The 288,358-nt window shown below is 46.8% G+C and overlaps 5 protein-coding genes across 10 annotated transcripts; 4 read left to right on the top strand and 1 right to left on the bottom strand.

Moving 5' to 3' along the window:
- The first annotated feature begins 45,246 nt into the window (after positions 1-45,246).
- LOC144109823 (uncharacterized) lies at positions 45,247-66,043 on the top strand. The gene is made up of 5 exons (XM_077642608.1): positions 45,247-45,358; positions 46,061-46,147; positions 57,528-57,578; positions 58,016-58,072; positions 65,982-66,043. The coding sequence occupies exons 1-5, from the start codon at positions 45,280-45,282 to the stop codon at positions 66,041-66,043; spliced, it is 336 nt and encodes a 111-aa protein (XP_077498734.1). The 5' UTR covers positions 45,247-45,279.
- Positions 66,044-85,985: 19,942 nt separating this feature from the next.
- LOC144110481 (uncharacterized) lies at positions 85,986-88,163 on the top strand. Its single transcript, XM_077643400.1, has one exon. The coding sequence runs from the start codon at positions 86,134-86,136 to the stop codon at positions 86,734-86,736; it is 603 nt and encodes a 200-aa protein (XP_077499526.1). The 5' UTR covers positions 85,986-86,133; the 3' UTR covers positions 86,737-88,163.
- A 5,443-nt stretch (positions 88,164-93,606) lies between these two features.
- On the bottom strand, positions 93,607-191,482 carry LOC144110480 (DNA-binding protein RFX2-like). 6 transcript variants are annotated; one of them, XM_077643394.1, is made up of 18 exons: positions 191,351-191,482; positions 172,162-172,387; positions 163,654-163,777; positions 158,682-158,811; positions 158,360-158,512; positions 148,111-148,216; positions 136,859-136,900; positions 128,804-129,034; positions 124,713-124,894; positions 123,916-124,035; positions 117,896-118,223; positions 115,846-115,934; positions 115,073-115,218; positions 112,952-113,049; positions 104,978-105,127; positions 103,960-104,168; positions 102,971-103,124; positions 93,607-102,625 (listed from the first exon to the last, which is right to left on the bottom strand). In XM_077643394.1, the coding sequence occupies exons 2-18, from the start codon at positions 172,345-172,347 to the stop codon at positions 102,392-102,394; spliced, it is 2,682 nt and encodes an 893-aa protein (XP_077499520.1). In that variant the 5' UTR covers positions 172,348-172,387; positions 191,351-191,482; the 3' UTR covers positions 93,607-102,391. The 6 variants fall into 6 exon arrangements, with proteins under 6 accessions (XP_077499520.1, XP_077499522.1, XP_077499521.1 ...); XM_077643396.1 differs by having other exon boundaries at positions 158,360-158,455; XM_077643395.1 differs by lacking the exon at positions 136,859-136,900.
- A 453-nt stretch (positions 191,483-191,935) lies between these two features.
- On the top strand, positions 191,936-228,211 carry LOC144109822 (uncharacterized). The gene is made up of 8 exons (XM_077642606.1): positions 191,936-192,185; positions 198,961-199,069; positions 207,867-207,991; positions 211,050-211,227; positions 220,958-221,078; positions 224,321-224,564; positions 225,099-225,371; positions 227,433-228,211. Exons 1-8 carry the CDS (start codon positions 191,936-191,938, stop codon positions 228,209-228,211), a joined length of 2,079 nt encoding a protein of 692 aa, XP_077498732.1.
- Positions 228,212-237,054: 8,843 nt separating this feature from the next.
- Positions 237,055-256,675, top strand: LOC144111057 (uncharacterized). The gene is made up of 3 exons (XM_077644173.1): positions 237,055-237,215; positions 243,219-243,484; positions 256,520-256,675. Exons 1-3 carry the CDS (start codon positions 237,207-237,209, stop codon positions 256,575-256,577), a joined length of 333 nt encoding a protein of 110 aa, XP_077500299.1. The 5' UTR covers positions 237,055-237,206; the 3' UTR covers positions 256,578-256,675.
- Positions 256,676-288,358: the final 31,683 nt, after the last annotated feature.

The raw sequence follows: 288,358 nt of genomic DNA, 5'->3' as shown, positions 1-288,358 counted from the left end.
TTACTCCCAGTTGAAACCAGTTACACCCGGTTGAATTTCCAGTTGAAGATTTTCACCTGGGTGCCTCAAGTTCCTCACACTCCGACGCCTTTTTGCGACCGTTTCGACAATTCGGCAAACCCTGGCGTACTATAGTGACAATCGGCCTATTTGTTACTCTTGCGGACTGCCTGGTCATGTGGCCCGGCTTTGCCGTCGTCGTGCGCCAGTCTCCCCAGTTGCCGGTTACTGGCCTCCGCCCAGTGACTACTCACCGCCAGCCCAGCCGCCACAGAGTCGCCCGCTTTTCCCTGATCGCACCACCTTCTCCACCCGGCGCTCACCTCCTCGCCGCTGCTCCCTTTCTCCCATGCGTCGGCACCCGAATCTTTCGCAAGAGGAAAACTAGACGCCGCAGTTCCTGAGGCGAGAACTGCGCCACCAGCGAAATGTGCAAGGCCTCAGTTATGTCCCGCCAATCTGATCGCCGTTTCCGTGGAGGGTGTCTGTTCTGGCGCTTGTCGACACCGGTGCTGCTGTTTCTGCCATGGACGCTTCCTTTTGCCGCTCCTCGCGAAAAGTGACGACCCCACTTTCTGGATTCTCGCTGCGCACCGCAAGCGCGCAGGCTATTGCGCCGTTAGTGGCATGTACGGCTCGCGTCGTTATTCAGGAAATCCTCTACGTGATTGAATTCGTCATTTTACCAACCTGTTCTCATGAGATCATCTTGGGTTGGGACTTCCTGTCGCGCCATAACGCAGTCATCGATTGTGCTCGTGCTGAACTTGGGTTCTTTGCGCTCTGTGGTTCCTCGCCGCCCGATGCCCCTTCTGCTGCTCCTGCCAAAGCCGTCGTTGCTGAAGACACTGAACTGCCTGCCTGTTCTTCTGTTCTTGTGCCCGTCACTTCCGACCTTGTTCGCGACGGCAACATACTTTTTACACCATCGCCCCTCTTTCTGTGCCGCAAGTACCTGTCCATACCTTACGCCGTCCTCACTATGTCAGCTGGCCTTAGCGCGTTGTTCGTGACCAATCCGTATACGTATGCTTCCGCTGTACGTCGCGGTGAGTGCCTTGGTACCGTGCAAATCATAGACTCGATTCTCTACCGCGATGAAAATGACAATTCCCCGTCCATTGACGTCGATGCCCTCAGCCCGCCGGTTCCTGCACCCGACACTTCGTCTTCAGACGTTTTCCTTCCCTCCATCGACGCCTCTCTTCCTGTACCTCAACGAACTCAACTTCTCGCTCTGCTTCATCAATTTCGTTCCTCCGATTCACACCAACCCGCTTTGACCCGCACGTCGACTGTCGCCCACCATATCGACACCGGTGACAACGCGCGTGTGCGTCAGCGCCCTTATCGTGTCTCAGCCAGTGAGCGCCAAGTTATTCAAGACCAAGTTGACACCATGCTTCACAGCGGCGCGATCCAGGCCTCACACAGTGCCTGGGCTTCGCCCGTGGTCCCCGTGAAAAAGAAAGATGGCTCTATTCGTTTCTGCGTTTATTACCGCCGCCTGAATAAGGTCACACGAAACGATGTTTACCCTTTTCCGCGCATTGATGATGCTCTGGACTGCCTTCAAGGAGCGGAACTCTTCTCTTCTCTCGACTTACGCTCTGGGTACTGGCAGGTCCCCATGGCAGCCGACGACCGCCCTAAAACAACATTTGTGACCCCTGATGGCCTGTATGAATTTAACGTCATACCTTTTGGTCTCTGTAATGCTCCGGCTACTTTTGAGCGCATGATGGACAGCATTCTGCGTGGCCTGAAATGGAAGTCATGCCTGTGATATTTTCGCCCGACTTTGCCACTCATCTATCCCGGCTGAAGCACGTCTTAACCTGCCTTACGGACGCCGGCCTTCAGCTGAACTTAAAGTGTCGATTTGCTGCTCGTGAGCTGACAATTTTAGGCCACGTTGTGTCAAAAGACGACGTCCGCCCCGACACCGCCAAACTTCGTGCTGTGACTGCGTTTCCAAAACCTACTTGCATTAAGGAACTGTGCAGCTTCCTAGGCCTCTGTTCCTATTTTCGACGTTTTATTCGCAACTTTGCGGCCTTTAACTCAGCTTCTCGGCAGCAAGGTGGATTTTTCGAATCGGTCACCTGCCTGCGACGACGCCTACAACACTGCGCAGTCTCTTCACGGCACTACCCATCTTGCGTCACTTCGACACGCAAGCCCCAACTGAAGTACACACGGACGCCAGTGGCATTGGCCTCGGGGCTGTGCTCGCCCAACGCAAGTCTGGATTTGAGGAATATGTGGTTGCTTACGCCAGCCTCACCCTCACGAAATCTGAATCCAACTACTCCGTGACGAAAAAAAGATTGCTTGGCAATTGTGCCCTTGGAAAGTTTCGACCTTATCTCTATGGCCGTCCGTTTGACATGGTCACCGACCACCATGCCCTATGTTGGCTTTCTTCGCTCAAAGATCCCTCCGGTCGCCGGGCTCGATGGACTCTCCACCTCCAAGAGTATAACATACGCTTCTTATATCGGTCGGGCCGCAAGCATCAGGACGCTGATACCCTGTCCCGCTCCCCGATACCGGCCAAGCTTGCCAGCCTCTCCGCCCTTGAATCCTCCGCGCCTTCGCTCACCACCTGCGACATGCCTTCTGAGCAGCGTAAAGATTAATGGATTGTCTCTCTTCTTGACTTTATCTCCGACCCATCTAAGCCTCCAGCATCCCGCGCCCTTCATCGCCAAGCTTCACATTTTACAATTCGCGATGATCTACTCTATCGGCGCAACTAATACTGTGATGGACGGAAATGGCTTCTCGTTATCCCCCGACATCTCCGGTCCCAAATCTGCACCTGTTTACGTGATGACCCGCAATGCGGCCACGCTGGAGTCTTCAAGACGTACAATCGCATCCATCTCCGGTACTACTGGCGAGGCATGTATAATTTCATCCTCAAGTACGTCCGCTCCTGCCCGTCCTGCCAACGCCGTAAGCAACTGCCTCATCACTCTGCTGGCCAGTTGCAGCCACTGCAGTGTCCTCCTCACCCCTTCGACCATGTTGGCATCGATATATACGGCCCTCTGCCATACATCGCTGCTGGCAACCGCTGGGACATTGTTGCCATTGACCACCTGACCCGGAATGCAAAAACCGCCGCGCTCCCAGCTACTACAGCTCGTGAAGTGGCGTCCTTCCTTTTGCAGCGCTTTATACTTCGCCACGGTGCTCCGCGTGAAATCCTCAGTGAGAGAGGACGCGTATTCTTGTCTGATGTCGTTAAAGCTATACTAGCCGAGTGCAATGTCATTCAGCGGACTTGTACAGCCTACCATCCACAAACAAACGGTCTAACTGAACGATTTAATCGCACTCTGAGCGACATGCTGGCGATGTACGTTGCTGCCAACCACACGAACTGGGACCTCCTCCTACCCTATATTACGCACGCCTACAACACTGCCACAGTCAGCCACCGGTTTCTTTCCATTTTTTCTGCTCTACGGCTAACATCCATCCGCTCCCATCGACACAGTTCTCCTTTACCGCCCTGCCTCATCTGAGTGTACAACTATTTCTGAAGCTGCCAAGCACGCCGAAGACTGCCGCCAGATAGCACGGTCGCTCACGGCAGACACTCAGGGGCGCCAGAAACACCGCCATGACGACGGTCAACTTGATCCGGATTTCTCACCTGGTTCACTTGTCTGGCTGTGGATACCTTCCACTGCTCCCGGCCTCTCAAACAAACTTCTTTCGAGATACTATGGCCCCTGCCGCGTCCTGGAGCACACATCCTCCATGGACTACCTTAATGAGCCCCTCACACCGTCTTGCGATCTTCGCCGACGTGGTCGCGAGACTGTGCATGTCGAAGGACTCAAGCCATACTATGAGCCGGTCGTGTTGTCGGCACCCTGAGTCGCCAGGATGGCTCCTTTTTTCTCTCCGGGGCCATTGTGAAGAAGGGCATCATCCTATGTTGACTGAGGAAAGGAAGAAGAAGACGTAGCCTGTCTGAGGAAAAGAAGAAGAGGTAGCCGCACTGCCATCGCTAAGACCGAGCGCCTGCTGACCTGAACAGGAGCGACTCGATCGCCGCCGTGGTTTCGCCGCCGCCTCAGCATTAACCTAAGCCCCCGTTACATGAGAACAACAAACACGCTGTAAAAGCCACAGTTCATCAAAGTTTTGCTAGCTTTTCCCAACATTAGATGTTAAAACCACTGCTTGCTAACTTGCCTCACTTTTTAATTTCCCTTCTCGAGAAAAAAAAATTGCAAATTTACATGCTTTCAAATTACTACTGCACAGAGCAATCCTCCGGTTGCTTTCATTCCTCCATAAGAAAACTGAACATACCAGCCATACAAGTTTGACTACTGCGGGAGCAAATTTGCTCAATAGGTCCACCTGGAGCAACGTTTTCGTATCCATAAGGGTGAGCATCCATACAAGTGTGACCACTGTGAGAGCTGCTTTGCTCTCAAGAGAACGCTGGTGCCCCACGTTTGTGGCGCGCAAGTGCGTTAGCCACGTGGTTTATTTTATATTTTGCGGGCTTCCTTTGGAGTTGGGAAAAAAGGACACATGTGAGGGTTTCCTTATCGTAACTTATGGAATGGGAGTTTCTGAAGGTGCTCAACATCTCTTCAAATGCAATTTGTTGTCTAGAGTCGGTTATTTACATAATTAAACTTAAAGTATATCAATTGCAAAACAAAGAACTGCATGTGATGCGCAAGACGGCTGCCATCAATATGCAACTGCTTTCACTCGCCTGTCTAATTTATTTTTTAACCCTTGGCTCAAGTTATATGGTGAAACAGCCGATATATATATATATATATATGGGAGTTTCACTTCCCAAAGAGACTCTCGCTACTAGGGACTCTGTAGTGGAGGACTGGAAATTTTAACCACCTGGGGTTCTGTGTACTGACATCGCACACTACACGGCCTTCTAGAATTTCGCCTTCATCGAAATTCCACCGCTGTCACAAAATTCGGCGCATTTTCGAAATAAACCGGCGCTGCGCCTTAACAATCGCGCCCACGCGCGCTAAAATAAAACAGAAACGGGGAAGGGCCCCCGGAGAGTGCGTAGCTTTGCGCGTACTGCTGCAACTCCGCTCGCCGGCGCGGCGCCGAGGGAGGCATGGCCGCGCGCCGTCGATTTCTCTAGAATTTCTGAGTGGTGTCTACTTATCGTCGACGGGTTTCTACTCGTCGCCCCTGTAGTGTCAAAACTGCTGGCGATTTGACCACAGCGGCAAAGCCTAGCTGCAATTCGGCCTTACGCTGCTGTGCCTGTGGGGAACGTCACTGCAGAGAGGAATGTCCTGAACAGCAAGAGAAATGTTGTTTGTGTAGTGGTGCTCACCCTGCTGATTCGCCTGACTGTCCTGCACGAGCACAAGAAGTTCAGATGCTCGAGCTCATAGACAAGCGCAGATGCACGCGGAGCGAGGCTTTTGCCGCAGCCAATTAAGGAGAGAGCCTCAGGCTACTCTAGTGTGGCCGCCAAATGCCCACCCATGATGGATTCCAGTTGGTCCCAGGGTATTACAGCGGCAGTTGAGAAAGTTGTGGCAAATGCAATGGATCGCATTTTGGAAACTATCCACGTGCATTTCGCAGGTCATAGCTGCTCACATGACCAATTTTCTGCAGGTGGCCACCGCTCCGTTCTTGCCTTTGGCTTCGGAAGCTACTCCTCCTTCTGTAGTAAATTAAGCTCCACAGGGCCAAAAACAATGTGAGCAAACAAAAGACCTCTCAGTCCTTTCCGAACAGCGTTATTGACTCATCCTCTATGGACTGTATGGATATGGAGTCTTATCTCCGCGCCCAGAAACGAAGTGGGTCTCCTCTGAATATTGCAGGTCCATCTTGCTCTCAGTCAAAGACAAAGAAAAGTAACGCAAGTCAAAATGCTAAGACCAGGATTCTAGAAAAGGCAGTCGCGGCTGCGGCACTCCCGCCAAGATGGGGTTCTTGAGTGTACTCTAGTGGAATTGTCGATCTATGTTCTCAGCTTGAACAGATTTTGATTGCCTATGCAAACAGCTTCTACCAGATATAATTGCTTTACAAGAAACATGGCTAACTACAAATTTCAATTATCTCAAGGATTACCGTCCGTTCCGGCTTGACCGGTCATCACGAGGGGGAGGGTTGTTAGTGCTCCTCTCTACAAAGTTTTGCCACAGGGCATGCATTTCTTTCCAATATGCGGACAACGATTGTGAAATCCTTGCTGCTGACCTCAGTGTCCCAGGTCAACAGCCCTTTACGGTAGCTAATGCATATTTCCCGTCTGGTGTGCGTGACACTCTGCCCCTTGACTCACATATGTCTAGTAGCCGAACTCAGGTTCTATTTCTTGGAGACTTCAATTCGCACCATGTGACGTGGGGGTTTAAAACAGACAGCTTGGGTTCTAGACTATTTGACTGGGCTTCTGACAACTTGATCTGCAGCAATTCCGGATTGCCTACGTTTGTTCGGAGTCAACGTCGCTCTGCCTTAGATTTAACTTTTTCCTCCCCAGCAGTCTCTGTTATGTGTTGGGCACCTGTTGACTTTGCAACAGTGATCATCTACCGATTAATTTCAAGTTTGCGTGTAAATTAACTCTTCCTGAACGACAGCAGCGCACGTTAATAAATTACAGTTGCTTCAAAGACACGCTAAAATCAGCCCTCCAAATCACTTCAGACCCTTGCGCTCAGACAATTGGGTGCCGAAAGCCAGGCTGCACATCTATGTTCGGTACTGGACCATGCAAGGCAAAAGTCTGAATTTTTGGTTAAGGGAACCAAGGGTGCAAACGCGAACCATTGGTGGAATGTTCAGTGCACGCGTGCATACAGACAACGAAAGCAGCTTGGAAGAAACTTCTCATCAATCAATGCCCAAAAAATTGGTTGGATTATAAGTATGTCGCATAACATTTAAGCGCACCGTCGCCCGTGCAAAGGAGGAGTATAATACAAATCATTATGATTTACTTTCACAATCAGGAAATAAACGAGCTTTGTTTAATTTCACGAGGTGCAACAAGGTGATTCCACCGGCTGCCAACATTGAATCCCTCGTTCAGTCCCCTGCTGACATCGCAAAGGACTTAGAGGATAGTGCGTGTGGCCTAGAGCTTCGCTTTACATCTGCTCTACCTTCTCCTACTATATTCACATGCACCTCGAGTGATTTAATTGAGGTCTCTATGACTGAGCTGTCGCAAATTGTTCTGCGCTTATCCCCAGCGGCTCCTGGCCCCGATAAGGTCACTTCATCTATGATCAAAATTTTGTTCAATGAATCTCCTGAAGACCTGTTGGCCCTAGTAAACCATTCCATTAAAGGTCCTTGGATACCTCATGAGTGGCGTCTTGCTGAAATAGTTCCATAGCTTAGATAGCAAGGGGAGGGATTAACTTTAGATAACGTACGCCCTATTTCATTAACATCGAACCTAGTGAAATTGGTGGAAAGGGTCCGTCACAGCTTTGTACGTCATGTCATTCATTTCGGAAAATTCTCTCTTGAATCCATGTCAAATTGGTTTCAGGCCGGGTTGTTCGATTTGGTGTGCTCATACTGACCTAAATAGTCGTATTAAATTAGCTCGCAATAGAAAAGCTTGCTGCGCTTGTCGCCTTGGATGTCAGTAAAGCATACGACAGCGTTGAGCACTCGACTCTGTTACTAAGGTTACAGGAACTGAACTTCACAAGCTATTTTGTAGCCTAGATTTCTGTATTTTTTAAATAGAGAATTTTACTGCTGCAAGATGGTGTTTCTTCAGGGATATTTGCACAGATAAGATGTGTACCGCAAGGATCAGTTCTCTCATCTGTTCTTTTCAAGATTTTTCTAAGCTCGATTCCATGCATTAAAAATGTGAAAACGTATGTGTACGCCGACGATATTGCATTTTTTCTATCAGCAGGTGACATTCACCCTCTATCGAACCCTGCAAAGTTACCTCAATGTTCTGGACAACTGGTTAGGAAGAATTCATCTGTCCCTCAATGTGAAGAAAGGCGCATTTTTAGTATTTCCGGTTTCTGTTCCTGTAAATATCTGCCTGGTCTATAGAAATAACATAACACCTCAAGCTCAGACGGTGAACTATCTAGGAGTAATATACGACTCTACTCTACTCTGGCGGCCACACATTGAGCAAGTTTCTGCAAAAGGAGTTCGGGCCATTGGCATCGTGCGCAGGCTTTGTAGTGCTAGGTCAGGCATGAGAAGGCATACACTTCTGATGGTTTATAAAATCTACGTCTGCCCGAATTTGGAGTTCGGGTGTGTGTTATTCTCAAGAGCTCCTGGTGCTGCGCCTAAAAAACAGGTGCTGCGCCTAAGCAATCGCGCTCGCGCGCGGTAAAATAAAACAAAAACAGCGGGGAAGGGCCCCCGGAGAGTGTGCTTTGCGTGGACTGCTTCAACTCAGCTCGCCGGCGCGGCGCCGATTTCTCCAGAATGTCTGAGTGGTTTCTATTAATCGTCGTAGGAGAGGGCACGACCTTGACCGCGCTAACGTTATACCCTCTCCCCTTCGCTCTCGCGCCGGCGTCTTCGCATGCGAGAAGGAACCATAAATTTCTGGAAGGCGGGTTCCGCACCCGACCAATGGGGTCGCGCACCCGGCGAGAGAAGGCGTTTGTGCAGTTGATACTGCGTCTGTGTGCGCGCCTGCCTTTGCGCGAAGAAGAAACAGACGCGGTCTGCGCCTATAAATGAGGGGCTTCCATCGTTGCCTATTTGCCCGAGTGAGCCGCCGTTCAAACTTCCGTGAAGCGCGCCCGCTCGACTCCCGGGAGAACACCACTCGCCCAGCCCGGACCATCGAGGCAACGTGCGCCAGCCTGCGTGCTCCTCAGGTCATCGGACTGTCGCAGTGCCCGGTGAACAAATTGTGTTTTATTTGTTTGTTTCTCCCTGTGTTAGTGCACTTTAGGTGCAAAGCTTTTGTTGAATTGTAATCTCTCTCGATTTTTACTTTGCATGAGTTGCATTGTATTTGTAAATCACTTTGTATGTGCTCGTACGAGTGATTGTGAAATCCTCTGTATCGTCTCTTAGCTGTATAAACATTGTTTTGTTTTGTGAACCTTTGCCTCCGGCCCATTCTCTTGCTTGCGACCGGCGAAAGCTGGGCACCAAACGACCAACCCCCCCTTGTCCCTTGGTAGCTGGTCTCCGGCTGAGCTTGCCACGCTGAGTCGAGGGCATCTCTTTTGTGACCGAACCCGCTATCTCCACACGCTCTGGGAGTCTGGGAGCGCACGCAAAAGTGCGCGAAGGCTTGACAACCGCCGCGGCCGGAATCGAACCCGCGTATTTCGGGTCAGCAGCCGAACGCCATATACTATATATATATATATATATATATATATATATATATATATATATATATATATATATATATATATATATATATATATATATATATATCAGCAGACAAGTTAAAGGAAATGAGGGGCCCGTTTGACAAATTTATGAAGGGAGCCAACAGTCACCAAAACTCTCTTCATAAATATATATATATATATATATATATATATATATATATATATATATATATATATATATATATATATATATATATAGTAATGAATACTACAATCCCGACAGTTCTATCAAACTATCGGGCCCTTGTTTTACTATTTCATCTGCTCACAAATGAGACGTGTTGATTGACAATGCCCCCCACTTTTTTTTTTTTAGGCAAGTGAGTCTTTCTACCAAAAACTCATGTGACATGCAAGGAACAAGCAATAAACTATCGGAGAATTCAAGTGAAATATGCCGAAGACATCGCATGCAGAAGGTTAAAATCATACACCTCCACGGAGTGGCAGCATTATTTTGGGTGGTGTTGCTAATTTAGTTACGCATACACATATTCTTGATGGTTGAAAAAGGGTAAGATAGTAATTAGAGACCTGCATACAGAGGATATGTTATTTGGTGGAAAGGTACTTAGCTGTACATTCACATCTACTATCCAGCAGTAAATGCAGGCTTTACACTACTAAGCACAAATTTGTATGCCTGTTAAGTAACCAGTTAGGGGTGGTAGAATATAGTAGAAAATAAGTTAAGAAGCGCATCGGATTGGGCAAGTTGGTTAGACATGCTTAAGGGAAGAATGGTGTAGCATCAATTTACGAGGACAGCAGGAGAGGACACACACGCTTGAGCGTGTATGTGTTTGTGTGGAATGTGTTGCCTTGCATAACTTCGGCTTAATGGTAACCAAACAATAAAGTTGAAATTTGGCGCTTGTGCGTGTGTGCTCTCCTGAGGTCCTTGTTGATGCTGTGCCCCATTCTTCCCTTTATCTTTCCAAAAATAGTCATGCAAAATTCATGGAGAACATGCCAAAAAGAAAGGTAAAATGTCAATGAAATGGTGACCATTCTTGAGGACCACATGGCTTCACAAATGAACGCAGCAAAAAAACTATATTGTGAAAGTTATAGGCGAAGGATGCAATTGCCGTAATAATTCAAGATAATAATTTAAGAAACTTGTGTCATACAACTGCGCCGAAGCAGGCATGCACTTTTTGCACGGAAGATTTGTGTGTAAGCTTATTTTTATAAGAACATATAACCTAATACTGTGTGTCGCTCGACAGTAGTCGAGACCAACAAATTTAATGCTCGTTTTGCTCTCAAGCGACATCATATCCTTTAATGGTGTCACTTTCTGCTCAATGTAGAACAAAAAACACAATATTCCAAACAGTCATGGTATCGGGCTTGCGTATCTCCCACTGTTGTTGGTGCAGTGGACGTAAAGAGCAAGAATGTGAGATCTTTGCCACCGCACCACCCCCACATGTCCCCCGGATTTCCCCCGCCCAGCGTCTTCCTAGCTTAATTCTTGCTTTCCTACGCTGACCTGCGTTCCGTCATCCGTGCCCTAGGTGATAGGCGAGGAACTCTACGGGCAGACCACCACTCCCGCCCCTCCCACCTTTAATTTAATATCGCGCTTGCTACCCCTTACTTGCGTAGCGTCATCAACGATGAGGTGGCCGCTTTCACCTGCTCCGTGGCCCCGGCCGCCACGCCTTACACACCTCGCTCGCCCACCTATGCACGTATTGCCTCGAGGCCACCCGCCCCGGCCCCTCCGTCCAGTCCAATGTCTGCCAGTGGTCACGTGGCTGCCGTGGCTCTGTGTCCCCCAGCAACACCTGGCGTACTTCCCGCCTTGTCTGTTTTACTAATGCGGAATCCGCGGTCATATTCCCCACGTCTGTCGCCGGCGACAGCAAGATGAACGACGCGGTTATGCTTCCTTCGAACGTGCACGTGTTCGAAGGAACTTGCCTGATACTTCTACCACGCTGCTCTCCGAATTTTCCCGTCGCTCTCCCTCACCTCCATACTTCCAGGACGTAACGCGGCCCTCCCGTTCTACTCGCCGCCGTTCCCCTTCACCTTTTCGCCGCTCATCAACTCTACGTCCCGCCTCGCAGCCGTTCGCCCCTCGCCCGGAAAACTAAACAAAGCAGTTTTTGGAAGGAAAGCTGCTTGCCTTGCGAACTGTAAAATTCCTCCCGACCGCCCTTCGAATATTTTACCAGCGTGTGTTGAAGGGGTGTGGACTCAAGCTCTCATCACACGTGCGCCGTTTTCTCGGTCATTCACCTTGGCCTGTGCTCCCGCCTGCGCGAAGTCACAACTTCATACAACGGTTCGCTTCTTTGTGGAGCCAAGGGCACGCTCATTCACCCCGCTGGCCAATGCACTGCGCGCGTTTTCATGGATTACCAGCGCTATCATATTGAATTTGCTGTCCTCCCATCCTGCGTTCATCCGATAATCCTGGGCTGGGACATTTTGTCGTCGGCTTCTGCCCTCATCTGTTGCAACGACCGCCTCATCCACATAGCAGATCTCGACTTGGCATCCTCGTCTGACCGTTCGCCACCGCGTGTGGTCACTGCCGTCGACTTCGCTCTACCCCTGGCCGTGAACAGCTCATCATTGCCACTTTAGACTACGCTTTCGACGGTGATGCCTGCGCCACGCAGGCCACGGACCTCCCAAGTCATCGCTATTGCCTTTTGCCTCATATGTTTCCTCCGTAGTTGCGCAGTCGTCACGGCGCTGAACACTTCCAGCCAGTCCATGTTACTACCGAAAGGCGCTACTATTGGTTTCCTGTTTGAGGGGGATCCTGTCCCTCTCGACACCGACCCGATTTCATGTGCTGTGCTAGCTACCAGCTGATACTCCCGCTCCTTGTTCTTCCTGTGCGCTCGCGGCCGCTATCAGCCCTGACCTTGCGTCTGAGCAGTCAGCAGCCTTACTAGAGGACCTTATGATCCACCAGAACTCATTTGATGCGTGCACGTCTGCTTTAGGCCAGACTTCTGTAACGTCCCATGGCACAGGGCTCAGCTATTGTACGGCGCCGTCTGTATCGCGTTTCTGCGTCTGAGCGTAAGATCACTGAGAACCAGGTTGCAGACATGCTTTCGCACCACATCGTTCGACTGTCTACAATCTCCTGGTCATCTCCTGTCGTTCTCGTCCATAAAACGTTTGGCTCAATTCTTTTCTGCGTGGATTACGATGCACTTAACAAGATAACCCATAAAGATGTCTACCCGCTGCCTCGCATCGACGACGCGTTGGACTGCCTCCAAGGCGCTGACTACTTTTCAAACCTCGACCTTCGCTGGGGATATTGCCAAATCGCCATGCACGAATCAGACAAGGAGAGGACCGTCTTTGTTACCCCCGACGATCTTTACGAATTTAATGTGATGGCTTTCGGACTGTGCAATGCCCCGCCCACATTTGAGCGCATGATCGACACCGTGCTACGGGGCATGAAATGGAAGAACCGCCTTTGCTATCAGGACGATATCAGCACTTGCACCCTCTCAACGAAGTTGTCACGTACCTTCTGAAAGCCAGTCTTCGTATAAATACCAAGTGCCACTCAGCCAGTAGGACCATAAAAGTACTCGGCCACGTCGTTAGTAAGGCCGGAATTCGACCCGGTCCTGAAAAAATTGCTGCCGTCCTCAGTTTTTCTTACCCCAACGCCACAAAGAACTTCACAGCTTCCTGGGCTTAGCATCCTACTTCCGCCGTTTTATCCGTAATTTCGCATCAATAGCGTCCCCACTCCACAACCCATTGACTTCTGAGGCGCTTTATTTGCGGTCTACTGAGTACTTATTAAGAGGCCTTCCAAGTTCTCAAGCAGGCGCTCACTTCAACGCCTGTGCTTCGCCATTTTGATGAGGCAGCGCCAACCATTCTTCATACCGACGCCAGCGGACAAGGCCTTGGCGCCGTTCTCTTACAACGCAACGATGCGTCCCAACAGCAGGTTGCTGCATACGCCAGACATTCTCTTACTGCAGCTGAGCGTAACTACACTATCACAGAGCAAGAATGTCTCGCCGTTGTTTGAGTTATCCAGAAATTTCGTCCCTACATGTACGGCCTTCACTTCACCATTGTCACCGAACATCACGCGCTCTGTTGGCTGTCGACATTGAACAACTTGACCGGCCGTTTGGGTCGCTGGGTGCTACATCTTTATTACACCTTCACTATCACCTTCACTATGGCGGTGACAACCTAATGGTTGCCGGCTGGCGTAAGGGGAAGGGGACCAAACAAGTCGATGTCGACGATGTCAAAAGGCACGGATGGGCAAGGAAGAGGCTGTAGGGGGCCGGCAGGAACAGATGCTGACCGCTTGCGACGCTGGCAAGACACCCATGAGGATATGTATTTGGCGACACTAGTATAGAGAGCCCAGACCAGAAGTAGCGGCTCTTGATACGGCCATACGTCCTCAAAAGACCTAAATGACCGGCAGAGGTGTCGTCGTGGTAAGCCTCCAAAACGAAGGAAGCGAGGCACAACGGGAACTCGCCGGTGACCTGTAGGGTGGTAGGTGTAGCGGTAGAGTGTCCCGTGCTGAAATCTGAACTGGCGAAGCTGCTGGCGCGAGCCACTGTTGGGTGCCGCTGTCTGACCCCGGAGACGAGCGATGATTGTGCGGCAGTATGAATCAGCCAGCTGATGGGAGGGGAAATCGGCGTGGACGTCGACTGGTGCAGCAAGAACGGGTACAAAATTCATAGGGAACTCGGACGCCTAATGTGAAGAGCACGTTGTTGAAGGGGCCGCAGCGTGAGTCCGGGAATTGGGCAACGAGAGAGGGCGGCAGCGTCGAGGTGTTTTCTCCGGGATTTGTAGGTGATAGTGAAGGTGTACTGAAGATGTAGCACCCAGCGGCCCGAACAGCTGGTCAAGTTCTTCAATGTCGACAGCCAACAGAGCGCGTGATGATCGGTGACAATGGTGAAGTGACGGCAATACATGTAGGGACGAAATTTCTGGATAGCCCAAACCACGGCAAGACATTCTTGCTCTGTGATAGTGTAGTTACGCTCAGCTGCAGTAAGAGAACGGCTGGTGTATGCAACAACCTGCTCTTGGGACGCATCGTTGCGTTGTAAGAGAACAAACAGCACCAAGGCCTTGTCCACTGGCGTCGGTATGAAGAATGGTTGGCGCTGCCTCATCAAAATGGCGAAGCCAAGCGTTCAAGTGATCGCCTGCTTGAGAACTTGGATGGCCTCTAATTCGCACTCAGTTGACCACAAATAAAGCGCCTGAGAAGTCAATAGGTTGTGGAGTAAGGACGCTATTGATGCGAAATTATGGATAAAACGGCGGAAGTAGGACGCTAAGGCCAGGAAGCTGCTAAGTCCTTTGAGGCGTTGGAGGCAAGAAAAAACTGAGGACAGCGGCGAGTTTTTCTGGATCGGGTCGAATTCCGGCCTTACTAACGACGTGGCCGAGTACTTTGATAGCCTTACTGGCTAAGTGGCACTTGGTATTTAAATGAAGACTTTCAGAAGGCTCGTGATAACTTCGTTCAGACGGTGCAAGTGCTGAGAAAAGTCGGACGAAAATATGATAATATCGTCCAGATAGCAAAGGCGGTTCTTCTTTTTCATGCCACTAGCACGGTGTTGATCATGCGCTCAAATGTGGGCGGGGCATTGCACAGTCTGAAAGGCATCGCATTGAATTCGTAAAGACCGTGGGGGGTAACAAAGGCGGTCTTCTGGTTGTCTGATTTGTGCATGGGGTTTGCCAATATCCCGAGCGAAGGTCGAGGCTTGAAAAGTACTCAGCGCCTTGGAGGCAGTCCAACGCGTCGTCGATGCGAGGCACCGCGGGTAGACATCTTTATGGGTTATCTTGTTAAGGGCAAGGTAATCCACGCAGAAGCGGGTTGAGCCATCCGTTTTATGGACGAGAACGACAGGAGATGACCAGGAGATTGTAGACAGTCGAATGATGGGGTGCGAAAGCATTTCTGCTACCTGGTCCTCAATGATCTTGCTCTCAGATGCGGAAACGCGATACGGACGGCGCCGTACAATAGCTGAGCCCTGTGCCATGGGACATTACAGAAGTCTGGCCTAAAGCAGACGTGCACACATCAAATGAGTTCTTCTAGTAAGGCTGCTGACTGCTCAGACGCAAGGTCAGGGCTGATAGCGGCCGCAAGGGCACAGGAAAGACACGGAGCGGGAGTATCAGCTGGTAGCTAGCACAGCACATCAAATCGGGTCGGTGTCAATAGGGACAAGTTCACCCTCAAAGAGGAAACCAATAGTAGCGCCTTTCGGCAGTAACATGGACTGGATGGAAGTGTTCAGCGCCGTGACGACTGCGCAACCACGGACGATACATGTGAGGCAAGAGGCGAGGGCGATGCCTTGTGAGGTCCATGGCCAGCGTGGCGCCGACATCATCGTCGAAAGCGTAGTCTAAAGTTGCAGTGATGAGCTGTTCACGGCCGGGGGGCAGAGCGAAGTCGACGGCAGCGACCACACGCGGTTGCGAACGGTCAGACGAGGATGCCAAGTCAGGATCTGCTATGTGGATTAGGCGGTCGTTGCAAGAGATGAGGGCAGAAGCCGACGACAAAAAGTCCCAGCCTAGTATTATCGGATGAACGCAGGATGGGAGGACAACAATATCAATATGATAGCGCTGGTTATCCATGAAAACGCGCGGAGTGCATTGGCCAGCGGGGTGGATGAGTGTGCCGTTGCCTCCATAAAGAGCCGAACCGGTGTATAGAGTTGTGACTTTGCGCAGGCGGGAGCACAGCTAGGCCAAGGTGAATGACGGAGAAAACGGCGCCCGTGTTGATGAGACCTTGAGTCCACACCCCTTCAACACACACTGTTAAATTATTCGACAGGCGGTCGGGAGGAATTTTACTGTTCGCAAGGCAAGTAGTTTTCCTTCCAAAAACTGCTTCGTTTAGTTTTCCGGGCTAGAGCCGAAGGGCTGCGAGGCGGGACGAAGAGTTGCTGAGCGGCGAAAAGGTTAAGGGGAACGGCGGCGAGTAGAACGTGAGGGCCGCGTTACACCCTAGAAGTATGGAGGTGAGGGAGAGCGACGGGAAAATTCGCAGAACAGCGTGGTAGAAGTATCAGGCGCAAACGTGCACGTTCGAAAGAAGCATAACCGCGTCGTTCATCTTGCTGTCGCCGGCGACAGACGTGGGGAATATGACCGCGGATTCCGCATTAGTAAAACAGACAAGGCGGGAAGTACGCCAGGTGTTGCTGGGGGACAGGGAGCCACGGCAGCCACGTGACCGCAGACAGGCGTTGGACAAGGCGGAGGGACTGCGGGGCGGGTGGCCTCGAGGCAATGTCGGCATACGTGGGCGGGCGAGAAGGCGTGTGAGGGGTGGCGGGGCCACGGCACAAGTTAGAACGGCCCGCTCATCGTTGATGAGGCTGCGCAAGTCAAGTGTAGCAAGCGCGATATCAAAGGTGGGAGGGGCGAGATGGGTGATCTGCCCGTAGAGTTCCACGCGTATCACCTAGGGCACGGATGGCGGAACGCAGGTTCCCATTGACGAGGACGCTGCCATCACTGGGGGCTGGCTGAAGGCGGCATGACTGCAGCTCGTCATGGCCAGGTGCTGGCTTGCGTACGCTGCGGCATATTTTCTGTAGACGCGAAGAATTGAGGGAGATAAAAATAATTGTCAGTGGCTTAACTCGGCTATGCCAGGATATACTTAGCGAAAGCTAAGGCAAAGCGTGGTTAGCCTTGATTGCAAGTCCAGGTTAGTCTGGTTGTCTAGCTATATATATGTTGTTGTCGCATTAAAGACGACACAACCGTGGTTGCGGCGCACGTGAGTTCTCCTTTTCAATCCTCCGACATGTTATCAGGCTTGCGACGCAGCTGGCGAAGCGAGCGGAGGCGAGCGCATTGACGAGTTCCAGTTCCAGTTCCAAAAACTTTTATCTCCATCAGAAATGAAGGCCGTCTACTCCCTACCCCTGGCGCGCAGGCCTAGGGGCAGAGGCCAGGGCCTCCGTGACTAGATGCAGGCAAAGAGTTGTTGGCTCTTCGCGGCCTCTGCCGCCAGATGGATGGCTTTCTTCTTGGTCGCGGGGTCCGCGCTTTGCAGGAGAGTTTCCCACGCTTCTCTACTATCTATTCCTTCCCTCACCCCTGGGGAGCGTACACAATGCCAAATTATATGGTCGAGGGTCCCCCTCTCTCCACATTTTTTTACATTTATCTTCTATGTCCTCGTCTTGTAGGACGTGTGACGCCTATACCGGGTTTATGAAATTTCCAGCCTGTAGCCTTCTCCAGGTTACTGCCTTTCTGTTCCCGAGCTCCTTGTCCAGAGGAGGGATAGTTCTTCTCTGCAGTCTGTAATTCTCTATGATTTCTGTGTATTTTTGTAGTCTATCGTATAGTTTTTTGCAATCTGGCGGTTCCGTTTCTGCTCGGAGGTAGAGATCGCGAGCTAGAAGGTGCGCCGTTTCATTGCCTGGTACTGACGTATGAGCTGGTGCCCATATTAGGCTAATTTTTCTATTCATCTTTTTCCCCGTTATACTCCGCATCGCTTCTGATGCGACTCTACCTCTTCCATAATTGTAGATGGCTGTTTTACTGTCACTTATTATATAGTTTGCCTCTGTTCCCACGCATGCAAGCGCTATTGCTACCTCTTCTGCTACTTCCGAATTGCGGCTGCGTATCGTTACTGCTGATATTGCTGTACCCTTGCCATCCACCACTGAGGCTACAGCTGCTCCCAGTCTACCGCTCGCCGCATCCGTGTATGCTACCGTCTCCTTATTTATTTCGTTGAAGCGTCTCATGAGTGCTTCGGCTCTCTTTTCCCTCCTCTCACTGTTGAAGGTGGGGTGCATGTTTCTCGGAAGTCGGTCTATTCTGAGATGTTCCCTGACCTCCTTCGGAATGTCTTGTTTTTGCTGCATGCCTCTGTCTGCCTGCAATCCTACCATGCCTAAAATGGCTCTGCCTGTATATGTCTGGCTAAGTCTTTCCTGCTGAGCTTTTCTGACCGCCTCGGCCGTTTCCTTCCACGTGTTGTGTATCCCCATAGCTAGGAGTCTTTCCGTTGAGGTTTTTATGGGTATTCCTAACGCTCGTTTGTAGCACCTCCTAATTATTGAGTCCAACTTATCTCTTTCTGGGGCCCGGATGTTAAGGTATGGTGTAGCGTAGCTGAGTCGACTGATTATGTATGCTTGCACCAATTTTATTAGGCTCCTTTCTTTGAGTCCTCTCCCTTTGAGCGCTCTTCTGAATATTCCAGTTACTTGCGCTGCATATCCTTCCAGTTTCTTTATTGTTTCATCATTGTATCCATTTTCCTGAATAAAAAGGCCTAAAATTCTTATCTTGTCAACCCTAGGCACCGGTTTGCCTCCTACCATAATGCTAAGATTGCTATCCCTTTTTAATCTTAAAGAATTCGGGTTGTATATTAAGAGTTCTGACTTCTCTGGCGAGCAGGCTAGCCCCCTTCCTGCCGCGTACTCCACTACTGTGTCTGCCGCAGTTTGAAGTTTGTTTTCTATCTCTCATCGCTGCCTTTGTTTATCCAGACATTTATGTCGTCCGCATACATGCTAAAGTGTAAGTTCTCGATCCAGCCTCTCATAGCTAAGTTGAAGAGGTGCGGGGGTAGGACCGATCCCTGTGGTGTACCTCTGTTGCCTAGCTCTATTTCTTCTTACTCCAGGTCCTGGTATCTTATTTTGGCTGTCCTATATGACAGGAAGTCTTTAATGTAGTTGTATATCTTGCCGCCTACACCGATCTCCTGAAGTTCCGATAGGACCGCCTCATGTTTTGCATTGTCGAAAGCTTTCTTAAGATCTAATGCCATGATTGCCTTTGTGTCCTTAGTCCGAGATTCTATGATGTCATGTTGTAATCTCAACTTAACGTCTTGAGTACTTAGGCCTGGCCTAAATCCGACCATCTCGTTTGGCCATAATTTCTTGTCCTCCATGTATCTGGTTAGCCTCGTTTGGATTACATGCTCCATCAACTTCCCTACGCATGAGGTGAGGGAGATTGGTCTGAGGTTCTCCAATTTTAAGGGTTTTCCAGGTTTGGGAATAAGAATGATGCTTGCTTCTTTCCATTGTTTTGGTAGCTTCCCCTTTTCCCACACCTGCTGCATGTATTTAGTTATAGCAGTGATCGACTCATCATCCAGGTTTCTTAGCATTTTGTTGGTTATTCTGTCCGGACCTGGAGCCGATTTAGTTTTGAGCTTGATTATCTCCGCTCTCACTTAAGCCTCCGTTATGGGCGTGTCCAGTTATTCATTGCTCGGTCCCTCATAATCTGGCAGGTTAGTGCGTGCTATGTTTCCTATGTATGTTTGTTGATTTCACCCATGAAGCTATCATCTGTTCCCTCATATTTGTGCCGTGTTTTGGCCAATCTAATGTTCGTCTGTGACTTTGACTGGGTTGGGTCTAGCAGGTGTCTCAAGATGTTCCAGGTTTTCGCTAGGCTCATTTCCTTCTCCATGTCATCGCATTTACAGCACCAGTTTTGTTCGCACAACTGTATTGCGTACTTTTTGATCTCTCGGTTTAGCCTAGCTATTCGTCTCTTCAGGGTCCGATTCCATCTCTGTTTTTTAAGTCGGTTCTCTAAGCCTCTTTTTGCCTCCCACATGTGCAGAAGTTTACTATCTGCCACTAACGGAGCTTCTTGGCCTTCTAGAGTTGCCGTCGCTTCGGTGGCATGTCTTTTAAGTGTATTTGTCCACTCCTCTAGGTCCGTGATTGTAGTAGCGGCGGAGTCTTCCCTTCGCTTCCTGAATTTGTCCCATTCTGTAACTTTTGGTTGCTTCAGCCGTTTTTCCTTGACACCTTTGGTCGTTTTTGTAGCTATTATATAGTGGTCACTACCTAGGTCTTGCCCTGTATCTTCCCAGGACACCACCTTGGTGTTCTTCGACAGTGTTAGGTCAGGTGTGGTGTCTGCAGTGACACTGTTCCCTTTCCTCGTCGGGGTTCCTGGATCAGTGTGTAGTGTCAGACTCAGTTCTTGTATATCCTCCCAAAGCTGTCTTCCCTTACTATCTTTTCTAATGTATCCCTACTCCTCATGCATTGCGTTTATATCTCCTACTATGAAGAGGGGGTTTCTTCCTGCTGCTTTCAGGGCTTTCCTGAATATGGCCCTGAACCTTACTTTTTTTTTGTTTGGGACTTGAGTAGATGTTAAGTAGGAAGAGGCTATGCTCTTCTTTCCTACCCCTGAGCATTTCTACAAAGACTCCTTCTATGTCCCTGGATTGAATCGCATGTTCGATCGTCGCTATGTTTCTCGTTACTAGAGTCGTTACTCTCGATTTATCTCCCCTGTCGATGTGGAATGCCTGATATCTTGGCAGGGATGCTGGTTTTCCGGTCTCTTGTATCGCTATCGCTAGCGGCTTCTCTTCTAACGTATCCACGTAATTTTGCAATAACGCTCGCTTGCGTTGGAATCCTCGGCAATTCCATTGCCAAATAATGGACTTATTGCGTGCGTTTCTAGCCATATTGAATTTGGGTAAAAGCGTCCTCCAAGTTTTTCTGTCGTTCCCCTAGGGCAACCAGCTCAGTTCTCTGCGTTTGCAATTCAGCTCTTTGCGCCTGTAATTCTGACGTCATGCTCTCAAATCTCTGATTCATGTTCTCTTGTATCTGTTTGAGTGCTGACATGACCTGTGCCATGAAGTCTCTCGGTTCTGTTTGTATCGCCTTTATGGCATTCCTATTTTCTTCACATTCCTTCTTTACCTCTACCCATATATCTGTTTCGTTGTCCCCCTTTCGCTTAAGCGGGGGTCTCCTGACTGTTTCTGCCTCCTCCATTTTGTCCTCTACCATTTCCTGCCGCTTAGGTGTCGAGGGGGTACTTTGTTGTGCTGCCTGCACGGGCTCTATAGGTAGCATGCGAGGGAGAGGGGGTGCTGCCTTCTCTTTTTCCTTTATTGCTTTCGTAAGGTTACTTATGAACCCTTCTTCTTCTTCTTCTTCTTCTCCTCAAGTAATATGGGACCCTTGAAGCTCACTCACTTTCTTTTTCAACTGTTCTATTTCTTTATCTTTATCGTCTTTAGCCCGGGAAGACCCTTCTACAAAGCTTACATGTTTGGGTTCTTTGGTCGGGGTCCTGCTTCTGCTCTGTCTCCTGCCCCAGGGATTCTTTGGGTCCCTGGATCTCGATCTTCTTGTCCCTTTCGGCGTCGCTTGGGCCCCGGGTGTTGCCTGGTCTTTGCTCTTGTTTTCCCCAGTCTCGAGACGCTGTCGTCCCTGCGACGCTCCTTCATCTCGCCTGCTCGTGGTGTTTGGGGCCTGTGCTTCTTCTTGTTTCTTCTCCCATATGTTCTTCGTTACTTCGTACGGTGTTCTGTACATCTCCTTGCATTGACGAGGAACGCGATGTGACGACATACCAAACGGCGGCGGCGCGAGCCGCGCGGTGTGACGATCATGCCAGATGGCGCGGCGAGCGCGCAAAGCACAGTAACCGTCTCACATATCTCGGTAAACACCCGAACCACGCCGTAAAGGAAGGGATAAAGGAGGGAGGGAAAGAAAAAAGAGAGAACTGAAATTTTAAAGTTGCATTTTGAGGAAATACGCGACGCAGCGCAGCGGCGGTGCACCTGTGGCTCGGTGCTACTAGTGGCACATGCGCAGTTGAGATTAGGGAGAAAGAGAGAGAGAGAGAGAGAAATATCCGCGGCGAAGCGCGCGTTGTGACGTCATGTGGCTCATCGCAGTGCGGCCACGGCGGAATCGCAATTTCGCGGCCAGTAAAGCTTTCGCTTTAAAAATCTGGTTGTGATCACCACCCCAAGCATCTGAATGAGCAGCCCAACGACGGTTATCGGGGCCTAACTAACAAGTCAAATCAGGTGGGGCCACCTCGGAGAGGTATTCGGGTGGCTTAAAAGTTGAAAGGAATGATCTGAAAACCTGCCTTGGATGAGTTCCCGGTTTCGAACCCGACCGCGGCGGCTCCCTTGTAGCGCACAAACTAAGATGGAAGTTATCTTTAGCGCGACTATAATGTGTGAAGGCATAATGTGTGAAATTTCAGTGAACATAAATATTACTGTACCTTGTGCATCGTGCGCTTGCATTTTTCAACCAGACCATGATGGAAATTTTGATCGCATCGTCAGCAGCACTTTTAGTCCTGGTGTTGGCTTTCACTGCATCTATACAGAAAGTGACACCGCTAATGTTGGCACTACCATTCAAACACATATACTGGGGGTTAAATTACATCATGTTCATCTAAAACGTCCTAGCCAGAACTCCAGAACGTGCTGAAAAGCTTAATGTACCTCTGATTGTGCTGCATAGCTCAAGGCTATTAAAGCTCGCCTTGGCTTTTTGTCCACAGTAACTAAATGGTGCAGCCAACGAATCTGAAAGCAAGTAGCACAGCTGTGACCTCACAGCATGGGCAACTGTTGCACCACCTAGACTTGTTAGCCGTTTCACCTGAACACAAACTCTATTAGTACAACTGCCTTAATAGTCCTACTTGCAACTATTTACCAATGTACACCGGAGGACTTTGTTATTTTTGATCCTTCGATCGAAGTCTTCCAAGTCTTCATAATGTACCACTGGAAACGTCACTGGAAATTCACAATCAGGGATGTCGCTCTATGGTTCAAGCATCTTCAAAATCTCAGTGTTTTGCTCTTTGATGTACGCCAACTCCCTTAGAATAACCTTTCGGTCATTTGCAAAAGCCGGGCACACTAATAGCCAAACCGCCTTCACACAAACCGCCTGCTTGCACAGATACGCAGTTCTGGCGGCTTTGAAAGAAACCGACGAGTTTGGTGCATACTAATACATGCAGGCACAACGCACACTCAGCATGTTGAAAAGACAGGTTTTTACCTATCGCTGACTGCACTTCGCAGAGAAAATTTTCACCTACCAAGCACTCAGTGCCCATTTTCTGTGAAATACACTTTTGTGGCGCAAGTTATTGTTTACGAGTTTTAAATGTGGCACCTTTCATTCACCAATAAGGCTTCATCCAAACTCATGGTAAGAAAAGCGAGGATTATTAGTGCATGTGAAAGGAACGCTTGTGGAAACAGTGATTACGGGAAACCAACAATATATAGTGAGCAAATTTTAGCGTGGCTAAGTTCCCTAGTAAGCATTATGTAATCATGGCAGTATAAAACACAAAAAAGAACACAACACACCGTAAAACACAACTTCTTTCACCTGCTTATGCCTTTGCTGGTGGAAGGCCAAAAAATAACGTCAGTAATACATAGAGTAAGATCTCGCTAATTAAATCCTCGTCAATTTGGAACTCCCAACACTTCGAGTTGCTGGAATAGACCCAACCAATTTTTATGAAAGCCTATATGACCGGATGCCCACTAATTCGGACACTACGCATTGGTTAGTTCGAATGGGGTCTCGAAAGGAGGCTGCATCTAGGAATGACCAGCATGGCAAGTGGTTGACAAAAAAGCCCTACTGAAACCTGGACTGCACCCCGCGGAGTTGCCTGCACACCTCTCTCAGGGAGGGCCTTCAGGAGAGGCACCTCCCATTCCGGAGCAGTCCTGCTTCAATGCCCCCAACAAAGCGTGTGCAAAAAACAGTTGATGGATATGTTAAGAATAATCATTGCTGCACTGTTTTCATCTCAAAAGCAGGCGACTATTGCCCACTCTTTTGACAAGTAAACTTGCTGTGATACAAGCGGTGCACTTCAGTCTTTGTCGAAGCGTTTCTATAATACAAACATTTCTACTCGTCCCCTGAAGTTTGAATTAACGAGCTGTTACTAAATTATACACCCAAACTCTGATCTTGCTGCAAAATACCATGTTCCAATAAAAGATTTCACATGCCCACGCCATGCCAGTCCCAGTCAATTACAGCAGCAGCTCAGTATGATCACACTTCTTATGGATGAGAGAAAGGACATGAAAAATTGCCCGGTGCAAGTTTACTTTAAAGCCATGTAAATGTGCATACTTCTTGGCGAATCAGGCTAATGTACTGTTAACTAGAAATGCCTCTCATATCCAATTTCACTAAAAGACAAGAAACCTTTACAGAAGGGCAATTTTCCCAGAGTGTGTATTGAGCTCATGGCGTTCTAAAAGGTGCTTTTCTTTGAATGCGTTTGTACACAACTGGCATACATATGGTTTTTCTTTCTGGTGGGCTCGCACATGCCTTGCAAGGGTTGCATTCCGTGCAAAAGCCATGAGGCAAATCTGCCATTTGTACGGGTGCTCATCCATGTGGCTCCGAAGATGATATACTAAGGAGGGCTTTACAGCAAAGCTGCTCCCGCAATGGTTGCACTTGTATGAACACTCACCTGTGAGGGTACGAATGTGTCTCATGAAGTCATATTTTTGCGTAAAGCTCTTTCCAAAACGATTACACTGGAAGTGATGGCCACCCGTTTGGGCGAGAAGGTGCGGCTCTGTGACGATTTTCTTAATGAAGCTCCGACTGCGTTGAGATGGCTGGTACAGCTGCTTACTCGTACTTTCCACAGGGGGCCGTCCGAGCTTGGGATCAGCTGTAACCAGGCCTGCACCAAGAAATGCAGGGTATATTAAGTGAAATGCATGACCACACGTTACAGCTAATTTTGTGCTGTTGCCAGTAACTTGTATATGAAAAAGACAATCTCACACAATAATTAGGGTAACAAATTTATTTCAAGGTTAACATTGTGATCCTCAAAAAGAGAAAAAAAAACTCAGTTTTAAAACAAAACTTTCTAGTATTTATAAATTTGCATGGAGTTGGAAAGATGATGTTCAAGCTTTTGAAGAATTACTGAGAGCGACGAGCATACTCTGCAGCCATATTAAGAGTCATAGCTGCTTAGACAAAATGCTTGTACAATCCCTGACTCCATGGGTTGGATCTTGCAAGTCTGGCCAAGAATTTTTCATGAGTAACAGAGTGTCTGTTACTGACACAGTACACTGCTGATGAGTGCATTCTTGTTGCCTATTAAAGCTTGAACGTTAATTAACCTGCATGTTAAAAGAAAAACTTGAGCAAACTGCTGTAGAAAAGCCCCTGAACGACTGCTTCCCTTCCACTAAATGTATCCAAATGCTCAATACATACATCTGAGCTAAGCTATCACGACCTATAGCGATTAGCACATTAAGCAAACTGCACCATTTGGGGTGTCATTTCACACTGTGCGCATCTGAGAGCTGCTTTGTTAAGTTTGTTGTACCAACAAAGCAACCTCTTCAGCTATTATGCCATAATCATCACGATGCAATTTTCGTCATACAAAGTGGGAAAAAAACAAAGGTTCCTGAAAAAAAAATAGGTGCAGGGTGATAAATTACCAAACTGAATTGTAATGAAAAAATAACTAAAACATACACAACAGCTGTGAATGTCAAGGCAGAAAAATAATACAAAACAAATACAAAGACAAAACTTTTCTACTCAGTCGAGCATAATGATGGTTTATGGTTTGGTTTACGGGGGTTTACCGTTCCAAAGCGACTCACGCTATGAGAGGCGCCGTAGTGAACGGCCCCGGAAATTTGGACCACCTGGAGTTCCTTAACGTGCACTGACATCGCACACTACATGCGCCTCTAGAATTTCGCCTCCATCGAATTTCGACCGCAGCGGCTGGTATCCGCGCCTTTCGAGCCAGCAGCCGAGCACCGTAACCACTCGGCCACAGCGACGGCTAGTCTCGCGTAATGAGGCCTCGTGATTTGAAAAAGAAAATAGCAATTCAGAGCGTACTTAAGGCCGCTTACGTGCTGTGAAGGGGAAAGCATTAGTGCGTCATTGTGAGCGTTCGACAGCAACACGGGTTGCGCACTGAGAAATGACAAAAAGACTAGGCTCAGGACGGTCATTCAACAAACGCCGAATACATTAACGCCCAAGTGAAACATTTCAACACTCTGTTCGGATACCTATTGCGAGCCAGCCTCCAACCTGACAAAAACACAAAAGCTATGCAACGAGAAATCATGTGACACCGTCTGCAACGGTGTACGATGAATGGTTGCGCCAAAATTTTGATGAGAAAATACGTCTTCCAGAAAAGGAAACATTGCATTCTCTCTCGGACATCTCAGTAGACACATCAACCACGCCTTAATGTAAGAGGTAAAGTCTGGGAAGGCACACAATTGAAGCTGCGTATGTTGTCGGTTCGAATCCCGTTCGCAAACTAGTCTCCAGCTTGACTACAAAACGTAAGCTATATTAAAGAATAAGTCGTATAACACCACCTAGAATGCTGTGCGACGAACGGGTGATCAGATTTTTAGTTTCTTGCCAATGCTGGAATTTTGACGAGATCCTGTCATCATGAATTTCAAGGCAGTTTTGACGCCCAGAACAGTCGGCTGAAAGCAACAGGTTACCCGACGAGACTGCTATCCGCTATCGCAGAAGGGATTCTGCAAGCACTTAGAGGCAGAAAATCTGTCACAACCACATCAGAAGAAAGGATGCCGTACGCGGTCATTCCTTAATTATATACATTAATGGCATTTGCCACAGCACCAAAAAGGTAGGCGCAAGAGCTGGTGTAAAAGTGCTCATGTCATCACCCAACAAGTTAAAAAGCCTGTGCGCCAAACTCAACCGCCAGCAAAGAAAAAATCAATGCAAGAAAAAGCACCGAAAACAAACATGTGAAACGTGTGAAAAGCGGATGAAATACCTCTGTCATGCGGACGCACCTACATTGGTCAAACAGGGCGCTGTTTGAATGAACGGCTTCGAGAGCACAAAATATCCTTAAAGGGCGCCATCAGCAGTGAATTAGCAAAACATTGCAGAGAGCATGAATGTGACCTGCAGCTTAGCAACACAACGGTCATTACGTCATATTTTGATCAACAGACCAGGGTGATTGAAGAAGCCTAGCTTCGACATTCGACCAAAGAGCGACAGCAAAATTGATTATCTGAGTGCGTTGTCCTAATCTTTTACCCCGTGTACATCTTATGCGTTTATCATGCTTCTGTCCTTTCCTTCTTGCACGAGCGAGATGTATATATTCGACGAACGTGCATTAAAATTTGTTCCCCAGCGTCGATTCCCGCCTCTCTTTTGTTTCCTGCTGCGCTGCTCCTGCCACAAGAGCATGAAATGTGCTAGAATTTTACACACACAAAAAAAATATGAATTCAAATATGGACAAATTCTATTTTGCTCTGAGAAATCTGAAAAAAAGCAAGCAATAAAAACATAATACAGGCTGAAAGTTGATGCACCTTAAGCAAACATTCTAAAGGTATACAAGAGCATATATGCACACGCAAACGCATGTAAAGAGCAACCTGGATGCCAAAAGAAAAGACGAGATGGGCGTTAATAATAATAATTGGTTTTTGGGGAAAGGAAATGGCGCAGTATCTGTCTCATATATCGTTGGACACCTGAACCGCGCCGTAAGGGAAGGGATAAGGAAGGGAGTGAAAGAAGAAAGGAAGAAGGAGGTGCCGTAGTGGAGGGCTCCGGAATAATTTCGACCACCTGGGGATCTTTAACGTGCACTGACATCGCACAGCACACAGGCGCGTTTGATACAGATACGCGGTCTCAGGTCACGGTTTTTCTGCAGGTTGAAACCTCCCTCTCGCTTCGCCTCTCTCAAGAGCCTCGGAGTATGCTTCAGCTACGTGTTATCAAAACAGGAAAAATATAATAATTCTACTAGGCGAAAATAAAAAAGAAATGAGCATAAACCAAGATACCTTGACGACGTTGCCAACGGAAACTCGGGGATGAAAAGCACATGCTGCAACAGCTGCAACGTACTATATATATATATATATATATAATATATATATATATATATATATATATATATATATATATATATATATATGTGTGTGTGTGTGTGTGTGTGTGTGTGTGTGTGTGTGTGTGTGTGTGTGTGTGTGTGTGTGTGTGTGTGTGTGTGTGTGTGTGTGTGTGTGTGTGTGTGTGTGTGTGTGTGTGTGTGTGTGTGTGTGTGTGTGTGTGTGTGTGTGTGTGTGTGTGTGTGTGTGTGTGTGTGTGTGTGTGTGTGTGTGTGTGTGTGTGTGTGTGTGTGTGTGTGTGTGTGTGTGTGTGTGTGTGTGTGTGTGTGTGTGTGTGTGTGTGTGTGTGTGTGTGTGTGTGTGTGTGTGTGTGTGTGTGTGTGTGTGTGTGTGTGTGTGTGTGTGTGTGTGTGTGTGTGTGTGTGTGTGTGTGTGTGTGTGTGTGTGTGTGTGTGTGTGTGTGTGTGTGTGTGTGTGTGTGTGTGTGTGTGTGTGTGTGCTATCCTGCGCCTCACGGCACAGCGAACGCTCAAACATACGCGTTACATCCTCGTTACATCCCCGTTTTATTTTCTTGTGACTAAGTGTGGAATAAGACGGCTTCGAGCCGGATGGAGAGGGGGGACGTCTTGAGTTTGGAGCCCTTGCGCGCCACACCAATGGTACAGCAGACCGGGCGTGCGGCACAATACGGCGTGGAAGGCGAGATCAAGGTGATCAAGGAACAAGTAATCCGGTGGGGGTGGCTAGAGAATCAGCGACGCGAACACAACACAAACTATACCGCTGCGACAGGACGGCAATGCAGGTAGAGCAGGTTAATCCATGGGCACTCGCAGCAAGAGTGTGGTGGGCCTGCGAAGATTTCTCCCGCCTATGACCGCAGTGGACGGCCACGTTGCCACCAATAACACGTCACAGTCGCCGGAGGCGCTGAAGAATGCAGAGTGCTTGCTAGGAGTCGCCCATTTCCTTGAAATCCGCTGCCGCAAACAACGCCTGGTAAAGTGCCATTATGGAGTATAGCCGTGAAGCTTCGCAGAGAACTTGCTATGCGCCGCGCGCCGCTGCATCAGTTCCAAAAGGCCCACACCCTCCTCCGAACGCTACACAAACACTAGAAGCAAATACAACTCACAGGTAAGGTGACGGATGTGGACAACCATCGCCTTCATCTTTGGGAAGCGCGGTGCAGCCTCACTAAGAGGTGGCGCTGTCAGAAACGTAACAGGAAACTCCGCTTGCGGATTCACGACCTCACCCAGAAGGCGGCTGAGTATGCTGCCCAGCTCGCCGATTCAAACTGGGTATATCGCTGTAACTCTGTTGCTAGACAAATGTCTAGTCGCAACACTTGGAAGCTATTCCGCAGCCTGATAGATCCAACTCATACCCGCGCAGAAACACAGAAACGTCTGCAACGAGCGATTCACAATTTCAAAGGTAATACGGACCAACTTTCCCAGACTTTACGGGATCAGTATCTGTGTCATGTCCAAGACCCTTGTGGACAGGAATATCTCTATGCAGGCAGAGATAATCCGGATCTGGATCGTCCGTTCCAGCTCCACGATCTGCGGGCGGCTCTTGCTAAAATGAGACGGGGTACCGCGCCGGGCAGGGACAAGGTTACGGTCAAGCTTTTGGCCAACCTTCCTGAGCCGGCGTATGAGGCCCTGCTAGAATACATCAACGCAACCTGGAAAAACGATACACTGCTCCCCCTAGAATGGAAAACGGCTCTTGTCACCTTCATCCCAAAAGCAGGCAAGCCCATCAATACCGATCATCTCCGACCGATCTCTTTAACGTCTTGTGTGGCCAAGCTTATGGAGGCCATGGTTCGAGATCGCCTCTCTCAATATCTGGAGGCCCGTAACACTTTCGCAGACACGATGTTTGGATTCCGGCCTCACAAGTCGGGAAGAGACATTTTGCTTCAACTCAGCCACGAGGTACTCACGCCTGTCGAGCACCCTTATAATGACAAGGTGGTTCTCGCCTTGGATTTGAAGGGTGCCTTCGACAACGTGAAACACAGCGTTATTCTCTCTCACCTCAGCGAGACACACTGTGGACACAACACTTTTAATTACATTAAACATTTCCTAACGGACCGCGAAGCCATTATCCGCTTTCAGGACAAAGAGCACGGTCGTTACATTATGGGCACACGAGGCACACCACAAGGCGCAGTGCTGTCTCCACTACTCTTTAATCTCGCAATGCTCCATCTCCCTGCCCAACTGGCTGAGGTTGAAGGTGTACAGCATGCGCTATATGCCGACGACATCACCATTTGGGCAACAGAGGGCGACATTGGTCAACTGGAAGACCGCTTGCAAACAGCGGCGAGCGTAGTGCAACGCTATGCTACGTACTGTGGTCTCCAGTGCTCTCCTCAAAATCATAATTCGTACATCTCCGCCCCCCGCAGAGATGCAAGACCCCAATACTTCTCTCTCTGGCTAGCGGACCCATACACAAAACCACTGAGATTAGAGTCTTCGGACTATTTATTCACCAAAACCGCCGCGCTGACACAACCAAGCCAAGCTTCGCAAGGTTGGCGATCAAGTGGGCCGCATGGTCCGCCGCGTCTCCGACAAGCGTGGGGGCCTCAGAAGTAGGGATGCGATGCGACTCGCCCATGCTCTTGTGACGAGTCGAACTCTATATTCGACTCCATACCTGCACTTGCGCAAGCATGACGAAGACATCTTGGAGGTTACTCTCCGCAAGATGATCAAAAGGGCGCTCGAGCTCCCGATCTCTACCTCAAATGCGAGGCTCATTGCACTGGGGGTGGTGAACACCTATCGGGAGCTGCGCGAGGCGCACCTCACTAATCAATACACGCGTCTTGCCCAGACCGTGTCCGGTCGTCGCCTACTGGGCGCCCTCCGTGTTTACCCCTTCCTACCAAAATGGACAGCGAGAACCACAATGCACGGCGTCAGGCGTGGGCGAATGCCCTGCACCGCCATTATGGCTCCAAACACAGCGTTTTCTATGTAGACGTTGCGGGCCCGCATCATTCCAGGGGAGGATGGTACACGGCCGCAGTCATTCACGAGGGAAGACAGGTGAATGGTCTCACTTTTAAGGCACTTAGCACAACCCACGCGGAGGAGTTAGCAATCGCGCTAGCCGCCTCCCACGCTGAATATAAATTTATCATATGTGAGTCGCGAGGGGCTTGCCAGAATTATGAACTGGGCTGCATAACGCCAACAGCGCAACGAATACCTCGGAGAGCAGCTCGAGATCAGGACCCCACGACCCGATTTCTCATTTGGACTCCAGGCCACCAGGGCCTACTAGGGAATGAGGACGCCAATTCGGTCGCCCGCGCACTCACTAACCGGGCCCCCGACGTAGACCCTACCGATCTGGACCAAGACTCCTATCCTCTGTTAACTTTCAAAGATATCTCCGCTTATTACCGGGACACGCACCGTCAGTACCCGGCTCCTCTCAAGGGGCTAGGGAAAGCGGACGAGAGAATACTGCTTAGACTTTTTACTAACACTCTACTGTGCCCGGCAGTGCTCAAACATTTCGAAACTTCTTTCTCTGGCCTCGGCTCTTTCTGTGGGGAGGTGGCTGACACGTTCCACATGGTCTGGGCATGCCAACACAATCCTTCTCTCCCGCCCCTAACCCCTCCCCTATCCGAGAGGACTGGGAGGCGGCCCTGCTCAGCTGCCTGGACCTACCGGCCCAACAAGCCCCAGTTCAGCGAACTCGAGTGGCAGCCCAGACCAATGGGGTCCTTGAATAAGGGACTCCACCTAGTACTGTAAGGGGAGCGGCCCACTAGGGAGTGCTCCCCACGCAACCTCTCTGCAATATTCAAATAAACGCTTTCACCACCACCACCAACTCAGTCCTCCGTCTGGCCTTTCCCGCTGCGATGCTACGCTGTTGTGTCGCCTGTGGCTGGGAGTGGCGTTCACAAATGCCTACTCCCACTTAATCGCAATGGCAGACTCTCCTGCGTGTGAGATCTGTGGGTGCGACGAGACTATAGAACACCTTCTTTGTAACTGCCCTCGGTTTCAGCGTGAGCGTGCACTCCTGGCTGCAACACACCGCCGGTTAGATCCTCGGCCCCTTACTGAACCCAAGATTCTGGGTCCTTGGAGTAAGCCTTCATAGCAGAGGACAGCTTTGAAGGCACTTCTCAAGTTCTCGAAGGACTCAGGACTGAGTGCGAGATTGTGAACTATCAGTGTGTGCCCTGTGTACCCTTCAAATAACGGCCAACTTCAAATAACGGCCAACGGACGTGTAGAAAAGTGATCATCTCCCTTTGTTCTCTCCCTTTCCATCTCTCCCTCCGTTCCCATTCCCACGTGTAGGGTAGCATACCGGGCGCTGCCTAGTTAACCTCCCTGCCTTTCTCTCTCTCTCTCTCCCACACCTCTCCTGCTCTGTGCTCTTTATTAATTTGCAACCGTTGTCGCACATTACGTGATATGCCGAAAAACAAGAGCGCCCGAAATCCGGGAAAAAGATTTGCATCGCAGACTTTAAAATTATTGTTAGTAAATAGTTTTTTTGTTAGTAAATACGCGTGCATCTGACATGGCGCCAAATAGAAATGTTGATTTTCACAGGGTATACGGCAGTCTCTCTCCTATCTGCCCCAGAGCTCTAGAGTGGTATATAGCGAAAAAATTAAACATAAAATCTTCCCTTTCATGCAGTTGTGAAACCCGTATTAACCAGTCAATACAGCCGCGGCGTGTGCATAACTCCGAGGAGTTCTCGATCTGAAACTTGCTAATATATGCATAGAGCTCAATAAAGAAAATTTTCCAGCATTTTCGCAGCCACTATTTGGTCATTCCAGCGACGGTGGAGGCGCCACGCGGCCTCTTCCTGAAGCGGCGAGCCGGTGATCGCTCTGCGCGGCGCGTGCAATCGCAGTGTTTTGAAACGTAAGATACTCGTCCAAAATGAGCATATTCTGTTATTCTTCGATGTGCGAGCATTCCAAACAGCAAACATGTTGTTTATGCAAACACGTAAAGAGTTCAAAAAGCAGTGATCAAGTGCATTCAGCAGGTTGGTAACGAGTTTCAGCCCAACCACCCGTTACGACGACGTACTCTGTTGACGCCACGATACCGTGTCGTCAAGGCATTCCTGTTCGGTGCTATGTTCATGCGACCAACGTAGCGTATTACAGCTGCATGGAAGCAATGCACTGCTCGTACAATGAGCTGATATGAAGTATATTCGTTATATTTTAAGGCAGACGTTTGCAGCAAACAAACTTTTTTCATCAAGCTTGAGTCCATTTTGGCCTAGATCACGGAGGAAGACTATAAGGAGTGGAAACTCCGCCGTCTGCGGCGACCAGAAAAGGTCACAAGCCCGCGGCGCCACTTAAAGCCCCTTGATAATTTGAAAGTAGCGACATTTCCGTCCGCGCCACGCTTTCCTCCTCGATTCTCCTCGCGCAGCGGCTGTGAGCTCTGCGCACGACACGCTTTTTCTCCTTGGCGCCCACCGGCCGACCGCAGCAGTGAGCGTAGCGCGTGTTTTTGGGCCAGCTCTGCGCTCCAGGAGTGCACAAAATCTTTGAAAAATTGCAAGAAAAATATTTAGAATGCGGAAGTAACGTTCATGAAGAGAATGGTTTCTTCTTAGAACTGTGTGAATGGGGAATACTGACGTAAACAAAGCCTTCAGGCGAGCTCGGTACTGCAGACATTTTAAGTCACATGATAAGGTGTTTTAGTTTGTGCTCCTGATTTAGTACTGCCTCTAACTTTGTCTGTGTTTGTTTTTTTTAGAGCGTGAACTCTGTTGCCGCAGTAAAACTTCGGAAAACGACCCGGGCTGGTGCTCTGAACTTCAAGATCAGAGAAGGTCAAAGCGGGACTTAGTCTGTTTCGCTACTGTCAAGCAATGAGTCTAGGCATAGTATATGTCACGTGGTAAACCGTGAGTTTGGATCACTGGTTAATTATATACTTATTATGACTAATTACTAGAAGCCAAATTAATTGATATTTAGTAAGTTGCATTGAAAACCCAAATTTGCGCTGCAGCATCGAGTCATATACAGTTGGAAAACTCAGGCCAACTATAATGGCACCGTGCTAGTCAGCGATCCACATTAATCTGCGTTAATTAGTTAATTTGCTACAAAAGCAAACAATGAGCTAGGCAATGAAGTCGTATACCTTGCGACAGGAACAGCGCAGCACGAGACAAAGAAGGGACAGGAGAGACACGACGCTTTGTCTCGTTCTGCGCTGTTCCTGCCGCAAAATCATGCGCCAAGCAGCCCAACTTTCAACCTTGCTAAAGTCATATACCGTTGAAAAGCTTAGAATGAATGCAAATGCTCTGAATTAGTTTACGATACATATTAATTAGCGTTATTGAGCTATATGCAATCAAAACCACCCTTTGCATTGTAGTATCGAGTCATATACCTTTCGAAAGCTTAGGTTCAGTGCAAATGAGGTGTGCTAGTTATCGGCCCAAATTAATTAGTGCTGAATATTTAACTGCAGTTAAATCCTAGATTTGCACTATTGATGGAAAACTAAGGGGGAGCGTAAACGCGTTATGCTGGCTGGCCAAACTTAAAGAAAAACCTCACAAAAACAGAGCTAACATTCTAACTAGGCTTAACACGAACTGCTTCGAAATGTTTTTCTTTGCTTTTGCATTTAATTGCGCACTTTCAATGCGATCAAGGAGCGCGGACAACCATTCATCGAACACTATTAGGCACTGGTGCCAAGGAAGTGTAAGAATATACTCGGTATACCTATGAGAGAACGCATTGTTATCTTCAGGCAAGATGAATGCCTCTCGATAATGTAATATTATACTTGACACTGAAATTTCGTTCCAGTATGTAGTAGGGGATCTAAAGCTGGTATTTTGATTAGGCATCACCTAAAATGTATCATTAAAAAAAATGAGAGCATGGTCAGCAGGGTGATTTATTTTCGCGCACGCAAATGAACCTTGATTGACAAGATACACGTAAAAGACGACAGTATCACATAATATTCAGTATCCACGCTAGTGTAGATATATGTGCTATGCAGTATTGATGACAGTTGAGAAAAACATGCTCAAGGAAATACAACAGTGGTGTATGTCATAGCCCAAATCATCATCACTTTGTACATCTATGCAGCAGTTTAATGCAAGCGAAAGTTAATGGACAATGGGATCTTAGGCTAAAAGACTGTCTGTTAAAAATTGCCTATTTGTTGTTATAAAGACGACGCTACAGGTGCAAAAACTAGCACGTTTTTAGCCCAGTCGCTATTTCCAGAGAAGATGCAATGCGCGGATACTTTTGAGATTCGTTCCGTTCTGGCCTCGCATGCAAAATAACCTAAAAACGAAGCAGCAAACCACCCTCGAATGATGCCTTCCAACCAACGGTGTCAACCATTTTTTTATGACGTCGTGGTTAATCCTTAAAATGAGTTGCCGGGCGAGTTGGTATTCCATGCTTACATTCAAAGCGCAAAGACGAACACGGACACGAGGGGAGACACCACAAAGCACTGACCTCAACAACGTGAAAATTCCCCAACGAGAATATATATGGTATCATTAATACCGCATAACCATCATCAGGCCGCTTGCTGCTGTTGTACGCGCTACAGCACGCCATAGCGCTTGCAGGTTGCGATAAAAGCACGGCGCTGTAATATTCGCTCGCCGAGCGTAGGAGAAAAATGGAGCGGAGGAAAAATTTAAACATAAGCAATACGCCGGACCAGCGCGTTTCCAAGGGCAACGGCAGGGAGACCAATCGTCGCTCAGAAAATCGGGCGGCGAGCCGACCCTCAGGGAAGGGGCGAGGAGAAGGCGAGGAAGTCGCGCGGCGGCGGCAAAGTTCAATGGTTGGCGGTACTTTCATATTATCAAGGGATTTTAGCGCCACTATCCTGCTGGCGGCGCCTGGCGGCCTGGAAAGAAACCACTGAAAGACAACGTCACGGCTTGCCCGCTGAAGCAAACACCCGTTTCGTCTGCTTGTCGTCTGCTTTGAGCGCGCGCCGCCTGCCCGGGCGATGCATTTTTATTTATTTTTTCCTGCCCCTTCTACGAGGCGCCGCCTCGCGGCGCCGCCACAGCATGCGCCCCCGTCGGCACATACAACTGTGACTTTATCTGGTCGTCTCGCTCGCTCGCGCAGACGGGAGTTTCACCTCCTCTATAGTCTTGCTCCGTGGCCTAGATTAAACGCGGCTTTCTGGCCACAACGTGATTCCTAAATAGCGATATGAATAAAAAGAACTTCACAATTGTACATTCATTTCTCGGATATAATGCGCAAAGTGGATGAATAACCGTAAACGCTCCCTGATCACGGCATTCTCCCTCGCTAGTCAAAAACACATTTTGAGTGCTATTTCGAATCGACTCGACAAATTAAAGCTCGAATGACCCCTTGGCTGCCGCTTCAAACAACAGCTACATTCCCTCTTCTATTCCCGCGTATATGCGACCAACGTACGCTGCAGGTGGACTATAGTAGGGCACAATTAAGGCTGCAGCAAAGCTCCGCCCACATTCAGGAGAACCGAACAGATTTCCCCCGTGAGAAAATGTATACCACTGGTAAAACTTTTCTGTTTACCTTAACAACCAGCCAATCTCGAGTCGAAATTGTAGGCTCAAGGATTTTGATCTTTCTGGCTTGTTTGATGCAGCCCGACATTAAAAGGTTGATTTTGATTTCTGTTATTGCCTGATATTGTAATTGGTAAGTGTAGCTTTGTTACGCAGCGGACCGTGGCCAGTGTTACGAACTGTTTATTTCCTTTTCAACTGTGTCCTTACCAGATCAGCGCGCAATCAATACACGCAGTATTTATGCGGGTAAGGGCCCCACGAAATATAGCGTCAGACTGTCTGGGTCATTAAAGTAGTATTTTTCCGCTTTCGCGTGAGTGCTGAAAGAACCAGAAAGTCAACGCGCAAAAAATTATATTTCGAAGTGTTTATCGCACTCTACTATGCTCAATTCGCAAGCTTCAGCGCCGACGGAGTTTTTGCGGAACTTGCGACGCAGCGATTCCAAGGTGATATCAATAAAAATTTATTTCGAGCCTGTAATGCAGCCAAACTTAAGCATAGGATCTTATTAATAACCGACAATCATTTACTGCTGCTTATCTACCGGGTTCGAACCCGACCGCGGCGGCTGCGTTTTTATGGAGGCAAAACGCTAAGGCGCCCGTGTGCTGTGCGATGTCAGTGCACGTTAAAGATCCCCAGGTGGTCGAAATTATGTCGGAACCCTCCACTACGGCACCTATTTCTCTTTCTTCTTTCACTCCCTCCTTCATCCCTTCCCTTACGGCGCGGTTCAGGTGTCTAACGATATATGAGACAGATACTGCGCCATTTCCTTTCACCCCAAAAAAACAATTATTATTATTATTATGCTTATCTACACTCTAAACATCACACGAAAGGTGCTACAACGTCAAGGTAGAAGCCGCAATGCTTCTATAGAGACGCACGCTATGGCATCGGCGCCATGTGGTACAGCCGCCGCGCCACCTATAGGAGCTGGAATGACCGAATCGTGCTTCTGAAACTTCTATCAGGCAACACCTTTACCTAAATTACCGCAATCTTTATCTCGGTCGATTGCACACGAACAGTGTCATAAGCAGGATTTATTGGTTTTGTAATTGTTTTTTTTTGGTGGGGGGGGGGGGGAAGGAAATGGCGCAGTATCTGTCTCATATATCGTGGACACCTGAACCACGCCGTAAGGGAAGGGTAAAGGAGGGAGTGAAAGAAAGAGGTGCCCGTAGTGGAGGGCTTCGGAATAATTTCGACCACCTGGGGATCTTTAACGTGCACTGACAGCGCACAGCACACGGGCGCCTTAGCGTTTATCCTCGATAAAAACGCAGCCGCCGCGGTCGGGTTCGAACCCAGGAACTCCGGATCAGTAGTCGAGCGCCCTAACCACTGAGTCACCGCGGCGGACAGTATTTTCCCGAAAATGCAGCGCTAGGTGAACTCCACTTTTAACGGAGCGTCAGTGCGCCGAAAAATATTGAAGAATATGCAAGAGTAACGTAAATCTTAGGGTCATAAAAACTCTGCCGTATTGAGGAGGACGGAGTGCGCTTTGACTGTTCATGCCGCAAGCGCTCACATTCAGTGCTTTCATTGCTCGAACGAGAAGGTGATAAATGTGGCTCGTGGTAGAGTCACGCATGTCGCATCACTTTCAAGCGATTGTGTTAAATAATACAGCGCGAAAAAAGTGCAGTCTTAGTGGAAAGGAGCAGCGCGAAGCAAAAAGGACGAAGGAGAGACACGGGAGCAGACAAGCGCTTGTCCCGCGTCTCTCCTTGTTGCTTCGCTCTGCCGCTTTCGCTGGTGATTCACCAATTACACGCACCAAGATGATGCAACCGGAACCAAGATTACGCAATACTAGGCGCGCTCACGTGTGCCACAGAAAAAATCGGGCCGGCGAGCGCGCGATGACCTGTGAAGCGAGCCGTGCGCAGCCTGTGAAGCGTGCCGTGCGCAGAGCAGCGCACAGCCGGCGCACGAGGATAGTCGAGGAGCAAAGCGCAAGAGTGAAGAAGAGGGTCGCTACTTCTATTTACTTCTATTAACCTTTTTCGCCATCTGCAACACTATTCTGAAACAAAACTTTTCGAACTGATTTCAAAAACAACAAAGTAACAGTTTAATTACTTAAGCATAGATGGCGCGACACTCACATTTATTATACAGCAAAGTTGCTCGAGCAGCCGCAGTGACTAAGCCAACTAAGCATTGGATGTATGTACTTGCGTTCGTTACTGGCAGTATATGAGCTAGTGTTTCGGCGTAGCGGTCGTGCTCACGTGCTGGCTGCCGATTGTATCGACCTGTTGTCTTGCTTTAGGTAAGTGAGGGCTTTTTAAATAACGTGTTGATCTGCCTTCCGAGTTTGGTTGCGGTTTTGTAAATGATATCGAACGGCCAAAAATTCGCGCGTTTATTTTGATGCATTACGTTCTGTAGATACATCTGTGAATAATCAAGCTGTGTAGCTGTCAAGGTAGTACCTTGCGGAACAAGAGAGAAGAACCACACGACACAAGCGCTCCTCTCTTATCCCTTCCTTTTTGCGCAGTTATTCATTGTTCCCGTAATTGACAGCTTGTCCGTCTACGGAATCTTTTTGTGTTTTTGCAGCGGATTGAGCGTTCTTGCGTGGAGTAAAAGTCATTCTGTTGGGCGACCGTAGTAGCGGTAGCATTGAAAAAAAAAAGGCGGGAAGGGGCATGTTAGAAAAAGCGGGAATGCGATTGCGCTGCAGTGGTTGGGCCAAGTATGCATTGGATGTATACCTGCGCGGGGTCTGGCTTTGTTGCTTTGTGTAAGTAGGAGCCTTTTTAAATGACGTGTTAGTTTGCTTTCCGAGTCATGGTCTTGTTTTTTAGCAGTACGTACTGTAGATATATCTGAATAATCACGCGGTGTAGCTGTGAGGTTACCTTGCCGCCGCTGTCGATATAATGCTGCCGTTTCAGCGGTTGGAACCTGTCAGCACCTTGGTTGTATTCATTGCCTGTCCGTGCGGCGTATTTTTGTGTTTTTGCAACGGAATGAGTGTTTATGCGTGGATTAGAAGCTCGATCCCCGATATTGTGCGTATCTCTGCGCTTCTGAAGTTGGTGCACAATCGTAGATGGTGCAAACGCCTGTGATAGTTTGCTTAAGTTACGAGCACATCGAGGTCACTGATTGCGAGACTGTTAATGGAGTGCGAGTTGCGAAGGAACCGAGCTTACATCGAGTCGCCTGCCGCAGTAGCTTGCATGCAACAATCAGCTGTGGTCAACCGGTCGTGAAGACGTCGATTTTTGTCATTTGTGGACGTGCAGAGATGTAACAACGGGCGGTCAGTTTTATGTTTGAAGCTCTTCAAAAGTAACTCAAGCAGCAGGATGAGCATACCTTGGACATGACTGTAGCCATGGGCCTACAGCGACGTCCACCGTGCCTTTAATGAGAATCGTCTGGGTCCGTCGGATATGTACTACCTTTAGACACTTCGAAAACGATAAGCTATTAGCATTGCCAACCTCAGTGATTTGAAAATTAAACTGAATGCTCTGGCAAAAGTAGCTCTAGGCACTCCTAAATGTTGTGGCACTCAATTGCTTCAAATTATTTGTGGCCCAAAAGTTGCTCTAAGCGGCTGAGCACTTGTGATATAGTGAATCCTGGAATGTTTAGAAGTTAGTAAATGCCGCTCCAGAGCCTCTAGCGGTCACATTTAGCACTATAGTGCTACATTCTTGTCAGACAGTCACCCCACATAAGGGGGTGGATGTTTGAGCTTGGCTTTAAAATGCTTGCACTATGTAGAGTAGAGGCCACCGAGCGTCCACGCTGCCTACGAGACCTCAAAAGCGATTTGATTGATTGTAAAACATTTTATTCGCCGGGAAGAGCTTGGCAAGAGGTCGCGTTAAGTGGTCGAGAGTACATAGCCCTCGACGACTTTGTCAGCCCACTCCACCGCCAAAACTTGCGTTCTGGGGTCAGAGCTAGCCAGCACGGTCTCCCACCGCTCGAGAGAAGGAGCTGTAACTAGATCACCCGGAGGTGGCTCTATTTTGCAGTCCCACAGGATGTGATCGTAGGTAGCACGTTGGCCACAGTGTTTGCAGTTTGGGTTGTAAAGATCTGGATAAATGTGCGCGAGGAGTGATGGGGTGCGTATCGATCTCGTCTGTAGACGACGCCACGTAACCTCTTGTTCTTTAGTAAGTCTTTTGTCTGGAGGGGGGAAAATTCTCCTCTCTAGTTTAAAATGATTGGTGAGATCATGATATGTGATCATTGAGTCCTTCGTGAAATTCAGGGAGCCAGACTCATCCACTGCCCGGTCGACGAAACCTCGGGCTTTATTGTGGGCTGCCTCGTTCCCCGGATTCCCTGAATGGGCTGAAACCCATATCAATTCGGAATAATTTGGTGAGAATTTGGTTGCGTTAAGGATTCTAAGGGAGGTGTTTGTAATTCGCCCTTTAGCGAAATTATTGATACCCATTTTGGAATCGCTGAGGATGATGCTCCCTTGGGTATGTGCTAGGGCGAGGGCTATAGCCGCCTCTTCTGCCGTTTCAGAGGATTTCGTTTTGATTGTCGCCGAGACGATGTGGTCACCATTCTCGTTCACAACCACAACTGCAAAGGCATTGGTATTTTTGTATTCTGCCGCATCTACATAAAGTGTTGCAGCGCACTGTCTGTATTTCTTATGTAAGGCTTTGGCTCGTGCTTGTCTTCTACCCTCATGGTGTAAGGGGTGCATGTTTTTGGGGAGTGGTTTGATTAGTAGGGCCGTCCTATAGGCGCGGGGTAAGTCTACTTTAGCATCGTTATTCGTAGGTTGAAAGTTAATTCCGAGCCTGGTAAGAATACTCCTGCCAGTTCTGGAATTGGCTAATCGCGCTGTTTGAGCCATTAAATGGGCTTCTTTCAGTTCATTGTAGGTGTTATGTATTCCTAACCTCATAAGCCTTTCGGTTGAGGCATTTAGTGGGAGTCCTAACGCAGCCTTATAGGCCTGCCGTATCATGCTATCCAATTTGTCCTTTTCTGCTTTCGAAAATTTCAGATAAGGTGTGGCATAGAGTATCCTGCTCAGCGCAAAGGCCTGCACTAGGCGGCATAAATCTCTTTCCCTCACCCCTTGTCTGCGGTTAGCTATGCGGCGGAGTAATCGCGCCGTCGCTTCTACCGTGCGTTTTAGCTTAGTGAATGTGTCAGTATTTTTTCCATTTGTTTGTAAATACAACCCCAGTTTGGAGCCTATTGAGGATGACATGCGAACGGTAAATTTATAAAATATTTTATAAAATTCCCGCTTTCGCACCTCGCGGCGACGCTTTCGCGTGAAAACTTGGCATTCGAGGTCACGTCTTGCAAATGACGTCAGCAGCCGGGGTTATCATTGGTTCACAGCGCCAAATTCTTTCAAACGTCACGCGCGGCCACTCCGCGCGCGTCGCAGCCGGGGGAGATAGGGGAGGGGCCGAGTGAGTGGGTCCAGCGAGGAGCGCCGCTGTTTCGGCGTTCGAGAGGAGAGGGAAAGGCGCGAAGACGCGGAAGCTCAAATTTTGCCTGCATATAACTCGGCTTCCACAAAATGCATTAAAATAATTCTTGCTGGGCGATAGTTATGAACCGTCGTCTTTTAACATTCCAGACATCGCACCTTTATGGCCGCCACGGTGGCTGAGTGGTTATGACGCTCGGCTGCAGGCCCGAAAGATGCAGATTCGATCTCGGCCGCGGTGGTCGAATTTCGATGGAGGCGAAATTCTAGAGGCCAGTGTGCTGTGCGATGTCAGTGCACGTTAAAGAACCCCTGGTGGTCGAAATTCCCGAAGCCCTTCACTACGGCATCTCTCATAGCCTGAGTCACTTTGGGACGTTAAACCCCCATACACCAAACCAACCATCGCACCTTTATTGAGACTGCCTTTCTGGGTCCCTTCAATGCTAATTAAATTAACTTGCTTTCAAATGCTAAGTGAATATTAAGAAGCACAAAAAATGGGCACACATGAAAATTATGGTTGTCTCTATCCCTATTTGTTGATATGCAGCAACACGAGAGCCATTTTATGAATGCCCAGTTGCACCTGACGGAACATGGAAATGTCGACTGATCCAGCACAAAAGTATTGTATGTATAAGGTTTCTGAAACTGCAGCAGTTTTTCTCTAATTTTACGAAGTACTTTAAGTAATGTAAGTATACATTGAATACATGTCTAATGCTGTAGTGTAAGTGTTCTATTGAAAAATTTATTTACGTACTGCATTGTTTCATAGGAAAAATTCAAATTACCTGCGAAATTTTTTGAATTTGTTGATAGCAATTTTCAGGATTATGTGTTAGATTGGAATGACAATGAACATGCGTTATCCAAGAAGTGAGGTTCAGGGCCCCTAGAGACCACCCTCTGGTCAAAAACTTTTTGTTTGAGGCATTGTGAGACAAACATGTTCCCACTTGCTCAGAATGCCTCATTAGCAACAGAGTTGCAGCCCCTGTAACCAAACAAGTTGGTCATGCTACTCCCACCTGTGCACCCTTCCACTCCCTGCTCAGGCTTTGTAACAAATTCTGCTGTTCAAGGATATTATACAATTACGCCTTGTGCCAGTTCCTTGTATGTGCTAACATTGCCATATCTGTGTCTTCTAGCACAGCTTCCCATTCCCAGCATCAGTGGACAGTCATGCACTTGAATGCCTTAAATCTATTCTATTTGCAAGGTGTTCTGCTTTATTTTTTCTCAAAAGTAAAAGACTGGGTGGTTGATCTCGAGCTGCAGATGTCTTTTATCATATTCTCTCTTGCTAATGGTTGGTGCCTGCACTTGGTGTTTACAGAATTTCAGAACTGTGGGGTCTTGCTTTGCTTTTAAAAAAGTCATGTATGTCCGTGCATGCACAGAGGCCTGCTCCTGCCCTGTTCCACAAATAGGCCAGGGTCTAGTAAAATAAGTTTAACCTGTGCCAGTGCAGGTGATTAGGCAATTAGCATGTTAAAGCAAACAAGACTGTAGTCGATTTTTTGTTTGCAGCTTTTACTATAGTACGCTTCAGCAGCACAAATGAAGTGGGGGCAATGCCTTCATCATGGGTTCATGATTGGTGTGGCCCTGGCCATCGAGCTGCTCTGCTACTCGTCTGAAGAAAGCGATAGCACATTCTGAGCAGCCACATACATCATTCAAGCGGCATCAAATAGTTGTCAGCACTGCAAGCACCGTAAAAACCGGACTATAGGTCGGACCGGAATATAGGTCGACCCCCTAACCAATTCTAAAAATGAAAAAATCTTTTTTCAATGGGAAAAGTACCGAAAGACATCCTTACTTTGAAACAAATGCGACTCGAGAGGTTGCACAATGGTGACAGTATTTAATTTCATTTAAATGCTGCTTGTATGTACACCCGGCAAATTTTTTAACAATATCGCGCACCAATCGGCCCGCGTGTTTGTTTCTGGCACAGGCAAGTACGGCGCCGTAGAGCAAAGCCCTCCTCTTCACGAATCGCCGCAACCAGGATGGCGAGCCTTTGAATTGCGCCCTCGTGAGTCTAGAGGCACGCGCGATCTCTGCCGCTTTCACGCGGATGCATTCGGCAGTCACAGGCAGCGATCTTGCTCGCACCGCAACGTTTCCTTCCTATTCTCAATACACTACGGTCTGCCCACGAAATGTTTTCTTCTGGTTGCTGCAAGTTGTAATACGCAGCTTCTGCCTCCGCCAGTACTGAATGCTCTTTTCGGATACTCCAAATTCGCGCTGTGCCGCCAGGTTCCCGTGAGCTTCCTCGTACTCAATCGTGTTTTTCGTGAAGGCGACGGTAAACTGCCGTTAGCTTCCGCTTTGCATCTACTGAAACGCAAAATGGCGGCACTGCTGCTGATGGCGATGGTGATAGAGGCTGTTGACTTCAGCCACCCATTGTTGCAAGACTTCCGTATTTTTTCCGCCAATGACCGGTATATAAGACGGGGGTCGACTTTTCACCATGGTTTTTTGAAAAAAAGTTGACCTATATTCCGGTTTTTACGGTAAGTTTACGTAAAAATGACATGAAGATGGTGAAGGCGCATGATTATTTGCATGTGCATATTTCCCAAAATTTGTTTTGACACCAAAAACCGTCGGAATACGTGAATAACTTTCACATTAATAATAATAAATAAACCTGCATGTATCATAGCACTTAAAAGTATTTGTGGTAGGGCATGTTGTAAGCATTTTTTCTTTAGCTCAGTATTTCGCAAATATGAGTGAAGCCACAATATCCGAATTTTTGGCATAAGCTGACATGATAGTCTTCTTAGTGCTTGTATGACTCAAATTATTTGTGGGGCTCATTTTTTTTTTACAGATGTGTGTGATTCGCAAAAATAAGTTGTCTGCAGTAAGCATACCTTTTTCAGATAAGCTGTGGCTTTGGCTTTTTTTGTTGTTGACAGGCTCTTATCTGCGTGCCCAAGAGAAGGCATGTCTAGCAGAAGAAACAGATGATGTCTGTACTAATGGTGAGCAAGGCCGTGGAAAATGACGACGGCGGTGTAGGACCCTGTCAAGCTCTATTGAAAGGTATGCAAAAAGGTATGCACGGCACTATGTGGAGGTTAGGGGTTCTAGGCACCACCTGAAAAAAGTCTGCCACTTCAGTCTTGGAGGGAATTTCATCTGTGCACCTTAAATGTATCGATTGTCCATTCTTTTGTAGCTGGAAGGTGTATGAAGCTCTTGCAGTTTTTTGTGAGGAACAGGGGCATGCAGGCATTGTAACAGCCAAAAATTTCACTCCATCTCCTGTGCTACCCTACAACAGATATTCTAGTGCCGTTCCTGTATTAAGACCGGTAGTACTCACTCATCAATGTGCGTTTTCTGCTGAGCATGAAGTGTTGTGATAGTGCAGTAACCTAGTGACTTCTGCTACTGCATCTTGTAGGTAAGTTTTGAGGCATTTACTCCACAAATAACTTGTTTTCTGGCAGTTCGCTGTAATAAATAGTTGTAAACTGAAGGATTCAAAGATATGATTGTTAGAGGTGCAAACACAGCTTATTTGCTGTGTTCGCACATTCACATTGCTTGCGTAACACTGCTGTTTTAATAATGTGAAGCCTTGCAACCGTACTCCCTACCATGCTACTTTGAGAACATTAAGATTGTAACATCGTTTACCGCACTTTAAGGTCCTTGAGGTGCATTTCCTCGCACCTTTAGTTAAACATAAGCACTGACCAGTTCAATGTGCCATATGCTTCTGGTCGCTTTTGTTTGCAGGCCACAGTCTGCATCAAGCCTTGATGAAGCAAATTGCGAGCATGGTGGTTCGCCAATTGGAACACCACCACCATTTGTGCACGAAAGGTTTGTAGTCATGTTAAATCTTTTCTGTACCGTGCATTTCTTGTGCAGGACAACCCAGTGAAAAAGAAACTATTGGATTACAATTGGAAATTACCAATTGGAAATTTCCAAATGTGTTTCGACACCATTGGAAAATACCAATTGGACTATTCCAATTTGCCGAAACCAGCTGGAATATTCCAATTGGCCGAAACCAATTGGACTATTCCGCTTGGGCAAAACCAATTGGACTATTCCAATTGGTAGACACCAACTGGTCCACTCTATGGCCGATTCTCAGTGGGCTGCTCTGATTGTCGGGCACCAGATGGCTATTAAGGGGCGACACCCCTCTTAGAACTTTTTTCCTTATTTATGGGCAGATCTGGTTGAAACTTGCACCATTTGTATATTTTTGCAGGCTTATTTCAAATATCTGATTAGTTTTCTTGTACATGATATAGTTTTCAAAATTTCACCTAATTCATGTTTCTCATTTGGAGGTGGGCTAATTACTAAACACTCTATGGCATGATGAGGATAGACCTGCCAGAGTGATCTAGAAGGATCATAGAGTGCAACAAGACAATAATTATTATGCTAGAAGAATTTCAACCAAAGTTACACCTAGTCAAACTTCTGTGACAAAAAGCCCAAGTTGGCACCCAAGATCGATAATTAATTTTGTAAATGTTGCCAAGTAATAACTGAACATATTTTAGTTTTAATGCACTGTTCAAGAGTTTTTATTTCTAACAGAACAAGAATGAGAGTTATAGCAAAAATAGTTTAAGAGATATCGCACCTCCAAAATTGCAGAACCCTGGAAATTGCAGTTTTGAGAAAACGAGAAAAAACATCTCACAGTATCTACATGTAAATTATGTCAATATCAATATGTCAACATGATCAGAAACTAGCGGAAAGTGAACTAAAGCAAAAATTAATGGCTTATGCCAATTTCAGCCTAAGTTATGCAATAGGAAACTTTTGAAAGGAAAGGTCCATTTGGGCACCCAAGACAGATAACCTTCTATGTAAATTTTTTCTTGTGGTCATTGCATTTACCTTGGTGTCATGTGACTCACAAGGTTCCATTTCTAACAAAAAAAAATTATAGCAATACCAAGAACAGGACCAGAAATATTAATCTTTCAAAAATGCAACACCCCCAAAATTGGGGGATTGTGAGAAGCACTCAAGCCTGACAGCATATTTAATCAAGAAAGAAATCCCCAAAGACCTTTGCATGCTTTCAAAATGCACCAGGAGCATAGTCAGGGTGCATGCTGTCGCGGTGCTTCTTTTTTTCCACTTTAGCAAAGCCAAGCGAAGCCACCCGCTTCTTCGCAGAACGCGTGTTACGGCGCAAGTCCTTTTCTTCAGCTCTCCTGGAGACAGTTTCTGGCACGTTCGTGTTGCATTCTTGCAGAATTGCTGTTGCTGTATGCTTGCAGCCGGCATTGAAGTGCAGCACAGCTTCTGCTGTGGCTGCTTCCACAGCAAAGAGTGACGACTGCCGCTCTTTGTGGATCAAGGTCCAGATGATCGAGTGGAAGCTCTCGTTTGAATTCTGGGTCTTCCCCCGAATGCACCTCTGCAGCAGGCTCTTCTCTGATAAGCGACTGTACACGGGCAAAAGAGCTTCAGCCACATCGCTTGGCAGACTGTACTTTGCTTCGGTTCGAGCTCCTCTTGCTTTTGCAGCGTTGTGGCGGCACCAAGACTGGTCACCAGTGGGACACAAAGTGTGATTGGGGCAGTCATCAGTAGACGTGATGTGGTAATATGTCGCCATCACGGCTCGCTGCATGGCATCCACATTACCTACATTTGACCTTAGCGCTCGGCCATAAATATAGCTAGCTTGTCAACTAGATCAGCTGTGAGCCTTCCTCTGCCACCAAGACATTGTTTTCCTGCACCCTTGTGCCTCTGCAAGAGGTTGTGCAAAGCTGCTCCCATACGCTTGTGCACATGGTTTATGCAATCCTCCTTGACTACTTCAATGTAGCCATCGCATAACATCGTTGTGTAGCGCATGTTGTGGCGCTGTAGAGACCTCTCAAATAGAAATTTGCCTGCCTCTACCTCCATTTGGCCAGCCTTGTAGTTGGTGTTCTTTTGGCACTCGTGGCGCGATCTCCAGAGTTCATAGCCGTCAGTGTTCGGCTTTGGGCCAGTTTCGCAGCCCAGACAAACGTTTGACAGCACCACATAATCGAGCACATAACCAGTGAAGAGTTCCACTACGGCACCGACGCCTATATGTGACGAGTGCCCGCGCATCATCCATGTGCCGTCGTAACACATGGCAATGTTCCCCCGTGTCCAAAACACAAGTCGTCATATACCTTCGCCACTGCCTGCGCGGCCCGTGCCATAGCTGCTGCGGCTGCTCGAGTAGCAGCAGGTTGCAGTGTGTTTTTCAAGTGCCGTTGAAACGCTTTGTTGTGCATGCCACGCCGCGACAATCCCATCGCCGAAAAGATATCGTTCATTGCTGTCTGGGCGTTACCGGTCGACAGCATTGCTCGACTAGCAAGAACATTGAGCTCGAAAGGATTGCACTTTTTCTCGCCGTCAACCCTCCGCGAGTTCCACTCGGCCGCAATCTCACCACAGTTGTCACATAGCACGATCAGTTTCGCGGCGAGGCCTTAGCTCTGGTCGCTGGTAATCAACCTCACGCATCCGCGACACGTTTTGCACCGCACGGCATCCAAGAGGACGTTCGCAACGCTGAGGTCAATTATTGCGTAGGAGGCTGTTCTGTCTGCGTCTGATCCTGCGGACGCACCACTTGCATCGGCGAACAGTGCGGTCTTTCGTGCCATCGCCAGCGTCGATTCCAGTCGATCAAGTGTAGACTGCTCACGGGCACTCGCTTGAGTTATGTCACTGTTAGTGACAGGTGCGGTGTCAATTCGTATGCGACTACAATAGGCACGAAGAACACCGCCATTATCCAGCGGAGACGCGTCGCCGCCCGCAACGTGACCGTCACGCAATCCCGTACCACTGGCGCTTGCTTGTTGCACAGTATGCAACAATGTCGCGTCATTAACACGTTTTTCTTTTTGCATGCTTTCGCCCGAACTTGTGCACAGAGCGGTACTTCTTCGCGCCTCCTGGCATGGTTCTCTCGTTGCACTAGTGTGGTCGGCAGAAAGACAAAATGGCGTCGCCGGGCGTCCGCATTCCATGGATAGCTTGCCCGAACCAACCAGACGACGCCATTTTGATCACGTGCCTAAACCGGGCAATAGCAGGCGACATGTACAGGGTTTCTGCTCGAAAGAAAAAAGCCGAAAGCCCGCGCTTTCGAACGAGACCAAAATGGCCGCGGTAGAGCACGTAGTTTCGATGCGCCGGGCGATCGAAATTGGGTGTGGTTTGTCCACAATTTAAAGGGCAGTGGGTGTGGTACTGCATTTTTAAATCGCTATAACTTCTTAATTACGTGGGGTATAATGATGAAAATTTGCATACAGATGCAGAATGGTGCGAGGAACACGAAAATTAAAAGATTGAAAATCTGATTTTTGGGCCGATTTTCGGTGCCAAAGAGCCATGTCCCCCCTTCAACAGTCAGGAGGCAAGCAGTCTATTAACTGTAGCACTTTAATATAGGTATGTGCATGAAAATACTTTCCCTATAATAATGCCCCATGGGCATGTAGGTATAAGAATGAATAATTAAATAAATAGTCCCGAAACAAATCTTGTTACGCAGATCCTAGCTTGAAGGCTCCATTTCTTTTGCGAGCTCCCTGCAATCAAATCGAAGCACGACACAGCTTGCATTACTGCAGAGACTATACAGACTGAAAAGCAAATAAGGAATAAGATTTAATGTGTGAACAAACTAAAACAAAATTCATTAAGCTGCACACTAAGATGCTCTTTGTGGAATCAAATAATGGATGAGCATTCAATGCAGTAACTGCACGAGTTTTGATACAAGCAGTCACAGCAGAAACAATAATTTGTGAACCATGAAAACTGCAACATGGGAATGCTTGTTCTTGTTCAGTTGTTGGCGATTCATAAATGACTATAGGAACTTGCTATGTTTTATTTCATAAATACGCAGTGCGATCAAATTAATAGCAAAATGCAATATACTGCATTCCAGGACTCATGTCCTGCGCTGCAAATACAGCACATTTATGAATGTATTCTCCAGAAGATTTGAATTATCCCGATCATCAACGCTGAAAAAGTGCGTAAGCCGCAGCCATCCTCCACGCGCAGAAAAAAGTTTCAATCATTTTATCTATTCCGATTATCAAACTACATTTGTTCATTATATGTTTTCCACACAAAGATGTGACCACGTGCTCTGCTTCCAAGCATAGATCGCGGACATAGGCTCTATTACAGCCTCACAATTAAAGCTCAACATTTGCATCAGGCACACACGTGTCACACAAGGTAACAGTGAAAAGTGGAGGTAATTACCTCCAAGCATGAGAATGCGGGCCGGATAAAAGTCTGCTTCGCCTTCAGAATCTGTCTACTTCACCTGATGATAGATTCGCGAATCAGTCTTGGGCATTTTCAGCTGCAAACTCCTTCACATCCATGACTAGAACCACCGCACTGCTTATATTGTCTTTATACCTGACGTACGCAAAATCAGGCGCAATCGAAGACATCGCGCACAGAGGTATCCTAGTACTACACCTAGAGCACTGTACTGCAGCGCAAGAACCATGCCACCATGACCACGCTGACTGCACGCACGATGACACACAGTTGTGTTGATACGAAACTGAGGAATCATTTTCCAAGAGTAAAACTTTTTAAAGTGATTAACTGCAACAAAATTTTTTAATACATTTTTAAATTTAAGTGTTGCAATTTTGTTTATAAATAATTATTTGACTACTTTGTGCAGTACTCTGCATTATGTGAAAAGGTGAATAACCATGCTGGCCGGCTGAATGGATCATCTTGAGCTGCAATATGGCGATCTATGGAATGAGGCTATGATAGAGCTGCCAGTTTCTGAAATATTGACTGTTTGTATATTTGTAAGAAAAGGTGAAAATGCTTATGTCTCACCAGTGCGGAGTTCATTCACAATGTAAACTCAATATTGCCGCAAATCTTTGTACTGTTTGTTTGTTCTTTCTTGGAAGCTGCTGGCACACAAATTTATCTCAATTGATCGCACTGAGGCGGAGCCTTTTCTGCGTTGTTCCAGACTGTTAGGGTAATTTTGCACGCCGTATCTCAGAAGTTTGCTATCAGCTTTAAATTGAGCACGGCCGAGAACAGTGGGCATTCTGTTCGACAACCGCCGAGCATACTTGTTGCTTTCGTCGCCGCCAAGTCATTCAGTTCATTGTGGGTGTCACAGATCTCCCCGGAGAACACTCGGACCAAAAGAATGGACAAAGCGACAGGTGTACGCACACAAATGCACATTTAATACGCCCTACCTGACACACACACTAGAACACAAAACCAACAAAGCTAACACAAATACTATAAATGCACACGACTCGGGAACACTGCTACCAGCGTCTACTACTAGCGTTCTACTGTTGGTGGTCGGCGTTCGTGCCCACGGTTGGTTCGATGCGTCTGCGGCGTTGTATGGATTCAGTAGCATGTGTCGACGCGGTGTTCGAGGTGCTTGGGCTGGCGTCGCTGACGGCGTCGTTGGCTGCATCGTATAAGCTCCCGGCCCAAGCGCCTGTGGATGTGATACCGGTTATGGCAATGTGGGTACCACCCGGATGGTTGGCAACAGCGCTGGAGACACTCCTGGCCCTAGCAGGTGGTAGCGTCCTCCGTTAACTCCCCAGAACAGGCTCAGGCACGGCAGGAAGTCCACGATGCGAAGCCATAGAATGCGAGCTCACCGGAGCAGTAGCCGGCGTCGCTCTCTTCCAGCCGATGCGTCCCTGACCCGCCGGAGCCTCGACTTCTCTGCTGTTCCCCTCATGCCTCGCTCCCCCTCGCCCTTTTATAGCCTTGGCGTTAGTCCACGTAAGCCTTGTTGTCATCTTCTTCTCTTCTCCACCAATCATCTCTCTCCACCTCATCGAATGCTTCTCCACCAATCATCTCTCTCCACCTCACCGAAGGCTTCTTCATCTTCTTGATTCTTCGGTTAATCCACGTGGTCTTCTTCACACCTCTTTCCTTTAAAATTTAATTTAGGCTCCTTAATATATGTGACAGGGGCCCCCTCTCTGAAGATATTTTCCATGAAAAACTGCTCACGTCATACTCATCTTCAAGCCATCCAGCCAACCGGCTATCTTCCCTGGCGATTCTGGACCCAGCACGCAACACACCGCAGATGTCCAGCACACACCAAAACCACACGACTAACTTAGCACACCAAACTGAGTTTTCAGAACACTAACACACCACTGCAGTTGTCCGTACAGAGTCCTTAATAAACATGTTGGTGTCCACAACACACTCCCTTGTATAATCACAAAACACCAACATCAGCAACAACAAGATAAATCACAGAGATACATTAACACTGCAACAACAACAAGATACATCCCAGATATACCTAGAGCTGTTCAGTTAGCTGTATCTGTCTACAAGTCTAATTTGTAACATATGACCTCTGTTTTGCCTGGCCCATCCGAAAACGTCTCCCCCTTGATTTGGAGTAGAGCTGTCATCGTATGTCTTCATTCACATTGGGCTTCATTAGTGCCTCATCCCCTCCTGCATTTTTCTTCCCACTGCACGTGGGCAACACGGCTGCATCACCTGTCTCCTCGGCCCCTACCGAGCATGCTACCTTGGGGGCGTACCGTACGGGACCCCTTTCTTCGTACTTCTTCAACATATCTACATGGAAAACCTCTTTAGTGTCATCTAACAATAATTCATAATCCATATGCTTTTTCTTCCGCGTCACAAGGTACGGGCCCTTCCATTGCATCACTAACTGATTATGATCGGTGGGTAGCAGTACATGAACCCTGTCGCCCGGATTCAGATTCCTGTGAATGGCTTCCTTTTCATAATATCCCTTGTGGCGTTCACGCGCCTTTTCCAGGCTTTGATGTGCAAGCTTGCATGTTTCCTTCAACCTGTCCCGCAACTCAAGCACGTATGTGTATGTTGTCTTGAGATCTGATGCAATCTCTTTGTTAGCCCACAGCTCCTTGAGTATTGCAAGTGGACTTCTAAGGGTTCTCCCATATAACATCTCGAAAGGCGAGAAAACCATGACTCGTTTGTGGTACTTCGCGGTAAGCGAACAAAAGAGCTGGGAGATATCTATCCCAATCAGTAGGTCTCTCCTGGCACATTTTCTTGGTCATATTTTTGAGGGTGCCGTTGAACTGCTCTACAAGCCCATTACACATGGGATGGTAAGGCGTCGTCAGTAACTGCCTTACTGACAGAAGGCGGTTAACCTCCTTCATTAGTTCCGATGTGAAGTTTGAGCCCCGGTCACTCAAAACTTCCCTCGGGAACCCATAACGCGAAAACATTTCCACAAGACTCTCCGCCACTTGGATACTGTCAATAGCTCTCAGTGGGACAGCGTCAGGATAACGAGTGACCACGTCAACCAGAGTAAGCACATATCTATTGCCTTTGGCGGATACTGGAAAGATTGGCCCCACAATTTCATTAGCCACTCGCTTAAATGGTAGATCGATGGCTGGCATCTTCTTGCCCAAAGGTACGGGACCAACTCTTCCCTTCGGAACTGTGCGCTGGCACACGTCCACATGAGCGAACAAAGCGCTTATCTTCACACTGAACACCCGGCAAAAGAACTCCTCGGTGATCCTAGACACCGTTTTTTGAACACCCTGGTGTCCGTCAATAATGGTGTCATGCCCTAGGTACAGCACGGTCTCACATATCTCTCGGTAACACCAGCTGTTGGACCCGCCTTCCTGAACTAAATATGCATTTCCTGTGCAGAAGACCATTTACCAATTGATATTCGAATGACGTACGACTCTACTTTCTTTTCACTTTTTTCCCGACTCTTTTGAAGCAGGCCTTCAGGCTTGGGTCTTCTTTTTGCCTAATTGCAATTTCGCCCGGTGTTGCGCTCAGGCACATCGTAACAGGAGTAGAGAGCGGACGCTGCATTGCTCGGGCTGTCGCTTGAGATCTGGTATTCACTGCCGACGAGAAACAGACTGCAACCGTCTGAGATGTTACGGGCCTTTCCTCCTTTGGATGTTCTTCAACGCCAAGCATCCTCCACTTGGGATCGGGGTCATCGACACTTCTTGCATCCGTAATGTTTCCCAAGATGAGATCGTAGATGAGTTGGTCTACGCATTTTGCCACTACCTGCCCAGTATAATATGGCGTGGACACTAGTATCCTGGCTTCAGGAAGGTACCTTACTGTGCTATCTACAAGACTGGCGGCAGACGCTTCCCCTGTAAGATCCTCGTCCTTCACCAGGCTTCTCCGAACCAAAACTATGTTGGCTCCACTGTTTCTAAGCACCAATATAGGACGGTCCCCTATTTGCCCAACCACTACCGGCATTGCTGGTTTCGACTTGGGTGTTCCACTCACTGCCTCATTTTCCAGCGGCATTTGCTCTCCTTTCAGCTGTGGAACTTCAGGTGGCATGATGAATTCTACCCTAGAGTTGACAACGCATGCAGCTCGGTTCTGTATCAGCACTCATCCAGAGTATGACCCCTCTTCTTACAACCTTGACACACAACCTGTGTTTCTTGGGCAGCGCTGCTAGTCAGTCAACTGCATGGTGTCCCACCTTGCCGCAGAGAAAACACCTTACTGGCGCCTTCGACGCACCGCCATATGGTCTTGGTTTTGCCGCAGCAGTCTCTAGGGTCTTTTCGGCTTCCTCCCTTGCCCTACTCAAATTTCTTAGCCTTTGAGCCTCGAGGAATTGGTGTGCAGTGTCGGCAAACTCTTCCAATGAACACAACTTACTTTCTTTCAGGAATAGCGCTAGCTTCAAGCTATAGCACGCTAAAAATTGCTCTGTGACCAGCTTGTCGCGTACCCCTTCAAAACTCTTTTCTGTGACTTATCAAGCAACCTATCAAAATAGTTGGTCAGCTTGCAGGAAAATTGCTTAGAGGTGTCCGAATCCTCAGGTTTCGCGGTGCGAATTCTCTCACGAAAACCCTCTGCCGTAAGCCTGAATCTTTGGAGGAGTGCCTTTTTGACTTTCTCCTAGTCCATGGAATCAGCAGCAGGCATCCTTCCAAACACATTCAGCGCCTCTCCGACTAAACACATGCTCAATGCTGTTACCCATTCACTGCGCTGCCAGCCTTGCCCCTAAGCTATCCGCTTGAATCGTTGCAGATATGCGTCCAGATCATCTCTCTTGTCATCGAAAGGAGCCATCAGCTTTCTTGGGCAAACTCTGTCTGGTCTAGAAGATTCTGTACCCGCTAAGGAACGCTGATCGCCGTCCGTGATCTTCTCATATCCTCCCGCGACATGTGCCTGTTTCCACAAAAGAAACTCCTCCCGTTCTATCCTTTTCTCATGTTCTTCGACCTCGCGAGCTCTTTTTTCTTCTCGGTCTTCTGCCTCGCGAGCTCTTTTCGCCTCACGCTCTTCTGCTTTGCGAGTGTCTATGCGTGCTTGCGCCCTTTCCTCTCTCCGCCTCTGCTTCCTCCTCGTAGAGATGCATCGCCTCTTCCTTGCTTAACCCTAGCTTGAGCACCAGTTCTAACGTTCTTGCCAAATCCATACTTTCTGCTGTTGAGAGATCAAAAAGATCCGAGACAAAGCAAAAAGAAAAAAGGAAATGAATCCTGGCACAGGCTCGCCACTTATCTTTGTCACGGATCTCCCCGGAGAACACTCGGATCGAAAGAATGGACTAGGCGACAGGTGTACGCACACAAACGCACATTTAATATGCCCTATGTGACACACTCACTAGAACACAAAACCAACAAAACTAACACAAAACACAAAGACTATCAATACACACGACTCGGGAACACTGCTACCAGTGTCTACTACTAACGTTCTACTGTTAATGGCCGGCGTTCGTGCTCACGGTTGGTTTGGTGCGTCTGCGGCGTTGTATGGATTCAGTGCTTAAGCTGGCCTCTTTGGCTGCATCGTATAAACTCCCGGTCCAAGCGCCCGTGGATGTGATACCGGTGTTGTTGGCATTGGGGGTACCACCCGGATGGGCGACAACAGCACTGGAGACACCCCTGGCCGTAGCAGGTGGTAGCGTCCTCTGTTGACTCCCCAGAACGGGCTCAGGCATGGCAGGAATTTCACGATGCGAAGTTGTAGAACGCGAGCTCACCGGAGCAGTAGCCGGCATCGCTCTCTTCCAGCCGATGCGTCCCTGACCTGCCGGAGCTTCCGCTTCTCTGCTGTTCCCCCTGTGTCTCGTTATAGCATGCCCTTTTATAGCATTGGCATTAGTCCACGTAAGCCTTGTCGTCGTCTTCTCTTCTCCACCAATCATCTCTTCACCTCACCAAATGCTTCTCCACCAATCATCTATCTCCACCTCTCCGAATGCTTCTTCATTTTTCGGTTAATCCACGTCGTCTTCTTCACACCTCTTTCCTTTAAAATTTAATCTAGGCTAATGAATATATGTGACAGTGGGCGCAAGTCAGCCGAAAGAGTTTCGTTCGGAAGCTATTTTCACTATCTTTCTGACAGCTGGACTGCCATCACCACAACGTGACATCTGTTGGACTAGTCCATTTGGGAGCAGGGAACCAATTGGGTAGTCCAGTTGGAACAAGGAAAAATAATTGGGCTGACCAGTTGGAATATAAGTCCAATTGGAAAGTTCACTTGAACCCAACTGGAAGTACAAAATCAAGTGGATAGTCCAATTGAAACTAGAGAAACCGATATGGCTGTCCAGTTTTATTCATCAGTCCAATTGGCTGACCATTTGGCTCCCAATGGGCCCAATTGGCTGACCAGTTGGCTCCCAATGGGTCCAATGAGCTGACCATTTTGGTCCAATGGGTCCAATTGGCTAACCAGTTGGGTTCAATGGCTCCAATTGGAAACTTCAATTGGACCTAAAGCTTTTTTTGACTGGGGAGGTAAAGCTACAGCTGTCTTGAAAATCAGTAAATTGGATACCATATGCTAAATTGAATCCCCATGCTTATCGAACTTCACATTACCTTTATCCACACACGAGGCTACGCCTGCACCCAGCAGCACCAATGCTACTGGTAATCCTGTGCCAAGTGCCTCTGCTATGCCTCTTGCTGTGCATAATCCCTGCATCACACAAGTTCCCAGTGCCGCTGCTATGCCTACTGCTGCCCCAGAACCTGTCTCTAGCTTCCAACACCTAGTTCTAAGATCCAGCAGCACACTTCATGGTCCATCAACATTTGATAGGTATTAGTATGGTGCCCATGTCTTCATTGAGTAATTACTTTTTTTACAGTAGTATCCCTGGGACCTTCCACACCACTACACACCATTCAAAGACTTCAAGGTGAGCTTACAGGTCTTTATTTGCAGTCTAAAAATTTTGCTAGGACTGTATTTTGGGAAAACAGTGTCAGGAAATTCAGAAGTGGTCGGCTTAATACATTCACTGCATCGTGGGTCACTGTTTGGTCATGTCATGCTTTTTACACTGTGCAGTTTTGATTACTGGGTTCCACAAAGAATGCCTGAGACAGATGTTATACTGAGGTTCTCCTTAGCCTTCACAATAAGCACGGGTAAATGACTTGAACTGCTGGTGATCCATGATGCAGGGAATCTGTTAAGGTGAGCTACTTTTTTGTTGCTTTTAAAATTTTAAGCTCATATTGTTGAACAATGTTCCCCAGCCATTGGATGCTTCTGGAGCTTGAGTGTATGTCTGAATGACTACAGCTTGCCTCTTTTTGTAATAACCTTTTCAATGCATGTTCAATTGATCAGGAATGCAGGCCGTGTTCCTGGTTACTATGAAATGGAAGGGCAATCGATGCAAAACAGGTATGTATTTTTATCTTTTATATGGCTTAGTAAAGGTTAAAAAGCTTTTATGCAAGTAGTCAAGCTGCATTTACAGGTACTTATACAAGGCCAGAGCCATATATATGTAAGATGACAATGCATATTATACCAGCCAGGTTTATTTAATGTTGTCTACTCATGAACAGGAATGAAAGTCGGTTGCCAGAGCCATTCTTCATGTTGGGACCATATGTGGGACAAATATGTAAACAGAGTAAGTTCTGTTTCGATAATTTCATTTCATATCCACATTCTGTGACCCTTCCTGTCCTGAAAATGCAGGTTCATGAGCCAGCAACCGCAGCAGCTTCAGCCCTTGAACACTGTGCAAGGTTTCACTTCCATATTTTGACATCCTTTTTATTCAATTTTCATACCTGCTTCCTACATCAGCTTGGCAGCTTGCAAACCATATTGTTTATTCTAATTTTCAGGGAAAGGCCCACACCACTTACACACGTGGAGGCAGTTAGGCTACCTATGACGTCCACTTTGAATCTCTGCCCACGTCAGCATGCGCAAGGCAAGATATGCCTATGAATTCTTCCTAGTTCACACAAACTTCACAGTGTAGCAACTAACTTCCATACATGATGTAATGCTGAACATCCAAATGCCAGCATGCTCGTAGGATTCTCGCTTGAAGGCCTTATGGTCATCCGTTTTGGAGGGAATGCAAGGCCTTAAGTGCAGAGTACTGCAAGTGGTTAGCCGACGTACTTAATGCCATAGTAAAGTAGTGTGTGAGGTGCAGAAGGCAATTGACCTTGCTCTATTTTCTTCATGGAGGTGGTACTGCTCTTGACAGCCTAGGTGAAAATTTTCAACTGGGACCAATTGGTTCGAGTTTAACTGGTTTAAGGAATAATTCTCCACTTCAACTGGTCCCAGTTGAACTGAAATCTTGTTCCTTAAACCAATTGGCTACTGGTCCCAGTCCAACTGGAAACTTGTTCCTTAAACCAGTTGGCTACTGGTCCCAGTCCAACTGGAAACTTGTTTCTTAAACCAGTTGGCTACTGGTCTCAGTCCAACTGGAAACTTGTTTCTTAAACCAATTGGCTACTGGTCCCAGTCCAACTGGAAACTTGTTCCTTAAACCAAGTGGCTACTGGTCCCAGTCGAACTGGAAACTTGTTCCTTAAACCAGTTGGCAACTGGTCCCAGTAGAACTGGAAATTCGTTGTTGAAGCCAGTCACTGGTGGCTCTTCAGGAAGCTTGTCATGTACGTACAGTGTTACGTTTCGCCTACGACGCGCGGTATAGCCGGCGCGGATGCAACGGACGCCGGGGCTTCGTTCAAAGTGGCGGCCATTTTGGGCCCGTTCATCGCTGCCGCAACGCCTCCCGCCAAGCGCGTCCAGGCAGGTTTCAGTGCCACGTGTCGTCGTGTGTGCGTGTGTGTGTGTGCATGTTGGTGCCCACGCTTGTCAAAGCGCGGCAGCCGGAGTGAGGAGCTCCCCAACTGGAAGGCGAGGAGGTCTGACCGGCGCCGGCCCGGCGGACGCGCCCGTCACGTCTGTACATGTCCGTGCGTCGCCGTCTCGTGCGACTCATCCCAAGCCGTTCCTTCTTGCCCTCGACTCCGAGGGTATAAAAGGCAGCTGCCCCGGACGCCAAAGAGAGACTTCGATTTCTTCCTTCGAGTAACGTGGTCGCCCTGACCGGCTGCTCTTTTGCGATGCCAGAATAAACAAGTTGTTCTGTTGCCAGTCGACTCATCCTTTGCCGGGACCTTCGGATGTTTCCATCTGTGCCCCAGGCCGCCAGGCCAACGCTACCCTTGGGGCTTGCAACCCTTTTGCAACAACTGGTTGCCAGCGGTGAGATCGCGACAACGGAGGCCAGCAGCGAAGATATGCAGTCAACTGTATGCTGAGCAGCTCAACGACCATCCGGGAGCAGTGCAACGAGCCCTGTGTGATGACTGGTTGCCTGCAGCGGAACGACTGCGCTGAATTCTTGGCTGCGAGGTTTGGTGAGTGCGGGACTTTCTTCTTCTGAGTTTTGCCAGGCTTTTGTTAGTGTCAGAAACAGAGCTGGTAATTGTGTTGTCGTTGCTGCCGGGTTAGTTTGCGGCAAGACAATAGTAGGCAGTAGAGAAAGCAGCATTCGGAGCAGCCATGGATTTGAAGTCGTTGCGCAAACCGAAATTACTGGAGCTTGCAAGAGAGTTGGGTCTGAATGTCTCAGACAAACTCAGAAAACCAGAACTGCTAAGGGCTATTCTTGAGTTGGAGGCTGAGGATGACGAGCTGTCGGAATGCCTTGAGACCACTGAGGAGAGGGAGCAAAAAGAGAAAGACGAGCGCGAACGTAAAGAACAAAAAGAGAAAGAAGAGCGCGACCGTCAACACGCTTTGGAAATGAAGCGTCTCGAGGTAGAGATGGAACGCGCTCGTAATGGAAGTCAAGCACACGGTGCAGGAGAACGGGTATCGTTCAAAATGACTGACCTGATGCGGCCGTTTAAGCTTGGAGAGGACATTGGTTTGTTCCTGGTTAACTTTGAGCGAACGTGCGAGAAGCAGGGGTTCTCTCGGGAAACGTGGCCACAGCGCTTGCTCACTTTGTTACCCGGCGAGGCGGCCGACGTAGTCGCTCGCTTGAAGAGAGAGGAGGCAGAGGATTTCGACCAAGTGAAATCGAGTCTGCTAAAAAAGTACAGGCTGTCAGCGGAGGCGTTCCGTCGGAAGTTTCGAGAAAATGAAAAAGGCAGAAGTGAGTCATATACAGAGTTTGCCTACAGGCTTATGTCAAACATGCAGGAGTGGCTCAAAGAAGAGAAAGCGTTTGGTGACCACGAGAAAATTCTGCAGTGTTTCGGGCTGGAACAGTTTTATAGTCGGTTACCTGAGAACGTGCGGTACTGGGTCTTGGATAGGCCAGACGTTAGTACAGTGGCTAAAGCCGCCGAGCTAGCCGAGGAGTTTGTGACGCGTCGGGCTCGCGGAGCTAAGGACGGTCAAAAGGGTGAATTTGGCTCCAAGTCTGAGAGGCCGAAGTTCACACCCATGAGAGCAAGGGGGGACACACGTAGTGCGGATGCGAGTGAAAGCAGTCCGACCGAACGTAAGGAGACGGCGGCAGCCGAAGCCGAACGCAGAAAGCGGTTCGAGACGAGGCAAGCGCGCGTGTGTTATACGTGCCAGAAGCCGGGTCACTTTTCGGCGCAGTGTCCAGAAACAAAAACAAAAGTCGTGTTTTTGTCATTATGCAGCACTGACGAGAACATGAAGCTTCTCGAGCCTTACATGCGAGACTTCCTCGTGAACGGGAAAGAGTGCCGAGTGCTTCGTGATTCCGCAGCTACAATGGATGTAGTTCACCCCTCTTACGTAGAACCCGATATGTTCACGGGCGAGTGCGCATGGATCAAGCAAGCCGTGGAAGCTCATAGCGTGTGTCTGCCCGTAGCAAAAGTGCTTATTGAAGGACCTTTCGGAGCAATTGAGACGGAGGCCGCAGTGTCATCTATGCTGCCCCCCCAGTACCCGTACCTATTTTCGAACAGGTCCGATCACCTCCTGCGCGAGAAGGGGCTTTTGTTTGGTGAGGCTAGCGTTCAGGCCTTAACCAGATCGAGAGTTCGGGAGCTCGCTGCAAAGGCGGTAGTTGCGGGGCCGACGTTGTCGAACAATGAGAAAGGGTCGGAGGCGCAGCAAGCTGATACTCAGAGCACGTCCGAACTGAATAAAATTGAGCCTGTAGCGTTGAAGGCACCAGGTACTGGAGAGGAAATGCCCGACACGGGAAGGTTAGAAGAGCTATCTGCAGATTTGCTCATCGCGCCTACGTCCGATGGACTTAATAGGTTGCTAAAAGTCAGCCGGTCGGCTTTGATAGCGGAGCAAAAAAAGGATGGCAGCCTAGAAAACATGCGCTGCAATGTCAAAGAAGGTATCGCCAAGAAAAATGCTCGTTTTGTGGAAAGAGGTGGGGTCCTGTACCGGAAGTATCTAGACCGCAGAGGAGTCGAGTTCGATCAGCTGATCGTGCCTCAGTGCTACCGTCAGGATCTGTTGCTCTTGTCGCATGGCGGTTCGTGGTCCGGACACCTAGGAGTTAAGAAGACTAAGGACCGTCTCTTGCAAGAGTACTATTGGCCAGGGTGTTTTCGTGACGTAGAACACTTTGTGAGGACATGTGACACCTGTCAGCGGGTTGGCAAACCAGGGGACAAATCGAGGGCGCCGTTGAAGTTGGTACCTATCATTACGGAGCCTTTTAGACGGCTCGTTATTGATACAGTGGGACCTCTGCCGGTAACAGCCACGGGGTACAGACACATTTTGACTGTGATCTGCCCAGCGACAAAGTTCCCTGAAGCAGTGCCGCTTAAAGAACTCAGCTCAGTTGAGATAGTCAATGCACTACTGTCCATATTTGCGCGAGTTGGTTTTCCTGCGGAAATCCAGTCAGATCAGGGCACAGTGTTTACCAGCGCTTTGACGACAGCCTTTCTCGAAAGGTGTGGGGTAAAGCTGTTACACAGCTCAGTGTACCACCCACAGTCGAATTCCGTTGAGACGCTCCACTCCGTCATGAAGCGCGTGTTGAGAGCATTGTGTTTTGAGCAACAAAGTGATTGGGAGCTGTGTCTGCCTGGGGTGATGTTTGCATTAAGGACCGCGCCGCATGCGGCTACGGGGTTTTCGCCAGCTGAGCTGGTGTACGGTCGCTCGCTGCGGTCTCCGCTTCGCATGCTTCGAGACTCGTGGGAAGGCAGGGGCGACGACCCAGTCGTGGTCGAGTACGTGCTTAGTCTCCTCGAACGCTTAAGAAGGGCACAGGAGTTGTCAGGTGAAGCAATGGCAAAGGCCCAGCAGAGGGCCAAGGTTTATTATGATCGGACAGCCAGGGCCCGTCGTTTTGAGGTGGGCGATGAGGTAATGGTATTGCGCACATCGCTAAAAAACAAACTCGACGTGCAGTGGGAGGGCCCAGCACGGATTGTTCAAAAACTGTCGGATGTTAACTACGTGGTGAGTCTGCCAGGAAAGCGGAAAGCACAGCAAGTTTACCACTGTAATCTGCTCAAACCCTATAGACAACGGGAAGCAGTGGTGTGTATGATGGTAAACGTTCCCGAAGAGCTTCCGGTCGAGCTTCCGGGACTAGGCTCAGTGACGAACAGGGAAGACACTGATCAGGTCATTAGTGACTTAATCATTAATGCACCGATGTCGGCTGAGCAGAAAACCGAACTACACCAACTCTTACAAGAGTTTCAAGGTCAGTTCTCTGAGAGGCCTGGTAGGACTTCTGTCCTTACTCATGATATAGAACTTACCTCCCCAGAGCCAGTACGATCCAAGGCGTACCGGGTGTCACCCCGCCAGCGCGATATTATGGAGGCTGAGGTAAAGAAAATGCCACAGCTCGGTGTTATTGAGGCGGGTGAGAGTGATTATACCTCCCCTTTGATTTTAGTTGAGGTACCGGGCAAGGAACCTCGTCCTTGCGTCGACTACCGCAGGCTTAATTCCATCACTAAGGATCAAATTTATCCGATCCCTAACATCGAGGAGCGCCTTGAGAAAGTTAGTAGCGCTCAGTTTATTTCCACCCTAGATCTTGTCAGGGGTTATTGGCAGGTTCCACTTACAGAAGAGGCTAGTAGGTATGCGGCGTTCATTTCACCAATGGGAACATTCCGTCCTAAAGTTTTGAGTTTTGGTTTGAAGAACGCGCCATACTGCTTTTCAAGCCTCATGGACAAAGTGTTGCGGGGACAGGAAGAATTCGCTTTACCGTATTTAGACGACGTAGCGATATTCTCCGCATCCTGGTCTGAGCATATGGCACACTTGCGGGCAGTGCTAACCCGCCTGCGCGAAGCGGGCTTGACAGTCAAGGCTCCCAAGTGCCAATTAGCACAGGCCGAGGTTGTCTACCTCGGTCACGTGATTGGACAGGGTCGTCGCCGCCCCTCTGAAATAAAGGTGGCCGCTGTGCGAGACTTCCCGCAACCGCGCACGAAGACCGATATTCGGTCGTTCTTAGGTGTCGCCGGCTACTATCAGAGGTACATCCCCAGGTACTCCGATATCGCGGCTCCCCTGACGGATGCTCTAAGAAAAACAGAGCCCCAAACAGTCGTCTGGAGCGAGACAAAGGAAAGAGCTTTTAGCGCCCTAAAGAGCGCCCTAACAAGCCAGCCTGTGCTACGATCGCCAGACTACACAAAAGGGTTCGTTGTTCAGTGCGATGCTAGTGAGCGAGGCATGGGCGTTGTACTGTGCCAAAGGGACAATGGAGAAGTGGAACACCCCGTCCTGTATGCTAGTCGTAAGCTGACCTGTCGTGAGCAGGCGTACAGCGCCACCGAGAAAGAGTGTGCGTGTCTCGTGTGGGCCGTTCAGAAATTGTCATGCTACCTAGCCGGCTCGAGGTTTATCATTGAGACGGATCACTGCCCTCTCCAATGGCTGCAGACCATCTCTCCCAAAAATGGCCGCCTCCTGCGCTGGAGCCTCGCTTTGCAACAATATTACTTTGAGGTGCGTTACAAAAAGGGGAGTCTCAACGGTAACGCCGATGGCTTAAGTCGAAGCCCCTAACGTAGGAATCCGCCTCAAAGTTGTTGGTTACTGATGTTTTCTTCCTGAGGCAGGATTTTTAACATATTGCTTTTGTTTAGTGTTTCAAAGTGATTATGTGCTTTCTAGTGCAATTTTCTCATTTGTGGACGCGTTCTGAGTGCTGCTTGACTACTGTAAGGAACTAGGCAGTAGTATAAAAGGGGAAAGAGCCTGGCAGAGCTTAGTGAGGGTTGTCTCGTGCTTGCTGACTGAGCGGTTGCGTTTCGGCGTAGTTCTAACGCTTGCTGGGAACGAGCACAAAAATGGCAACTCTCCCGAAGTCACTTTGCAGTGCCCAGTGTGAACCTGAACCTGAGAACGAGGCCTTCTCTGTGCGCTGCGCTCAAGCAACGTCGAGGGACGACCGGTTTCGATTATGAGCATCATCGAGCGACATCCCTCTGGACAGCGGATGCAGTCCCCTGACCATCGGGATCTCCTTCTCCCGGCGGGGCGGTCTGTTACGTTTCGCCTACGACGCGCGGTATAGCCGGCGCGGATGCAACGGACGCCGGGGCTTCGTTCAAAGTGGCGGTCATTTTGGGCCCGTTCATCGCTGCCGCAACGCCTCCCGCCAAGCGCGTCCAGGCAGGTTTCAGTGCCACGTGTCGTCGTGTGTGCGTGTGCATGTTGGTGCCCACGCTTGTCAAAGCGCGGCAGCCGGAGAGAGGAGCTCCCCAACTGGGAGGCGAGGAGGTCTGACCGGCGCCGGCCCGGCGGACGCGCACGTCACGTCTGAACATGTCTGAGCGTCGCCGTATCGGGCGCCTATTCCCGAGCGTTCCTTCTTGCCCTCGACTCCGTGGGTATAAAGCAGCTGCCCCGGACGCCAAAGAGAGACTTCGATTTCTTCCTTCGAGTAACGTGGTCGCCCTGACCGGCTGCTCTTTTGCGATGCCAGAATAAACAAGTTGTTCTGTTGCCAGTCGACTCATCCTTTGCCGGGACCTTCGGATGTTTCCATCTGTGCCCCAGGCCGCCAGGCCAACGCTACCCTTGGGGCTTGCAACCCTTTTGCAACAACAGGCAGTGTAGTTCACCAAAGCCAGAGAGCAATGTCGCACTTGAAAATTCATGCCTGATGTGCCCAGCATTGAATGGGCTACACTGCCTGCGTGTTTGCAAAGCTTGTCCCTGAACATTCAAGTGATGAAAGCACAGTAGTAAAAAGGTCTGTCTGAACTGTTGTCCACTTGTTGGCGTGCCGGAGCCACCACAAGCAGTAATAAGTCCGACTCCGGAGAGCAAGATACGAACACGTTTTACTGGAACGCCATGTTGTTTTCTTCCCCCCTGTGCCCAGGCCTACATCAGTTGCCAGACGAGTTTTCTACGTCGGCCAACACTCCCCCACACTTGGTTTGAGAATCACACCACTGACACTCACATCACAAGTTCAGTCGGTTTGGCGGTCGCCGGATACAAGTGGGCCGTCCGGGTTGACCTTCGGCTGCAGGGGTTGGTGCTGAACTTGACTGTTGTTCATGTAGGTCCCACCATTCACTCTGCTCAGTAGGGCTACCGTTAACACAACGACGAACCTGGTCGAAATGTCGGGTAACGGGTCCTCCGGCTGTGTTGAGCTTGAGCATCCTGTTTCCCAAGACATGTTGAACCGTACCCTTCATCCAACGCTGGCCAAGACCGAAGTTGCGGAACAAGACAGTCTGGCCACGGACCCATTTCCCTTTTGTTAGCGTGTGCCTTTCAACGTTCGGCTCTTGTGGTTTCTGCAGAAGCAGGTCCAGGCGTCCTTTGGGTCGATAGCTCAGGAGCATTTCAGCTGGGGATTTGTCCCTACTTCCGGATGGTGTGCGTCTGTGGTCATGCAGCCACCGGTTTAAGCGAGCTGAGAGTGTTCCACGTGTGAGTCTCTTGAGACCGTCTTTGACTGCCCTCACCGCTCTTTCTGCAAGCCCATTAGATTGAGGGTGGAAGGGCGCTGTACGGATGTGCCGTATGGCATTCTTCGTAATGAATTCTTGGAATTCGGCACTGACGAAGGCACTGCCATTATCAGACACCAGACAATTGGGCAGACCAAATCGTGCAAATATGCTCCTTAAGATCTCAATGGTTGCTGTAGTCGTTGCACTAATTGTTGCGACTGCTTCGATCCAGCCTGAATAGCTGTCCACAACAACCAACACCATCTTGTTTTCAATTGGACCAGCATAGTCTATGTGAACACGTGTCCACGGCTGGGTTGTTGCGGGCCATGCCGCTGCCTTCTCGGAGGGTGGCATTGATGCCGTCTGTTGGCAGATAGGGCAATTCCGCAGGAGCTGTTCTATGTCTTGATCAATTCCTGGCCACCACACAAGTTTCCTTGCCAAAGCTTTTGTGGTACTGAGTCCGGAATGTGCTTCGTGCAGTTCCAACAGGAATGCTCTTCTAGCTGCCTCAGGGATCACTAGTCGGTCTCCCATGAAGATGAGTTGTCCATCTGCTATGAGGAAATTCCTATATCTCCAGAATGGCAGTACTTGGTCATGGTTAGACTGTGGGAGTTTCTTAGGCCATCCTCCCAGTATGTATTCATGAAGGCATTGCATGAGTTGGTCCTTCCCAGCAACATCTTCGAGTTGCTTCCTTGAGACCGGTGCCGTGTCCAAGATGCTGGCTACTAGTGCACTGTCTTGTTGGTCAGGGTCTTGCATCTGCAGTTCAGTCTCACTGGCTGGCACAGGTAGTCGACTCAGTGCGTCTGCATTTTGGTTGCGGGATCCGGGCTTATACTTTACGGTGTATTTGTAGGCACCAAGGGTAATTGCCCACCTTTGAATGCGTGATGCTGCAGTAGTAGGAATTGGTCTATTTTCCTTGAAGAGTCCAACCAGTGGTTCGTGATCAGTCTTCAACGTGAACTCCCTACACAACAAGTAGTCACGGAACTTTACCACTGCAAACACCAGAGCCAGGGCTTCCCTTTCCAACTGAGAATAGTTCTTCTCTGTCTTTGTGAGGGTGTGGGACCTGAACGCTATTGGCCTTTCAATGCCATCGATCACATGAGATAGCACTGCACCAATTCCCTCTGGTGAGGCATCACATTCTAGCACTAGTTCCTTTGTGGGGTCAAAGTGCACGAGCATATCAGAGTTAATCAGAGAGTTCTTCACAGCTTCAAATGCTCTCTTCTCTTCAGATGCCCACTTCCATTTGCTCTCTTTCTGTAGCAACCGGTACAGAGGTGCAAGGAGACTTGACATGTTGGGCAGAAAACTGCGGTAATAGGTGATCAGGCCCAGGAAGGATCTGAGTTCTTGGACATTTCTGGGCGCTGGTGCTCTCACGATAGTGTCCAGTTTCTTTTCCGCTGGATGCAAGCCGTGTCGGTCAATTTTGTGTCCCAGGTAGGTCACTTCCTGTGCTCCGAACACACACTTGTCTTTCCACAACCGGATACCATTTTCTCGAAAGATTTCCAGTACCTTGTTCACAGTCTTCCCATAGCTATTCTTATCCTCTGCAATCAGAACATCATCTAAAAAGACTTGCGTGCCCGGCACATTTTTCAGAAGTTCTTCCATCTTCCTTTGGAATATGGCAGGGGCTGATGCAATGCCATATGGTAGCCTATCGTAAGCAAATAGACCTTTGTGAGTGTTCAGTACAGCAACTTGCTTTGCTTGATCGTCCAGTGGTATGTGGCAGTAGGCTTCACGTAGGTCCAATTTTGAAAACCAATAGCCACCCTTGAGAGAGGCGAAAATGTCTCCCATTTTTGGGAGTGGGTACTGGTCGACATCACACTCTGGGTTGACAGTGACCTTGAAATCCCCACAAATTCTCAAGGTTCCATCTGCTTTTACCACTGGAACGATTGGCGTTGCACAGCAGCTGTGGCTGACTGGAGACAAGATCCCTTGCTGACACATTCTGTCCAGTTCCATTCCTACTTTTTCGCGCAATGCATAAGGTAGTGAACGGGCTTTCAGGAATCTTGGAGTTGCATCTTTTTTCATGGCAATGCTGGCAGGAGGCCCCTTCATCAGTCCTGTGCCCAGCTCGAAGAGGTCTTTGAACTTTTCTTTCAGTTGTTCTGTGACACTTGAGATTTCACAGTCTGGAGTCAGGATTGTGCCTACCTCTTGGTCAGGCAGCAGATGAAGTTTTTGGATCACATCTCTACCACACAGTGAAGGTCCTGGGCATTGCACCACATACAGTTCAGCAGTTGCATTGCAGTTCTGGTGCTGCGCTGTCATATGAAGCACCCCGCTGATAGGTAGCTTCCCCAAGTAACAATGGAGCTCTTTGTTTGTGGGCTTCAGGGCTGGCCACTGCTTGGCATGGCAATGGTATATTTCTTGAGGAATTATGCAGACTGGCGAACCCGTATCCACCTGCATGTCGAGATTCACTGGTCCCCACTTCACCGTCTTGTAGACCGGCTCGACCGCAGTACCTTCGCTGGTAACCGTGTAAATATCAAGGACTGGAGTGCAGCTACTGTCGCCAGCTTCGGCACTTACCGCGTTGGCCTGAAATTTCGTCGGCCTTTTCGCTTTTACCCCACCGAAACACCTTGTAGCTAAGTGCCCTTGCTTGTGGCACTTATAGCAAGTCGACGTCTTATGCGGACAGTTGGGAGCATCGTGTGAGCAGTCGCCACAACGAATGCACGGGCGCGGCGTCTTTGCCTTGGTGTGTCGGTATTGCGGATTCGTTTTCTTCTTAAACGCTGTGGCGTTGACTTCGTTCGCCGATTCCGCGGTGCTCGCGTGGGGTAGGCGCTCAACATTTTGTATCGCCAATTCCGCCGACGTGGCAATATCTACTGCTTCTTGGAGAGTAAGAGACTTTGGCTTAGCCAGAAGTACTCGTTGGACCATCTTTTCTCGCAACCCGATGACAAATCTGTCACGCAGGTTTCGTTCCAACGCGCTCCCGAAGCCACAGTTGTCTGCGATCTTCCGAAGTTCTGCCAGGTATTCGCCTACCTTCTCACCGGTTTTCTGTACGCGGGTTTGAAACCGGTACGTTTCGTAAATTTCCGACGGTGCCGGGTTCAGGTGCTGCTTGAGAAGTGCAATGGTGGCTTCATAAGGTTCGTCCCGCGGCTTTTTCGGCGCCAGTAGGCTTCGGAGACGACCATATACCTCCGGGTTGAGACATGTTATGAGAATCGCGCGCTTGCGAGCGTCGTCGGTGATTTCGTTAGCATCGAAGTAAGACTCTAGCCGCTCGGAGTAGTTTGTCCATGTTTCCGCATTCGAATCGAACTGCGGAGGTGCCGCGAACAATGGCTGAGCACCAAGTGCTTGCGCCATGCCACCTACTTGTCGCGCCGGTTCTTGAGTCTCAGGTAGAGTCGGCGGCTTGCCTTGGTGGGTGTCGTACGTTCATTCCGTCTTCATCCCATCCTCGTCGCCACTTGTTGTCCACTTGTTGGCGTGCCGGAGCCGCCACAAGCAGTAATAAGTCCGACTCCGGAGAGCAAGATACGAACACGTTATACTGGAACGCCATGTTGTTTTCTTCCCCCCTGTGCCCCTACATCAGTTGCCAGACGAGTTTTCTACGTCGGCCAACATGAACTTTAGATTTATTTGCTCCATAATGCCTTTAATGTGTTGCACATGCAAGACGCCTCTCAGCTTTTATTGAGTCGAGAATCTTTTCGTTCAGGATTGCAGTCAGGTCCTGAATTGCTGGGGAGATGTCAATCTGCATGGTGCAACGTCTCCCAGTGGGACAAGGCTGCTGCAACAAAATAGCGAAATATCATGTCACACTTGATAATGTACTCTTTAAAGTAGGCTTACCTGTAATGACCAACATTCACTGAGGCAATAGGTCAGGGAATTGCTGCAAAACAGAACATAACATAGTTCATTTTTATACGTGCCCATGGCAAGAGAATAGCACACAGCAACCACTACAAATAAGCCCAGTAATTTACTGACACAAGTCTATGAGCTGTCAAGGGACGCTCTTGCGGCACTAAAAAACAGCTGAGCTGAGTGGAGTTTGCTTCCACACGGACTTTGGCACACCATACGAATGCGTGCCCACTTTTCGGTTGTAGATCTCGGTTGCATACATCACCAGCCTTTGTTTCATTGCACAGCGATCGAGTTTGGTAACACAGCCAAGCGAGTGAGTATCAATATATTACATGCCTCTAAATGTGCTAGAATTTTTACATTACGAATGCAAAATATAGCATAAAGTTCACTTCAATGAGCGAACTGAGTACGCTCCTGGAGGGGCACGATTCCAGCCGGTAAAAATGACTGTGTCCTAATTCGTACAGCTGGGTCCACTTCGCCGAGTAGTAAAACAAGTAAACTGTCTTCCTTCTGCCCCGGCAAGAAAAGAACTGTTGAAAAACCTCTCCAAGAATAGTTGGTAAAAAGTTAATTCCATGTCGGGGGTCTTCGAACACAACGTTCCCATAGAACGCGATGAGAAATCGCACATGCTGTCCTCGCAACCATTGCTGCCATGGCTACCCTAGCTCATGCGGAGCGTGCGGATCTGACGCTTGTTTTGTATCGTCCTCTCAACATGCTTAGTACTCTGATTGCTGTTGCACAAAAAATAAGTTAATGATTTTTAAATTGTAACATATTGTCACGTGCTGCGCATGGGCTCTGAAGAATAAAGAAGACGTGCGGCGGCTGGAACCATATTACTTGAGGAGAAGAAGAAGAAGAAGAAGAAGAAGAAGAAGAAGAAGAAGAAGAAGAGAAGAGAAAGTCAAGTATCCTGCCGCCGGCGCACCAGGCTCCTCTCGACCTGCCTTGTAAATATTATTTGTAAATAGAACCTGTAACAGTGTGGTGGAGGTGCTGGGTAGATCACCACGGACCCCTCTCGCAACCGCTGCAGCCGAAGAATCGCCGGATTGCCACCGTTGCCCGTGCAAATGCCCAAGGAAGCCGACGCACGGCCGACCGGCGCCGCAACGCCCGCTTGGCAGCACTACCGTGAGCCGCGGACGTTTTCCGGGAAGGCTGGCGAAGACGTGGATGATTGGCTCACCAATTACAAGCGGGTGAGCAAATACAACGGCTGGGATGTCACTCTTCAGCTGGCCAATGTCGTCTTCTTTCTCGATGGCACCGCGCTAACTTGGTTCGAAAACCATGAGGCATCAATAACAAGCTGGGATCGCTTCATGGAAGAGCTCCGCAGCTGCTTCGGGGATACTGTTGCCAAACGAAAATGCGCTGAGCAGTCTTTGCTTCAGAGAGCGCAAGTGCCTGGAGAGACCTGCACGACTTACATAGAAGAGGTCTTGAAGCTGTGCAAAGTCGTTAATCCCAGTATGTCCGACGAAGATCGCGTTGGTCATCTCCTCAAGGGCATCGCAGAGGACGTCTACAGCTTTCTTATTAGTAAAGAAAATTTAGACTCGCCCACGGATATCATCAAGCACTGCCGCACCTTTGACGCTCTAAAACTGCGTCGAATTACTCCCAAGTTCGGTCGCCTGCCTAACGTCACCACCGTCGCCAGCGTGGATTTCCACGAGCCTGTGAATGCGGCGACTCTCCCTGACGTCATTCGTCAAATCGTGCGTGACGAACTCTCCCGGCATCAAGATCTTGCGCGCCGCAGTGAGGTCCCGTATGGGAGCTGTTCTCTGCAGGCGGCTCCCGCCTACCGCTCCTCCCCTTGGAGTTTGTCTGCCCTGGAGGCCCCTACCAGTGCTACTCGCATTGATTACAGCGACGCTCCCCGGATCACCCGTCCCGGCCCCAGGGCGCCAGCTCATCCGCAACGCCACCTGCGGCAGCCGGAGTACGATGGTCGTTTCGACACTGGCTACGAGGAGTGTTATCCTGAGTGCCCCCCCGACCCACCACTTTGTTACCGCTGTGGTATGATCGGTCACATCTCTAGATTCTGCCGTCGCCGGGGCCAGTTTTCCCGCTCCCAGCGCCAATGGTCGAACCCTCGCCTGGGTTTCAATACGCCTGTTCATGACCGTGTCTTCACATCGTCTCAGCGCCCATCCAGTTACGCGCCACCACGGAACGACTCCCCTGCCTCTGACCGAAGTCTGACTCCACCTCCGCACCGCTCTCGCCGCTCGCCTTCCCCCCAACGTCGTTCCCCACCGTCCCCGGGAAACTAGCGTGTGCGGCCGATGGAGGTGCGGTCGCCGGATCATCGATAGTGCCAATTCCTCTGCCCATTGTTATGTTAAGGAACCGCCTTGAAGTTTTAGTGGACGGTATTTGCATCATGGCCTTAGTGGACACTGGTGCCACGGTGTCAGTGATGAGTTCAACTTTCAAGAACCGTCTGGGTTGTAAAATAATGTTCGCTTGGGATCGTGCTGTTATATTCCGGGGTGTAGGGGGAGAATCATTGGTTCCGATTGGTATTTGTTTTGTGAATGTAGTGATCGCTGGCCACATGTTCCGAACTGAATTCACGGTGCTCCCTCGTTCTACGCATGACATCATCCTCGGTATTGACTTTTTGCACCAGTGCGGCGCTACTCTCGACTTCCGCAGTGGTGGCATATCGTTAAGTCCTGGCCTTCGGTCAGCTCTCATAGAAGACTCGCCAGTGGTTGCCCAAGTGTTTTCTGTCTCTGAAGATACCGTCGTTCCAGCAATGTCTGCCATATTCGTTCCCGTTGTGTCCTCGAGCACGATTTCTGATGCCTTCGATGCTGTGGTGGAACCTTGTTCCCTTAACTGTGCAAAGAAAAGTGTGCTAGTACCCCGCAGCGTCGTCCATGTGACCAAGGGCCATGCCACTCTTTGGACTGTCAATCATTCCAACGAACCTGCAGTATTGCCATGTGGTTTAAAACTTGCTGGCTTTGAAGAACGTTTTTCTGTACCAGTTGCCGCGATCACTGACAACGTGTCTCGTCCAACTAGACGCCGCGATCTGAGCGACTCTCAATTCCTAGCCATGGTCAACAAATCCCTACCCACTAGCGACCGCCAGGTACTAGTGGCCGTTCTTATGAAGCATGCGGACGTGTTTGATTTTGGTCGCGACCAACCACCGCCGATTCCAGCTTCCCGTACCCATCACATGATCAATACTGGATCTGCACAGCCGATTCGCCAGACGCCATACCGCGTCTCGCCTTCCGAACGTCAGATAATCGATGAACAAGTCCGTGACATGTTGCACCGCGGCATCATTCAGGAATCTTCAAGCCCGTGGGCTGCTCCAGTGATCCTTGTCAAAAAGAAAGATGGCACTTGGCGATTTTGTGTCGACTACCGCCGGCTTAACACTGTCACAAAGAAGGATGTTTATCCGCTCCCGCGCGTTGATGATGCCATTGACTGCCTCCACTCAGCCTCCTACTTTTCCTCGGTGGATCTACGGTCCGGGTACTGGCAGATCCCGATGCACCCGCAAGACAAAGAGAAGACAGCATTCGTGACACCTAACGGGTTGTATGAATTTAATGTTATGCCTTTCGGCCTTTGCAACGCTCCTGCCACTTTTGAACGATTTATGGATACGCTTTTACGTGGCCTGAAGTGGCAAGTTTGCATGTGTTATCTGGACGATGTTGTTATTTTTGGTAGGACCTTCGCCGAACATAACAGCCGCTTAGCCATTGTCCTAGACTGCATAGAGAGAGCGGGCCTCGTGCTGAACTCGAAGAAGTGTCGCTTCGGTGAACGCCAAATTACTGTGCTTGGTCATCTCGTTGACAAGGATGGCCTCAGACCCGACCTGCAGAAGGTTGAAGCTGTAAGCAGTGTCAAAGAACCCAAATCAGTGAAAGAGCTCAGGAGTTTCCTAGGACTTTGCTCATATTTTCGGCGTTTCGTTCCCAAGTTTTCTGATTTAGCCTACCCGCTTACAAGTCTCCTGCAGAAAGACACCCCTTTCCACTGGACTCCCGAATGCGACTCCGCGTTTCGGCAGCTCAAGTTTCTCCTCACCTCGCGGCCAATATTGCGTCATTTCTGCCCGACAGCACCGAATGAACTCCACACTGACGCCAGCGGCATCGGCGTGTGTGCTGTGCTTATCCAACGCCATGAGGGCAATCAACACGTTGTCGCTTATGCAAGTCGCACCCTCAGCAAGTCGGAACGCAATTACACTGTAACAGAGCAAGAGTGTCTCGCCGTTGTTTTCGGCGTACAACGGTTTCGTTCGTACCTTTATGGACGTGCTTTTACAGTCGTCACCGACCATCACTCTCTGTGCTGGCTGTTCAATCTACGCGACCCCTGCGGACGGTTGGCCCGCTGGGCATTACGCCTCCAAGAGTTTAACTTCAAAGTGTCTTACAAAAGTGGCCGCCAACACGCCGACGCAGATTGCCTCTCGCGGCTGCCGCTCCCGGTTACTACTTCCGATGATGAAAACTTCGATGAATATCTCGCTGCCGTTTCCCAAGAGTTTCCAGATCTTGGCACTTTCCAGATGGAACAACGCAAGGATCAGCACTTGACGCCGCTTTTTGCCGAAGCCCGTGACCCGACATCCGCAAGCCCTTTCTGCGTTCGCGACGGTTTACTCTACAGAACGAATTACTCGCCTGGAGGTGCGCGCTTTCTCCTCGTCGTTCCGGCTACTCTGTACTCCTCTGTTCTGCAGGCAATGCACGATGACGTCACGGCTGGGCACTTGGGGTTTGCCAGGACCCTTAACCGCATCAAAGAACGTTTTTACTGGCCAAAAATTATATTATATTATATTTATCACAGCTGTAACCACAGTGCACAGTTCGTGCTATTATTGATAAAATATGTTACGAACTCCCACGTGATGGCAGCATAGAGAATGACACTGCGCTATCTGCACCTCCTGTCCGCCCACGGCAATAGTCACGGCGTTGAAGGCGTGTCACAGTAGTTGCAGTCACAGAAAGGTGCATTTCGGTGGTTGTATAATTAGAAATAAATACAATGTTACCCTGCCCGAAATGTCTATGTCACAATGGGCTAGAGGGCGGGCTTAATGAAAAGAAAATAGCTGTAATAATAACGCGGGCACACGATATGTTCGCGCTGGAGCGCAACCCATGCAAACACGCAATGCTGAGTTGGAAATTGTGTTATTCGCCAGAAGAGCATCTACAGGCATTTTTGCCTGCAGCGCACACAGTGTAATCGGATTGATGTTGGCCGATGAGCAAGCTAATTTCATAGTACATACACTTAATTCGGTGCCTAATGACTCCACAGTGTGCTGAGCCGCAGCAGCAGTTATTTCCTTCTCGATGACCCTCCACGCAGTAAGAAATACTTCCCATTTGGTTTTCACCCACGACCAGTTCTGCCCAGTTGGCCTTCAATTGGGAATATTTGCTGCCCAGTTGACCCACAAGTGGAACCGCTTACTTCCCAGTTGGTGGCGAACTGGTACCAATTGGTTTCCAACTGGAACCAGTTACTCCCAGTTGAAACCAGTTAAGTTTCCAGTTGAAGATTTTCACCTGGGTTAACGTGCTCTCACACTGCACAGCACACGGGCGGCTCAGCGTTTTGCCTCCATCAAAACGTAGAACCCGACCGCGGCAGCTGCATTTTGATGGAGGCAAAGCGCTAAGGCCCCCGTGTGCTGTGCGATGTCAGTGCACGTTTAATTAAGATCCCCAGGTGGTCGAAATTATTTCAGAGCCCTCCACTACGGCACCTCTTTCTTCCTTTTTTCTTTCACTCCATGCTTTATCCCTTCCCTTACAGGGCGGATCAGGTGTCTGATGATATATGAAAACAAAAACTGCCCCATTTCCTTCCCCCAAAACCAATTATTATTATTATTATTGCTGTAAGCCCGCACACATGTTGGGCTTATCGAAACTCAGTGAACTTGCTTTGGCGATTAGATTTGTCGGGTAACCATTGACATCAAAATTATTGTAATTTAAAACAGTGTGATGGTAAAGGTTTCAAGAACAAAATTTGAACAAAACATTTTCTCCTGTGCATTTAAAAATTCAGCACTGTGCTTAGAGCTCCAATACTTTAGCTGCTTTTTCATGTTGTTGGTTAACCAGTGTAACTGTAATGTAGTTGAGAATTTTTTGTCAGTTGTAACTGTTGGTTGTAATTTATGAGATTTGTGTATAAATCAGTAAACATTTTTTTTCATCCTTGCAAAGTACAAGAATGGACTAACCCTAAAGAGTCGAAGATATTGACAGCTGACAGCTTTCTCAGTCAACTGCGTGTACACGGTGAAAGTGGAAACTTGTAGACATAAACTTGCTTTGCGTGGCATAGAAGGTCAATTAGATACCTATAGGTATAGTGCTGAGGAGTGCATATTATTTCTTTATTTGCAGAGAAGGAGTGGTTTAAAAATACTTTTGTTGCGGCGGCTTCTTTCTAGTCGGCCTGTGGCAGGCGGCGATGCCAATTTGCTCCCATTTTCAGTCATAAGTTCTCTCACATCATGAACGTCGCTGGATTCAAAAAGCTTAATGCCTTTATTCGAGTTTCCACATCGCAAGAAGCCTGTGAGTCCATCGACCGGCTGAAACCCTGCTGCCTTTGCAAACACTCTAGCGGTGGCGGAGGCGGTCGGTGATGTCATCTGCGCCGTCGTCTGCTATAGTACCCGGTTTATTTCCGTTCGCTTATCATGCCATTTGAGAACTTTTCATGTAGAGCTGTCTAGGCTGTCCAGTTTGAACGACTGCATGAGTGAGAAAATATAGCACTTGCTATATTTGCCTTCAGAATGACATTGCACACTTTGTCAGTCGTCTTCAAAGCACTCGCCAACTGTAAACGGATGGCTGCCACCACAAGTAGACTGTGAAACTGAAAAAAATTGTTCAGAAGTTTTGTTACGCATGTCGCACTCACACCCGGTGCTCCCAGCCAAAGGTTACACGCACCCCCTGTATCGCGGTGCTTTAACTATACATCGCCTTTGAAATGACGTTTCACACTTTCACAATCTGTTCTAAGCTATACTCAGCTTTTCTTTACGAAGGGACATCTTCAGTGCACTGTGAAATCATAAAACTGGTTAGAAAAATTTTTTTTCGCATGTATTCCTCTGGGGTGCTGTTATGATCCGGATGTATTCCAGCTTAAGTGGATTAAAGTGCGAACTCCCTCGACTGGGGTAACCACGGCGGCGGCGGCGACAGAGGCAGCGTCAAGTGGCTTGTCCGCACTCGGATCACCGAACATAGTGATGCTGTTGAAAGGTTGTGCTGGGGATTTTAATTGAAACACGGCTGCAACCTCGACAGAAGTCCTATGTTTCGGACAGCAGGCGGGGCAGTACAAAGAGGTTCATTCACCTGCTGGGAATCTACGTGCCATTCCTTCCCCACGGAGGCACCGACTGGACCGGATTGGTGACGTCGACGCGACAGTGTTCGAGGATTCCCCTTTCCATCGACCGAGCTGTGAGAGAGTATCAGCACCGCCTCCTGCCGTGGGCGTTACCACATTGGGCCTCTTCGATTATCCGTTTCTGGCTGCCCACTGGCTGACTGTGGGTTGCAAGAATGCGGAGCCATGTGCTGGATTTTGTCGGACTGTCCTTGGCACTTCCGGTGGCTGCCCAGAACGTGTTCGTTTTTCTTTTTTTATTATTGTGGCAGTGCACTTACAAGCTGTATGAGCGATTTCAGGCTGCCGCCGGGCAGCCAGACTTGCCAGGACGATTTTGTGCTGCAAGTGCTCGGGCAACCAGCAGACGACGGAGAGGTGGCATGGTAGCAGGAAGTGGTTGTGGCCATTCTTATATAGACTAGAAGGATCACGGTCCTTCGTGCAATGTTTTGTGTGATGCAGGTGCTTGTTTTGACTAGACCATGGTTCATATCATCTGTGCCACCAGCAGCGGCCATCTTTTGTGGGAGTTCTCGCTGTTTGTTTATTTGTTTTGCGTACATGTGTGTGATCCAAGTTCAATCGTCTCACCACCTCGGAAGCACAAGTTTTCGCTTCATATTACACACAAGATACACACAAAATATTTCTGCTGTTAATTTTGTGCACCCAGCCAATATTGCAATGGTGTTCGAGGCCTTTCACGAGGGGGGCTGCAGATTCCCGCTCCCAGTACGCAAGCATATATGCATGTGCTGAACGTGTTCAGCGAATTGTAGCATTGATGTGGAAGCGTATGGTATTCGCTGCGTTCTGTACAGTGGAAAGGCAGATATGTTTCGAGAAATGCTTGATTGATTGAAACATGTCCTTTATTAAAAGCCTTCATGAGCACATTGCTCGAGGCATCTATGCGGGCGTATATGTGGCCACACTGTTTTCACATTACGGCAGCCGAGGTGCACTGATTGTGCCGTCGTCAACTGTTGTACAGCTTGATGCTCGGGCCTTCTGCCACAAATGCTTAAAACATCTGGGAAATAACGTACGCATGCATCTCCCCATGTTTAGCTAATTAAAGAAATAAAGAGAATTTTCCAGGCGGATCATCATGCAAGCAAACGTGCTGCCAACATGCAAGATAGGATTGTAGCGCCTTTCATTCGAGTGCTGGCCTGTATTACATACAGATACAGGTAAAGCTGTATTACATACAGATACGATATGCAGCTAAATTTGTACAGTACACCTGCTTGCTCTAGATGAGCGTTCAACCAGCTGATATGCACTTTTGTCGAGATTATGCGTGCAATCCTTGCTGGCAGCAAAAGATAGCGGCTGACAGACTACATTTGAACAGAATGTATCCTGATTATTTCTGATTACAGCCTGGGAAATGATATTTCGGCAATTTTGTGTTTTGTTCGCTTCAAGCTGAGGGTTGTGTTCAGCAGGCATTAGTGGCACAGGGTGTCAAATGTGATGAATGTTCAAGGTAGAGGACCTCCTTGAAATTTTGGAAGGACTGTGCATTTCAATATACCGCACTAAAACAAGAGAAGCGATTTTGAGCATTATTTGTGTGGAGGAGGTGACAGTCGTGGAGGCAGACGACACTTTGTAAACGATTCTGGAGTGAAGGCACTGCGAGGGGAAGGAGCAGGAAAGGCAAAAACTTCGCGAGGAAGAGATTGGCAAGCCAAGTGTCGTGAGAGACGGGCTGAGCTAGAAAAACTGCACGAACAACAGCTGCAGGAGCTCATACCTAAAGTTCAGTTGCTGAAATGGGAAAAAGCGAGAGCTCGTTTGAGAAGTTTCGAAGAGGAGAAAGTTTTACAACTTTCCTCGCAAATTTCGAGGAAATTTGCACTGAGGAGGAGCTAGACCAGGGTTGCTGGTTTAAGATGTTGCAGACCATCCTCCCAAGTGATGTCGGCGGTGTACTCGTGCACCTGACTGATGAGGAGTTCAACACCTATGAGATGGCGATAAGAGCTCTTTACGGGCATTTTGCCATTCGTGAAGAGGCACACTCTAAAGTACGAAGTGATGGAAGCAGGCAGCGCTCCCATCTGAGTGTCATGCGACCAGCCTAGGAACCCCGCTTGGTCAGCTGGGGACAGCCGTTGCTCAGGAGAGTAACGACAGGGCACGTTTAAGACAAGAAAGGAATGCCAGTTCAGCAGCTGCAGAGGCAGCACTTGTCAATTTAGAAGCGGAGAAAAAGAGTTCCAGCTACCCCATCAAAAACAAAGCCGAGCAACCTGCTTCGTTAGCGAACATTGATAACGCGAACAAAGGCCAAGCACCTGTCTCTAGCCCTGAAGCAGAGTCTGCTTTGACAAGTTCTTTAAAGAAGAGAGTAGTGAGTTCGCAGGCCAGTGCAGTAAATGATACAAAGGAGACCCTCCTTCAATACGGCTGGCGAACAATAGTAGCCAAGTATTGGAGACAACGTTTTGCTGTAAAAGAGTGTCAGCGAGTCACATGAATGCACTGCTGAAACCTTGGTCCAGAACACAACGTTAGTGAAAGAGCATGGTTCAGATCAGGTTGCGGGACAGGGAGTTGGATCATAGGGTTGGATAGCAAGCCTCAGGAGAGCAAATTATTGGGTTGAGCAGAAAGTAAAGTGCAGTCAAGAGAATTTTGGGGTACGACGTGTAGTGACTCATCGAATGTGTTAGCCAATCGTTAGAATTCAAGTGGGAAATGTGGCTCGGTGCTGCGTCAAAGAGCAGATGTGAAGGGGGAGGGCACTGTGAGAAAGGGAGGCGCGTAGGACAGAACAGCCAGGGAAGTGTCCAGAAGGCGGCTGTGCACAAGGAGAGCCAAGCCATGTGGTAGTTTCCTGAGAAGGGACAAAGTACGGGCCCAAAACATTGAAAGGCCGAAGGCCGATCAACAGTGTAATCGTCTGAGACTGTCATCACGGCTCTCCAGATGCGATAGGCACCGCACTAATGCAGAGACTGACTAGATGGATCCAGAAAAAGCGAAAGCCACCTGCCCTGTCGTGGCGACTCTGCAGTTCTTGCATGGCAAGTGAAAGTCACAGCGAGCCACAGAGTAGCATGCACTGCTCGCCGGTCCAAATTCTGGAATCGAAATGAATACCTACAACCATTTCTTTCACGCTGCCCAGGTGTTGGGGACGTGCAACTGGGGTGCGGAACAAATAATTGTCGCATGGCGTCTGGAGCTCGCAGGTGTCAACGCGCACTTGAGACCTTCGGTATTTGCCTTGTCGTGGATGCTGAAGCCTGTCTAGGACCGCGTATGGTGCGGCTCACGAACAGACTACCTCTTTCAATAACTCCTGTGCTGGAGCCTTGCTTTGCAGCATGCACTTGTACATAGGTTTAGCTGCGCTTTGTGAGAGTGTCCGCTGACGAGCGGAAGTACAGGGAAGTAACTAATGGGCCAGTGTGGCATAGTTTCTTGCATCGGCACTGCGAGGTTACTTTGAGCTTTAAATTTGCCAGCTTTGTTATGTGGCTTTGCAAGTAAGGTTACCTGCAGTATTTGTTAGTTGCTAGTGTCTGCTGACATGGAAGCACAAACGAAGCCTCCCTTGGACATTGTAGCTAATGTAGTTTGTGAGAGCTCCTAGAGATTTGCAGTATGTTGCTGCTTCTGCACTGTACATCTGCTCACTTGATTGTGCATCGTAGGCATTCTCATTTGCTCTTACTTGTATATTATGTAAATAGTCGTGTAGAGTTTTCTTGCCTTTCTCATAATGCAGTCTTCGTTCTTCCTTGTCCCTTCTCCGGCTCGGCCACGCTATCGGAATCCCAACAGCACCGTTCCCCTTGGGATGCAAAACTGGCCGCTGGTGGTGCTGAACACAGCGTGCACGGTGGACGTACCTGGCAGCCTCTGGGTGCCTATAAGCGAGTGGCAAGTCGTTGATCTGCTGTAGGAGCAGTAAAAAGGGTAGCACGGCACCCTGTGTAACAACGGACAGGACACTGGAAGGAGGTTAATTAGGATTGATATGGCTGCATATATACCTTAGACTGCTTTTCACATCTAATATCTCTTGGTCCAAGCATATCAATCTAGCTTGCAGTAAAGCACTTCATAGAGTCTGGTACCTACAGCGTACATTACACACAGCACCACATGATACAAAACTTCTAGCATACAAAAGTAATCTGACTGCCTATCGTATACAACTCTGTAGTTTGGAACCTATATCAACAATTGTACTGCAAGAAAATTGAATCTGTCAATAAGAATGCAATTCGTTTTATCTACCGTAGCTACGACAGAAAATTTTCACTCCTGTCTAATCTCGGCGCACTATCTCGAACCCCACTTTCAAGGCGCAGGTACTCCAAGTGCCTCAGGCATATACACATGTTCATTAACTTTCTACACCTCATGGCAGTGAGAACCCATTATTAATTTTTCTACTGCATTATAAACTAGGTGCCATCATAGTTTAAATATTTCTCCACTTCACGCATGCAGTGATACAGGTTCTTCCCACATACCATCGAAAGCTGGAACTGCCCGCCGTGCAAAATTAATTCTCTTGCACTTCCATATTTTTTGGCTGCCATTGAATGCCATTAACACCTATGCTTTTTTCGTTTTATATTTCATCTTGGATGTTCTTGTATGTATGTACATATGCATGAGTCAACATATAATCGCAACTGCTTACTATGTATCTTATATCCCCACTCCTGCAATAGCCCTTTTGGGGCTGCAGTATGTATGAATAAATAAATAAATATGAATAAGTTGGCAAAAAACTGCCTACATTCATGACTGCTGCACAGAATTTCTCAGTGACAAGAAAGTAGTGAGTCAGTGTTTCTTATTACGAATGCTAATCACACCCTAAAGAAGATAGCACGGCACCCAGTGTAACAGCCTGGATGTTCGAAAGAGGTGAATTATGACGAAGTCTGAAGTGAACCGCTGTCCACATTCATAACCACTGCACAGAATTTCACTGTTAAGAAAAAGCAATCTGTCAAAGCGGTTCTTGTTACTTCACAAGGCTAATGACACACTAAAAAAAACAGTACAGCACCCTGTGTAACAGTGGACGGGACTCTTGGAAAAGATGAATTATGACTGGTAAGCTTGGATAACACTAAGCCTGCAGTGAAACTGGTCACATTCATGACTGCTGGACAGAATTTATATGTGAAGAAGTCTGTTAATGTGTTTCCTTAAGAAAGCTGATCACATGACTTTATTATGAGGTTGTCTTGATGCCCCTTAATTGTTCAACACACCAGAACTTAAGATAGCTAATATTAATGGTGGGATTGGTCAGTGTAGTAATACGGCACCCTATAGATAACATTTTTATAAGTTGTGCCCTGCTACAGTGCACATAAATTGCACAGGCCTTTCGAAGAAGTGTTTCATCTCCATTAAAGGGACCCAGAAAGGGGGTCTCAATAAAGGTGCGATATGTCTGGGGTGTTAAAAGATGACTGTTCATAGTTATCCCCCCGCAAGAATTATTTTAATGCGTTTTGTGGAAGCTGAATTATATCAGACAAAACTTGAACTTCAGTGTCTTCGCGCCCTACCCTCTCCTCGCACGGCAAAATGGTGGCGCTCCTCCGCCGGCCCCACTCACTCGACCTCTCCCCTACCTCCGCCGCCTGTGGAGCGTGCGGAGTGGCCGCGGTAGCACATGACTTCTGAAAGAATTTGGCGCTGTGAACCATTGATTACCCCCGGCTGCTGACGTCATTTGCAAGACGTGACATCGTCTGCCAGGTTTTTGCACAAAAGCCCAGCACCGTGCGTCGCCGCAAGGTGTGAAAGCGGGAATTAAAAAAAAAATTATCGTAAATTTCCCCCTTACTTTTGACGTCTGGTACGCGGCAAGAACGCTCGGTGGCCTGCACTCTACATAGTGCAAACATTTTAAAGCCATGCTCAAACACCCCTTTGTGTGGCCCATTAACAATTTTTGTTTTGCTTTAACGCTGGAAAACTCCGTAATAAGCGATTATACGGTTGCCTTCATTTGGTCATGTCTTCTGTGCTTTGTAGCCCATGCTGTTGAGTAGCTGTCTAAGACTGCTCTTCAGGATATAAATTAATTGCCTCAAAGTGTGCCATAAACTTCATTTTATACGTTCAAGCAGCTTTGAGGGGATGCTTGTTGGAGAAATTGGATAATAGTTGACAGAGGTTGAGCCATTACTTTATTCGAAGATTGGTATTGTTCTTGCTTTTTTCTTGCTTATGAGTCATTTGAGGGATGAAAGAACTGCGATAAAACTGCTGCTTCCTCGTTTCATTCTACTTTAACGCTAAACCCAGGCTGCCTCAAGTGATGGAATGACAACAAATGCATAAACAGTGATTATATTACTGTTCTGTCATGCCTCACGTGACCTATATGCACATGTTGACATCACAGTCATCGTTCAGCTGTTGAAACTGAAGAAGCATGGCCGAACAACTTGACTATAAATTATTTACTGGCCATAAACAAATATCACGAAGTGATTCATGCATTGTAGTCTCTTCTACATCATTGTAGAGAAAAAAACCTGCCTCAAAATTGTGTTTATACTTCTTTAACAAAATACTGTGGTTTGCAGCCTTGTAATTCTTATTCGAATCAACTTTTTTTGCTTCGTTTTATTTTGCAGGCATCGAAACGAATATTGGCAACCAATGAGTACACAAGCTACCCGAAGGACCATCTTCTAAAACCACTGCTTCCATCATTTGCAGGCTGAACTGCTTTATGTTCATAATGTAAAATAGCATAGCCAGTGATGTCAGACTGTGGTGTCGTTGCACAAAATGGGACGTTTCAGACCCTGCCTTGTTAATGCCAGGAACACTACCTCATCGTTGCAGCAACCAGCCATGGTGTCTCAGTGGTTATATGGTGCTCGGCTGCTGACTCCAAAGACACAGGTTCAATCCCAGCCGCTATGGTCGCATTTTGATGGAGGCAAAATGCTAGGGGGCCATGTAATGTGTGATGTCAGTACATGTTGAAGAAGCCTAGGTGGTCGAAATTACCTGGAGCATTCCACTATGGCATCCCTGATAGCCTGAGTTGGTGTGGAATGTTAAACCTTATAAACCAACCAACCGTCATTGCAACGTGAACAATGGATATCGTGAAACATTCTATAAGTGGAATTATGCATGATTTCTGAGGAAACCTTGTGATCCAGTAGACTGCAGCAGAAGTTGCAGACACAAGCTAGAGCTTACACTGCAAAAAAAAAAAAACCAGTAGAAAAAGTGCATGTGTTTGTGTGGCTGTGCCTTTTGTGCATCATACTCTGTTGCTTTTTGTGCTGTAGTCTCGCCAGTTTTGCTTTTCAGTTTCTATTGTGGATCTGTCACCCTCTTGAGCTTCCGTGTCTCATTATTTCATAGCTTATTGTTTTCTCTATGCTTCTGCACATCATTAGGAATACCTTTTGGTGTGCTGTCAGATGATGTGGAGCGATTTTAGTCACTTCTGTTTTATCTGATGTCTACAGGAAATTCTAGTTCTGATCCTATTTGTTGTTGGGAAATATCTATCTAGTCTGGTTCATTGTGATTTGCTATTAATGATTCATGCTTATCTTTAGTGCTATGTATTATATTGGTGACTCTGGTGACAGAATTGGTTTTGTCCTTGCGGTTTTCAGTGTGAACATTTCCATTCTGCATTTATTTCGTTAGACCACCAGGCCTCATTGCGCTAGATTTATTAGAGGAGTTTTGCCTGCGTAGTTTTTTTACTTTGCTTTAATAGACAGATTGAATACACTCATTGCCGGTGTACTGTGTCACTAATGAAAGCTTACAGACGGTACGTTATTCATGAAAAACTCTTGGCAAGGCTTGGAAGATCATGAAGCCTTACATTATACGAGCACTTTGTCTAAGTTGCTCCAACTGTTAAGCTGGCTATAGAGTATGCTCACTGCTCTGAGTAATTGTTTGAAAGTTAAAACATTCTCCCTCCAGCTCCATGAAAATTTGTATATACTAGGAAATTTTGTTTAAAAACTTATCTCTTTGTTTTGATGCTCAACCCATTGACCTTGAAATAAACTTGTTAACTTGAATGTTGCGTAATATTGCCACCCCCAAATTTGTTATAACACGCATGGTCTCGTATTTCTCTGAAAACACCCTGCCTTTCTTGGTGCAGGCCTGGTCACAGCTGATCTCAAGCTCGGAGTGCTGTGCGGGGAGAACATGAGTCAGCAGCTGCACCAGTCCCCCCACTGCAATCGGAGCTTCACGAATAAAAACCACCTAGAGCAGCACCTTCTCACCCAAGCGGATGACCATCCCTACAAGTGTAACCATTGTGGGAGCAGCTTTGCTCAAAAGGTCACCCTGATGCACCACTTTCGCACCCACAAGGGTGAGCATCCATACAAGTGCGACCACTGTGACAGCAGGTTTTCTGAGAAGGGCCAGCTGAACCGACACCTTCGCATCCGCACTGGTGAGCGACCATACAAGTGTGACTACTGTGACAGCAGCTTTGCTCAAAAGGCCCACCTCGATCAACACCTTCGTATCCACACGGGTGAGCGACCATACAAGTGCGACCACTGTGACAGCAGCTTTGCTCTCAAGAGCACCCTGGTTCAGCACCTTCGCACCCACACGGGTGAGCATCCATACAAGTGTGACCACTGTGGCAGCGGCTTTTGTCAAAGGGGCCATCTGAACCAACACCTCATTCACACGGGTGAGCGACCATACAAGTGTGACCACTGTGACGGCAGCTTTTCTCGAAAGTCCTACCTGGATCAACACCTTCGTACCCACACTGGTGAGCGTCCATAGAAGTGTGACCACTGTGATGGCAGCTTTGCTCAAAAGGACATTGGTGAAACATTTTCGCACCCACACGGGTGAGAAATCATTCCAGTGCCAGCTCTGCCCCATGGCCTTTACACACAGTACAACCCCTGCTATGCATGTGCAAGCCCATAAGAGTGAAAGACCTTATCAGTGTCAGTTCTGCAGAATGATATTTAAAGAATAACAGTTTAAAACACCATGAGAACAACAAACACTGTAAAAACCACAGTTCATCAAATTTTTGCTAGCTTTTCTCAAAATTAGATGTTAAAACCATTGCTTGCTAATTTGCCTCACTTTTTAATTTGCCTTCTTGAGAAAAAAAATGCAAATTTACATGCCTTCAAAGAACTGCACAGAGCAATCCTTCGGTTGCTTTCACTCCTCCATAAGAAACCTGAACATACCAAGCTGGCAATGTCATGAATGAGACTGTAATCATGGCATGTGCAGATGTGATCATGTCATTTTATTAGTTTAAGCACATTGAATCGTGTGTGAATTGTGGTTGCAGCATTTTACCTTAGCAAGGAAATCTTACTTACATCAGAGCAGTTCTGCGTTTTGCGAATGTAAAGCCAGCAGAGAAGCATGCTGTTGCATTATTCTTTCTATGCTTGTGTTGTGGCTGTATTATTGGGACTCAAGAGCTGAGAAGCAAAGCTTAGCCACCTGATGATAAACATTGCTTGCTTTTGTTTGCAGGTTTTTAGTTTTCTCTTGGTTTAAGTTTTTAAAAATGAAGGATTTACTGCACTATAATCCTGTGCATTATGTGTTGTCGAATAATCTTCTATCGTTGCATGTGGCATATTTTAATACAAATTGCATTGTCAGTCTTGACAAATGTACTTCATAGGTTAGGAGGCAAGCAATCACCTCACTGTTTCAACAGTAGTTGTTCTCATTCCTTTTTAAAGTGGCGATTTTGGGGTATTTCAGCATTTTTTTAGCAAGCCTCTGTATAATATACTCTGCTTATGGACACCCAAGTGAACTTGTTGACTGCATTTCTCAGGGTGCCATTGACATAAAAAATTATGTGAATTTATAAACAGTTTGTGTAGTTGCATTTTTTAAAAACCAGTGAGCTTGAAGAAATAACTACTCCGTTCTTAGATTTAGCTGTGTTGTGAGCATTAATGCTTTTGAAAACAGCTGCCAACCAGAAAAAGGTCTTGCTTGAAGTTTCTGCTCCCAGCACGGGGTCCTCGTTCACAGTGAAATGCAGTCTACTGGTTGGCATCTCTCTTTGTTTTCAAATTAACTGCCCGTCTAGACTATTCCATCTGATCTCAGATTTGTGCTGTAATAGTACATCTGCTTTTTCCATGAAGTTGATTAGGCCACAAATAGTTTAATTGCCGCTTGGGAGTGTTTTATCAGTTGTAATTGTGTGCTGTAATGGTTTCCAGGATTTGTAATCAGTTCAATAAAATTTTTTTCATCCATACAAAGAGTAAGGATGTGCCCACCGAAAGCTGAAGCTGTCGGTAGCTTTGCTCAAGAGCACCCTGGTGCACCACCTTCGTACCGACACGGGTGTGCATCCATACAAGTGTGACTATTGGGCGAGCAAATTTGCTCAAAAGGTCCATCTGGAGCAACGTTTTGGTGCCCATAGGGGTGAGCGTCCATAGAAGTGTGAGCACTGTGAGAGCTGATTTGCTCAAGAGAACCCTGGTGCTCCACCCTCATACCCATACGTGTGAGCGTCCATATAAGTGTGACCACTGTGAGAGCAGCTTTGCTCTCAAGAGCACCCTGGTGCACCACCTTTGTACACACACGGGTGCGCATCCATACAAGTGTGACTATTGTGGGAGTAAATTTGCTCCTCAAAAGGTCCACTTGGAGCAACATTTTCATACCCATAGGGGTGAGCGACCATACAAGTGTGATTACTGCAGGATCAAATTTGCTCAAAAGGTCCACCTGGAGCATCGTTTTGGTACCCATAGGGGTGAGCGTCCATGGAAGTGTGACCACTGTCAGAGCAGCTTTGCTCTCAAGAGCACCCTGGTGCACCACCTTCGTACACACACGGGTGAGTGTCCATACAAGTGTGAATATTGTGGGAGTAAATTTGCCCAAAAGGTCCACCTGGAGCAACATTTTCGTACCCATGGGGGTGAGCGTCCATACAAGTGTGACCACTGGAGGAGCAGCTTTGCCCTCAAGAGCACCCTGGTGCACCACCTTCGTACCCACACGGGTGAGCATTCATACAAGTGTGACTACTACGTCCCCACTCCACAACCTATTGACTTCTGAGGCGCTTTATTTGTGGTCCACTCAGTGCCAATTAAGAGGCCTTTTAAGTTCTCAAGCAGGCGCTCACTTCAACGCTTGTGCTTCGCCATTTTGCTCAGGGAGTGCCAACTATTCATACCGACTAAAGTGAACAAGTCCTTGGCGCTGTTCTCTTACAACGCAACGATGCGTCCCAAGAGCAGGTTGTTGCATACGCCAGCCATTCTCTTACTGCAGCTGAGCGTAACTACACTATTACAGAACAAGAATGTCTCGCCGCTGTTTGGGCTATCCAGAAATTTCGTCCCTAAATGTACTGCCGTCACTTCACCATTGTCACCGATCATCACGCGTTCTGTTGGCTGTCGACATTGAAGAACTTGACCAGCTGTTCGGGCCGCTGGGTGCTACATCTTCACTACCACCTACAAATCCGGGAGAAAATACCTCGTCGCTGCCGCCTTTGTTGCCCGATTGCCGGACTCTCGCTGCGGCCCCTTGAACAACGTGCCCTTCACATTAGGCATCCGAGCTCCCTCTGGATCTTGTACCCATTGTTGCACCACTCGATGTCCACGCCGTTTTCTCCTCCCATCAGCTGGTTGATTCATACTGCCGCACAATCATCGCTCGTCTCCGGGGTCAGTCAGCGGCACCCAACAGTGGCTCGCGCCAGCAGCTTCGCCAGTTCAGATTTCAGCATGGCACAGTCTACCGCTACACCTACCACCCTACACGTCACCGGCAAGTTCCTGTTTGCCTCACTCCCTTATTAAAGTTAGTGAGGCTTACCACGACGACACTTTTGCTGGTCATTTAGTTCATCTGAGGACGTATGACCATACCATGAGCCGCTACTTCTGGCCTGGGCTCTCTACTAGTGTCGCCAAATACATATCCTCCTGCGTGTCCAGCGTTGCAAGCGGTCAACATCTGTTCCTGCCGGCCTTCTACAGCCTCTTGCCCATCCGTGCCTTTTGACACTGTCGCTATCGACTTGTTTGGTCCCCTTCTCCCTACGCCAGCTGGCAACCATTGGGTTGTCACCACCATTGCACCAGCTGACACGGTATGCTGGAACAGCCCCGCTTCACTTCGGTGCCGCTTCTGAAGTCACCGACTTTTTCTCGTGCGCAATAGTATTGCGTCATGGGGCTACTAGTATTCTGATTAGCGACTGTGGGAAGACATTTTTGTCCCATGTGCTTGAAGAGGTCCTCTGCAACATCAACACTGTCCACAAGGCATCTTCTAGCTATCATTCTCGAACCAACGGTCTCATCGAGCGCTTTCACAGTACATTGTCTGATATTGTATATTATAGTGGGATACAACTATAGGATATTGTAGTAGGATACAACGTAAACAGCGGTTGTTAACACTGAGCCATGGTGCTCGGCGACCTGTATTACAATGGTGGCCAATCGCAAAACTAAACAAAATCAGCTTAATGTCTCACTATTCTAAACAAGCCAGGTATCAAGATTATAGAGCTTCTAATTTTTTTCCTGTGATTAGTTTCTTGCTTAGGTAAGAAAAAATGTCGGACTACTTTTGTGTCGTGGAGAAATTGTGTGCGGCGGTCCTGAATGTGGGAGGAGCTTCACTGCAGAATTAAGTTGCGTAACCATGCTAACCATGCATTGCAAAGAGAATTGTATATGTAATTTTCTTTCTTGTGCTTGTAGTGATTTTTGCTCCCTTAGAAAAACAAGGAAAACATTTTATTCTCTAGCTATGCTCAGTTTGTAAAAAGGTATTTGTGCTTTTTGATCTACAGACAAGCGTCACGCTGCGACGTCATTGAGATGCGGTGGTGCTGGCATCAGCAGTGGCTTTCACTGTTAGGCAAAAGGCATACCATTCACTTTGGATTCGCGTTTCGCGATATCTTGTCGAGTTGTGGTTGGTCGAGGCAAAACATATACTGAAGAAATGCAGCAGCATAAATTTCGAAAAGTTTATCGCTATTAGATATGCGAAAGCAATGGGCAGCGGGCATAGAGCGGCACAATTTTTGCAACGAATCGGCTGCGCGGCTAGTATTGCATTTCTGCATCAAAATGTGGTAGTTTGCATCTCTTAATCCGCATGGTTACTTTCAATCGCACGGCAAACAGTGTAAGCAGCAATGCCTGCAACTCATTCGCGTTCTGTCGGGCTCTCTTGAGAAGTTTCTACATGATATTCTGTGTGCTTGTGATCGTAAGTTGAGCGCAAGGGGCCCTTTTCAGATGCCACTCACCTGCACTACGTGCGAGGCATTTCTTCGCGCAAAACAATACAGCTGTGCCAGTTGTCTTCAGCGTTCATAGGAGCCACTAAACGCGAAGTTTGAAGCAGCGGTTGTGATAGTAGTACGTAGGACGCATAGTTTTTTTCTTTATTTTCCTTTTCACGAACTTGAAAAAGCTTTTTTTTTATACTAGTTGTAGAAACTGATTAAACATCACTAGGATATGGGCAGTCATGCAATGTTATTTCGCAGATTACCTGAATTTTACAATTGCAGGTGGACCAGAATCTGGCGAAAAAAGCAACTACCGCACTAAAAGCCACTCTGATCAAGCAGAATAAGGCATGCACTTGAATGTGTTTTAAAGTTATCAGAAAGAAAATTAAGACGTAAAATTTAGCTCTGCAGAGCAACGCTGATGTCGTCGGAAGCTCGAGGAGAACGTCTATATCTATGCACTTTTGCACCTTGTTACTAAAGGCAAAAAAACAAAAACCAATCTTGCAGACAATACCAGTGAAGCGAAAGCTCGAGCTCCTACCAGAAATGTCTATTTCATCAAGCAGAATAAAACATTTAAGTTCGCTGCGCACTCGACAAAGTTCCAAAGAATGGAGACTGCATCTGCATGCCCTGTTCAAACTAGCTCTAAAGCTTCTAGTAATATTCCGCGCATTCCGGAGTGAAGCGGCTTGGCGAAAACAGGGAGCACATCAGGACGCTTGTCACGTTAAAAAGCTGCTTCGAGTGATGCATTCCGTCATACTAATGTTTGGACCTGGCAATCAAGTATGCTTTATTGGTCCAGAAGTTGAGACTGTAGACGATTAGTTCCCCTGTATACCTCCTGCTTTCTCGTCTTCGTTTAATAAGTCTGCTGCCAACTAAAAGTGAAGAAGGAAGCCAATACAGCGCTCCGCCAGGTAATTCCGTCTGGCGAACAAGTTGAAAAAGTACTGTACTACTCTCCGGGCATCTACAAATACTTTCTAATCAGAAGAGACATGCACGCTTTGAAATATTCGCGAAGGCGAGTTGGATTCGAAGGCATCAGTTAGATCTGTGTAGGCTCGCTGCGTTTTTGCCTGCAAGTATGGCTTTTGTGGTATAATATTATACCTGTCTGGCTGACATCAGACAATCGGCGAATCGCTTTAAGCTAACTTAATTCTAGCAGTGAACTGTTAATTAAAGCTGGACTCCTGGTTGTAATTTGATCTTGAATACCTGGCTAGCTGTTTCAGTTTTTAGAATTCTAAAAATGTGATTTTTGTTGACACTGTGGTTTAACAAACTTTGGCCATTTCTCGCGGAATTCTGTATTAAAATTCAAGAAGAGGGCTTAGTAGCACTGGTTTGTGGATGCTGATGGAAAGAACTGAACAGCGATAACAGATGGGACGGAAAAGGTCACATTTGCACTCTGTCTGTGTTTGCCTCTTCCGTCGTCTTTTTACGCTGTTCAGTCCTTTCCATTGATTCGAAAATCCCGTGTCCGCGGCGAATGCTCAGCGACACATCCGTGAAATTGCATCGCTCCATAGCACAGGTGCCACGTGACTTCTGCCACGCAAGCGCAGTTGGCCAGGTATCGCTACTACGCGAACTGCCTGCAGCATATGGGGTTCCCGGGTTCGAACCCGACCGCGGCGGTTGCGTTTTTATCGAGGCGAAACGCTTAGGCGCCCGTGTGCTGTCAGTGCATGCTAAAGATCCGCAGGTGGTCGAAATTATTCCAGAGCCTTCTACTACGGCACCTTTCTTTCACTCCCTCCTTTATCCCTTCCCTTACTGACACAGTTAAGGTGTCCAAGGATATATGAGACAGATACTGCACCATTTCCTTTCCTCAAAAAAAACAATTATCATATGGAAAGGCGCGTGGTGGCGTGCCTGCTCGTGGAGTTTGTGACAGCTATGCTGCAGGAGCGAAACAAGAGATGCCTAGCTACCCTGCTAGGAACCTTACTGACCACGAATCTACACTTTCTTTCAATAAAGTTTTTACTCACTTCCAAACGCTCGCGGCAGAATGGAAAGCTAAAGTCAGCAAAAAAAGCTCACACACATGCAAATAGCAGCTTCTATGGCATAACGAGAAAAAAAAAAAAGGATGGTGAAAAAATGAAAACTAGACCAATGTCATTTCCAAGTAGGACACTGAGAGCGTGTTTCGTTATCTCTCTCTTCATGCACACTGTAATAAACACTCTATATGCAAGTGTCCTCTCTCTGAAAGGATATGTTCATACTTTTCATGTGACTTGTAGCAAACAAATTTTCTGCTCCCTTCAAGTTCATCTTAAAGGCAGTCGTCAATGGTGTGCATGGTCAAGTGTGTTGAGATGCAAAAAAAACAGGCCTGGAACATAAACGAGTTTGTTTCCCATTTCAGCATTAAATTTCTTCATGTTCTTTATTTCACACACACACACACACATGCACCAAACAAGCCCATGACAAGGCATAGCTTTCATTCGCATTTTCTATACATATAAGGCGCTATAAATAACAACGGGACTGGGCTCAAGTTTGTGAGGAAATGAAGAAAAAATAAAATAAAAATTGAACACTAAAGCAATCACACATTCATGCAAGCTATGTCACAGCACCAAACTTTCGATATGTCCTAAAAGGGAAATAAAGCAAGATGAAAAAAACGGGCGGATTGCACTGAGGATGGGTCTGCTCAAGTTTCGATAATGACATGGGCAGAAACATAGCGATAGAAGCAATGCACAGTGGCTGATGTTATCGAGCCCCAAATGTGTAATCTGTGTGGAGTTAACTGGTAGATAGAAGATGTGATGGACACAGACATTGAAAATGAAGACAGGGGCTGTTCTTTGCTATGGTACAGACATTAGTATACCGAGGCACTCACCTCTAATGCAATTAACAAGTCAAGAACTGCTGGCCACTTGCCAACCCTCACAAAACACATCTGTCTTCTTTTTAATCTGCAAAAATATGTGCACTTTTTCCTCATGCACACCTTTTGCACACCACTATGCCTGGAGCATCTATGACAGAAATGCATGAGCATTGTTATGCCTTAACCGCACTTCATGGATAGATATTTTGTTACATCATGCAGAAAGTGACAGGTGGTGGCGTTCAGTGTGAAAGAAAAGAATCATTGCTCTAATGGATGCTGAGCCAATCAGACATCCTTAACACACGTTACGTTTTTTTGAACACGCAGTAATGCAGCCATCCATAACTAATCTGGCAGCTAGGGCCTCAGAGACATGCGAGTCCTTGCAAGTGTTTGTACTTAACTGCAACCAAATGGGACAGCAGCACGAATGATTACTTTTAAAGGAACAAAAAAATTTTATGTGAGAGTTGTGCCTTGAAACACTCCTGCCCCTTTTTGCAATTTTTCTCTAGTCAACCAAAAACCCCTGCAAGGAGCTTTAGAATCTTACTTTATATCAAATTTTGGTCAATATACTTGTCCTTCTGTTGTAATTTGCCTCAACTAATGTAGCTCCTTCAACAGCTTTGATGCATACTGATTACATCACTACAGCTAACAGAAAGTTAACCTTAGCTTGAGCTCCAGCACAAGGTTTTTTTTTTCTTATCTTTCTGCATTTACCGCCCAAAATTAACACGCCATGAGTGACTATTCAAGCCAGTCTGGTGTACAAATCATTCCAAGAGATGCAGCGCACAAGTAACAGATGGCGAGTACTGTAAAATAATCACACTGCTGTCAGAGAAAGTAGCGACAGTCATAAAAGAACACCACTCCCTCTGCTGGCACCGAAACAAGCCACAGCGACAACAAAGACCTCCAGGCTGGATCTGGTTGCATACAGCACAGAACATGCGCACACTCTCACTCAAAAGTAACAAAGACATTACACATCAATGTGTTACAGCAAAGCATTTCTGTTTCCTCACTTTGCAGAGGGACCCTGCAGGTCACAATATATTGTACAAGAAAAAAGACACTCTCCGCTAGTGCAGGCACATGAAATCCACACCTCAGCAATGACTAGAGTTTTCATGTTCTCTTCTTTTCAAGACGACACAGCAGGCCAAAACTGATTAAATCTGCACACGCTACCATCAAGAAAAACGGATTTTTTTCATGTGGTTGCCCTGGGTGCGCAATGGAGGGACGCCGAGAGCAAATGCCCCGAAAAGTGGACCCCAGGTGCCTGGACATGGACAGCGAAATGGAGCAACGCAGTGCAAGTGAGGAGCCTAGACAACTCCGCTTGGCACAATCATATTCTGCCAGTGATGGCATTACAACGGTACTGTCAGTGATTTATGCATAAAGGACATTTCAAACCTGCACTTACGCTATGAATCGAGTAAAACTAATGGTGCGCGACATTGTTTTGTGTCAATCTAACATAAAATAGGAAATGGGCGTCAAGATCAGCCGACACTTTAACATTGCCAAGACACCAGATCAAGTAGTTAATGTTATTTGATTGCAGGAGAGCAACTCTTCTTTTTATCAGTGGCAATAAGAGTGAGCAAACGACAGGCGTTCTTTGAAATCATAGTGATATCATGGCCTTCACAGAGGCAGCAACATTTGAGTGTCTAGTATGGTGTGACAATTCAACACACAAAAATTTGCAAGACAAAGTGCTCCAGTCAAGCCTGCCAGCAAAACCACAGCAAGTAAACAAAAACCATTGTACAGTTGCAATGTCACAGATGCCACTGGTCACCACGCAAGCCACAACATACTTCCAATAACAGTCTCAAGCTCGTCCTCATCATCATCAGCCCGACTACACCCACTGCAGGGCAAATGTTGTCCACTCCTTTTCTAGGACTCATCTTTCGGCATCCCTCTATCATGAAGCATGTGAAACGTGGTATGGGTGAAATGCCACGTAAAAAAAGAGAAGTGACGATGAAAATTGCTGAGCTAGGCATGCAAAATGCGAGTAGTAGACCAAACACTGCACTTATCAATCACTTTGATACAATGAAAGTGCTGATGATGACACTGAGTGCATTAAGCAGTGGTTGCCCACTCGATTCATGCATGCTATACATACATGCCAAGGAAACCAGGACACCTGGCTTTCACCTTAGTGGCTGTAGAGCACACACAGCATGCTTGCTTAAGGGACAATTAAGATGTCTTAACATGCTTGGTTAAGGCATGGTGCTATACATCACGCCACAGTGGAGGTTGAATACAGCATTTAGAGTGGGTATATTTCAAACTGTGCTGACTAGGCCTCCTTTTCTTCCTTATATTGATTACACAGCAAATGCCCATCTTTTAAAATGATGGCAAAATTTGTTAGCTTGGTCATAAATACTCTTGTCTGGCTGCTGTTACTTGCCAGTCGATGTCTCCAAGAAATATGTCAAAAAAGGACCCTACTTATGGTCATCTAGGCTTCCATATTCTCCCATTGTTTCGATTAATTTTCCTTGGAGTGATTTTCTTGCCCCTGAGGTTCCTGTTTGCTGCTGTTGTGGGGCTGAAATTAGAAGCAGGCTCCTATGATTTTAAATTAATGTGAAGTGTGCGGCACAGCCCAGAGAGGTGCAACTTGCAGTGCGATTACAAACCCCAGGAAAGAAAACTGAGACTTCCACTAGTTTTTTATAATCTTTTGTGCTTAGGACAACCTCTTCAATGTTTGCAAAGATATGTTGACGCTGCACAGCCAAAAAAAAAAGAATATTCGAATCTAACATAAGTAAAAGGTGTTGCAAGACGCCTGCATGCTTGGGCTCACTTCACTGCATATTCAAATTACTGCACCCCCCCTCCCCCCCAAAAAAAACTGGTTGCTCCAAGGCGTGCCAAAAGGTCTATTATTGACGCTTTTTATTCTCCCAAAAACAACCATTCGAGCGTGGGAGCTTGACCTATACACGGAGCCGACCTATTTGCAGGGTCTAAGTTCTTGCCATGCCGCAGGTGGTATGCGCCTCGTGCCAGCGCCCATTCCCAGCAGGGCACACAGAACTCCAGGCGAAAAAAAAAAAGAAAACATTAATTCGGGTGCAGGTCAGTTCCGCATAGAAAATTTTAATTGCACGTCATCTACCCAGCTCGCTTACGATGACGGTTGCTTTCCCTGATGAGCAGTAGACAACGTGAGAACAAACTTCTGGTAGCATCCGGAGCGTGCATCGTGCCAGAATCCGAAACTACAGGACCGGCGACAGTTCAGTTTGCTACTGGTCGGCCAGCCGCATGCTAGTATGAAAGGCAGCATATTTCCATTTGCCTTCAACTGCTGCTTTGCTTTGAGCTGTGCGCACGCCATGATGCTAAACCACGGAGGAGGTTGGGGGAGAGGTGGGGGGCTGCTTGTTGGGCTGCCAACTTATATTCGGAGATTCGAAGACTGCTTACAGACGGCAATGTACAATAGTCCCACAAAGAAACCAAGTACTGCTTTGAACTTTTGCAGAAAAGTTTAGTTGCGATTTATCCAATCTAACCACGCAGGTAATAAAATGCAGCTGTTTACAAACATACCACACAACCAAAGACAAAGACAAACAGCAATGCCGGTATGAACAGACCCCCCCATTTCTTCAGGGTATGGTGTAGACGCAGAAAATACTCAGCATTAAAAAGCTGAATGGATTACAGCAGCTCACAGCATTAGCATGTAAATGTTGCAAAGTGGCTTATCACAGATGTCAACCTACCCGGTCTAAAAACCTTCCACCGTACTGCAAGAATGAAGAAAATCGGCTGTCTCACAATTCCGCTTAGTGGCTTACGTCCATCGGCTATGGGCAACCAGGATGCTCTCATTCCAATCTTTGTTAAGTTGGTCCCATAAGTAGGTACAGTATAGGGCATGCAATGTTACACAGCGAAATTCCTCGAGTGTGAAGCCAGCCTTCAGAAAACCTAATTAACTGCAAGCACTGAGGGTGGTAATCTCTGCAGAGGTCGCCACATGCAAAGGTACTTCGTCTGTGCTTTATATCTTTCGCCTTCTCCTAAAAGCATTGGGCCACTAGAACTCATTTCTTTACCAGAGGATGTGCGCTTCCATTCTTCCAAGCCCCAAAACAAGTGCATTAATTATACTTCTATACAAGTGATGATCAGCAAGGATGAGGACGTCAGCATCGGAAACATAACTGGTTTCTTCAGTGTTTCTCACAATAGGCAAAGCAAAGTGGTAAGAACTCAGATTTTTAACGTTTTTCACTGCTAACAAAACAAATTGCTAAGAACATGAATTTTTAGCACTTTCTGTCGCTGAACAGATACAGTATTTGCTCGCGTAATTTGGACACCCCCAATATTACCCGGGTTTACGAAAAAAATTTTTTACTCGCATATGTTATGCTCCCTGTTGTCCTAGATCACCAGCATGCATGCCTGTGCTTACACGACAGGCTTGGGAACATGGGTGTGGCTGCGAAAGGAGCGAGTGGCGAGATGAATTGTGCACCATTTAAATGGCTCACTAGCGCCAGATGTCGCTTTCCCAGACCAAGTTACACGCGCACAAGGATCCGAAACTACCAAACTGTTTGATGTTTGGTTTACCATTGTCAGCCGGGCTGCACGTGAGGGCGCCGTTTTATCGCCTGTTATTTCAATTTTGCTTCTGACTGCTGGCTTTGCAACTGTACAGTTGCGCATTTACTGCTTTGGGCTGTGCATGTGCCATCACATGCCATCCCACGGGGAACTACATAACGTAAGGCCAGCAAGGAGTGCTTGTTGTGGGGTCCACATACAGGTGGAAATATACAGTATACAGTGAAACCTCGTTACACGAACAAGTAAAAAAATTGTAAAATAGTTCGCTATAGCCGAAATTCGTAATATAAAGTTTCATCAAAAACGCACACAACAGCGGCGCAATTTAGTCATTGAAGGGACAACAATTCTGGCAATCCTTACTACAGAAATGGAGAAACGTTTTCCCAGGTTTTGGTGGGGTTTCGAAGGTGCTCGCGGCTATTCCGAAGGCAAAAAAAAAAACCGAGCGCCAGTTAGGCTGGCTTCCCCGTACAGCACCGTAAGCTCAGGTTAAGCGCCAGCTACGATGGCTCCCCCGCATCACAGCTGTGACGCATGGAAAGCGGTGCGTCAGAGAGAAAGCTGCCCCTGTTTTCACCACCTCCGCGACAGCCGACATCAGCGCAGGATTGTTACTGCAAGATTACAAGTGCCTGTGCTGCTGCTTCCATCATGAACTGGTGGGCGAGTTGGTCAGACATAGTTCTTGTAAACCAGTGCAACGGCTCGAAGCCAAACAGAAAGGGACAAAACACAAAATTGTTTTGTCCCTTTCTGTTTGGCTTCGAGCCGTTGCGCTGGTTTACAAGAACTATGCTGCTTCCATGTCACTGTCGACGGATGCCAGAGGAGTGAACGCATGCTCACTGCTGGACTGCAACCCAACATGCCGCTGTTGGCGAGTGCGAGATAAAAGAGGAAACCTTGGTGTGGTGAAGCCTGCCATCTTAATGGACACAGTTTGGCGCTAGGGAGCGAGTTTGATATATCCGTTTCATGGCCAACCGCGTTCCGATATATAAAGCAAAAATTGCATGCATTCGTCAAAAACACTTACAAAGAGTTCAATATAGGCAATTTATAACATCCGTGTTCGTTATACTGAGGTTTGACTGTATATTGTGCGTTATGACCTTTGTCGAGTTTTTTAGGTCACGTTCACAAAGTTTTTGAAGCCTTAATTTAAAGAAAAAAAAGTGCGCAAATTATGTGAGTGAATATGATAAAGTGTTAAAAACTCCGATTTTTAAGAGTTTTACACCACTGACAAAACAAGGCGGTAAAAGCTCCGGTTTTCAGTGTTTTTACCACCGACAAACCAAAGCGCTCACGCATACTGGCAGGCATGCAAATTTATAATTCCACTTGATAACTGATCATCACACTGGTGCAGTGATGATCTGGGCAAGGTGCCTTCATGCAGAGTATGCAACACTCGAGGCAGAAAAGAAGCCTCTTAGCAGAAAATTTCTGACTGCTGCATGCAACTTCTGACCACACACATTGCTGACAGAACTTAGCAGCTGACGACACAAAAATGTGCAACAAAAGGAATCAAAATTCCATGCAAATGAGTTAATGCAAAATGTGCACAGCTAGAAGAAGAAGCGCCGCAAACAAGCAACAAAGATATTCAACAAAATAAAATATCATAAAGTTGAATGGTGCAAGGGAACGAACAGAGGAAGACACAGAGACAGAAAGAGCGTTCTTTCTGTCTCTGCATCTTCCTGTGTTTGTTCCTTTGCGACATTCAACTTTATGATGAACCAACTAGCCCAACAGCAAGTACTACTTCTGCATATTCAACAAACAATGGCTAGCTTGTTTAAAAAAAAAAGAAAACTGTCGACCTGGTTCCCACAATTACAGGGCTGCACAGGTCAGCAAATATGGCAACTTGCAGGGGGTGAAACAAACAGAAGATACATATAAAGGCAGTTAGAAATGGCACTGTCATCAAAAACTTTCTGCACATTAAAATACCCAATTTCCTCTTCGCGACACCTCATACTAGGTACCATACATGTTAACAGCTCGCATCAGCTTGGCGATGTAAGTAAAGCAAAAAAAAAGATTTCCTAGTCTGTAATGCCTGACCAGGATTTGACAAACTGCTCACTGCAGTGTGGTTGTGAAGTACCAAGCAGTGATCATGGGCTCGAGTGACTGTATACTCTGTGTGAGTAGGACCCAAATGACAATGCCCTTTGTGTGGCTAATGTGAACATTATTCAATAAAGTTATACCACACATCAGCTGCACAGAAACATACATCATTAAATTAAAAACTGCAATGTGACTATCCATACCTGCTGCTGAACGTAAGGTAAAAACACATTGTGCCTACCTCAATCAGACAGCACAGACACCAGCAATTCCATTTTGAAACCTTGACTGTCAAAGGCCATTATAAAAGAGGCTGTGAGAGATGCGTAACTATGAAGGCCTCAATATGCACAATTCGTCTACCAAGGTCTGCACCCTCTTTGGGTATGTATGTACAAAAAGTGTATGACATTTAGTCAGGTGACACTAAAAGCAATGCACATGCAATGTCTGCAAGATAAATATCAAAATTTTGCCCCTGGAAGAATCCTTCAAGAAGAGACTGGCTCCGCCCATCAAGCTCAATTACAGCTTTCAAAGTTAAGGTCCCCTCATTTTTAAAGACAGAGAGGAAACATTGTGGCAGCACGTTCGGAGGGCGAAGCTTCTGTTGCAGAGTGAAACCGGGATCTAAGGAAGAAAGGCAACCAGAGCTATGGATATGACTTTGCCAGCTTTTTCTTCACTACTGCCGCAAACAACTTTAAAGAGACAGACACAGAGACTATCCAACAACAGACACAACTACGTTCCATCACGATGGAGGCACCGTATTTTGTTTTTACCTGTCACAATAGCAACTTTCATGTTGCCTTCGAGAGGCCAGAATAGCAGCAGCGGCCTGTTTGATGCGTGCCTTTTCCAACTATGAACTTGGAAACAGGAAAAGAGTAGGTAAAGTCTGCCTGTTCTGCAATGATAAGCTTTTTCAAGACCTCCAATAAACCTTCCCTTCCAACTGCATGAAAGAGAATCAATCTCCTGCTACCCATGGAAGAGGAGTTTCTGCCAGTCGCCTGCACAGCACCTTTTAGCATGTTTTACACGTGCTTCAAAATGCTCTGTCACTTACAAGAGGAGGCACTTTTAAGCGTTAGCCTAAGCTTTCAGGTAGTTGCTGACTTTGCAAGTGCCACGTGCAAACCACACGATCCATGAAGCTAGTTATTTTGCTGATGAGCATGCTAACGAATATTCAGTCACAATTCATTAACATCTGATGAGGGCTTAGAAAAAAAAAAGACGAAAGCACAAAATTTGTGAAGTGCATTGTCTGCCTTCAAGTCTGAGAAGCAGAAGAGAACAGTTCTGCACCGACAGCACAGACTGTTGCCACAAGTGGCCATGCTGGAATTTCAACTGACCGCTGCCCTTTCACAATTCCGGAACAGGCGAACACGATGATGCACAGTCTGTTCTGTCTCCACGGCAACAAATAAGCAGACGTCCGGGGAGAGGGGGCTGTGCAGATGGCTTTTTGACTTCGGCGAGAGGTTGCAAGGCGCTCATCTTCAATCCTTTCGGAGATTGCCGGCGCATGACTAGACTGTCTTCAGCTTCTTGGATGGCGACACTGCTGGCTCGGTGTCGGCCGCCTGTGCCTGACTCACGATGTTGGCGGGCCAGCCATTGGCAAGCACCATGCTGTACGCAGCAGATGAGACTGCGCGCGTTGAGCAGTTGCTCGTTGATGATGATGGTGATGAACCGTTCTCGACGACTCCGCCAGGGCTCAGGGCATCGCAGGTCATTGCCTTGGCTCCCATGCCCAGGAACTGAGGTGAATAATAAGGAGACCAAGCTATGCTCAGAATTCCTGCCTCTTACAGGTACTGCTCACTGACCAAAACGTGTCACGAGTTTATGGTGGAAATGAAAATAGTTTATGGTTTTACTGGACATGAAAACAGGAATTTGATTTGACTGTTGAGAAAAAGTAGTTGGCAGTCAACATGACATGCCTGAAAAGAAGCTTGACTTCACTTCCGAAACTAAGCACAGGAACTCCATACACTCTCCATGACTTTGTTAAAATTAACCCCCCCCCCCCCCCCCCCCCCCCCCCCCCCCCACCTCCAAAATGGATGCGCAAACGCAGTCGCCAAAGTGAACCAGCTCACTTCTCCCATGACTGCGATGGGTGTCTTCCCCGTGGCCTTGGACACCTTGTGCTCCACCAGGTAGAACATGTACTCATCGTACAGCAGGCGGATCAGGTGGAACGATCCAAAGCTGGCTGCGCTCCGAAGAGTCAGGTCACGGATCACCATCGAACTGCACAAGAAATGAAGAAGTGGTAAGCACACTTCTCTTCCCTGCCAAACCTGAGTGATCAAATGTCACATGTCTTACCTTTTGATTTGTAATTGTAATATCATGTTGCTTCTGAACCCTTCAACCACCAGCCCTGAGCTGTACTCGTCATGGAAGATAGTACCAAAATATCGCCTGTAACGAGTCACACTCATTCAGTATGATGTTGCGTTGCTCCCACTGCCAAAGACGAGTTACGATCGGCAATTGCGTTGGTTGCAATTTTGAACGCCAGAGGGTAGCAGTTGTCCATGAAATGCATTTTGTGCCTTCAGAGCATGTTTTTATGCACGACAACAGTCATTTCCTCCATAGATTGCCAGAAAATTTGGCGATTTTTGCATGTTTTTTGGTAATTATTTTGGTGCTAAGCTCCACCTGCAGCGCCTGCAGCAGCTCCGCCTGCGCTTCGCCCCACAGTGGAAAAGTTGGAAGTTTAACAGTGAGATAACAACTATGGCTAACTTTCGTGGATGGCATGTACTATCAGGGACAAAAGTGGGACGCAGCAGGAGCCAGAGCAACGGAAAACTGCATCGTAATGCCATCTAAAGCACGAAACATTGAAACGAGTCAAGTGACACGCCCGCAGATAATAAAGGGCTACCATTGGCTGTCTACATGCCAGACGTCGCCTGTAGATGGCGTTACGATGCAGTTTTCCGTTGCTCCGGCTCCCGCTGCGTGGGGTATACCACTTTTGTCCCCGATAGTACACTGGCCAATATGCATGCGCATTACGAGACTCTGCTGCCATTCTCTGAAGTTGATGGGAGAAAGTGCAGGGTTGTTGTACCTGTAGAAGGACCACTTGAGCAGGAACTGTCGGGCCGCCCGGGGGAACTCGGGGCGTCCGCGGAACGGCTCTAGCACCTGCCCCACGACACCGTCCAGCCAGGCGGCCCACTGCTCCAGTGAGGTCTGCTGTTGCAGTGTGCGCTTGAAGTCCTGCTCCAGCCGCTGCACCAGGCCATCCTCACACTGGCACACCCAAGACGCCTGCTCCTGCACTCCGACATGGCACCGGGGGGGGGGGGGGGGTTACACCTACGTTGCGGCACAGCTTGGCCAGACAGCTAATCCACTGCCCCTCGTGTATCCTCATCACCGTCTAATACAACAAAAGTCTGCAGTGAAGCACTGCACACGCGTTCAAGACCGCCGCACAGAATTCCTCCACACCAAAAATGCAGCCTGTTGTTATTAAAGGATAGTCGCATAGCCTGGCACTGGTGATGCGAGGTGGTGTGGGAATGACGAAAGCTTGACTCTAGCTAGAATACAATCTAGTATTACCTCCTCAAACGAAACGCTGGACAAGGAGAAGTTACCGATTTCGGAAGCCGGCTTTTCTCAGCAAACTGATCCTTTTTTTTTTAAATTCACTAATTTTTCAAACTTCAAGTACCAGGACCATTTTTTCAAGTCCTATTGAGCCCGAAAAATTGGTTGGTAACTCCATACAGCACCTGAATTACCAGACCTGCATCAGCTGCAGTTCCGTTCATAGAAGGAATGAGGAGGGTCAGACGAACTATAATTCCAGTGCTGTCAACAACCATGCTGAACAATGAGAAAAGAAAAATGCAGCGGCTAGAAAAAAATTTAACGTTTACCTTGTGCCACAACAATGCACTAAACTCAGTAACAGTTCAGCTGCACGTGCATGCTGCATACTTCTTTGGGACTTCGCATGACATGCCAGATGGCAAATGCCATCTGTGTTAGAATCGCGAATACTCAACCTCCCCTCCCAGCTCCCGTCGTGTTTAACCCCTATCTGCAGGTGCACAAAAAGGCAAACATGCACACACCTGGACGTTGTGGAAGTCGACGCGGTTGAGGTCGGTAAGCATCTGGCCGATCTGGGTCGAATTCTGGAGGACGGCTCGTGCCGCTTGTGCCAGGTGGTTCAGCGAGGTGTACCGCCGCAATGTTTGTGCAAACGCACTCACACCGCCAATCTGCCACCGGAAGCAACAAGAGAGGAGCTTCACAACCATGGCTGCAATGCTGGCTTCTGCCGGTGGCATTTAATCTTTTCTCTCAACGATACCTCCGGTCCCACCTCCCGGCTTGTCTCGGTAACTTTCTATATGTGGAATTTGACTCAAGGGCACCTCAGAATCTAACAAAGAGGTAACGTATAGTCAAGAAAAAATAGTGAATAATATCAGTTCTGTTCATTTGATCTGCTGTCTTTCACATACAGAACTGCAAAGCAAATTCACTGCACCACTGAACTGATGAGAACGAGGGTTTTTAATTGCCCTTTCGTCTGTTCTCATAAAATTCATCTTAGCATCTGCCACTAGGCGGCATTGCTAGACCAGAAGCTGGTTGACAGTAGTAATGAGAGAACCGAATTATGCCTGCAGGTACAAAGCATTTAGTGTTTCAAAGGACTTCAATAAGAATCAACAAAGGCGTTGTGCTTGCCTGGGCCATAGATAATACAGTAGAACCCTTCTATAGCAAAGTAGCTCGGACCAGCAAAAACCTTTACTATATCAGTTGTTGGTGATGGCATAGCTATGCATATGCTCTCCCGATTCTTACTAAGCACAAAGTGTTGGTTAATAAAACGCTCAGAAATTCCTGACATCCTGCTCTTATCATCCCTTTATATGATAATTATTTATTATCAGTTGTCACGTTTTCGACATAGTTTACGTTTTGTGGAAGTGCCGCATTTACACAAATACGTGCGCCTACAAAAATAAAGCGAGTTTCATTCCACGTGAAAACCCAGGTTTTTTATGATCGCGGCATCGTCTTCTCTGGCTTCAGCGTGCAGCAAAAAAACGCGCGCGACAAAGTCAAGCGTGGCAAAACCATCTACGTACTTCCGCCACGCCTCAGCATCTTGCAGCTGCTTCCCTGTGCTTTATGCTGACATGCTACGACCGCACGCCCTTTTCTTCCCTCTTCTACCCCTCACTGCACTTCTACCGGCTTTCCTTTCTCAGCGACCCATGCCGCCTTCTTTCTACGTTCGTATATGCAGGCTTACTTTTTCCGTGCGCACCGCGCGCTTTGCCTCACGGCCTCAAGGTCTTCCAAAAGTACGCTTCTCCTAGCAGCTATCTAGCTTAGTGGTAAAGGCACCTCACAGTGTGCATTCGGTATCCGCCTTCCGATTCTAGACTTCGTGCGTGCCGAGATGTCGTCATTCTGCGGGATGTACATCGCCACGGCCAGACACTTTTTACTACAGCAGTTTCTCCGAAAGAAATCTTTGCTATAACTAAAAAAAAAAGTACAGTCGTCTAAGCAAGGAGAATCTCACCGCAGCTTCACTTTACTATATCAGGGTTTTACTATAACCACGTTTACTATAGAGGGGTTTACTGTACAGAGTCGGCAAAAACAGCAAGTTGTTTTGTGCGAAGCTCGTCACAGCAAGATAAGCAGAAAACCATACTGCCAATGGTTGTGTAGTTTCAGATTCTGTAAGACACACTCCTGAGGTTACCCCCTCAACCAACCACTCGTCTAGGATAGCAACCACCAGCATGAGTGAGCCAGCTAGGCGAGTTTCAAAATTTCGCTAATGGAACTGATTATAGTAGAACCCCTCTATAGTAAAGTTGCTTGGATGAGCAAAAATATTTACTATAGCAGTCTAGATATATCAGTTGTGGGTCATGACATGGCTCCGAGGATGGCTGCTGTCAGGTAATCTGGCTCTTTACTATATGCACAGTGTAGGTGTAGAAAAGAAACATTCAGGAATGCGAAATCTAAAGTCTGACGAAAACTCGTCCGGTCGGGTAGAAGATTCATGTATAAAGGAAGGAACGCCGACCAAAGATTGTTGTTAAAACGAAGACGTTTCGGCTTCCATACGGAAGCCTTGATCACTGGGCAGAAAGCCCAAAGCACCAAGCTTAAGTGCGTCGCAGTAATCGCCCCAAGCATATTGCGTACGTAGGAGGGAGATTGCCTGCGTCGTGGTTAAGGGTTTTGTCTGTTGTTTGGAGTATCAGCGGTTCCAGATGTTGACGTGACAGCAAATTCTTTTCTCTTGCGATGATTGATGCTTCATCCCAGGCTATATTGTGCGTCGCGGCTTCCACGTGTTCTGCAAGTGCATTAGATGCAATCTTCTTTTTTTTTGCGTCGTTCTTGTGGTCCCTCAATCGCCTTTCGAAATTCCCGCTCTCGCCGACATAGCAGTAGTCGCAGTCTGCACAGGGAATCTTATAGATGACGCCAGGAAACTTCTCTTTGTTTATCTTGTCTTAGACGGCCATCAGCTCGTGCCTCAGCTTGCACGGGGGAACGTGAGCGACGTGCACACCGTAAGTGCGCAGAACACGAGCCAAAGACTCGCTCACGCCCGGCACATAAGAGATAGAGGCTCGGGCTCGGCAAGGAGGGCCAACTGGTTCAGATAGGCGTGATTACCATTGAAGAATGGAATCCATTAAGTGCTTGGGGTAGCCGCATTCACTCAGGTCTCGGCGCACTTGGCGTAGGTCAGCCGCCCGATCTTCTGGCCTTGGGCAGATGTTTTTGGCACGTCTGACGAGGGAAGCCACGACGGAGCGTTTGTGGCAAACCGGATCAACAGAATTAAAATGAAGGTACCAACCTGTGTGGGTTTTCCTTTCTATAAACTTTGAAAGAGGGGCGGTTGCCACGGCATTCAACCAAAACGTCCAGGAAAGGAAGGCAGCGGGCAGTCTCCTCCTCTACAGTGAATTGAATGGAATCTTCTATGCTATTGATGTGATCTGTGAAAGCACCTAACGCGCCTTTTTTGATAATACAGAAGCAATCATCGACATAACATACAAAATCCTTTGGGTGCGGTTCGAAGGTAGCCAGTGCACAGGCTTCTATTGCTTCCATGGTAGAGTTTGCAGTTGTCACCGATATCGATGCGCCCATAGTGGTGCCATGAACTTGTCTGTAGACTGCATCCCGGAAAACAAAATACCTAAGTGTTTTCAAGGCAGAACTGCAACAGCTTCAGAAGATCCCATGCTTCGATAGGGGTTCTTTCACGCAATTCGTTGTCATTCTGCAGCGCTGAGCGGCACACCTCCACAGCCAGATCCACGGGTACGCTGGTGAACAGCGACTTCACATCAAAGGACACCATGATCTCGTCATCCTCAACCGTGACATCACATACTTTTTCAATAAAATCGAAAGAGTCACGTATGAAAGTCGAGCCCTTTCCAACGAGTGGCACAAAGACCTTGTGCAAGTAGCCCGACAAGTGGTACAAGGCCAACCGTGTAAAGTCAACTATTGGTTGCATCGGGACGTTTGGCTAATGGATCTTCGGGAGACCATACAAGGCGGGAGCTGATCCATTGTGGCAGAGGAGCTTGAAATAAAGTGACTTGTTGTCCGGTGGAATAAATCGGAACACGTCAGTCAAAAGAATCTGCAAGTTTCTTTCTACCTTGAGCGTAGGGTCCCGCTTCAGCGGCAAGTACGTACTGTCGTCCTGCAGGAGGTCAGTCATTTTCTCAACGCAGTCGTTGCTGTCCAGGACGACGGTGGCGTTGCCTTTGTCAGCGGGGAGTATAATAATGGCCGTGTTTTTTCGCAGGCTCTTGATAGCACCTCGCTCCTCAGAAAGAAGGGGGGTCGGAGGCTATCGCAGAAGCTTGGCAAGGATGCTGACTGCACGAATTCGGGCCTCATCTCGGTGGTTGTTATCAACTTGGCCAACAGCGCGTTCGACAGCACAAATCATTTTTCTTGCATCCGCCGCAGGTCTCGTGTTAAAGTTCAACCCGAGCTCAAGTACGGCGAGTTCTGCTCGAGTAGGCCTGTATGAAGACAGGTTGTGGACTGTCGAAGTGGACGGGCCAGACGCACACACTTTTTCGCGAGGCAGCAGCCTTGACTTCTCTTGATGGGACAACTCTCGTTGGCGGGACTGGAGGCTCACCTTGTAGTTAACATGTAACTGGATGCTGGCAAAGTCGTCAGGACACTGGTGCTCGAGGCGGCGACGAGCAAAAAAGACTTCGTTCTGCAGGTGCCTGATGGAGGCTTTGCAATCTAAGATCCTGGCTTGAAGCAGTTGCCGTTCCGCTCTTGATACCACGCTGTGGCCAAACACTGTGTCAACAGGTCACAGCAGACGGAGGGATATAGGAATGAGGCTCCTAGCCTTGCATATGAGGTTAAAATCCAGATGGGCTTTGAAAGCAAAGAGTCGCATGGATAGCGAAACGCACTGGCGCACTTGAGTGATGAAAGGTTGGCCATATGACCGTCGTAGCATAATGAAATCTGAAGTCTGACGAAAACTCGTCTGGTCAGGTAGCAGATTCATGTATAAAGAAAGGAACGCCGACCAAAGGTTGTTGTTAAAATGAAGAGGTTTCGGCTTTCATACGGAAGCCTTGATCCCTGGGCGGGAAAGCCCAAAGCACCAAGCTTAAGTGCGTCGCAGTAATCGTCCCAAGCATCTTGCGTACGTAGGCGGAGATTACCTGCGTTGTGGTTAAGGGCTTTTTCTGTTGTTTGGATTATCAGCGATTCCAGATGTTGACGTGACAGCCAATTCTTTTCTCTTGCGATGATTGATGCTTCATCCCAGGCTATATTGTGCGTCGCGGCTTCCACGTGTTCTGCAAGTGCATTAGATGCAATCTTCTTTTTTTTTTTGCGTCGTTCTTGTGGTCCCTCAATCGCCTTTCGAAATTCCCGCTCTCGCCGATATAGCAGTAGTCGCAGTCTGCGCAGGGAATCTTATAGATGATGCCAGGAAACTTCTCTTTCTTTATCGTCTTTTTTTTACGGCTCAACCTGCTGCTGACGTTACAGGTTTCTGCTGTTCTGGCTGCCTGCTGCTGAATGCCGCCCCTTTCCTCAAGCCTATGTAGGCAGATGCTTGGGGCGATTACTGCGATGCACTTAAGCTTGGTGCTTTGGGCTTTCCGCCCAGTGATCAAGGCTTGCGTATGGAAGCTGAAACGTCTTCGGTTTAACAATAACCTTTGGTCGGCGTTCTTTTCTTTATACATGAATTCAGGAAATACCTGTCATCGTGCTCTTTACATCCCATTATGTGCTAATGATCTATTTTCAGTTCACATTCTACACTATCATGTTTTCCATTTCATCCAAGTGTTGTGGAAGTGCCGCATTTGCTCAAATATAATACGAGGTGGGGGAGTAAGATTTGATTCCATTTGAATACCAAAGGTTTTTATTATGAGCACAATAATTAAGAAATTCGTGCCAAACAATCGAGCGCAGCAAAATCACCCATGCAGTGCCGCCATGCTTCCACTGCTTGCTGCAGCTACTTCATACTTTGCGTTGCCCAGTACTGTGCAGGTTCACCCTTTTCTCCCCTTCCCTACTCATTCTGTCCACATTCATAGCCAGATTGACTTTTTTTTTCTCTCTCTGTGTGCCACACACAGCCTCACGGCCCCGAAGGTCTTCGAAAAGTTGGCTTTTTCTCAAAGCTCACAAGCTTCCTGGTCAAGCCATCAAAAAAAAAAAAAGAAAGGAATCGCCGTCTTATTGTCTAAGTTGATATGTTCCTTTTCCTCTGACTGATAGTCTTGGGACTACTCCATTACCTGACCGTGGCTCTAAGATGTACTAGTCTGTGCGTGTGTTATGATGTCATCATTCTGCAGGAAGTACACTGTCATCAACAGACGCTCTTCAATACTACCGTGTCATTACTAATGATACCCCTATAATAAAGGAAAAAAAAAATCACTAAAGTTACTATCGAAGGCAAAATATGACCGCAGTTTCACTTTACTATACCCGAGTTTACTATTGCAGGGTACATACAGTAGAACCCTGCTGTTACGTTCCTCACTGCTGCGTTTTCCCGGCTGTTACGTCGTTTTCGTCCGGTCCCGGCACAGCTCCCATAGGATCCAATGTATTGGGTACCCCGCTGTTACGTTGTAGCTGTGAAAATGTTCCCGCATGATACGTCGCAACCTGGCACCCCGAATCCAGCCGGGCAACGCGCGCCGCCATTTTGACAAGTCTTGGCCAGGCTTGGCTACGGAATTGGCTACAAGACCATGGCCTCCGAGATCACCCCCTTGCACGCGCGTGGGTAATCTCGGAGGCCATAAAAAGCCGCACGCGAGGACTGCCACTGGATGCCCACTGCCTCCTCAGCCAAAGCGAGTAAAACCCGCGGGCCCGCAGCAATCCAGTCTTTCTTGTTTGTGCGGTTCAACCCATCCGAGTTGTCCGTGTCCTTCCGTCAACAGCTACGCTGCCTACGCCTCGTCGGGCCTTGCTAACATCGCGAGCGATTTGTTGTCCTTTGATGGCGTCGCGCAAGTGCAAGGCGCTTTCCCTCGAGGAAAAGCTGGATGTTCTCAATACAGTCGACAGGCAGCCAGCGCGGAAAAGAGTCAACATCGCCAAGGATCTTGGTCTGCCACCCTCGATGCTTAACAGCATCGTCTCGAAGCGTGCCGAGATACAAGGGAATGCCACTTCAGCGTGGACTGCAGTGAGCGCGTCAACTGCACAGCACTGCTTCGCACGATGTGGCTTTCGCATAAACGGCGGAGAGGAAACTGCCACGGAAGCTGAAGAGACGGAAGCAGCCTCTCATGATCAAGAGCTGAGTGAAGCTTTGAATGCGCTGGGTGCCACGGGAGTCACGTATGACGACTACGTCGCCGTGGATGCTGCTGTCGTGACGTCCGAGTGTCAGAGTATCGCCGAGATCGCTGCAGACTCGGTCGCGAGTGAAGCCTCAGACTGTGATGACGACGAGGAGCACGAGCCGCATGATTCCGGGGAGTTAGCGGACCCGAGCTTTGGAGAAGCCGTCGCGGCTCTGGACCTCCTCCGCAGGCACGTCGCACCTAAAAGCGACGCCGAGAGCAATGCGGCTTTCCAGGCCATCGAGAAACGCGTGGTGTTTTCCAGCGAGCGGAAAAAACGGCAATCGACCATTCTCGATTTTTTTAAGACCTAAGCTCACTTGATGACGAAATAAATTGTTTCAAGGCAAAGCTGCACTGTTTTCATTAATTTTCGGACCTTTCCTTACTGTTACGTTTTCCCGGCTGTTACGTTTTTTTTTTCGCGGTCCGGTGAAAAGCGTATGAACGGGGTTCCACTGTATTGCAAAATAATGTGTTCTTTTTAAACAGGGAGCTCAGTGCATTCTGATAAAACTGGGTGACGCTATGGAGGGTGTACAACCTGTGGCTCTGCTGAAACCATTTTAGACCCCATAGACAGGCCAGCTCAGACTATTGTTTAACCCCCCCCCCCCCCCCCCCCCCCCCCCCCCCCTCGATTTCAGATAGCCATTTTTGTAAAAAAGAGTTAATTAATAATAACGGTGTCCCTCGCAAAAATCTGAAAATTTGAAGAATTTCTTTTCGATGGATAATGGGATGGGATGCAGTAAATAAACAGTGCCAACTTCTCTCAGCTACCTTTTGTCCTTCTGCTTCCCGACTCTTTTCTGACATGCTACTTTGTTACTTATATCTGCTAGCAGATCTTCAGGTGCCCTGTAGGCGCGCAGCAGTTTCCGTGATCAGCTCATTCGTTTGCCTTCCTGATAACAAATAATAAACCACTACCAACACCACAGAACAGCAGCAGCAAGCTGGATCACTTGGCACCTAATCAGAATTGCAGGAATAACTGATGAAAAAGGCCAATGCAGCTCAAAAGCCCACACAAGGAGGAACTGTGTTTTCAACACCACTTCCGCCAGTTTCTGCACTACTTAGTCCCAGATGTGATCGGCCGACACACGCAAATTGCAGAGAGATAGAGTCAGAAAGTGGAACAGCACTTGCCTTAACCTTGACCATGTCCTCAGGGCAGCCCTGCATTGCAGAGGTCAGCCAGCCTTCGAGGCTCTTGGCAAAGTTTCGGATGGCCTGCGTCAGAGAACCTGCACATAGGGGGGGGGGAGAGAGAATGAAGTGACGCACTGCAGTGAGCAAAATGCAACCTGACAAGGAAAGCGGGCTGTTCCACAAGTTTTTTGGCCATTTTAGGGATTTCAAAGCCGCATACCCCATTAAAAAAAAAAGCAGCAAAAGGAAGACAAATGATCTGTTAAGAAATACTACCACCAGTCTCCCTGTCATTCAACAGCAAAAAAAAAGTCGTGCAAATGATTTTATACATTCTCAATAATTTCATACACAGGGCTCTCAAATGGCACCCAGGAAGCCATCAAGCATATGATGCAAGCAATGAATCCTTATTTCCACTGCACTCAACTTCACCTAGATTAGTACACCCACTGCTGTACAAAGGCCTCTCCCCATGTGACCTGCAATCAGAGTTGTACTGTGCCAGGCATGGCCACCCCCTATCCCAGCAGGTTCCCTAATCTTATCTCCCCACACAACCAACTGCTGCCCTCAGCTATGTTTCCCTTCCTTTCACACGCAGACACTGTACGCCCACAAGTACCAATTCACATGAATAGCGGTTGAAGCTTTTATGTACAGTATGGTACACTGTTAAAGGCAACATGCGGTCGCGTGAAGTTGACTTTCCGCAAGGCGCTGCTGCGGAAAGCCGGAAAGAATGCCGAGCTGATTATGGTCCGGAGTTTTTTTCGGCCTTCTGTCCCCTTGCATGGACCTCATTTTTCACGCCTATAACGCATCGATTACTTCTTCTCGCTGCTGAATAGGTCTTTTCCATTCTGTGGTCACGTTTCGTGCGAAATAAGCAACATTTTCTGCGGACTAGATTATCCACGTGTGAGTGACTTGGTACATATGCCACTCAACGCGTACAGTACACGCGTACAACTCGTACAGTAACATTTTTAAGCCGATTTCATCTCAATAAAGTGATTTTTTTTGTACTTCACGGATTTTTCAGACTTCGATTATTCGAACCATTTTTCGGGTCCCTTCGAGTTCGAAAAATCGGTCGGCGACTGTATTTCTTTGTAATATCAGTTAATAAATTTTATAAATGTGTGCATCACAACATGACGAATTGTTTGACACTATCCGGAACCCCCTGCGACAAATGGTTTGGCCGTAATGGCTGTCTGAAGGTCCTCGGAATGTACGGCTTGGGGGTGGAAAGGTCGTCGGTGCGAATCCCACACATACTTTGGGCTTCATCTCAATTAGTAATTTTATCCTCAGGAACATGGCAAGTCAGCTATACATTGAGGCGCTACGCACCCGCTGCTGCTACGTGATACAGTGTGGTCGTGTGAAAGCTGTTTTGGTCAATTTGACCTCCATTGCAGACAGACGAGTCCTTGGAAAACGTAAGTAGTAAGAGCTAACGCTCTTAAAAGTGAGAGATACATCAGTGCGGTCGGTTGAGCTGAACTGTACAGGAAGGCAGACATTATGTACCTCAGATGGATCAATAATTAAATGATTAACTAAAATTAACAAACAATCTTTTGTATTTTTGGTTTTAGGGGGCAAGATTATACTGCGAAATTGATGGTTGTCAACATCAAAGGTGAGCTGCATTGAAAAAATTTTTTAATCGCCAATGTGCGTTGACAAACGGAACATCAAAAATAAGCATTTGAGAGCTCGTTGAGTTGGATTCCTCGCATTACATATTTATAAAATGGCGTCCCTTGCATTTTTTATGCATCAAATACAGGCGCAGTTGGTGCATTTGATGATGTAGAAGAAGTTGACTTGATTTTGGCAACGATACCATGTGCAGCGACCCTGAGAATTTCTGAAAATTTTGTTCTTAAAAAATGCAAACTTTTGGCAGAGACCTGGCATACATTTGTCATAACGTAGCAGCACGTAGCAGGCTTTTCCTTTCGGCGCCGCTTCATACAATTGGCGCCGTAATCACATCACTGCTTTCCCCTATGTGACTCCAAAGAAGCAGCGTGGAGCAGCATGACTTGAGGCCTCCACCAAGAACAGTGCACCGCTCCACGTGGCAAGAGGTCAGCTACTCACTGGGGATGGGCCTCAGGACATCAGGGATGAGCACGTCGACCAGGTTCTGGTAGAACTGGTAGTCGGCCCGCTGCACAAACTTCTGCACAGCCTCACATTGGCACAGCAGCAGCAGCTTGGCCTGGCTCAGGCCCTTCTCCTGGTCTCTGCATTGTGGTTGAGGGTCGTTGAAACAATGCGTGCCACGATGCTTAGACACTACTGTCATCACAAACAGTGCACCAGTCTAGGACCCAAGAAATAAAGAACGTCACAGGGTCTCCTAGTCACTAAGCTGAAGAGTGGACACGCCACTTCGGTGCCATGCTTTCTAGTTCACATGACATGGTGTGCCTACATCGTAGACATGCAAGCTATGAGGGACACTGCTGTAGAGAGCTCCAGGCAATTTTGACCATCTGGGGTTCTTATATGTGCACTGACATTGCAGAGCAGAGCGGTATTTCGTCTCCACCGAAATCCGCGGGCAGGGGCAAACCTTGGGATCAGCAGCCAAACGCCACAGCCTTGAGCCACCATGGTGAATAGACATTGGTGCTGGTCATTGTCATTTTGTATTGACATCAGAATATGACTACCTTACTGCTGTCCATGGAATGAATTTTGCATGCTGCACTGTTTCCTGCTAAGTAACAAGCAAAAGAGCCTGCTCTTCTGAGGCCAACTACGAACTACATTACAGCTTCCTTGTACACTGCAGGACAGAGATGCCACAACAGCCCAAGCTCCTGTGCAGACACGGAATACAAGAGTAGGCTCTGCACAGGACTCACCCGCTCTCATTGCCAGGATCTCCCCATAGGTCGTGCCAGAGGAGCTCAACCGTTGAGAAGTTCAAGTTCATCACCGCCTCCAGGAAGGCCTGCACGCACAGAGGTCCAGGCAGCCACTATTCATGAGGATGGCCTCAACACTAACATGTGCCTAGTTTCAGCGAGCATGAAAACTTGCAGTTGATTCAGATGCGTTCTGCAGACTGTAAATGACTTACCGTAAAACCTGGACTATAGGTCGGGCCGGAATATAGGTTGACCCCCCCAACTAATCAATTCAAAAAATGAAAAAAATCTTTTTCAATGGAAAAAGTACCGAAAGTCACCCTTACCTTGAAACAAGTGCGACTCGACGGGTTGCACAATGGTGACAGCATTTATTTTCATTTAAAAGCTGCTCACCGGCCAATTTTTTAACAGTATCACGCTCCCATCAACCCGTGTGTTTGTCAGCACCTTGTCATCACAGCACAAAGCGATGAAAACAAATGAGGTATGCGCATGTGTGCACATGCGCTTACTCTTGCCTCTTTTGCTACTCCGTGCCGTGATCTCTACCGCTTTCACGCAGATGCATTAAGCAGTCACAGGCAGCGATCTTGCACGTAGCTCCCGGACAACTCCGCAACCTTTCCTTCTAATTCTGGATACGCTGCGGTTCGCCCACGGAAGGATGTTTTCTTCTGGTTGCTGCAAGTTGTAATACGCAGCTTCTGCCTCCACCGGTACCGAATGCTCTTCTCAGATACTCCAAATTTGCGCTGTGCCGTCAGGTTGCAGTGAGCTTCCGCGTACCCAGCCGCGTTTTTCTTGAAGGCAACGGTGAATTGCCGTCGGGTTCCGCTCATTTTGAAACAAAATGAGAAAAAGAGGCCTTTAACCAAAATAGCTTTGCAACAACCGCAACGCAAAATGGAGGTGCCACAACGTCACCACACCGTGCTGCTGCTGATCGTGATGGAGGCTGCTGACTTCAGCCGCCCATTGTTGCAAGACTTCCGTAGTTCTTTCGCCAATGACCAGTATATGGTTTTTTGAACATGGTTTTTTGAGCCATGGTTTTTTGAAAAAAAGTTCTACCTATATTCCGGTTTTTACGGTACTTTTCGCGTGGACATTATTTCTGTGTTCTCCGCAAATCGCTTACAACTCGTGAAACATTGTTCTCATGATTATTTTGGGCACAATGTCAGCTTATATTTCGTTAAAAAAAAAAAAAGGCCATTCGAACATCAAACGGTTTGGTAGTTTCGGATCCCGGCGCGTGTGCAACTTCATTGGGGAGAGCAACTGCCAGTGCAAGCGAGCCATGTACTAAATGGCACACAATCCGCCTTTTTCACAAGATGCAACGCCCTCTGCAAAGTGGGCGAAAACTGGTTGAAAACCACGCAAATGCCGCATACTGAGGGATCTATAATCAGGAGCATAAAGGCCGCGACACATAATGAAATGTCTAAGTGGGAGAAGAAATGTGGCAAGAAAGCGTTCGTTCCAAACAAAACTGGTTCAGAAGCGAAAAAAGAAAAGCTTTGCCCATCACATTTGCAATAGGTACTGGCAGTTTTCAACCACTGGAACTGGAGGCGGAGATACGTGCATGCACACAGTGGCTATGTGAAAAAGGCGGATTCATCCCCTCGTCACTGAAAGATTTCGCAGTCATGCAGGGTGACGCAACTGTGCCAATCCTCCAAAGTGTGCCTTGCACACACCAGCGTGCATGCTTGTGAACTGGCACAGCATGGAGCGCAAAATATGTGAGTACAAGTTTTTTTCTTATAAACCTGGGTAATAAATTAGGGGAATGCAAATTACGTGAGTAAATACAGCAGTCACACAGTTCATCTTATCCGAGCATTCCTCTCAACTGAGTTTGTCTTGACGGGAGTCTACTCTATATGACTTCACGAACCTATTTTTATACATTAAGTATGCAGTTTGTTACGCTGCAGAGTTTCTCATGCAGCTATGAAAGTACAAAGTAAAATTCTATCATTCAGCACGCTGCACTATCGCACCTTCCAGCGGAAACACGTGAGGTACTTGCCTCACAATGGTCTCGGTAGAGGCGCCGGAATGCCTCAACGTCCTTCCGGGTGAGTCCCTCAGGCAGGGGGCTGCTACCAAAGTCCACTTCGCCCAGTGTGGGCACAGCTGCTGACGCATCACCCAGGTACTGGTGGTGCTGCTGCTGCTGCTGTTGCGGCTGCTGCTGCTGTGCGGAGGAGGGCTGCGCCGCGACGGGAGGGGTAGCACTGCTCGCTGCACCCGCAGAGTCGGCCGCCTGGCTCTGGCTCGCGACGGCCGCCGCTCCGCCGCCCCCGGACTCCGGCGCGTCTGGCGACAGCACAGCCTTGGTCCCGCTCAACCGGAATCTGGATGCAGAAAAAGTTTGCTTCTGCTGTCAACTCCACTGCTGACATTTTTGTCGAAAGCCCTTACTGTTTCTACTTAAGCACAAAAGACACAAGAGGCAGGAGGGAAGCCACAGTCCACTAGCAAATTGAGCCTTCTCTCTCACCACTTTGTTCATTCTGCGTTGTCAAGAACTGCTTCGCGTCCTGGTAAAACCCTAAAAAGAAAAACGGGTTTTTCTTTGTTCCGGTTTTTTGACTACATGCTCAAACTGTGCAGCAGAGTTCTTCATGATTGTTCTGTCTATTTTGAACCCGTTTATTTTGTTGCACTTGCAGAACTTTATTGTAAGAGAAGACAGTCTTGCTTTTTCATTTGGACTGACTTTTGGTGTGACAGCTTGTTCACAGTTTAGACATGTCTACAGTTACGACATGCCAAATACTTTGTGAAAAATGGAAACAAAAAATCTGTGTGGAGGAGAAAATCTAAGAATGTCATCTAGTGTGCCGTACATTTAGAAATACAGTGAATGTTGAACCAGTCTTCTACCACATTTTTTTCAAGCCTGCAGGCATTTCAAAAGGTGTAAAAAAGAAAAAATTTGTATACAAAAATGTTTTCCAGATATAATGCTGGAATTTTGCAAACTCAAGTTTGAAAGCATTGCTAATAAGCAGAAATAGTTTAATCAAAATCCTTCACAAAATAAGAAAGTTGGTATTGAAAGCTGTGTCCCCTTTGTAAGAGGGACGCGGGTTTCAAATTAAGAAAATCTTGGTAAAAATCAAATTTTTAGAAAACAGCAGATTTCGTAACTACCGTATTTACTCGAATGTAATGCAAGTTTTTTCCCCCGATTTTTTCCCCTTGAAGTCCACCCTCGCGTTGTAATCGAATACCGCACTTCGATTGGCCCAGCACAGTGGCGCGGTGCAGCCATTTCAAAGCAATCAACTTGGTTTCGGTTTCTGCAGTTTTGCTATCTTATGCTGGCAGCATGGGTACCACGGAAGCTAAACCTGATCCACCCAAAGTCAAAGCGTTGTTCTCTGTCATTTTTTTGTGTTTGTTGCGACCTCGCGCTGAACGCGTCGTCACTTGTGGTGTATTGAGTTGGTGCACACGATGGCAACGCGTCGTGCTCAGTGCGACGCTCGTCTTCAGAAAAAAGCAATCCTGCTAGCTGTAGAGGTCGTGAATTCTGCGGCAGCTCGAAGACTTGACCTCAAAGAGTCAACCATCCATGGATGGCGGCTGCAGTGGGAGGGGCTTTTAAAATGTGAGTCCGACCGCAAAGGATTTCATGGGCCTCACCACGGCCATCATGTCGAGTTGGAGAAAAAAGTGGCGGTCTTTATCATCGAGCAGTGTAACCATCTCATGGGGGTCAGTACCGAGCTGACCCATTGGAAAGTTAGAGACGTTGCTCGGGAGATGGGAAGTTCAGAGCATCTCGTGGGTAGGCCCAAACGTTCACGAAGGCGAATGGATTCTTTCTGCGGCGAACGATGCGGCAGAAGTTACCGGGAGACTTCGACTGCGAAAAGGAGGACTCCGTTTCCGAGAACTCATCCTTCGAAAGCGAGGAAGACGAATAAACCTGTTGGCCACGATGTCTATCAAAGGTACTTTGTTTTGTGTCCCTAATCCTCGCGTTACATTCGTGGTTTTATTTAATTCCCGCACGGCAGCATGTAAAGTCACCCCTCGCGTTACATTCGAGTAAATATGGTATGAGGGCTTTCCAATTATATCCCGACAGATTTTCCTCAAAACGGCTTGAAGTGACTTTAACAAAGTTTTTTTGTGACTGCAGGTCACAATAACCTGGCTGAGATCTCTATGAAAATGCCAGTTTTCTCAAAACGTTTTTTTTTTTGGCCCGACTGCCCAGCTTGCAGAAAGCATAGACAAGCGTCATGTTTGTAAATAAAGGTGGTGCTGTGGTCGGCAGTGACGTGGGATGTAGGCAAAATGCAGCACGTCTACACTGCGCCAAGCGACACTGCGTTCGAAACCAACTGGCGGATGCGAATATTTCAAAGCGTGCGAGTCACTTGTGGTTAGAAACATTTGTGTTGATGCTCGGAGAGTACCGTATAAACGCGTGTAAGGGCCGCACTTTTTTTCCCAGATTCGGGGGGCAAATTTCGGGGTGCGGCCCATACACGCGATTTTCGAAAAAAAAAATTTGTTTTTCAAGTGAAAGCAAGCCAATCTGGAATGCGCGGCATTTATTTGCCGTTCAGGCATCACTCATGTAGTCTTCAGACTCCGAGCTGGTGCTGTGTTCAGGTAAATGTTCAGCCCACAGAAAGTCGTCTTCGGTCCCGTCTAAACTGTTTGAAATTCCGGTCACTTTGAAACTCCGGGTTACAATGTCGGTCGACACGGAATTCCACGCGGACAAAATCCATCCAAGCACAGTCGCGAGCGGTGCCCTCTTAAGCCGCCCTGTTGGCGTCTCGTCGTGATTGCCATTGGCCATCCATTCCGAATACTGCCTTCGAAATTCAACCTTAAAAGGCTGATTGACGCTTACATCCAGGGGTTGCAGCATGCCGGTCAGGCCGCCCGGTATCACGGCCATGTCTGTGCGGATACTGAGCAGGCGTTCCTTAACCCTACCCGTCAAGTGACCGCGGAAGCTGTCCAAAACGAGGAGCGATCGTCGGGCCAGCATGGCGCCTGGGCGCTTCTCCCAAACGCTTTTTACCCAGTCGAGCACAAGCTCATCGTCCATCCAGCCCTTTTCTTTGGCGCGAACTACAATTCCCTTGGGGAAAACGCCTTTAGGAATCGTTTTTCTTTTCAGGATGACATAGGGGGGCAGCTTCCGCCCATCCGCGGTGACGCACAGCATAATGGTACACCGTTGGTGCTCCGCGCCAGTTGTCCGCACGAAAACACTCTTCTTTCCTTTCAGTTCAACTGTGCAACTCTCGGGACAGTCGAACCACACGGGGGTCTGGTCGGCGTTCACTATCTGCGAAAATATATAGTTGTGCTCACGACGCAGACCGATGACATACTTCTGAAAGTTGAGCACCTTGTCGGTGTAGTCGGGGGGCTGCCGCTGGCACAGCGTGGTCCTTCGCCGAAATGATAGGCCCTTCTCTTCAGAAATCTTCGTACCCAGCCGGCACTAGCCTTGAAGTCCTCGTGCGGTATGCTTTTAGCACGCGCCAAGGCTTGTGCCCTCCTGCGCAGCATGTCCGTTGTCAATGCGTAGCCGTTGTTCCGCACTTCCATTGAATAACATAGCAGCTCTTCTTCTAGCTCAGGAAATTTGCATGGCTTGCCTCGGAAAGCGCGCTTTTTGGAGCTGGTATTCTTCAACGCATCCCTTTGTCCGCACCACCGTCGGACACACTTCTCGTCCACGTCAAATTTTCTGCCCGCGGCACGCTTGCCGTGTTCGAGAGCGAACTCCACTACTTTCAGTTTAAAGCCCGCCGTGTAGCTGTTGCGGTGCTTGCCCATCGTGCAACAGTGACAATGCTCGGAGGCAATTCATGGAAAAAGTGAAGAACGACAGCGCACGAGAGCAACAACTATGCTGAGCGACCATGCTAACACAACCACCAAAAAACGCATGCTTTGACAGCCAGAACAGAACAAAGTTAGACCTGGTGATACCGATGCCGAAACGGATAGCGGAAGTACAGTAGCAGAAGCTCGCGGCAGAAGAAAAGATGATGATGATGACCCGCGGCCTCGGGCGCCATCCATGGGCGGCACCTCGAAGCTCCTGTGCGCATGTATTTCGAAGGCTATTCTTGCGTGTTTCCTGGAAAGTTTGGGTGTGGCCCTTACACGGATTTTTTTTTTTTTAAATATTTCCTTTGGGAATACGGGGTGCGGCCCTTACACGGGTGCGGCCCTTACACGCGTTTATACGGTAGTTCTGCACCTTTTCAGCATGTTCACCAGAAGGAAGGAGCACTGAATCAGGTGCTTCTCCGCTCCTAGTTGGCGACAAGTAAAAGCGCAATGCTATGGCGGGTGAAAGCGCTAGGTATGGGGAGGAACTAATCATCCACAGTTCTCACCTTATGGGCCGATAAAGCATATCCGATTGCTAGTGTAAGATAGGACGACGTGATGCATGACACAAATCAGCTTTCTCACACGACAAACCTTGTAATGTGCTCCCTATTTTCACCGAGCCGCTTCATTCCGAAGAATTTGGAAATTAATGAGCACTATAGCTGCTTTGAATAAGGCAAATGCGATCCAAGAGCTCCACAAGCGCATGCATAGACGTCTCACTCGAGCTCCAAACAAAATTTATGCTCACTCTAAGCTATAAAATTTTGCTTATTTTAGAATTTATTCATGTGTGCGCATTCTGCTTGATCGGAGTGGCTTTTGGCGTGGAATTTGCTGTGTTCGCCAGGTTATGATCGACCTACAATGTGAAAATTCAAATAATTTGGGAAATAACACTGCGAGACTTTGTAGAGATCCTAGCGTTGCTGGACCGGTGTTGAAACGACACACTTGTTGAAATTTGAGAAAATGAAAACAGAGAAATAACCATCGTGCGTACTGCTACCCGAGTCCGGTGCTTCAAGCGCGGCATGGCGTGAACGCTGAAGGTGGCTAGCGGCAGCTTTTTGTCTTTTTTTTTTTTAGTGCGAAGTGATGCTCGGGACGTTGTACAGATGATAAGCATCTGAAAACTTATGATCCCAAGCACATGGAATATCGCGCCTAAACTTATGCTCAGAGCACGACAATATGAGAACGAGTTGCAGGCGTTACTTGATTTTTGCACAGTTCACCACGCGACTGAACAGCAACGATGCGAAGTCAGGGACACAAACCAACTTAATAGATTTGAATGCAGAAATCCAATATAATAACCGCAATATAATAACGAGCTTGGCGTAATAACCCAGGAGCTCGGTGGTAATAATCAGCCGCGAAGCCGATCCGTCGCCGAACTTGTCTTGCTCCTCGGCCCCTGCCTGTCGCTTTCGCGCCTCTCTGACTGCAATAAATTCGTTGAAACTTATGCCGCTCCTTTCTTCTGCATTGCGGCTCATCCAACCGCACCACAATTTGTCGGCACGCCGTGAATTTTGCCCAAAAACATGCAAGCATGGTGCACCCAATGTGAAAGGTCCCGTTTTTTGCCTACACAACGAAAGTCACTGCTGACGCCAGCGCCGCCGCATCTCTTTGACGTCATGGCCTGACGCTTGTCTATGGCATGACGATCGCGTCATGGATTTTCATGTGGTTTGTTGCACTGTATTCCTTCAAAAATTTTTTATGCAGAGATGTTCATATATATTTCTGAATTATTTTTCATTTTTTCACTCTGTCACTAATTTGACATGACGGTAATGGGTGGAGTAAGCAAGCATGGATATATTTTTCTGTGTAGAAAAGAACTCGGGCTGATAAAAATACTTGCATGATGTCCCTGCACAAACCATTTGTTTGCCTAAAAGTCAAGAGTGAGTTTAGGCTCCTATCACACTACGTTGTCATGCCAGTGTTTCTGCAAGTTTTGAATAGCAATGAAGCACATAAACATATATAATGTCAAAACTCCTGAAGATACAAGGGTGAATATTGGTATTCATTCGTTCAGTGCACCTTGCAATCAGTGCACCCAATTTCATTGCTTTACACCGAAAAATAAAAAATTTCGTCTCCGAAACCTGCATCCCCCTTTAGGTGAACTGGTGTGTGTACCTCTTGGCTTGTGTGGACGACTGCTGCCGGAGCGCAGTGGTGGTCACTTCCTCCGAGATCTGGTTGAGCGGTGAGTTGGGCTTCACCCGGATGCCATAGTAGTGGTACTTGGAGTTTCCCCTGCACAACAACAAATCAGCACAACAGCCACTATGAGGAGACAGGCCAAGCCAAACAAGGGCATCCCACCCACCGACCTTATAAGGAGTACAAACACCAATTCTTCGGATGCGCGCTTTCTCTTCAGGAGTTCTGCGCAAGACATTAGTGTACAGAGGTCACCACCTGTAATCCCCCTGTGCCTGCTAAACAACTTATAATTGGATTTCTTTTTTTGTTACGCTTTTGGTATAGGCTGCGCACGAAGATGCCGCTGAAATTAAATTTTTCCCTCGTGTTTCATAACCTTTTGATCGCAGCTGCGCATAAAGCTAGGATGCATACCTTCCTTGGCTGCCTTCTTTCTGACCAATTACATTAAGATAGATGACAATTTTACTCCCACAAAAATTTAAGTATGTTCTTGAATTTATTTGAGAAGATAACCAGAATACACTCACTAAAAACACACATGTAAATTCTCCACAAAGATGTTTTACGAATGCAAAAATTCCTAACTGCAACACTTTCTGGGAAAGAGCAGCACAAAATTTGCCACTGACGTTACTAGATGCCCAAAACCACAACACAACCACTCAACTTGAAACTGAGGAGGGATAAGCAAAGCAGAGGCTGCCACAGGAAAGGGGGGGGGGGGGGGGGGGGGGGGGGTAGGCAGGCATTTTCTTCATTCTCACCGGGTGCCAAGTCGCCGCGTGCGCAGTCCGAGGAAGACGGAGCGGATGAGCTTTCCGAAGGAAGCGGCATTGACGGGTTCCAGCTTGTGTTCCCCGCAGTGCCGCAGGTAGTGGTTGTACAGCGTGCTCCGCGGCAGCGATACCCCCTCCGCCGTCTCATAGTTGTCAATGAGCCACTGCACCTGCACGCACCAGGGTAGTCGTATTGCTCTGCATTTAATTTGTTGCGCTAGGATCTTCGCCGGTGACGCGCAACCAGTTTGTTGAAGCAATGCCACCAAGGCTGAAGAAACGTAAAATAGGAAATCAGCGTGCATTCATCAAGTGTTTCGGTGTTCTACGGCACAAACAAACAAAACAAAACAAAACAAAAATCAACAGACCCAGAAAGTGAGTGTTCAGCTCGCCACCGTGCGTTCATATCAGTTTATAATTTCTTGGCATCCCAAACAAAAGAAGCCAAAGAAGCATTCATGAACAACTAGGTGTACCATCTAATAAACAAAGCATAAAAAACATTGCACCTGCACGTGATTGCATGAGATGCGAAATGAAAATGGAAGGGGATTTCCCTCTCTCCACCCTGCAATCTGCCAACTGAGGCTTCACACGCCAACAACACCAATGCCAGACACTTTTTACAATACTGGATGTTTTAATGCGAACGCATTAAAAGGCAATGAAAAAGCTACGAAGTAGACAACAGATTAATAGCAGCCACAAATGACAAGTGTTGTTCACTGCTCCAGTTGGCACAGTTCACAAGTAAGATCGTCAGCTGTAACACTCCTTTTCCTTCTCGCCTCTTTTAAGCAGCTCCCTCCGCACTTGCCTAGAGTTGGTGCCTTCTGAATGATTTTTGAACACCCCAGATCGACAGCTGCGTCTAAGGCAACATAGTCATTTGAGGTTGAGCTTGAGAAGCCCTAACTGCTATGAGCTCTAATAATCCAACAAAGTGCCGCTGCCAACACTGTTACTCATACAACCTACGGATCAAACCAGGCTGCTTCCAAGCATCCAACACAGAAAGCAACCTCATCAGCCACATGGTCCGTAGAGCTACAAGCACTGAATCACCACGTGATAGAAGCCACTGTAAGTGGTCACTTGGACCTCAAGATCGTCGGTGATCCCTGACACAGATGTTCCACTTTATTAGCAAACCACACTTCGCGGCATAGCAGACCAGGCCTACTACTCCGAAGCACCTGCAATAGATGACATCACCTATGTTCTCACACATGAAGGCATGCTATCAGGTTAGCTGGAGCAAGAAGAAAAAAAGAAAGGCAGTCTACGATCACCTGGCTTCCTTCTTAAGGCCTCGACATGTTAGTGCCATAACCAGTCGTGTGACCAATGGATTATATTAAGAAGTGCAGGAGTTGTACAGTGGGGTCACCAGCAAAAAAACCATGATCCATAACAGCGCGACAGACGGGACAAAGAAGAGGAGACACAACACACAGCGCTGACTCACAACTAAAACGTTTATTGGCTGCCAGCCAGTATAAATACTGGCCTGGTGGCCGGGAAAAGAATACAAGCACGCTTGACTTGCGTGATATCAAACATCGCCAGTTCATCAGGCACGTGTCAACATACAAGAGTCATCAGTGCAAAATATCACCCCTACAGCAGGCACGAGTTTTCATTCACAATCAAGGTAGCGGGTTTCCTTGTCCGACAAGGCTACAGAGGGAGTGCTGATACACTGATCTGAAGTCCTAGCTATCAGGTGGGCTTCCATTATTTCCCTAGTTAGCGAGTCGCGGTTCTTACCTAATACAGAGCATTCCTTGTAAAGGGGAAAACTGAATTTACTTTTTTCACCAGGCTAGACAGTCGCTTAGGCGCCGAGAAGACAACTTCGACACCAGCATGTTTCCCAATTCTTTTCAAGTTATGCGAGACTTGGTGCAGATACGGTACTACGGCAATCTTTCTTTTCTTTTCCTCCTGTCTCGCTTCACCTATCTTATCCAGTCCGACCTTTACCTTCAGTTTTCCCGCAACAGAACCCAAAACGTCTGCATGGTAGCCAGCCTTTGACAGGCGGTTAAGTTGGTTGCAGAAGCTGCGCTCCAACCTGTGCGCACAAGATTTCATTACAGCGTTGTAAAGCACAGAAAAAGCGATCGCTCTCTTCACCAGCTTTGAATGAGCTGATGAAAAAGGCAAGATTGGCTTTGCACCACGGGGCTCAAAAGCCCAACAAACATGAGATGGAGTGAAATGAAGCGAAAGATCTAAAAACCTAATAAAATCATTCGATGGTACTTCGTGTGTTAAAATCAATGGATTAAGGCATTCTGAGAATACCGATAACACGTCATGCAATTGCTGCTCGAAATCGAGGTTGTCACAGTCTAAAAACACAAAGTAGTCGTCCACAAATCTAAAAATACGACAAACACTGGACCTGTCAAAACACTCTTTCAACATTCTGTCGCGTGCAGCTAGAAACACATCGCTGAGAAAGGGTGCTAAACACGAACCAATACAAATTCCCTCTTTTTGAATAAAAACCTCGCCTTCCCATTCGGCAAACGTCGAGACAAGATAGAGTGAAAGCAATTCGAGGAAGCCGCCAGTGGAAATTCCGCACTCATTTTGAAACGCTATAGCACCATGTTGGTCAATGAGGTCACTTACAGATGACAGAATTTCTGCTTGAGGCAAGGTGTAATAAAGATCCTTTACATCAACTGAAAAACCACAGAGCTTCTTATTGTAGTTGCATTTCAAGAATTCAATCATATCGTCCGAGCGATTTATTCTAAAAGGATCATCAATCGACAAAACATTCAGTTTCTGCTGCAGGAATTTCGCTACATGCTGCTGCCATGTTCCAATTTCGGAGACTATTACGCGGAACGGCCATTCAGGCTTATGGGTTTTCGCTGTGAAGAACACTTCCAACAAGGATTTAGAGCTGCTGTTGATCTTACTTGACAGCGCATTTAATTTCAAATTATTGACGAGTTTTTTTGCCCTGCTCTTGACCTTGGCAATTGACACATCATTGCGCTTTTCAAACACAGCAAGAACAGCTTCTGATGCTTTTGACACATACACATCCCTGTCCAGAACGACAAAACCTCCGTCCTTGTCAGCAAGTAGGAGAGAGAGTGAGTTATCTTTCAGCCAGCTAATGGTCCTCTGTAGAGGTAGCTTCTTCCCCGACGACCTGTACCTTGTTAGCACGTCTACACCTTCCGATATGCATCGGTCCACCTCAGTTTTGTCGGCCTGCTTAGCCACTTGCCTAACCATGGCCAGAAGTTCAGGTCTCGATCTCTTTGGCTCCACTGCAATATATATAAGCACCAATATAATGTCTCTCGTGTCGCTATCACAGGCCACGTAGCAAAACATTGCAGAAACTGCAAAGACAACGAAGATGACGATGACGAGGAAGACAACGACGACTCAAAAACTTGTTTTCCCATTTACAAGGAATGCTCTGTATTAGGTAAGAACCGCGACTCGCTAACTAGGGAAATAATGGAAGCCCACCTGATAGCTAGGACTTCAGATCAGTGTATCAGCACTCCCTCTGTAGCCTTGTCGGACAAGGAAACCCGCTACCTTGATTGTGAATGAAAACTCGTGCCTGCTGTAGGGGTGATATTTTGTACTGATGACTCTTGTATGTTGACACGTGCCTGATGAACTGGCGATGTTTGATATCACGCAAGTCAAGCGTGCTTGTATTCTTTTCCCGGCCACCAGGCCAGTATTTATACTGGCTGGCAGCCAATGAACGTTTTAGTTGTGAGTCAGCGCTGTGTGTTGTGTCTCCTCTTCTTTGTCCCGTCTGTCGCGCTGTTATGGATCATCGTCAGCACCAACTCGCCCAACAACTGGTATTGTCAAAAAAAAACCATCACAGCTTCAACCTTGGCCGAGACAAACCAGGGCATAGTCTATAACAGCCAAGTCACACCCTTACAGAATACCTGGACTCGGTTGCCGCAGTCGTTTTAAGGATGTGCGTGTGCTGATCATGATTACAACAGGTGCATTACTACTTCATGGTGCAACTCAAGGCACAGCACAGTGCCAGCGACAGAGGCAAGACATACGTGAATAATGTCCATGTCTCGAATGTTCTGGTGCTGGCCGCTGCCACCAGACGGTGAGTGCTGGGCCGAGCCTCCAACCGAGGCGGTGGCCGTCACCACGGTGGGTGTGGTGGCCGGCGTGGTGGCCGCAGCCGCCGCCAGTGGCATAGGCGATGCCTCCTGCAGGGTCTGCACCACACACTGGTCACCGGGGTAGGCTGACATCATCTCGACCACTTTGCGCTGGTCGTCCTGCAGTTGCCATCACAGCCCCCCCGACAACGACTGACAACTGCCGCAAGACAGATGCTCCACACTGCTCCGAGGGTTCTTGACCCAGATAGCCAATGCAGTTAATTTTATGACGAAAGGTAGCACGGTTCAAAATAAGAGAGTTCAGGCAAGTCCAAGTAGCAGGAAAGAATTTGCTGAGGAGGCTCGATGGCACAAATTATAACCAGATTTTAAAACGGCTCTTAGTGAAAGATAGGGAAGGGAGTTAAACCAAAGATGCTGATAACCTGAAATCCCTGCTACATAGCAGCCATTTGGCAGAGGAGTATTTTCAACAAGGCACGACGAGACAGCCTGTCCTCGTAAACAACATACATATAATTTAATGCTCAAAACCAAATTGCTTACTACAAACTTCAGGTCTAAAGTTGTGCCAATGACAACTTGCCACCATTAAAAATTGTTTTTTATCAAAATAGCTCTGCTGTAGACTTCCAGGCTACGCCCAGCAGCCATAGATGAACAACTGAATAGCAATGCTACATGTAATACAGGCCTGAACGACTGACAGTTTCTGAAGCTGCATAGAAATTTCCTGCACATGTACAAGACATGCAGATTTCTTATCTACGCGGTGTTTCAAACTGCGAGTCATACAGCAAACATGATTATACCAAATGGAAGTGCCATATGCTAGTGAATAGTGGTACCCTTATGGTCCCTCAGTAGTACTATGTAAATAGTGGTGTCAAGCCAAATACTGCCTGCTCTTGATCAGCAGACAGCAAGAACTCAAAACTGAATGCCACTGCTCACAGAGTGCATCCAAAAGTCAGCTAAGCCACTTCACTGTTTTCCTACATCGCCACCATCATCATTACCAGCCCTACTACGCCCACTGTAGGGCAAACCCTCTCCCACATCTCTGCAATCAACCCTGTCCTGAGCCAGCTGTGGCCACCTTATCTGCAGTAACTTCTTAATCTCATCCACCCACCTAACTTTCTGCCACCCCCTGCTACGATTGCAAAGCACATAAGTCCTCCCCCTGTAAAATATTTGGTAATAAGGGCTCGCTCCTTTGATGCGCCTGAGAACAAAGCCAATTTCATCACCATGAATGAACTTCAAGCTTATCCGTCATGGCTCCTCAAGAAACGAAGCATTAAGCGTTTAACCATAGGTTTGCTGCCATCAGCAACATGCTCTCGCAAAGACAAAATGCCAGATTTCTTAGCCGTGCAATCGATAACTTCAACAAAACAAGTTTGCTGCTCATACTCGCTAATCCTTGGTCAGTAATTCTGCTACTAAGAGTAACCTTGGTCTCAGATTGCAACGTGTGTCCTCCTCCGAAAGTATGCTCCACAAGCTTTCGTCATGAAGAAAAACTTCACTTCCCTACACACGCATTTCTGTAGTGGCCAAAGAGTCCATACATTCTATTAACGCAGTCCGCACTGGCAACTAGTGGGTCAAACTTTCATCCTTCACTACTAGGGTGATGCATGCTGCTGATTTCAAAGAAGAACAGAGAAAATAGTTCTTAGAAAAAACGCTCTGTTAACACTTGCGAAGTCATGACAATACTTCAATAGAATAAAAGAATGGATAAACCTCAGTTCTGTCCTAATCAATCCAGAGCTGAATTCTAACAACAAAGTCCCGGCAGCAATGGGAGGTAAAATTTATGCCAACAACTTTACACAATGTTCAACTTGCCCTAGTATGCTGACAAGATGCAATCAGCCCTGAAGTTAAGTTTGAAACCCCCTTTTGTTATGTTGGATTACTGACATTACAAGTACTTATGTTTGGGAGCGAGCTTCCTTTTATAATACCGTCTTACCTAGCCTTGCCCTAGTATGCTAGAAAAAAGCAAATTATTTCTGAAGCCACAATTCCGGAAGCTACTTGTCAGCTCTAGTAAGCCTGTACAATAAAGTACTGTGCAAAAATGCCAAGAACGTGGAGAAAGGTCTATTTTGTAATCAGCTGCATCAGTTTCATGCATGCGATTATGCAGATGTGCTTAGATCTTAGGCTACACCAGAGCTATTTTCATATGAAACAATTTCTACTGGTCCCCGTTAGCACATTTCACTGTCATTTACACTGGTAGGCACAATGAAGGCATGGACAGTTATTTAGACCTCACACAATTTAGCAAACTAGAAGTCAAATGCATTGAACACTTGTGCTGACAAGAGCCACAACCACTACATAAACATTCAGCTAATAAATTTACTGAAAACCGAGTAGGATGCTGTTAGCAGTAAGGGGAGGCCAATTTAGTCGACCAAGAACGGACTGCAAGCTCAGCACTAGAAAAGCTGTTGCTGCAAGGCGTAACTGACGCTATTTTGCGGGAGCAAAAAAGCTCACCAGGTAAGCAGTGCAGATAACCACCAAGCAGTTTTTCCACAACCGTGCAGGGCCAATGTCGAGTCACAGGTGCTGTTCCACAAGAGATGCATTTGCGGAATGACTCAATTCGCACCACAAAGCCCTCCAGCAGCCAAATCAGGCAAAGCATGCAGCATGCAGGAGCACAACTGTCTCACAAAGTACATTCACACCACAATGCAGATGCCAGCGGAAAAAGCCAGCACATAAAGGAGTTCGGCTCCGTTCCTACTGCTAATAGCCCCTTCATGACCTTCGTACCTTCGTATAATGCACGCGGCCCTTTCCACGCATCTCGACCAACTTTCCTATTCATAATATGTCTCTCCCCAAGCTTTCCGACCCTTTCATCTCCCTGCTCACTATGTGGTTAAACGGACACGAGGGTAGCTCCATTCAGTTTCTGTTATCGAAATCTGACTTTTTGCCTTTCAAAGGACTACAGACAGCAAATTTTTGCTTGCGTGTTTTCTTGTTTCAAATTACACTTTAGACACTGACATACACGGATCCCTTCCCCATAATAATTGCCTACAACCACTAAATAATATATAACTGAATTTCTTCCTGACACTGTTTCAGTTTTGGTTTCATCAAACAAACAATGGCTGCAATGTGTAGTTGGACTTCAGGTCACACGAGGTACCAAAAAAAGAAAGGCAACATAACTGCTGATACATAGTACGTTGTCCTTCCAGCTGTTGAAACAGGCTGGTTTTAAGTGTTGCAGTGAATCAAAACCATGTATCAGCGTTTAGACTACAGTTTCCTGGGTGCCTCACGGGACCTAAAGGGCAACTACAAGTCACAGCCATCGTTCGGTTGATGAAACCGAAACATCAGAGGAGAAATTCAACTACCAAGTATTAAGTGGTTGCAGGTGAATACCATGCGGTGATCCATGTATTCTAATGCATCAATCAGGTGTCTATCGTCCTTTAATGAATTAGGAGAGCCATGCAGGTGAAAACTGTCGGGTGGCGGTGGTGGTGGTGGTGTCACTGTGTGCGAATCTGCCACCTGCCATGGTTGGCAAGTGGAGAGAGGAAAATTCCCTTCTCCACTAGTGGGGGAGGAGGGAGGCTAAGAATGACTCGGAAAAATAACAAAAGAAAAGATACGAATAGTAACGGAACATGAACATATATATAATCAGAACAAGTACAGAATCAGAAATGGAACAGACTGGTGAGTGAAAGAAGACTGCTACAGCACTTCCTCTCCGTCAATCCAACTGATTGCCCCCACATATTTGCGGCTCTGATAAGGCCCACTCCACAGTTGCCAAGCGGATGCGGATGGCTTCAAAGATTTGCATATATATAAAAAAAAGAAGGAAACTTACTGACATCATTGCAGTTAGGTGCAAAAATGGCTGCTGCTAGCGGCAATGCCTGTATGTCACTGTACGGCCTTTTCTTGACCATGAAAGCAGCTTCCCTGTCATTACAGTGTGGCGAAGCAGTCAAGAAAAAGGAGGTCAGGCCAAAGAATGGTCTTACGGTGTTAAGCACCAGAATAAGTTTGTGGCCTGCATCAAAGGTGTTGTGTATAGATTACCCCTCTCATGTGGGGTCAGACAGGAAAGTGCATGAACGAGAGGTTGCGAAAGCATAATAACACCTCGCAAGTCACCGCATCTGGCAACCTAGCAGCGCATTGATTCAGCCATAAGTGCAAACCCAAGTTTAACAGAACATCGGTTCTTCTAAGATCAAAAAACTAGGTGGGAAATGTTTTCAATGGCTTTGATCACAGAGAACGGTGGTTATGTAAGTGCCCCTTTGGTAGCACTGACCAAACAAGAAAAGGAGTTTCTATCGACATAGAAAGACAGGGAAATGTGACATCAGTCAGGTGCTTGCCAAGCTGGTTTTCGCTTCTGTTTCGTTTTTGCTTATCTTCATTGCCTTCTGATTTTGTGTCTAGATAAGTAACTCATAAAAGCACGCGCTGTCAAAAATAAAATTTTAACTGAAAGTTGGCGCTTGTTGTGCTGTGTCAACCCTTCTGCAATCCTGTTTGCGCACCCCTATTATAAGAAGTGATCAATCAATACAGGCCAACCTGAGTTTGTCCTGATTTCTTGTCCCAATTGAGATTAATCCCGATTTCTCCTCGAAGAAGAGCCTTCTAGACTATGCTCGTTTTCCAATTTACAAAGCTGAAGACACCGCAAGAAGAATCGGTGGATATCTCTGCTTACCCAGATAGGTGTCTTTGCTCAAGTGGGGATCTTAAACCTCCCTGAACACTCATTTTCATGAGACAGATGAATTTGAGGATAATTTCAAAAAAGGCAATTTAGAAGCGAGAGGCCAAAATGTGGCTACTGACCAGACGTCTTATCAGAGTCATTGTATTAAGCACTGCCCACACTAATTGCATCCTGATCTAAGCACCTTGAATGTTTAAGAGGAGATGCAGGTCTTGAAATGATCAAAAAATGCGAAAATTGTGATTTTGCAGAAAATGCATATTCGTGATTAATACACTCTAAAGTTCCTGCCTAAAAAGATTCAAGGTCTAAATTCGACCTCTAACTACAAAAACATCTATATATTTTGCGCCTATGAGGCCTGGAAATAGCGATTTTGGAGCGAAATATGGCAGGACTTAGTGCCTGCAGCTTACCACGAACGCGTCCCGAGCAATCTTGGTTTTGTTTGAAAGCTGGGCCTCTCCCCGCTACCTGGTATTACTCACTAGTGCGAAATATATTTTGAAACGCGTGCATTTCACTGTTTTTTGAGGGCCGGAGTGCGCACTTCAAATGCGATTTTCTCAGCTTCGTGTTTTTCATGAACATGATTAGCCTTACGAATGCTTTTATTAGGTTTTTATGGCACAGTTTGAATTAATCTTATACCGTTGAATTCAGAAAGAACTAATCTACGGAGCTATGCTGTTTTTGTTTGGCTGAGTCAAATATTCCAAATGTTGTGAACATAATGTCACCTATACTGTACTTCACTTAGCTATACTTTATAATTATAGTGCTTGGACAAAATTTAACATTTTTGTATGACGATGTACTTCAACAATATAATAAGCATAAGCCCAGATGGCAGGTCTCTGGCTACAGTAGCATTTTAAACGAAATCAAAAAATGCAGAAAGAAAGTGTTTGAATGACGCGTTAGAATTTAAATGATAAGTCTTCAGTTATTTTCCTTAATGTGAGAACTAATTCAGATATACTGAAGCTAATTATATTTTTGAAACCAGGAAGAAGAAACAAACATATATGTACCTATTTTCATTAAGATATCTTTAATAATAAAAATGTTCATTTCAAGACCTGCGTCTCCCCTTAACATTGTTGTCATGCTGAATGTTTTTTTGTACTGTACAAATAAAGGCCGGCCAGTAAAGCTCAGATGCTGCAGTGCTCCATAGGAGATTGCTAATGTCTGCGAAGAAATATATTTGTAATAGCTTACAAAAAAAAATCTTACTTTGTGAACAATGTTTTAGTGGCACCTGCAATATTCAGGTTGTTTACGAAAGGAGTGTAAAATTGGGCATCGTACATCTAGCAGGAAAACTATTCGTTATAGTAAACTGCCCTGGAATGCAAAAAATGACCTGAAAAAACTCGAACTGCAAAACATTTTTCAGAATAACTCAATTTAGACCCAGCTTTCAGCTTGAAAATATTGCCCCCAAATTACAAAGAAAAAAAAAACGAAGAAAAAACCTGAAAATGAAGGGCCCTACTGATACATTAGAAATTCTGCGTTACGCCAATGCGTCAGTACTGGATTGCTGGAGAGGCGCCTGAATGCAAGCAGCCATGGACATCAGTACAATTTCAAAGCGACAGATTCTTAGCTCTTGGTACTCTACTGTTGAGACTGCAAGCACAAAGTGTGTCTAGAAGAGTATTACGCCATTCTACATGCTGAGCAACACATATAAATATAGCGCACATAAGTGTATTCTCCAGTCTATTTCTTTTTTTTTTTTCAGCTTCTCTACAGCATCATCATGCAATGATTCTCCTATTGTTACGATCAATAAATGCTCACACCAACTATCCCTGGATTTTCATAGCAAGCTGAACAAGACTAAGACTGCATGCGCAACGCACCTAGGTGTATGCAGTATTTTGACGACCGTGATTTCTCAAACCGAGTACATGGGTTGGTCAAGCGTCCTCTGTCCTCCAACAGACTTGTGGAAGGATAAACACATTCTTGAAGCTGTTTTGACACAAGAGTCTGTTCTGTGCATAAATCCACAAAAGAGCATAGTTATGAAAAACAAAATAAACAAGTTCGGACACCCACCCAATCTCCCTATAGCTTTTTTAGAGGCACTGCTCCGGCTTGTCAAGCCTCAACTGGTCCATTTTACTGTGCAGCTAAGGCCGACATATCCAGTACTTGTTATTGGGTGATGATGGTACCAATGGCCATAAAAGCATTTGACATGCATTGCCACATTCACAGCTGCCTGTTTTCATGTCTGCAGTTTTATGTCCACACCCTGTCATACTGAGCACTGAAATAGGGACTGCGATGACGAGGACTTATTCTCGCTGTCATCCCTACTATTCTTACCTTCAGTGTTCTAGTTCAACTGGTCAAGGTGGCTGGCACATGCCACAGTGCCACTATGTTCCAGTTCAGTTATCGTATACTGCCGCTTATAAGTCGACCTCCCAGCTTGCGACCCCCTCAAGGCAAAAAAATAAGTTTGACACCGTGTATAGGTCGACACAGAATAAAAAAGCTCGCACAACAGTTACAGCTATGAATGCAAATGTTTAAGCGTCAGCTGCGGTGTGAGAAGGATTAGGCATTATCATTACCGATCTCAAACTTGCCGCAGAGGATGGTTTATAGCGTTTTGGTTTAAATTGCTACGCTCCTTCCCAATGCTTGTGCGCACTCAGTGGCTTTCTAAGCATACACTGGTGCAGCACGGCAGCAGCGCACCAAGCAAGCTACCGCTGCTGGTGCTCCTGAGCATGCAACCTCAAGAGATAAACACGTGATGTTTTCGGTGTATCGGCAGACAGCATTATGGCACACTGCCAAGGCCTGCACTGTGGATGCGCAAAACTGAGGAACGAGCTAAGAAAAGCGAACACTAAAAACAGAAAGTAAATTCTCACCAAGCCGGGGGAGGGGGGTTTCATTCTGAAGGTCAGTTTTCGAAACAGAAAAAAAAAAAAAAACGCTAATTTACAGTTGGCAATATATAGTATTTGAAGACTATGTGAACCGACACAAAAACAAAGTCACACACACACACCCACTCACACAAATGCAGATAAAGCGTGTGGCAAGCATGCATCCTAGTGTGCAAGCACTTAGCATGCGAGGCAATTTCCTTCCATAGATGAGAGCAACCGGTGATCAGGCGCACTTGGGACGACAGGTGCAAAACAAAAACAACAATTAGGTGTAGAGGTTAGTAAATGGCTTACTGTTTTCGAGCTTAGAAAGGAAACTTCCGCCACTTCCAGAGCCTGCACGCAGCACAAAATTTTGGGGAGAGAAAAAAGGGGAGAATAAGAGAGAGAGAAAAAAAAAAGCCTGTGTTAGTTCCCAGTTCCATTGGGTAAGATGGGGGGAAAGGGCGATGCACTGTCACCACAACATGGTCACATCAAACACAACAGCAGGGACAGGCCGTGATTACGATTCTGTGGTGCATTCAGAGACTGGAACCCAAACCACCGAACATAAAGTCAACAACTCTGAAAAGCCCACAGTCTTTGTATTTTACCAGACTTGAAAAAGTCCTCACAGAAACAAAGACAAGCAAATCCACTTTGGTTTTTATGGAGTTTAACGTCCCAAAGCAACGCAGACTATGAGGGGCATCGCAGTGGGGGGCTCCGGATAACTTAAGACCACCTGGAGTTCTTTAACCATCCATTTATATTTGAAAATGCTTCATATCACTCCAGCATCGTCTCCTCCACTAAAAAAAAAAACGCTAACGCTTGGATGTATAGAAATGTAAGAAAGGAGAAAAAAAAAGGGATTCCCAGACACAACGACTGTTTCATAATCTGTGAATTTATAACTACACTACATGAGCTCACAAATCCAAACACTATGCAATCCAAAAACAAATTGGAAACAAAGTTTGTAATGCCTGCAAACTTCACTTCATGCTCTCACTGTGAACACACATGTACTCAATGAATACTTGATCACATGGACCTTGTGATTTGACCATGGAAGATACTTAATGAAACACCAATACTTGCAACCTCACGATACTGCATGAGGTCACCACACCAGCTCTAATACCCAATGAAAACTGCATGGTCTAGTAACCACCAGCATACCACCTGGTGGCTGAAATCTTGAAGCTCAAACTCAAATCAACAGTGAGCAACCATCAGCAGCAGCGGCACAACAAACCTTCTTCTAAATGAGGACATGCACAGAGCACACTTTTTTTTCTTTACATAAACATCCGGGTGTCCAACCAACACTGTCGAGTGGTTTTAGGCAACAGCTGGTAATTTTATTCTACACAAGGAAAACAACACAACACTCGGTGACATCACTTATGCAGCACTTGAAGAAAGAAAAGCTTCAGGTGCAGTCACCAAGGAATGAGAGCATCCTTAGATGCCTTGCCTGACAACCATAGGGTTTCACACGATGTCACATGACCTTAACAAAGGGCGATTTAAGAACAGCAGTAACAGCAATAAAAAAAAAATATCCACCAACTGTCACCCTTGGACACATTCCAGTCAGTTGTGTAGCCTGAAATGTGCGTCAGCTGAGAATATCTACAGCAAGATGTCCTGCGATAAGGTGTTGAGCACAGCACCTCATGTTCTTTGTGCCCCGAGAGCTACAGTTATGAGAACAGATACAATGAACCATCTTTCACATCACTTCATTGAGTCAGTTCCCACCAAGTTATATTTTGCCCAGAGTATGGCCGTTCTTAAAACAAGAACAAACAGTTGATCATTCATCATTTCCTAGACATGAGTACATCTGCTGTCAAAGGAGCCACCTTAGCATGTTCACCTTCAATAACATTTGTTGGTTCTGCCATTAGTCAAGCATGCAAAACTGGCCTGAAGCCAACTGAAAAAAATTACAAAATGAGTTCATTTGAGCTCAAAAACAACGACCGCAAAAGGAACACCTCAAACAGTCAACCTCCGTCAACATCTGCACAAAAATGGCTACTGAACAATGCCAGCACAGTTTCAATACATAACCCACACTTCACAAAGAATGGCGGTTTTGAATACACAGTTTGCACAGACGTCCTAGCAGCAACCATCTCAGGATCTGGAAAGAGCAGCAAAAGCTTGGCTGTTTTCCTACCATTCGCCGAGGGGTGGATGGTAGTGGATGGGGCAAGCCGCAGAAAGGGTGTAAGGTCACTAAAGCTGAGAAGCCACTCTCCATGGCATAGGGTCAAAGGACCCTAGACTACCGCATCCAAAGATAGCACCCGTGACGTCACGTGAAAACTATCTATAGAGAAGACTTTTGCATTCAGCATACTACTATGTGCTTAGGCTTAGGTGATGCGCACCTGACAAGGCAACAGCAAAACGCATCTTTGAGTTTGGAAGTTGCCAGCAGGCACGCTGATTTGACAGGAAACAAAAACATGAAGTCGGGCCGGAGAATATTTCTACTCTTAATTACGCATGAACAGAGACCAAATGACCGTCTTAACTACTATGTCCTCTTTGACTAGAAACAAAGAAAAGCTGCCCCAAACCAACTACCACTCTAGAAGGTGACAACCTACTATAACCAGATGCAACTTAAGTTTGCAGTGAAGCTCTGCCCGCATACAGAACTGGCGTACAGAATTTCTCCTCATGATATTTGTATCACTGAGATTCTACATTTTGGATCCGTTTCATGAGTATAAAGGAACTATTTTCAAATTAGATGCCCAAACACTAGGAAGAGTAGCGCCTAATCAAGCTGCCACCTCATTTTAGCTGCCGAAAATTGCCGCTGCATTTCGACATCAGCTCAAAACAAGCATTTTTGGTGAAGATTAAAATATTAATATTGCGACTCTGGTGATTTTTCTGGGCGTTCAGCCATCACAATGTCCCATAATTCGCATACAAAAAACAGACCTCATGCTCGATTCGATTCACTTCGCAAGGCCGCCTTAGCACCTGCGCAATGTGGGGAAGCCACTAAAGAAGCCAACTGCTGCTCCTTCACTTCAGCTCATGTCGCGAGTTCCACGTCTTCTCATGTCTTAGTGTACATCCCACTAATCGCATCACACAATCAGAATTTAGTATGATTGCAGATGTGCTTAGCAGGAGGTCAAGTTATCCTTCTGGAATGTGTTAACCAGAACAAAAACAGCCTAAATATGTGGGGCATCTTTAATACTCTCAGTTTACAGCCTACAAAATGGGAATGTATCAATGAGGTTTGACTGTATTTCTGAGGACCCCATGTATGACTTAAAGCAACCATGACTGTGGACAACCTTCTATAAACAAATGGCCGCAAACACAAGAAAAAAACGCAAAACATTTTTCTGCACCATCAAGTACAGAGAGTTGTGGCCAAAAAAAATTTTTTTAGAAAGGCTCTGCAGTAAGTAACGCTGACAGCGATGCATGGGGATCACACAGGGATCACTCATTTTGCCGGCACAACTGTCTTTGCTCTAATCATAATTCCCCCCACAGAGGCGCACATAACAGAAACCTGGCACCAGACAACAAACGCTACAACAAAGCAAACGTTCAGCACAACTCTCATGGAACAAAAATGTGAAAAGAAATGTTGCTGGACAAAAGAAAACAGCTGCTGGCAACCGCTTACTTGGTACAGCTTGTGAGAAAAAACAGACACATGCAAAGTTCAAGGACTACAGGCAGCAAATTTCTGATAGCATGTTTTCTTCTTTCAAGTGATGAATTAGACATATACATGCATCACCTTGTGATATTTGCCCATGACTGCTAGATAATTTATAATTCAACTTCTTCACGCCGTTTCGGTTTCAGTTTCATCAACCAAATGATGGCTGTGAAGTGTACTAGTTAGTCTTTTGGTCACATGAGGCATGAAAAAAAATGACAATACATATATAGTTGCTGACACATGTTTGTTGTTATTCCAGCTGCTGAGGCAGGGTGGTTTAAGTGTCACAGTGAAAGTGTCAGTATTTATACAGCAAGAGCTCGCTAATTTGAACTTCAAGGCATTGAAAAAAATGTTTGAATGATCCTAAGTTCAGACTATAGAATGACCCCCTAAAGGAACTGTCAAAAAGTGCGTGTATCATGGCTATTTTTTTTTGGTGAAAGACTGGATAAAAGTTGCCTGATTTTGACACGAGAGAAGTTCTGGTTGGGCAAGTTGTTAGCTATTCATTTTAAATAATTGAGGGCACCAAAAAACATACACACAAGAGAAGACGACAGACCACAGCGCCCGAATGAATTGGCGCTCTGGGCCATTGTCTTCTCTTTGAGTGTGTTTTTTGGCACATTTAAATATTTCGACATGACAGCACCACGGCAACAACCGTTTTTCATATTACCATAACGTCAGCAGCATCAAAGCAGAACTGCTCCAAAACTGCAAGGGCCGCCGCATCCCTGAGGGTGTGATACGGTGGAACTCCACCACTACTATGTCACACCCACGGCACCTCCACAAGCAAGAAGGCTTCACCGCATAAATAGCGAATGGAATGGGAAGCGGGTACAGTTTCGGTGCACTAGAAGAATGGAACTACGCAGAGGCAAACAAAGGAAACGGCGCTGAAGGGGCGAGAAAAAAAAAGAGGAGGGAAAGGAAGAAAACACCAGCGATCTGCCAAACAGCACCCAAATCAGTGCTCTGCAGAGTTAGGATGGCTGGCTGAAGCTGGCTTGAAAAGGTCAGACTTTTGTCAGAGGGGAAAGGGGGGAGCATTCACTCATCGTCACGCCTGCTGTAGCGCGCACGTCAAAGGTGCGTGAGCAACACTGCAGCATAGAATTCAGGTTCTGAGTAGTGCTATTTCAACTATACATTTGCACGCCTGTCACACTTGGACGCGGCCTCTGTTTGGGAGCCTGTTCAAATTAACTGGCACGAGACCTGCAGCGTCCAATGCTATAGCTTACATAGGCGTCAGCTGGGACCGAGCCGACAGTTTGAGTAATCCGCATTGTTGAATTAACGAGCTTTTACGGTATTGCAGGTTTCTTCATGCCTCACGTGACCTAGGGGTATACGTCACAGCCATCATTTGGTTGATGAAACCGAAACCACACGAGAGAAGAAATTCAATTATAAATTATTTATCAGTCATTCTAACGCTTTATTTGAGAGAACTAAACATGCAAAATCAGGTGTCCATAGCCTTTCATAGCAGACACGAACAAAATGAGCAGGCTGCAATCAATGCACATCTTGTCATCATTCTCATCATCACAAGCTGCAACTCAGAACCACCAGAATCAAATGAAAGGCCTCCCAGCCCCATAGTGCAACAAGCAAGGCTAAGTCGGTACTCCTCACAATGATACTCAGCACCAATGCGTATGTTAAGTCATGAGGCAGCTAGTAGAGTTGGACTGGTGGCTTTGTTAATGCAGAAGCAATAAAAATGCCATGACAGAAACAGGGGGGAAAATAATGCCAGCCCATCTCCCGCAGTTGTTTACTTGCGCAGATAGGCAGCCTTAGACTACCACATTATGCGACTGCTGATCCAGTGTGGCTGCTGCTTGTTGAATATGAAGAAAAAGTCCAAGCTCTACCCACTGACAGAAGCTTCAGTTTTTGCAGTAAACTGCACAAAGATAAGGGAATTTTAACGCACAAACACTTCTTTCCTTTCCATAGTTATGCAACAGAAAGTAAACACAGTCTGGACGTTCCTTTCCCTCATGAAGCCAGCTGAAAAAAGTTTTCAAATTTTGACAGGTGTGCAATGCTTGCCATCATTCTTTTATGAGATGTCAGAGGGCCTGAGCTGCCCTTTTAGCCACTCGACGGCAACGTTTAGTGAGCATTCTATTAGTTTACCATTACGGAGGTTTCTGCAGCGAAAGTTAACAGCAACTGAAACCGCTGACTGCAATTCTTTAAAGCCTTTTTTCTTCTCCCATAAAAGGAATGCAACAGGACTATGGCGGACTTGAGTAAAAAAAAAGTGGGAACACTATTTCTGCAATTTGCTTGGAGGAATGGAAAAGATATTAAAAAAAATCATTTAATCATTTTCATCATTTAATCATTTTCATCATCATAAAAAATCATTTTCATTTAAAAATCTGCATAACAACCCTGCAAAAAATGCAACCATTGCAAATTTTTCATTCAGCAGTCAGTACTATATCCATAGCAATCACACATGATATCTACATGAAACAGCAACGTTCCAAGCATGGATCAAACTGAGAAAGCAGTCAACATTTACGGTCTTGTAGTCCCTGGGGAAGCACCAACATTGATGCCAACAGCAGTTGTGTGAGCGCAAGCCTCAGATATGCACCTCCTACTTGTAACGTTCAATACACCTGCTTCTCGATACACATTAGATTAAGGTCACACAGAGGCTCACATGGCTTCTATTAAATCTCTGTGTTGCTACTTAAGTGGACGGCACATAAAGTAAAATCTCGTTAATTCAAAGTCACTAGGAACATAAAAAAATATTCAGCTAATCTGGTTTTCAAGCTACCTGACCATAGCAAAAAATTTTGCTGCAAACACCCTACCTTTACTGGACGGACTGTGTGATTATCACATATTGCGGCTTAGAACTCGAACGCTGAGGTTGTAGCCCGCATACACCCCCCTTTGCGTTCCGTGCTTCGGGCCACCCCTGAATTTCTGAATTTTGTTTCGCCATTTCCCACACAATGGCACCGCTACGGCCGCGCAACTCAAGGCAACAAATGCGTAATGATGCAATCACAAGGACAGCAGTCTGAAGCTAATCGAGATCGAAAGTGAAAGGCGTTCCACCCTGCCTCATCATGTGCGTCTCGACTAAAGGCGAAGTTCTGTAGCTTCAGATAGCGGCATGACGTGCACCCTGGAGGTTATCAGAATAGGATGTTTGCCCTCGCACAACCTACCACTTATTCGAGGAAGTGAGCGCTGGCATGAATGAACCAGGCAAATGGACGGCAATTCAAATTTTCTTCAGCGGAACTGACTTGCATATGAATTAACTAAATTTTTTTACGCATGCGTCTCGCCAGAGAAACGGCACCAACATGGGGCGCGTAGTACTTGCCACTCATCCAAAACTACCTTAGACCCCGCAAAGAGGTCAGTTTTGCGTATACGTCATACCCCAATTTTGGGGTGGTCGTTTTTTCTAAATTAAGGTCGACCCAACCTGCTAACCAGGGCGCACTACTCAGAGAAACAGTACAGGATGGCATAGCACGCACCGACGCTTTTAGGGGCGGTAAGTGCGTTGATGCCTGTGCCGCCACTAGATGCTGCCTTGACCTTGGCCGGGCTGGTTTTTGTAGCGATAGCTACATTACGGTAGCATTTCGAGCCTTCAGCGTGGCGGCGCCACCACCCTGTGGCTGCGCTGCCATGCTGTCACGTGGTTGGTCACGTGGTGCAGAGCAGCTGCCGGCGGCGCGGCACCGTGGCTGATCACGTGGTTCGTCACGTGGTTTGTTGCGTGACCAAGTTCCACTTGGCCAACTGTAGCTATCGTATCACTCCAGGTTTAACCAGAGCTAAACCACCACCAATTTTTGCACTGGGAGTACTAGGGCTGGGGCACTTCGCATATCAAGCGTCGGCATTACTAACCGTGGCATCACTCTGCAGCACCGTCTAGTGGCTCCGAGGGGAGCCATCGCTCCCCCGGTTTGCGGCGAAATGTCAGATCTTCAAATTAACCGGGCTGATGCACGCCGCTGTTTTGAACTATCTAGTCGAATTTACATTAAAAATTACAGGACTGCAGAAATTCTTCGAATTATCGAGGTTTCACTGTACATTGGCAGAACCTGGATAAGCCCCTGTGAAAGAGGCTGAGACCAGTGCAAGTTCTCCTCGTTAGCTTACTGCTACAACAGCACTTCAACCAAAGCAGCGACCAAAAGTGAACGAAGATGATCACGCATGCTCAACTCCACATATTTTTCTTTTCCTTGATCAGTTCGTGCACTGTTGCCCTGAGGTCTTTTAGTGCATTGTGGCCAGGGTGACATCCGGACACCAGCTTCCAGAGATCATGCCCAGGCTTAGGCAAACACCAAGGAGATGCAATAGAAGCAAAGATCGCAGGGACCTCTACTGGCAAAAACGAGGATTGAAAGTATGTCAAGCCAATCCAACTGCAGAGTAAATCCACCTCAATCCAATATGGTGCCTTTCGCACCGGCGAAAAGCCGATAAAATGGCAGATTTTGGCCCGCAGGCGACTGAAATTACTCCGAACTTTCAGACATTTGAAGTCCGAAATATCCGTTGCGAATATGTATTCGCTTCAACGGGGTGACTGATGGTGCCTCACCGAGGTCCGAAATACCGTACAAGTCCGAAATATTGCAGTCTGAATTACCCGTCGGCTACACATTTGGCCTAACTATGCAAATTGGCTGCCATTTTCTTTTTCATGCCTCACGTGACAGCCCTCATTCAGTTGAAAACAAAACAGCATCAAGAAATACTTAAATTATAGATTACCAGATTTACACAACTGTAATACCCCTGTCACACGGGCACTTTCAATCCTCATTGAACTCGATCTGCATCAAGATTTTCGAGCGCGCTCGAAATATCCGGTGCTACACGGGCATTTTCAATGCTCATTCAATGCTCATTGAGAAGTTTCCGTCATGTGTGTTAGGTGGCGCCACGTGTTCCGCCGACAGCCATAGCATGGTGATGTCCGGCAACACAGTACAGTCGGGGGCAGCGGCAGCCAAATCCGTAGCCAAATCGGAACATCTGCGTACCTGCGTCAAGTTTCTAATCTTGTGGCGCACCTCTGCTGCTGGTCTATGGAACCCGAGGGTCCGCAACGCCTCCGCGACTTTTGCATAGACTACGGCGTTTCTTTTCTGGCACTGCAAATCATCTAGACGGTCTTTGCCAGCAGTCGATGAGAGTGGCTGTCTCGCGCTCGCTCCACAGTTTGCGCGCCGACGAGCAGGAGGACGCCATCCTTGTTTACACTGATGGTGAAGCTTGGAGCGTGGTGCAGATTATTTTCAAATATGCTTGCATATAAGCAGGCATAGTCCCTGAAAATGTTCCGTCTTGCATTTTAATCAATTAAAACAACAACAATTGTGGTTTTGTATTGTTAACTGGTGTTTATTTTTATAGCTTCATGAGAGCGAGAGTGCTTTCGATTGTGCTTGGAAACTCAAGCACTCTTGAGGAATCGGCATCGAGCCAAGCAGGATCGAGCTCGATTGCGCTTGGAAGTGGCCGTGTGACAACCGTCAATCGGCGTTGAGTTCGATGAGCATTGACTCGATGAGGATCGAAAGTGCCCGTGTGACAGGGGTATAAGTCGACACATATTTTTCAAGTTGAAATGAGGGGGTAGACATACAGTCAAAACCAAAGCATGACACCATAAATAAAGGAGAGACAAAAGAGCAATCAGGGATGCTACAGCATAATTGCAATTTTATGTTTGCTTTGTGGCTTTACCTAGTAGCATACGGCTATTCTCCGTGCTTGGTCGAAGGGTTTTTCATATTTTTTTTTACTTTTAACTGCGCACTCGGTGCTAATGGTGACGTCGATAGTTAATGGAAGGGCCGCAGTTCTAGTTGCAGCAGCGCTGCCACTCGGAATGTAAACATTTCTAGGGAGTGTCGGTAGCCGATGGAAGAGCCGACGCCACTCACACAGTTTCTCTCTGGTTCTGTTTTACACATTTGACTCTACTGCTGGCCATGTTTTATCAGTTGTTAATTTAGCGCTTCAGCATTCATAATTTGTGCTTTGGAGCTGGTAAGCATTTGGTGCTCGTTCATGGCTATGCTCAAGATGGCTGGCATTCTTCACACCAAAGAAAGTAACAACTGTGCGCTGGGCCGAAAATTTGATGTTTTGGAATAGGTGATGCAGGTGTGGCAGCTGCAGCGAGGCAAAATTTTCAGCTGTTCCATGCAATATTGTGGTGCGGTTGTTTGCAAAGTGCGGGATTTCGTGGAACAACGACGTTAGAATGATGTGCTGTGGGACCGCAGCACCAATGACGACGGTAACAGTAGTGAGGAGGATGGCGCAAGCGTGGATGAGTAGTTCAGTGACTAATAGTTTCGCTTTCAAATGTGCTCACGGGCACGCCTTTTCATTTTTTTGTGACATGCGACATGGCGAGGGTCGATCTACATTCATGTCAACTTTCAATCACATAAATACAGTACTTAGTGGTTGCAAGAAAATATTGCATGGTGATCCATGTGTGTTAGTGTCTAATGCATCATTTGAAAGAAGAATGCACGCAAGCAAAGAATTGGTGTGTATAGGCCTTCAAGACCGAAGGAGAACACATCACTCTAGCTACTACTGCAACACTGCGGACATCTAGTGCCAGAAGAATTCGAAACACTAGATGAAAACATCTTTTATACCATTTGAGTTGTGATCTCAAAGGTGGCATTTAAAGTTCTGCAGCCCTATGGCTGACACACGGGACGTACATACAACACCAAACAGGAACGGTGGCACCTTGCATCCTGACCATGCCAGACCACTAAAGACACTACTAAGTGCTACAAAATATGGGTGCATCCTACAGGAGGTGATCACAACTTTGCCATTACAAAGCTGATTTGGTCAGGCTCACAATTTTCCTTCAAGAAAAACACTATGCGCAAAGAGCATAACACATAATACTTTCCAGTTCGCAGCAATTGGTTCCATTTTTTGCACCGATGTTAGGACGAGTGCAAGAAAGCAAGATTTGTAAAACAGCACAAGGCACCCGACTCCTGCCACCATGGACAGCCAGTGCTGCTCTTGCTGCCGTTCCAGTCGAACGACTGCAAAGTCTGTGTACAGCCCACACAGTTTCACATTTGTTCTGTGTGGGAGCCACTGTCTGAGAAAAGTGCTGCTGTGAGTTTGTTTCATGCAATATTAGTACAGAATGAGTGATGAGGCATCACCAAGACGCCAAGAAAGAAATAGTCATGGCTCTAGAGTCCCGCTTGCCACTTCAGGGTGCAGTGGCGGCAACACGATCCAATGACAAAGCGTGCACAACAAAGTTGCTGGAAAAGGACTGCGCTGCGAGAAGCAGTGCTCAAGTCCACAACACAGGATGGTTAATGGCTTGTACAACCCCAAAAATGACTTGGTTTTGGCTGTTTGCTAGAAGCAACCCTGCACAGACTTTCTATGTTGCTGTGTAGTCATTTTCATCTTGGTTTTCTCACACGGCACCACAGACAACTGGTCGGCTATCATTAGTCAGCTACTACAGTGGCATGACCAACTATACCGCCTGCTTTTAGTTTACTCCAATTACTTTGGATAGAAAAAGCACCCTTGGTCAGTGACCTAGTGGGGAGATAATCATGGCAGGAACTAAAATATTTTGTTACTCTAATTACTTAGGCTAAAAAAAGAAAACACCCTTTGGCAGTGACCTCGTGGGGAGACAATTATGGCAGGGACTAAAATATTCTATCCCATTAAAAAGACGAGACAGCAACAGCACAGTGTTAAATGAACAAGGATGAAGAAGAGGGGTAATTACCTGCGAATAGGTGACCGCAGTACCGCTGGCGGTGCTGTAGTAGGCAGCATTGCCAGGGGTGTACATCGCCCCAGCATCAGTGACGCTGTACACAGGATAACCCGTCCTACACAAAAAAAGAAAAGAACAGTCAGGAGAGATGGGCAACCAACAATGCGTCTCCACTGGCCAGACCGAAACATTTGCACGAATAGTACGAGAACAGAAGCACACAAGGAGGCCCCCGAAGCGACTTTCACGAAAGTGGCGAATACAGTAGCCAACTGATTATTCAGATTCACATAAATTCCGACTTGCATGATGTTTTGGAGTTGTTGAGAAACAGTCATGCACTTAACAGAAATGTGTACATATTCACAACTGACATTTCGAACTCTGTGGAGTATAAAAGTTAAGATTTTTTTTCAAAACTAAAACAGACACCAGCAATGCAATGAAGATCATTTCTCAACTGACAGTTCGTTTCATCGACCTAATATAGATGCGAGCAGGCATTGCTATCAATGCCAACCGGTTCTTCACGGCCATGGAAGGCGACATCTTGGATTTAGACGGAGTCAATGGGACAGACTGGCTTGGCTACTTGGCCCTCAATAATGACACTCCAGTTAAAGGCGCATTCTTCAACACCATGGAGGTGATCTACAAGGAACAGCATGCATGCCAGGGTCCACAACTGCGTTGGAAATAGGAAGTGGCAGCATCTGCCATGGCTCCCCCACATTGAGGGGCAGACGAGATTTGTAGTCAGATATGCAGCAAGAAAGGCACTCTCTTTCACTTGCTGCTTCCCATCAGTTCCCTCTCTCTGTCTTCGCAACTGTCATTGGCAATGGAAACAAGCTGTTCTTGCTTGCGCAAGCCGTTCGGGCATGGTCTCCGGCCGCGTTGCACAGTCTGGTATCGGTGGTGTGATGTGGCATGGACATGAACACTTGGTCCTCGCTCTAACACAATCTAATAACCACAGCAAAGTTCTTTTTTTCAAGTTTACGGATTTTTTCAGACTGTTCTGATATTTCGGACCACTTTTCGGGTCCTCCCAAGTCTAAGAAGATAGGTTGGCAACAGAAAAAAAAAAGCCGTGAAAGTGCAACCTCTTCTAAACACTGCTGTTCAGAAAGCATCCTTTAGAAAAAGCTGAGCTTTACAATTAGGTTCCTGAGGTGACAGCCCTGGAAGAAAGAAATTTGCAACATATTCAAAAGTTCTGTGCACAGAAAGCAAGTTTAGCTGTACTAGGGCGGAGCTTCCTTGACAGAAAGCAATCCACAATGTCGCAAGGGGCATCAGAATCATGGTGATAAAGTTAGACAGCTTAGTAAACACAGGCATTTAAAACATGATGGACTGAGAAAAATGACACAATTGTGTTAAAAACAACAAACAAAATGTTTGTCAACATATTTGGATACCACTTTAAGTCTGCAGTGAAGCTCCACCCACATGCAGGACCACTGCACAAAATTCCTCCATGACACAGACACACACACAAAAAACAGTAGTCCGTCGCTAAAACTTTTCTTGTTACTTAAAAGAAGCTGGACACACAAAAAAAAAATTATAGGCTTTAGAATTTTGATGCCTGGCTTGTTTAATACAGTCAGACATTAAAAAGCTGATTTTGTTCACTGTTGTGACTGGTCAGCGAAGAAATACAGGATGCCATGGACGATGTCCCAGTGTTACTAATCGCTATTTTTTTTTAATTCGTACACTACCATAATATTACCTAATACAGTGGGCGCCAATTGTGCATCTCTGTCATGCGATAACAAGCATTTTACGTCCAACTGGCATGAGATGGGCGAACCCCCAAGAGATGATGCATCAGAAGCCTCTATTATACGTATTTTATGCCACAAAATCACATATGCCCAGCTTCATATGACAGCTGGAGGGATCTGTCCAGAATGAGTTAAAGATGCTCGCGCAGCAGTGTGGTGACCGACATCACGTCACCCCAAGGAATTCCGATTCAAAATTAACATGAGGATGCACACGTAAAAATGCGATCTGGTGCATGACTGCCTGCGATGAATAAGAGTTTTGCTAATGGCTCGGACTCGATGCATTTGACCTGCGGCTGTCTGTGCGAAGCTACTCTCACCTCATCTGCTTTTCCACTCACAGAGGTGCCATGAAAATTAATTATGTGCTCATTCCAGCATAAAGCTATTGTGCTGGCAATAAATGCCATAAGCATACACCTTTTTATGGTCAGTGGTGGGTAATCCAAAGTGGTGTGTTGTCGCGGCAGGAAGTGTACCGCCAGCACGGGTGCACCCCAGTCCCACATTCACACCACAGGCAAACGTGATGATTGCATTTTTTCTTTTTTCACTATGATGTGAATGCCTAATACTACAGGATCTGATGCCTACAAGGCAGACTGATGGCGGTTCTAGGTTTGACAGAACATGTCGCTGGCATGTTCATACTGCAAGATATCTAAACCATCACTTTTGAGGCACATGTGACACCTCCTTAAAGGGACTCTGAAAGGATTTCGATGGTCATATTCTGATGCAACAATTCTGTACAGGAGGTACTTGTGAGTATTCGTGTTGTGTTGTGTTGGGTTTTATGGCACATAGGCAGCTAAGGCCATCATGCGCCAAGCTCAAGGTATAAAAATGGTTTTCCGTAGAATGTTTAGGAATATTAAAAATCGTCGATGGTGTAGATGGCCTAAAAATAATGAACTGCTTGGAAAAAAACAGAAGAGGAAATCTGGAATAAAAGCCCCCAAAACGGTAAGGTAGCCTCGGCAGCTATCCTTGGCTGGGCAAGGACCCTGAGGCTCCCAACCAATCAAATAAAGAACTTCAGCCTTCTTCTCAGGAATCATAAAGTGGCTGAGGTTTACCATGCAATAAAGTGAACCAGTGGCTTAAAACTTGCAGTTTTTCAAGTACCCCTGCTTCTTTTAAAAAGCTAAAACGGAAGGTATGTTAGCAATAGCATTATCATCTAAGAGCAGTGCTGGATGAAAAGGAAAGCATTCATTATAAAATTGAGTAAAATACTTCTTCTTAGTGTTTCAAGTTTCACACATGAAAATAAAATGTGATTAACAGTAAGAACATCTCCGCATTCTCAAACAGGTTTGTCTTGTTTTGTTAGCAGGAAGTTGTGCGTAAGGTGCGTGTGGCCTATCCGAAGACGGCATAAAATCCCTTCCTTAAAACGTTCCTGGTGAACACATGATTTAAATTCACCTAAAACCGGTTTTACCAAATGTAGCTTATTATTCACTTCGCCGTTCCATGTGGACTGCCATTTTTCTCTTAATTTACACTGTACTAAGTTTACGCAATCCTTAAAAGGTATATTTACTTTTGTTATTTCCTTCCCACGAGCCTTAGCAGCGCAGAAATCCACCCTCTCGTTGCCTCTTATCCCGACATGACTGGGAACCCAGCAGAGTTTTATGTTTTGTCCTCGAGCTGTCACTGTTACTATCTTGTGCATGGTGTCATCAAGTATAGGAGTGACTGCGTTTCTAGAGCGCAGAGCTGTAAGTATACTGAGGGAATCTGGGTAAGTAATACTGTTGGTGAGGTTTTCGTTTTCTATTCTTTCTACGGCCACACAGACAGCGTAACATTCTGCAGTTGAGATGGATGAGCACTGTGGAAATCGTACCGTTTTCTCCGACTTCCCTCGCACCACTGCGCTTCCTACGTAAAGGTCTGTTTTTGAACCATCTGTATAAAACTGCATAAAACTATTGTATTTTTCTTCGAGTGCCAAGAATTCTTGCAGTAATAAGTTGTTACGGAGTTTGTTTTTTATGGAACTGAGTAAGAGTGAGATCACAGATTGCAGAAAAATTGCACCAAGAAGGTTGTGGATCTCGCCTCCGAGCAATGTCAGGTAATCTAGTACGCCGAGGTTTTGGCACATCGCTTCAAAACGCAGGAGTGGCGGCTTAATAGCGAGTGGTTTATTGTTCAACAATGTTCTAGATGGGCACTTTGTGACTATTGGGTAACATAAGTGTTTGGGCAGTGAACGGATCTTTAAAATGTATAAGCAGGTGAGCATGGTTCTTCTATCTGTAAGTGACGGTTTGTTGATTTCTACATAAATACTATTTATCGGAGACGTCGTGTAAGCACCAGAGGAGAGATGCAAACCTAAATTATGTATTGGATCTAGTCGTTTCAGGTACGAAGGTCTCGCTGACCCATAAACAATACATCCATAGTCTAAGGTGGAGCGCACCACTGAGCGATAGATTTGTGAAAGACATTCCTGTCATCACCCCAACGTTTATGTGACAGTACTTTGAGTATATTTAGGGATCTGGAGGCTTTCTTTTTCAGTGCGTTTATATGAGGCAGGAAGTTGAGTTTTTTGTCAGAAGTTATCCCTAGAAATTTATGCTCATTTTTGACGGGTATCTGTGTTCCATTCAGATGTATAAATGGGTCGGCTTGTATGCCTCGTTTCAGTGAGAAAAGGATGGCTACTGTTTTCTGTGTGGAGAACTGGAAACCGTTCTGATCTGCCCACGTCACTAGTTTATTCATTGTCAACTGTATATGTGTCTTGCATGTTGCTACGTTTGAGGATGTGCAGGCTATTTCAAGATCGTAGACGTACACTGAATACAGGATGGACTTTGGGATTGTTTTACTTATCGAATTCATTTTTATAATAAACAATGTCATGCTTAAAATACACCCCTGGGGAACCCCGTTCTCTTGAGCGAAGCTCCTAGACAGGGTTGATCACAGGCGTACTTGAAAAGAACGGTCTGAAAGGAAGTCAGTGAGGCAGTTTAACATCCTACCACGGATACCTAGGTTGCCCAGGTCGCGGAGGATCCTAAACCTCCAGGTTGTATCATACACCTTCTCCATATCGAAGAAAAAGGCAAGACAATGCTGTTTGTGTATAAAAGCTTCTCTTATTATGTTTTCGAGGTGAACTAAATGGTCGGTTGTTGAGCATCCCTTTTTATAACCACACTGATGGACATCAAGAAGTTTGCAGGATTCAAGGACAAATGTTAATCCTATATTAAGTACACTTTCGAATGATTTCGCGAGACAGCTTGTGAGGGCTATCGGCCTATAGCTACTTGGGGAAGTTGGTGGTTTTCCAGGTTTCAGGAATGGCACTATGATGGCTTTGTGTGAGTATTTGAGTCAAATTTATAAGCTCTGCATGGACCCTTTAAGTTACAAATGATTTTTAAAAATTTCTGCTTGCAACAGATTAGGGTGACAGCTCAGCACGTGTTGTTAGACGCCCCTACCCCGATGATGTGAGAAGGCAACCTGGGCGAGCCTTCTCATTCAGTGTGCCCAATTGATGTGGGCGAGATGGAGCGTGGCGAGTGCTGTCCCGACTTAGTATTTTCTTTCATTTTTTTTTTCTGGCATGTATGAGTTGACGGGGGATAGGAGGAGCATCATTTTCAACTGCTGATATCTTCAGTGTTAATGAAGCCAGCTTAAAAATGCTTGCGGTGCGGTAATGCCTATCTTTTTTAAAACAAAATCTCACGAATAGTATCTTTCCACATACTACAGCTCAGACCATTTATAATGTAACCGCTTATAATGTGGGACCGCATTGTATGTGGCTTTTTGTGACAACTGCTTAATACGCGGGAGCGCGTAACCGAAGACCGTGTATAGTGCGGTTTCTTGAAAGCCTGGCGGCTTGCATACCGGCACGGGCCCATGGGTCAGTACTGGCGGGCGCGAGGAGCATGCTTCCCAGATTGGGCAAGAAGGGGGCAACAGGCGGAGCGGGGGAGCGTTGTCAGATTGGTTCCACGCAAGGCTCAAGGCAGGAGAGGATAGAAAAAAAAAGTCCCAAACCAGGCGTTCTTCCTGTCACTCTCCGATGCGCCTCCATTGGGCACACTGATTGGACAAAGCTGAGAAGCACGTGATGGCATGGCCAGAAGAGCATGCTGGAACGGCGGCCGCAGCCGCATGGCATGACACTGCAAGTGCTGCTCGTACCATGCGTGCATGCGGCAGCATCTTGTTACGCCTGAGCTCATGAGCGCGATATGTGTCGTTGCGTGTAGCGAAAAGTTGACAACGTAGGCAAGTCTGCCAGCCTCGGCTGTCTTCAGTTCCGATGGTGCCTGCACCTCCAAAAGCCAGGAAACAGCAAACTTTCGAAACCAAGCAGATTACTGTGAGGCATGTCAAGGGCGGTTTGAAAAAGGCTACGGTGGAAAACGGTACTGTGTCGCCGACGCTACTGTGTCTGCCATTTGGAAGAACAGCAACAAGTTGCAACAGCAGCTGCAGGAAGACTCCGCTTTGCTTGCAAGGAAGTGGATTCGTGCGTCGAAACATGAAGATGTAGCCACTTTGTTTGCACGGTTTCGCGAGGTCCGGGCCCAAAGCATTCCAGTGAGTGGCTCGATATTGCAAGCCAAGGCCAGGTGCCTTGCAAACATTTTGGGGCATGATGGTTTCAAACCATTGAACGGTTGTATTCAGCGTTTCAAGGACCGGCACGAGATAAGCTCGCTGTCATCACCGACCCCAACGGGATTGCGTATGAAGTAGCCGCCACAGATGAAGACACTGTGGCAGTGGTGCGCCCGGATTATACGATTGTTTCCCGTGGCTCCCTGAAAGACATATATTCGGGTTCTACTGCACACCGTCCTTCCAGAACAACAGAAACAATGGAGCTATGTTGTTTTAAGAACTGTAAATTTCATGAATAGGTGACAACGTAACACACTTCTTTATACTACAGCTGAAATCCGATATCTCAAATTAGTTGATATAGAACAAACAAAACATTCAAACAAAACAAACAAAACTTTCGTTGTCATGTTCACGGGAACACTCAATATATCGAACAGTGTGCCGCAGCACTGCGAATGGTGCTGCTCTGAACGGAGCTCTCATGATCACTTTCCGCTTACTCAGCCGGCCTGGTGTATGGCGATGGGCACCTGCTCACAGTGCTTGTGCTAGAAATTCGCTTCACAAGGTGAATGCGTGGTGTGCTTCAAGGTCGTCTTTGACCTCTCACACTCATTCTTCATGCAACCTCGTTTTAATCCGGAAGAGGTAGCATTAGGCAGACAGCTTGTCAAGCAGTGAAGCCACCCAGGCTAACTGAAGCCCAGCAGCAGCCTTTGCTTGGCCTGCTTCATTCACTTTGTTGCCAAAGGCGCTCTGTGGAAGAACTGTACCTTAATTTTCATGAGATATTATGCAATTTATGTGCTAGTGGTAAGGGAAGCAAGCCCCTTACGGTTGGTGGTGGCTAGCTCCAAAGCAGTGCCTGCTGGGGTTTCAACGCAAATAAATGGATGAATGCCAAGGGCATCCTCTTTGAAACACGGTGGTGGCAGGTGCCAAGCTTGATACTCTATTTTTGTTCATACATATTTCTCTCAGCAATCTGTCAGACTGAAAGGTATTAAGTAGAAACTGCCCCTTTTCTCTTTCTTAAAGGAAATTCTATTCCTCTTACAGTACCCCAATCTTGAATTCTGAACTTGTGTCTTTTACCTGCCATCCGGAGTACCAAGGTTTGATCATTTAAACCCTATCGCGGCGGCTGCGCTTCTATGGAGGCGAAACCCTAAGGCGCCTGTGTGCTGTGCGATGACTGTGCACATTAAAGATCCCCAGGTGGTCGAAATTATTCTAGAGCCCGCCACTACAGCATCTATTTCTTCCTGTCTTCTCTTAGTCCCTCCTTTATCCCTTCCCTTACAGCACTCTTCAGGTGTTCTCTATATGTGAGACAGATACTGTGCCATTTCCTTTTCCCAAAAAATCAATTTTCAGTTTTCAACTTGTGTGTCTAGGTTACTGCCTGCTTCCTGCTTTTAAGCTACCAATATTCCAACCATTTCCTTAAGTCTACCGCAGAAACTAGGCCTAGCGTCGACTAGCAAGTGGCATGCTACCGCTAGCGTAGATGCAGCATTTTCTCGCTTCTAGTCACACTTTCTTCACTTTGTGCCCCTAGAGTACAAGACAGGAAGCTCGAAAATACCGGCCTTCAGGCATTCCTTGCCCTGTTCCATCCAAGCAACTTCAGCCCTGAGCTTTCACTGCAGAATGACCTGGGTTGTCCCTTTGCAATGCACGGAATTCATGCCCCAGCGCACAATTCGCAAAATGTACCTGCTGTGTCAACCTGCCAATCAACAATAGGTAAAGTGATGTGCACAGTTTTTCGCTGCATGAAAGATGACAGTACTCTTGCATTTCTTGGAACCCAAAGAGGCTGTCAACTCTGAATGTTAAGCTGCAACACTAAGCCCAAGCCCTCGAATTCCATCCAGTTGGGCCAGAGAATGAGAAAACTATCGTATAGCAGTACAATATAACCAAGCCACACGCCAATCCCAGCTGGACTGTTTTAATGCACCCGACATACAGACTTAATGATGCTGTCTAGCAGGCCTTTAACCACTCAGTTGATTCCACTGGCACGAACTTTAACCAGTCCAGCACAAAAGCTGAAAATCATCGCTGGTGAAAATACAGAGCCAATGATGGGGTCCATGTTAAAGAACAGTTGTGCTTAATCAATGCCCATAACAAAGAAGGGCTGCATGCATATTTTGATGTGCTGAGTTCTGCCAGTCCTTGCAAGAGCTGCAATTTTTAGTTCTCATAGAAACAAACTAAGATGATTACTTCCAGAGTGACTCTCATACAAAGAGGCGTGAAAAGGCCCTGGGAATATGAGGGATGTCGGCAGTTTGTCTGCCAAGGTGTGTGCTGTTTAATTCAAAGATGACATACCAACAAGCCTACGCTTCTACAGTTGGTGCAATTAGGAGGTAAAGAGGTCAATTTCAGCCCTGACTTCTTACATCAAAAGAACTTATCCAGATCTTAGTGTACTGTAAACGCAGTGCGAGGTTGCCATTTATGAATCCCATAAATATGACAAAGTTTTGTGCCACAAGGAACCATATTAGAGCTGCGGGGGTGCCTCAATGCTATTGCGCTAAGTGGTTTTGCCATTGCAACAAAGCATGTGAGCGGCAAGACAGCACCGATGTATGCAACAAAAGCAGAAATGCTGCAGGAACAACAGTACAAAAGCAAAGGACATTAGCGACAAACTGCAGTTCCATTCTTTGTTCCCTTTTCCCACACTGCTTGTTATTTTTTTCCGCTGCTCTGCCACACACACCTTTCCTCAACTTCCTGGCTTCAAGGTCCACCTTACTTTCCCTTTCATGGTGTCCCTGCAATGCACTCAACCTCCACTACCTTCTGATCAATTGATATTTCCTCTTCTGATTATTTCACCTTACTCGTATTGGAATACGCTACCGCCCTGCATAAAAACTTCCAGCTCAACATCCTTATGAAAAAAGAAACGATAAAAAACAGCTATTTTTTCTAATTGAACATAATTAGCATTTATTACTTTTAACCTTTACTACTGTTTTCAATACTTCACTTTTCCTGGCTATTATCTTGTTTATGAATTATTTTATGTAGTCTCAAAAATTTGTTTCTCGTACATATATTTATGCATTTTGAATTTACTCGTTCTTTTTTCTTCAATCTGTTCTAGCTATAAATTTCTCTTAGTGCATACCGTATGAATGCATTTGTTCTGCTGCGTTTGTACAATGTACTCTGCCTCAGATTTTACTACCACTTCTAATTATACATATGTATTCTCTACATCAAGATATTTTTACTTCTTTTTTCCCTGTCCCCTTACATAAGACTGTAATTCATTACTGCTTGCTCGTCTTACTAAACGGTTTTTTAGAAGCAGCAGGAGATCTCAGTACAGTTGCCTACTATGGTATCTCCTTTGCTATATTGTTTTTTGTAACTACCAGTACTGCATTATGGATAAAACTACTATTATTTGTGAGAGGGAATGCCTTCTTGCGTTAACAAGAAAGCCGAAGTTGCAGCACGATGCACGCAAGGGAGAGAACAATGAAAAAACAGACTGGTTTACTCTAAGCTTACGTTTGCCGCTCGCTGCCTCCAGTTCCTGTAGGCTTTGGTGTCTGCGGCCCTAACTGCCCCTCACCAGATTTGGTGGCTTGAAACCCTATTTTCTTGCCATTTGCACATTCGCCTGATCAATCAAATCTGAACTGACCTGATGTATGCATCTGTCATTGCTTCAGTTAAACGAGTAACGACACAGAACTTCAAGGGACAACACAGGACACGCAATTTTTTTCCTGAGCTACGGGTGTGCGACCCAACGAGCTTCAAGCACACGCATTGAGTTGAATGTGGTGCGGGACCTGACGGGCTGCTTGCCGGCGAGTGGTGGAGCTGTGAGCAGACGAACTTCTCCCCGTGTCGGAGACTTCCGAACCTCCGTGATCACCACTGCCGCACTGGGTGGAATATGACGCCATGCAGGAGCTATGCACTGCCGCTGATCGAAACTGAAACTGATGGTGGAAACAAACAAAAAATGAAAAACAAAAGAAAATGCCTTTTACTTCGTTAGTCACCTTTCTGAGTTAATTTTAACAGCAGGGATCTCTCGACGCAAAAACACACCGACATGAAAGAAATCTTTTGTATTTCAAGCACAATGAGCAGCCATGCGGTACTCACATCTGTCCGTTAGTGGCGGTGTAGAGGCTCGGATCACCAGTGCTGTCGACGTACTGGACATAGGTTGGGTGCACCGCAGAAGTTGGCTGAAGGGTTACAGTGCCGGGAGTCTGACCGTCAGCCTCGGCCACTGTTGAGGCGCAAGGAAGAAAAAAAAGGAAGAAAAAAAAAAGAATTGTATTTCTATGCCTTTCCACTCTTTCTTTTTTTATGTACGGAAACCTTCACACATTGATCACATGATACATTTAGCGGCCATCCGAAATGCACAAGCACATGAGTGGGCAGAGCCTGGGAGCGCCACGTCATTGCAAAGGGGAGAAGCATCCGAAAACAACGACAGCGACAATGAAGAGGTCTTGGCTACTTTCACCTTTCTGCCTGTTGCTGGCCTGGACATGTTTGGTTCGCACCAAGGTCAACACAAATACGATACAAGTCTACAAGAAACATAAAACTTCCTCAGATCTTCTGCCAACGAGCACTAACCTACCTTTATGGGACATGAAAGTGTGAACAAGTTCATTTTCAGTCAAATTTTTCAAAATTGTGGCAGTGGTTTTGGATCATAGGCTTTCTTAGATAATGCAATTTTACCAGGACTTTTTTAGAAAACGCATCAATGACATTCTACTGTAAATGAGATGAGAAAAAGAAAAAGAAATGTCTTCATTGGGTAAAGTTTTGCAGTGCAAAATGGTTCAGCTATCCAGTAATATTGACTCACACATATTGCCAGAGGCAATTTTTCACTTTATTATCAAAGCATTAGAATAAATACGGTATGTATGAGAAAACAAAAAGGCTGGTGTTAAAGAGATGGAAATACAACAGCACGCATTAGCAAAAAAAAGGGCCCTGGGTTGGACATGTACTGGGGCAAATACAATTGATGACCAATTCAGAATCTCTATACAGTTAAAACTCGATTTAACGAAGTTGAGGGGAGCCGTGAATTATTTCATTAAATCGAGAACTTCGTTAAATTGAATGAGGCATTTCTTGGGTCGTCGGCAGCGTCTTCAGCCGTCACTCCCTCCACGCTTCCTACAAGCCGCAACATATCGGCATCAGTCAAAACTTCCGTTGTGACTGCGTTTGCGTCGGCGTTCACGTAGTCTGAGAAACTTATGCCTGTGGGCACTTCATCCACTGAGCGAAGGTGTTCCCAGGCATCTTCATCCTCGTGCACGGCGCTCGCGCAGTCCGGACCAGCTTCGGCAGTTTCAGGGCCTAGTGTACCGAAACCGGCAGTCCTGAAGCAGTTGACAATTATCGACGGCCTCAATGCTCTCCAAGCCGCCGCCACCATCTCAACCGCCATAAAAATATCTATTTTCGTCTCGCGCTTCAGCTCCAGGTTGAGGAGAACTCTGTCGACGACTCGACGCTTGTATGCGCACTTCACGCTATTAATTATCCCTTGATCCAAGGGCTGAACCACGGACGTTGCGTTTGGGGGCAAGTAGCGGAGCTCCACGCTGGTCAGCTCGACCTCTGCAACGTAGTGGGCCGTGCAGTTATCCAGCAACAGGCACACTTTCCTTTTCTGGCGACACATGTCGCTGTCAAATTCCTTCAGCCATGTAGCGAAAATGGCACGCGACATCCACGCCTTTGAATTGGCAACGTACTTCACAGGAAGCTTTTTGGTGCCTTTAAAACAGCGCGGCCTCGCACTCTTTCCGATGACAAGCGGGTCTCGTTTGTCGGTGCCGTCCATGTTGACGCACAGCAAAAGAGTCAGCCTTTGTTTGCTGTGTTTGCCGCCGTGGCACGCCTGCCCCTTCAGGGCGAGTGTTTTTTTTAGGCAGCATTTGGTAGAATAGACCGCTCTCGTCGGCGTTGTAGACGTCGCTGGGGGCATATTTTCCCAGAATGTCGGGCACGTTTTCAGACTGCCAGTCGCCGACTACAGCCATGCTTACGCTGCTCGCTTCACCGCTAAGCACTTTCCCGACGATGCCGTGTCGTTCTTTGAAGCGCGACAGCCAGCCGGGACTTGCCTTGAACTCGTTGTCGCCCAGCAAGCACGCGAAAGAGCGAGCTTTTTGTTGGAGCAGGTCTCCACTCACGGGAATACTATTCTTCGTCCGCAAATCCATAAACCAGGCGAAGAGGGCCTCTTCCATTTTGCTTTCAGGAGTGGTCTTCAGCGTTTTTTTGCGCGAGAGATTCCCCGATGAAGTGGCGCGGAGGATGTCATCTTTCCCTTTCAATATTGTGGAGAGAGTACTCGCTGGAATGCCATGTGATGCAGCCACGTCACATTTCTTCTGTCCACTTGTCACAGCACGAATTATGTCCGCTTTCTCGTCCAGGGTAAGCCTTTTTCGTTTCTTGCAGGGCTCGATCTGCTAGTCAGGAGGGTTAGCGGCGCGCTTGCTCGCACACACCACGTCCGCGTTCACGATAGCAAGGCTAGACTGATGGAGGCCTAACAAGCTGAGCTTGACAAAGACGTGCGTTCAAAGGCACGGGGAAATCCGCACAAGAGCGAACACAGAGCACAACACACACAAAAAAATCCACGCGAACTGCAACAGCGCCATCTATGAAATGTGGCGCAAAACTTTTTTACTGCTGGCGCCATCTCGTGAGCTCGACTCAAAATTAAAACTCGTTTTGCGCCGCGCAGTTTGAAAAAAGTGACGGGATGAAGATGCTCCACGCTGTTACCGCTGACTCGCAATCAATAAATTTTGGGGTGCTGTCTACAAAATAGACCAAAAATTAACACTTTTTCACCTTTATTTCTCGAAAAAAGGTTCGTTAAATCGGGACAGATCACGGAATCGGTTTCGTTATTTCGGGTTAGTCAAAGCATTGGACCCTATGGGCGTCTGAGGGGGAATGGATATCTTCGTTAAATCGAGATTTTCGTTAAATCGGGTTTCGTTAAATCGAGTTTTGACTGTACTCTGTTTCATACATAGCAGGCAATGCTGCCAAAGCTAGCGCGCCCGTTCGCCAAGCTAAGTCGGCGTCCAAAATGTAGTTTGCCATACAACCAAAGTGAACACAAGCATGTTTCACTGTGACAAACGTCAAGTGCCGTGTCGGCACTTCCTGGAGTTGCCACATTTTTATTCTACGACCCATTGAAACTTTGACAAGCAAGAATTACATGTGGTGATATGCAGTTGGCAGGGCCAATCGCTCCTACTCAATCTGCGCCCAAAAAGAAGTTCATACGCAGTGAATACTATAGCCAGGGGGCATGTACACTGAGCGCCTGACAGCTTTGACCGTGATTTTCAATGCTACCACTTTGTCTTATACTGCTCTTTGTCTTCATCCAAACAATCCCCAAAGTTTCGAGAACGAATGAGTCGTGGAAGAGTAATATGGTTTCGCAAACGCACTATTTCCACAGCCTTCGCAGCATTTCCTGCGGAGGCAACACGAAAAATGCGAAAAATCCAATTTCACTGAAAAAAAAATCGTTATAGCTTATTGACAATACGCCGAAAGAAAGGGTCAGTATTTCTGTGCACATTCTGAAGTTTCGCATAAATAAATCTCGCCATGCGTTGCGCACACAGATGATGGATGGCAACCACTTTGACGAGCTCAACGTATGATGGCTGTACTGCGTTCGGCATGTCGCCGATAAGCGCATAGGTTGGGGCGAAGTCTAGAGGCAAAAGCGAACTCCCTGCTGTGGAAACTACGCTGTGCCTGCAGTATGAAGGGCCCAGAATGTGAAGGCAAAGCCGGTGAAACAATAAGAACCGACAAACAGCTGAAACAAGAGCTCTGTTAGCATTGGCCTTCGTAATTAGGTGTAGCGACTGAAGCCAAAATGAGTACCGTAACCAGCGATATGCATTCTGCAGTTGTCAAAATGCCAGTTGTTGACTGCTTTATGATATAAAACTCAGGGTTGCGGCACGTTTTGCTGCGGTCATGCTGAGCACACTTTGAAATGCACCACCATTTTCTTCTGCACTCGCAGTCTCCGTGAAACCGTACACCTCCCACACACTTTGCTGCTACCTCTTCCCGTTTTCAGGACGACAGACTCGGCACGAATGAGTTCCATGAACTGTGGCTAGAGTTCGTCTGTGCGGCAGACGACGTCCAAGAACAGTACGAATTCGGAACAATGCGGGTGCCATGTGCCGATTCAGAGAGAATATTAGCTCCGCCATTTAAAAAGCTCCCATTAAGCTTGAATTTTGTTTTGTTTGATAAATTTTTTAATTTCCCTTGGAGTTTCAATTAACCAGGTTCCAGTGTTCACATTATATGGTGGCTTAGGTATTAGCAGAGTGTGCGAACGAGGCACGAAAAATCGAGGAGTCAGTTGCTATGCATCCAAAATTTCAGGAGCTATTATACATTGGCTTTATAGTAAGATACAACTTAAAAAAACAGCAGTTGCTAACACTAGGCCACGGTCTGCGGCGTACTGTATTACTCCACTGGCCCATCATAATAGTAAACGAAATCAACTTTTTAAGGTTTACTATACGTATTAAACAAGCCATGTATCAACAATCTAGCTCCTATAATTTTTTTTGTGTGATTAGTTTTTTGTTTAGGCAACAAGAAAAGCTTTAACAACGGGCTACTTTTTTTGTCATGGAGGAAATCTGTGAGGCGGTAGCGAATGTGGGCGGAGCTTCTCTGCAGACTTAAGTTGTATCCGACTATATAGGCCATGTTGCGGTGCTGTGAAAAAAGTCCGGATAACTAAGCATGTTAAAAAAAATCAAGGGTCTGAATTTTCGGTTGTTGACTACTAGACAGCCGATCGCCCATTAAGTAACAGAGTGAATTCCAGGGGACAGGGCACGTTGCTGGGGGCTGCAGGGTCAAATGAAAAGAGAGATTTGTAATAATACTGGGACAGAGGAGCTGAAGGGCTAATTGGCAACCAAACCAAAGATGGGGGAGGTGGGGGGGCTTTGTTTCGCATAGGATGTAAGCCAGCTCCTGAGAATAACGATGAAGGAAACAGGATCACCTGCAACAGCAATGAAGTGTGGCGTGCCATTGGTAGTTGAAACCTGGACGACTGTCGCCTGCGGACTTGTTTGCGGTGGGGACGTAGAGGGTGCCACTTGCTGGGCTGTTGCCGTGGCGACCACCTGTATAACAGGAATAGCAGAACACTGGTTTTCTTCTTCCTTTTTTTTTTTTCATGAAATACTCCCGGTGCAATGCAGAAGCAGTGGAAGATGTGCAAGCACAACAAATGTTTTGTCCAGAAGTGTGTTAACCTTCTTTTGAAAAAAGTGAGTCAACTGCCATAACAATGCACAGCAGCACTAACCCTTTCCGGCCCCATTTGTCGTTTCGATTCAAAACGAGATATTTTTCAGCCTAAATAGCACACCCAGGCCTCAAGAAAGCCAATTCGTTACTTTTCCAACATAAGCCGCAAATGGTTAAATTTTTATATGCATATACCGTATTTACACGATTGTAAGTCGACCCTTTTTTTGAAATTTAAAATTCAGAAGTGGGGGGGCTCGACTTACAATCGAAACGAAACCTTGAACTGCCAATAAAAGCAAGAAAAACAATCTATCAGGGATGCTACTGCGATGTTAGAAGTTTTTGTTTGCTCTACGGCTCCAAGCGTAGCATTCAGGTATTCCGCGGGCTTTTAGGCCAGGATTTTTCATTTTTTGATTTTACTGCGCACACCGTTACCCACCACGATGGTTCAGTGCTACTGAACAGAATACCCGGGTTAGAACCCCGACCGCGGCGGCAGCGTTTCGATGAAAGCGAAACGCAAAGGCGCCCGTATGCTGTGCGATGTCAGTACAGCAAGTTAAAGATCCCCAGGTGGTCGAAATTATTCGGGAGCCCTTCACTACGGCACCTCGTTCTTCCTTTCTTCTTTCACTCCCACCTTTATCTCTTCCCTTACAAGTGGGTTTCCGCTGATATTTGAGACAAATACTGCGCCACTTCCTTTCCCCCAAAACCAATTTCATTTCATTTCACTCGCGGGAAGGACCGCTGTCCCGCTGTTCCAATCGCGGAGTCTGCGCCAGCGCCCGGGAGTGTCGCTAGCTGATGGAAGAGCCGCTATTTCAGTTGGTTGTGCAATACGTAACAGCGGCGCTTTTGGGGAATGCCGATGTTTGCTGGAAGAGCCGACGCCCCAACACCAATCACTCTTTATTTGGTGGTGCTTGGAGTTGGTGCTTTTGACTCGACTGCCGGCCGCGTGCTTTGCCATGAGCTCTCCAGGTTCGAAAAGCATTCGGCGCTCATTCACTGCAGCGTTCAAGAGGGAGGCCATCATTTACGCCGAAGAAACCAACAACTGCACGGCGGGCCGCAAGTTCGACGTTTCTGAACGGTTGGTTCGGGAGTGGAGGAAGCAGCGAGACAAAATTTTCTATTGCGACTCCAAGCGAAGAGGTTTCCGCGAGCCGAAGTCGGGATGCTTTCTGAAGCTGGAGGTCAAGCTTGCAGCGTATATCACCGAAATACGTGATCGGTCCCTTCCAGTGACATGTGAAATGATCACGCAACAAGGCTGGGTCTTTGCTGCGGAAGCTGGAATACTCCGAACAGACTTCAAAGCCAGCAGGGCTTGGGCTTCGAAATTTATGAAGAGGGCTGGCTTCTCTCTTCGTCGGCGTACTAGTGTATGCCAGAAGCTGCCTGCTGCTTACGAGGAGAAAGTTCTCGCCTTCCATAGGCACTACCTCAAGCTCCGCGACTCGCGGCGATACCTGCTCGGCCAAATTGGCAATGCGGACCAGACGCCCGTCTACTTCGACATGACGAGCAACACAACAGTGAGCGTGAGGGGAGCTCGCGAGGTTAAGCTTCCCACGACAGGAAACGAGAAACTTCGGTTCACTGTTATGCTATCATGCTTGGCAGATGGCACAAAGCTCCGACCGAACATAGTCTTCAAAAGAAAAACTATGCCAAAGGAAATGTTCCCGAAAGGTGTGATTGTGTGAGTGAACGAAAAAAGCTTTATGACGGACGACTTAGCCATTGATTGGTACCGTCAGGTGTGGCTTTTGAGGCCAGGGGCATCCCTCAAAAATCACAATCCGAACCTCCTCGTGCTGGACTCATTTCGCGGCCACCTTACCGCGAAAGTGAAGGCAGAGCTCCGAAATGAAGATACAGATATGCTGGTGATTCCCGGCGGTCTTACGGGGCAGCTGCAGCCGCTTGACGTTGGCATTAACAAGCCATTCAAGGACTTGCTCTGGCGTGAGTACAACGAGTGGCTGGCGGCAGAAGGGCGGGGACTTACGCCAACGGGGCGCGTGAAGAGAGCCTCCCTGGCGGCTGTGTGCGAGTGGGTGATTTCCGCTTGGGCGGCCGTTCCACGCGATGTCGTGGTGCGGTCATTTAGGAAGTGCGGGCTTTCCATGGAGGACGATGTGCTGTGGGATCGCAGCGGCGACGACGACGACAGCAGTACCACTGAAGATGACTCATGTGATGATGAATAGCCCATCTATGCAATAAATTTTCGTTTTTGAAGCACTCCACCGGTGTTCTTTTTTCGGACATGTGATTTGGGGGGGTCGACTTACATTCAAGTCGACTTACAATCGTGTAAATACGGTACAAAATTTCTTAAAAACTGCGAAACTATACGGAAACTAATACAGTCGAGCCCACATATAACGGCCCCACCTAACGAACTTTCGGTTATAACGAACGAGACCTGCGTCACTATTAAAACATACATTGTTTCAATGGCATAAAATCACATGTATAACGAATGTCATTAAGCCCTACTGATCGGTTACAGCGAACGGACGGGGTAAACCCGGCGCCGCGATGCGAGATATTGTGCCTTCATGACTAGTAGAGGCCTCGTGCCTTTGTGCGCCTGGCGCGCGGCATGTTTTCCCGAGACTCACCGCAGGCCAACTACCTGCCCAGTTTCGCGCCGCTGGTGCCGCTCTCGAGCCAGCTACCCTTCCCCGTCGACGTGCCTTCCAACATCGCCCTCCTGCCCCTCTTCGCAACTCCGTTCCCCTCTCCTTATTCTCTTGAAAATCCGCGCGTGGCCTCCGCGATCAACCACACCACCGGCGGTGCTGATCGCGGAGGCCACGCTCCGTCAAGCAGGCCTTCCATGGGAGCCAAGAGGTGGCTGCACTGACGCTCACGGACGCCCCTCATTGATCTCTATGCTAGCGCTGTGCGTCTGTATCTTTAGCTTGATTGGCTTGATTGCCGCCTGTGCACGTTGCACGTCTACGCCATCGCGCGCTTTTGTCACTCTTGTTGCGGTGCGGACGTTTCGATGGCTTCGTTCAAATCTCGAGCCCTGGTTGTAATTGGGATGGCAGACGGGAACACCGTGCCGATTTCCACTGTATTTATCGGTAGCGATGATGAAAGTGGCCTGGGCAGAGGTGACGGCCACTGGTGAGCGGAACTGCTTCCGCACGGCCGGCTTCGTCGACACAGTGTCTGATGCCGAGCCTGAAGCCTGTTTCATATGCAAGCAAACCGCTCGCAAATCCCATCACCGCGGCGCATACGCCCTCTCTCAAGCATCGAAGGAAGCTCCAGCAGCTGGAGTGGTGAGGTTCAGGCAAGTTAGAAATTTTCGTGGCGGCGACGCAGCAGCAACGCATTTCAACCAATGACGGCCCGGCTTTGCCACATGACCAGTAGAGGCCTCGTGCAAGAAAGCATGTGCATAGACCTGTGTTTGTGTTTGTATGCTTTTGTTTAATAAAGAAATTATATAAAGTGGTGTTGAATGCTTGAAATGCAAGATGTATATTTATTTAAATAAACTATGAAAATAAATGACAAAATAATGCTTATATATTGCACTTTTTTGCGTTTGCAGGCCACTAAAAAACCAATTGCAAGTGCATATCTTTTGCCAGCAACATTGGTTTTCGCAGCGGTGGGAAACGCGCAGCGGTGACGCATGTGAAATGAAAGCTCGCGAAACGCTTCGCAGCGCCGCGCTGCTGTTAGCTCTATTCGCCGAATCGCTTGCATGTGAACTGCCCTTGATGCTTCAAAAGATGACCAGCCCGGAGGCGATTTGTGGCAGGGCGTCGTCGACTCCGACATTGGGGGTCATGAATGATTTTACTTCTGTTGATGATGATGCCTACACCTCGGAACCGTGCCCGGACGAGGGCATCGTTTCTGAAGTGCATAAAAGAGAGTGACACGGAGGAATCAGATGAGGATGAAACTTCGGAGCCAGCACCCGTAAGCGCGCCTGTAGCAATGGGCTACATAGAGAGCCTCAGACAACTTGTCTATGTCAAGGGCCTCGAGAGCACACTTCTGCTTCAAATAAACTGGAAACCTCCCTCATCGAATCTGGGATGCAGAAACAGACGTCCATCACGGACTTTTTCGCAAAGAAAAAATTTTGTGTTTTGACAAACAGCTGTCTTTACAGTTGTGGTTCACTTACTACGAACTTCGGGATATAACGAACGGACGCCACGTGACGCTCATGTTCGTTATGAGCAGGCTTGACTGTAATAAAAACACAATGACTTATGAAATCAACACCCCAGAGATCATGGAATTATTGTTTGTTTCAAAGACGTACATGACATATGAAAAGCAGACAAAAAAATAGACACCAGCGCTGGCAGCAAAATCTGTTGGCAAGAATAAAAAGTGCCCTGTCTGCAATATGAAGGATGCTAACTTCTCCTGGAATGAAGAAATCAGTGCTGAGCATACTCCGAGAAAAAAACCTGAGAGTTCGCGATGCACGCAGCTGTGTAAAAAGCGCCTTAAAAGGCTAAACAAGACTGAGAAGAACCTACTAGACAGCCGCGGCTGCAGCAGTCAGTGCAGCATAAAATGTTAAAATGTCAGCACCTCCCGTCCATTTGGCATCGTGCACTACTGCTCCTCCCATCTGGAGCCAAACTCTGCAGGATGCAAGTGCAGCTACTTAGATATGTGGATAGGTGCCATGCCTGTCAATGATCTTATTCTGCTGCTGTAAATGAGAGAGCACACGTGCCCGACTTTACCCTTCACTGTTGTAGCCGTGAGCCTACACACTCATTTCGCAATGAGCCGTGAGATGCGCTTCAAAACTCGGTGCGCGGTTGACTGCGACTCACTCACAAGGTCACCAGCGACCAGTTGGGACATGCTGGCAACATAGAAGTGGAGTGTGACCAGCAGCTGAAGCATCGGATATAGTGGCTGGCCCAAACCATTGGTGCTCAACATCAACATCAGGGAAGTGAGGAAGTAGGCCATGGTTTCATTCATGAAGCAATACCTTGAGAGGAATTCACTGTCGCAAAAGTGTTCCAATGGATTTAGGCAGTCCTTCAGCCGATGCTTCAGCACATGGTTCACATCGGTACTGTCGTGAAAAGCTTCGTCGATGCACAAAACGAAGTCTACAAAGCATGCAAATGATGCGACACCTGCCATGTTTACAAGTGAAGTAGCCGTCGAGAAGTCCTAAAGGACTCCGTCAATGCTACGTCAAGATTCTTGAGGAAATTATCAAGGTTTTTGTCATCTCGAGGAGCAATTCGAGTGGAAGCTGGTTTCTGAAATGCACAACAGGCCTCAAGGACCACTTGGAGTAGAAGTTCGAGTCGAAGCATGTTTATGAATTTGGTGGTCAGCATAATGATACTAACCACTCGACATACAAGTTTGCCTCGCCCATCTTGAGACGGGTGCACAGTACGTATTAAGAGTAGACAGGACTGGAAATTCTGCATGGCGGCACAATGCCACAGTCGCATGTGATAGCATACGGTCAGTTGCACCCTTTTTACAAATACAAATACCTTTATTTAAACACTGCAGTGCACCAAAAAGCCCATGACTGGCTTGACAGTGGGGTGCACCCCTACATACTGAAAAAATGGCAGCAACAGAGCACGAAAAGTTCAACAATAAAAGAACTATCGTACTAAAATAAACATTTCCTTGAAAGAAATAAGTAAGAGAGAATGGTAAAAAAAAAATAAATGAGAATGATTAAAAAAACAGTAAATTGATGCATAAAGACTGAAAATGTGGAACAAGTAACAACAATAAAAAACTGGAGAGCACTGCAGTCTGCTGCATCGGAGAAATGCGAAAGCATTTGCATTTGAATGTCAGAAACTTTTTTTTGTAAGTCATCATCGTCATATGATCATCACTTATCACGTGACCCTTGGATGACGTTCTCAAGTCATTGCAAGTCACTGCTGTCATGTGACACTTATCACCTGACCCTGGCATGATGTAGCTTTCTTTAAGAGCGTTAGCTCTTACTCGTCACGTTTTCAAGATTTCGTGGGGTCTGCTACCAGCCAGAGATCACAGCTCTGTCTGTGGCAGCAACTACTCATCACGTTGCGAGATTTCATGAGGTCTACTACCACCCTGAGATCCCAGCGCCATCTGTGGCAGCAACTGGAAAACAGCACATCTCGCATTGAGACTTGAAGTGGCATCTACAATTAAAATTTAAATTAAAATTGGTTGTGCTCTCCCATCCGCTTACCACGTGACCCTTGCATGATGTCCACTTTTTTTAAGAACGTTAGTCCTTCACATCATGTTTTGAGATTTAGTGGGGTCTGCTACCATCCTGAGATCACAGCACTGTCTGTGGCAGCAACTACTGACCACGTTCAGAGATTTCATGGGGTCTGCTACCACCCTGAGATCACAGCGCCATCTGTGAAAACTAGAAGACAGCATATCTTGCATTGAGACTTGTAGGGCCATCTATAATTAAAATTAAAATTTCAATTAAAATCGGTTGTGGCCTCCCAACCCTTTCCCCCCCTTTTATTTTTTTGGGGGGCTGCAAGTTAGCTAGATCATCAAAGAAAGGGTAATTAATTTTTCATTTTGCTTTCATAACATTTTTTTCTTAGAAGTAAAGCATAGAGGTCATTAACTGGCATTAAAATCAATGATGTGAAAATAGGTTGAGTATGAGGCTGAAAGGAGACGTGCAACTATACGAAGGGCCTTTTAAATGAAAGCTCTACTGCTCCCGTTCTTCAAGGTAATGTCGGTATGTAAAAAGGACCTTGGAGGCAGTGAAAATAGGTTGAGTATGAGGCTGAAAGGAGACGTGCAACTATACGAAGGGCCTTTTAAAATGAAAGCTCTACTGCTCCCGTTCTTCAAGGTAATGTCGGTATGTAAAAAGGACCTTGGAGGCAGTGCATCGTAAAATAAAAATGCAAAAAATAACAATAACAAAATAAAAACAACATATATGTAAAGAATTTCAGAAACAAATGAGTAAAAAAATTGCAGAAAGAATTCCAGAAAGAACTGTGTAAAGAATTATAGAAAGACCTGCAGAAAAGCAGCTTTTGTTCTTGCATTAAGGTTAGGCCAAAGTGCGACGAAGCTGCGTCAATTTTTTCAGTATTTTCTGCAACCTATCTGCGTTTGACCATGTCATCGTGCCCCAGATCAGGTGACAAAGATTTGACCGAAATAGTGCATTATGAACTAAAAGCTTTACACTATGTGGTAATGAAAAACAAACTTTGCATGATATACCAGGCCATTTTAGGGTGTCATCAGGGTGTTCAGAGTGTCATCTTCATTGTGAAACACTGAACCGATTCATTTGAGCACATGTAGTAACAGCCCACTTGGGTATTGCAACAGCACCACTTGCACACATTTGCTGCTCTTGTCACCCACAACAGTACTTGGTCATCTATGCGCACAACAGAAGGCTTTCTGCAGTTGTCTTTTCTTTTTGGGGTAGGGTTCACGGCAGAAAATACCTGAGCTATGTGGGGTTTCAAATGCTGTCAAATTGAAAGTTGCTCAGCTCAACTGCTGGTCCTAGTTTGCTACAAGAAGTTTTTCAACTATGCTTTGTTGAAATTTCATTCGATTTTACAATTTAAGAGCTTGAAATGCTTTCGAAACGCGAACATGTGTGCTCTTGTGTGCGGTACCTTAACGCCATCATTTTGAAAGCAAAAATTTACAAGGAAATATGTGCTTTCAGCTCAGAAATTTTTGATACACATCACATGCATTGTTTCTCTCAATAGCTGTGGCTCAAGTTGCAGCACAACATGGCGGTGCCTTAAACATCTTCAATCTTTTCAGGTTTAGTTTCTGCCTCCTCAGTTTCAGAGACCAATTGCATAACAGCAGCTGTCCTCCAAGGAAACTAAATGCAATTTTTGGCAATGCGTCTTTTACTGCAATTTATAATTGTGAAACAGCTCATGCGACAAAACATACAAAAGGTATGAATGGACACAAATGAAATTTGGCAGCAGCATTGCCACTGCAGTACGAAGAATGAATGTTCAACCCTGCCTCTGAAAATTGTTGTGGAGCACAGCAGAACACCAATGAGTCTGATTTGAATGACATTTGACTCAAATGTCAATTCAATGTGTCTGTGCAGCAAAGGCATTAGGCAGCCACCTGCAGTGGCAGTCAGCAAGATTTTCCAGCAAGAACACTGAAGAGGGAAGGACGGTTTAAACCAGAAAGAATGGAGAAGACTGTGAAGAGAACCTACCACTTGTGCTGCCTGCGCCACTTGCGCAGCAGCCGCCTGCGTCTGGGAGGCCGCGGTGGTCGCTGTCACTGCCTGCATGGTAGTTGTCGGCTGGGAGACGACCGCCTGTGCTTGTGGGGGTGAGTTCTGCTGCACGTGACCCGAGCTCAGCGGCTGCATCTCCGCGATGAAACCCTGAGCTTCCATCAGGCCGGCTCGGGCCACCGCTCGCTCACTGCTGTTGTCCCTGCAAGCAAAGAGAACGGTCGCCACTTAAGCAGTGCTTCGTGCGCAGCACCATGTTTCGCTGGCAAAACAGCTGGACTCCGTAACTTAACTGGAGGCATTATTCCTTTCTCTCAACGGAACCGTCCCAGAGCACCCAGCTAAGAAGTGCCAGTTGGCAGCATATAGGAGACAATTTATGAGAACAAATAATAGCACAAAACAGTTGGGAGCACCAACGACTCGACTCACGTGCGCACTACACTAATAGTTGTACACTTTTGTCAGAGGTTAGCCTTGACACCGTGTTGATTGCCTGATGTATTTTTTCTGCATTGCATCTCAACACTGCTGCCTGGTTTGGACCGATACTGGTGTGTTACTTCAAACTGCGGTGCTTTACCATCCTGCTGCAAGTGAGCAACTACTTGCCTCGAAAATGTCTAAAGCTACAATTAAGCTGAAGGAAGAAATGTCAGAATTTGTTAGATTTAACGACAAAATGAGGCAGGAACTGAAAGCATTTCGGGAGACTGTATCATGAGCCAAAAACTAAGCAAAACTGCACGACTAAGAGCCTCGAGCTTCCTCACGGAACAATAGAGAACATCAAAAAACAACCAGATGACGAGGCTTCCAAAAACATTCATCTGGCAACTGAAAATGAGGCACCGCGTGTCAGATGTGCACCTCTTAAAAGTTAATCGCAAAACGTAAAAAGCCTCGTTCACTACGAACGATATTCGAGGAAAAGTAATAGCCCAACACCTTGTTTACAAACAAAGCGGGGGCTTTGTGACAGGCGGATCCAACTGGGAATGAAAATTAAGCTTAGCGCCCAAAAGCATAAATAGAAGCAAAGGTTTTCGAAGCAGTTTTCTGATTTCACAGTGTACCTATGACCCCCCCCCCCCCCCAAAAGAAGTTCTATTCGTTGAGTATTTCCCCAAATCACCCAAAACTCCCGTGTAGTCAGACATTTCTACCGCGCATGCTACACCATAATCATCAGCCTGACAACGCCCCTTGCAGGGCAAAGGTCTCTCTCATTTCTGCCCAATTAATCCTGCTTTTAGCCAGCTGTGGCCACCGTATCCCCGCAAACTGCTTAATCTTATCCGCCCACCTAACTTTCTGTTGCTCCCTGCTGTGCTTGCCTTCTCTCGGAACTCTCTTTGTTACCCTTAAAGAGGCTGTGAAACGCTGCTTGAAGGGATGCTGGCTACACTTCAGGTGAATTCTTTATCACAGAGATGTTGACTTAAAAAGAATGACAGGAATCCGCGCACAGGAACGGGAGTTTTTAAATTTCAAGTTTCAAAATACAAGCGAGCAAAATGTTGCCATCAGCTTGATTTTCACAGTGCTTCCCATTCCCATTTCACTTATACAATGACGCCACTAAGTGGGGCCAATCAAAACAGCTATCTGAGCACGCCGTGGAAGTTTGCACACCGTGGCTGCCTGTTCACTGTAACTAGTTCTTGCCAAGGTTGGCAGCGTCGTTTCCATAATTACAACAGCAACATGGACACCCAGCAATGCTTCGTCGTCATGTTGACAGCGCAGAAGGAAACATTAAGATGGCCTTCCCTGATTTATCTGAACTCGAGTGCCAGATATTGCGACGGAGCGACGACCTGTGCGAGATACCTTTAGCGTAGCGCGTACTGCTACCGCCACCACTTACCGTGCCCTGCCATTGCGCGAACTCAGATTGGTCCCGACGCGACAAGCGAGCTCGCTGTTGAATGGAACTTGCTGCCATCTGGTGCCACCACCCAGCAATCCTCCACAAGCTGACAATGTGCACCGATAAATATGAAAAGAGTGCCTTTTGTAGTGATAGCTATATTACGCTAGCATTTCGAGCCTTCAGCGTGGCCACCATGGTGGCACCGTGGGTGGTAACATGGTGCGGAGCAGCTGCTGGCACACCGGCAAAACTGAGTGGAGAGGGAGTGGAGAGGGGGAGAGTGAATACACGTCCAGGTAAGAAGATGAAGGAACGCCTAGCAAAACGGAGCGGCGAAAGATTGACTTTGCAATTTGACTGAGCGAGTTCCACTCGGCCAGCTGTAGCTATCGCGCCACTCCAAGTTTAATCAGAGCTAAACCACAGCCATTTTTCTTTGCATCCTTCCTTGGGACCGAAACGAACGCTTGTAGACTAAAGTGGATCGACCAGATAGATTACACCAAGCCATTCTCGAACACTTAAAGAGTAGCCATAAGTGCTGAGTGCTAGGTCAGAGATGTGTAGAGAGAGGTGTGAAGCATTCGATGCAAAACAATAGCCAGAGCCTCTGGTGGTGTTTTTTTCGTTTTACTTGCTTTGCAATGCTTTTACGTAAGGCAAACATGCTGGTATTGTAGATTAATATAAAATGCATAAACGTGACAAAAGTCTCTTCATTTCTTAACACAATTTGCACTATATTTACTGTTTATGCAATCATCAAGCTCCCAACCAATGATGTCATATCCGCCACAAAAACTGCCAGTGTATGGTGACACCATCAGCGCCCTTAACCCCTTCAGGCGCCAATTAAATCTTCTCAAAGGAAAATTTTTTTTTGCATAGATGACGATCAGTAGACTAAGCAGAAGTGGTGTGCAAAAAATTATGCAAAAATATTCATATTAAATCATATTTTATTCACGTCCACATTTGTGGACATGGCGCCTTAAAGCTGATACAAGAATGTAAACACTGCTACATTTGCTTGCCTTTTCTAACTGATCATTAGACATGAATACATGTTTAGCTGTGAGAATATACACTTCAGGGAATTACTCTGTAGTCCATGACTTATAAAACAGATAAAAGCAGTCATTCTGTGATAATAGGTAGATGAAAATTCGGTATTACGAGCACTGAACGTGGCTTTAGATGTGCAGCCTTCATGTTGGCGCCGCTGCGTAATTAACGTGTTCAGAAGTTGGGGCCAATGGTTGCTTCCATCATAACTAATGCTTCAAGTCCGGCTTCATCGAAGGGGTCTCGAGTGATCTGAGCACAGGTGGAAAGGGAGAGAGAGAGAGATAGCATCTTGCAGCCTGTTTTACACATCGTTTTTGCAAAAATGCAAAACCATTTTTAAAGTTCACTGTTAGCTCAATTTATGTCAGAGACCTGAAACAAACTGTCCCCTCGCTCTACCAATGTGCTGATTGTTGTTTTGCATGAACGGCCAGATCTGAACTGACCATGGTGTGAGGGCACAGGTTCCTCTTTTTCATCCCCCCTTGTGTAGTGCTGCCACTTTGTATTTTTCTCCGTCTGGGTTTCATACAAAATATAATGATTCTTGCTAAAAACCGCAGCGAAATTTTCAAAACGATAAAGAAAAAGTGTTCTGACCGTCACTGAAAATGGTTGCTTCCTACGGATTCATGCGTTCTACAATCATGCACAGGTGGTCTTGGACCCCTTTTGAATATTGGCAGCGGGCCTAGGAACCTCCTAGGCCTCCCTGAGTTTAAGCACTAGTCATAGTGCACTGTGTTTGTCGGCAGCGGCTCGGCTAAGCGGCGGTTCTTTGCGGCCATCTGCTGGTCTTTGCTCGGTCAGCCGCACTTCTTTGGAGGTGCTTCTGGATCGGCTATTTTCATGAAAAACACTTCAGCGTTGGAGTTGTCCAACGTTCTCTTTGTACAAGCATAGTTTTCAATGCCGGTAAGCAGTAAGCCCATTTCCTATCATACATGCACAAAAAAAACGGCACATTGTGGGGAGAAAACGCCACGTTGATATTTTCGGCATTCAAGCGCCAAGTCCACATTTGTGGACGCGCCACTCTGACCGTCCACCGCAGCACTATTTCTTCGTCTATGACGATGAAAATTGGTGTGCGTTTCTACATTAACCTATCGACACATTCTGTGCTGTAAATTGCATCATTCGTGATCATTTGTATTTGTAAAGACAGAATGCAAAAAGAAAAGCTATTTACTCGTCCCTCCAAAAAAACGACGTGATGCACACATTTTCTCTTTATTTTTACCAGCACATTTCGATGTAGCTGCATGAGAAGGCGCCACTAACTTGACAGGGAGTGTCAAAATGGTAACAGCACGGTATTCAACGGTGGAAATTCGCCGTGCGTGCGAAAATATGAGGCGGCTTAGGTTGCGTCCACATATGTGGCCACAGCGCCTGAAGGGGTTTATTTTTGCGAGCTAATTAAAATATTAAAAACATGATTATATACAGTACAACCAATTCTAATAGCATTGCTATAACTCACTGATTGGGCTAAGGTGTTTTTTACCAGTTTTCTTACCCATCAACTATCTTGAACTCCAGCCTCTTTAAGAGAATGTGAAGTGTTTCTCTGAAACTTTGTTGTGCCATTTTATCTCACATACTTTTGTTATAATTTTTTTCCCTCTGTAATCCAACCTCAGAGTATGTTGGCAAAAAATATCTGCTTTTTCAGTACACAGCCTCCTCTCTGTCCCAGCAGTACCCTTAAAAAGTCTAGAAGCTAAGCCAGATGCTGCTTAGTTCACTGCCCTTTATACATGCGACAACTGCAAGAAAACAAGATGGGACGAAATGACACCCCGCTGAATCGACTCGCAAGTATTTCATACATCCAGGGCCTACTAAATCTTTCCTCACTGTGAGGAAAATGGCCATTTTTGTAGGTTTCAGTAGTTTTTTTTTGGTAAAAGCTATTACATTCAAAATTTAATGCAACACACAAAAACAAAGCTATATAAATGCCCTTTCCAAAAAAAGATTAAATAACAAATTGCGCACCGCGACACAAAATTTTATTTGCCAAAAACAAGATTTTAGAAATAAATTGATGGTTTGGTTTGGTTTATGGGGGTTTAACATCCCAAAGTGACTCTGGCTATGAGAGACGCCGTAGTGAAGGGCTCCGGAAATTTCGAACCCCCGGGGGTTTTTTAACGTACACTGACATTGCACAGTACACGAGCCTCTAGAATTTCGCCTACATCGAAATTCGACCGCCACGGCCGGGATCGAACCCGCGTCTTTCAGGCTGGCAGCCGAGCATCGTAACCACTCAGCCACCGCGGCGGCTAGAAAGAAATAAATTGAACAAAACTTGTACAGACATGCTTATATATAAAAAGAAAGAATGTTAAGAATTTTCTGAAATATAAAAAAATATTTGGTTTTCTATTGGTGAAAAATATGATGTTCTACCCGGAGTAGCATTCTCACTACAAAACAATAACTGGAAACCCTACAGTTGGGCACCGGAGTGCGGCCACCTGTGTTCTAGGCTGGTTTCCGTTGTCGCCGACGTCATAACTGAATCACGAAGAAAAGGCAGTACCTTCAGACTAACTGCTGCTCAGATTATTAATAAAATCATTTGCAGACAAAGCAGAGTCCTGAGATTTTCAACATTTATAGCACACGTCACACATGCGAAGACTGCCAAGCGACTTTCACAACCTGCAGGCTTTCTTGCACCAGTTTGTGGCAGTGAATAATCCTAAATTCATCAATGTGTAAGCACCAGTCAAAGCAATGGTCAATGACCAACAAGAATCACTTTGAAAGTGATAGGTAGTGTTTTTGGGGGACAGCCATGAAATTGTCCTTCTCACCTGCTAGCAGAATAGATGGGCAACGAGAGGAGTGTATTACACAACCAATCACAACCAAAGGGGCCATTAAAAAAAAAAGCTTTTAGGCGACCTTCAATAGACTGCTTGAATGTGCTAGCAGCCAAACGTTTGTTATATCTGAGAATGACACACTAAGGTTCATTATGCAATGGTGGGAATTGCCAAGAGAATTTTGAAGCAGGCTCTGTAGCAGGTGAAAATTCGATTTGGAGCAGCTTCGTAGTGTTTTGTAGCAGGAGCCAGACACTGACAAATAAAGCAGAAATGCTATTACGTAGGATGTTTTACCTGATTGGTGCCAATGTTTAAAAAATGACACACGCTTCCTGCAGATCTAAATCAGTAGCGGAGGGCTGCAGGCAGTCGTCCTGACCATGTCAGCATATTTTTCCATGCACTTAACAAGCCAATTGTTCAACAAAGATAAATTAGCTAACCTTTGTAGCGTTCACACTGGTGCAAAACTTTTTGTGAAAGCCGGAGATAAAGTTGAGAAATACCCATTTCATGAGTTTAAATTTAGTGTTTTCTTTATGTAAGCTTAAAATGCCTGCGAAATTTGAAAAGTATCACGTGGCTGTTCATTCCCATGTCGCAATTTTAACTGGCACCCTCAAACCTGCTCCGACTGAAGGAGGTCAGTTACGGAAAGCCGCAATTAATAAACAGGCCCAGTCACAGCATGGTTCACAGTGATTGTTCCGGGATGAGCACGAGCACTTTGCTTTGGCAGCATCGCGATGCTGCAGAGAGTACTCACGCTGTAGTAGCCACCAAAGCCACCCTAACCATGCCTTATAGCGCAGATAATTTCCTGCATTCCAATATGGCCGTGCCTCTCACGATGAAGCATTTTGTTTCGCATTCGAGGCCTTTGACTCAAAGAACAGCGCCATATTCCTGCGCTCATAGTTTCTGACTTTCCAGATGTATATCACGCGCTTCACTGTTTCCCAAAATATTTATTTAAAGGGACAATGAGGACTGAGAAGCTGGCTTGTATCGATAGGTAACCTTGTTCTAACGACAAAGGCTTTCACTCAGAATGGAGCTCTTATAAGCTGAAAAAAGCAAAAAAAAACTTAAATATAGGTGCAGCCATCACCAGATGATTTCGAAACTAAACACTGCATCGCCATTTCTTGGGGGGGCACAGATACCAGAGCTTAGGCTACAACACCATGCTTTTGAAAACAGTGACAACAGTTATTTCGGAGTATAAGGGACGAGTTTGAAGCGAGTGGCAGAAAAATATTTAAATGCAATTTCCCTATCAATAAACACATGTTCTGCTGCTGGACGGGCATCAACACTCCTAGAAAGAGATTTAGCTTTATTGAGGACAAAGAGATATCGCGTTGCTGACGAAGAGACTTGGTATGGATGATTTTTTTGCGCTGAGAATATAATTCAAGTTAATTGCTGGATTTAACATCCCAAAGGAACATAGGCCATGAAGGACGCTGCAGAGTAGAGCTCCGGAATAATTTAGACCACCTGGTGTTCTTTAACATGCACAGATAATGCACAACACATGGGCACTTTTGCGTTTCGCATCCACTGAAATGTAGTGGCCGCGGCCAGCATTGCACCCGGGTACCCCAGCTCAGTAGCCAGGCATGCTAACCACTGAGCTCCAGTGGTGGGTTTATAATTCACAAGCTCACATGGCAGAGGACATCCGCTTAAGAACACAAGCTCGAGATCATGAGTGTACAATGTGGTCATGGTATGCCAGCCTCATCAGTGTAAGTGCTGCAATATGAACTCCTATTTATACGAACCGACTTTCTACCCCGAAAGTTTGAATTATGTGGTTCTACAGTGCAAACAGACTTAAGTAATTACCCATTAGCATCTACCCAAGCACAGCCATACAGCTACAAAGGAAAGCCAAACAGATTTCACAGAAAAATTGCAGTCGAAGAAAAATTCGTCCCGGTCCTTGGTTACCTGTGCCACCTCGGATTCGCTACAGTTCTTGGTTGCTGAAATGGCATTTTGGTACAGCATTGGTGCAATTTCGTTAAATATCATGGATTTGTGCAATTATGTAGCAGGTTTAATGAAATGATGCAGGCTGGCGCAATGGGCACAGCATTCCCACCACTGGTTATGTCTGAGATGGTGACGCTTAGCTTCGTTACTGCAAGGCCAACACACTTAAGTCTGCTGCATCTGAGGCCCTGACAAAATGTGGCATGCTTAGGTTTGTTACATCACAGGTAACACACAAAATTTCAATATATATGAGATGGCATACTCAGGTTCAGTATGTCCCAGGTACACGTACGGAAGGTTGTTATATACTGACCCTTCTAATGCGAACACATTAAAAAAAGGCAAGAAAAAGCAGGAACAGGCTCCGTACACTGCTGTTTCAAAAGGAGAGTGGACGACTGAAAAGCTGACATCCCAGTGTGTTCCCATGAGCAGTTAGCATCTTACTTTGCATTCGAATGTGATACAGTTAAAACTTGATTTAGCGAAGTGAAGACCAGCTACGAATTAGTTCGTTAAATCGGGAAGTTCGTAAAATCAAGGTGGCATTTTTCCGTCCTTCGAAATCTGTTTGTAGCATAGTGGCACACAAAAGCTACCGCGGCATCGCATTTACCGGCAACCGGCGCCTGCGCATATGAAAACTCCACGAAAGCATCACGAATCGCTTGTGCCTGAACTGCCATAAGGTAAAACGGATTTGAAGCCCAAATTGGAAGCGCCGCCAACTGTCAAGTTCTTTGTTCTGCGCAGTGGTGCAACCTGCTGCACCGTCGAGACAAACCAGGGCCACAACTTGGGCGCCTAGATGTTACCGCTGGCACGCTGTCAACAAACTGCGAGACATCATGGGCAAAATAAGTGAGAAATAACCTTTTTTTACTCATTTATTCCTGGAAAAACTTCGTTATATCGGCTTATAGAGCACACTGAACCCTATGGGCACTTGACAGGGAATAAAAATTTCATTGTTAGATTGGAAAATTTGTAAAATCAGGTTTCATTAGATCGAATTTCAACTGTACACACATGGGAAAACAAAGCTAGCTGCTGTACTGCCGTGCATGCTTACCCATCAGGACATATAGAAGAATGCCATCAAGAACTTGCTAAGCAGGAAAATAAAGTCTATCGACAGCACGGACGCTCTACTCTGATATTTCATTCGCTGTGATGTGTACTATTGGGGACAAAAGTGTTCAGAACGCTTGGAAAGCAATTTAAGCCCATAAGCTCCGTGTCTGTCAGCAACCACATCATTTCACTACCACAGGTTTTTTCAAAGGAATGCGAGTTTGAATTCAAACTCCACAATTGCAGTCCCGATTCGACAGCAAATAGTAGAGCTATCAGATTAATTTTGTGCCTCACACCTCCCAGGGACTTTTGTCCCTGGCTGCACACTGTACGTGATGCACATTTCCTAATGTTCCTTGTTATTTTTCCACGCCACGTCTTTCAACAAGCACAAAATCAGGAAGCTTACTTGTGCACAGCTGCTTTCCATTTGATTAAGAAAGCAGACATTGACTCATTGCCAGGTTTTCACAAAACTTGAAAAGAAAGTTAATTTCATGTTTCTTCAGCGGAGAGAACAGAAAATTTCAGCCCATTACAGCTACATATTTTTCGAATGGAGTTTTAGAGTGCTTGCTTTTTTATAATTCTGTTTCCCATTATAACCTCTTGACGTCCACAACTTTTCTTCACAGCCACATACACAAATAGGCCTGGCACCGGTTCGTTACAAGAGTGTTCAAAACAACAGAAACACACAGTCAGAAAAAAAAAAAATGTGCTGCTCTATTGTCCGGAGTGCAGGTGTTTCACTCTAATGGCCTGGTAACTCACAGATTTAAAAAAAAAAATGCACACCATTTACGCCATAAAAAGGAGACGGGAACAGAGTGAATATAAGCTCGCTAGGTTGTGGAAGAAAAGAAAAGCAGATTTTTAAATTATTTCATGCAAGCAAAATATTTATCACAGTAACTACAGACTTCTCTGATAAGCTATATGGTGAGGGTGGCATGGTAAAATAAAGAAACACTTGATTGTAGCAAAGCTGCGAATGAAATAAACACAGACAAACAAGCAAAAAAATGAGCAAATTTATACATGCTAAGTACATCAGAAAACCTTGCACCATCAGCAACTTCAGTGATGGCAGGACGCAGCTGATTCCACTGGATGCTAGTACATGGAAAAAATGAATGCTTGCATACAGACATGCGGGCAAATATTTCTTTTATATATAGTCTGCGGTTGTGCCACTCAGACGTGTAATCCAGTGCCTGCAAATATCTATCCTCATCTAAGGGTGCTTGATTATAAGGTACGTCCCGCAAGAACGTGAGACCAAATTATTCACGGCGAGAAGGCAGGTTGGCGAGCTATTTGAATGTTTAACATGAGAGATGCTGCTTGGAAGTTGGTAACAACTGGTTGTGAAATCAACGGCACGATTCTGAATAGCCTCTAAGCTGTTAATGAGAACCTACGTGCTGAGATCCTACACAGGGCAGGCATACTCGAGAATAGGCCGAACGTTGGTTGTACACAGGGTTTCATTAATGCTTTGCGGGGCCTGCCTGAAATTTTAGCATGTGTTGTTGTTGGGCTAGTTGGTTAGATTCTTCATTCTCCATTACAGGTTTTTTTCGTGGAAAAAGCCTGCAATAAAGAATGAAGAATTGCCTGAAATCTTTCTTGATAAAGTTAGGAATGCGACCTGCCTTCAGGTTATACACTTAATCTGGCGATTCCATGATAAGTCTGAAGAAAAAGCGACGCGCAAGTATTTAGTTTTGTTAGCTTGGGTGAGGCAATGAGCATTAATGAGATGACACGATTGACGCAGAGTTACACTTTCCGGTAGGTCGGATATAACACCACATGGAAATGTTTAGAAACATGGGCCAGTTTTAACAGCAACACAACGTACTATCGAGGCCCAACTGTAAAGCTAGTCAGTCTGAACCAACTTTATTTTCCCTCTATGAAACACAGTCTTCTGCATGCACTCCGATTTTTGATACAATACCAAAGCAGGTACCATTAATATAAGTAAAAAAAAAAGAGAGAATAGAGCCTAAAACAGAGCCCTGTGGTACCATAGATGCCGGATGGCAGCAGATTCAACTCCGTTTATGATTACTTTCTGCAACGGCCAGCGAGATACTTTTGCAGCCAGAAAAGAAAATTCTGAGGCAAGTTCAGAGCAGATAATTTACAAAAGAGGTGGGCGTGACAATAAGAGATGGGCACGGCAATCTTTGTCAAATTTCCTTCTGAAAATCAAGAATGCAGCCACTTTATACATATCTGTAGCGCAACCAGGACTGGAGCACAAAAAAACAAAGACAAACGCGAGCGCTAAACAGCCACCTCGGAATCCAATGTCGAATGAGCTAAACATGTTTTCTGAAAATCCAATTAACTATGTAACACAAGACTGCCCTGATCTAAGCCCATGCTGCTAACCGACAAAGAAATTATTATGAAGATGGGAACACATGTTACTGTAAATTACATGTTCAAGTGTCTAACAAGGAATGCTTTTCAAAGAAATTGGCCTGTAGTTTGAGACACTGTCCCTAAGTCCTTTCTTATGGGGGAGTTATAAGTGGCAAGAGATTTCATTAATTAGATATAAGATATGCACAAGATTTAAGAACAAAGTTAGGTATGCTGCCAAGGCCAGGAACAGAATTTACCTTTAGTTTCCAAAGAAGGTTGACAATTCCACAGCTATTAATTGTAATACTGGGCATAATCTCAGAAATGCTGCCAACAATAACTGGAGTAAGCTCTGGTGTGGACTATGAAAAAAACTGAGGCAGAACAAGTGCTAAAACAAGTTGCCTTACCAGCACCACTGGTAACCACATTACCTCTACCTGTTTCCAGTGGGATTCCAACCTCATATTTATGGTTGGCTTTATCTAAATCTTAGAGATTATTTGGATTACTTGTAATTCGTGATTATCAATTTGGTTTTACATTTTATTAACCCACTTAACTGCTCAAGCCTCGAAAAGCAGTTCAGTTAGTCTAGTATCCGTACTTTCTAAACATACGTTGTTTTGTTTGTCAGTGTCTTTATTTCTTTCAGAAACCATGGCTTAGATCTTCTGCATTTTACTGATAAAAATCGTAAAATAATTCGACAAAGCTGAAAATTCGTAATATAACGTTTTGCCGAAAACTCGCACAGGGAAAGCGAAATTTAGTCACTGAAAAGACAGCAAATGGGAGAGAACTTTTCTGAAGTTTGAGCACTGCTTCAAAACAGCTCGCAGAGACTGCTGAGACCGAAGAAAAAAAAAGAGAGAGCACCAAATGCCAGTTACGTTGGCTTCCCCACAAAGCACCACCAGCATGTGGCAGTGGCAGCTCAAACTACATTCAACGTGGCTTCCCACATTACAGAGGTGTCGCATGAAAAATGGGACACCAGGACGAAAGCTATTGCTCGTTCCACTACCTACGTCACAACCGACCATGCCGCTGGTTCCAGGACACATATATGACTGGTGAGAGGCGCAAATGCAGTACCGACCACTATATCTTCCGTGGTACTGTTGGGAAGTGCAGATAAAGTGTAAACATGGCACAAATGCATGCTGTACCGCCACCAGTAACTCATGTGGTGAAGCAAAGCAAAGCCACATATTATCCAAGCTGGCCCAGCTTGGTAGGTCGATAATCTTTTTTATTGCAAAAAGTGTTCGGTGTATAAAGTAAGAATTCCATGCCGATGTTAAAAATATTTATGAACAGTTTGATATAGCCAATAAACAGTAATATCTGTGTTCGTCTTGATGAGGTTTTATTGTAGATAAATAGTAGTTAAGAACAAAAGCTTATGTTTGAAGTCAGGCTACAGTTCATCAACATGAACACCTGTCAAGTTCACATTGCAGGGCCTGGATAATACGATCATAGTGTCCTCTCTCAAGAGACTTTACAAGGCCATGGCACAAGGATGAATGGCCTTGGACTTAAAATGCGACCTACTAAACAGTCATGATTGCTTATTCCACGCACTACTGAGAGAGACTGGAGCAAGAAAGGGGAGTTTGAGATCAAAAGTTCAAGAGTTGAGCTGGCCTCACTCTGCCGTCTGGTAGCTGTTGCCACAAACAGGAAAAGGCCACGTGTCAAGAAAAATACTTTAAAGGCGTTAGGGACGAGTAGGAAACTCACTGGACACCAGACATGTGAAAGCTTCTTGCAATCATGAATTAGTCCGTTGAAACCTTCAGAGAAACATTGGAGAGGGCATTAAGAGAATGAAAGTCATCATTAGGCAAACGATCAAAATGCATTCACCATGAGGTGTTCATGATTCTCAAGGAAAACTTTGCACCACACTGAGCCACATTTGATATCACCAATGCTGACTGGGACACGTGGTATATTTTGTCTTAGGAGCGAGAACACCCCTCCTTCTTGTGAGTTGACACATGAATGAATCAGCCGACCTATGCCTTTTGGTAAGATGCATACTCAGAAGGAAACACTTCAGCCCAAGGACATGTGTAACCAATATCTGCAGCTGATAACTACATCACAGCTTAAAGAAGATATAACACAGCTAGTTCATCCCTTCTATTTTTTGCAGTTTGATAAATGATAAGCATGATACTGATGCTCCCATGCAATCATTCAAATAGTATATTTTGATGGAACGGAGTAAAGACAACTTGCCCCGCACAATTTCTGCATGTTGCTTGTGCTACTCTACCAACTGAGTGACACCAGTGACTATCTCACCTTCCACTTTCAATATGCTTCAAAATAAACGTTGCTATGCTTGTGAATTAGAAAAAAGCAGCCAATAAAAGCATAGCTTTAACAGAGCCCACACAGCTATAAAAGTATAGCTATAACAGAGCCCACACAGCTATAAGAAGACTTTACTAAAAAATTGAAGAGCACCGCAGTCTGCCACATTAGAGAAATGCGAACAGCAACTTTTTTTTTGCAAGTGATTGTTGTCACCTAACACTTATCACGTGACGCTTGCATGACATCAGCAAGTTAATCTGCAAGTCGTCGCTGTCTAACATCAGTACACATCCCCAACACACCTTACTGTAGCACACACACCACAACATGTTCACTTCGTGCCCCTTTAACACACTTGAATCAACGAGCCTTCGTGGCATATGCGTTGCCTGCATACCTGGCACACTGAAGGCCTGGGTTTGAACTGCAATGTCTGCGAATTTCTTTTTTCAAATGGTCGTTTTCGTGTGGACACGGTCTGATGACAGGTCCTGTACACGCCACTCATGAGACAAGAAATGTTTTTGCTTTGAAACATTTTTTGGCAACGAACTGTAACATATGAGAGCGAGGTGATGACTTTCACAGCCCACAGCTGCGACTTCACTTACAAGTTCCAAGACCTTCAAGATAGTCACAAGACTGAATTCCACAAGGGGGCGAAACATGCAGCACCAGGTTGCATAAGATCGCACGGTGCGGTAGGCAACTACATTTTGGCAGCAATACACGTTCAATATGTGCCTAATCTTTCTGTTCTTGCAGGTGAGATCCACTCAGTATCCTTACGTTTTTACACTTACACAGTGTGCGCTGCTGCCTATCCAAACTGCCCACATTGTTTGCTGTTTGTTCTTTTGTGCCGTGATTAGTTGCAATGGCCAAGGAGGCAAATGAAGAATTGCGTGGTGCCTTGAAAGAAGTTCTTGAGGCAATAAATGAAGCACTGGATGATACTATTAAATGATTCAGGAAATTTGTTGATGGCTTCAAGACTAAGAAAAGAAGTGAAAGAAGTACTGAGTGAGATGCGTGTGAACAGAAACTTGGTCTCAAAACATGAAACTGACTCAGCAACTAGAAGAGCCAGAACAGTACTAGCCATTAACGTAAAATTACTGGAATATCCCACGACAATGAACCATAGACATATGTCAAGAGTGGCCAGAAGATGAAGAGGTTGATGAAGATGATGTGATGCTGGACCTTCGCCCAGTTCACTTCAGGCCACGCGACAAGGGAAATTACTTTCTAGCAAAAGCAAAGAAAACAAAAACTGACACTCCAGGCCTTTGCTCAGCAGCGGGCGTAGTCAGGCTGCTGATGATGATGATAAAGTCCTGCCTAGTGTTTATCAATTAACATTTAACAAGGCAAAACAAACAGATTCTGGGAGCAGCTATCAAAAAGAAAAAAGAAGTTAGCTGGAAATTTGTGTGAACTGTAGGAGGGAAAGTGTTTGCTAGAAGTGGCTGGACATCGTCAGTGCTCCCCGCGTAACCAGCATGGATTACATTCATGAAATGAGACACGAAACGTAGTAATTCCCCCCTAACCTAAGTTTATGGGTGTTTAACGTCCCAATGTGACTCAGGCTATGAGGGACACCATAGTGAAGGGCTCCGGAAATTTCGACCACCTGGGGTTCTTTAACGTGCACTGACATTGCAACCTTGTTCTGAAATAAGACAATGCTCACTTCCAGCACTGGAACAGCCAATGGCTATGATTACAATTCTTTGCACGAAATATTCTAATCTGAACAACTACCAATCCTTTCTTCTTCTGAATGCAAGCAGCATTCTCAACAAAGAAGATAGACTGGTCAACCTCTTTGGCCAAATTTAGATCTAAATTTTGACGCATTAATTTTAAATGTGACATGGTTACGAGGTAATAGTCTTCCTTGCTTTCATAAGTTGCACGGTTGCAAGGGAGTGTCTGGTCATGTTGGAGGGGTAGCCATGTATGTGAGAAAAACAGCTTGTCCATGATGTCATGTCAGAATTAACCTTTATAGACGACTATTGTGAGAGCCTTATTATTTGTCTAAAAGCACACACAGTGGTTGTATACAGACTACCCACTGGAAATTGGTTTTTGGTGGAAAGGAAATGGCGCAGTATCTGTCTCATATATCGTTGGACACCTGAACCGCGCCGTAAGGGAAGGGATAAAGGAGGGAGTGAAAGAATAGAGGAACAAATAGGTCCGTAGTGGAGGGCTCCGGAATAATTTCGACCACCTGGGGATCTTTAACGTGCACTGACATCGCACAGCACACGGGCGCCTTAGCGTTTTTCCTCCATAAAAACGCAGCCGCCGCGGTCGGGTTCGAACCCGGGAACTCCGGATCAGTAGTCGAGCGCCCTAACCACTGAGCCACCGCGGCGGGCCACTGGAAAGGAGAATCTTTTTTTTATCCTTGATAACATGCTAGATTATTTGGATGATATAAGTTCTTACACATGCACTAATCTTGTCTTGATGTAGAGGGGTTTGTAGTGCAAAGATAAGGTCAAGGGAGATGATACACACACACAGGCACTAACTGTCAGCTGGCTTTATTGGCAGGAGGCCACACCTTGTAAAGGCCGAAGGTTTGGGAGGGAATGATGAGAATGATAAAAAACAAAAAAAAAAATCAACATCTACATCAAGATGGGCTATCAACTCGCCCAACAGGAAGTTTAAGTCACTAATCTTGTGATGGATGCTAACCGCATTGCAACTCACAGTGCGATGTTAGATGTATGCATCACAAAAATACTCATTCTGTTAATTCCTCCGTCAGTCTTCTGACACCAAACATTAGCGATCACTACATATTTTTAAAGCAAAAGCTTTATATAGCTCAATCTTGTCCACAAAACGTGTCCGCACGATGACGTCACTCCAGATGAATGAATGTGTACAAGTTTAATGATAATGAGGAATAAATTAATGAATGGTGTAATATGCCACGACACAGAACGATGTCTCACCATCAATAGTAAACATAATTAAGGAATTAACTAGTGAGATTAAGAAAAATGAGTTCATTAGTAAAGCTGAAAATTACAAAATGAGAAGTGATGACAATTATTAGTGTGACTAATTAAGTGCTGTAATTAGTTTGTCACATGACAAGATGATTTGCAAAAATAGAAGTCACGTGTCAAGGTGATGACATCATACAAACGTCATGTGACGTATGTTAAGGTAATGACATCTCGCTCACCAGTCACGTGGCATGACAACTTGCAAAATTTAGAGTGATGAAGTCAAAGTCACGTGACAGGATGAAGCAAATTTAGAGAGTGATGACATCACGCCTAGCTGAGTCACAATCACTGCCATGCGTAGTCAGGTCAGAGGAGGAATGATGGAAAGAGACGTGCTGAGTAAAACCAGGTCCTCCCAAGCCATGAGGCTGGTTTGAGCAACTGACGTCCCAGGTGCAGACCAAACCCCAGTGATGTCATCACTGGTCGACCTCATTGTGGTGGTAGTATTCCCGAATACATACACCAAAATTTAGAGCAATCGTTTGTCGTATAGCATTTCTCTTTGCACATAGCTTACATGTGTTAGTCAAGATGGAGGCTAGCTTGCAAGAGGGATTCAGACCAATGACATATGCACCTTAAATTGCATGCTTTCTGAGCATCTCCCCTTAAGGTGGGAATGAGGTGTCCACCCAGATGTAGAGATGTGAAGTACAGGACAAAACACAGGTTGGAACCCATGACATGGGCACTTTCAGTTGCATGCTTTAAAGCGCAGTTGAGGTGTCCACTGAGATGTGGAGATCTGAGAGCTACTGCTCCTTTCCTTTCCTCAAATCACATGCTTTCCCATTCCTTCATGTAAGCAGACAAGTGCCCTCAGAATTTTTTTTCCTGCTGTTGGGCAGAATAATAGTAACAAATCCCTTCTTAAGAAGTTAACATGATGTCACTAGAATTTTCTAGACCCCTTGCAATCAACATAAACTGGGAATTTGCTTAGAATGAAGTCAGTGCCAATAAAGCTTAGTTAATTTGCACACTCACAAACATACTCACAAGCTGTCATCTCAATACCCTCACAGAAGGGGACATAACTCTAAATTGCCGTTTTATAGGACCTGGAACTTGTGAAGAACCTTGTATGTAATACGTCCTCTCCTTGGTGTGTTAATGTTGTTAATTTAACCTAGTAGCTGCAGTTTGGTCAGTGTCAAATGGTTTCACCCAGGAATGAAACACTGAAGCCAAATGCTTAGGAAGCTGCCTCAAGTTGCATGCTGTGATGACGTCCTTTAAAATTATTGCCTTGATCTTGGCTGAGCTTTGAAATTTCGATGCCCAACGGAAGCACTTCCGGGCGGAAGCGTGGTGCAAGGTCTTCCCTTGAAAGCGGCGCCAGAAACTTGGCGACAGCAACGCACCAAGGAAAAACTTGCCATGGCGAGAACGGTCTGCCGCACGGACGGAAGAATGCGATGACAGATAAGTGCTGAACGGACCGCGGATCTGACCGCGCCGAACAATGCGTTGTCGATCGACTTTTGCGCCACGCATTATTCGAGATGACCGCAATCGTTATGTCATTCGGCGATAGGATACGAGACGAACTACTCACGGGACCGTGCGCCGAGCTTCGGCGCGGGCACGTCAGAAAAACGGGCCTTAACTTCAGTCCAAACTTCGGGAAATATGCGTCATCAGATAGTCACGGCATAACGCAGTTCGTACAGCCAACAACTACAAGTATATAAAAAAGCTACAAGGTATTTAAAAAAAAATATCGCGTTATGAGGCCACGTCACGAGCGAGCCTGTATAGCACTCGCTCCAGGCTGGGCGCGCTGTAGGCGAAATGAATTGGGAAAGAACGCCAAAGCAGGAGTCGCACGGAGCCGCCGAGCTATGCCGCAGAGACGGCGGCTGCCGTGTTTTCGGCGCCTGGGCGGCATCGTCACACACCGCTGAGCGCGCTCCGTCTAACGGTCTCGCACCGGCCCTGCAGACACGCACGGCGAACCGTTATCGGCTGACCGGCGCAGGCCGCGGTTAAAGGGACTGCGGTGACTAAGCCTTCGGTAAACAGCCGACGCGCATCTTAAGCGACGCACTGAAGCCAGGCTCGCGGCGGTATGGACATCGCAGCTCACAAATGGATTGGACTAAATATCTCAATGCCTAGACGACGGTCGCTCGAAGCGAGTGTGCATAGTTTCCCGTCGACCTGTCCACACCTCACCGAAGGAAAGACGGTCGACGCAATGCGGTCGCGTTTCCGAACGGCTCCTTGCGCCGCGACAGGGGCAGTCACTGTCGCGAACCGTCCCCTACGGGACAGAAGGCAAAAACACTTCGGCGACGAAAGATACGCGCAGTTTAGGACGCCTGTGCGCTTGTCGCGAAGGCGGGCGCTGTGGGGAAGGGGGGCCGGGCGAGCACGCCTCTGGCAAATCTCGCCATTTTTCGCATTGCCACAAGCCGCCGCGAGCAATTCGAGCCGCTAGACTGCGACCCGACCAGCCCGGCAGCCGAAATGGACACGAACGTCGGCTGTGCCGACCACGATACAGCATGCCTAAGCAAATTCACCTTTTTGTTGACAGGTTACTAGGTCCTCCCAGCTTCCGTAGTTATGGCGTTTGACTCCAAGGGCAACAGTTGCCAACTGCCGTAACACAGCGTAAACGACGTGCTGATCCGCACGTTTGTTGCATAGTAACGGTACACAAAGCCTTTGTGCATACTATTACTTACTGCTTAGTAGTTCATAAGTACAAATAGTACTGTTGAAATAACTTTCATTTAGTTTTTTTTAGTAAACGCTTTGTTTGAAGGCTGCTATTTAGCAGGAATGTGGTACTCTTTTGCAGCGCGCACTTCATTTTTGTTGCAACTAGGCTCTCGTTGGAGACGAGGAAGCTAGGGACGCTTTCGTCGCCATGTTGCTAGGCAAAGGAATCTACAGACGGCAAACAAATCCAATTCGCAGATTACTTCCTGCTAATTAAAACAGCGCCCAGAAGACCGCAGAATAATAAATTTTATTTAGAAAGCTACTCAGGGCGTCCCAGCCAGAATGCATTTCTAGCGAGCAGTTTCGTTCCTGTGACCTTGATTGCGCGTTGCTAGGACGCCGCCGGAGCAGACGACGCGCGGCTGCCGTCTGCGGCAGCCATGGAGTATTTCGGCGGCCTTTTCGATTTCCACGGCGTCGACTTTTTGCAAAAGGTGCGGCTCCACGAAGCAGCGAAGCGTGAGATAAGCATCGAAGACGTAACTATTAACGAGTTATTTGATTTACAGCTGAGCTTCGAGCGGCAGAACAAGGTGAAGTCTGCATATCTGTTCAGCTACGTCGACGGCCCTCCTGCCAGCTCTCCCTTGAGGAGCGATTCGCTTTCAGACGACAAGAACATCAAACTCTGTAAGTGATATAAGCGTGGCACTTTTTTTAGTTTATCATTTTCCGCGACTCTTACTCTGACTTTTTTCTCTCCTCACTTCTCTTCAGCACGCAGAGTAGAATGTCAGTGATTTTTACACGCTGTCTAAAATCTTTGCTTTCCATTGAAGGGTTTAGCTCTCCCCCTCTTTCACTTCGTAAAAAAAAAGTCCAGGAGGCCTCTCCTGATTATTTTTTCGCAGTTACAGTGAGTATTAATTTAATCATGTTAAACCGCAACATGACAGTGAACCAACTATTTCGTATAAGAACAACTGTAAATTGAACCTTAGAGGTTTGTTTCGGAAAAACGTGGCAGCACGTTACATATGAAGTAGTTGACAAAAAAATTGAGGGACACATTAAGCTCCGCTTTAAGGGTATGAAATGATAACGTTACTCGGTCCGTTCAGTGGTCTGCGGTCCTCTTTGCGTATCATTTCCCAGACACGGACGCTGTTCTTTCTTCCACCATCACATAACGCTTAACCTACACTTAAGAGTACAAGGCGATGTCACTAGAGATCCCTCCCGCACAAGTGATCCTTCCATGTCGCCTAGGTTCTGCCTACATGCCCATATAGGCATATGCAGAATTTGTCATTCTCTACTTGACATTAATAGATTTCTGGGAGTACCCGTACCACTCCCGGCGTGCACCACTGCCCCGGCAGGTGGCTGTTTGGAACGCAACCATCTGTGGGGCTTGTGAGACCCAGATTTCTAGCGTCACTGGATTCCAGCGGCTCTATATTTTTCTCTTTCTGAGCAACATCTCTGGGCCAGTCGATAATCTAACGGCACTTGTCACTGTGAGCAGTTTATTTATTTATTTATTTATTTATTTATTTATTTATTTATTTATTTATTTATTTATTTATTTATTTATTTATACAATTCTGCTAGCCTCAAGGTGAGGCTGTAAGCTGGAGTGGCAGGTGTGAACTACAGACACAAGTAGTGCATGCAGAAGCCAACCAAGGCACAACAAGACTGCCTCCACAAATCGGCACAAACAACCGAGGAAATGCACGCGCGGATTGACAAAATAGTATAACCGAATAGCGTAACAAGTAAGTTACATGTGGCTGAATTCAAAGTGCTTACAAGTAGAACTTATTCAGTAGTTGGGCTTTCCACAGCACTGGCTGACAGCTGATTCCACTCACGCATCGTCGTCGGAAAGAATGAGTTTGCGAACGTGTTTTTATCACAGGAATAATCTTTTATTTTCTTTTATTATGGAGTGATCGGGTGGTTTGCCTGCACACTGGCTGAATGTACTTGAGTTTGCTCATACAAAGTTTATCGCGGTATAGCAAGTACATGCGTCATCAAGTTTACCATGGTATAACAATTACATGCTCACAATCCGGTGGGCAGGTTGTGATGACGTCACAAGGCCACGTGGCATAGGTGGCAGGTTGGCTACTTTGCTCATTTCACTCACACTGCTAACGACAACAATGGCGAACTTTCCTCCGAACAGGACTCTTAACGCTAGCGTGTTCAAAAAAGAATTCTCACCTAAAACTCAGCTTCTCAGCCCTGCTTATTGAGCATGAGAATTCGCCAAAACTTTTAAAATCCAAATTGTAATGGTGAGGGCTTTGTGATGGGAAGGCGTGCAGCGAAGCAATGCATCTCATAAAAGTACTCGACTGATTTTTCAAAGCAAAAGCTGTTGTGCACCTGTCGCGAGCGGTGTTATAGGATGATCCATGAAACGGGCCCGGTGTTTCAACCTATTACGTCTTTCGGTCAGCGCATGTGTGGCAGGCGTGGTAGGAAAGCTTTCGGCTGCTGCAGCATGGGCAGTACCGAATATACATGTATGTTCGATACCATCTTTCGACGCATTTTGTGTGCCGGCATTATGCATGGCTTGGTAAAAATGAAAGTCGGAGTATCGGTATAAAATAATAATTGGTTTTGGGGGCAAGGAAATGGCGCAGTATCTGTCTCATTTATCGTTGGACACCTGAACCACGCCGTAAGGTAAGGGATAAAAGAGGGAGTGAAAGAAGAAAGGAAGAGAGAGGTGCCGTAATGGAGGGCTCCGGAATAATTTCGACCACCTGGGGAGTCCGTGTAAATAAGACTGTTTGTGAGGTTCTCATTTAGTATTTTTTCTATGGCTTCATATAAAGCCTCACATTCGGCAGTTATGACCGATGCACACTGTGGAAGTCTTATTTCCTTCCCATTCCCTCGTATGCCATTGCGCTTCCAACGGAAGCATTCGTTTTCAAACCATTAGTATAAAAGATCGCGAAACCCGAGGAAATTTGCTCGAGTGCAAGAAATTCTTGTATGACATGTTGTTGGGGAGTTTGTTTCTTACGAAACTGTGTAAGATTGAAATCACAGATTGCAGGAAAATTGTAGCCGGAGGCAGTGGATTTCGTCTTTGAGCAGTGCCGGGTAATGTGTCCAATGCGCCGACGATCTGGCAGATCTCTTCAAAACGCAATAGCAGTGGCCTGGTAGCGTGCTGTTTGTCGTTAAACATTGTTCTAGATGGGCACTTTGTAACTATTAGATAATAGAAACCTTCCGGTAGTGAGCGGATTTTTAGAACCTATGGGCATGTGAGCACGGCTATTCTGTGTGTAAGCGATGGTTCACTCGTTTCCACATGTAGACTGTTTATGGGCAACGTCCTGTTTGCACCAGCGGAAAGGCGCAAACCTAAATTATGTACCGGGTCTAGTCGTTTCAAGCATGACAGCCTTGCTGAACTAAACACTATGCAGCCGTACTACAAGGTACAGCGTAGTACAGAGCAGTAAATTTGCAAAAGGCTTATCCTATAACCCCCCCCCCCCCCCCCTTCGTGTTTTCGTGACAGTATACCTTGATATATGCTTTCTTTTTCAGCGCGTTCATATGAGGCAGACAGGTGAGTTTTCTGTCAACAGTGTGCCTGAAATTTGTGTTGTCAGGGGCTAGAGAGTTCTGGACGAAGACCATAAAGTGGCGGCAAGGCAGCGATCAAGGCGGCGTCAGCGCGACATCGAGTTAGTTCAAAAAAGGCGGTTCAGCAGGCAGGTCTCGCGCATTGGACACAACCGGCTTTCTCCTCTTCAGCGGTTGCCTGCACTGGGCCCGCGCTGGCCTGCTATATTTCTATGTTCATTTTTTTAGGGGTAACTCTGTTTCGTTTAGGTGTAGGGTTGTATCTGTTTGTAAGCCTCGTTTGAGTGTCAAAAGAAATGGCTACTTTTTTCCGCGGAGAAGACCAGAAACCATTTCTGTCTGCCCATGTTGTCAGTTTATTTATTGTTAAATGTATTTGTCTTTCACATGTTGGTATGTTAGACGATGTGCAAGTTGTCTGAAAGTCGTCAACACAGACTGAATGCATAACACACCTTGGAATTATTTTCTGCACAGAATTTATTTTTACGAAAAAGAGTCTTGCGCTTAAATTTACTGAGGAAATGTTGTTGAGTTAGTTGATTAGATTCTTCATTCGCCATGACAGGTTTTTTTTAGCAAAAAAAGACGACACATAGACAAGACGACAGGACGAGCGCAAACCAACAACTGGCGAATTCAGTGGCTTACACCTACAAATTTAATACACGGCAAAATTCGTCGCATGCGCATCAGGCACTGCCAGGGCATGACTGGTAAACGTGCATCACCGCACCCTACAATAAAGATTTCAATAAGGCTGACTCGCTATTGTACAACTACACATACGTGTCACTGACTCACTTATGCGAAATCTTTATCAGAAAGGCTTTCATTTAATTCGCGCGCCACAACATTGCTGCCCCTGTCAAGAATCTTTAGTTCATCAAGTCGTGGCCTGCATTCGCATTTTCCGCAATGCTCAGTCAAAATCGTCTTTTTAACACTATCTATTAGTGCGCGCTCAGGCTCCCTTGCGCTATCATTTATTATGCTTCCAGTTTAGAAAAATATACGTTTTTCTGCATATTAGTGGAATCTCATAAGCCACTCCTTTTGCGCATTTAACATAGTGCTTGCCATGCCTTTTTGTCGTGATCACTCTGCCTAGTTCTCTCCTTAGCAGTGAGAGCACAGAGCTAGCCAAGCATCACAGATGCCGAGAACACCGTAGATACTCAGTGCCTGAAGGCGACTTTTTTCAAGCTGCACGCTACTTTTAAAGCCCCTTTGAGGCACTCCATTTTCGTGAATGAAATTACTCGAAAGGGCTGAAACTAGCCATATATCCAGAATGAACGGTTAGGGAAGAAGTCTTTCAGGCAGTTCAACATCCTGCCGCGGACGCCAAGCTCAGACAGCTGGAAGCGACCCACTCGAACGAGGTCAATAATCCCGTTGGCTCTAATGTTTCTCCTCCGCCTATGTTGATTGTTTGGCATATATAGAAGACGTCTAATTTGCGCTTCTCTATACTGTGTGGCATGAAGGAATGAGGCGACGGGCTCACCGTTGTGATAGAAACAACAGCCCTTCAGCCCTGTTTCAAGTTGCAGTGCCTGCCAGCAGAAATGGACGACTTTCGAGTTTATGCTCAGGTGCTTACAGAACATTTGTTGTTACTTTGTGAGCCCGATAAGGGTCATCTTCTTTTCTGCATGTGGGTCAATGGGTTCACCATCGCCGACAGCGTTAAATGCATCAGCTGAAGCATTCATTTCCTTTGGAGAAGGAAGCGCTACAACAAACCACAGTTCTCAAGAGGATATGCGCCAATGCCTATGTCTGTGCTGTCGAGAGATACGCTAGAAAACATTTCAAGGATGCTGCCGTTTTCTTGGCAACGAGTACATCCGGCTCATCACTCCGTGAAGCACTTAAAGGCTCATCCTCTTTGAACTTGAACTCCACTGCCAAATCTAATAATAATAATAATTGGTTTTGGGGAAAGGAAATGGCGCAGTATCTGTCTCATATATCGTTGGACACCTGAACCGCGCCGTAAGGGAAGGGATAAAGGAGGGAGTGAAAGAAGAAAGGAGTAAAGAGGTGCCGTAGTGGAGGGCTCCGGAATAATTTCCACCACCTGGGGATCTTTAAAGTGCACTGACATCGCACAGCACACATGCCGCTTTGCGTTTTCGAACCCGACCACGGCGGCTGCGTTTTTATGGAGGCAAAACGCTAAGGCGCCTAAACGAATTTGACCTAAACGGCCTAAACGAATTTGCTCATCAGTTCTGATGTGTACTGCGATTTTTCACCGAAAATGAACAACGCACTGGGGACAAGATTTTGGCTTTTGACACGACGACAGGTTGGATAGTACAAGCATCCGTAAGCCACAAACCAGCAAAGCTGACGAAGAGAGGACAGGTGCGGGTAGTCTATGTTGACAGAACTATGAACACACTCAAGGAAGAATCCGTGCACTTCAAGAACTTGAAGAGATTGTAATAGTGGTATCGGCGAGATAGGCATACACTAGAATACATGAACATAAATAAATAGTATACGCGTAAATAAATATATTTATGCACTCAAATATTACACGTACATTTATATACAAAACTATACATAAATAGGTAGTAAATAGGTGCAGGCATAGAAGGAATTGTATATATTATCTGACAAATAGCTGTCAGTACCTTGAGAGATGTGCCGCGCGCTTCTTGCATCGTTTTTTTTTTGCTCCTTGACCTTCGCATGGCAATCATGGACTGACTCTCCAACCAGTGTGTCTCTGAGTCCCTCTGGAGAGCGCATGTTAATAGCTAGATCTTTGTGATCGCCCCAGACACGAACTTCAGAATAGGAAACGCGGAGGGCGTATGGCATTTACGTCGTTTGCAGCATTCAGATGAGCTTCAGCGTTGCTCAAAGCAGGAGCGTGCGTCTTTGTCGTGTCTCCCTCCCGTGCTCGTCTGTTTTGCGCTACATCTTTTCTCAAAGCAGGGTTATTTGGAAGCACGAAGACCTAGAGGGCGCCACCAATAGTTGGCTACCCAGCCCGTAGATGGCGCCTCCGTGGGCGCCGTGACCTCCGGAAGGTGATGCCCGAGTTTCACTCGCCGCGGTGCCGGAGAGGTTAGCGTACCCAAGTATGCAATGCGAGATCTACGCTATCCAGCTTCGACGTGCAGGACCAGACGTGGTTGGCCCAACGGGCCAGCGCGATCGGAAGTGCCCAGGGAGCCTTGGTCTAAGCGCCCCTGCGAAGTAGGCAGAAAGATGACGAAAAATGGTTTTCAATAATGATTGTTCTCGCAAAAGGCAGGATTGTTGAACCAGTTGATTCATGATTGATTAACGACTGTTCTCTCGATCCTCCACAGCGACCGTGTTTCAATGAAGGGGAAATGCATAAGATGCCGGTGTGCTGTGCACCTTAAAGAACCAATGGTGGCTTAATTTCCCAAGGTGGATTAAATTATTCGAAGCTCTCCACAATGACGCTTCTTTCTCTCCTCATTTTTTGACCACCTCTTCCATCTCTTGCCTCAGATCCCGGCAACGGCGGTCAAATTTCGATGGAGGCGAAATGCACGAGGTCCGTGTGTTGTGCGATGTCAGTACGCGCTCAAGAACTCCAGATGGTCGAAATTTACGGAGCCCTTTACTACGGCGTCCCTCATAGCCCGAGTCGCTTTGGGACGTTAAACTCCCATGAACCAAACGAAACCAATCAATTCGCGGCTGAGGAGTCCACCGAGAAGTGAAACAGCCACTGCGCCATTATTTTCTTTCGAACCAATATATCTACTCGCAGTTCAGTAATTGCTACGAGAAAAGTACCTTAGTTAAGTGCAGTATTGCGCGCGCGCGCGCTCTGGCACAGTTCCACCGGACAACGAGTTCCTGCACCAGGCCGCGCAGTTTGTCGCTGAGTTCCTTGCAGACCGTCCGTGCCCCGAGGAGTACTCCAGGCCACCTGTGCCGCTTCACCGGTGAGCGCGCGAAACAATCTCTTCCGGGCGGACGCCTGAAGTCAAGCTTGATATTGACGGGTTTTTATTTTCAGTAACTATAGAGGCATGATTGCACTAGCATCTGGATCCATAGCTAAAAGCTAATTGAGATCTATGCGAATAAGTTCCTTTAGTAGCAAATCGCAGTCGTAACAAAATTATTTACCTACATATAGATGCACAAGGCTGATGCGTTGCAATACACAATTCAAATATATTTTTAAGGTCGCTTCTCTGTAGACGGTTGAAATATGCACTTAAATTCAACAAACAAGAAAAAACAACAAAAAAAATCAGTCAGAACGCTACAATGTTAACCCGGAAGAGAAACGGCACCGACATCACTCTGGTTTATAGTATTTTTTCAACAACGCAGGAAAAGTATTGCTGCGCTTTATTGCGTCTGGAAGGTCATTCCATAGCTTTGTTCCTACATGACCTATATGGTCCTTTCTCCGTAGGCGTTTTTTGTCTTCGATAGAACGAAATTTCTTTATATGTAGCGTTACGAGTGATACCTAATGGCAGCGTGAATACAAATGAATGCAGCGGGTTATTGTTTTTAAGGCATGAATGCACTGTTAGTACAGCCGTGTACTGAATTAATGAGTTAAATATTAGTATATCCATTGGCTTAAAAAGAGGAGCAGTGTGCGTGTCGCAGTTAGACTGTTTAATAAACCGAATGGCCCTTTTTTTGAAAACCTTAAGGGGCTCTAAATAAGACTGTTAGGTGTTTCCCCAGGATTCAGTGCAGCATGACAACCAGCTTTGAACAACTGAAAAATATTTTGAAGTGCGCCAGTCCCAAAATAGTGGCGGCATTTAAACAGAGTAAAGCATGCTGCACCTAATTTCCTACAAAAGTGCCTGGATATGGGGATTCCAGTGCAAGTTCTCATCCAGGATCACTCCGAGATAAGTGATGTTAAAACAGATTTAATTAGTTAGCCCAGCCAGTGAGGTGCAGGCTTATTTGAAGATATTGTTTTTTTCTGAGGCTCTTAAATATAATGCATTTTGTCGTAACATATGCAATAAAGTCTGCTGGAGGAAAACCAATGTCTCCAATTCCAGGTTAGCAAGACTGATTAGTTCAGCTGTAGACTCGTGAGCGTGCAGTGTCGTCAGCATACATAAAAACCGAAAAGTGATCGGTAAATGCGGTAGGTCGTTAAGGTATAGAGGGAACAACATCGGACCAATGACTGAACCCTGAGGCACGCCCGCAGTAAATGGTTAAAAATCAGACCTTACGCCACTAAGTTGAATCATTTGCCGCCTGTTACTCAGATTACTTCTGAAGAGTTCTAAGCTAGTCCCTCGAAATTTATAATGCACTAGATTTCAGAGTATAATTTGCACTCACACCGGTCTTATACACGCGCTTTCTCTGCAGATAAATTTTCTGAACTGCTACAGCTTATTCGTCTATTGCGCATGATGCTCCCCGATCACGTGCTGCGCAAAGTTCCTCGAGTTCTTTTGTGGCTGGGCTGCTTTAAGATCACCACGCAGCGCCCTCAGGCTCTAGCAGCATTTGCTAATGCTTGACACATTATCGGCGACAAAAGCCAACGGGACGCCTGAGAAACCACTGAAGCGCGCAGATTTGTAATCCTCCGATTGGCTGGCACGCCACACCTACGCGCTTCGCCAATCAAGACTTGTCCGGTACAGCCCTATTGAAAAATATGTATAGGTTTGAATAGGTACGCAACGAGGATGACGGAACATTGGTTTGGTTTTATTGGGGTTTAACGTCCCAAAGCGACCCAGGCTGTGAGGGACGCCATAGTGGAGTGCTCCTGATAATTTGCACCACCTGGGGTTCTTCAAGGTGCACTGACATCGCACAGTACACGGGCCTCTAGCATTTAGCCTCCACCGAAATTAAACCGCCACGGGCGGGATCGAACCTTCAACTTTGATTTGGTGTCCACTTTCAGTGCAAGTTGAAAAACCCCAGGTGGTCGAAATTAACAGTTCTCCACTACGGCGTTCTTCAAAGCCTCAGTCCCTTTGTGACGTTAAACCTCTAAAACCAAGCCAATGTTCCGTCATCCTTGTTGCGTTCCTATTCAAACGTATACACATTTTAAATAGGGCTCTACGGGACAAGTCTCCAGGACGCGATCGGCGCGATTTACAAGGATAATGCACATGTAATGCACATATACAAAAAGAACAAAGCTCATCAGGCACGCAATTTCTTGAACAAGGAGACAACTGCAGGCAACGGCGTCCATTTACCAGGTGAGCACAGAAATAACACATGCTAAAAAAACGCACAAAAGAAATCATCCAAATAACAGCAGCATCTGCATTGCAGATGGCATACTGCTGCAGGAAAGTAATTTGTGATTATTTATAACCAGTGCTTGTAGTCCTGAAAATGAACAATATTACAGAAAGACAAGTAATGATACAAGTACTGATACTGGCACATTGTATATAAATAAATAATAAATATTCAGTTACGCAAAAAAAAATATAAAGCAATCCTATGCATGTCTGCCAGAAACAAAGGTTGTTGTTGCTTTAAACGTCCTCATTTGCCAAAAAAAAAACGGCTGCATTTTACAAAGATTGTGAGATGCACTGTAGCAGTTAACCATTAAATTATTTCACGGACTATAATTCGTTTCCCGGTATAATAGCTCGATTTGCAAGGCAGACGACGAGGGACGCGTGGTTGGCAAATGAAAGTAAGCTGAAGGACAGTACACCACGTGTGTACATTCAAGAAAACATGACTCGACACGATAGGGAACTACTTCGATCGATAAAGGCTGCGGCCAAAGAAAAGGACTATCGCTATGTCTGGCATGTGAATGGCAAGATTCTGGTGCGAAAAACTGACGGTGCCGGAGCCATACATGTCAAGAGTACCGAGGACTTTGATCGGCTGAAATGACCATGCAATTTTACTTGCCACATGAGCTAAACACGGTTGTGTCACGGTTACTACCTACTTCTGTAAAATGCATACATCTGAATGCCAGGTCGGTTAAGAACAAGGTGTTTTCCTTAGAAGAGATGTTTGCTGAGTTTAATTTCTTATTTTCGACAATCATGCTGACCGAAACCTGGTGCACAAATGATCAAGATGTTTTCAGGCTGCAACATTACAACACATTTTACCTGAATAGAATTGATGCCCGACGGGGCGGTGTTTCTATACTGGTCCAGGACAGTTTTGAATGCCAGCTTGTTGATCGTTATTGTGTGATGACTGTAGACTTTGAAGTGCTTACACTGCATACGGACAAAACATTACTTTCTGTCTGGTACCGCCCACCGAACGGCAGCTTTTCTAAGTTCTTAGAATTCTATGACTCTTTTCTAGCTTTTGCCATTGAAAATAATTTTGTTCTAATTGCTGGTGGAGACTTCAATATTGATATGGGCTCTAATACCCAACATGCAAGAGATTTTAGTACAGTTATCACTTCAAATAGTTTCGTAAATGTAATCACTGAACCGACTAGAGTCACTACTGAATCAAGTTCTGTTTTGGATCTTTTTATTACAAACGCGCAAGTACACGCTGCAAAAGCTGGTGTAATATCGTATGACATCAGCGACCACCTGCCTGTTTTCCTCTGTCTCAACGGTAGTCGACTAGAGAGGAAAAAAAAATGAGGAAATATACCACCAGATAATAACAGACGCTACGCTTGAGGGGTTCCGCGAGGAGGTGCAAAAATTTGACTGGACAAATGAATGCCAATTAAGTGATGCAAATGAAGCGTACAATTTATTTCTTGATCAATTTAAGAACTTGTATTCAGCTCATTTTGCGTTGAAGTCTCGTCGAAGAAGTCGTAAAATACGGAAGCCATGGATAACACAAGAATTAAAACATGAAATGAAAATTAGGGACCAACTGTATCAACGGTTTCTAAGTACACGAGCCCAAGTGGACCTGGTCACTTTTAAACAACACAGAAATAAATTGACCAAAAAACTGAGGTTCGCAAGAGAGGAATACCTCCTTTCTTATCTGAACGTTGATCGTGACAGACATGATTTACTTTGGTCTCGGCTAAACACGCTTCTACACCGTCGCAAGATTCATGCCGCACCCTCGGAACTACAAGTCAATGGTCAAGAGTTATCTGGAAACGATTTAGCCGATGCATTTAATACTTTCTTTTGTAAGACTGCCACGAGCAGCGGCTCGTCCGACGCTTTAGAGTACATGAGTACTCCGAACAGTGACTCTATATTTATGCAACCTGCAACTGACCAGGAAATAATATCTGTAATCCAGAACCTAAAAAATAGTACATCCCGAGATATCGATGACCTTCAGGTGCGGCCTGTGAAACACGTAGCCGACATCATTGCTCCAGGTCTTGCCAACATATTTAATACATGTTTAACAACAGCAGTCTTTCCGGCCAAAATGCAGATAGGGAAAGTAACTGTAATATATAAAAAAGGTGACCGAAATGATCTGAGCAACTATAGACCGGTGTCCATATTACCTGTGTTTTCGAAGGTCTTTGAAAAACTTTTGCACACACGCTTATCCAAATTCATTGACAAATACAATCTTCTTACTTCACATCAGTATGGCTTTACTAAAAACAAATCAACCGAACTGGCACTTCTTGCACAAAAAGAATTTATTCTTGACAGTTTGAACAAAACTTTCTGGCACTTGGTGTATTTGTCGATTTTTCAAAGGCATTCGATTTGGTGGATTACAATATTCTGTTGCTAAAACTAGAGCGATATGGCATCCGCGGAACTGCCTTACAACTAATAAGGTAGTATTTATCTCAGAGAAAGCAAGTGGTTCAGCTAAATAATGCCCGTTCTGCAATTAAATTTATCCACGCTGGTGTACCACAAGGTAGTATACTAGGACCACTGCTGTTTAATCTATACCTTAATGATATTATAAACATAAACTCTGAAGTAACATTTATTATGTACGCGGATGATGCGAGCATCTTTTTCTCCGGAAAAAATATCTCAGAAATAATATCCGCATGTAACGACACAATGATAGCGTTGGGAAAATGGGCAACAAATAATTCCATGCGTATAAATGAACAGAAAACCAAAGCAATCTTTTTTCGGCCAATAAACAAAATCATCCCGCCACATCATGCCATAGTACTAAACTTCCGTAACGTAGAAATTGTGGAGAGTTTCAAGTGTCTTGGAGTAATTTTCTCCTCCCATATGTCTTGGAATGATCACATAAACTATCTCATAACAAAGCTAGCTCAAATCACCGGCTTGGTAGGCAGTTTAAAATATCAGCTATCAACGAGAACCAAATTGCTTTTATATAACTCACTTTTTTACTCGCACCTTAACTATTGTCAACTCGTATGGGGAACCGCAGCACCGTCTATTTTACAGCGCATACATCTTTTACAGAAAAAATACATACGTCATGTTTATAATACATCACACCGACCCCACACTGCAGACCTTTTTCACAATGCCAAGGTAATTAGTATATACAACTTATATAAATACCGACTCAGCGTGAAGATCAAAACAGAATTAAGACACAATCTGAATAGCTTACAGGGTCTTGCAAACTTGCAAACCAATTTGCCACGATACCCCACTAGATATGCAGAACGGTGGTTAGTTCCTACTCCTCGTCTGAACACTGGGAAACAGCGCCTATCTTACACGTTACCCTCTCTTTTGAACACCTACAAATTAGATGGGTTTGATTTATTTTCATGTCCTTACAGAAATCTCCGCCTTATGTATAGTTCATGATTTCGGATACTTTCATTTTCTGTGATTTCATGTTATTCTGTTGTTTGTACTGTGACTGGAATTTTTTTTTTGTTTGAGCAAGACGCGATTACTGTAGCGAATGTTAATTTACTGCGCCAAATTGTGTACAGATTTGATGTATTGTTGTGCTTCTTCTGCCAAAAAAAAAAGGAAAAAAAAACAGGGGCTGTGGGCTGGTCAAGCTGCCTGCGAGCAGCTTTTTTCCCGCCGTCCTCCCATCCAAATGTACGATGGCAAATAAAGATTATTATTTATTATATTACAGTAAGCGCAGCGGAGGCTGCGTAAGTAGTGCGCCCACAAAACCATACTACTCCGCCACGTATAATACATTCTTCTCGAAGCCTCAGTGAGTGTTTGGACGAAAACAAAGGGCGGTGTAAAAATGAAGTATACGTGCTATAATTGGGAATCACGGCCGAAGCTGTTCCGCGCTCAATGTCTGAGCCATCTGGCTATTGTTTTCACAGAGCGCGAGCTACTTTTTAGGTGACGGAGTCAGAATGATTGACTTTTCTAGATGATTTTATGGTTTAGGGGGGTTTAATGTCCCTAAGCAAGTCAGGCTATGAGAGACGCCGTAGTGGAGGGCTGCGGGTAATTTCGACCACCTGGGGTTCTTTAACGTGCACTTACATCGCACAGTACATGGGCGTCTAGAATTTCGCCTCCATCGAAATTCGACCCCCGCGGCCGGGATCGAACCCGTGTTCGATCCCGTCTAAAGTTTAGCACAGATGTTTGGGGCGGACTGTAAAATGAGACCAATACGACTGGAGTGTATTGAGGCTTAATAAGAATGGCGGTGCTTCCTGACGAGTTTTTCACCAACGGGATAGGTTGGCAAAGGAATGAAGAGGTCCACCATTGAACATGTATAGCCGCTTTACCTGTAGCAAGACCAGTGGGGCGGTCGGGTATTGGTGAGTAGTGATATGCACAATAGCCAGAGAGAGGAGGGATGGCGTTATGTTCGTGTAGAAGGCAATCTCAGGCGGAAAGTTTTCCATCTGGAATACGCAGCTTCAATCCAGGGAGCTTATTAACAAGACCCCGACGTTTCTATTGTATTACATAGTAGGTAGCGTTAGTGGCCATTGGCTTGCAGAACAGCGGCAATCATCTAAGGCAGTGGCTGCAACATGGTAATCAAGGATATCACTGAAGACAAAGCTATAGACTGCTCAGATTGCTCATATTCTGAGTCTAAATGGCTGTGCACATTAGAAAAAGGAGGAACTTGATGAACAGGCTCACCAAGCGATCGATGAGGATGATGTAAGTGCGGCGTTGGCAAAGCTGGTCAAGTTCTCGGCGAACTTTGGCGGTCGCTTCACTGATGGAAGAGATCTCATCAGGCATAGAAGAAATTATCGGAGGAACGTCATCTTTCCGACGATGGGCACGTGAACTTGGCTTTCGAAACAGACGCATAAGAAGAGAGGGTGAAGGCAAAGATGCTGGCAGCTTTTCAGTATCATCCTCATCTCTGTCCTTCGAGAGAGCAGCAAAACGCTTCGAGATCTTGACTCCAGCCCGAGTAGGCGCAGCCACCGCTAAGCGTTTCTTTCGGGGACACTTGCAATAAGTAATGTCGCGGTCATTTCCCCTACGGAATGGGCATCTGAACGAGCGAGGGAAGACCATTTGCTGGTGGTTTGGGTAGAGTGTCTTGGTATGCAGGGCACAACGTTTATGTGACCTAGTCGCAGGCACTAATAGCAGAAGACTGGTGCAGGACGGAAAGGCTTCCGAGGAACAATACGACCGTTGAGAAGAATTGAGTAGGGAGTTCTAACTGGCCCTCCAGCAGCAGAGGAAATGTGCCTTTCCTTAGCCGGCGGGCATTGAGCACTGAGTGATTGTCGGAGTAGAGATTGGTCATCACGTGCTCCATAGGCGCATTACGATCCATGTTATACACGGCACATCTTTGCAAGCCGTGTCCAGAGGCTAGATAGTTCTACACAGGTATATAATGCAATTCGCTGATATATAATTTATCAGCATAGCAGATCTTTTCAGCGCCACCAAGTGACGCTAGTGCGACCGTGATGGAATTGGAGGGACGATGGTGAATAAAGCCGAAGTAACCTGAGTTGTCCACTATTTTCTCGATGAGCTATTGCTACGATCTTGAAGGAACTGAGCTTAAGTTGTATTGAAAGGTAGGTTTAACGTGCCCACCGCGGTGGCTCAGTGGTTAGGGCGCTCGACTACTGATCCGGAGTTCCCGGGTTCGAACCCGACCGCGGTGGCTGCGTTCTTATGGAGGAAAAACTCTAAGGCGCCCGTGTGCTGTGCGATGTCAGTGCACGTTAAAGATCCCCAGGTGGTCGAAATTATCCCGGAGCCCTCCACTACGGCACCTCTTTCTTCCTTTTTTCTTTCACTCCCTCCTTTTCCCTTCCTTATGGCGTGGTTCAGGTGTCCAATGATATATGAGACAGATACTACGCCAATTCCTTTCCTCAAAAAACCAATTTTTATTATTATTAACGTTCACTCAGAAGGAGCGGTGAAGTTCATGGAGTGCGTATTCAGACGGTGTCGTATATGAAGGGTTAGGATCGATCGGGGCAACTATTACCTTCTCGCGGCCGCTTTAGTGCTGGCAGCAGAAAGAAGCCGCACAGGAGTCGGTCGAAGTGGTATAGGGTGGGCATGGAAGTGGGCAAGGCGGTTAAGACTGGCATAGAAAATCAACGGGATGAGTGTTTGACAATAATTAGCAGGAAACTACTAGCGCACGAGGAGGAGGGATCTGCGGATATATTGATTGTAATGGTGTTCTCTTGCGATGTGAGAAAAGATTACATTCATAACTTTCAGTCTAAAAAATAAGCTTGTCCACGATGTCCGGCCATGTATTCAGCCCACCGAGCCAACGCAATATTTGGATTTTCGTCTGAGGTCACGCATGAGCCGCAACTGCCTCTTTCTTTTTTGCATTCAATTCGAGCCTTTCGACCCTTTTCCCCTTCCTACGCTTCTTCAGTCGCGTGGATGAAAGGGAGCCTCCACCATGGTCTGCGGACGACGTCCTCTGTGCCAGCGAAGCTGTCGAAGATGACCAGTTTCCGGATGGGGAGCTGGAAAAAGAGCAGCAGCACTTAATCGATGGTAAGGCGAACCACTTTGTCACGACAGTGTTCATTTTGTTTTTACAGGATCAAGCCGCGCGAGATCTGCAGAAAGGAATGGTTATTCCGTGAGAATTTGTCAGGACTCTTAAAGGCACAACCTTTGTCCGTAATGTTTTGAAGCTGGGTCCTTAAAGAAACAGCATTAAACATAGGAGTCGATTGTGCACCACCCCTGCAAACCAGTCTTGCTTTGAGTCTGTACACAGCTTCCAACTCTTTTTGAAGTCTTGGAAGCAGTTAGGTAAATCGTCTTTTGGCAGGGGTACCAGCTCATTCGTCGTGGCATCCTGAATGGCCATCACGTTTTCCATTCAGCGTCATTTTAGGATTCTCTCCACATGCGGGAACAGCACAAAAACGCACGGGGAGAGGTCAGGGGAGTATGGGCGACGCGGAAGTATTCCGTGCGTGAAGCTTGTCAAGACCGCACCACAGACGTATGAGCTTCTTTGTGAGGCTTACGACAAGGGTACATTTTCATTGGGGACGATCGTTCGAGTGTCACAAGAGGTTCGCTTCAGGGAGAACGCCGGTGGAAGACAAAATATGGCAGAGGTACCCTTCAACCCTATGGAGTGAAGACAACGTGGCTCTAAGGCCACGGTGTGTATGCTGTGCTTAGCGAAACGTGTGTGACGCTGAGAGCAGTGTGAGGCCTTTTTTGCATGCCCAACAGTTTTTGAGCGGGAAACCGTTTATGAACGTTATTTTTTCATGCCCCCCAATGTAAGATTTCACTATAACAATCAAAATATATCCGCACGTCACCCGGCGGCAGTCTTGCGTTTTTTATCCTATTAACGTTTTTGCTATCATCAAAAGGTTCCCCATTGGTTTTTTATGGCATTCTTCACTGCTCGATGCGATCGATGGAAATACTTTAGAAGGAAGATATTGCTACATATCAGAAGAATTTACTTTTGTAAGGTTTGTAATTGCACTGGTGGCAACAGAGACAGGGAGATTGTTAAGGTTAGTACTTGCTCATGTGCGGAGACTTCCACGCTGAAGAGATCTGTGTAATGTTACTGATATCCGTGATGGCAGGAAATCAAGACGTTAAGCGTCTCACTATCGTATAAAATCTTTTCAAACATACATGAGAGGAAGCGCCGGAGATGTTAATGTAAGGTTAGGAAGACCAGAGTTCATTTCATGAACTGTCTCTAGCATTAAACGACAGCAGTTTAGAAAATTGAAATCTTGACAGAATATAACGCCGTTAAACTGAGTATGACGTGCGAAAGCGCTTGGTTTCGAATTAGCTTGACAATTGCCTAAACATTGCCTTAACGTTACCTTCGAATTAGCTTGGCTCTTTCCTAGACGTTGCCTTACATCGTCCTCCAGAACACTTTCTTTAAACTTACGCATCATGTGACCTTTCCCAAGCCACACCGTATCCAAATCATTTCATCTCAAAGGTCAAAGTTCAAAGGACCAGGGTCGAAGGTGAAAGTTCGAGGCTCCAGACAACCATCGGATTATTCAAGATTGCTAGTGAAGCAGTGTTTTCGCACTAAAATAAAACGAGCAGAATGGTCTCGAGTAAATTCTAGAACACCGGAGAGCGCGACACGCATCGGATCCTGAACATAACTTCTATACTTCTGTTCTTTACACGTTGAAAAATCATTGGACTGAAACAGGTTGAGAAGTGCTGTAGCGGTGTGACACAGTCCCGGTTAGCATTGCTAAACACATGATCAGCGTGCATTTTCTATGTATATGAACTGTGTGTTATGTGTAGAACAAAATATATTCATTTCGGTTACTACTGAGCAGTTCCACAATTTATTTATTTGAAGGGTCCCTCCAACATTTTTCAATGTACTCCACGTAACATCTAATTTAAAATTTGTAACAGCGGGAACTGTTTAAATTAAAAAAATGAATTCATGCTTAAACAATTTTTAACAAATGATATTGAAACAACCAGTAGGGCTCAGTTATTATTTTTACATTATCGATCGTCCTGTTTCTTATTATCTCCTTCTAATTAACCAAGCGGGGAACGCTGCAGTTAAAGCAAGCACCCGCGTGATAATTCGCGGATTCGTGAGTAGCGCCAGCTCTAGATAATGCTGCTGCACCGTATCGGCGAACTAAAAAAATATGGAAAAAAAAATAGTTCCGATAGCCGAAAAAGACCTTTAGCTGATGTTGCAATTCAGTTCCCGAAAGCACTATGAATGCTAAAAAAGTATACTGTGAGCTCTTATTTCTCGCAGTTCACACTTGGCAGACCGTAAAATAAAAGGTAAAGAGAGATGGGACTCCAGCCGCATCAGTGCTGTACAACGGTTACACACGCATAACGGACAGATAATAGGTTGAGGTAAAGGAGAAACCTAGCCCGTACAACTAGTGTATCGAGGGTAACACACGGATAACAGTAACAATAATACCACTGAATGGGTAAACATGACACGAAACCACTAAATTGCAGCGCGACTCCAGAACCGATACGTCCAGTGTCCGCGAGCGTCTGTAACTACGGCGTTAGCGTACGCCCAGAGAGCGCTGCCCAGGCAGGAAATGTAGTACTTGAATCTATAGGGTAGTCATGAAATGAGATAGCCTGTTTTAAGGTGGTATGCTTATGTGATTTTCCCGCTAACCTTTCGAGATGCACTATGCTTCGGAGACACGGCAGTATTCTTTTGACTGATGTTTAACTTGAGTTGCCTGCTCAGTAGTGATCGCTCAACTTGTCGACGAACTGCCATGTAATTTCAACCAGATATTTTTTTACGTTGCTGCGGTTGCTCTCATTGATTTCCATCTACGAGAGACGTTCGTGTGGTGGCCGCACTGCGAGAAATGAATATCGAACGATCAATCTGAGAGTAAGAGTCACGGCGTGCAACAATCGCCATAGTTAACAGCTTGTGCGCTGCGCCGATCACTGACAGCATGCTGTTCGAGTAAACTGAGACAGCCGGGTGTACGAGATTGTTCGGAGAGAAGAATAGGCGGGCAGTAACTGCGAGGGAGGGGAATGCAGGCTCACGAATGATGTGCAACGACCGCAGGTCTCGTGAAGGGCGAGCTGTTGCTGCGCGAGCCCCCGCTGCGCTGGCCTGCCCGTCTGCCGCGAAGGCTGGACGCGGAGAGTACGCTGAGGCAGTGGATAAAGAAGTACGAGGTCGAGTCGCCGGCCGAGTTCATCACGGTCCACGACCAGCCCATGGACGACATCAGGCTGCTCAGGTGCGGAGACACTACGCTACCGCTCTGCCTTCACTCACTCACTCACTTACCCACATCAATCACTCATTCACTTACCCACACCAATTACTTATCCGCATCAATCACTCACTCACTTGCCCACACCAATCACTCACCCACATGAATCGCTCACTCACCCACTTACGCACATCACTCACTCACTTACTCACCTACATCACTCACTCACTCACCTACCCGCATCAATCACTCACTCACCCACATCATTCACTCATATAACTTGCTCCATTACATACTCACCCATGTCACTCACTCACCCACATTACTTACATCACTCGTCCCTCACTCGCTCGCTATTTGCTCATACCACTTCCTCACTCACTCGCTCACATCACTCCCTGACACACATCACTCATTTCCTCACTGTCACTCTTTTTTCCACCCACATTACTCACTCTCATTCACCCATTCACCCTCTCGCTCACATCGCTCAAGTTCGGCACTCTTACTGGCTCGTTCTTAGTTGCCAAATGACGCGTTTTCATCTGTTTTCAGTGCTCGTCTTGTTCGCGCCTTCTCTTTCTAAGACGCGTACCAACCAGTCGAACTTTTTTTTATTTTTTTTTCCTATTTGAAGCTATCTCATGCTCCATGCTGAGGGCATTCGAGAGGGGAGTGAGCGGTTAGAAAATGCTTCACACTGCTGGTGATGGCCTTCCAAGCTTGCTAATTCATTGACTTGTTTGTTGGCTATATCACTCCTTCGCCGACACTCACTAGCTCGCTCTCAATAGCACATTGACTAGATTAATCATTCAGGCTCCTTTGTTAACTCACTCGCATTCTCACACAGTGACTCGCTCACTAACTCAATCATGCTCTGACGCAGTCATAACGGCGACCACAACGCACGTGACCAGTAAAAGTGGCTGAAGACGGGGAAGAGAACGTTCTCTTCTCGAGGAAAGAAGCCGCCTTGCACACAGTATTTTCCAGCGACGACCGATGCTGACTTTGAGGCCATTTAAGAAGCAATCAAGGAAAGCGAAACGCTGTCCTACGTGTGCAAAATTCAAGCGCGATCTTTCAGTTCAGGAAGAAATTTATTATTTTAGCATTCCCACAGATTCAGCTGTTTCACTTAGACTGTCCTAGTCTTTATAAGAACAGAGCGCGTAACTTACTTATAAAGATTAAAAAAGGACCAAAAATAATTTATTTTGATGCGGAAGCAGCTGTTTACGCGAATTATACTCAGAAGCATGTTCTGCAGCCCGTAACCCGGACCTCGCTTCCCACACGAGACGCTGGAACGTTTACCAGAGCTCAATCTTCCGTCTCTGTGCGTGGCTAATGCGTCGACACGCTGACGTAGGTATAGCTAATTTTACAATGCGACAACCTCGTATAGTTATTGGACAAAACTTATGCCTCACAGTTGCAGAGATTATGGACAGAAAATTTCCCTGGGCTAGTCGGTGCGACATCTTTCGAAGGTGATGCACTAGAAAGATACGTTGAAACTGGACCAGAAAAACAGAAAAACATGGTGACGGCGCCCGTGTTGTGCTCGTGCTTTCGTGTTCTCCTTGTTTCCTCTTAACACTCTTTCTCAGTACAGCAACTCTGAAAAATGCCGCATCAACTAAGCTGCCGGAACGGCCCGTTGGAGTTCATTTCGAGTGCATCGGCCTTAAAGGTTCCTATATTGTAGCGATAGCTACATTACGGTAGCATTTCGAGCCTTCAGCGTGGCGGCGCCACCTCCCTGTGGCTGCGCCGCCACGCTGTCACGTGGTTGGTCACATGGTGCGGAGCAGCTGCCAGCGACGCGGTGCCGTGGCTGATCACGTGGTTCGTCACGTGGTTGGTCACGTGACCAAGTCCCACTCAGCCAGCTGTAGCTATCGCGTGACTCCAGGTTTAACCAGAGCTAAACTACCGCCAATTTTTTTTCATCGCTCCATCTCCTGTGCGCCTTGATTACGTTCATCGTAGACCAAGCTGTCATTATCAGCAGCCTGACTACGCCCACTGCAGGGCAAAGGGCTCTCCCATGCCTCCCAAATTAACCCTTTCGTTTTCCAGCAGCACCCACTGCATTCCCGCAAACTTCTTAACCTCATCCGCCCACCTAACCTTCTGCCGCCCCCTGCTACGCTTGCCTTCTCTTGGAATCCACTCCGTTACCCTTAGGAACCAGCGGTTATCTTGCCTTTGCATTACATGCCCTGCCCAAGCCCATTTCTACCTCCTGATTTCGACTAGGATATCAATATCCAGCGTTTGTTCCGTCGTCTACTCTGCCCTCTTTCTGTCTCTTAAAGTTGCGCCTATTATTTCCCTTTCCATAGCTCGCTCAGTTATCCTCCATTCACCATGAACTTTCACTTTTTAAAAGATGTGTATAGGTTTGATCACGTTCAGAAACCGGGATTATGAGCAGGACCTATATCTCAAATTATTTGGGGTTCAGGACTCATCGGGGCCTCAGGTTTGATGGGGCCCCACTGTTAATCAGTTAGCCAGGATTATGCAGAGCCGCGGGGTTATTCGGAGCACCTGTATCAGAGGGGAACGACAGGCTTCACTTGGAACTCGTCTATGCCATGTCCAGCTTTGTCCTTGTGCGTTTTACACCGTAGAACAAGTGTTACAGATGTAGACGTCTTTCTATAATGCAGTGCAAACTTGAGCTGCTTATTATTACATATGCCCGGACTATTGGGGATGTCCTGTCAGCGGGCAAAACAGAGGCCGAACACGCTGAATCCACTATAGTCGTGGCTACAGTCGTGGCTCGAATACTCCTGCCTGACTGCGAGAGCGATATTTTACTCGGCCCTAATCTACTTGGAGTGCATCTGCCGTGAGCAACTGCTACGGCGACGTCATGGAGGTCAGCATTCCTATCTGCATAAAAACGCAATGAATCCTTAACCTGTAGCGCCTTCAGTGCGTTCCCTGCATGAAGTATGATTACAAACGTGCCCTGACATCACGAATAGTGCCTCGTTGCGTGCTCCCCAAGCAGCACAAGTAATTGGCCCAACATTGGAACTGTATTGGCAAAGCTGGCCCTACAAAGGACCAGGATGGGACCATCGTGTTGCAATATTGGGCCGATGACCTGTGCTGCTTGGGTCTTTGTCCCTTTCCCTAGCAGCCCTAACAGCCTATTTGTTTGACGCAGGTAGAGGAACAGTAAATTAGCCTATTTCGCACCAGCCAGAGTGTTCAAGCGGTGAACAAAGAAGCCTGGAATAAAAGCGCGGACTCCGCAGTGAGCGATCATTAAGTCTCAGATGAGACGTGCGTCAATGAGAAATAGAAAATCAGCAGTTTGTACTTCTACACTGCGGTTTAGTTCGACAGGTTATCGTTTCCAGGACTGCCGGCGTGGTAAGGAAATACGTGTACTTTGGGTAGGTAATAACCGCAGATCCGGATCACGAGAGGGAAATAACTAGAAGAATAAGAATGAGGTAGAGCGCATTTGGCAGGTTTTCTCGGAATATGAATAGCAGTTTACAAATATCCTTCATGGGAAAAGTATATAACAGCTGCAACTTACCGATACACACCTATGGCGCAGAAACGTGGAGGGTAACGGAAAAGGTTCAGCATAAACCGAGGACAGCGCAGCGAGCTATGGAAAGGAAAATGATAGGTGTAACTTTAAGGGACAGGAAAGGGCAGACTGGGTCAGGAATCAAACACGGCTAAAGGACATCCTAGTCGAAGTCAAGAGCAAGAAATGGGCTTGGGCAGGGCATGTGATGCGAAGGCAAGATAACCGCTGGTCTTTAAGGGTAACGGAGTGGATTCCAAGACAAGGTAAGCGTGTCAGGGGAAGGCAGGGAGTTGGGTGGACTTGCGAGTTTACGAAGTTTGCGTGGATGGATTGGTCGCGGCTGGCAGCGGATAGTGTTAATTGGATAGTTATGGGAGAGCACTGTCCTGCAGTGGGACGTAGTCACGATGATGCCGGCGACGACCGGTAAGGACATAGTGACACTGAAATGCACCATGGAGTTTCCTAGGAATGACCGTCGTTAACCAAGCAGATTTTAGGGCATGCTGGTTTCGGAATCACGCCACCGTTTAGAATGAAACAGCAATTTTAAATGCCGAACAGTGGGACGTACTTTCAGAAGTCATCCGAGTGGCTTAATCATTCTGAGGCGCAAACGAAGGTGTAGATAAGATATTGGCGTTGTTCAGACATGGGCACCCTCACGAGGGCGTCCTCAGTCGCACATTCATGACATCCAAAACGCGATGAGGTGGGTGTGAGGAAGAATAGGCGGAGAAAAATTGCAGAGGGTGAGCGTAAGGGAATGCAGAGGTGATGCGGTAAGGAAGGGTAGTCTGCACAGGCTGAGGGTGAGGCAGAAAGTCGTGAACCAGCCTTTTGTGACGTCATGGGCGTCATGTTCTCGCCAGCAGTTTGTGCAGACTTGTTTTTTTCTTTTAAATCTAGTGACCTTATGAAACAACGAAGCACTTATTTCTCTAAGCCCAAAGTTGTGCGACTCGCACCACCTGTCCCGCATATGAGGCGTTTTTTCTGGCGGATCTTTACGGCCTCGTGTAGCGTTCGTGCTTTCGCCTGGTTGCAGATTTATTAGCATTAGTCGGGACTAGTAATTTTGTAGCACACGCATCAAAGCAGTGGACTAGACCAAAAAATAGGGTACTCTAAATCGGCATCAAAATCTACAAAGAAAAATGTACGACCATGGTGACTATGTACAATACATCGAAAGTGCAAAACATGCTGCACTAAAAGCACGACACACCACAATGAAGCGACAATAACTACCATGGTCTTTATTTTTAAGATTTTTATTCAGGCGCGCAGCTAGTTTTCATGTCAAAATATTTTGATAGCACCTGCGAAGATGATGAGAGGGGAAAGCTACGATTTGAACATGTTGGTGAATCGCCAACGCCAAACGCATTCTTTTATCTTCCAGCCAACAATGTAAGTAGGCCGCCCAATATCTGTTATCGCTATCTTTTACGTAACGTTTACATTTTGAAGTAAACGTAAATCGTGGGTTGTAGCCCGTGCTACCTGCTAAACTGCCGGGTGCGCGGTTTGCATGGCGCCCGCGCTTCTTAAAGTTTCCATAAGGCGCGTCTCATAATTTCATATATTGTCACGTAGTAGCGACTGCAGTCCCGCGATCAGGAAGACAGTGAAAATGGCTTCCAAACTAAACTTTTTATCTGGGCTGACTTGCGCCCGCAAAGAACTGAATGACTCGGAGGCGGCTTAGCAACAAGCGTGCTTGGCGGTCGTCGAATGCCCGCCGCTCTTGGCCGTGCTCAATTTCAAGCTGGCCGCGAATTTTCGAGATATGACGGCCAAGTTACTACAACATTCTGGAACAACCTAGAATCGGCTCCACCTGTATGCAGTCATCGAGATAAATCTGGTCACGTCTTGCATCACAAGCAAAGCGATACAGCCGCGTGTCGGCAGCTTTGAAGGATGAAAACAAACAGTACAAAGATCCGCGGCGTTATTCCCCTCTCAAAGAAGCATCGACTCAATGCCTTAAAACGAATAAGGCGAACTTAGAACAGACTGTGCTCAATAAACACCGAGAGTGGAAACACAGAGTCCTTTAGCGCACATAATAGGGCTTTAGACGAACGACATGGACAACTTCTGGTCGTGCGCAGCATCGCTGGGATGCGGTAATATCCCCAGGGACGACTTCATTGTCCAGTTTACCTAGGAGACGAAGAACATTGTTCGGGCCGGAATAGCGGCGCAAAAGTTCTTCAAACCACAGTGGAAAATGGCGTCCAAACCCAGACTCGGTCTCCTGGCTTGCATTCCGTGCTGCGTCTTCGTAGATTGTAGCGTCTGGCGTCGGTCCGCGGCTGGTCTTTTGATCCGCATATCGCGCAAGTCTTCGGGCTTCTGTGCGCTGAAGGTAGACGGCGACGCCTGCGTTATTTTCCTCGATAACGTTGGGCAGCATGGCGTCTAGCGTAAACGTGGCCGCCCTGCCATGGACGAACATAAAAGAGTGATCTGAATGGTCTCCTGCACTGCGGTGTTGTAGGCGAAGACGATGTAGGGCATGATGACGTCCCAGGTCTTGTGTTCTGTACTGACGTAGATGGCGAGCATGTCAATGATGGCTTTGTTCAGGCGCTCGGTCAGCCCGTTGGTCTGCGGATGGTATGGGGTTGTCCTCCGATGGCTTAGCTGTAGCGCAGGATGGCTCGCCTCAGTTCCGCCATGAACGCTAATCCTCTGTCCGTGATGAGCACATCTTCTGGGCCATGTCGCGGAAAAATGCGCTCCACGAAAAATTTGGTGACTTCTGCTGCTGTTCCGTTCGGTAGGACATTTGTCTTGACGTAGAGGGTGACGTAGTCGGTTGCCATGGTGAACCACTTATTTCCAAACGTTGACTTCGGGAAAGGGCCAGCCAGGACGATGCCGATTTGCTGAAAGGGCCTTAAGGGAGGTTCGATAGGGTTCAGAAATCCTGCTGCTCGGGTGGAAGAGGTCGTTCCTCGCTGTTAATCTAGGCAGGTTTTCACATAATGTTGACATCGGCAGACAGTCAGGGACAGTAATACTTGTCTTGAATACGGCGGAGGGTGCGAGAAACCCGAGATGATCAGCTGTCGGCTGGTCGCGGGAAACCTGTAGAACTTCTTCGCGGAGACTTGCAGGTAAAACATGGAGGTAGGCTCTTTTGTTCGCTGCGAAGTTCTTCACGAACACATCATGCTGTACACAGAACGAAGACAATCCTCGCTTGAACGAGGCGGGGGGGGGGGGGGGGGGGTAGAGAAACTTTGCGTTCCAAGTACTGAATGAGGCGTTTAAGGTCGGGCTGGTGGGCAAACGAGCCGCCCGAGGGCGGCGTTGCATCTACAGGGGCTCGTGGCAGGCAGTCGGCGTCAGCGTGCTTCCGCCCGGACTTGTAAAAGACGGTGACGCCAAACTCATGGAGGTGCTGGCTCCATCGAGGTGCCGGTGGTTATCGGGACTCCTTCACTCATCGCATTTCCTATAGCCGTTGCGTCGCTCGTAAGGTGGGCGTGCGGGAGCTCGGGGCCGTCTTCCTTGGAGAGCTGGTCCCCGTCGAAGAGGGTTTAGGGGTCTCGTCGAGGCGCAGGACTGCGTAGTGCGGCGTCGTAGGTCTTGCCTCCAGCTTCCATCGGTGTCGGCGGTGAAGGGGAGCCAAGCGCATGCTGTACTTCTTCATGGATGATGTCTGTGAGCGACGCCACCTGAGTCTGCTGCGTCTGCTGTGTTGGGGTTGGCAGCAGCAAGGAAGGTTCTTCCCAAACAATTTCGCGTATTGGACCTCGCAGGTTATCCCCACTTGCACGGGTATAATGTGAGGGGCTTTCCTTCAAGGGGCTGGTTGTACTGACGGGTTCGGGCGTCCAGGGTCTTTTCAATGGTAGAAACTTCGACCACAGTGAGCCTGCCTATAGTTTAACCGTGTCTATTTGTGAACTTTCACAGAAAGTTTCCTGTTGGAATATCAGCAATGTGCGCAAATTGTCATTGTGATGATACCACGAAATGCAAGTCAAATGGATGTCCACCAATCGATGATCTCTTCCAAATGCTCGCACGGATGCTTCATTAATCTCTCAAAATGATGTTTGACATTGGGACATTGGTGCATATCCTATAATTCTTTGTGTCCACAGAGGACGCCGGCGCAGCGGTGGTGCAGGCCTTTCGGGCCGATGTTGTCTCCTCTATGATTAAATTTTCAATTCTATATAACACCTAAAAAGGGGGTTGAGTGCCCCTCAATCTTAATAACGCACCTTTTGACCATGGGGAGCCCTTCGTTCGAACATTTAGTTGCGACCCTCGCAACGATATGCCGCGTATACCAGTGTATAGGGTTGAGACGAAGGAGACTCTTTACACCCATTAAAGAAAAGAATTAATAGGAACTACGCACCTTTTCGTGAATCTTGGAGGAATGGCGTTTTTGGGCAATCAGCAATCGGAAAGTTCTTAAGAAAGGGGGTTTTCGTAAGAGAAGGAGAGGATTACTGTATGAGTGACCCGTCGATTAAATTGCCTGAGAAGGAAGGCAGATTTTTGAACTGCGCGTCGTCCTAGATATGGAATTTTGGAGTGTATAAAACGTGTTCTTTCTGTCGAATAAATAGTAGCGAGCCTGCGCTTGTGTACATCTTCTCGTCCTCGTCCGTGTGTGCGCAGTACCCTACTGCCCGTTCCTCAGTGCAGAGTAGCAAGTCAGATATTCATTTTTCCAGCCAACCTCTCTGCCTTTCCCGTCAATAAACCCCCTTTCTCTCTCTGTATTTAAAAAAAATTGGCTCTGGTTTAGCTTTGGTTAACCCTAGTTGAATAACGAAAGCTTCGTTTCCTCGGCACGCCGTCTACGCAGTGTCTCATTCCGACGCTCTCGAGAACTCAAACTGGTCCCTTCCGCAGTTGAAGAGTCACTGCGGGACGTGGCACGACTTCTAGCCGCATCTTCGTTACGACGCTTCTCGAGTCGTGCGGCGCGCTCTTCTGGCGTCTCTTGAGCGCGTTGTCTCTTCCTCGCTTCGTCCTGTCGTTGTTGTGTCTCTTTCGCGCTCTCCATAGCGACTACAATACACTGAGGTGAAGCGCATATACATATACACCCCTCCTCCCCCCCCCCCCCCCGCTAGGCGACACCTCCTCTCCCTCTACCGCAGTAGGGAACATCTGGTGGAGCGAGCGACGACGGCAGTGGCGTCGACGGCAGCGCCATCTGTTGGAGCGCGGCTGCAGCGCTGCTAGGCAACGGCGACTCAAGGTCGTTCGTCGGCCAGCGCATACGGCATACGGCTGCCTACATACGGCATACGGCGCTACGAGCCGAAATTGCTCGCTGGCTGGCGTAGTAAAGCTTTCGCTTTAAAATCTTCCCACCAGTCGACTGAGTCAAGACGTACTTAACGAAAAAGACGGGTTGCCTCTGTTTAGAAGTGAATGGTGCGGTGTTGGCCAAATGCTTAGGAGAATACCCCAAGGTGGAGTAGATTTGTAATGAAGGAGTACTTACTAATTTACAACCAAACGCAGCCACACAGCTAGAAAGGAAATCGCAGCCGTATGGCCGCGTTTGGATGGATGTCAAGTAGTAATTACTCCTTTATCACAAATCTACTCCGCCTTGTGGGATTCCCCTGAACATATGACCAACACTGTTCCCACTTCGAGCCATTGTTCTATTCGCTCTCGCCCTCCCCATAAGCTTGCCGTTCCGGTTAGCCCAGTTGGTAGAGCGTATGCTCCGGTGAAGCAATGGTCAAGGGCTCGAAGCCCGGACCTGGACGAATTTTTCCGTAACTACGAAGTTTCTGTGGAAGCTGTCTAGCTTTCCTTTGCAGCCGAATGGCTGCGCTTGGGTGGATGTCAGTGAGTAATTACTTCCTTATTAGAACTGTACTCCACTTTGGGGGATTCCCCTAAACATTTAACCGATGAAAGCTGTTTTGCGTGGGCGTGATGTCTTTGTGATCCGAACGTGATCCACTTTAGAGGCCAACTTAACTTTGTGTTTAGTGTTGCTTTCACTTTATGGCCACACGCGATGCAAGTCAGCTACACCCTCCGACCTTTGCAACAATCTGAGCGCTGAATTTCGTTAGATGGGCCCGATGTGGAGTTTTCCAGCTTGTGTCATCCAAGATCTCTGGATAACCGGCGCGGCGGACCCAATCACGTTCGGTAATATCTTTTTTGCAGGAAGTATATCCCCAGCGCCGGGGAGCAGGACTGTGCGACTGGGAACCTTCCTGGCGGCGGATCATCGCAGTCTGTTGGTGACGACGAAATCCGCTTGTGTGCCTCAGCCGTGGAGGACGAGGCACGTCTGTCCTGTGTTCAGAGGTTTCCACTCAGCGTCAGGCTACACTGTCTTAGACACCTAGCCAGTATTCAGGGATGAAAGCTTTGAACTTCCAAATTATATACGCTTGTAGTAAGGCAGCGGTGCAAGTTCATATTGCGTGATCAACGAAGCTCACTTGAGCAGCGATTTTGGAACACTGATGTTCTGCCCCCTCTGTGCATATATATATATATATATATATATATATATATATATATATATATATATATATATATATATATATATATATATATATGCAAATGTGTTATTCGAATTTAATGGTGGTGAACACGGAGACACGATCTCGCCAATGCTATTCACCATTTGTTTACAGGCGGTGTTCCGAGGCTTAGAAGGGGGACAGTTGGGGATAAGAGTTAAGTGACAATACCTGAGTAATTCGCTATTCGCTTATAACATTTCCTTGCTAAGCCAGTCAGGAGATGAACTGCAAGGCATGATTAATGAGTTAGATATACAGAGGAGAGCGGTGGGTCTAAAAATTAACACGCATAAAACCAAAGTAATGTTTAGCAGTCTACCAAGGGAACAACAGTTCACAATTGGTAGCGAGATGCTGGCAGTGGTAAGGGAATGCGTTGACATAAAGCACGTAGTGACCGCTGATCCGGATCATGAGAGGGAAATAACTAGAAGAATAAGAATGGGGTGGAGCGCATATGGCATTTGCCATATGGCGTATATGGCAAAGACCAGACGGCATACATATAAAGCCCCGCTTTAAAGAAGCCGCACAAACGGGCCAGCGTGGCCTAGCGGTCGCGTGTCTGACTCTCAACTCAACGGTCAGAGGTTCGAACTATGACTAATTAGTCCCATTTTCTTTCCAACGCAATTCATTTACTTCATATGCATGCATGTTTTAATGACGTTTGGGTCGTGTTGAGACCGTTTATTCACCAGAGTTTTGTAATGTCTTCTTCACTGTTAAAATCCGGCGCTCATCGTATGACGTAGCAACTTTTTCGACCAATCCAGAGTTTTCTCTCACATCGTCGATAAGATAACTACTAGAACGCCGACGCCGGATTTTCCGACGAACTGGACCGTTAATGCGGTCGCGTTGAAGAAAAAAATGAGCCTACGCCGCACGCCCGTTTGATTATCTACAGAGCCGCGGTGGCGGAAGGGATATCCGATTATGAGAAAACCAATTATTATTATTATTATTATTATTATTATTATTATTATTATTATTATTATTATTATTATTATTAATATTATTATTATTATTAACATACCTGAAAGCAAATGTTGCATGACTTTCAGTGCAGACGCTGAAATATATTTGCCACAGTACTCTCTGAATAGATGGCATTATTTTTTCTCAGAACCAAATTGAACAGAACTGTCAGGTTTGATGGCTGTACATTTTTCATCATCATAATCAGCCTAACTAAGCCCACGTCAGGGCAAAGGCCTCTCCCGTGTCTCTCCATTAACCCTGTCCTTTGCCAGCTGCGGCCACCGTATCCCCGCAAACTTATCAATCTTATCCGCCCACCTAACTTCCTGCCGCCCCCTGCTACACATGCCTTCTCTTGGAATCCACTCTGTCACCCTCAAGGGCCAGCGGTTACCTTGCCTTCGCATTACATGCCCTGCCCAAGTCCATTTCTTCCTCTTCAGTTCGACTTTGCCGACCAGGGCGCAAATGTCGTTTGCCTGTCGATAGCAGATCGATACGTAAAGGTAAACAACGGGCTTATGATATGTTATAAGGGTGGTCAAAATCAGGCTTTCAACATCATTTAAATACTGGTGATCAGTACGCAAACGGTAATTTCGCGCACAGGTTATGCGTCCAGAAAGAGAACGAAGGATTAATAGACGTTGCCAGTCTCATAACTATAGCTCAACTCGGTAAACTCTTCAGTGACTCTAGCTAACGAGTGTGTTTTTATTTAAAACTTAGAGGCGGCCGTGTTCGTATTTTGCTCTATTCGGTAGAATTCTCGTCGGAACGATACAAAATGGAACAATCTAGTGGAACAAGCTAATAGAACAATCTAGAAGCACAATCGAATTGATTTGGCTACTGGTATTGGCAAATATCATTAATTAGAAGTGCGAATTCTACTTCGTTTTGGCAAGACGAGTCTGGTTACAGAATGTTTAGTGCTTCTGTAACGCATATATTGTGCAACGCACATATCGTTTAAGATGCAATGATTTAAACGGGGTCATCTGGGATTAAAGCCGAGACAAGTAACTCCGGGAAATGTGACTGGCTAAAGAATACGGGTCAGCGGTGGGCTGCTAGGTAAGGAAGGCAACAGCTTGGAATGGCGCTGCGGAGGCGATTTTTCCAAAACGGAAAATGAGGTAACGAGGAGAGGAGAAAGTATAGCTGCCTCCGATCAGACAACAGCTTCCTCTTTGTGTGTATGCTCATGCGTGCTCCTGCTTGGAAGTTGCTCCGCGAGCTGGATTTATGTGTCTTGTGCGGGAGCGAGCAAGGATCATATTTGTCGGTGTTGTAATTGTTACAGTGATAGGAAAATTGATACCTACAAGATTTGCAGATAAAAAAAAATTAGCCTTTCGTGAAGATAGTTAGTGGTGTTGAATCGAAACAGATACTTCGAAATGAATTTGTTCAATTCAGAAATAGAATTAAAAAGCATTCGTTTATAAAAGCTGAGATTTTATTTCATTGAAAATGATACCTTGAGGATGCAACTATCTGGTGCATGCCGAGTGGAAGTGAGGAGCGAGAAGCTGGACGTGCAAAATTCAAGATTATGTCAGAGGCTTCAGTAGTACTGATAATACGTAGCCGCAGCTCCGGCCATAGTGCGCCAACCAGAAGGCACTAAGCGTTAGTAATGGTTAATCAGAACATTAAAAAAAATAATGGCCACATCACCATAGGTATTACTTAGAGTAATAGAAGACGCCAATGTACTTTTGAAAATAATGCTTGTTTATACGGCACAACTGGCTCATACCCGAGCCACTCTGTTGGATGAAACGACATGTACTAATGGTAAATCTTACTGAAATCTTTTCGACCCTTTACAAACCGCTAAATAGTCACGTAAGTACGGTAAAATGTTCACACACCTTCAGTGTTCTATAAGTGCGTTCATAATTCATTTCAAGTTGCTGCACCTTCGCGGAAGCTGCTTGCTTGATCAAAAGTTTCAGTGTCTGCATATTGCACTCATTGTCTGATTACTCGGCACCGCGGGCAGGTCATGCAGGCAGCGAACGCCGTCATAGAAGAGGCTATGGCAGCCTTGTTCATTCAGCCGTCTCCACCACAACGTACCGACGCTGCTCAAGAGTCACGACCTCATGAGCCCCCGTTTGACGTCGAATCACCCACGTCTCAGCCGAGAATGCCTCTCACCCGCGGCGAGAAGCTACGCGGCGACATCGACGACGACACCAAGCCACCCGAGCTCGCCGACCCAGAGAAGACTGCGACGCCACCAAGTGAACAAAGCGGCCATGAGCATCGAGTGGCTTCAGATAGCTCGAGTGTTACACACAGCCAAGACGATACACTGTCCATGTCATCAACTCTCGGTGCGACTTGGGGCAACACAGTGCCGGCAAACGCTGATGCGGCTGTTGCTCCTGGTGAATCTAGTTCGGCAACGACTGGCTCTGCTGGTCACAAGGCCTGTTCGTTGAGGGAAGATGCTAACTCAGTTAAAGCTGGTACGGGTATTGTTTTCGCCCCATTGCACGCCGATAGGATGCCCCACGACTTTAATAAAGCCACCCTAGCTTCCGAATGTTTGAAGACCATAAGCTGCGAATCCGGCCACGGCGCGCATAAGGCCATTGTAGTCAAGGAACTCGAAGAACGTTGTTTTAGCCCTGAAGACGTGACGAGGAAGGACACTGAGACTGTGAAGCTTAGCCATGCTTCAGCCGTACATGAAATACGGGCCGAAGCTCATCGTACCCGAGAGGACTCTTGTTCAGACCGTCTTAACGTCGTGAAAGCAAACGTGCTGACAGAAAAGAAGGAGAAAGTGGCCGTGGTCGCTCCGCTAACGGTGGGGAAAAAAGATTCCGCGCCGCCCCACACCACCGACACCAAGCCCGTGCTGGTAATAGAATCGGAACCCGTGAATTTCAGTGCCATCTTCGACGGAGACTGGGAGGACGAGTTTCCGGCAACTGCAGAGACTGATGTTGTTATTGGCGCCTGCGTCAGCGCCGAGCTTGATGCGTCTCATCGCGCTGTCTTTGATGAATCATCAAGTCACCATGAGTCGACGAAAGACCGCAGTGATGCAGATGACGCGGAGAGACAAAAATACAAAACAGGAGACTCGGCGAGGCGTCCTCCCTCCAAGCGAGCGAGATTGCCTTCTCAACACTGTGCCCGTGAAACGCCACCGCCCGGCTGCATTAATGGTCCAGCGCGCAGTGACGTAGAACTTGGCCACAGCTCAATGCATTACAGCGGTAGTGTGCGCAGGAGCGCACTCGAAACCTACCAGAATTCTTCCAGAAGGCAAGCTACGGATATAGCAGAAATTTCGGCTTCAGCGTCGCCTCCGTCCTTCGGATTGCAGAGTGCGCAAGACGATGTCGGGACTGAGGTTGAAGTTTATTGCGAGCCGAGCCAAGACCCGCTTTCGCAAGGCTGGAGTACAAACATTTTCAAAGCTCCGTTGAGTGACGACAGCGGCTTAGAGCTGTGCACGCCTCAACGGAATCGAACCGGGCACAACAGAAGTCTTGGTTCGCCCCAGAATGATTCACTGATAATAGATGAGAGCCGTATCACGTTACGGACGAGCTCAGACGAGGAAACCTATGATGCACCTATGGTCGACAGCAGAGGACACGAGTTTACGACAAGCGAGCAACAGATGTCAGGGTGGTTTTCACAAACACCTCAAGCGCCCGCTAAAGAAAACGCCTTCCGTCTGTTCACCGGTGTCCCGAAAGACTTTTCGGAGGAGGCTTCTTCGTGCAGCAGGGTAAACCTAGGAAAGCTGAAGGAGAGAAGTAGTGCCACAATCTCGCTGCCCCGAGATAAAATAAGCGACTGGTACAGGCCCCTCAATGGCGGCAGCGGCCACCTCGAGCGGCAAGCGCGAACTGGGTCCAGCCTTTGCCAAGAAAACAGCACCGGCAATGGCGCGAAAGCACAGAGGAAAAGCTGCGTGCTAAATTCTTCCAAACTGTTCCGAAATAAGCGCAAGCTCGGACCTATTTCCGACCAGACCAACAGAATCACCCGCTACTTTCCCGCCAAAAAATGTGCCTACAAAACGTCGCCAGTGCACTCTGGGAACAAGGATTCGCTTGGTGCTCTTAATCTGCCCAACCTTAACAGATTTCGCTATAGTCGCATGGAGGCCTGTTCCAGGCGCACCGCCAACACGGGTGTCGCTTCCTATTCTGCTTCCCCGGAGTTGGAAGGTGAGAATGATTTCTGCAGCAGCAGTACCCAAGGCGATACATATGCGGCATCAACGAACAGTATACATCAGTCACAAGCCGGCAGTTTTGCAAATACAGACTGGCCGCAGTCGGCGGACCCCGGGAGGTACGGTCTTGGGCGTGGCAGCGCGGCGGCATCCTTGCGCACAAGTAAAGACACATGTCCCGCAAACGTTCAAGGCAGGTCGTTCCCTCTTGGTGTCAGTAACTATGGGGTCAGGACAGAGAGTAATCATCATGAGGCAGCTGGTCATTTTCAAGTCCGCCAAAGTGCACTGGATGCAACGTCCCGCAGCATAGCGACTGCAAACGTAAGCTGCAATAACGTACGTCTCTGCGATGGACCAGCAAGAACCATACAGGCGCAAGGAGCGAGCACTAAACGGCTTTGCAGTGCTGGGATGTATAAAAGGCTGCCCCCTGGAGCAAGTGCTACGTTTAGATTAGAGCTTCCACAAGCTCAGTCTGCCAAATATCAAACGATGAACCCTGGAAGCGTCACAGCAGCCAAGCGTCTCCGAGAAAATGGCTCTAGAATCGTTTATGACAGGCATTTGGAGTGTGAGGCTTGGAATGGAAGTTCTGTCGACGAACAAGGAAAGCGCGCAGTCAATGCCGCGCAGGATGATATTGGGCAGAACATTGATCGTGGAGGTCACCAGCAACAATTTTTTCACGAGAATGGTTACAAAGTACAAACAATAGCAGTTAACAGAGCGCCACCAGTTCGTGCCTGGCGGTCATCGAACTTATTGTGTAGCGCTGACAGCATCAATGGCCAAGCAACCAGGTCTGAAACATCAGAAGACCGATACGAAGAAATCAAAGGGCATAAAAATGCGTGCGTGGAACCCAATACCTACGGTTTTTATGAGGACCAAAGGCTTCTACCAGGCAACGGCGAATATGAGGTGACCTCGTTTCACGTACAAGACGGCCTCAAAGAAGACTCACTCAACGGCGACTTGTACACACCACAGCAAGCGGAGGCAGTAGCACTATTCGAGGGTCCCACGACGGACACTTATCCCTGTGAACAGTGGTCTCTAGATGAAGAACCTGGCGTGGAGTCCGGCACATGCGGGGACCTGGAACTCGACGGACAAGGAGCAGTGCCGAGCAATGAAACCCGCTGGGGCGAAGGGGCGGCCATACAAGCGAGCGAAGAAGAGCAAGAGTGCGTCCGACGGCTCATACAGGAGACGCTGCATCGACCCGCTCACGCAGTCAGACCGACGCGCTCAGGAATCAGAGCTGGGAACACTGCTAGGCAGCCCGCCATCCCAGCAGGAAGTTCCCCGAGGCGAGACTCAGCAGCCAAGTGGAACAGGGCTCAGGGCAGCACTCTGGACGCTGCTCTTCGGAGGCGACAGCCAGAAGGTGTCGCCGCTGCGCCTCCGGCCAGTGTGCAACAAGGGACGGACAGAAGTGCCGAACACGGCTGCGGTGGTGCTCGGGGCTCTTCGCTTGGGTGGCTGGGACCGCTGAACGTGAAGAACCTCGCGGCAAAGTTGGTTGCCCCGCCACCTCTGCGCAAGCAGCTGGATGAGAACTCTGTTCGTCAGCTTCTGAAGCCCAAGAAGAGCAACATCATGGCGGCGAGCGATTTCCTCTCCATCCGGAAAGTGAAGCCGCAAAGCTCGGAAGCTGGCGCTAAATCCCCTAAGCTCTGAAGTTGTTTTGAGTACCTCATTTGATTACCTTCATTATTTGTTTAAATTCTTTCTGTTACTTGAGGTTATACTATGTTCCCGGCGAAAGCATTGCTCCGGCAAATATGACACTTTTTGCCGCTGTTTGTAAGGGAAGCCATTCCTTGTATTTAGGCGAGGCCTTTTATTCGGATTTTCCTAGTTGAGCATTTTCTTCAAGAAACAAGAAAAAATAAGCGCATTTCTCGCGCTATATCTTTTGCCGCCACTGGTAAGTTTCCTGCGGTGGGAACCTGTATTTGTATTTCTTGGAAAGTTACGAATAAATTTTCTGAGCTCCACTCTTGATAGCACTGTGTCTTGCATTTGAATCACTGATTCGTCTTCAGCCATGCTTTCTATTAGCCTGTGGCGTCTTCAGGAGTGCATCCCTTAAGGAGGAATTCAACATTGGTTGAGGTAACCAGGTATGTACGCATGATACTGCGAGTCTACTGTGCTGAGGGCTGGACATATTAATGATTTAATCATGCCCAACTAAAGTCAGCCCTGCGGTACTAGTTAGCGGTTGTTGATGGATAATAGGAAGCTGCTCAGTAACTAACTCTCGCAGTGAGGACAGGTCAACGACGTCCTTGAGGGCAGAGGGATGGTCGGATGAAAAAGGAGGAAGAAAAAACAAAGAACAAACAATGGTGTGTTCGACACTGTATAATCTAAACGGAGGTGCATGTGCCAGCCTGCTCAGAGGTACAAGTAGACCAAGAAACTCTTGCGCAACGTAGCAGGTGAATGTAAAGCGTACGCAGCGATGTTTTTGTTGTAATAAGGGAGTAATTACTCCCTTATTGGCAGTCATACGGATAGAAATGAAAGCTTCCACAGGAACTTTGAAGTTAAATAAAATTTTGTACTGGTCCGGAGTTCCAACCCGGAACCCTCATTTCAACGCTTTTTTTTTTCTAAATTTCTTTTTATGATGTACAGCTTTTCTTTGTAGTCATATGGCTGCACCGGGTGGATGCCAATGAGTAATTACTTCCTTATAGATCTACTCCCACCTTGGGCGATTCTTCTGAACATTTGACCAGCGAAGTTTTCGGCACCGAACATTGAGGCAAGGGTAAAGCTAAACAGATCGGAAGCGGGCAGAGTGGGTGAGGGAACAAACACGGGTTAATGACATCCTAGTCGAAATCAAGAGAAAGAAATGGGCTTGGGCAGGGCATGTAATGCGAAGGCAAGATAACCGCTGGTCTTTAAGGGTAACGGAGTGGGTTCCAAGAGAAAGTAAGCGTAGCAGGGGGCGGCAGAAGGTTAGATGGGCGGATGAGATTAAGAAGTTTGCAGGCAAAGGGTGGATGCAGCTGGCAAAGGATAGGGTTAATTGGAGAGACATGGGAGAGGCCTTTGCCCTGCAGTGGGTGTAGTAGGGCTGATGATGATGATGATGAAAGCTAAACAACAAAGGCAGACAAGACAACACAGATGCTTAACGCTAGAGCCCCTTGTTCCTATTCAAACTTTGTAGGGGGTCGTTTTCATAGATGTGACTAGACCCACTTCAGGGCAGAGGCCACTCTCATCATCATCAGCGTCACCCTGACTACGCCCACTGTACGGCAAAGGCCTCTTCCACGCCTCTTCAATTAACCCTGCCCTTCTCTTGGAATCCACTAAAAAAAAAAACGCTCGAGGCGTCTCGTCTATCCCACGCACACCGGGCACCTGTCATCCTATTCATCGTTTCATCATCTTAACATTTTCGTGGGACAATTTTTGGAGGGGCCTGCCCATTTGGGCGGGCCCTAAAAAGAAATTTTATTTTGTGGGTATGCGCCATCTTTTGATAGGCTAACAACAACAACAACACTGTCCTGTGCACCCTATCCCAGCAAGCTTCTTAATCTCATCCGCACGCCTAAATTTTGGCCGCCCCCTGTTACGCTTGCCTTCTCTTGGAATATGCTGTCCTAGATCGGCAGGCATATTGGAAGACTGTCATCCACCGGTCTATTCGGCAGGCTTGGGGAACAGAGGCAAAGTGCCGTAATGAGCATGGGGGAGCTGGACTGTCCATGACAAAAAAAAATGGAACAAAAGAAGCAAGCAGCGTTGTCAAGAGGCGTTCGGGCGAATGGGAAAGGGACGAAGAATTTTAATAGAGCTAGGAGTCGAGGGCAGGGCAAACAGCGCCTGCGTAACGCTAATGGGAATCGGGACCTTGGCTCTAAAATTATTTTCCGACATCGCCATCCGACATTGTACGGTGGGCAGAGTGACCGGCCTTAAAGGAGCTCTGAAAGGAGAACTAATAAATTTGCGGTATGCGTGGGATGTTAAAGGACGCCGATTCATGAATATCTTCCAAAAGTGACAGAAAGAGAGAAAACTTTAAGAGGGCTTAGTCAAGCTGGTTGGTGCATTCTTTTTATCGCACAGGTCACGCACAGCAAACTGCTGCTCACATTTTTGACGTACTCTGGACGGAACTTAACGACTTACAACTGACCAACGAGTTTCGTACTAACAATAGAGTAAGAGTTTTGTATCTGGAACTTGCGCTATCTGGTGAATATGTGTGCTGGGTTTATTCACCGTGCTCCCACAAGAGCCTTCTGCCATTTCAGTCGGCTCACTCAAAAATAGCGAAGCGCAGAATCGCCAAAACTTGAATGAAAGCCGCATTGTAGAGGTCTTGCGTGCATCTAACCCAGACAGACTTCGAAGCGCAAGTACAAAGGTTGACCACAGCAGGATACCCTTGAAGTTGCTATCGAACGCCGGAGAGCCATTGATCGCGGAGAGAAAAATTCAGAAGAATGTGTGCACCAACGCTGATCAGTCGGCAAAGAAAAAGATCGCATGTATTCCGTATGTACATAAGGTTTCTCGCAATCTTCAGAAGGGTGTGAGCAGAGCTGGCGTGAGATTTCTTTTCTCCACCAGGAACAAACTAGGGGGGACGTTGAAGCGAGTCAGCCAAGAAAAAAAAAGAAGAAAGCCTGTGAAAACAAAAAAAAAAGAGCGCCGGAAGAAGTTTCTTAACTGCTGATGTGGTGTTTTGTACAACATACCTCTGTCATGTGGCTGATTCTATATCAGCCAGACTGGCCGCTCTTCATTCAATGCCATTCAATGCCATTCAAGGTCATTCAATGCCATTCTCCGGCCTACGCGACGACTGCTTTGCCTAGCGTAGTGAAGCTTTTCGCTGAAACAAATGGCGGTCGACCCACCTTGCCCAAAAATGCGCAAAAAGGCGAGGTTGAAAGGGGGGGGGGGGGGCAGCCAACAGCTTTCCAATCCTACAAACAAAGATTCATCGGGGAGCTTCCCTTGTCGTCAGGCGCCCCCCTGCCCTATCCACGGCGCCGCGTACACGGGAGGACGACGCCGTCAGAATGCGCGGCTGTGGGCTGCCCTGACATAGCAATTGCATGCAAGCTTCTGCTGCATGTGCGCTAGGCGCGGTTTTGATTGGTAGCGCCCAATGTCAGTACTGGGAGAGTGAAATGGGTGAGTGAAATGCGTTTTCGTCCGATCTTTTTATTTGGATTGTCAAAGTTGGTTAAATTTTTTTTGCACGCTCCGATTTCAATCCATTTCCATCGACACGCGGATTTTTTTTTTTAAACCCGGTGGAGAATTGCGTGGCACCAGGATTTGAACCCCGGTCCTCTTGCACGCGAGGCGGACGTTCAACCTCTACGCCATCGCTGCATAACCAGGCCTCGAGTGCGGCCTGATCTCGGTGACCAGAACCGACAACGCACTCTCTCACCAGAGCAGGATTTGGCCACCCTGGTGTAGTACTTGGCCAAAACCTTCTATGATCAAACCAATTAACCCTCGGCCCTCAGTCCCCAGCGGCTGCAGAGCAACTGACCACGGCGGCGGTCAGACCTGTGACGCAGCGGAGGGCGCTAAGAATCTCTGGCTACGGACAGGCCGCCATTGGAATCTGAACCTGGCAGCGTTTAACGCTAGAACTTTAGCTAGTGAGGCTAGCCTAGCAGTGCTGTTTGAGGAGCTAGCGGGAATTAATTGGGATGTGATAGGGCTTAGCGAAGTTAGGAGGACAGGTGAGGCGTATACAGTACTAAAGGACGGACACATACTGTGCTATCGCGGGTTAGAGGATAGACGAGAACTAGGTGTTGGATTCCTCATTAATAAGGATATAGCTGGCAACGTAGAGGAGTTCTACAGTATTAACGAGAGGGTAGCAGCTATAGTAATTAGGCTGAATAGGAGGTACAAGCTGAAAGTGGTGCAGGCCTACGCACCCACATCCAGCCATGATGACCAGACCGTTGAAAGTTTCTATGAGGACGTAGAATCGGCAATGAATAAAGCAAAATCGTAGTACACTGTACTGATGGGCGACTTCAATGCGAAGGTGGGCAAGAAGTAGGCTGACGACCACGCGGTAGGTGACTATGGGATAGGCTCTAGAAATAGCAGGGGAGAGTTATTAGTTGAATTCGCGGATAGAAATAATTTACGGATCATGAATACCTTCTTCCGCAAAGGAGAAAACAGGAAGTGGACCTGGAAGAGCCCAATGGTGAGATTAAAAATGAAATCGACTTCATACTATGCGCTAAACCTAGCATCATTCAGGATGTGGCCGTCCTCGAAAAGGTGCGCTGTAGCGACCACAGAATGGTAAGGTCTAGAATTAGCTTAGACTTGTAGAGGGAACGGAATAAGCTAGTGAAGAAGAAGACCATTAACGAGTTAGCCGTAAGAGGGAAAGCACAGGAGTTTAGGATAGCGCTGCAAAACAGATATTCGGCTTTAACTCAGGAAGATGATCTTGATGTTCATTCAATGCACGATAATCTGACATCAATAATTACGGAGTGCGCAGTAGAAGTAGACGGTAGGACAGTTCGAAAAGATACCGGGAAGCTATCTCAGGTGACGAAAGATCTGATTAAGAAGCGCCAAAACATGAGGGCATCTAACCGTACCGATAGAATAGAACTAACGGAGCTATCAAAGTTGATAAATAAGCGCAAGGTAGCCGACATAAGGAAGTTTAATATGGAGAGAATCGAGCATGCTATAAAGAATGGAGGTAGCCTAAAAACAGTGAAGAGGAAACTAGGCATAAGTAAAAACCAGATGTATGCATTAAGAGACAAGCAGGGCAATGTCATTAGCAATATGGATAAGATAGTTAACGTAGCCGAAGAGTTCTACACTGAGCTGTACAGTAGCCAATGTAATCAGAGCGCCAATGAGAAAGACAGCAGTGCACAGCAATGCGTCATCCCGCCAGTAACGAAAGATGAAGTAAAGAAAGCCTTAGAAGCAATGAAAAGGGGAAAAGCAGCTGGGGAGGATTAGGTAACTGCAGATCTGTTGAAGGATGGAGGGGACATCGTGCTAGAAAAACTAGCCACCCTCTATACGCAATGCCTTATCACCTCGACTGTACCAGAAGCTTGGAAGAATGCAAACATTATCTTAATTCATAAGAAGGGAGACGCCAAGGACTTGAAAAATTACAGGCCGATCAGCTTACTATCCGTTGCCTACAAAGTATTTACTAAGGTAATCGCTAATAGAGTCAGGGCAACGTTAGACTTTAATCAACCAAATGATCAGGCAGGCTTTCGTAAAGGAAATTCCACAATAGATTATATTCACACTTTCAATTAGGTGATAGAGAAATACGCAGAATATAACCAACCTCTATATATAGCTTTCATTGATTACGAGAAAGCATTCGACTCAGTGGAAACCTCAGCAGTCATACAGGCATTGCGTAATCAGGGAGTAGAAGAGCCTTATGTCAAAATACTGGAAGATATATATAGCAACTGCACAGCTGCTATAGTCCTTAAATGCAGCAATAAAATTCCAATAAGGAAGGGCGTCAGGCAAGGAGACGCGATCTCGCCAATGCTGTTCACCGCATGTTTACAGGAGGTATTTCGAGGCCTGAATTGGGAACAGTTGGGAATAAGAATAAATGAAGAATACCTAAATAATCTGTGATTTGCTGATGACATTGCCTTGCTGAGTCACTCAGGAGGTGAACTGCAAATCATGATCAATGAGTTAGACAGGCAGAGCAGATCGATGGGTCTAAAAATTAACATGCAGAAAACCAAGGTAATGTTCAACAGCCTAGCAAGGGAACAACAGTTCACAATTGGCAGCGAGAGCGTAGAAATTGTGACGGAATACGTCTACTTAGGGCAGGTAGTGACAGCTGATCCGGATCATGAGAGGGAGATAGCTAGAAGGATAAGAATGGGGTGGAGCGCATATGGCAAATTCTCGCAGATCATGAGTGGCAGTTTACCAATTTCCCTCAAGAGGAAAGTGTACAACAGCATAATCTTACCGGTACTCACCTACGGGGCAGAAACGTGGACGCTAACGAAAAGAGTTCAGCTTAAGTTAAGGACAACGCAGCGAGGCATGGAAAGAAAAATGATAGGTGTAACGTTAATAGATCGGAAGCGGGCAGAGTGGGTGAGGGAACAAACACGGGTTAATGACATCCTAGTCGAAATCAAGAGAAAGAAATGGGCTTGGGCAGGGCATGTGATGCGAAGGCAAGATAACCGCTGGTCCTTAAGGGTAGCGGAGTGGATTCCAAGAGAAAGTAAGCGTAGCAGGGGGCGGCAGAAGGTTAGGTGGGCGGATGAGATTAAGAAGTTTGCAGGCAAAGGGTGGATGCAGCTGGCAAAGGATATGGTTAATTGGAGAGACATGGGAGAGGCCTTTGCCCTGCAGTGGGTGCAGTAAGGCTGATGATGATGATGATGATGATGATGATGATTTCAATCATCCTTATTCCACTGATCTCAGGAACGCATGATGAATCTACATAATGATATTCGGAACTGAGGAAAGCATCGCGGTGCCCCTTTAATCTCCAAGACTAGGAGTCGGTCAGGATCCCACAGCTACCATAGTCCTTCATAAAGTCCACACGATTTCGTCAATGCTATTCACCGCCTGTTTACAGGAGGTGTTCCGATGCGTGGATTGGGAACAGTTGTGAATAAGGATTAATTGAGAGTGTCTAAGGAATTTGTAACTCGCTGATGACTTTGCCTTCCTGAATCACTCTTGAGGGTGAACTGCCAAGAATGATCAGTGAGTTAGACAGACAGAGCAGAACGCTGGGTCTAAAAATTACTATGCAGAAAACCAAGGTAATGTTCAACAGTGTCTAAAGGGAACAGCAGTTCACAACTGGTAACGTGATGTTGGAAGTGATAAAGGAATACGTCTGATTAGGGCAGGTAGTGAACGCTGATCCGGGTCATTGGAAGGAAATAACTAGAAGAATAAGAATGGGGTGGAGCGCATATGGCAGGCTCTCTCAAATCGTGAAAGATAGTTTACCAGTATCGCTCAAGAGAAATGTATACAACAGCTGTATCTCACCAGTACTCACCTACGGGTCAGAAGCATGGAGGCTGATAAAAAGGGTTCAGCTTATGCTAAGGGCAGCGCAGCGAGCTATGGAAAGAAATATGATAGGTGTAACATTAAGTGACCGGAAGCAGGTAGAGTGGGTGAGGGAACAAACGCAGATTATTGACATCTCAGTTGAAATCAAGAGGAAGAATTGGGCTTGGTCAGGGCATGCAATGGAAAAGGCAAGATAACCGCTGGTCCTTAAGGGTAACGGAATGGATTCCAAGAGAAGGCAAGCGTACCAGGGGGCGGCAGAAGGTTAGGTGGGGCGGATGAGATTAAGAAGTTTGCAGATACAGGGTGGGCGCAGCTGGCAAAGAACAGGGTTAATTGGAGAGACATGGGAGAGGCCTTTGCCCTGCAGTGGTCGTAGTCAGAATGATGACGATGATGAGGATGTTAGGCTGCTGTAGGTAATACAAGAATTACGTAATTATTTGCATCTTTAAATATTACTGGTAGTAGTATTCTCTGGGTGGACTGCACTCTTTGTTGCTTCATTTTTCTGCTTTATTGCGGGGACCGCATAGAGATCCGAAAGCGTGCGTGACCTCGTCTATGAGCGTTCATAAGTGGAACTACGGCCTGTCTGTGTCATACGTGGAGTAATATCTCCAAAACAGATCGAGGGAAGCAAAGAAAAGCTTGCATTTCGCTCGAGCTTTCTCTCTCCAATCGCGTCCAGCGCACATCTCGTTTTCTCCATTAGCCTGACTCGTCCCAGCGCGCAGAAAAAGTAGAGCGTACTTCACCGCAACAAATATATTAGAACGATTCTTGCTTTCCGCGCCGCGGGGACCCGCGCAGAAGGAAAAAAAAACAGGGCAGGGAGTACTTTGCTCGCCAAACCAATGAAAGAAAAAAGGAAGTTATGAAAAGAGTGCGTGATCTCAGCGATTCACGAGCAACAGCGTACGCTCGCGTTGGGCACTAGGCAACGCTCACTCGAGTGGGGAGAGAGGACGCTATTCGCCTCATGTTTCTTCGCGCAGAGGCGTTACTCGTAGGGGCAGATGAGAGTCTGCGCGCTCGCAGCCGACACATTTTCTAATAATACTTCTTTGTGCTTTTTCTAGACCCAACCACTTCAGCGCCGAAAAAAATAGAACGAGAAATAACAAAGCCTGGAGGGAAGAAACGTACGTCGTTTAAAGGCGGCTGCATTGACCCCATTTAAAGTTCACGGCCAGCGACGTGTTCGCCGAAAGACCGTTTGTGCTCCTCACCTGCGCCTATTCCTGCATTTTCTTGCTAGCGAAACTTTCTTTTGGTGTTTTCTGCCAGTGGGGGTAGACGGTGCGAAACTGAACACCGGAAACGGCTTTTCCAGCGATAACTCACGCAAATGGCGAGGAGGGGTGGCGTATAAAAACCACGTTTCCTCGTGGTCCATGGTCCAGACCTGGCGGAGACTCGACAACGAGGAGATCTTGTCCGACGTGGGTTGCCGCGACGCCAAAGCCTTCCAAGCTCGTCGCTGCGGGCAGCCACTACAAGCGAAGGAGCGCGGACGGCGGGGCTTGTGTCGCAAGTGTGTGTAAGCCACGAGGGATTACGAGGCCAAATGAAGTCTGTGAGTTTGTCCGCTTCTCTTGTTTTCGCTCTGAACAATCTTCTCGCTTGACACATGCGGCTTCCGCACTTGCCTATTGAATTCAATTCAATTTGTTCTGCCAGAAGTTTGGAAGGGTATCGGGCCTGAAAACTGTTAACCCCAACTTGACATGGCCCCGAAAACCTCTACAAGACAATGCGGACATAGCTATAACAACAATAGTTAACAGAAACAATGGAAGGATGGAGCCTATCGCAGACACTTTACGATAACAACTTTGGGTAATTTTCCAAAGCCCAAGCAAGCTTAGTTTTCAGTATTGACAGAAATAATACAAGAATACATTATACATACATATTTGAATGCAACTGTAAATTTATACAATCATAAGTGAACTCAAGCTAACACAAAGTTAAGAGTAATATTAGATCACTGAAGAAGAACAGATCAACTCTAGTATATATGTATACTGAAACAGGATTCTTGAAGAAGTTTAAACGAAATTAGCTCGCCATATTGATGTTCACTGAGTATTTGTGGGAGGTTGTGCTGTAATGACTGAAATTTGTAGTTTGTACGGATATTCGGAGTATGCCATACGTCAGCATTGCGAGTAGGTGTAAGTGTTTTTCTGGGTTTAAGACCTTCGATTCGTACTGAAATATTCTCCTATTCAGTAGTCGGGAAGAAGGAAGAACGCAATATGCGGAAATCGTATATGTTACTAGCTCTGACGATTTTGTATGAGGGAGATAGTTTTTGGGTCCAGCACAGGAATGGAATATTGGCAATGAGGCGAATGGCCTTTTTTTTATTCAACAGGTATATTTTAAATGTCTATCTTCCAAGTTCACCTTTCTTGGATATCAATTTTATTTATGAGGCAACTGTGCAATAGTATCCATTAACTACTATATATGGATAGTATCCATTAACTACTATATATGGACAGTAGTAACCAACTTGCTCACCTTTCCGTACTTCTAAATGTGCAATAGTGTAGGACACTGGTATAGAAAACTGATTGGAGAGGTCTAACCACGCGATGCGTGCAAAAAAATGTTTTTTTTTAAGTTTGTCCTCTGATTACACCGACTAGTCAAACTGCCATAAAGAAACAGTGGGGTGCGGCCGCGGCGGTCGCATTTCGAAGGAGGCGAAATTCTAGAGATGAAATTCTAGAGGCCAGTGTGCTGTGCGATGTCAGTGCACGTTAAAGAACCCCAGGTGGTCGAAATTTCCGGAGCCCTTCACTACGGCGTCCCTCATAGCCTGAGTCACTTTGGGACTTTAAACCCCCATAAGCTAAACCAAACGGAAACAGTAGGCTGCGTTTTTTTTTTCAGTACATAGCAGAAAACTAGAAGCGTCCAGAGGGGGATATAATGATATACCAATTGTTAGGCGCCATCATGCGATATGCCAAAAAAAAAAGATGCCGCCACTGTTTTGGAAGACACTGAAGTAACGAGTGTTAGCTGTTTGGTTTACGGCCGCTATCTTTGAATAGGACATCATAATCACGTGGTTCCCGCCACACTAGATCTTGACGTCATCATTGGCATCCGAATTTTACCGCCGTCTTGGATTATGACGTCATAGTGACGTGGGAGCCTGAGCCGGCCGCTCTCTTGGATTAATTACCATTATTGGCCGTCATCTTGGATATATAAGTGACGTCACCAATCAATCACTAATTCGATACACTAATGACGTCACCAATCAATCACCAGTGGAGTTGCTGTATCGATTTGCTATGGGAGCCGCCATGTTGAATTCGTCGGACTGAGAAAATCTCACGCCGAAGGGAAGTGGTAGCAGAACCCAAGAAACCAAGAAACGTGATGAGTAAGAGCTAACGCTCTTGAAAGTTTCGTTCGTATACAACTTTTGCAGTTGGGTGGGCTGGTAGCGATCCATTGGAAAAAAGAGGGCGAAAAAACACTGACTGAAGGAACGACAGCACAGGAAGACCGCTGACACTCTCAACTAATTTTATTCGCCATGGTACACAAAACGTATGAGCAGCTGAAGTCACGAGGAAATCATAGGGCCAGCTAGATGTTTTAACACACGCCTTCGAAAGCACAGAAATAATGTCAAAAACAACTGCAAAGAATCACGCGCTGTTGCCCACTGCCTCACCTGAGATGGGTGCTCGCCAAGGCTCAGCACAACAAGAGAGTCGTGTAGGCACTTCGATAAGAAAACGCGATAGGTGATTGAAGCATACCACATCTCCAAAAACCGAGGCACATGCATCACCAATCCGAATATCTAGCTAACTGTCAATGAAATTGCATTTCTTGATACCTAAAATGTGGACTGTGTCAGTCGTGTATAACCTTGCATGTTTGTAATCCTTTCGTTCCTCACCTTATCCTCGTGATTTCAGCCGCCCATGGGTATTGATTTTGCTCGATGGCGAATAAAGTTAGTTCAGAGAATCAGCCCTCGTCCTGTGTTGTCGTTTCTTCATTCCGTGCTTTTTCGAGCTGTTTGTTTCAATAGTTCTTTTGTTTGTGCTCAGTAGCCAAGTATTCGACTGTGCTAGCTTCACCAATGACATTCTGGAGACGTGAGTTAACAAATCCTCTTTTTTCCTATGCCTTCAGCGTCGAATGACCCGATAATAGCGTAACTCAAACGAAAACAAGTAAACAGAAAGTTCTTAGTTGCTGGAGACGGAATACAGGGAGAACGGAGCGGTCAGCGGGCCTTCGGAGTAAACATGAACTCCGCTACTATTCCGCCTCTCTCAACTGCAATATCGTTTTGCTGCTTTCGTTTGAATTCCGTTGTCTGCGCTTGATTTCACGCTGATACTGCATTGAACGCCTTGCGTATCTTACTTGAGCATTTCTATGTTTTAAATAGGAACGATATTCTAAAGCGTTGTTTACTGACTCGTCCTTTCTTTTTTTTAATTGTCATTGCCTTGTTCATTCGCAGAGCAGTAGGTAGCCAGTAGCATGACTATTACCAATCGCTCCTGACGCTGCTCGACATAGCCACATTCAGGGCCGCTGCACAGAATTCCTACACGACAAAAAAAGTAGTCCGTTGTTAAATCTTTTCTTGTTACCTAAACAAGAAACAAATCACAAGAAAATGATTATAAGTTCTAAAATTTTGATAGCTGGCTCGTTTATTAAAGTCAAAAATTAAAAAGCTGATTTCGTTTACTGTTGTGATTGGCTAGCGGAGTAATGCAAGACGCCACGGACCGTGGCACAGTGTTGACAACTGCTGTTTTTTTTTAAGTTGTTTCCTACTCTAGGTCAGGAAGGGAAGGGATTGAAACTATAGCCCTGGTAACAAGAATCCCAGCTCGTGCCTGTAGTTCGTCTAAATGTTGCTAAATATCGGCGAGACGTTAACAAAAGATAGTGCTACTTCTATGTGGAGGCAAACTTATCCAATAGCATTCCTACCGCACTGCGTCTGACAAAAGCGGGATTGACTATAAAGGTGGCAAGGGGGAAGGGGGTTAACATATTAATGTATTCCAAAGCTGTGAACATAAAGTTCAACGCATTAAGGTCAGCCAAGCTAAAAGAATTGCTGGTGGTTTAGCATTGCTAAGCACCAAATGTTGTGCGAAAGCATAGTGTTCTGCAGGTGCACACCACCGCCACGTACCTGAAAGCGCGACTGAGGTGCCCACTGACCCAGGGAGCCAGATAAATGCGCGTCTTCAACTTTTTCACCGTCATTGCTAATTTACCCCATATACGCCTGCGGCTCATGCTCCAGTGCCGCGTTTCTACAGCAATGTTGCCAACGCCAGCGCTATTGCTCTATTGCCGTGTTTCTGCCACACCGTTGTCCACGCCAAGACATGCAGCTCACATCTCTCTGTTCCTACCGCCACATACCTCAAAGCGTGGATATTAGTTTGATAGTAGCATTAGTTGATGAAGAAGACGATGTGCAATGCACAGCGGGAGACAGTGTGTTGCAGGTAATAGCACGAGGCGTGATCGGCTGCGGCGATAGCCCAGTGCTCTCCTGCAGTGGCCAGGGAAGTTGATCTGTTCGCGCCGCCATGGGTTAAAATCCCAGTCATGGATATTTCTTTCTATTGTGAATTGGTCGGAAAAGTGACCTGTCACACGTGAAGCGACGTATTTCAAAAATGGTTAAAACGTGGGTAAATGATTAGAAGTGGCGATTAGAACGTCGCAACATGACTCAAATGTCGTGTCAATGCTTAGAGTAAGTGAATTGTGCCTAAAAGAAAAATAGGGCAATTAACTGGCAATCGATCCCCTGATCCTTAGACAGCGATCACACTCACCGCGCATAGGCCGCACATGAACGTTTGTACAGCTTGGTTAATATCCAGATGTTCCAGGGAAGACTCAGTTTTATTCAAAATAGGGTTTTTTTTTTTGGGGGGGGGGGGGGAGGGAATTTGGCTTCTTCGGCATCGTTTTACCAGGGTTGGCGGACACAAGAAAACTGGCGAAACTTTTTAAATAGTATGCTGATTAGCGAAATTTGAAAAATTAACTTTTTAACTATTCGAGTTAGGCGCCTAGTTGCCATCACAGTGTTGCAGCCGGCCTTTAGTAGCAGCCATAGCAGCTTTTAGAATTTCGAAAACCAGTTATCCTCGGCGCTATGGCTGGACAAAATATGGCTACATCGTGCAAAAACACGTGCGCTCTCGAAAAGCATGCAGGAAAAGCAACCTCCCCAGTGCACGTAATTAGTCAAAACAGCCAAATTTTGTCGAGCCACAGTGCCAAGGATAATCGCGTTTTCAAAATTCTAAAAACTGGTATGGCTATTACTAACGGCCGGCTACAAACCTCTGATCGCAACTAGGCGCCTAACTGTAATTGTCAAAAGTTAATTATTAAAAATTACTCAACCAGCATATTACTTAAAACGATGCACCGGTTTTTGGCGTCTGCGAACAGAGCTAATACTGTGCCGCAAAAGCCACGTTTGTACCCCAAAAAACCTATTTTTTTTTTTAAATGAACGTCTTACCTGAAACACCTGGTATGTATGTTGTGTGGGCTCTCGCACACGATATGGAAACAATGACCGTGTCTGTCTGGGCAAGGAGAGCCGCTTCCCGGACGGATTGCAGTTATCGCGTCATGCCCTTAAAGACGGAGCTTAAGTGTGCCCCAAATTTCCTCTACATGTTGCATCAGTGTATGAAAAATTTAAAGAATGATTCGCGAATGCGAAATCAAAGTAAGAGCTTTAGCTAAGTTGCTTTCACCTAAATTTTGGACACATTCGGATACCAACGTGTATATTGCAAAACGACTATTCGTTTGGTACCACCCGCATCCCTCTGCGACCACTGGTTCGCCCGCCTTTGCCCTCCGAAGGTCGCCACTGCCCTCCGAAGGTCGCCCCCGATTACGGCTGCGAGGACCAAAGGTCATCGGTGCGAATGCCTCAAGCGTATCAGACTTGCAGTAGACTAACAACTTTGTGAGCCGAATCATGCCGATTCGTTTGCCACCACTTCGTTTCCGTTGCGTCAAACGGGCGCTCCACAGTTTTGTCACTAACGGCAACCCCCAAGTGGCATCAGTCTCGGCAGCCGCTCAGAGGGTACATATATATAGCGGAACGCCAGCAGAAGGAAGTAAACCAGCCGCCGTTGCGGTCTGACCACTGGGCGCGCGCGATCACGTGGTGGGGATCACATTTTGGTGACCTGAGGTTTCCAGCCGCCATCTTGAAATATCGGATGGACAGGAAACGTTCGAATGCGATTAGTAAGAGCTAACGCTCTTAAAATGATTCGAGATCTCAATAGCCTCGTTCACCCGTTGACTTTTTGCACCCTCCTTGTCTCAAACATATTGACTAGCGCATATACTGACAGGGGCTAGAGTAAGGGTAAGAGACCGGACACACGATAGACTTGCAACTGTCTCTTACTGTGATCCCTGTCTGTGTATGCGCTAGTCAATATGTTTCACAGCTACAACGAACTAGCCCAAATGAAAGCCTTGAGTGAAACAACCGTGGATCTGGTCGTCGCAGCTGTGCAGCCTTTCTCGTCCCCTTGTGCTCCTGCCTTCGGTGGTGGCTGCATTCCTGCTGGTGGTGGTGGTCGCCCCGAGACCTGCCGGCGCTGGTGGCGTGGTTCCCGACGTGGAGCCTGTCGAGGCCGCGCAGGTCGCCAAGTACCTGCCGCTCATCCAGCAGATCGAGGCCATCGAGCGCATCAAGGCCATCCAGCACATAAAGTCGCAACAGCGAGACTCCGTGCCACCGTTCCTGCCCATAGTCCTCGCTCTGCACCACAAGTGCGTACTCCTTTAGACTCCTCCCGCTGCAGATTTTCCAGACTTTACCGGAAGCCGCCGAAACAAGCAAACTTGGGCTGCAAACCGGCCAGTTGGAGCCCAGGGAACGCGCCTCAATCAATGTTTATGGGCACTCAAGCTAAACTAGTAGGATGCTCAGAAATTCCGAGCAAAAGCATTTTTCAGCGGGAAACCTTTTATGAGATCTATCTTTTCATATAAGTTAATATTTCGCTAGAACAATCAATATATCCGCAGATGACCCGATGGCAGTCTTGAGTTTTTTTTTTTCCGGTTAACGTTTCTGCAATCGCCAAAAGATTCGTTGCTTCCGTAAAAGTATGTTACAGTTGTCCGATTTTCTCAAATTTTTGTCCGAAATTGTTGGGCCTGGCTAGCGTTGTTCAAAATACTCGGTCGTGGCACCCTTCCCCGGATATGGACAAGGAGGTTCCATCGGCTTAATTAGTGCCACCTACGTCCGCCTCCAATTTGGTCTGCATTCCGTCCGTCTCGCTTTATTACGATTTGCTGGCGAAAAAACGGGGCTCGTGTGCTGCAAGGATTTTTTTTTGCGCTCTCTTCTTGCCCGCGTTAATACTTGCCCAGCTCAGCCTTTAAAACTAGCGAGGTGGCCACCATTACTTACGGTGCACGCAAGGCCGGATTAAGAAGAATGGGGGCCCTTGGCTAAAGCGCAGGCAGGCCCCCTTTTCTTATACTGATCCCCCCCCCCCCCCCCCCTGCCTGTCGCCTGCTACGCTACTGGAAATATGCCATGTTTCATTCTAATTCCACCAAATTAAAAAGAACAAAGTGCGATCAACGGGACTATCATCATTGTTATTATTACAAGAAAAACAACAAAACTTGCTTGAAACGCGTGCTGTTGTAAACACCAACACATATGTTCACTTTGTGATTAACCTGCATTCTGTTTTCAGCAAAAGCTAGACTTTAAAGAAAAGCTTAGTGCACTCAAGACGAACAAGAAAGTAGAAAAGACAACACAGCTAATAAAGGTGCCACTATCAAAAACAATAAAAATATTGTTCTTTATAAGCACGCTAAATATCACAAGAACAAACAAGAGACGAACAATGAAGATTTGCATATCTTGCATTATACTGCTCAGCGTTTCATTGGCAACGTGGAGGCTGGGAGGCGACACAACGGACTTTTTGGAACTATTCATGTATAGCGCAAACAGTCCACTTTTAAAATGGCATCTTTCGCGCCTTCGCTTTGGCGAAATCAGATATAGCCTGTTCGAAGGATAGATCACGGAGGAGGTAACTTTCAATGGACATGATGGCAAGCGAGTTCACCTTGTCGTGAAGGAGGCTCAAACGAAGGCGATTTTTTATCAGCAACAACTTCGAAAACAATCGTTCTGTCTCAAAGTTTGCCACAGGTATGCTTAAATACATTCGCAAAGCAATAGAAAGGTTCGGAAACACATCAACAAGCTTTCTTTCATGCAGCAAATTCATTATTCCCAGGGGACTCGTGCCCTGGCACACAGAGTTGTGCAGAAGGCTCGCAAACTGAACGATTTCAGCGGAAAATGCTGGCTCCAAATCAGTTTTGTAGGTCTTCACCAAGTTCTCAGCCTGCTGTGCCAGAGAGGCCTCGCTCCCAAATTCTGTCAGCAATTTTAAGAATCCGAACCTTTCGCAGAGTTCAGTGTAGGCAGCCTTTCGCACTCGCAAAGCAGAGCCTGGACTTTCAAGTAAAGCATTGTAGGTCTCTATGATAAACTTTTTCCTACCTTGTAGAGCACTATCGCTTTTTACGACCGGGTGCTTACTTAAAACAATGCGTTTGACCTTATCCTGATAACATTGATTGGTGCTTAGCGTGCGTGTTCTCTCTTCGAAGGTATCAAAGAGAGGTCGCAAAGAATTAACAAAGCCTTCTAGAGAGTCCAGCAGGTCTACAGCAGTTGAAATGTCTAGGCCTAGTTTCTGAAGTGCTACGCTCGTTTTGTCAAAGCGCTCCAAGATTTCACTCCAGAAAATCGCCATGAATGCAGTCTCTAGTTTTGTCATTTTCTTGAAGAGAGAGTGCGCTTCGTTCCTAGTGTCCCCGTTTTTCCTCGTTCTTTGCTATAGCTTCAAGGAAACACAAGACTGCACAGAAATTTTTTCAGAATGGCCTTACATGATTCAGGGTGTCTTGACCATTTGGTCTCAGAGAGACTTTTCAAGACAAGCTCCTGGCCAGTTCCGCCCATGCTGTCAAAAAGATACCTCCATCGCTTAGGTGAGGCAGCAAAGAACACATACAGTTTCTCAATTACAGTGAAGAATTTGACTGCCTCAAGGACATTGTAAACGCTACACGTGCCAACTAAGTTCAGTGAATGACCAGCACACGGGAGGTAGACTGTTAATTCGTTCAGATGTTTGATTCGAACTTGCAGTCCTTTGTATTTTCCAGACACATTACTCTCATTATCATAAGCTTGGCCCCTACTATCATCAAATGAGATGCCATTGGTCGTCAAGAGGGACATCTCGGCATCGAAAAGATACAAGGCGGTATGCGATTCGATTGAAACAAATCGAAGAAAGCGTTCGTACACTTTCCCATTTAAGTAGTATCGTAAAACAACTGACAGCTGATCAACGTGAGTAAGGCCTGCAGTGTAATCAGCAATTAAAGAAAAGTATCTTGCGCGTTTCACTTCGTCAAAGAGACGTTCCTTGACAGCCTTTGCCATATGCTCAATAAATTCATTACAAATGGTTTTTGACAGATGCGATGGGTGACCTTTTCCATTGTTGCCGTAGCGTTTGATGTGCTCCTCTAGAAAGGGATCAAGCTTGGCAATGGCCTCAAGCACTCCCATATAATTGCCATTTCTCAGTGAACCAAAAATCTCACTGCCCCTAAACGCTAGGTTGCGCTCAGCTAGAAGCTGAAGTACAACGACTACGCTCTTCAACACCTCTGTCCGGTAAGCGGTCTCAGTGACAAGATGCTTAACCAGCTCCTTGTCAGTTGCGCTGCTCGAGTTAGAGCGGGCGAGCCATGCTGCCAGGCAGTTCCGATGCTCGACGCGATTTTCATGTGCGCAAACCTTCTCTCCTGCTCTTTTACAATCTGAAAAGGCGTGTGTGGTGAACGCACTGGGGTTGCTTGAAATCTAAAATTGTTTGCGCATGAAACAGTACACGGAACCTTTGGGCTCCGAGTACATTAGCCAGTGTCGCTCGTACGCCTCCCCATTTACAGCCTTCCGCACGAAAAGATGAGGTGACATACAGCGTTTCTGAGTTTTGTATTGCCTTTCAGAAGACGGAAAATTTTCTGCCCGATTTTGAAAATTCAATAGCCCTTCCTCAAGGCATACACTCCGAAAGGTGTCAGTAATAACGTCCAGCCACTTAGCAGGGTCACTTCGGAGAATCTCGCAACGTACCTCTTGCTGCGGGGGTGACGGTGCTTCTCTGTTGCCAGAACGATAAGCCGTCTCATTCGTCCTCTCGAAGCACACTTTGTGGGTGGGAACATGATTATTTCAAGCCAAACTAACAGGAAATAAGTGAGTCGGTTCTTAGAGTGTTGTTTCCTGGCGCTCGTCAGTAAAAGGAGGCTCATCGGAGAGGTTTGGAACCTGTTGACCAGCAGTAGTAGAAATCGGGCGTGGCGCACCGGACACCTGGAGCTCTGTGGCAGGGGCCCGGCCAAGTAACATAGACGTTGCTGACTCAGGAACAGGACAGGGCTCGGTTAGCGTCGGTTGCTCAGAAATATGGACGACCGAGGATGGCACCGTTTTCACAGGATCCAGACAACAAAGATGAGTCAAACATTGCTTCTTGCCAAGAAACCGTGGTGATGGAGTTGGGAAGTCCTCCACAAAAGCACACTCGGTACTACTGGGAGTTTGACACGGACTCTGGGTAGAGCAATCATACTGCTCCTCGGAAGCTGCATTCAGTAGGCACTTTGTCATCTCTTAGCTTCTTTTCACGCTCTTCTCTTTCTAACTTCGCCTTTCGTTTAGACGCACCACTTTGATGCTTCCGACCGAGCATTTTCGCATGAATGGATGCTAATTTGCTAATTGTTCACCGCACCGAGCACTTCGTCAGTCCGACGCGACCGCAGGTGTCCAACGGTGGCCGTCCCGATGACTGGCGCACGCTGCCTGGATGGTCCGTCGCTGGCCGAGAGTGGTGCGTCCCCAGGGAGCTCCTCAGCGGGCGGGCTTATGCAAGCTTAAGCGGCGGTTCGGCGCTGAATCGCAGCCTGCGATCAATTTCCGTTCATATACGCGCGTCGCGTCTGTCTGTTACTAGAGCCAAAGCAGGAGTTCACATACGCATAAAGTTCCTTGTACAAATTCCCTCCTTCTCCGTGCAAACTCACTCCTTCTCCCGTTACGGTCTCGTCTTCGTATTGGCTAGGAGCAATCGTCTGCTCTGGGAGGTTGTCGATTTTTCTTTCGCCCCGTCGACGCCGAGCGCGAGACGAAGGGGAGGTTCTCGATTTTTCTTTCGCCCCGTCGACGCCGAGCGCGAGAACGAAGTGGAGAGGGCGACTCCTGTTGAGTTGAGTTGAGTGGTTCTAAACTACCGGTGGGATTAGCCTTGCAGTTGCTGCCGGCAATTGCTCCACCGTAGCGACACTTAAATAGAAATCACAGAAACACGTACTGTCCGCAAACACCCAAATAGACACTCCTGAGGTCACGATGTGGAGGCCAAATCCGTGTCCTGCAGGTAAAGTAGAAGAAGGCGAGAAGCATCCCTTCTACTCGACTGGCTCCCCCTCGGGAAAACAATGCCCTGAAGAGAACTGGGAGGAACTCCTGCCTTCTTGACGGATCCGAATAACACAGCCCGTTCCGCGTTGTACAAAGTACAGCACAAGAGGTAATGTTCTATGTCAACACACACACACACACACACACCACACGTTGAACACAATGGTGACAACGCTAGGCCAGTCTTATACATCCACGCCAGCGTACGAGCAGAATCCGTGCGAACACGGTGCAGCAAAGTGGCTTGGTACCTTTTGAGACCCTTGGTCACACATGGCTGATGAGGAGAGCTCCACAAAGAACTGAAGTGGCACAACACCACATCTCTGAACATTTGCTTGACTTCATGAGGGACTCCATGTACTGGAATCCCGGAGAGAGCTGTATGGGCGAGGTTGTCTGCTATCTCGTTGCCTAAGACACCTATGTGCGAGGGCACCCATTGAAAACGTATAGAGAAGCCTTTGCTATGTAGATTCTGCACCAAACGCAGGGATCTAAGACTCAAGGCATCAGTGGGGAACCCGTACTCTAACCTTTGAAGGGCAGATTTTGAATCCGTAATTATGACAGTAGGTTGAGGCGTACAACACCGTAGCTTCTTTAGAGCTGCCTCAATAGCAACGCTTTCGGCCATTGTGGAGGACACGACTTTAGTAAAACGAACAGACCAATCATACTTCAAAGACGGAATATGAAAAGCAGCTGCACTAGATCCTCTGACCTTGTCCACAGAGCCGTCTGTAAAAATTTGAAGATGACTGGCATATTCGGTCAAAAGATGTTCCAGTACGAGCGAACGCATTGCCGCTAAAGGAGAATTCCGCTTAGCGCGAACGTGGGGAATTGTCAAGGAACAATCGAGGCTCGGAAAGGACCAAGGTGGCTTCAACGTCTTAGGTCGATCTCGAAGGTCGAGACCCATAGAACGAAGAGTATTTAAAACCAAGTACGCCCGGGACTCAGATCTCTTTCGAAGGCGCTGTAGAAGCGCTCTCCCGGCAACAGTCTCTCTGAGGCGGCCAATTTGCAGCAAAAGTCTTTGTGAAGCGGCTAGCCGAAGAGGTTTCGATTGAGACTCATACAGTACTGCATTGTTTGGAGCAGCCTGTGGAACGCCGAGAGCCCTCCTTAGTCCCATTCTGTGCAAAACCTCAAGGCATTCCAGCTGCGATACCGAGAGGGAAATTAAAGGGAGCTGGTACATTATGCGACTTGTCACCAGGGCATCGTGAAGCCTGATCATTGAAGCAGGATGGTTTCCCCATTGCTCACTAGCAACTCTACGAAGCACATTGAGACGCGAAGATAGTGAAGCCACAATCGAGTCCACAGCTCGTCGCCACTGTAGACGTGAGTCAATAGTGACGCCCAAAAAACGTATGTGGTTAACCTGACGAAGGCAAGACTGATCAAGGTCTATGCTCAGCCGCGCATACCGTCGTCCCCTACCTGGAAACAGGACGAAGCCAGATTTTTCCACCGAGAGAGTCAACCCAACACCTTGAAGGTAACTTTTAACTGAAAGCACGGCCTGTCGCGCTAATGGAGCTAAGCGTTTGTGTTGATATCCGGTTAACCAAAGACAAATGTCGTCTGCATATATCGACATATGGACATGCCTACAATGTTTTTGCACTTTTGCGGGAAGACCAGCCATGACAACATTAAAGAGCGTTGGGGACAGGACACTACCCTGAGGTACCCCTCGCGATACCGCCCTTTCGGATCTCATTGTACTGCCTAACCGCACTCGAAATTTACGATCATTGAGAAATGAGTGAATGAATCGCAGAAGATAGCCCTGTACGCCTATGACCTGCAGACTATTCAGTATTGAGCTCTGGAGGACGCTATCATAAGCATTTGATACGTCTAGGAAAATAGCTAGCGTTGAAAGTCCGAAAGCACTCTGATGTTATGTGGCTTATCAAGTCCAGGACGCTATCTTGTGCGCTTAAACCTGTGTGGAATCCAGTCATGCATGTTGGTAGTGCCTTTCTATCCTCAAGCCACCAAGACAAACGCTTACTTGCCATCTTCTCCATGAGCTTCGCCACACACGACGTCAGCGATACAGGACGATACGAGGCCGCGTATGTCATCTCTTTGCTGGCCTTCAGCAGTGGGACTGCACAAGCCACCTTCCATGAAGGGGGAACGTCACCAGACTCCCACACTCGATTGAGATAGGTTAGGAGCATCTTCCGGTGTTCCAGAGGCAGGTTCTGTAACATTTGATTGGTAATGCCGTCAGGACCTGGTGCACAGCGACGCCGCAGGCTGCGGAGCGCTGTCTATAGTTCTCGAAGTGTGAACGGGGCGTCCATAACAGACGGAGACGTAGCAGGCAGAGCGCAGGGATGAATGCCTGGTCTGGAATTTACAAATGCATCCGCAAATTCCTCTGCCAAGCACACGAGATGTTTCTGCGTGCGCAATGCAAGCGCCTCGAAAGGTTTACTCGGACGAGAGCCACCAGCAAGACTGCCAACGACACGCCAAATTCTCGTTATCGGTGAGAAAACAGTCAAACTAGCGCAAAAGGATGCCAACTGGGACCTACAGAGCTTGTTCGCATGACGTCTAATGGCAAAGTTGAGCCTGTTGAAAGTTGTCTTCAAGGCTCTGTCGTCCTTCTTCCGCAACAGTTGTCGCTCCGCCCTTCTGCGCGCTGCGCAGAGGTTCCTGAGTTTTAAATCCGGAGTCGGAAAATGATCAGGTAGCTTGAGCGCCGTGGTAGCAGCCATCTTAGCATAAATCATTTTGTCTGTCACATTACCGGAAACACAGGCTAAGTGCTCCCTGTATTTGTCCCAATTAACGACATGACAAATTTTAGGACCACGCAGATGAAGTCGGCAGTAAAGACAAATATCGGGTAGTGATCACTTCCCATTTGGTCAGCTCTAGTTGACCACTGCACACGGACGTCAGGTGAATGTAAGGTTAGGTCTATAGATGTGGGTGAGGTTGGAGCCCGAAATAAAGTGGGACTTCCGTCATTGGCCACGCACAGGTCCAAACTGTCGATGATTTCTACAAGTTGGCGTCCGCGAGGATCTGTGTTCCTGTCACCCCAGGCAGGGTGGTTGGCGTTGAAGTCACCGCAGATGATTCTGGGCGCTGGGCAGCGGTCACAAAGTTGCTGGAGGAACAAAGCCATATCGACCTTCTTCCGCGGGGACACGTATACTGATGCAATGGACAGAGTTCGGAAGGCGAGCCGAATCCTCACAGCCACTACCTCAATACTGTCGGTGCAAAGATCGGTAACGTTCAAAGTCACATGAGGAATCTCCCTTCGTATGTAAAGGGCGGCACTTCCTGCGGGAAAAGACTTCATGCTGCAATTCTTGTGGGCGACGTATCCCGGCAAAGACCTCCCGCTTGGCAAGCCAGCCTCCGAGAGGGCCAGTACTGGAACACAGGTCTCTTTCAAGAACAATTTTAGTTCTGCTAATCGACTTATAATCCCAGCGCAGTTCCATTGCATGATAAACGGCACTTTTCTAGGGTTTTTAGTTGCAACAGGTTGAAGAAAACTAGCCATCTAGGAGTTGAAGTTCTCTGCGTAGGCGGTGATCAAGGTCTCAAAGGAAAGCACCAGCTGTATAAAGTTCTTCAAAGTGCCAGGCTGCATCGCTTGGCTGTATGAACGCAGGAAATCAAACAAAACGCGTAGAAGATCGGAGAGATTCCGGCTTTTGAGCTCCTTATTTTGCTGCACGCACTGGCGCACCACTTCGACAAAAGACGGGGACTGGGACCCACTCTTGGCCACGGTAGCTGGTGTCTGCATCTCTTTTAAGGCAAGGGGATGTCCTCCATGTTGTCGAGTCTTGCTGTGATCTGGTCGCTGAGGAACATGGACACTTTTTGCAGAAGCAGATCGAACAGCCAGCTCACCCTCGGAGGCCGTTGCCGACTTTCTCGGATCAGGTCGTGCAGCGACGTCGATTGCTACCACGTCCCAAGCTTCCGACTCGAGCGCAGGGAACTCTTCATTTCCATGTATCGGCTTCTCAGTAGGTTGTGGTTTGGGGCCACTAATGAAGGACTTGCGACGGTGTAAGGCGCTTACACGGAATGTGCAGCCACTGAAACTCGCTGGATGGTCACCTCCACAATTAGCGCAAGCAAAATCTGCCTTGCACTCTTTGTAATCATGGCCACCACCACACCGCTTGCAACGTTGATCTTTATTGCAAACTCTCGCTACATGTCCAAAGCGTTGGCACCTGAAGCACCGGGGAGGAGTTTCAACGAACTCGTTGACTGCATGTTTGGTGAAACCAAGGTCAATTATTCCAGGGCGCTCGGTGTTGGGAGCAAACGTTAGCACAATAGAGTTTGTAGGCTTCGCTGCCCATTGTTGTTCTCCAGGCTCCACCCGGTGTATTAACCGTCGCACGTGCAGAACTCCTTGCGATTTCAAGTAGTCAAGAAGGGCACTTTCCGAATACCACACTGGTACTCCCCTTATAACATATGTGTTAGTCATGTAGGAGTGTGGCAACCGGTCTTGAACTCGTATGCCACCGATCTGAGAGCACCGCAGAAGAATGTCGACTTGCTCTTCCGTTGAGATATCTAGATGAAGAGCCCCTTGCGTTGTGAAGCGAATGCGAATCGGAGCAGATCCCAGTAGTACTTTAATATCATCGAACAGCCTGATAGGGTTCCACTCTCTGAAGTCAACACCTTTCTCTTTTGGCTGAACTATCACTGGGATGCCAACTGTCCGGTGCTTCCGATGACTCACCACTTTGAAGCCATCGTTGTCCATTTCCGCCATGTCAGCCACTTCCTCGTCAGAGGCGACGATAGTTGAGTCGTCCCCACTGAGCGATGATGACGCACTGCACTGCTGGACGTCCCTGATGACTGGCAGATCCCCGCCATGTGATGCCATGGCCGCCTCCGCCCCCCTGGGCTCCTTCGGATGGCGCTGTCCCTTTAAGGATACCGGCGCCGGAGCTGCCGTACCCTTCCCGTAGGGACAGTACCGCCTTAAAGACGCGGCCGTCTTCCAAGGATGGAAATAACCTAGCTAATAACTAGAAAACAAGGCAAAATTACTGAGCTGAGGTGACAACAGATCGAGCAGCGTCGTCTTCCTCTTCCTCCTCAGGGCGACTCCTAGCACGGGTGAAGTTACGCGCCCTCCGTCGCCTCTGAGTCATCGTTTTCTACTTCTTTCTGGAAAAATCGGCGGCCAGTCTGACCTACTTTTTCCATCGAGCGCGCGCGAGGGTGCGCAGCCACAAGGCGGGAATGGGCCCTAGAGATAGGCTTTTGTGTCCAGCTCTCCAACTTCCCCCTTAACTCTTCCACAACCCTAGCCCGAACAGTGAACATTCCATGCCCCACGGCACGTGGACAAAAGCACGTGTAACGTTTTCTTTCCTTTCCTGCCGAGACTCTGCCATAAGACTCATCATCATCTGCTATCGGACTTATCCTCCCCCGCCCAAATAACCATCACGGCAAAGAAAAGTTGAATGGGAGGCATTGTTGGATACTGCAGCACATGCTTTCTATGAAAAGGACAGCGGCGGAACTATTTATGAGGTGGAGGGTGGCGTGGTGGTGACGAGGGGCAAGGGAGATTTAGGTCTTCATCCCACATTACTTGTTTTAGGTGTTTCCCCTTGCCCCTCCTCTCCAGACAGCACTGGACAGACGGACTGACAGGAAACAACGAAAACCCTTCCCAGCAAACGCACCTCGCTTCGTAAGAAAGAGGGCCCCGCGGAGGTGGCGTGGGATTCCGGTTTTTGCAGTTTGACAAGCTCTCCCCAAATGATCAGGCTAAACGCATGCTGTTACATTAGGCGAAGGGGCCTCGTCTGCTCGTTCTGGTTTTCTCGCTTCATACATGTCGCTCGAAGTTCCGTTGTCCATGGTTCCATATACTAAGCAGGTTATTATAAATGGGCCCCCTTTTCCTACTGTCCGAGGTGAGGCCCTGGGCTGCAGCCCCCTTAGCCCCCCCCCCCCCTTTAATCCAGCGCTGGGTGCACGCCTGAAACAATCATGCTTAATCAATTTTTTGCAAGGAACCTTAGCCTTCACTCCGATTATTACGTTCGTGGAAACATACAAGGTTTTTTGCCAAGGTTTGCGTCAAGAGGCCACGTTAGCTACAACCGGACAACCGCAATTCCCTCCTTCGCTTAGATAGTGTCAAACAGATAGTCAGACAGCAAAACCGACAGACAAACCGGCAGAAATGACAAAATGAATACAATACAATAGTGTTTATTGTTCGAAAAGGACCACCAAATAAGGAGAGCCAGCCTGCCAAAGCCTCATAGGGCGTAACTTGCAATGCTTGACAGTCAGGTAACAGAAAAATGCACAAAACTATTATTTTACGGCATGCTGAATGAAAAAGATGCACAGAATCTTATTCAAACTTCTGAAGCTCTACTTCGCTTTAAACAGCATGTTTTGAGTTTGCTTCTAATGCAGTAACTGATAATTTATTAAATACGGCTGAAATATGCTACTAACGCGTTCCCATCCGTATTTTTTATTGCAGTTTTTGGGGTCACGTAAGGTTTTTTGGGTCTTGGGTAGCGGGCCTGGGTATACCATGTTTTAATTCGCTAATCCAGAAGTACTTATTACACCGGTTTTGACAATCGGATAATTAAAGTTCGGCAAATTCAACACCTTAAACTCATCAAAATCTTTCTTCAGAAACAAATGGTACCCCGTTGTGGACAATAGTGAACGCAGAATCGAGTTATTTGTTGTGCTACATCTCACAATGCAATGACCATATACAGTCAACCCATCGCATAGCACACTGTAGGATTAACCACGGACAATGAAATCGCACAGAAATCGGCATAACACATCGCGCATTATAACCTTTGTCCGTAAAGTTTCGAGACTGATTTATTTTCTTCTCCACAAATGATTCCCCAAAACAAATGTTGGCGCATATGTGTAGCGCCGTATTTTCGGGCTAACCTCAGCTTTTTATGTTAATTGCTGTGGCAGCCGCTAGATGGCAATACATGTAAAAAGGAAAAATAAAGAAGGAAAAATTTGCAGTCATCACATTTAATCACGAGGGCGGCGAGCATAGAATACAGGAGTTCACGCTAGGAGTAGTGCATGAGTACATCTTGGGGTGTTGATTAATAACGGTTCTGAGTATCTGACAGAGCATGAAAAATATGTAATGAATAAAGCTAGTAGGAATGCAGCTGTCATAAAAAATATGGCACTGTAACAATAGGTATGAAGTCTTAAGAGGGATTTTGAAAGAGGTGATGGTTCCTAGCCTAACTTTCGGCAATGCGGTCCTGTGCATGGGACCAGATGTTGAAGAAAGGTTATAAATCAATCAACGCGGCGTAGGGAGGCTAGCTTTGGGAGCACATGACAATACACCAAATCAGAGGGTACAGGGTTGTGGGAGGTCGTTTCTGCTGAAGGAAGAATCCCAGCATAAAAACGTAAGATATGTTTATTCGATTGCCGATGGCAGCGGACGAACATAGCGACGCTACGCTCGTCTCGGTAGCGGAAGTTAGGCTATCGCTCTTCCCAGCCGGGCAGCCTGTTTTTGTAGCCACCGTCGGTGACGCATGCCTCGGGTGATGCAGCGGTTGCGCTGGGTTTTATCGGTAACGCAGTCCAGCGCGTGACCGTGTTACGCTGGTCCGGATGATAACAAGGCAGAAGCTGCGCGGAAATATGCGCAGAGTGTGTCGCCACATCACCCCTCCCCCCTTAGTAGAGCATTCTAAGACTTGTCCTAAACCCCAGTGCATTTCAGCCTCGTGCATTGTGGGCTGGATGGCCTTACACTGAATACGTTCTATAGTTCCTCGGTTTTGCATGCAGCAACAGAAACTGTCAACCATGCTGTCAAATTTTCGCCGGTAGCACTTCAGCCTCAAGCTACCTTCATACCTTCCTTTCACTGAATAAGAGCGGCCTCTGTTCGGCAAGCGGTACGTTGTGTAAGCAGGATAACATGAAAACACATGTTCCCATATTTAACCTCCCCTACATCTCTCATCGGCCCACCTGAGTAGCTCTCATTCGCAAGCTGAATAAAGCGCTGAGATTTTAGGTGCTCCTAACTACTATGGTGGCGGTGTCTACATCACTTTAATTTTCATACTCAGGGACCGCTATGAAAAAAAAAAGAAGCAGCGATCTTTCTACCGCTGCAGTGACGCATCATTACTTGCGCAAAAAGCGATCCTAATGTGCGCCGCTTTTGTCTGCAGGTCCCAGCAGCAGAAGTCTGGCAAGAAGAAGCTCCGGTTACTCAGCCTCTTCAGCTGATCTCCCACAGAGAGAGAAGACACTCCGGAAGAAGGCGCTGGACGTCGACAGAGAGTGGACAAAACACTGCAACACATTCCCAATGCACATTATAAGAACGCCAAATAAACAAACAAGCTGATTATGTAGTTCGTTAAGACTACGTACCGGGTGTTTTGCATAAGGTGTTCTGCAGTTTTTAAAGACAGGTCTTTTGAGTTAGAAAAGGGTTTTTTCTAGCATAGCATTGAGAATGGTTTAGCACATTGGAATACATCTAAGACCTCTTAACAAGTAGGCAGGTTAACTAATACTGAATAGTTGACTTCTTAGCTACTACTGCTGATCTCCTTATTTATGGATAGACATAGGAAGTATCGAAGATACATGTACCTTTGATACTCTCTTTTGATATGTTCTGCGCTTCTCTGCCTCAGCGCTCACAAAAGCACCGACTACGGAGGCGGGCCAGCAGAAAGTTCGAGGGCCTGTGCACCGAGGGCAAAGTTCAAAGAATAGCCGTATACTTTCGAAATCAAGGGGATTCGTTGCAAACGGGGGCTTGAACCCGTCAGATGATTCATTTTTCACTTTTGTTCAAGTTCCTGATGCTTCGAAGGAGACGAACTGAATTTAATGAGACAGAAAGTTAGCGGTCAAGCCGACCCACCCTCTCCAAATTAAAAAAAAAATGCAGTCTATGTCGTCGTCGAGGGCAGCGTTAAGCGTGAGAAGTGTATTAAAAAAGGCGTACGACGACTCATAGATGGCGTTAGTCACCCGCTCTGGCGTATACAAGGCCTTCTGGCTGCTGAACGTGCCCACTGCCTCCGATACCAGTCGCTTTTCTTGGCCCGACTGCGTGCTGGACATATTTCGCAGCTGCTTGATCTTTACGCGCCGCCTTCGCTTCTTGTTTATCGGAAGCCCGCTCAGCGTCCACCGCTGATTTCACCGTTTGATGCCCCATAGCGCTCGTCCATTATTCATCCCCCTTAGCGATTCATAAGGCTTGTTTCACATGCTTCGACAAGAACGAAAATATTATGCGTAGTTGATAACGCCGCAGTGTGATTTTCGTTCAGTCCTTTCACATGCAACGCGTACCCAGCAAATTCGGTCTGGGGGGGGGGGGGGGGGGGGCACAAAAGGTTGCTTGATGTTCGCATAGGCAACCAATGATTAAACGCCACAGAAACGCTACACACAATGCGTTAACGATGTTATGACCAGCGTAATTTTAGACGCAAGGCAATATATTGTATGTTCTGATTAGAATAATCAGTTTTGCTTCCGCCGCAGCAACAGCTCCCACGTGACCCCACGTCGCACACACTATCGGCGCTGTATCGGAGCGCTCTGTATTGAATTCCGGCCGCACGAAACACGATCGCAAGTCGTCTGCGGCTGGACCGACGGCCCTCCCCAGACGCTGGCCGACAAAATTCGCAGCGTCGCAGACCACAATCCGATGCATGTGAAAGGGGCCTCAGCCACCCTCTCTCTTTCAAGCGCGGCTACTGAAGCTACCATTCGCGACAAAGTAGAACCTTTATATTTCGGCACTCAACCGGCTCAATTGCACGGCCACCGCTGGAACGCTACTGGCGCCGAGGATTTGCAGGAGGAGAACGAACGCATGGAAGGTGAGGAAGACGACGATAGAACACGTTGCATGAGAGGCCATATCTGTTGGATCTGCACCGAGCCCTGGCCAATCCCCCACCGTGGGTGTGTGCCATCGCCTTTGAGGCAACAACAACAAGTCACAGTGGTAGAGGATGTGGCACTGACCGAGCGGTCTAAGGAGACGGAAACCGATGACGCTGTGTTTACACCTCGCTTACAAAAATTTCTTTAGACCACCTATAGCCTATCTATAGACTGTCTATAGGATTTGTATTGCCATGTACATAAATCTTATCGACAAGTTAATAGGCAATTCAAATGTTATCGACAGTCTAAGTACGATTTATAGATTTATGGCAGGCCACACAGTTCTAGTAGTTGTATGTCTATTAACAAATCCTATTGCCTAGTTAACAGGTAATTCAACTCCTATTGACATTCTAAAGACGATTTATAGATTTATGGCAGGCCATAGACTTCTAGTAGACGTTTGTCTATAGACAGTTTACATATTATCAGTGGACTAAAGGAAATATCTGTACGAAGTCAATAGAGACTATAATAAGTCTATATACAGTATAAAGACCACCATAATAGCGGCGCTGCTTCAAATCGTGATCGTGGGTATAATCTGGCAAGTTTTTCAGGTCTTTAGACGTTTGCCTTCATGTTCAACTTTGTTTTCGGTCTCAGGTTCGCTGGGGTTGCCGTAATATGATCGCCTGAATGTTTCCAGAATGGGATCTAGAAGCTTTTTATGCTCACAAAAGAGCAACGAGGCGGACATCAACCAGTCCACTGCGCCTGATTACGGGACACGACTAGGAAGTTACTGATCTTAAATGTGTCGGGCTCTCAGTTAAGCCTTCTCGTTGCTGTGGCCTCAATTTTGTTTGGTGAGTCAATCAACTACGTCGAACAAGGATTGCCTAAGGCGTGAATAACTTGACACATTAAATTCCCAGGCCCATCAGCACCTGTGAAGTGCTTCCGTAGTAGCAGTTACAATGAACGTAGTTTAATGTTGAACGAAAAATGGTTTCTTCGAATACAGTATAAGAATCAGTCGCGAGGTATTGAAACTTCTTAGACGGTAATATCGGCAAGGAGTAGGCGAAACATAACCTGTCGTTCTATAGAATACTGCACGACATCACAAGAGCACTGCATATAAATTTTAAATCCTACAAAAAGCACTTAAACGAAGAAGACATCTGAAGAACATTCGGGGGATACAAGCTCCGTGATAAGGGTATGGCGAGATAGCCTCAATGGATCCCTTCCGATGAACGGAACCCTTAACCTATTGCATCAAAACTAAAAGCCTATCTCGTCTGTGAGAGTAGATGTGAGCATCAGATGCAACGCAAGAAAGGCGCAGAACTTTCTATGATGGCTCTCGGATGGTGGTTTCGGCACTTGGGTGCTGGCGGGGCCTTCTGGCTGCCCTCGCCTTCACAAGCTTGTGCACTTCCAGCTGGTCCCTTTGGCGGCTTTCATGGTATTTGAATATGAGTGTGTTAACTTTGCATTGCCTTTGAATGGCCTTTATTTCCATAGATGTACAGTTTATGGGGGATATAAGGGAGCGGACTTCGACTGGAATGCAGAAATGTTTCTGTGCTATTGCCACCATGTGCAGCTTTTTCACAAACCTAGCGCAGTCATATTTTAATACAGATAACCAACTAGCCGGTTTATAGCAATACGGCAACCCTTTTTGAAGATCGCGACATTGCTGCGTTCAGTCGCACCTGTTTTTGTCGCGAAAGCGCTACTTGCTTACCAAAGTTGAAACACCCGAGGTATGTGTGAAGCCTGAACCTTTGACGTAGCACGAGCAGCGGCAGAGGCCTTGCGCAGCTGCTTCGTCAACGCGCGGAATCGGCTCCCCCCCCCCCCTTTCCCCCTCCCCACGCGCGGCTGCTGATAGCGGCTGACGATAAGATCCCGCATGTTGTCATCTTTGAGATGGTGTTACCTGAAATGGTTCCACAAGTCCTACGCGGTTTAACTGTGTGAACACCTTATCATTTCTTACTGCTGGGCAGCGCGCCGTTGTTCATTTCGCTCTTCAGCGAGCGTTTGCTGTCATCCGCTCTTCTGCATCTTGAGAAAAGCGGTGCACAGCAGACGACGGATGAACGATAACGAAGATAAATGTTTCCAGCACAGCACCACAGGCAGCAGGTTGGGACGCGCAGTGCGAGAGGCTGTGGCGATGGTCGAGTGATCTAATGGCGTGTTCCAATCAACGGCCCGTCGCAGCCCTTCGAATAGGCGAATAGGCGAAATCAGATGCGGTCAAATCACAACTCAGAATCTTGATAACTCCTGTAGTCGCCCATTTGAACAACCTCTTCGGCTTCGCGAAGCAAAAAAACTTGCTCCGGATAGCCTTTTGAAAAAAAAAAAACATATTCCGATAATTTGCATTCGAATGTGAACGATCACCAGCAAACTGATGGTATATCCACCGACTCTGCGAAAACTTTCCAGCGTGTAGCTGACCGCCGCATTATTTCGAAATTATCATCACTCCGACTAGGCTCGTTAACTTTATCCCGGCTTCGTCACTTTCTTTAAAAGAATTTTTTGTTGGGGAAGATAGTGCATTTTGTAACAAAAGAACTGTAGCCCAACCAAGACGAACACAAGAAAGAGGCGCACAGGACTAGCGTTAAACTTCATCTAACTTTATTGACTGGCAGCGCGGCAAATATAAGGAAAAACCAGATCACGTGCAGATCATGTGTGCCTCTTTCTTGTGTTCGTCTTGGTTGCGCTAGAGTTCTTTTGTTACAGTAACTTCCTTGCGCGTCGCCGACAGTTCATAATTGTCAATCTTTGCGCTCCTACCTCCGCCGTACCGTATAGCAGCGGGCTCGGTCTCTTATTAATTCTCATCTATGTAAACGATTGACCTATACATATATCCCGTGCGCGAACTTCGGATGTGCTTGCATTACCTACTGGCCTATTTAATCAACTAATGACCACCTGACAACCCCAGTCAAATCTTCATCTTATCAACGATCGGTACAACACATGGCTGATGACCCTTGATTTATCAAAGTGCGAAGTCATCTCTTTCAGTCGCAAATTCAACAATTCATACTTCACACAGCTTAATCAAAGTGACTAAACTGTCTCGCGTACCTCTTTAAACATACCTCGGTGTTCACTTTCCGATATATCGTGGTTCTTCCGTACTACAACCGTACGTGTCGCAGGCTCAAAGTCATTTCGTTACCTATGCCGTAACCTCAGAAATATTGCTGCTAGTATTCTTAAACTAGTTTACCTTACGTTTTTTCGTCCGTAACTTGAGTTTGCTTCCTTTATTTGGGGTCCCTATCATAACAACGAGGTCATTATGTTGGAATCTATCTAAAATAGGGCATCACGATTCTATTTCGCGAAATTATAACTGCCATTCAAAGCGTTGCTCAGACTAAAGCTGATTTTTCAATCTTTAAGAGAACTCCGCGACATCGCTCCGTACTATTTCACGTTTGTACACTTCTATAGAAAATTTCCTGTCAACTCGATGTTCCCACAAGTCTAAAAGAATCCACAGTCATCTCAGTTTTGGACGGGCCTATGGTGATACATTACCTTATAATTCATCTCTACTTGCACGATCCATAAGATTGTGGAATAGCCCAGCAGGCAAGTTCGCTTCTCTGTGTAATTTATATTCATTCAATCACCAGCTCAACATAAACTTCATTGAAGCCATCGTCGAACATGCCTTTGGTCAAAGCTTTTTTTTTTATTTTATTTGTGCCGCAGCTGTTAAATCTGTTAAATGCCGTTTTAATTATATATTTTTCTACTTCTGTTTTCCTGATCTGCTCTCCGTGTCTCCTTTTTCTCTTGTTTGTTTGTCACGAATCATGCTGCATTATATTTTATTTTGCTTCAGTCTGTGCCGCGTATTTAATTTTTTTTTCCCGCTTCGTTCGGTGCCTTCTGTACTGAAGCCATGTCTTAAAATATTGTTCACCTTGTAATGAATTTTTCTTCTTTTTTATTGCTTACTGTCTTTACAAATCTACTACTGAAAATGTGTCCTACGGGCCTGTAAGCTATTTACTATAAAATATATAAAATAACACATCAGAACACAAAGCTGATGTGATTGCGTTGTCGTCGGTTCGAGTCCCGCTCGGGGCATTACTACCGCGAAGTTTTTTTTTTTTCCTCTGTGGTACCATTCTGGTAGAAATGATCGACTGTTGAGGGTAAGTTCGGTTTATGGTCCCCGGTGGTGGCGGACTTTCACCTTAGCAGCTCGAGAACGGGAACCGAATGCATTTCATGCTTAATATTGTGAAAACACCGAATCTCCTGCTGCTTCGGCAGCCACAATATAAGAAGATACAATGGCAATAAAAACCAGGAAAATCTGCGAAGCCTTCATTATCCTCACGAAGGGAAAGAATTGCGCCAGCACACCTTCGATCACACTGTTGAGGAAAGAAATGTTTCATCTCAACTCCTGAGTTCCTGCGTTGTGTGTTGTTTTGGGTTTAAGGGCACATAAGCAGCTAAGGCTGTCATGCGCCGAGGAAAATAGTTTTCTGTAGATGAGAGCAAATACGGTGGTGTAGAGGACTTAAAAAGTTATTGTGAACACTGAAGCGCTGGCAGACGACAGACGAATGGAGGGCGAGACACACAGTGCGCTGAACTAACAACTTTAATATCAAAGGAAGGCGATCCGCACGTTTTTATACAGTGACCCAAGATTAGCCAGTGATTAAAGGGCGCATGCACAATTCAATGCAAAAAAAAAAGAGCGAAAAAGCAGGGGCAGCGCGCAGGCGCATTTTGAACCCACACCACGCAGGAACAAAAGACACAAGGGTGTCCGACGGTTGGCCAAACATCAGGCACACCCCCACTCACGCCGAAATCGAGACGTGGCAGTGAAGGGTAGAGGGGGCGGGGGAAGGGACGCAATAACAACTTATGGCAAAAAAAAAGAAATATATATACACGCACCGTCAGTCCTGTGCGGCTGGCGATGACTGGGATGAAAAGATAAAAACAAAAAATGCAAAAGGCAAAGAGGGAAAATAGTCATTAAAATCTCGGAAAGCGGAGTGAAGACATGCATAATGAGAATGAAGTGAAAGGGTGGTTGGAATAAGAAAACAATTGTCACTTTAAAAGCGAGCGATGAAAGGTAACGAAGAACAAAATGCAGTTAAACAAAATGCAGTGTACAAACGTCCCACCGTCGCATGCAAGGGAACGCAATAAGAAACTCACCATTATTCCTTATGTACACCAGGTTTCTCACAACCTAAAAAAGAATTGGACGAAAAGTAGGAGTGAGCGTTGTTTTTTCAGCCCCTTACCTCCTCTCTAGACTCTGCAGGAGAGTGAATGGTACCGGCAAAAAAATTCGCGAATGCACAGTTCGGCATCGTCATTCTTTCGTAGGTTGCAGCACAGGAGTCGTTTACTCCGTCCCTTTGTCTTGCGGCAGGGAATACATCGGCCAGACGGGTCGATGTGTTAATAAAAGACTGCTGGAACGCAACTCTATCTCCAGCAACTTAGCCGTCCTCGTTCGTGACCGTAGTCCTTGTCGCAGGCGCCCTCCAATGTATAAGCCAACAAAAATCGTGGCAAAGAGCAGCAACCAACTCACTCGGGAGGTAATTGAGGCAGGTTTCATTAAAAAGCAACAAGACGTCTGCGTCAGTACACCCTCAATAGCCCTGTTGGAAAAAGAGTTTGAGTTTCTCTCCGACTCACTTTAAGTTCTTGGCGCCGTGGTTCCTTACGCGGCTCCTTTTCACAACCCATTGTTTTCGCCACTGCTCTTTAAATATCTTTAAGGACGCCACTTCTATTCTTTTCTTCTAGTCATCATGCCCCTCTTAGCTTTAGCCATCATTCCCTTTTTGGGTCGATTTTATGGTTAGCCCTCATCTCCTTTTAGGCCGTGTTCATTGTTGGCTAGCATTGCATCATTTTAGGCCGTGTTCTTCGTTGGCTTTCATCGCTCGCTTTTAGGTTGACAATTATTTTCCTATTCCAACCACCCTTTGACTGCATTCTCATTATGCGTGTCTTCACGCTTCTTTCCGAGATTTCAATGTCTATGTTGCGTCGTTGCCTTTTGCATTTTATTGGCTTTATCTTTTTATCCCTGTCATCGCCGGCCGCACAGGACTGCCGGTGCGTGTACGTGTAGATATTTCTTCTTTTTTTTTGCCAAGAGTTGTTATTGCGTCCCTTCCCCGCCCCCTCTCCCCTTCGCTGCCACGTCTTGATTTCGGCGTGAGAGGGGGTGTGCTTGATGTTTGGCCAACCGGAGTGGGTCGGACACCCTTGTGTCTTTTGTTTCTGCATGGTGTGGGTTCAAAATGCGCCTGCGCGCTGGCTCTGCTTTTTCGATCTTTTTTTTCCTTTGAATTGCGCATGCGCCCTTTAATCGCTGGCTAATCTTGGGTCACTGTATAAAAACGTGCGGATTGCCTTCCTTTGATATTAAAGTTGTTAGTTCAGTGCACCGTGTGTCTCGTCCTCCCTTCGTATGTCGTCTGCCAGCGCTTCAGTGTTCACAATGTCAAACCAACTCGCCTGCATGCAACACACCCTGCTTAGAAGTTAATTTGTTCTAATAGTAATGAGAGACGAAAGAAATTTTATACATCGCGAATAATAAAAGCTCTAAAAAGGCCAGGTAACCTCAGTAGCCATCCTTGGCTGGGCAAATGATTTTGAGACTCCCAACAAATCAAATAAACACCTCAGCCTTCTTCTCAGGAATCAGAAAATGGCTGTAGTACATTATATAATGAGCAAAGCCGTGGATCAAAATTTACAGAATCTCAAGAACATCTGCTTCTTTTAAAAAACTAAGAACGCAGGGCATGTTTACAATGGCATTTCTCACCTAAGACCAGCGCTGGGTGTAAAGGAATGTATTCATTTTAAATGTAGTAAAGTTCTTCTGAACATGAGAATAAAATATGGTTTAGTGTCAGTTCGCCTCCATATCTTTTACAAAGAGGTTTGTCTTGTTTTGTCAGTAAGGAATTGTGTGTAATGTGTGTATGTCCAATGCGGAGACGACGTAAAATTACTTTAATAAATCGTTCCTGGTGCCTACAGGTCTTCCATTCACCCAGGATGGGATTTGCAAAGTGCAGCTTGTTGTTAACCTCGTTGTCCCACGAAGCCTGTCATTTTTCTCTCAGTTTATTCTGGACTAACTTGATGCAGTCCTTATCCGGTATGTTTACTTGTTTTACTTTACCATTTCGGGCAAGTGCGGCGCTTGCATCAGCGCTCTCATTCCCGCTGATGCCCACGTGACTGGGAGTCCAGCAGAACTTTATTTTATGTCCTTGTGTATCAGCACATAATACATTATGTATTGTGTTTCCTATTATGGGATGGACTGCATTTCTGGAGTTTATTGCTGTAATTACACACAGGGAGTAAGTGTAGACGACACTGTTCTCAATATTTTTCTTCATTATTCATTCTATAGCTACAGCAATGGCGAAGCATTCTGTTGTAAAAATTGAAGCGCACTGAGGCAGCCTGACTACTTTCTCCCCATTTCCCTTGCACTATCGCGCTCCCTACATAGAGTGTTGTTTTAGAACCATCTGTATAGAAATCGGTGTAATTTTTGTATTTTTTCACGTACTCCAAAAAACTCTTGCTGTATATATTCCTGTGGTGTATGACTTTTATGAATGTGTGTCAGTGCGAAACCGCATGCAGCAGGAAACGTGTACCAAGGTGGCATCTAATCGGGTCTTCGGGCAACATCGGGAAATTCATCTAGTAGGCTTATTTCTTGGCATTTTTCTTCAAAGAGGAGTGGAAGTGGTTTTACAGCTTGAGGTTTGTTGGGGAAGAGTGTACTCGATGGGCATTTAGTGACTGTGGGGTAACAAAGATGTTTTGGTAGCGATCTTATTTTCAGTAAATATGCACAGGTAAGCATTGTTCTCCTGTCGGTGAGGTGCGGTTCATTTGCTTCTACGTGAAGAAAATTCTTGGGGGATGTTCTGTAAGCACCAGTTGAAAGGCGCAAACCGAGGTTTTGTACTGGATCCAGCCATTTAAGTTATGATGGTCTTGCAGACCTATACACTATCCCTCCATAGTGTAAGGAAGAGCATGTTAGTGAGCGATAGTAGTGCAATAGGCACATCCTATGGGACCCCAGCGCTTTCGTGACAGTATTTTGAGTGTATTCAGGGATTGGATTGCTTTTTTTAGGGTGCTATGTGCGGTAGGAACGTAAGCTTTTCGTCAAAAATTATGGCTAAAATTTTGTGTTCTTGTTTTACTGGAAGTACGGTTTCTTCAAGTGGAGGTTGGGATCAATCTGTAGTCCTCTTTAGAGCCAGATAATAACTGCAACTCTTTTTTGCGGAGAAAACCTAAATCCATTTCTGTCTGCACAAAGTGCTCATTTGTTTATTGTGAGTTGTATTTATCTCTCGCAAGCTGACAAGATAGGTGTGCATGCAATTTTTAGGTCATCGACGTTTACTGAGTAATTAATGAACTGTGGAATTATGACAGCTAAAGAATTCAATTTACTATGAACAATGTAGTACTTAAAAATGATCCCTGAGGAACACCATTTTTTGGAGTGAAATTCTTCGAGAGGGTAGCACCGAGACGAACTTGGAAAAAACGGTTGAACATAAAGTCGCTCAAATATTTCAGCATCCTTCCGTGGATGCCAAGCTCTGCCAGGTGACGAAGAATCCCGAACCTCCAGGTCGTGTCATGTGCCTTCGCCTTCTACATATCGAAAAAGACTGAAGTGTTGTCTGTGTATAAAGGCCTCTCGGACTGCGTTTTCCAGGCGGACTAGATGGTCAACTGTGGAACATGTTTTTTTAAAACCACATTGGTGGACATCAAGAAGCTCACGAGATTCTAGAATAAACATTAACCTAATATCGATAACACTTTCAAAAGATTTGGCAAGACAGCTTGAAAGGGTTATAGGTCTGTAACTACTAGAGAGTCGATTTGCCTGCTCGCGAACGTGTATAAACGTTTTATAATGTCTCAGGATATGCATATTTTGTGGACCAATATTGGTTTTCAGAAGACATAAAGCTACCGGCAACATTGACCCTAAAATATGTGTTATGTCATTGTAATTCATCAAAAGTCCTTTACTGTTCTACTGAACTGAAAAAGCCATGCTTATGTTTGGGGGTGGTAAGGAAAAGGGGGTTTACTTATGTTCTGGGCACGTTATCAGGGCTCTGTCTCTTCTTCGCTCAAGAGAGCTGTTCCGCCTCTGCAAAGCAGGTGGACTGGGAGTTACACCCATCACCTCAGTAGAAACGCTGGAAGACCGCGGGGAAGCCGCGGGTGTGTGGGTTTCAGGCCTTCCCCGACGGGGAGAAGTACTGCGGGACGCCGCAAGGACCGGCGCTCCCTGCTTTGGATATGGCAAAGCAGCCTTCGCTGTCCCGGCCTGGGGCGTGGATGGCCCTGTCATAGGCTCGGTGGAAGTGGCCTGGGCAGGTACCGGAGTGCTGTGTGGTGCACCGCCCTTGCGCACCGCATCAGCGAAATTTGTTCTGGCAGCGAAGGAGAAAGAGTTTTGTGACAGTGCAAATCGCCTTCGAGCTTCCTTGAATGATATATTCTCTTTGGTTTTTGTAGCTATGATTTCTTTTTCTTTTTACAGGACGGACATGCCCTGGAATATGCCGGGTGGTCCCTTTGGCAGTTTGCACAATATGGCGTAGATTCACAATTGCCTGATTGATGTGTTTTTGATGAACTTTTGATGCACAGCTCAGTGATCTTTGACCATATCTCTGGCACTTGAACCACCTCCTGTGACTTGGCATGTAGGGACGTACATGAATTTTGATGTACCCCACTTCTATTGTTTCAGGCAGTGTACTGGATTTGAACGCCAGGATAAGGTGTTTGGAAGGAATTTCCTTGCCATATTTCCGGATGTTAATTCTGTGCACGTTGATTACTTCTTGGTCTTTGAGACCTTCCTGCAGTTCCTCCTCTGTCAAATGAAGAAAGTAACTCTCAGACATGACACCACGGATTGTGTTAAGGGATTTATAGGCTGTGATGGAAACAGGGATTTCCCTTACGGCCACAATGTTCGAAAGTTTTGAGTGCTCTAAGTTGTTCTGGAGTTCGAATAGCAAATCACCACTGGATATTTTCGTTATTTTGTAACCTGGGCCCCAAGGCATCTTTCAAGGTCTTTGAAACTATGAAATGGGGCAAAATTCTATCTGGTTTTTCATCTACTTTGCTGTTTACTCTGTGATATTTAGGAAGTGTTACCTTCTTTTTCTGAAAAAAATCTGCTGCCTCGTTCCGCCCTCTTTATTGCATTAGCGAAAACTAATGCGTTTGGAATACATGGCGGGACATTAATAATGTATTTTAAACATATTTTGTATGCATGAATGCACTATGAATATGCCTGAAATAAGTTTCTCAATTTTTATGCTTGGTATTCGAAATATATTCTTGAAATCTACCAAAAATGCGTCACTTAAAGTATGCTTCGAGCCCGTTTCAAATACGTGAAAAAAATCTGTATGCGGTTTTTAGCATCTTGTCAGAGTATTGAAAGTGTACTTTCGTAAATATGAAATTAATTCGTCTGAAGTATACTTCAACTTTACAAATGGGCAGTCCTTTTAAACATATTTGAAGCACACTTTTAGCTTCCGTAGAACAATTTAGTGCTCCAAATCACGTTTCGGGAAATGATATGCGGGCAATGCATTTAAAGTGTACTTTCGTAAATATGAAATAATTCGTCCAAAGTATACTTGAATCCGAACGAATGAGCTGAGCGCGTAAACATATTTTCAGCACACTGCAAGCTGCCGTTGAAAAACCTGATGCTGGAAATCGCGTTTCGGGAAATCGCATTTGCATGTTGGCAATGTATTTAAAGTGTGCTTTCGTAAACACGAAATTAATTTGTCCAAAATATATTTAATTCTAACAAATGGGTAGTCCACGTCAGCCTATTTGCAGCACACTTCAAGCTGCCGTGGAACAACCTAGTGCTCGAAATCGCGTTTCCTGGAACAGTGAAAACTCTTCCTTTTCTGTCGTCCATTCGTTTATGGTAATTTCTAGCAGGAAGGCAGTGACTGCTTGTTTAAATTACGTGTGGACAGCGTGATAGCATTATACCGGCGAAGGCGCCACGCGCACCTCCGGGCCCGAACATACCAGCGAAAAGGACCACGACTGACAACGCCTACCGGCTCCCATAGACGCCATTGCATTTGTCGGTTGACAGTTCGACTCCTGACCGATGTGTGACGCAAGTTACGACTAGCAGTTCGGTTCTGTATAGACCGAAGATTCGAAAGCGACCACTCCGACACTTGTGCGATAATTTGAGGGCCCACAATGTTTGCGCAAAATGCGCCTTACCGGGCAAAATATATATATATATATATATATATATATATATATATATATATATATATATATATATATATATATATATATATATATATATATATATATATATATATATATATATATATATATATAAGCCAAGTATCACGCTTGTCGGAGCAGTTCCTCTTTGCTGACGTCACTTTCAGTCGGCATTTCCTGCGTGGCGACATCTTACCCGTTCAGGTCCCGTCACGTGACCTTGCGTTGTCATAGACTTCTTGATGACAGCGCGTTTTCTCCGGGATTGTCTTTTTTCTGATGCTTATAGCCAGTTGATTCATTACTCCTGCTGTTGACAACATTGATCTGTACCCTCCGGTGAGTCCGACTAGTACACCTTTTTTAAGCCGAAGTGAATATATCTTTAATGCATTCATTGTATATTTGTACTATATTTTTACAATACAATAAAATATTTATTCTGCACAATCGAAAACAGAGTACACGTAACAGGCCTGCCAAAGCCTCATAGGGCTTGACTGGCAGTGCCTGGCAGTCAGAAAACAAGAAAATGCAGAAAGTTGTTACTTTAGATAGCAGTATGAAAGAGAAAAGGTATAAAGATGGTTGAAAAAAATTAAGTGCTTCTTAAAAGTCTTTTATCGCTTGTTTTGTGTTCCCTTATAAAACAGGCACTGGTAATTTGTTAAATATTGCGGGCACATAATATTGTAGCGTTCGTTTTACATATTTTGTTGAAGTCTTGGGGATTATGAAAGGATCCTTTGGTCTTAGGCAACGGGTTGGTGTGTATAGAGTTTTAAAATCATTTTTCCAAAAGAGGTTAATTGTAACAGTTTCGACCATAAGAGACGTAAAGGAGGGCATATTCAGAAGCTTAAACACATCTGTGTCTTTCTTAGGGCATAAATCATATACCATTGACAACAGCAAAGAACGCAAAATTGAATTAATTCTTGAGCTCCATATAAGGGTGCAGTGACCATACACAGTCAAACCATAACGCATAATAGTGTAAACTAAGGCATGAACAATTTTTTTTCGTACAGTAATTGGCATTAGGCATCGGATATTGTACAACATAAAAGAAACCGCGCGCATTTTTTTACAAAGGTGGGACAATTGAGAATTCCATAAAAGATCACGGTCAAAAAACAATCCAAGATATTTAACAGAAGATACATATTGAAAAGGTTGACAAACGCATATATTAGTCAGATGTGTGTAAGAATAATGGTTTCATTGGTAAAATATTTTTCATTGGACTATGGAAGCACACAAGTCGCGTTTTCATGGTGTTAATGCTCATTAGATTAGTCGCAAACCAGTCCATGGCTCTGGTTACATTATTCTGTAATTAGCTAATGTCATGTAATGTATTGCATATTTTTAATGTGTTCTTAAATCAATGTAATGTATTTAGTGTTTATTTTAGTATATTTTTAATGTATAATAAATATACTAAGCGGACAGGATATGTATTTTTTATGCATTTGTAAAAATGTTCAAAATATTACTCCTAGCATACTTAGAAAGCATTCCTATATACAAATTTAAGCATAGGGACAAAGAATGCAAAATTAATTTGAAATTGATACAATGTGTTCGAAATGCACTTTTAGCACAGCCTTTTTTCGCTGAGGGTTGTGAGGGCGATCATTTTATAGAAAAGAGGAAGCCATAAAATATGTGCATTGGTCGGCCACTATGCCAGGCGCGCAACACGGAGCCCGACGAGGGGACCGGACAGGAACTTGGACGCAAGTCCTGGTCACGCCAGCTGTACACCCAAACTATAACCCAATATGACGAGGATCAGAGTAGTTACTCAGACAAGGTTAACCCTTGCCGCCAGGAAAAAAGGAAGAACCAAGAAAGGGGGAGTAGACAGGAGAGTTGTGAGAAAGATAGGAAAGTGAAAGATAGAGGAGAGGATAGGCGACTGCCGATTTCCCCTGGTCGGGTCAGGCTGGAGGTGCCGTGTACAGGAAGCTGGAGCCAAAGCACGGTGTAAGAATAATATACCAAGGGTTGCCATGGAAACCGGTCGCTAACTTAGAGGGCGCTGCGAAAGGCGGGCCCACGCTGGGCGGCTCTGTCCGGCGTGGCGCGGCACTGCGCACGTGTTTTTGGCACATTTCGGAGTGTGCGGCTGCGCTGCTGTGCTGTTTTTAACAAGTTCCTTTATTTTGCACCAAGACCTTGTGTTTGGCTATCGTCGGCAGAGTAGCCCACAGCAGGTGAGTGCTGCGGAATGGGAAGAAAGTGCTTCGTGTCGAACTGCAACTCGGGCTACCGGACTAGTGCGTAGCGTGTGCCATTATTCAGAACTCCGTCCGAATATGTTCGTTTGGCGAAGTGGCGCCGTGCGATTCCCAGGGCAGACCGGACATTAATGCCCACTGACCATGTCTGCGCCACGCATTTTGCAGACGACGCGATATCCCGGGCATATTACGCGGAGCTCGATAAAAGAGTGCTACTTTACGCGGAAAAGATGCCCGTGCTTTCCAGAGATGCAGTTCCTACCTTATTTCCGAACTATGCCAAGTATCTCACGCGGCCACAGAGACATAGAAAACCACCCCGGAAGAGGTAACCTCCTGCGCAAGCATCCAAACTACGTCGGCCGAAGGTTGACGACAACGGTGCGATGCAGCCTCTCCAAGCTTCCTTGCCTGCTGTGATGCCTGTAGATAGGGAACAGCCTTAAAGCCAGCGGTTAAGCGACAGCATCTTAACTCTGACTTTGCCACTCTGATGCCAGGTCTGGCACTTGATAGTGCTTCAACAAATACACCGCATCGCCATTTAGCCTCCAGTGGAAAGGAGCTTATTGAAAACTATGTCCGTTCTATGATCATTCGCAACGGAATAAAGATGCTGTTTTCTCAAGCTTTCGTGTTGGGTTATGGTCCACGATACCACGCGCCCTTTCATCCTGTCTGATATATTTCCGGCGTGAGAAAGTTTTTACCTAAAACGAGTTGTAAATAGCTTCGCTATATAGTGCTCTGCATCTTGAAAATTAGCCCACTCAACGAGACAATGTGTGAACGGTCTTCATGTAGAGTGAAGAAGCAACGATAAGCGTCAAGCAAAAACTTTCCGGTGCAATAATTTTCTGCCCTTGTGAGCGTAAAAGGGCACGAGGACCCCACTTATGTTTATTATGATTAGATCTATGATTAGATAGAATGAAACATGAATTGAGCGATGAAGCGAAACGTGAATGAGCTTCGAGTGCTGCTCGACCGAGTCCATATCATTAACCGCTTTGCACAAGATAGTTTCATGTAACAAAAATGTTAAGACTGCCACACTACTGATTTTAATTTCAAAACGAATTTCTTTTGTGTTTTGAATTCAATTCACGCCACCAAAGCGAAAATCGAGATTGGGCAGCGAAATCTCAAGGCGCCAGAACCGCTCAACTGGATGGATGGATGGATGGATGGATGGATGGATGGATGGATGGATGGATGGATGGATGGATGGATGGATGGATGGATGGATGGATGGATGGATGGATGGATGGATGGATGGATGGATGGATGGATGGATGGGCGGGCGGGTGGGTGGGTGGGTGGATGGATGGATGGATGGATGGATGGATGGATGGATGGATGGATGGATGGATGGATGGATGGATGGATGGATGGATGGATGGATGTGTGACGTTCCTTGTGTGTGCTACGAGGTTCCGCGTTCGACGGCGCGGCGTAGACGGAGACCCAGATGACAGCGGCATCAATTACCCACCCATGCTCGTTGAGAGTGACGACCAGAACGAAGGGGTTTAAGCCCAACCGGACCCAACTGGACCCGCCGCCGCCGCCGCGGGGAAACGGGCTTTATCCTCCCCAATTGCCGTGGCGGTTCCAGGGGAGGCCTCCCGAGCACATCCCAGGACAAGGGACCACTTTCCCGGCCGGTGACCCGCGGGAACTGTCAGCGCGCCAGAGCGCGCCTTACCTTGAGGAGCGAGTGTCAGTTGATGGATGGAGAGTGGAGGCCGGTGACCCGCGGGAACTGTCAGCGGGCCAGAGCGCGCCTTACCACAGCCGACGCTATGCGCTACCTCGAAGACAGCCTTCTTTCCCTCGGACTCAACACGTGAGGGGGCGAGACCATAAGTGCGGTGGTATGTTTGTGAGCCCAAGTGAAAGCCCTAGCCCCCTCCTTCCCCTCCGGCGTGGGCGTCCTCACCCTAGGGAGTGTGGAGAAGAGGATATAAAAATCGACAAGCAGTACGGAAGAAAAACGCTCGCCAAGAGGGCCTTCAGCGCCGAAGCCCGACGGCGTGCAGCTTCTGCCAGCAACCGTTCGAGATCAACTCCGGAGCCCCTCCATCGCCCCCATGAAGTCGTCGGCACGTAAGCTCGGACGCCCCAGCCTCTGATGTATAATCTTAATCATGTGTAATTATTGAATATATCTGTTTGTTTAAACTGAGCCATACGGTGTCTCTTTGCCTCTCCGTCCCGTGTGGACCTGCGCATTATGGGGGTCATCACACTGGTGTCAGAAGTGGGGTCTCAAAAGCAAATGTCCTCTGAATGCTGTGACATTCATGACTTCAAAATTGTAATCAAAAGGGAATCACGGGACTGATTGTGGGACTTTTACCCCCATTTGAGAGGCTTGAGGCACTGGAGGGCTTGAGAAAAAAAAATGTCTGTATCTGAGGGAGCTCCCACTCCACAGCCGTCGCTCGGAGCAAGCATGCTGGCATTAGGAAGCGTCATTCCGACGTTTACGGGAGATAAGACAGGGGTTCCAATCTGCGATTTCTTTTCCATGCTAGAAAAGATTGGGAAAATGGGGGGATGGTCCGATGCTCAAATGCTGGGAATGGCGAGGTGTAAGATGGCAGGAGCTGCTCATGATTTTGCATGGCGAGACGAAAAAGTAAAATCCACAAAATCATTTGCGGAATTTAAGAAGCTCGCGTTTGAGCATTTCGACACTGAACCACGTCACGTGCGGGTACAGAGGTTCCGTGACGCCGGACAGATGGTAGGGGAGGACGTGCGAACGTTTGCGTCGCGGCTTCAGCGCTTATCGCGCGATACGCTAAGCAGGGAGGAGGAAGGAGACCAGCTAAAGAAGAAATACGCGGAGGATATACTTAAAGAGGAAATGACCGCTTTGTTCGTGGCTGGTCTGCAAGACCCCGTGCGCCGGTTCGTGCTCTCGCGCAAGCCGAGCAATTTCGACCAAGCCGTGGAGGCCGCATTGGATGAGGAACAAAATGAGGCGTTAACGACAGCCGCAGCGAGAGTACGCGTCATAGAGAGAGCGCTGCTTAACCCAGAGGTTGCTCTCTTGACAGAGCGGTTAGATCGCTTAGAACAGCTGCTATCTCAGCAGGTAGAACGCCAGGTTGAAGCGCGCGCTCAACAGCGCCCATTCGCTGGAAACCGGAGACCGCCACAAAGCTACAGGCGCGGTATGCGAGATTTTGAAGAAATCGTATGCTTCGCTTGCCAGGGTCGCGGACACATCGCCAGGTTCTGCCAAAACGTACGCCGTGGGGAGCCACAAAGAGAAGCAGGCGAGACACGCCCTAAGCAAGCCTACAGCGGGGCTCCAGATACCGAGACAAAAAACTAGTTAGTCCTCCCCAGCCTGAGGAGCGTGGGGAGGGAGCAGTGGATGATGAGGTGGTGGTAGTTTGTGCGGCCGACGAGGCATGCCCTGTTGTGCGTTGCAAGTTAAATGGTTGTTGCATGGAATTGTTGATAGATACGGGGTCAAAGGTGATATTGCTTAAGCAGAGCAGTTTTACCACGCTTCGAAGGAAGGGGGACCGCGAGGTGTTGGAAGCGTCTGGTGGTATGGCAACCAAATTTGTAGGCATAACGGGAGATCCTCTTGGCATAAGTGGACTCTACCGGTTACACTTCTCTCTCGGCGGAATCGCATTGGAGCACCCCTGCTACGTATGCCCGGACACGGTGTCTCTGCCAAACGGAGTGTCAGGTATATTAGGGCAGGATTTTTTGAGAAAAGGGAAGGTAGTAGTCTCATTCTCTGAAGAAGAGGTTAATGCGGGCGGCTCAAAAGTTCCGTTTTTGAACAGGAGAGGGGCTGAGATTCGCATTACCGATATTGACACGCGTCAAACAGTGGGATCATTGGAGAAGGTATATTCGCGGGTTGCCGTCAGGCTGGTCGAGGAGGCGGTCGTCCTTCCTTGGTCGGAGCACATTTTGTACGCGTTTGTGCCTTCAGATGTAGAGAGCGGCGCCGTGGGAGTGCTTGAGCCGGTCGACTCTCTCAGCAATGGCCTGAAGGCAGCCGCGTGCCTAGTGACAGTTAATGACGCCCACAGAGTGCCCCTACGGGTGGTTAACTGTAGCCAGCAGCCACTGAGCCTTCCCAAGAACAAAACATTGGCTTTCTTCACCTCTGCGATAGAGAAACGTGAGCCCACCGATACGGTACTCGCAACTGTAGAGCATGGTAGTCCTTCGGCTGCTCCAAAGGTGTCGTTCGATCTTTCTCACGTAAAATCCAGGGAGAGGGAGGCTCTGGCTGGTTTGCTGAACGACTACTCGGAGGTATTCGCCGCGTCCAACCTGGATTTGGGCTGCTGTGGCGTTATAAAGCACAGGATAGAAACCGGCACTTCATCGCCCGTTTACCAGCGTGCGTACAGGATTCCTTACTCCCAACGTGAGGAGATGGAGCGGCAGGTGCAGGACCTGATTGATCGCGGCATTGTCGAACACTCAAAGTCACCCTGGGGAGCACCAGCACTATTGGTGGAAAAGCCAGATGGCTCGTATCGATTGGTAGTGGACTACCGCAAACTAAATGCCGTAACTCGCATCGATCCATACCCCATCCCCAATATACAGGAGACGCTTTCTCAGCTGGGCTCTGCCAGGTACTTCACGGTAGTGGACATGGCGGCGGGATTCTGGCAGATAGCAATGGATCCGACAGATGCCGAGAAAACGACCTTCAACACGCCCTCAGGGCACTATGAATGGAAAAGAATGCCGATGGGTCTGGCCAACAGCCCTGCTGTCTGGCAGAGAACCGCTGATGTTATCCTGGCAGGTCTTCTAGGGAGGCTGTGCTTCGTGTATATGGATGACATAATCATATACAGTGACAGTTTTGAGAACCATTTGCGCGATATTGAGCAGGTTTTGGTGCGACTAAGAGGAGCGGGTCTCAAGCTGAAGCCCTCTAAGTGCCAATTCCTCAAAAACGAGGTGAAATACCTCGGGCACGTTGTTTCAGCTGACGGCGTGCGACCGGACCCTGAGAAACTAAGGTGTGTCTCGGATTTTCCATCCCCGACTAGCGTCCGCCAGGTCCGGCAGTTTCTCGGCCTGATCGGTTACTACCGAAGGCACATAGAGGAGTTCGCCAAGCTCGCTAAGCCGCTCACCGCCTTAACAGCCAAAAATGTCGCCTTTCGCTGGGACGAAAACGCGGAGGATGCTTTTGGGGCCCTGAAAAGGAAGCTAATGAGTGCACCGCTGTTGCGCCACCCGGATTTTAATTTGCCCTTCGTTATGGCCACAGATGCGTCAAAGTTCGCAGTTGGTGCCGTGCTATCTCAGGTTATCGAGGGCAAAGAACATCCCGTTGCTTTTGCTAGCCGACAGCTGAGCCCCACAGAGCAAAAGTACGGAGCTACGGAAAGGGAGTGCCTCGCCGTTGTCTGGGCAGTAAAGCACTTCAGATGCTACCTTTACGGCCGCAAATTCAAGCTAGTCACAGACTGCCATCCTCTGAAATGGGTGATGAGTGTCAGGGACCCTAGCTCGCGACTCGCTAGATGGAATCTACACCTGCAGGAATACTGCTTCGAAGTTGAGCACAAGTCAGGAAAGACACATCTGAATGCTGATGCACTCAGCCGCACAGCTGCCGTGGCAGCTATAGATGAGTTTGTCCCCGTAGTCGACCCCGCCGAATTACGCACAGAGCAGTGCAAAGATCCTGACCTGAAGCGAATAATCGAAAGCTTAGAGGGCGCACCGTCTCACCCCGAACAGCTAGGTTATTTCATTGGCAAAGACGGCACCCTGTGTCGGAGCAGGAGGCCAACCAGGAAAGGGAGACCAGAGAAAACCGCTTGGGAGAGAGTCGTCATACCTCGGTCGTGGACAGAAAGGGTTCTTCGCGCGTTTCACGATGCGCCATGCGCCGGTCATTTTGGCGTAGCGAAGACACGCAGGAGTGTGGAGCGTTTGTACTTTTGGAGTGGCATGCGACAGGATGTTAGAGACTACTGTGCGAAGTGTCATTCCTGTCTCGAAAGAAAAACACCCAAGGGACGAAGACCAGCTCCAATTCAGCCGTTCCCTGAGGTTTCGGCTCCCTTCGAGCGGACAGGTATGGACATAATGGGCCCATTGCCCACGACCACTTCCGGAAACAAGTACATTTTAGTATTTGTCGATCACCTTTCAAAATACGCGGAAGCGGTAGCACTCCCAGATCAGAAGGCAGACACGGTTGCAAGAGCATTTGTCGAACAGATCGTGCTCCGACATGGACCCCGGAGGCAACTCTTGACAGATCGGGGAACGAACTTCGTGTCGCAGCTAATGAGGAGAGTTTGCGAGCTGCTTAAGATCGCTAAGAAGCAGACAACACCGTACCATCCGGCTTGCAACGGCGCGGTGGAGCGACTGAACCAAACCGTGGCCGGGTTCCTGTCGCATTTTGTTTCGCGCGACCAGCGGGACTGGGACTTGTGGCTCCCGTATGCAATGTTTGCCTACAATTCCGCAGCACACGAGAGCACGGGCGAATCGCCATTCTTTCTTCTCTACGGCCGAGACCCGGACCAGCCTAGTGAAGTGCCAGAGGGCCCCCGTCGTGTCCCATACGCTTCACTGGACGACTATAAGGTTGAGCTAGAATCGCGCTTGCAAGTGGCGAGGGGCACCGCAAAGGAGGCCTTAAAGAAAGCGGCGAAGCGCAGGAAGGAGGTGCACGATCGCAGTGCTAGAGACGCGCCGTTTAATGTGGGGGACAGCGTGTACATTGAAAACTGCCAAAGGCAGATTGGGCTAGCTCGTAAGTTCCAGACGAAGTGGAGAGGACCGTGCGAGGTTGTCGAGAAGCTTTCTCCGGTAAACTTCAGAGTCCGAGACGTGAACCGGCGCTTGATAAGGATACACGCAAATCGCCTCAAGTCGGCACCGGTTCAGTATTCACGAAATTAGGAAAGGGAAAGCGCGGATTTAGATGGGGATAGAAGTGAAGCGGAGCGCGCAGATAGTTCGCAAGAAACGCCCTCTCCTGCATTTGTTCGGCAGGCGCCAGAGGTGACGGCCGGAATGCCACCAGATTTACTTCATGCATTGCTAGAAGAAGAAGCGCGCGAGGTTGCCGCGCAGATAACGCCAGGAGAGGCTCCTGCCACGAGCCCTCGCGAGTCCCAAAGCAGACAAAGGGTCACAGACTTGCTTAGTATGACTCATGAAGGCCGATATCCGCTGCGAAATCGGAAAGCTAAGTCGGACTAATGGCGTAAACAGAGCGGAGTTGTGAACTGGTTAGAATTGTGTAATGCCACAGCTCATAACATTGCTATGTGCTTATGTGTTAAGTTATCGGAGTTGGTGGTTAAACCTTTCTGTCATTAAGTAACACCTTCACAGGAGAGCATGCGGAGCGCATGCAGAACCTGCCCTACTTCCTTTCGTTATCTATATTTTTGTCTGTGCCGTGATCGTGCTAGAAGTGGGAGCTCCTTTGTAACTGTGGTAAATTTATTTCGTCCAGTTTGGACTAGAAAGGAGAGGCTTAAGTGCTGAGTTTCATGTTTATCTGTAAAAGAAGAACAGTGCTGCCCCTGGAGACGCCAGTTATGACAGCGGAGGCATATGGTGTTGTGCAGTGGTGTTGAGTGCAGCGAAAAGTGTTTTGTCGGACGCACTGTGCGAGGCGATTCAGAAAGGGGAGCTGCATGGACTCAAATGTTCGGAGAACATTCTTCTGGAGGGTGAGCGAGTGTGACGTTCCTTGTGTGTGCTACGAGGTTCCGCGTTCGACGGCGCGGCGTAGACGGAGACCCAGATGACAGCGGCATCATCAATTACCCAGCCATGCTCGTTGAGAGTGACGACCAGAACGAAGGGGTTTAAGCCCAACCGGACCCAACCGGACCCGCCGCCGCCGCCGCGGGGAAACGGGCTTTATCCTCCCCAATTGCCGTGGCGGTTCCAGGGGAGGCCTCCCGAGCACATCCCAGGACAAGGGACCACTTTCCCGGCCGGTGACCCGCGGGAACTGTCAGCGGGCCAGAGCGCGCCTTACCTTGAGGAGCGAGTGTCAGTTGATGGATGGAGAGCGGAGGCCGGTGACCCGCGGGAACTGTCAGCGGGCCAGAGCACGCCTTACCACAGCCGACGCTATGCGCTACCTCGAAGACAACCTTCTTTCCCTCGGACTCAACACGTGAGGGGGGCGAGACCATAAGTGCGGTGGTATGTTTGTGCGCCCAAGTGAAAGCCCTAGCCCCCCTCCTTCCCCTCCGGCATGGGCGTCCTCACCCTAGGGAGTGTGGAGAAGAGGATATAAAAATCGACAAGCAGTGCGGAAGAAAAACGCTCAGGACGACATCGTTCGCCAAGAGGGCCTTCAGCGCCGAAGCCCGACGGCGTGCAGCTTCTGCCAGCAACCGTTCGAGATCAACTCCGGAGCCCCTCCATCGCCCCCATGAAGTCGTCGGCACGTAAGCTCGGACGCCCCAGCCTCTGATGTATAATCTTAATCATGTGTAATTATTGAATATATCTGTTTGTTTAAACTGAGCCATACGGTGTCTCTTTGCCTCTCCGTCCCGTGTGGACCTGCGCATTATGGGGGTCATCACACAGATGGATGGATGGATGGATGGATGGATGGATGGATGGATGGATGGATGGATGGATGGATGGATGGATGGATGGATGGATGGATCGATGGATGGATGGATGGATGGATGGATGCATGGATGGATGGATGGATGGATGGATGGATGGATGGATGGATACGGCTCAACCCTTTAAATCAGGCGGTGGCTCAAGCCACCTAGCCATGACTTATGAAATTTGACACTTCTCTTAATTTAGCCACCAATCAGATAACCTTCGCTTGGTTACTTCTACCCGCTTAAAGTCTACTTTCTCTTCACTGTCCTTAAACCCCAATGCCTTGGATAAATCAGCCCCGCTGCTTTCCACTGTAGGGTGAAGCCCTCTACAGAAAAGTATCAAGCGTTCAGCCGTTTCCTCCTCCTCTCCGCACGCAACGCACAACGTGTCTATCTCAAGGTACCTGACTCTATAAGTTTTAATCCGCAAAACTCCCGTCCTGGCCTCAAGCAACAAAGAGCTTCCCCTACAACTATTATAGATATTTTCTTTGGCAATTTCCTGCTTAAAAATACTGGATGTTCCCAGTGACGATTTGGTCAGCATCCCTGTTTTCCACAAAGTTCTGGATGGATGGATGGAATGTAGGAGCGTCCCCTTTGAAACGGGGCAGTGGTTGTTGCCACTATGCTCAGTTTTTTCCTTTATTTTTGTTTACTCTGCTGTAAGTTGTTAATACAATTCACTATTTCCTTTAAAAAAACGTCTTCCTAAACTTTAAAACTCGTCACCTCTCTGCTTTTGTGCCACCAATCCTCCAATCGCTTTTTGCTAATTTCCACCGCAGATTTATTTACATGACTATTGTTATCTCTAAACCCTAAGGTCTCAGGAAGAGTGACTGGGCCTGCATCGACATCGGGATGGATACCATCGCATTTTAGGATGAGGTGTTCTATTGTTTCTTCAGATTTACCACACACAGCACATGTGTCATCTTCTTCGTTAAATTTTTTTCTGTAGCTGCGCGTTCTAAGACACCCTGACCTAGCTTCAAAGAGGGGGGCACTGCCTCTTGAGTTATCATAAAACGTTTTCTTCCTGATCTGCCTTTTCCAGCATCGATATAGTTCTACACTATGCTTCTTTGCCATTGAATCTATCCAATTTTTACCTCCGACGTTTTTAACCTGTCGTTTAATGCTCTTTCTCCTTCCTCGTCTCTGGCAAACTTACTGGCCAGATTTCTAGTTCGTTTCCGCCACTGTGTGTCAACGCTCTTTCTGTACAGGTATTTAAATATCTTAGCTGCCCACCTGTTATCATCCAATTTCCTCAGGCGTTCTTCGTATCTGACATCTTCGTCGCTGACATCGGCGCCATCTGTCAGCTTGCAGCCGAACTGCGTGGCACGCTTCTCCGCGGCCGAACATAATCGGGATGCTCCAGCGGGCGTAGTGTCAACGCCTCAGTATTGTAGCACCGTGGGTCAAAGTGGTGTGTTGCCTCCGCCAAGGCACCTTAAAGGTCCAAACGCCCGGCATCGGCTCAGCCACAAGGAACCCCTTTTCCTCGGACACGGCGATTCCACGCACGGCTAAGTATGGGGGCTCGGGTCCGTGGTGACGCACTGTTCACCATCATCCCCCTGCGGGGATGTCCCTGCGGATGCTCAGGAACCCGTGGTCTCTCAGCTCACCAACATCTGCATGTAACAGACGCCCCTGCGGGGCCTTAGTTCCTGCATCTCATACATAGTGTGCGGGTTTGTTTTTTTATGTTTTTACCCCTTGAGGTTTCACGTGGTGTTTTTAGTATTTTTCTTCTTCGCAGGTAAATATCGCACGCACAAATAAACCGGTTTCCTTTGGTAACTTAGAACGTCTGTTGTCTTTCTGTCGTCCTCTTTCATGCGCTGCGTTGCCTCTTGTCAATGACAAGAGCATGCTGAACTTCTTCGAGCACATTCTCATCTGCTGGACTCCCGTAGAGCGAGCTCATTTAAACTTCATCGAACCCCGAGATCGACTGAGTGTCTCATCTGAATCATAAACCACCTTTGCAGGCTGAGTGCTCGAAACTGGTTTGCCCCCCCCCCCTCCCCCCGCAGGGTGCAGCGGGGTTTGCGGAGCCTCTTCCAAGCGCACACCCCTGTGGAAGCCGGGCGCCGAGCCGGGGGACGCTTGTACCCATTTTTACCGGTAGGTGGCCGGCGGTAAGTTTCGAACCAACCACCTTCAGCCAAAATTGCCACTCCACACAAGCAAGACAAGGTTGAAGTTTTTGAACGAATTAGGAAAAGAATGGTTGAAGGTTTTTGACACGTATCATACTATACTTATTCATCTTCAAATTAGTTATCAAAGTGGTTCTTGTCCCTATATGGACGCAAACAGTACTCTCTTTTGCTTCACGACGTGGAGCATATAATCCACGGGATGAGGAATACCGCTTGAGCGGATTACGGCCTCTGAAACTGAAGAAAGGGCAATTTATTGCGGGAGTGGTCATCATTTGCCGTTGAATGATCTGAGATTCCTTCAATGAAACCGCCTAGAAACTGCGAACCAAAATTGCAAGCGATTAAAATTCCCTCTTAAACATAAGTTTGAAGTGTAGAGCAGAAAACGCGATATGTTTTCCACTCTAAAGCGCTTTTTGTACTCGAGGTGAGCCAATAGAAATGTATTTTTTTTTAATCTGAAGAATTTAGCATTCGTAGTCAATAAAAAAATTAACTTGCGCTCCTCTTTTGGAAGTCAAGTTACGCTTTGAGGGTGGCATATGGTATTTGCTAATGGGCGAAGCTATCGTTGCCTCCCACACGTGTCTTTCCGTCAATTGGGCTACCAAACGAAGTTCAAAGTCAGCGAGCGACTTTCTGGATGAGCCAGGTAATCACGGTTGAATTTTATTTTTTAGCGCGGTGTACTTGGCTGCGCTCGCCGCTCTGTTTTCCTAATTTTTCGACGTTAATTGCTCACTGACGAAAAAATATCGTTCTGCGAGGAAGCGCAGTAGACACATCGCAGCCGCAGTTGCACGGATTCATGTGTGGCGGCGCCACAGGTGCTTCGCATTCGCGCGTCTCACTTTTGTAAAAGCCTTGGTTCGGCTAAGTATGACATATAATCTATCCCGTGAGGCTAACCTATTACCTAGCCTGACTTAGTGTTCCCTTCAGTGTCTTTAGGAAGCGGATCGTAGCTGCTAGGTTTCTATTTTGTCTTGCGACGAAAGCGTTCTGTAGCGAAAGCTACATTGGCCACGAACTCGTAGTTTCGCAGTGCTCGCATTCCCACCATGGTCGCACCGTACCACGTGACCAACCACGTGACTGGTCACATGACCAACCGCGTGACGATCCACGTGATCATCCACAGCGCCAGACTAACCTGGACTTGCAGTCAAGATTAACCAAGGCTAACCAAGCTATGCCTTAGCTTTCGCTACGTATATTCTGGCATAGCCGCGCTAAGCCACTGCCACTTTTTATTGCACCTCTCGGTACTAGCGGAATCACCACACAGGTCCTCCTTCTCCACGACAGCGGCTAACTGGCAATTATCATTCCAATTATGAGGTATTCAGCATTTGGGTGCCACGAAATATTTTGCAGCTGCTGGCTGAAGTGAGTGGCCAATCTTGTGACACACTGCGTGCTCATAAGATGCTAATAAACGGTCTTAAATGCAGTTAAAAGTAGTAGAATTAAACTTCGCTGCGTATATTATTTCTGCAAGACTATCCTCAGATGTGCTACAATAGATCCTTGTAGTCTACGGCAGTTGGCATGTGAGCATGTAAGGGTCTCTCAGCTTCTGTACAATCTACCTTCACCAAGAACTGTGAAATAAGGTTAACGACTCATCGCATGGCTTGAATGAATGTCACACATTGTTGAGGTAAAAGTTTTGGTAATGCAGCTTTACTGACGGAGTCTGACTAGGATAGCTTTGCGGGACGCACGGATAATTCCTAGAGTTGTTGCTCGATTCAGAACATTGCTGACCAAAGATTTTTCTCGCCACTTTCATTTAAGAAATGTATACCTTTTTCAACATAAGTACAACCACCAACGTTCAAAAATATGGGACAATCGCCATGATGCCACTGGTTAAAATCCGTACTTGCGGCACTCCACGAACGAGAACACATATATCTAATCTTGTCTTTAGCTAAGAGTTACGTCAGCAAAACCTTACTTTCCTTTGTTTTGCAGGAATGAGCGTGTGCCAAATCAGTTTCACAAACAAACACTCCGGTTGAGCACTTGTGTCCAGGGCCCCCACAGTATGAAACCTTAGCTGTCTCAAAGGAGACCTCAGCCGCACACTACTCATACGCTTGGAGATAACGGTGAAAGATAAATGAGATAAAAGGCGCGATATATCGCCTAATCTCTGGGGTTAGGACAAGGAAAGCGATGTGACACGTTTATCTTCCAAGCGTTGATTACGGGATGCCGTTTTGTTTTCCGAAAGCACGGGTCAGTTTGGTTTGCAGCCTTCTCGAGGTGCTGTGGAGGCTAGTTAGCGATAACAAAAGTTCGGGATCAGCTGCGCGAAAACATCCGGTGTGTGAACAGCGTTGTGAACCTTGACCTACCGCTGACGGAGCAAATTTTGTGCACTCGGAGTATTGATGAAGTGGCGCCTGCAGCTGGCAGCCGCTGTAATATCTGCTTTCCGAATGCACAATGACGCTATTGATTTCTTTACTTGAAAGGCGGCTTGCCAACATACTTGACGACCCCGAGAGAAAGGAATTTACTTTTAAAAACTCAAAAGGCAATATGTTTAAACATACAGGTGCGGACATATGTAAACAGAGCACGCGAATTCGTTCTAAGTGCAATCACGTCTTACCTATCAGAAATGAATAAACGTCGCTTGTCCATGAGAAAACACACTGGCTCCTACCAACAAGCAGATGCCACAGCTGTCAATTTCAAATAGGCAAGGCGTGAAAACGTTTCAAGTCAAAAGTGTGCTGCATGTAGTTGTGTCCACAATCGTGCGCGTTAAGGTATAACAGGTGAAAAAAACACACGATTGATAAGAACACAAACGCACGCCGAGATGGAGAAAAAGCATTTTACATGGCCTCCGGACTGAGAAGAAGCAGCGTCGTCATCATCATCAACCTCCACACCTCTCCACTCAACCCTGTCCTGTGCCAGCTGCGGCCACGCTATCTCTGCAAACTTCTTAATCTCATCGCCCACCGAACTTTCTGCCGCCCCCTGCTACGCTTACTTTCTCTTGGAATCCACTCCGTTATCCTTAAGGACCAGCGGTTATCTTGCCTTCGCATTACATGCCCTGCCCAAGCCCATTTCTACCTCCTGATTTCGACTAGGTTGTCATTAACCCGCCTTTGTTCCCCTACCCACTCTGCCCACCTCCTGTCTCTTAAGGTTGTGCGCATTTTCTTCCTTTTCATAGCTCGATGCGATGTCGTCAATTGTAGCTGAACCCTTTTATTTAGCCCCCACGTTTTTGCCTCATAAGAGGGTACCGGCTAAAAGGTGTTATATACTTTTACCTTCAGGAATGCTGGTAATCTGCCGTTCATGATCTGAGAAAACGTGTCAAGTGCGTTCCACCCCTATTCGTACTATTCTATTTATTTCATTCTCGTGATCCGGATCTGCGGTCAATATCTGCCCTAAGTAGACGTATTCTCTTATTACTTCCCGCACCTCGCTACAATTGTAAAGTGCTGTTCCCTGGCTAGGCTGAGGCTGAGGTCTTCATTTTATTGGCTGGGAGCCTCGAGGTCCTTAACCACCCAAGGATAGTCACTGAGGTAACTGGACCCCTTTCAAATCTTTTAATAGTGGGCACTTTTAAAACATCCTTCCTTCATCATCACCAGGCAGTAAAAGAAACGTTTTAGGCCCTCTACACCACCGATTGCTTTTCACTTCTTTAAAAAATTCTGCAGAAAAAATTTCTATACCTTCTGATTGGCGCATGATGACCTTAGCTATGTGCTATTAACCACAAACCAACACAACACAAATTTTGTTTCCTATATATTATCTTCTAGATGCATCGCTCTGCTCTGCATGTTTAAGTCATTTATCATGGTTTGCAGTTAATATCCTCAGTGACTTAACAAGGAAATTTCATCAGGGAATTGTGGATACTTAGGTATTCTCCATTAACTCTCATCTCCATCTGTTCCCAATCCAGGACTCGGAATACGTCCTGTAAAGAGGCAGGGAGTTGCATTGGCGAGATCATGCAGTCGGCTCACTCAAAGATAAGATAGTTAAGCCAAACCGATCATAATAGCCACATTCTGCACGTATACGTATTTGGTGCATGAAATCCAGACAAGCTTTGACGCAAAAGTAGAACGTGTAACCACAACCCTTTAATGTTGCTATCGAACGTAGCAGAGTCACTGATCGTGGAAAGGAAAGTTCAGCAGAATGTGTGCACAAACGCTTATCAATCGGCAAAGAAAAAGATCGCGCGTATTCGTATGTGCACAAGGTTTCGCGCAGTCTGCGGACTGTGAGCTAAGCTCGTGTGAGATTGCCTTTCCCGCCAAGAAAGAACAAAAATGGATGTGCAAGTGAGTCTTCCAAGGAAAAAGAAAGAAAGGCTGTGAAGAAAAAGCAACGGAAACAAGTTTTTGAGAAGTTGTTGTGGTGTTGTTTACGAGATACCTTTGCCATGTGCTGGTTCTATATCGGTGAGACAGACTGCTATACAGACAGACTGTCTACGAGAGCATGCGAAATATATAGAAAACCAGACACTCATGGTGATACATTATAGGAAGTGCAAGGACTGTGAAGCATTTTTTAACAAGGCCATCATCATCGCGAAATATAAACGCCAGACCTAACGGGTCATCTACGAGGCACACAGCATACATAACTGCGGTGACGCGTGCGTTAGTCAGCCGTCGGTGCTCTGACTCCACAAGATCTTGTCTTAGTGACACCCTTTGACAGTACGCAATTGTGGGCTTTCCCCGATATGTTTGATGCTTTGTGTTTTGCTTGCCAGGTGTCCATTATATTACTGCCTTCTCTGTCGCAATAAATGATTTGGTTGCTAGTCAGCGCTTGTGTCTGTTTTCTCTTCCGTCCAATCTGTTATCGCTGTTCAGTCGTTTCCATCAACATGCATCAACTAGCCCAACTAAGTCCTCTTCTTGAGTAAACAAAGGCTAATTCTTTACTCTAGAAATTGAACGACACACTGCCGGTATCATAAGTTTTAATTTATTCCAGCACCGTTAGTAAATGCGGAACTGTGCTGGAGAATCTGTTGTGGCGGATTCTACTCGGAGTCTCCGTGCAGTACGTCATGCAGCGCATTGATAATTCCGCTCTTGCTTTTCAGGATACGGCAAGAAGACGTAATTCCTTTCAAACAAATGCTGGCCTGTTCATCAAATAAGGCCAGACGAAAGTTGGCATTTTTCCGGTGCCTCACGTCCTCCGTGTGATGTGTCAGTGGCGCTCTATCACATTTAGAGCGTATTGATTAGTTCTGGTGGTCTCCGAGAGAGGGCGCATATAGCTCGACAGAAATCTGTTTTAAGTCCCGCCAGACGGCACTCTTCGAAGGCCATCGGGCGCTCGCAGGCCCCATGTGTTCGCTGGCAGACGTGAACGCGCCTAAGGTGGCGCTTATTTTCCTCCTCTGTTATTAAACACAACAAGAAAGCGATGCCACATGCTTGACTCTACTACGAATCACATTTAACTCCTTCTCGTTTGAGCAATGAAAGCGCTAAACGTGAGCGCTTTCGGAATGAACAGCCAAAGCGCACTATGTCCTCCTCAATAAGGGAGAGTCTTTATTAGTATAAGATTTAAGCTAAATTTGTATATTCAATATTTGTCGGCACACTGACGTTCCGCTGAAAGCA

This window comes from Amblyomma americanum, chromosome 11 (assembly GCF_052857255.1).
Source record: "Amblyomma americanum isolate KBUSLIRL-KWMA chromosome 11, ASM5285725v1, whole genome shotgun sequence".
NCBI classification, from domain to species: Eukaryota; Metazoa; Arthropoda; class Arachnida; order Ixodida; family Ixodidae; genus Amblyomma; species Amblyomma americanum.
The sequence above is the reverse complement of the archived record's forward strand: the minus strand, read 5'-3'. Positions and strand labels throughout refer to the sequence as shown.

Coding starts and splice junctions, on each gene's coding strand:
- LOC144109823 (XM_077642608.1), top strand. CDS start 45,280: ATGATGTCTGTACTAATGGTGAGCAAGGCCGTGGAAAATGACGACGGC. Junction 45,359..46,060: donor CTGTCAAGCTCTATTGAAAG/GTATGCAAAAAG, acceptor TTTTGTTTGCAG/GCCACAGTCTGCATCAAGCC. Junction 46,148..57,527: donor CCACCATTTGTGCACGAAAG/GTTTGTAGTCAT, acceptor CTTTTTTTACAG/TAGTATCCCTGGGACCTTCC.
- LOC144110481 (XM_077643400.1), top strand. CDS start 86,134: ATGAGTCAGCAGCTGCACCAGTCCCCCCACTGCAATCGGAGCTTCACG.
- LOC144110480 (XM_077643394.1), bottom strand. CDS start 172,347: ATGGAAGCTCAGGGTTTCATCGCGGAGATGCAGCCGCTGAGCTCGGGT. Junction 163,778..172,161: donor TGGCGCAGGCAGCACAAGTG/GTAGGTTCTCTT, acceptor CCTGTTATACAG/GTGGTCGCCACGGCAACAGC. Junction 136,901..148,110: donor CTGCGGTCACCTATTCGCAG/GTAATTACCCCT, acceptor TGCTGCGTGCAG/GCTCTGGAAGTGGCGGAAGT.
- LOC144109822 (XM_077642606.1), top strand. CDS start 191,936: ATGGAGTATTTCGGCGGCCTTTTCGATTTCCACGGCGTCGACTTTTTG. Junction 192,186..198,960: donor CGACAAGAACATCAAACTCT/GTAAGTGATATA, acceptor GCTCTGGCACAG/TTCCACCGGACAACGAGTTC. Junction 221,079..224,320: donor CCTCAGCCGTGGAGGACGAG/GCACGTCTGTCC, acceptor CACCGCGGGCAG/GTCATGCAGGCAGCGAACGC.
- LOC144111057 (XM_077644173.1), top strand. Junction 243,485..256,519: donor GTCCTCGCTCTGCACCACAA/GTGCGTACTCCT, acceptor TTTTGTCTGCAG/GTCCCAGCAGCAGAAGTCTG.